General features: G+C 41.6%; 3 protein-coding genes across 3 annotated transcripts; all 3 read right to left on the minus strand.

Moving 5' to 3' along the window:
- Positions 1 to 4,868: 4,868 nt before the first annotated feature.
- On the minus strand, positions 4,869 to 18,339 carry CDV3 (CDV3 homolog). The gene is made up of 5 exons (XM_069958344.1): positions 17,978 to 18,339; positions 11,753 to 11,829; positions 10,415 to 10,551; positions 9,728 to 9,887; positions 4,869 to 8,162 (listed from the first exon to the last, which is right to left on the minus strand). Exons 1-5 carry the CDS (start codon positions 18,197 to 18,199, stop codon positions 8,036 to 8,038), a joined length of 723 nt encoding a protein of 240 aa, XP_069814445.1. The 5' UTR covers positions 18,200 to 18,339; the 3' UTR covers positions 4,869 to 8,035.
- Positions 18,340 to 33,098: 14,759 nt separating this feature from the next.
- On the minus strand, positions 33,099 to 56,686 carry BFSP2 (beaded filament structural protein 2). Its single transcript, XM_069960289.1, has 7 exons — positions 56,231 to 56,686; positions 44,867 to 44,949; positions 39,800 to 39,956; positions 38,098 to 38,259; positions 36,852 to 36,980; positions 33,947 to 34,167; positions 33,099 to 33,276 (listed from the first exon to the last, which is right to left on the minus strand). The coding sequence occupies exons 1-7, from the start codon at positions 56,684 to 56,686 to the stop codon at positions 33,273 to 33,275; spliced, it is 1,212 nt and encodes a 403-aa protein (XP_069816390.1). The 3' UTR covers positions 33,099 to 33,272.
- Positions 56,687 to 62,681: 5,995 nt separating this feature from the next.
- TMEM108 (transmembrane protein 108) lies at positions 62,682 to 209,105 on the minus strand. Its single transcript, XM_069960290.1, has 5 exons — positions 209,074 to 209,105; positions 156,248 to 156,333; positions 96,243 to 97,262; positions 65,651 to 65,805; positions 62,682 to 63,101 (listed from the first exon to the last, which is right to left on the minus strand). Exons 2-5 carry the CDS (start codon positions 156,285 to 156,287, stop codon positions 62,985 to 62,987), a joined length of 1,332 nt encoding a protein of 443 aa, XP_069816391.1. The 5' UTR covers positions 156,288 to 156,333; positions 209,074 to 209,105; the 3' UTR covers positions 62,682 to 62,984.
- Positions 209,106 to 234,186: the final 25,081 nt, after the last annotated feature.

A 234,186-nucleotide genomic window follows, 5' to 3' on the forward strand; every position in this document is an offset into this window, starting at 1 on the left:
CCAGCGAAAATCTTTTTCTTTCAAATCAACTGGTGTCAGAAAGTTACATAGATTTTTAATTTACTTGTATTAAAAAATCTCAAGTCTTCCCATCCTTTCAGCTGCTGTATGTCCTGCAGGAAATGTTGTTTTATTTTGAGTCTGACACAGTGCTCTCTGCTGACATCTCTGGCCAAGACAGGAACTCTGTCTCGGTTTTCTATGAATCCCCATAGAAAACCTCTCCTGCTCTGGACAGTTCCTGTCTCGGCCAGAGATGTCAGCAGAGAGCACTGTGTCAGAGAGAAAATAAAACAACACTTCCTGCAGGACATACAGCAGCTGAAAGGATGGGAAGACTTGAGATTTTTTAATACAAGTAAATTAAAAATCTATGTAACTTTCTGACACCAGTTGATTTGAAAGAAAAAGATTTTCGCTGGACAACCCCTTTAACCTTCCTGAAGTTTTATGTTTTTGTAGCCCCCCTACTAAGCATTTAATTAAAGGATAAAGGAAAACTTATTGGGGGTGATCAAAGGGTGTAAACTGGTGCAAACTGCCCACAGCAACCAAATACAGCTCCTCTTTCAGCTTACCAGAGCTGAAAGCTGAGCTGTGATTAGTAGCTGTGGGCAGTTTACACTAGTCTATATTTTACACCCTTTGATAAATCTCGGCCGATATATTGTGGTCAGTATTACCTAGGTAACACACACACACTTTTAATATTCTGTCTGGCCTTTTGGTTAAAATCAGGTCCAGAAGAGCCCCCCTCTTCTTGGTTCTTGTACTAGTTAGAAAAAGTAAGTCTTTTATTTCTTAAAACCTTCAGGTTTCTGCTTTCCAATATATTTTGCAGTAGTTACAATCCCCTATAATAATGACTTTACTTTGCTTTGCTGCCTCATCTATTTGTCTTTATCCACTATACTTGGAAACTTTTAACTCACTCCTGTAAGAATTTTATTCTTCTTCCTTCCTCCCCATATTTCAACCCAAAGAGACTCCACATTATCATCAAACACATATCCTCTAACAGAATGGGCTTAAGGCAGGCTTTAACATTTAGGCAGACCTCTCCCCCTTTCTTGTTATATGGTAATTACTGAACAGACTATAAACCTGGATATTAACAGCCCAGTCATAGCTATCATTCAGCCATGTCTCGCTTATCCACACTATATGATAATCCTCTTCCACCATTATCAATTCTAAATCATCAGCTTTATTAGTGAGGCTTCTAGCATACATTTACCTTTTAAGGACGGAGCCAATTTTTTTTTTTGCATTAGTTTTTTCCTCCTTGTGTTTACAAGGCCATAGCACTTGCATTTTTTCGCCTAGAAACCCACATGAGCCCTTATTTTTTGCGTCACTAATTGTAATTTGCAATGCCAGACTTTAATTTTTGCATAAAATATGCTGCGAAACCAGAAAAAAAATTATATGCGCAGTGAAATTAAGAAAAAACGCAATTCTTTTTCTTTGGGGTTTTTTAGTTTTTAAACCGTTAAGTCGGTACGATTATAGTGATATGCAACTTGCATAACTTTTATATTATTTGATGGCTTTTAAAAAATAAAACCTTCTAAAGAAAAAAAAAGTTCCTTAAAATTGCTCTATTCCCATGCTTATAGAGCTTTTATCCTTTGGTCTATGGGGGAGTCATTTTTTGCGCAATGATGTGTTCTTTCTATCGGTACCTTGATTGCGTATATGCGACTTTTTGATCGCTTTTCATTACAATGATTCTGGATTTGATGCAACCCAAAAGTCCCCCTGGGGGACTTCTAATACAACTACAATGATCTCTCATAGAGATCAGTGTAGCTGTACAAAACAGCACCGATCCATGAGATTGGTGCTTTATTGCTATGGACTGCTGCAGACCATTGCAATAGAATACCGAGCCGGGATCAGCGTCATTTCGACACTGAGGCCCAGCTCGGTAAGACCAAGCGATCGCATCGTGGGGGGGGGGAGATCCCGCCACTAGACACCAGGGATGGACTGCAAATAACACTGTTAGATGCGCTGTCATGTTTAACAGCTGCGGTGTTAATTAGCGGGAGCAGCGCCGCCCCCCTCTGAACTCCTCTTCTGGACATATGCAGTACGGGTACGGCATATGTCCTTGAGAGGTTAATATGTTTGTCCATATTTCCTTTCCTCACTAGTGATTGTTCTATCCCCTTCCGCTGCTCCACCCCCAGCTCTTCCATCTACTCTTCACCTTCTATATTGTAGTTGCACCCCCTTCCCGGGTCCCTAGTTTAAACACTCTTTCAACCACAACTGCACCCTCCCCATTAAGTTGCAGCCCGGCCCTACTGTAGACCCTGTAACCAACAGAGAAGTCGGCCCAGTTCTCCATGAACAAATAAACAATTTCTTCTCTAAATTCCCAGAATCTAAAGTCCCTGAATTTTAAAGTCCCACACTTCAGACAAAAAAAAACTCAAACGCTCCAAAACTCATCAAAATTTATTTTTTGCATTAGTCCTGAAGCACTATAACACACATGTATTTTCATATGAAAAGGAGATAGATAACCCAACTAATTAGAAAAATTTATTAGGCCATAATGCACGCCCCAGACAGCTAGGTGGAGTCTAACACTGACACCGTAAAATATGCAATTCATTTTATTCTGAGGTCTTGTTGTGCTGATTTGGGACTAATGGAAAGGAGAACTTTTGGTGAGTAAATATAAACTTTTCATAACAACCTTTAGCAGCAGAAACACATGGGTATAACAAGCAATAATAGGAGGGGGGGGGGGGGGGGAAGACAGTGCCTGTTGAAGCATTCTCCTGCCAAAGGACACCTTGTTGGCCAGGACATCCAACCTACAAATGCCTGATGATGTTTGAAGAGGACCATGTGGTCTACAGAGACTCTCAAAAACTCAGCCCAAAAAGTTGATGTATACATAGATGAATGGACTCTGATGCCTTTAGAAGCCATGATCCCTTTTGTTTAAACTCTGGAATGGAACAAAGAGCATATCCTATATTTGAATGGCCAAGTGTTCTCCATGTAGGTTAGGACAGATTCTTTTACATCTAGACACTGAAAATGCTGAGGCTCCACAAGAGTAGAACTCAAACGTAAAAAGATTTCCTGGGAAATATTCTCCTCTAAAAGCACCTAAGGATGGCTGGCTGGTTGGCTGGCTTGCTTCGTACGAAGAATAAGACATCCTTGGTGTACCCATAAATAGGGCTCACTCCTGGAAAGAGTTTGAAGTTCTCCCACACATCTAGCTGAAGTGATAGCCACTAAAAATTGGGTCAACCAGCACAGGAAACCTATGAGAATATCAGAGATAGCCCCAAAAATGCATTGACACATTGTTCTCCAGTGCCTAATGCGTGTCTTCTTGAGACCTGCTCTTAGTGCTGGAAGCAAAGTCTTCTTATAGCCTCGATATGGGGTTGATATGAGTATGCATCAGTTATAGATGCAATGATTGCTGAGAAGTGCACTTCAAGGATTTTAAAGCGGAATCCTAATGCAAAGTCTGACAGGATTTCTGATTACACCAGGACCTGAATTTCATAGAAATCATGGGATACAATTTAAAGGCAGAAAGCTTTTTGTGACACCATAAGTGTGGAAACTAACTTTTCCGACACCCTTAGCTGTGAGGGTCAGGGGGTCTTTTTTTCAAACTGTCAATTGTAGCTTCTGGAGGTTCGAATGAAGCTATCCCCTCTGGGTAAGGAGGTCCAATTGTGAAGAAATTTCCCAATATCTTCCTCTCAATAGCTTTAATAAAGAGAGTAAGCCAAGCCCTTCTAGGCCACAATGGCAATATTACAATTGCTTGGGCTTTCTGAATATCATAAGCAGAAATGCTGGAAAGGCATAGTTTATGCCCTCCAACTGACAGATGATCCAGGTTGTTTGTCCTGCACATGGTGCAAAACAGAGGAAGTTTGAGGGTGATCTTGATGGCCATGACATTTAGATGTGGAAAATAAAATCTGCTCATCACTTGTTTAAATACTTGAGGGTGAAGACTCAAGACATCAGTAGATCACATTCTTCCATTAAAAGAGGGGACCATTTTACCTCCTAGGTTGTTCACATAGAACACTGCTGGGAGGGTGTCTGACTAAACCACTACTGAGAAACCCTAGACTTGGCCCTGGAGCCAAAGGCCTACCTGATAGCTCTCTGAGCCTTTGTAACCAACCATCTGCCTTGAACCCAAAAAGCAAACCCAGATGGGCTCCCCAACCTGAGGCAGAGGTGTCCGTAATCATGACCACCTTGGGTACAGCAGAGAACCTCCCTGACTGCACTTTGTTTAAAACATGACACCAAAACAGATCCTCCCTGGCTTTTCAACAACAGACTCATGGAGGTATCTAGACCCCAGGGGTGCCTGGTCCACTGATAAAAATGGCCTGCTTCAGAGGTCTTATGGTGTGCCCTTAGCCATTGCACTGCATATCTAGTTAAGAGGTCAGGAGGCCTAGGACATTCATAGCCTTTGAACAAGAACCTCTAAATTCAAGACACACCTCACACCCTCCATCAGTTTCTGTTTTCCACCAGGAACAGTACCATGGAGGGGGAAACCCAGGAAATTGCAAACTGTGGATGAAGACAGATGTAACATTTTCCAGTTGATCAGCAAACCGTGCTCCAAGACATTGATGCCTGTAGCTTCATCTGTTTAAATTAACAGGTTTTTACTTCATTAGAGGCTCCTGACAACTGTAAGGTGATGCACTGCTGGCTTAAATGGGGGACTTGCAAACAGAAACCTCTTAGCCAGCATTTCACAGACAATCCCTTTAACCAATCGTATTGTACAATTGTACATTTAGGAATAGCACATAGTTTGGATCATCTTTAAATAAGACATGACAAAGTTACATATTTCAATCAGTTTTTATTTAGGTCATCTTTTTGCCCAGTCCATACTCAAGACACTATGGACAGTCTAATTACCCATCACAAAGCAAGATAAAAACCTTTAGATTCGCATTTGTAACAAATTTGTCTAAAATGGAACCAGGATAAAAAAAAAAAAAAAAAAAACTTGCTTCCACTTAAAATTTACCATTGGAAATGAAACTTGCAGTCTTTCACACATTCCACATAAATAACGCTTTCAGCTTCCTTTTTCATATAAATTATATACCTGCATTAAACAGCTATTTGTTGGCAATGATTCTGAATGGTGACCATACAATACGCTGTTGTGTCCTTACTTGTTGCACAGACTTAACCTTCCAGAATTGGAGGAGGCATTAATGAAATACAAGTGTTACTGTCAGACAATACCCAACAGTACATCCAACCATATGGCAAAATCTGAAGCCAGACATTTACTACTGTGTGCAATGAGAACTTGGTGTGTGTTTGGGGTGGTGGAAGTTAGAAAACACAAAGGGCATTTGCTTACGTATTATGATAAGTGAATCAGTTATGAGAAAAATATTAATTTAATGGATCTTCTAATTCACAGTTTTACAATAGAGCACCTAACATGGTGGCCTATCAGATACGCAAGTTTCCAAACTGCAACAGTGCTGGAGATGCAGTCTAGTTAAAGACTGACCTGTAAAAAGTATTAAGAGATCACCAGATGATCTTTCCCGAATATGTACAGGGTTGTTATTAACATGGTACCAATATTGGTTGGCAACTACAAATTAAAAAAAAAAAAAAGTAAGCTAAAACAGAAATATGTGAGTAATGGTGAACATAGCAGTAGACCTTTATAAGGACCACTGATGGGTATAAGCAAACATTAAATATTGCTGCATTCATAGAAAGGAACCTTTCGGTTAGTGCCCCTTTAAATTATAAGCACAATCCTTCTAACAATGTATTTCTGTCATGATTCCACTGCATTCTTTAACTGCACTGTACATAATTAGCCACAAATGTATCTGCATACATTTGTAAATATATGGAAGTTGACAGTCCCTTTAAGAACACCCACAGTAGATAGCACAATGTTGATCAGGAGGAGCCCCTTAACAAAACGTGCAAATTCTATTCTGGAATTCACAAACTTCCAGTATTCTGAAGGGTCACTATTTTGAAGTTATATACTTTGGATGTAAATACTTTAAGCCAGCTATTGATATGTGGCACCCTACAACTCCCTTTTAGCCAGTATGTAGTACAGACAAATCAGGGGATTGTGTAACCATGCAGGTGTACTGTACATGTGGCAGGGCTATGGGAGAACACTTACACCCTACATACTGGAGCTTCATGAATGAGAGAAGGGACAAAACATGGCAATGTAATATTTATTATGTGATTTACCATTACATCTGGTACACTGATTTCTTGTCATTACTTTACTTCTGGTATGTACTTTTACCATCTAAAATGGCAACAAACTAGATCTTTGCAATACTACTAAGAAGACCGTGTAAAAATTACCCATCTACCGAAAACTATAAAGCCACTAAATGGTCTACACTAAATGCCTTTAAAGGGGAACTCTGGATAAGAAAAACGTGTTTTCTATTAAAAGTACATTAAAATTAAATATATGTGTCTATACAATGTATTACCGTATCTGTGCGGTTCTGCCACACTGGTAGCTGATAGAAATCCAGGAAGTGAAAGAAAATGGCCCCTGTGCAAATCCACATTGTCTCCAGCTCCTTCTGCTACCCCCCCCCCCCCCTTAGGAGACAAATCTTCCATGCCTCAGTCTCACATTGTGTGCGTTTGCTGAGAGCAGGCTGATGATGCAGACAGGGGGCAGGGCATGATCTCACAGGAGGCTTGGCTGGATCCCCCAATCCTCTGAGTAATTTACTATCTCTGACCGGCCAAAAGCAGGTGTTGCACTGATTTCCCAGATTGTGCAAAAGTGTTCAGGGAATTTAGGGCTGTGTTCACACATGTTGGAGTGTCATTGCAGTACTGCAGTGTATTCACAAAAATGATGCAGTAACACAAGTAAATGATGCTAAACGGCAGAGAGGATCAGAGCCTTATTGTGGGGCTCAACTTCAAACATAACAGATGCTTGATCATAATATGTGCGTGGAAATGAAAAAATAAATTCAAAAAGTTCTTTACTTTATTCCAATATCAGTTACAGGTAGAGAATACAGAGCGCTGTGTGGTGTTACAGTTAGAGAATACAGTGTGCTGTGTGGGTGGAACAACAATGAAATGATAAAAGCACTGCAAATAATTCAGTAACACAATGAAACTGCAATGTGTGAACACAGCCTAGATGTTCTGCAACAGCTTTGGGCGGGGAATGTGCAGGGTGGAGGACTGTGATGAACAGCTGAGGGAAAGCAATGCATTCTGGAAACTGTAGTACTGTGTACAACTGATAAACCAGGAAGTACAGAAACACAAAACAGAACAAAACTCCCCAAAACAAATGGATTTTTGGTAGTTTCAAAAATCGAATAGATAGGTAAGTAATGCTTTATGCTTCTGCAGAAGTTTAATTTTTTTTAACCTCTACCTGGAGTTCCCCTTTAAAGGTCACTTAACTGTTCTGACACAAAGCAGAAAACAATGTAAAAAGGTGATCTTGTCTCAGTGGGTGTACCAACACAAAAAGGAAAGTCCAGTAACCTCTCCACTCCCCGTCCCAATACAGCTATTCGAAACGTACAATCACTAGCTATGTGTTAAAAGAGATGGCCATCCACATGGTGTCTACTATGGGTGTTGCAAAACTGAGGTAGTCAACCTTGATGAAGGCTCAGCATAAAAAAAGATTTTAATAGCCTCCAATAACTGCTTTTTCACTCTCCACTTTAAATGTGTAATGTTTACAACATGAATTCTTGTTCAATTCTTACAGCCTTGCGTGTTCCCATATTCAAAGACAAAGAAGCAAGGGTGGGGGATAGAGGGCATGTAGCAAGAGAAATAAAAAGGAAAAGTTTTAAATCTGGAACTATGGAGGAACCAGTTTTCTGTTTCATCCAGTGCGCAGTGGAGAAGATCAGGCAGTTCAGATGGATCTTGAGTCCAACAGCTGTAGTATGTTTTCCTTATGGGCAAATTTACAAAGACTGTGTTAAATGTTTTTGCAGCTTTACTGTTCACCAAGAACTGCGTATTGGTTGTCTAACTGAAGTTGAAGGGCTTGATTCTTTGCAGCTTCTTCTCTGGCGCGGTTTTTATGTTTTACTATTTCGAATGTCTTCTCCATTTCTTTATCCCTAGTTTATTAAAACAAAATGACAACTGTCAAGGATAGTAGATGGGGGATAAACAGAATATCTAAGCAGAGAAATTTCAAATTTTTCATAGGTACTAACATGCATCCCTGTATGAAGACAAACATAAAAACGTCAAAGGGGTTATTCAGGGTTAGAAAAAGTACTGCTACTTTCTTCCAAAAACAGCACCACCCTTGCGCTGTTTGTTTGCTGCATTACAACTCAATTCACTTTAATGGAACTGAGCTGCATTATCACCCACAAATTGAGTACAAATGTGGTGCTATTTTTGTAAGAAAGTAACTACGTTTCTCTAATCCTTGATAACCCCTTTAACCCCTTAAGGACACAGTGGACCGAATACAATGATACCCGTGCTTACATAGATTATCTAATATTTTCCTTTTTTTAAAAGTAAAAAAAATTCAGAAAATTTTAAAAATGGTATATTGTGACTTTTTGCACCATCCCAAGTTATTATTGGTAACCTGTAGATGGGAAGTTTTGATCACTATTGTTTTCTGATATAGAAACTTAAAGTGTCACTGTCGTGAATTTTTTTTTTTTGCAGAAAATCAATAGTCCAGGCGATTTTAAGAAATTTTGTCATTGGGTTTATTAGCCGAAAAATGCATTTTTATCATGAAAAAGGAGTTTGAAGCTCTCCCCGTTTTCATTGTTCTCCTATGGAGAGAGCTAAATAAAACACCAAAACAGGACAACAAAGAGTTAATCTACAAAAACATCACCCTCCATCTCCTCTGACAGTCACGACTGACCTCTTATTACAGCTGTCACCCAGCTCTATGCCTCTAATCCTTTGTTCTCAGCTTTCTGCTGTCTGCTAACTCCCTCCTCCCTATAGAACAGACAGGGTACGTCTGATGCAACAAATCACAATTTTCTGATTTTTTGCAGTGGATGGAAAAGAGGAAGGAGGGGGGACCTGGGAAAAGGTTTTTTTTAAATGCAGATAATGGCATATTTGGCTAATAAACCCAATTACAAAGTTTCCTAAAAATCGCCTGGACTATTGATTTCTACAAAAAACAAACAAACAAAAAAAAAAACGACTCTTAAGGAGAAAAAAAATCTGCAACCTTTATCTTTTTGTTTACACTGTTCACTGTGTGGGGACAACAATGTTATATCTTAATAAACTAGACAACTCCACATGTTACGATACCAAATGTTTTTTTTAATTATTTTTTTTACATGTTTTGTTTGTAAAATAGGTAAGAGGGGGGAGTCAAACTTGCACTGCAGGACAGCTTTGTATAAACTTTTTAACATTTTTACACTTTAAGTCCCCCATGTGGGACTATTATAAATAATTATTAGATTGCTTATACTGATCAATGCTATGCCATCTACTGCTAGCCTGAGGCAGACTATGAGAAGATTACCAATTGTATCAGTCCATTGAATGTATTCAAACACAGGTACACTGCTGTGTCAGTCAGCATGTTCTCCTAGTACGCTAATGTATACCCTAAATGTAGACTCTGAATATGTAGACTTTTGTAAAAGACTGCACTGTGGAAGAGGTACATTTGACTACTTGCCTGCGGGATTCTATATGCTTGGCAGTGGCTTGAAGAGATGGGAACTGGGTATCGCTATAAATTTCTGGTGGACCTTGCGGTTTCCGTGTTGGAGCAGCCATTCGAGCAGCAGGTGGTCTATATACACCGGATTGTTGTACAGGCTCTGGGGCTTCTGTAACTAAAAGATTAATAAGGAAAAAAAAGTCAAAGTCAAAAATAAATCTAACCCAATAAAGGGCGAAAACACACAAATTTTTTATAAAATACATCTAGCATCTCATTGCCAAGATCCACTGCAATCTGAAGATACAGCCAAGAGAAAGCAAAGCATCCAGAGATACAGAAAACTCTTTCACTATTATAGTCTGAAGAAGTTACTGCCAAGGTCTCCCCCAGACATATCTCCAAAATGCAGTAGGTCTGGCTCGGTTCATACTACATTTTTTCAAAAACGTATGAAAAAGGGATGCATGTGTGTGCATCCATTTTGATCCGTTTTTCTATTGAATTCCATTATTAAAAAAACGTAGTAGTCGACCTCATTTTTGTGTACGTTAATAAAACGGATCTGATTTGATCTTTTTTTATAATGGAATTCAATGGAAAAAAGAACACACGCATCCGTTACAGTATCACTTAAAACCCCCTCACACACAGGGGTGTCTAAACACTGCTGATTTATATAAGTCTAGGAAGTTGTCTTACCAACACTTATAGGAGCTTGAGCAGGAGCAGTTTTATTCCAGGGACCCACAGTCTTTTCTGAGCCATAGCCTCCAGCTTCTTCCCAGTCTGCCCCCTGTTCTTCTTTTTTCTCATTTTCGTCATCATCTTTTTCATTGCTACAACCAGAAAAATTAACATATTGCCATACTAAAATCACAAATTAATATCTGAGTTCTGCACATGGAAGGCAAGGAACTTTCGTGAATGTCTATTGTGGCATACTAAACGTTTAAATTTAAGGTGTTATCAAAGCTTAGAAAAATATGAACACTTTCTTCCTTAAACAGCACCACTCGTTCTCAGTCGAATGGAACTGAATTGTAATGCCACACACAACCTAACGGTAGGGGTGAGGCTGTTTTTGCAAGAAAGTTGTTTTTATCTCGCCCTGGGTAAGCCCTTTAACTCCTTCAAGGCCAAGCCCATTGATGCACAGATGTCCGGGTCAAATTAATGCAATGTTCCTCCTTGCCTTCTAAGAACTACAGCGCTTTTATTTTTCCACTTACAAGGCTGGTTGGGGTGTCATTTTTTGTGCCATGATCTCTAGTTTTTAATATTATATTTGTGGAAAGAAAAAATAGGATATAGCAATCGCAGCTGCCTGTCATTATGCTGGGCTCCCGAGACACTGATGTGTGCGGGGCCGCTCTCACTGCCCACACACATCTATAGCCCCTAAGTCGGGAACATATATATACAGATTACTGACCGGAAGGGGTCAATAAAGATTGAACAAATCTTGCATCTGTGCTAATCCAATTGTCCATTAACTACTGTGTTTGATCTGTCAGCATTCCCTGCAGGCTATAAATTTGCAATGTTTTTGTAATTTTAGTAAAAGGGAATGTATTGAACAGAGTATACTATAGCACAGAACACTTACAAGGAGAGCATTTGTCAACAAGCTGCCCTCTGTGAATGCAGATCATGAGGCTACGTTCACACCAGTCAATTCTTTTAAGAATCTTAGCAAAGTATTCAAAATCTGATTGACGCCAGCAAATTCCATCAGAATTTAGGCACACATTTTTATAGACAATCTTACTTAGACCTAGCCATACCATCTGGCAGTGAGTGTGTCATACATGAAATACAGCACTGCATTTTACTTTGCACTGCTGTGCTCTCTGAAATCCCCCTGGCTGTTTCTATGGACTGCAGTGGGTCTCGGCAGAGACCAGCTGCGATTAAAAACTTCTGGATATGTCAGATGACATTTTAAAAGCCATGACAAATCACAGCAGGGCAACAATAACGCCAGTGATTTTTGTAAAATGGCTCATGCAACACTGCACAATTTTAGCAAGGTATTACCTTATCTGCAATGACTGAATCCTTAAGCCACTGTAGTCGACTTCTTTTTGCTCAAATTCTTTCCATTCATCATCTTCCTACAATAAAAGATGTGATACACATTAACACTGTAAAAGACAAAGCAAGTTAAATAAGGAGAATGGGTCATTACAGAAACGGTAGCTTATGTAATCAGGAGCTGGGAAATCCACATGCCATGTTCATTTTTGCAGTGCATACATTTGCATCCCTAGATTAAACTGGCACAACTGCAGGGACCAGCCAGAGCCACGATCGGATCCATGCAGTTAACCCTATAAACGCTGGTAGCTATGAACATCAGTGAAATAAAATGTAAAATAAATTTTATATATATATATACACATACATACATACACACACACACACACACACACACCTCTCTCTCTCTATATCTATCTATACACACACACCCCTCTCTCTCTCTCTATATCTATCTATACACACACACCCCTCTCTCTCTCTCTATATCTATCTATACACACACACCCCTCTCTCTCTCTCTATATCTATCTATACACACACACCCCTCTCTCTCTCTCTATATCTATCTATACACACACACCCCTCTCTCTCTCTCTATATCTATCTATACACACACACTTCTACTAAAAAATCTCAGGTCTTCCCATACTTATTAGCTGCTGTATGACCGGAAGGAAATGTTATTTTCAGTCTGACACCGTGCTCTCTGCTGACATCTCTGGCCGAGACAGGAACTCTGTCCCTGTTTTCTATAAATCCCCTAGAAAACCTCTCCTACTCTGCACAGTTCCTGTCTTGGCCGGAGATGTCAGCAGAGAGCACCGTGTCAGACTGAAAATAAAACAACATTTCCTGCAGGACATATAGTAGTTAATTGCAAATCTATACAACTTTCTGACAAGTTGACTTGAAAGAAAAAGATTTTTGCTGGACAACCCCTTAAATTCCTGCAAAATATATTACTAGGAAATGTATGAATTGACCAGGGGCCAGTTTAACTATAAGACAAGCCCTTTAGTCTCCTGAAGTGCTAACGCATGAGCATTCATACACGGGGCCTCATTTACCAAGACTAAGGGGGCATTCAAGCTTCCCACCATTTTGGCCCATGCACAGAGAAGTAGCACAAAGATTGTAGCTTTTTCAGAGTTTCCAACATCATGAATGCTGACGTGGGGAGTTCCAAAGTCCGTTCCGTAGCGCATCGTCCATAACTGCAGACCATGCACGGAACGTGCGAATGCCCCCAAAAACTCAACCTGTTGCTCATGACAACCAGAACAGCTATTATCTGAACTGCTCTAAGAAAATTAAAGCCGTACAATGATTGGCTGCTGTGGTCTAATATCTCTTGAGGCCCTATGATTTGGATGATTAGTGGCCAAAGTGGACGATATATGCCTATACTGACAATATCTCCATGTGCGCCTTGCAGCGCTGATATCAGGCCCCCCTCCTCTAGGCTGTGCCATCCTGGTCTGTGTGCCGAAGGGTGATTCTGTTCATAAGATGGAGGAGCATGTTACTATGCCCTTCTCTCTGTGTCCTCCACTAAGCCTGTATATGCCTATGGAAGACACAGAGGGACAGGCAAAGTCACAGGCTCCTTAAAGGAGAAGTCCGGCGAATTTTCTTTTAATAACGTATTGTATTGCCCCCCAAAAGTTATACAAATCACCAATATACACTTATTACGGGGAATGCACATAAAGCTCTTTTTCCCTGCACTTACTACTGCATCAAGGCTTCACTTCCTGGATAAAATAGTGACGTCACGACCCGACTCCCAGCGCTGTGCGGGCTGTGGCTGCTGGAGAGGATGATGGCAGAGGGATGCTCAGAGTCCCTCCAGTTTCCTGTGTCCCTCAGTGTCCCCTGCCATCATCCTCTCCAGCAGCCACAGCCCGCACAGCTCTGGGAGTTGGGTCGTGACATCACCATGTTATACAGGAAGTGAAGCCTTGATGCAGTAGTAAGTGCAGGGAAAAAAGTACTTCATGTGCATTTCCTGTAATAAGTGTATATTGGTGATTTGTATAACTTTTGGGGGGCAATACATATGTTAATAAAAAATTTTGCCGGACTTCTCCTTTAAAAGGCTTATTCTAGTGTTAGAAAAACATGGCCACTTTCTTGCAGAGACAACACCACTCTTGTTTTCAGTTTAGGTGCGGTTTGCAATTAACCTCCATTCACTTAAATGGAACATAGTTGCAAAATTCCACCCAAACTGGAGACAAGAGTGGTTCCCTCTCTGAAGGAAAGTGACTGTTTTACTAATGCTGGATAACCCCCTTTATGCTCAGCTTGTTATGGAGAGAATCACCATTAGGCATACAGCAGACCAGGACGACACAGCTTCAAGAATGGGGCCTGATATCAGCACTGCCAGGCACACAGGTAGTAGCTATCAGCTGGTGCATAGAGTACAATTACTAATACCGGACACAATTTTACTATAAAGTGTCTAACCTGTGTTGTCCGTGTAAATTGCTTTTTAAGTACTGTTTTGCCAAATGTCTGGGGTCCCGAATTTCCTGAACCCCTTGAGGATAGATGCCCAGGACAATTGCCTAGTTTAAACCCCAGCGCCTGCCCTGTATTTTCTTTACTATTTTTTTTTCTTAAACATGTTTCACTGACACAGCAGTTTCCTGTAGAGGCTATTCTAGAGAGTATTTCCTGATCTTGAAGTGACTGTACCACCAGGCCCAGGCTGAAGCACTGGAGGCGGGCCGACCCACCCTTAGTGGGAAGAAACCCCAGCCCCTCCATGACGGGACTCCATTAGAATCAATGGAACCCTATCACTAAGGGTGGGTCGGCCCGCCTCCAGTGCTTCAGCCTGGGCCTGGTGGTACAGTCACTTTAAATAGGTCAAACAATTTCTTTGGCATACATCTGGTGACTAGGGTGTGCTGGTAGCTTTGGTGAAGCATGTGCAGAACATATGCAGTAATACACAACACCAGTAAGAGCTCTAGAGCATGTTCACAAGGGATTCTGTACAAAATCTATAGAACCCCATCCCATATATCCAGAGATATCCTGTGCTGTACTTCATAGGTCACATATTTCCACTCTGGACTAGTAAATCTGTGTGTGAAATATGCAACAAGTCACTTACTGAGATGGTTATTGCCCAGAAGCCTCATCAGGAAGCCGGCACATGGAGAAGCTCCATTGCATCTGCCTAATATCAGCCAAATGCTACGGCAATATGTGACTTCAAGTTACAGTGACTGAGCAGACCCCCCGACCAGTCACCTGTGCCCCCTAGGTTAGATTTGTCTTTCTGTACCTGTGCTTTGGCCCACTGTAGTGATACATATAACTCACACATCACCGTGCTTTAGGTGGCATCTGGCGGGCAGTGTCTCCCCCTCCTACATGACTACACAGATGTGTCATTCTGGAGTCCAGGAAAGCTGAGTGTAGTTGTCACAAACTATTACAGGTTCTGTTTTTTATGTTGCATCTCTGGAGGCCCAGTCATATCCAGCACCATGTATTATCAGGTGACCCAGGATGACTAGGCCTCAGCTATGTGGAGCATAATGTAGTCATATGACCCGCATGGCTGTGTGACCATATCCGCAGACCTTCATAGAGCAGCAGAGAGGGCTGATCCCTATAGGAGAGTAGGGAGCACACAGTGAGCAGCCGGCTGTGCTCCCCTCATGTCACATGCAGCAGACTGATCCCTATAGGAGAGTAGGGAGCACACCGTGAGCAGCCGGCTGTGCTCCCCTCATGTCACATGCAGCAGACTGATCCCTATAGGAGAGTAGGGAGCACACAATGAGCAGCCGGCTGTGCTCCCCTCATGTCACATGCAGCAGACTGATCCCTATAGGAGAGTAGGGAGCACACAATGAGCAGCCAGCTGTGCTCCCCTCATGTCACAGGCAGCAGAGAGGGCTGATCCCTATAGGAGAGTAGGGAGCACACAATGAGCAGCCGGCTGTGCTCCCCTCATGTCACATGCAGCAGACTGATCCCTATAGGAGAGTAGGGAGCACACCGTGAGCAGCCGGCTGTGCTCCCCTCATGTCACATGCAGCAGACTGATCCCTATAGGAGAGTAGGGAGCACACAATGAGCAGCCGGCTGTGCTCCCCTCATGTCACATGCAGCACTGATCCCTATAGGAGAGTAGGGAGCACACAATGAGCAGCCGGCTCCCCTCATGTCATATGCAGCAGACTGATCCCTATAGGAGAGTAGGGAGCACACAATGAGCAGCCGGCTGTGCTCCCCTTATGTCACATGCAGCAGAGAGGGCTGATCCCTATAGGAGAGTAGGGAGCACACAATGAGCAGCCGGCTCCCCTCATGTCACATGCAGCAGACTGATCCCTATAGGAGAGTAGGGAGCACACAATGAGCAGCCGGCTATGCTCCCCTTATGTTACATGCAGCAGAGAGGGCTGATCCCTATAGGAGAGTAGGGAGCACACAATGAGCAGCCGGCTATGCTCCCCTTATGTTACATGCAGCAGAGAGGGCTGATCCCTATAGGAGAGTAGGGAGCACACAATGAGCAGCCGGCTGTGCTCCCCTCATGTCACAGGCAGCAGACTGATCCCTATAGGAGAGTAGGGAGCACACAATGAGCAGCCGGCTGTGCTCCCCTCATGTCACATGCAGCAGACTGATCCCTATAAGAGAGTAGGGAGCACACAATGAGCAGCCGGCTATGCTCCCCTTATGTTACATGCAGCAGAGAGGGCTGATCCCTATAGGAGAGTAGGGAGCACACAATGAGCAGCCGGCTGTGCTCCCCTCATGTCACATGCAGCAGACTGATCCCTATAGGAGAGTAGGGAGCACACAATGAGCAGCCGGCTGTGCTCCCCTCATGTCACATGCAGCAGACTGATCCCTATATAAGAGTAGGGAGCACCCAATGAGCAGCCGGCTGTGCTCCCCTCATGTCACATGCAGCAGACTGATCCCTATAGGAGAGTAGGGAGCACACAATGAGCAGCCGGCTGTGCTCCCCTCATGTCACATGCAGCAGACTGATCCCTATAGGAGAGTAGGGAGCACACAATGAGCAGCCGGCTGTGCTCCCCTCATGTCACATGCAGCAGACTGATCCCTATATAAGAGTAGGGAGCACACAATGAGCAGCCGGCTGTGCTCCCCTCATGTCACATGCAGCAGACTGATCCCTATAGGAGAGTAGGGAGCACACAATGAGCAGCCGGCTGTGCTCCCCTCATGTCACAGGCAGCAGACTGATCCCTATAGGAGAGTAGGGAGCACACAATGAGCAGCCGGCTGTGCTCCCCTCATGTCACATGCAGCAGACTGATCCCTATAAGAGAGTAGGGAGCACACAATGAGCAGCCGGCTATGCTCCCCTTATGTTACATGCAGCAGAGAGGGCTGATCCCTATAGGAGAGTAGGGAGCACACAATGAGCAGCCGGCTGTGCTCCCCTCATGTCACATGCAGCAGACTGATCCCTATAGGAGAGTAGGGAGCACACAATGAGCAGCCGGCTGTGCTCCCCTCATGTCACATGCAGCAGACTGATCCCTATATAAGAGTAGGGAGCACACAATGAGCAGCCGGCTGTGCTCCCCTCATGTCACATGCAGCAGACTGATCCCTATAGGAGAGTAGGGAGCACACAATGAGCAGCCGGCTGTGCTCCCCTCATGTCACATGCAGCAGACTGATCCCTATAGGAGAGTAGGGAGCACACAATGAGCAGCCGGCTGTGCTCCCCTCATGTCACATGCAGCAGACTGATCCCTATATAAGAGTAGGGAGCACACAATGAGCAGCCGGCTGTGCTCCCCTCATGTCACATGCAGCAGACTGATCCCTATATAAGAGTAGGGAGCACACAATGAGCAGCCGGCTGTGCTCCCCTCATGTCACATGCAGCAGACTGATCCCTATAGGAGAGTAGGGAGCACACAATGAGCAGCCGGCTGTGCTCCCCTCATGTCACATGCAGCAGACTGATCCCTATAGGAGAGTAGGGAGCACACAATGAGCAGCCGGCTATGCTCCCCTTATGTTACATGCAGCAGAGAGGGCTGATCCCTATAGGAGAGTAGGGAGCACCTCTAGCACTCTGTCCCTGTGGGCTGGAAGTTTCCCTAGGAAGGCGCAGCACAGTGACATCAGGTGGCAGCGGGCACAAACATGGCAGCCCTGCCTGCTGCCACACGTGCAGTGCCAGCCCGAGCCGCGGCAGCCCACCTTCTCCTGCTGCGGGTCCTGGGACTCGCCCTTGTAGGACTTCTCCTTCTTGATGTTCTTGGCCCCTCCGCTCAGTGACGTTAGCGATGACTGTGCCCCGTCAGCCGTCCGCGCTGCCCCCTTGCCGCCGGCCGCGGCGCCGGAACCTCCCCTGTCTTTCTTCTTTTTCTTATCTCTTTTGGCAAAGAAGTCGTCCAGGCTCCTCTCGTCGGGCTCGGCCATGTTGGCGACACCTGGCACACGCGTCGGGATGAGCGTCTATGACGGTGAACGCTGAGCACAGCACGCACCGGTCACACCAACTGAGTGAGTGGAGCGGTGAGGCCGGAAGCGCTGCCCACACCCGGGAACGAACCATCATGAGCTAATTCATGGGGGATGAACAAGGGATACGTAGCTGCACGCATAGGGCCTACAAGATCACATGTATCTCCACGTTCCCACCTTTCCTTAAAGTGGTATCGCCCTTCTTTCTGCCTTTACTTACTCAACATGGAACGTGTCTGGCCACTAGTGTCTGGATTAATTATTAATTTTTTTTCTTCGATAACTTTATTTATAAGACTATGATTTCTGGTTTGATGACACTGTGTTGAAAGTCGCTAACTATTCAGAGAAGTTCCGACCTGTCGGCTGTCACTTTCCCGGCTTTTTAGTTAAAGCTTTAATAACCAGACGTGTTTAGTGATCCGGAGTGAAAGCTGCAGAACCCTGTTAGGAATCTTCATTTGTAGCATTGTGTGTACTGCGGCCAACCTTGTAGAAGCTTTGCTGCCATGCACTTAGGGTACTATTACACGGAACGATAATCGGCCGAATTGGCCCGATTCGGCCGATTATCGCTCCGTGTAATAAATGCAACGATCAGCCGATGACAACGATCATCGGCTGATCGTTGATATGGTTTAGACCCTATTTTTGTCGGGCGCCGACCGCGCACCGCTGTGTGTAATAGCGGTGCGTGGCCGGCGACTAACGATATACATTACCCATCCACACAGCGATTAGCGTTCAAATTTGTGTAAACACAGTGTACGATCAAGCAACCAGCGGAAAGTTGTTCATCGTCATCTTTCAACGTTCTAAAATCGTTAGTCGTTCCCCGAAAATTCGCAGATCGCTTCGTCTAAACAGTCTTTCAAGAATTCACCCTATGTGAAACGATCTAAAAACGATCGTAATAAGGAATTTTTCAAACAATTTATCATTCCACTGATCGTTATAGAAAAACACATTGTTACTTCGAAATTGTTTATTGTTCGATTGCGCAAATTATCGCTATTGTGTTAAGGGACCATAAGATAGGAAGATATTATGTACCATATGCCTAGGCCCTGTCACTCCAGCGCTTAATATATGGCTATGCCTCCAGCAATGGCGGATTATAATGTAGGCGGTTTGGGCGGCCGCCCGGGGCCCTAGGCTCCGGGGGGGTCCATGCCTTGCCGCCCACATTATAATGCTGCCCGGGAGGCCCCCTTCCCCCCGCCACTGCAGGCTCTTGTGACCGCAAGCATTGTTTCGCTTGCGGTCAAAAGAGTCTCCGGCTGCCTCCGGCTGATGCGCGGCTGCTGGGGGTGTCCCGTCCTCTCCCCGGCAGCGCGCGCATCACACAGCTCACTGTGCCGCCTGGGGCCCTGACTTCCGGTACTGGGAGCGCACATACCGGAAGTCAGGGCCCAGGCGGCACTAGGAGCTGTGTGATGCGCGCGCTGCCGGGGAGAGGACGGGACACCCCCGGCAGCCGCGCTCAGCCGGAGACTGCAGACGGAGAGAGGATCGACGGGGGAACGCAGGGTAGGTGAGTTGTATTTTGTTATTTTTGTGTTATTTACTGACTGGGGGGGCATCTGTAAAGATGAGGGGGACCAGTTATAAGGGGGGGGGGGGGGGAAAGAGGGGGACCATCTATAAGGGGGGGGAAAGGGGGACCAGCTATAAGGGGGGGGGGAAGAGGGGGGCCAGCTATAAAGGGAGGGGGGAGAGGGGGACCATCTATAAGGGGGGAAAGAGGGGGACCAGCTATAAGGGGGGGAAAGAGGGGGACCATCTATAAGGGGGGAAAGAGGGGGACCAGCTATAAGGGGGGGAAAGAGGGGGACCATCTATAAGGGGGGAGAGGAGGACCAGCTATAAGGGGGGGGAAGAGGGGGACCATCTATAAAGGGAGGAGGGAGAGGGGGACCATCTATAAGGGAGGGGGGAGAGGGGGACCATCTATAAGGGGGGAAAGGGAAGAGGGGGACCAGCTATAAGGGGGGAAAGAGGGGGACCAGCTATAAGGGGGGAAAGGAGGACCAGCTATAAGGGGGGAGAGGGAAGAGGGGGACCAGCTATAAGGGGGAAAAGAGGGGGACCAGCTATAAGGGGGAAAAGAGGGGGACCAGCTATAAGGGGGGAGAGGGAAGAGGGGGACCAGCTATAAGGGGGGAAAGAGGGGGACCAGCTATAAGGGGGGAAAGGAGGACCAGCTATAAGGGGGGAGAGGGAAGAGGGGGACCAGCTATAAGAGGGGAAAGAGGGGGACCAGCTATAAGGGGGGAAAGGAGGACCAGCTATAAAGGGGGAAAGAGGCGGACCAGCTATAAGGGGGGAAAGGAGGACCAGCTATAAGGGGGAAAAGAGGGGGACCAGCTATAAGGGGGGAAAGGAGGACCAGCTATAAGGGGGGAAAGAGGGGGACCAGCTATAAGGGGGGAAAGGAGGACCAGCTATAAGGGGGAGAGGGAAGAGGGGGACCATCTATAAGGGGGGAAAGAGGGGGGACCATCTATAAGGGGGGAAAGAGGGGGACCATCTATAAAGGGGGGGGAGAGAGGGACCATCTATAAGGGGGGGAAAGGGGGGCCATCTATAAAGGGGGAAAGGGGGACCATCTATAAAGGGGGAAAGAGGGGGACCATCTATAAGGGGGGAAGAGGGGGACCATGTATAAAGGGGGAAAGGGGGACCATCTATAAAGGGGGAAAGAGGGGGACCATCTATAAGGGGGGAAAGGGGGACCATCTATAAAGGGGGAAAGAGGGGGACCATCTATAAGGGGGGGAAGAGGGGGACCATCTATAAGGGGGGAAGAGGGGGACCATGTATAAAGGGGGAAAGGGGGACCATCTATAAAGGGGGAAAGAGGGGGACCATCTATAAGGGGGGAAAGGGGGACCATCTATAAAGGGGGAAAGAGGGGGACCATCTATAAGGGGGGGAAGAGGGGGACCATCTATAGAGGGGGAAAGAGGGAGACCATCTATAAGGGAGGGGGGAGAGGGGGACCATCTATAAGGGGGGGGGAAGAGGGGGACCATCTATAGAGGGGGAAAGAGGGAGACCATCTATTAAGGGGGACTATCTCCTATAGGATTAGCACCCTCCTCTCCTGACATCCTCTGTGCTTCTGGGACCTCCCCTATAGATCAGCACCCTCCTCTCCTGACATCCTCTGTGCTGCTCGGACCTCTCCTATAAGATCAGCACCCTCCTCTCCTGACATCCTCTGTGCTACTGTGACCTCTCCTATAAGATCTGCACCCTCCTCTCCTGACATCCTCTGTGCTGCTGTGACCTTGGGGGGGGGGGGGGGGCAACATCAGGGGACCAGGTGAGGTGGCAATATGTTTATTGGGGGCAGTGGAGGTGGGGTGGGCAATGCTTACTGGGGGTAGCAGCAAGGGACCAAACATTATGTTTATTGGGGCCAGCAGGGAGGGGAGGCAGGCAGTGTTTATTGGGGACAGTGGTGGTGGGGGGGCGCAGTGGCAGATTATAATGTGGGCGAATTGACTGGGGGGGGGGGGGCAGGTTGGGTGGACAGCCCGGGGCCCAGGGTACATTTAATCCGCCACTGGCCTCCAGTGTGATATATGGCTATACCTCCAGTGTGATATACAGCTATTCCTCCAGTGTGATATATGGCTATGCCTCCAGTGTGATATATGGCTCTACCTTCAGTGTGATATATGGCTATACCTCCCGTGTGATATATAGATATATGGCTATACTTCCAGTGTGATATCTGGCTATACCTCCAGTGTGATATATTGCTATACCTCCAGTGTGATATACGGCTATACCTCCAGTGTGATATACGGCTATGCCTCTAGAGTGATATATGGCTCTACCTTCAGTGTGATATATGGCTATACCTCCAGTGTGATATATGGATATATGGCTATCCCTCCAGTGTGATATCTGGCTATCCCTCCAGTGTGATATATGGCTATACCTCCAGTGTGATATATGGATATATGGCTATACCTCCAGTGTGATATCTGGCTATCCCTCCAGTGTGATATATGGCTATACCTCCAGTGTGATATATAGATATATGGCTATACTTCCAGTGTGATATCTGGCTATCCCTCCAGTGTGATATCTGGCTATACCTCCAGTGTGATATATAGATATATGGCTATACTTCCAGTGTGATATCTGGCTATACCTCCAGTGTGATATACGGCTATACCTCCAGTGTGATATACGGCTATACCTCCAGTGTGATATACGGCTATGCCTCCAGTGTTATATACGGCTATACCTACAGTGTGATATACGGCTATACCCCCAGTGTGATATATGGCTATACCTCCAGTCAGTGGCGGATTATAATGTGGGCGGTTTGGGCGGCCGCCCGGGCCCAAGGCTCCGGGGGGGCCCGCGCCGCCCACATTAAGATCTTACATAGCAGCGCCAGCAGCACATCACTTTCGGGGCCCAATGGGCCCCCGAGTGATGTTCTGCTGTGGCGCGCTGTTGTCGGAGTCCGCCGCGGCACCGCCCCCTCTCTCCTTGCCGTCTTTGCGGTGCCCGTACTTTTCTCCTGGCGGCGTGATGACGTCACATCCTGCGCGCCGCCAAGCAGAGAAGTTCGGGCACCGCGGGGCTGCACTGTGAGCTTCCGGCCTGCTCTCTCTGCCGGAAGCTCACCCTGGCTCCCTGCCGCCCGACTATAACCCCTGCCACCCGGCTGTACCCCTTGCCCCTTAGCTGCTCTCCATGCCGCCCCATCTTCTCCCCCTGCTGCTACCCCCATCATCTTCTCCCCCTGCTGATACCCCCATCATCTCCCCCTGCTGCCACCCCCATCATCTTCTCCCCCTGCTGATACCCCCATCATCTTCTCCCCCTGCTGATACCCCCATCATCTTCTCCCCCTGCTGATACCCCCATCATCTTCTCCCCCTATCTTCTCCCCCTGCTGCGACCCCCATCATCTTCTCCCCCTGCTGATACCCCATCATCTTCTCCCCCTGCTGATACCCCCATCATCTTCTCCCCCTGCTGATACCCCCATCATCTTCTCCCCCTGCTGATACCCCCATCATCTTCTCCCCCTGCTGATACCCCCATCATCTTCTCCCCCTGCTGCTACCCCCATCATCTTCTCCCCCTGCTGCGACCCCCATCATCTTCTCCCCCTGCTGATACCCCATCATCTTCTCCCCCTGCTGATACCCCCATCATCTTCTCCCCCTGCTGATACCCCCATCATCTTCTCCCCCTGCTGCTACCCCCATCATCTTCTCCCCCTGCTGCGACCCCCATCATCTTCTCCCCCTGCTGATACCCCATCATCTTCTCCCCCTGCTGATACCCCATCATCTTCTCCCCCTGCTGATACCCCCATCATCTTCTCCCCCTGCTGCTACCCTTCATCATCTTCTCCCCCTGCTGCCACCCCCATCATCTTCTCCCCCTGCTGCTACCCCCATCATCTTCTCCCCCTGCTGCTACCCCCATCATCTTCTCCCCCTGCTGATACCCCCATCATCTTCTCCCCCTGCTGCCACCCCCATCATCTTCTCCCCCTGCTGCCACCCCCATCATCTTCTCCCCCTGCTGCTACCCTTCATCATCTTCTCCTCCTGCTGCCACCCCCATCATCTTCTCCCCCTGCTGATACCCCCATCATCTTCTCCCCCTGCTGCTACCCTTCATCATCTTCTCCCCCTGCTGCCACCCCCATCATCTTCTCCCCCTGCTGATACCCCCATCATCTTCTCCCCCTGCTGATACCCCCATCATGTTCACCCCCTGCTGCTTCCCTGCCTTCCCAGTCCCCCCCCCCCCCCCCCTCCCCGGCCTCTGTTGCCCCAGCTTCTCCCCCTGTCGCCCCAGCTGCCTCCCTTCTCCAGTCTTCATCCCTTCTCCCGCCTGCAGTTGAGTTGGGGTTGGAGAAGTCTTCATGATGCTGCGCCAAATAGAGAAGAAAGGAAAAAGTGAGCGACGGCAATTGGAGAAGACGTCACCTGTGAGTCATTAGTAACTGCACTGTAATCACTTATAGGCTGGGTTCACACACAGTATATTTCAGTCAGTATTGTGGTCCTCATAGCAACCAAAACCAGGAGTGGATGGAAAACACAGAAAGGATCTGTTCACACAATGTTGTAGTTGAGTGGATGGCCGCCATTTAATGGCATATATTTGCTGTTATTTTAAAACAACGGCTGTTATATTGAAATAATGGCCGTTATTTACTGTTATATGACGGCCATCCACTCAATTACAACATTGTGTCAACAGATCCTTTCTGTGTTTTCCATCCACTCCTGGTTTTGGTTGCTATGAGGACCACAATACTAACTGAAATATACTGTGTGTGAACCCAGCCCTATAGTGTGCAGAGCCTGTGTACCATTGGGGTCTAAATGGGTCAGTGTTTTGTTTGCGGTAGTGTACTGACACAGCCCCGGGGTCACTACAGTACACTAGCGAAAACTTTTAAACTAGAACCCAACTACAACTGCAGGCACTACAACTCCCAGCATATTATGAGGGCTGCAGACTGTCAGTACATGCTGGGAGTTGTAGTGCCTGCAGCTGTTGTAGTTGGGTCCTAGGTGCATTATACACTGGATGCTTTGTAGCATATAAGAATACATAGATCTGTGGGGCTCAGTGTAGGGAAGTGACCCCAGAACATCACTAATAGGGGATAGAATAAAAACATCCCCCCTATCCCCTATTAGTGATGTTCTGGGGTCACTTCTATATACTGATCCCCCTCAGACCTCTGTATTCTTATATACCCCACACAGCCTGCTGGGGTGGCTGGGGGGGGGGGGCCCAGGTTGGGTGGACAGCCCGGGGCCCAGGGTACATTTAATCCGCCACTGCCTCCAGTGTGATATATGGCTATGCCTCCAGTGTGATATCTGGCTTTAAAACCAGTGTGATATATGGCTATGCCCCCAGTGTCATATATGACTATGCCTCCAGTGTGATATACTGTATGGCTATGCCTCCAGTGTGATATACTGTATGGCTATGCATCCAGGGGTGTGGGGGTGTTATTATGAATAAACTAAAAAATAAAACACTTTTCTTGTGTTGTATGTTTATTTCTTTCTTTCTTTTTTCTTTTTTATAGGCGTAGGCTACGTTCACACAACATAAATTTTATATTAATCACGGCCATTGTAGCCGACAGGGGCAGATTAACTTTTCCATAGGCCCCGGGCTGTTGACCAAGCTTGGGCCCCCACCCCACAGTAACTAGATTTAGGGCCCTATTCCACCGGACGATTATTGTTCAGATTATCGTTAAATCGATCGAATTTAAACGATAATCGTTCGGTTGAAATGCAGTTAATCGCAAATACAATCATAAGTAACGATTATCGTTCCATGGAAATGAGTGAATGTTTTCAGGTCTTTCATAATAGTGGACGTTTGAGATCGTTAATGATTATGCGAACGATATTCGTCCGGTGGAATAGGGCCCTTAGTCTTTTTCCTCCATAGTGCAGAGGACCTGTAGTGACATCATAGTCACATGTTAAGGTCCTTCAATATGTTCCACTGAATTGTCTCCTGGCTGCAGCTTTGCCCTAATTATGCAAAATTGCTGTAAAAAAAGCAGTTTTTTGCAAATTATGGCAGAATTGTAGCCAGTAGACAATACACCACTGAAAGTATAAGGTTCCTATTCCATGGGCCAAGGAGGGCCCGATCAACGATGTAAACGAGCGGCAATCTGCTAGATCGCCGCTCATTTACTGGGCCTATTCCACGGCCCGATGATCGTTGAGCGTTACCGATGTCCTTGCAGCCCTTGCAGCAGCAGTAATACATTACCTGCAGGTCTTCTCCGCGCTGTCTTCATCCCAGGGTACTGCGCGCTCTATCTTCTGAATGGCCGGTCAGCTGACAGGCCACACTCAGCCAATCAAGGCCGCAGCGGTCCCGGCCTGTGATTGGCTGAGCGCTCCGTCAGCTGACCGGCCATTCAGAAGATAGAGAGCGCGGGACCCTGGGATGAAGACAGCGCGGAGAAGACCTGACAGGTAATGTATGATGCCGCTGCTGCTTGTAATTGTCGGTCGTCCACCGCGTACCGCTATTTAACCGTAGTGATGTGCGGTGGGGGAACGATGATTTTAGGTCTGGCCCTAAATGAATGATCAGGAGATCATTGGTGCCCCCCTGCAGTGCAACAACATACCCTCCGTGGGCCCCAGTGCTCGGCTATGCCCCTGCACGGATCCCTGCTGCTACCATTTGTATGTAACAGCTGACACACAGTGATCCCTACTAACTGTGTGTCAGTAGCCGGGAAGCAGTGAGGAGTCTTCTTCCTCTCAGGACCTGACCTCCTCTTCTCTCAGGCATCAGTCAGCTCGGGGGATGGGAGAGACCAGCAGGGACGTGAGTATCCCGGCTACGGAGCTCTGTGCAGCCTGATCAGCATAATCTCCTTCCTGTGATCTGTGACCAGAGCTGCAGTGTTGTGTCGGGACAGACAGGAGGGGAAGGAAACACACACAGGTCCTGGCTGTATATACCCCCCCTCTCCTGTCCTGGCTGTATATACCCCCTCTCCTGTCCTGGCTGTATATACCCCCCCCCTTCTCCTGTCCTGGCTGTATATACCCCCTCTCCTGTCCTGGCTGTATATACCCCCTCTCCTGTCCTGGCTGTATATACCCCCCCCCCCCCTTCTCCTGTCCTGGCTGTATATACCCCCCCCCCCCTTCTCCTGTCCTGGCTGTATATACCCCCTCTCCTATCCTGGCTGTATATACCCCCCCCCCCCTCTCCTGTCCTGGCTGTATATACCCCCTCTCCTGTCCTGGCTGTATATACCCCCTCTCCTGTCCTGGCTGTATATACCCCCCCCCCCTCTCCTGTCCTGGCTGTATACACCCCCTCTCCTGTCCTGGCTGTATATACCCCCCCTCTCCTGTCCTGGCTGTATATACCCCCTCTCCTGTCCTGGCTGTATATACCCCCCCCCCTCTCCTGTCCTGGCTGTATACACCCCCTCTCCTGTCCTGGCTGTATATACCCCCCCCCCTCTCCTGTCCTGGCTGTATACACCCCCTCTCCTGTCCTGGCTGTATATACCCCCCCCCCCCCCTCTCCTGTCCTGGCTGTATATACCCCCTCTCCTGTCCTGGCTGTATATACCCCCTCTCCTGTTCTGGCTGTATATACCCCCTCTCCTGTCCTGGCTGTATATACCCCCTCTCCTGTCCTGGCTGTATATACTCCCTCTCCTGTCCTGGCTGTATATACCCCACCCCCTCTCCTGTCCTGACTGTATATACCCCACCCCCTCTCCTGTCCTGGCTGTATATACCCCACCCCCTCTCCTGTCCTGGCTGTATATACCCCCCTCTCCTGTCCTGGCTGTATATACTCCCTCTCCTGTCCTGGCTGTATATACCCCCTCTCCTGTCCTGGCTGTATATACCCCCCCCTCTCCTGTCCTGGCTGTATATACTCCCTCTCCTGTCCTGGCTGTATATACCCCCCCCCCTTCTCCTGTCCTGGCTGTATATACCCCCTCTCCTGTCCTGGCTGTATATACCCCCCCCCTTCTCCTGTCCTGGCTGTATATACCCCCTCTCCTATCCTGGCTGTATATACCCCCCCCCCCCCCCTCTCCTGTCCTGGCTGTATATACCCCCTCTCCTGTCCTGGCTGTATATACCCCCTCTCCTGTCCTGGCTGTATATACCCCCTCTCCTGTTCTGGCTGTATATACCCCCTCTCCTGTCCTGGCTGTATATACCCCCTCTCCTGTCCTGGCTGTATATACCCCACCCCCTCTCCTGTCCTGACTGTATATACCCCACCCCCTCTCCTGTCCTGGCTGTATATACCCCACCCCCTCTCCTGTCCTGGCTGTATATACCCCCCTCTCCTGTCCTGGCTGTATATACTCCCTCTCCTGTCCTGGCTGTATATACCCCCTCTCCTGTCCTGGCTGTATATACCCCCCCCTCTCCTGTCCTGGCTGTATATACTCCCTCTCCTGTCCTGGCTGTATATACCCCCCCCCCCCCTTCTCCTGTCCTGGCTGTATATACCCCCTCTCCTGTCCTGGCTGTATATACCCCCCCCCCTTCTCCTGTCCTGGCTGTATATACCCCCTCTCCTATCCTGGCTGTATATACCCCCCCCCCCTCTCCTGTCCTGGCTGTATATACCCCCTCTCCTGTCCTGGCTGTATATACCCCCTCTCCTGTCCTGGCTGTATATACCCCCCCCCCCCTCTCCTGTCCTGGCTGTATACACCCCCTCTCCTGTCCTGGCTGTATATACCCCCCCTCTCCTGTCCTGGCTGTATATACCCCCTCTCCTGTCCTGGCTGTATATACCCCCCCCCCCCCCCCTCTCCTGTCCTGGCTGTATACACCCCCTCTCCTGTCCTGGCTGTATATACCCCCCCCTCTCCTGTCCTGGCTGTATATACCCCCTCTCCTGTCCTGGCTGTATATACCCCCTCTCCTGTTCTGGCTGTATATACCCCCTCTCCTGTCCTGGCTGTATATACCCCCTCTCCTGTCCTGGCTGTATATACTCCCTCTCCTGTCCTGGCTGTATATACCCCACCCCCTCTCCTGTCCTGACTGTATATACCCCACCCCCTCTCCTGTCCTGGCTGTATATACCCCACCCCCTCTCCTGTCCTGGCTGTATATACCCCCCTCTCCTGTCCTGGCTGTATATACTCCCTCTCCTGTCCTGGCTGTATATACCCCCTCTCCTGTCCTGGCTGTATATACCCCCCCCTCTCCTGTCCTGGCTGTATATACTCCCTCTCCTGTCCTGGCTGTATATACCCGGGGGCAGGCTTGGCATTTCTGGGGCCCCAAGCAAAGTTATGTCTGCCCCCCCCCCCCCTCGACATGCGCTCCACAACAATAGACTGCTGTGTGCTGCCCCCAGTAGTATATACCCCTTGTACGCTACCGCCAGTAGTATATACCCCTTGTGTGCTGCCCCCAATAGTATATACCTCTTGTGTCTTTGTGTAGTATATAGACCCCTGTGTGTTCCCCCAGTTATATATAGCCCCCCATGTGCTCCCCCAGAAGTATATAGACCTCCTGTGTGCTGCCCCAGTTGTATATAGACCCCCTGTGTGCTGCCCCCAGTCGTATATACCCACTGTGTGCTGCCCCCAGTTGTATAAACGCCCTGTGTGCTCCCCCACTAGTATATAGCCCCCCTGTGTGCTCCCTCAGTGGTATTTAGCCCCCTGTGTGCTCCCCCACTTGGATATAGACCCCCTGTGTGCTCCCCCACTTGGATATAGACCCCTGTGTGCTCCCCCTTCCATATAGTATATAACACAATAAAACAAACACTTATACTCACCTGGGTCCGGGCGTCTCCTCTTCTCTTCACTCTTGTGGCCGCAGGAAGGGTTTTCCCTGCGATCACAAGAGGCCGCACTCCCCTTGTTCTGGCGCCGATGCTTCAGTGATGTCACTGGAGCGCAGGCACCACAAGGACAAAGTGGCCACTTGTGACCGCAGGGAAAACACTTTCTGTGGCCACAAGAGTGACTGACACACACACACATACACACATACACCCCGCTGTCCTGGCTGTATACAACGCACACACACACCGCTGTCCTGGCTGTATACAATGCGCACACACACACACAGCTGTCTTGGCTGGATGCAAGTATATAATTAATACTATTAATATTATTGGCGTGTTTGGAGGGGGGGGGGCCATTCAAAAGTTCGCTATGGGGCCCAGCCATTTCTAGTTACGCCCCTGGGAACAATTATCGTCCGTAGCGGCCGATATCAGCCGAATACGGACGATAATCGTTCCGTGGAATAGGGCCTTTACTGGATAAGATTCGTAGAGTTCAAAACTTCTTGTGAACCTAAAAATGTAATTGCTTATATAAAATAATAATAATTATATAGCAGAACATGTCCCTGACTTCGTATGTGTCTTATCATGTTGCAGGAACTATGCCAACCCTAAACTTGGATTTGTATCACCACACTTACCAATTCTAGTACTTGTCAGGGCTTGAAATTTTAATCTACTGTTGAGATAAAACCCGAGGACTTCATGTTTAACCCTTTCTGGACTGGGCTAATTTTCGTTTGCATTTTAGTTTTTTCCTCCTTGTGCTTAAAAGGCCATAGCGCTTGCATTTTTACACCTACAGACCCACATGACCCCTCTTTTTTTGCACCACTAATTGTACTTTGCAATGACAGGCTGAATATTTGCATAAAATATGCTGCGAAACTAGAAAAAAATGATATGCGCGGTGAAATTGAAATTCTTTTTCTCTGGGTGGGATTCGTTTTTACGCCGTGTGTCCTATGGAAAAACTGACATGTTATATATGTTCCTCAAGTCGGTATGATTACAACAATATGCAACTTTGTATATTTTTTATTTTATTTGATGGCTTGTAAAAAATGTAAACCATTGTTAACAAATATATGTTCCTTAAAATCGCTCTATTCCCATGCTTATAGCGCTTTTATCCTTTGATCTATGACTGTTGCAGCCAAAAGCAATAGAATGCCGAGCCGGGATCAGCGCCATTACGGCACAGACCCCGACCGGCACCAGAAGTGGAGATCGCTCCTCCGTGACAACGTCACAGGGGGGGCGATCTCCCCACTAGACCACCAGGGAACAGCTGCAGTAAGTATTCAGCTGCATCTGAAGACTTCATTAGTGGGCACGGCGATCGGACCGTGCCCGCTAATAGCCCCGGTCCCGGGCTACATGCGGCACCCGGGACCGCGGCGGTTCAGAGGATGGTCGCTGCGCGGCCCTGCTCTGAACTCCCCCACCTGCACGAGGACGTACAGTTACGTCCTCTTGCAGGAAGGGGTTAAAGTGCTGTTTAAAGTTTGATGAAAAAAACAAAGATAAAATTAGACGCCATCCCATGGTTTAACATAAGCCAAATAAAATAGTAACTTAAACAGTAATAGTTATTATTGCAGTAACAGAGTTGTAGCGGTATGCTATGGCATCTACTGGGGGTGTATGCTTTTTTATTTCTCATTTTGATGCCATGTTTGGCACTTGGCAAATAATAATAATAATAATAATAATAGAAAAAATGCAAGAAAAACTGTCATTTGTGATGTATGATGTCTTTTACTAAATAAAAAAAATTGCTGTGTCTACATTTGCCAATGGTGAAAAATAAAATGCCATACCTACAGTGCTTATTTTATTAATAGTGTTTTTTCTTCCATGACATTTGTGGAGGCTGAGGCATTTTCTAAAACAAACATTGCTTCAGCTATTGCGTTTTTACCTAGTTAGTGACATGTTTGAACAGTTGAAGAAACACATAGAAAGAATGTATGTGTAGATGTATGCGTTTTTTATGGCATTTTCCCCAGCATTGCCATCCACTATTGCTACTTAGGCATTTGATTGGCAGCTTTTGTGCTATTTGCTGTAGGGCATTAAAATGCTAGACATATGAGACAATCTGCCCTACTCTGTACATTTGCGACTCATTTGAAAAATTGCATACTTCTAGTCTTATTAGAAGTTCACAAATCTAATGGTATATCTGTGGAGCTGCTTTTATCATGGGGCTGTGAAATAAGCCAATTTACTTTAAAGGGGTACGCCAGAGAAAAAATCAAATCAACTGTCAATCAATGTCCAAAAGTTATACAGATTTGTAAATTATTTTTTGTAAATATTAAAAATTTCAAGTCTTCTAGTACTTATCAGTTGCTGCATGTCCTGCGGGAAGTGGTGCATTCTTTACAGTCTGACACAGTGCTCTCTACCACCTCTGTGCTGGACAGAAACTGTCCAGAGGAGTAGCAAATCCCCATAGAAAGCCTCTTCTCCTCTGGACAGTTCCTAACACTGACAGAGGTGGCAGCAGAGAGCACTGTGTCAGACTGGAAATAATACACTACTTCCTCCAGGACCTCCAGCAGCTGATTAGTACTGGAAGACTTGAGGTTTTTAAATAGAAAACATTTACAAATGTTTTTAATTCTCCAGCATCAGTTGATTTGAAATCATCTGTTTTTTTCTGCAGTACCCCTTTAAGTTAGCGCTACAAGGCACAATGCCGCATCTAAGTATTGTCAATCTGGTCAATATAACTTGTGACATGACGTGACCACGAAAAAATGGGACTTTGATAGAATTTATCATGTGTGAAAGTCAAGGTAGTGACTACTACCTGTCCGTGTGACTTAGATGCAGTTCTCTATCATGTAGCATATGCTTGTAGTCATTGGTTTAAAGCAACTCTGTACTCTGTCAAGTCTGTCCCCGCCCTCTGCATCATTAGGATTGCCCCTGGGTAGGATTTATCCTATTCATCTCCTTTTTGAACGATCAGGGGCATTCCTAATGGTGAAGAGGGCGGGGAGGAGGGACGGAGGGGCGGTGCAGGTCTAGGACACAAACACTCTGGGGAACCAGAGCCACTGTCACTAGTCACTAGTGTCAAAGAGACACTTCTGTCTGCCATTATGTCACAGTAATTTCTTAAAGGGGTTATCCAGCGCTACAAAAACATGGCCACTTTTCCCCCTACTGTTGTCTCCAGATTGGGTGGGGTTTCAAACTCAGTTCCATTAAAGTAAATGGAGCTTAATTGCAAACCGCACCTGAACTGGAGACAACAGTAGGGGGAAAAGTGGCCATGTTTTTGTAGCGCTGGATAACCCCTTTAAGATTCACCTCCCTACATCTGTGGCAACACTGCCCTATAGTACCATGGAATTAGCTGTGTGCTATGATGAACATTTCTTAATGTTGTATAAATAGAAAAAAGGGCCAGTACAAAGGGTTCTTGGTTTTTATTAGAAGCAGATTTCATTTTACGGGGTGAAAATATAGAACTATATCAAATCACTTTCTGTTTGCTACATTGCCGAATATTGTTTCAGTCTCCAGTCTAAATTCAACTTTAATGCACACATAAAAACCAGGCTGAGTTTTGCTTATCCAGCTTTATCACAGAACCATTCCATTTCACAGGTGCGAGTTACTTAATCCTCATCTTAACTGTGGCCATAGGAATCTAACATCATCTGCAAGTAGAACATAAAGCAGTAAATCAATATTGTGATGTATCAAATCATGCAGTTATTAGGGAAAATTGAAGATTTTGTTTTTCATTTAGTCTTTTATAATCTAAGGTACGGCTCTGTCATTACAGTGCCGCGGAGATTCTAACAGTTTCCCCGCTGTCGGCACAATGTTGATACATCATGCCGGGCGGGAAATCAGTCCATTACAGACCCTCACCGTCCATAAGGTCTGCAAAATTGTGGATGTGTGAATGCAGCCTTAGGCCAGAAGTGGATTCAGCAGGAAGCTGAACTAAAAACTGAACCAAAAAGCTGTGTTACGGCGGCTTTTTTCACCCACGAGTACGGGAAAGCATTTGTAATACAAATCCGATATCTGGATGTATTAGAGATAAAATATAATCGAAAAAATTAATTATAAATTAAAGGAATATACAGATGAAATACAGATACAATACCAATTACTTATAGATTCATCTGTATTTTAATCCCTCTACTTAGACTTCCAACAGGTGTGTTCCATGAACAAAATGGATGAAAGTGGCATATTTTATAAAGCCAATGAAATAACCCCAACCTTGGCAACCTTGGGGGTGCGATTTATTCCCTATATTACAATCTATGTGGTCATAAACATATACCAACGACTGATGACATAATGTATACCTACCTGTTTTCCTCTCCATCCAGGATAGAGTGATATGCTGCTATTTCCTTTTCAAGTTGCAACTTGTGGGAAAGCAAATGCTCTCGGTCACGCTGGTGCTGCTCAGTTTCACTTTTAATTTCCTCCAGTTCTGCTTCCAGCTTAGTGATCACAGAGCCCAAATTCTGAAGCTCAATGTCATGCCAGTGTTTAGCATCATGCAAAGAGTTCTCCAGACCTCTTTTCTGCAAACACAAACAGATATTAAAATGTGCCTGTTGGATTAGGTATTTTACAGCAAGCTTGAGTGTGTGTTTTGGAACAGTTCCGATAAAAGCATACACAAAAAGTGGTCGACCACTTTTTTATGTACGTTAAAAGTAACTATTTAAAAAGGGATCTGTTAAATGGACTACAAAAAGGCAGTGTGAACTTACTCTTAGTAAATTTGTCTTGGTTTTTCATATGACAAAACTAAAACCCGACCTTTCTGCCACACTAAGGCTAGGTTCACACTGTTTTTGTTGTCCTCTTAATGGATCCGTTTAATGGAAAAAATGGATGAAAAAAACTGATGCATTTGTGTTTATTTGTTTGGATGAGTTTTTCCATTGACTTCCATTATTAAAAAAAGGGTTAAAACATATTAGTTTTCTAGCTTAAACAAAAACATGGTCAACTACGTTTTTGTGTACGTTAAAAAAAAGGGATGCGTTTTAATCTGTCTTTTTAGGCTATGTTCACAAAACATATCTTTTGTATTAATCATGGCCGTTGTTGCCGATTTGCCCGTTATTAATACAAAAGATTCATTGTACAGAAGTCAGAGGAATCCTGTCTGGAGTGTATATACTCCAGTTGTGATTCCAACCAGCCGCACGAAAAACTGACATGCCGCACAGACTTGTCAGTTCACACAATGGAGAGTGCAGCTCCAGATACACTTTCCATTGTGCGCTATGGTGAATTGGAATGCGGGTGTGCACGGATGCACTCGCATTCCAAATCAATAGAATTGAAGTTCATCCGTCCGGTACTGCAGTATGATCTTCACAGACTCCGGACGTTCTGTGACACGGCCGAGTCATAGAACGGCCGGTGTCTTATGTAGTTTGAAACTGGCCTTAAAATGGAATAACAGATCCAAACAAATGCATCAGTTTTTTAAAGTGACTATGTACCCACAATCTGACCCCCCCCCCCAACTTTTAAACTTGCAGCCCTGTGCCCAAAGGGAGTATCTGTGCCCTAACTTTGCACCACCCCTCCGTCCCTCCTCCCTACCCTCTTCATCATTAGGAATGCCACTGGAACATTTACTCCTGTCTGAACACTGCACAGGTGCCTTAAAGATCCAGTCCATGTTCAGTATTTACACAGCTGACGAATAGGAGGCAATCTGCCTGGAGCATTCCTAAAGATGAGGAGGGTGGGTAGGAGGGACAGAGAGGTTGTGCCAGCCTAATGCATACGCAATGTAAGCCCCGACCGTTGGGCACGGGGCTGCCAGTTTAAAAGTTGTTTTTTAGGACAATAACTGATAATCACCTGCTAAACGGACCCCAGGACAGATCTTGGATTAAAAGCAGCTATCCGAAGGTACAAGCGGTTTGGGGGGGTCAGATTGTGGGTACAGAGTCGCTTTAAATTTAACAGATCCATTAAACAGACAGCAAAAACGCAATGTGAACCCAACCTACTGTATGAGTAGCTTATTGTTAAAATGCACAACCCATGAAAAAAGGTGGTTTGTTTAATAAATATGTCAGTTATAGCTGATTTTAAAGGGACAAGCACATTTTTCGTTTTTTAAAGCACAAAGTGATGGTTGTGTCCGTTTTTAGAGATAGTAAATATGGAGAAACAAGAAACCGACATGGAAAAAAAAAAATTGTATTCATGATGGAAACACATTAGTAAATGAGGGCCTTTGTATGGCTATGTTCACACTATGTAAAAATGACGTCCGTCTTTCATAACAATGGCCATCATTGTACAAATAACATCCGTTATTTAAAAAATAATGAAAGTTATTTGCGCAATGACGGCCGTTGTTATGTAAGACTGCAGTCATTTTTACATAGTGTGATCCTAGTCTATTGAAAAAACAGCACTGTAGCCTTGCAGCGCTGGGGTCCTGGGGTCAAATCCCACCAAGGGCAATAACTGCAAAGAGTTTGTATGTTCTCCCCGTGTTTGCGTGAGTTTCCTCCAGTTTCCTCCCACATCCAAAACATACAGATAGGTGAATTTAGATTGTGAGCCCAATTGGGAACAGGGAGCAATAATTGGCAATGTTATGTAAAGTGCTGCAGAATCTGTGTGCGCTATACAAATGGAAAAAAAAAACATTTGTGAACCCAGTATTGGTAACATGCCCTGTAGAATTTAAAGCGAATGTACCACTAGGTACATGGCTTTGTGTTTATTAACTGAACAGACAAGCGCCAGCACATGGATGCCTGTGCCACAGCACCAGCCAGAGTGCGGGCACGCCAGTCCCCATGGTGACGAAACCCCCTCCCCTTTGTGACGCAGCTCCATTAGAATCAATGGAGCCGTGTCACAGAGGGCAGGGGAGATTGTCACATTGGAGGCTGGCAGGCCCGCACCCAGTGTTTCATGCCGGGCCGGCACATGGGAATAGACAGGCACCCTGTGCGGGAACCTGGTGACAGTTCAAAAAGGGACTGCGGCACCGGCATCCCCGCACTGGTGACAGTTGGTTAATGTAAAAAAACAAAAAGCGTTGTACCCAGTGGTACATTCACTTTGAGAATAGAAAGTAAACCTATCCCTTCTCTACAGTATTTTAACTCCAGTAGAAAAAAATGCTAAAGTGTCATAGAAATGTATCAGTCTGTTAACACCATAGTCAAGATTCCATGTATGTTATTGGCCTATTTTTCTTAGTGAACACTAAACCTACCAATGTCCTAAGGGATTCAGTCTCAGCTTGCAGACTCTGGATTTTGCAAGCTGTATCATGGAACTCTTCTCTCAGACTCTCCACAACTTCCTCCTCTTGGCTTTGTAATGCTGGTAGTGCTGCAGATTGCTGTTTTAAGACATAGGGAGATTTACCTAAATGTTATATAGCCTTTATCAAATGTATAATTGTAAGGGTCTACACATTTCAGTTCTGTGGGGATTACATTTATCCTAATCTTAGGATCATTGGTTCCAGTTCACAAATTATTGATTTAATTCCGATACACTGGCAGCAATAACCATTTGTTGAGGATGGCTGCTTTGAGTAAGTTACACACTTAAAATTCATGAGACCATGTGATCAGACATGATTTATACACCAAGTTATTTTAAATTATTCTGGAGAAAACTCATAATCTACCTACCCCAGAGGTAATGTATGGCACAACGGCTGTATTCTGATGATGAAGCCCATTTGGAAAAACCTTAAAGATGACCTGTCTGTTTTAGAAAACACATGCAATGCCCATGAAATAACAATTCTGGGTCACCTATTTATATAGGTATGTGATGTGCCGATCTTCTGTTATTCTTACTAGAAATGTATCACTGAATAACCAACTGGGTGTTACCAGTCGGGGTGTCACTAACCTGTCTGGCTCTGTTAGTTTTCATTGGACAGTGTCGAACAGTATAGGAACAACCCCCCTCCCACCAGTTGGAGTAGCGTAAACTCTATACATAGCTGCAGACTTTTAATATCAGTAACCTGCATCAGAGATCCAATACCAGTCATTTAACCCCCTAGTTGCCACAGTCAATAGTGACCATCGCATTTAGGTGGTCAGAGTTGCCTATTAGTTGCTGTAAAAGCCAAGAGTTTTTTCTTTTTAAGTCTAAAGAGCTTTTAAAATTGATAGGTGACTATACAGTAATAGCATTAACTTTATAGTTATGTCATACTATAATTGATATGTATATTAGTAAGAAAGTTGTTGCATTCTGAATAGAGAATACACAAATTCGGCTGTTTTAAAATAATATATTATACATTCTTATGAGAGTGATTGGCCTTATGTGATCATTAAATTTATTTTCAAGGCCCTAGAGATTAATTCTTGCAATACCATCCACATCTCTCCCACTTGCAGTATTTCATCTGAGGCTTAATATTCATATTCCCCCATTGAACTTGCTACAGATGAACTTGATACAATATGGGAAATAATTATGAATTGACCTACTTTAGCTTGAAGAAGTGCACCCGATTCAGCTCTGTTCTTCTCAATGTCTTTCTCCCAGTGAATTCTTATAGTCTCCAATATATCATCAAGTCCTGTGCCAATTGGAGTATCTACTTCTTCCAGCTGAGATCCTGCCAGCTGCTTGTAGAGCATCTTCACATCCTGAAAGGTTACTTGATCAGTTTAGAACACTGTAGGTGACAAGTTAAACTGCTCCCAAGTTTTACATTTTTTTGGAATCATTTTTCCTAATGGTAATGGTAAATTATTGTGTCATTTATATCCTTCTCTGGCTAAGCATTTTTTTGGACGTCCGTCATTTTGAAACTAAATATTGTCTGTTATTTTGAAAAAAGGGACAACATCGCAAAATACATTATTTGGCCTTAAAATGACAAACGTAAAAAAAAAAAAAGAACATCGAACGGTTTAAAAAAAAAAAAAAAAACAGAGTGTGAACCTAGCCTATGAGTGTACTTTACACACTAACTTACCTGTAAGGCTATGTGCCCATATTGTCTGTTCTACATGGACGATGTCCGTTTTTTCATAAAGAAGGACATTTTTAATAATCATGACAATTAAAATGTCTGTCTTTATCTAAAGACGGACGTTTTTCACGTAAAAAAAGACATTGTGGGAACATGTGCAGTCAGAAAAAAATCTGACCATTCATGGCTCTGTAAGGTGTCCACTCTACCAAGAGTGTAATATTTCTTTTGCCCCTTTTGCAGTGGTTTTGACATTGCCTTATTTTAATGTCTGTTGGCATATACCTCAGGGGAGACTCTGAAGTATATGTTCATCATGCATAGGGTCTCATGATAAAAATGTATAACAGGCAGGATCTTTTATTATGTGATCCAGCTCAAGGGAATGAAGCGTAGGCCGCATTGCTATTGGTTAAAGTGTCAAAATCTAAATCAACAGTAGATGTGAAATAAATAAATTTAAGTGTACATTCATTATTTTTTTTTTCATGCTATATAACAAAGCTATACTTACTTGTATCCAGGTCCAGTCTCCTGAAGGCAGCTTTTTAGTCTTCTGCTTGTTTAAAAAAAGGAACTCACAGAGAAGGAAGAAGGCTTACAGAGAAGGACACATTGAGCCGTGACTCTCGGTTCTGGTCAGACTTCATGTGTTTAGTCTCTTTTTTCAACCAGCTCAAGACTAAAAATCTGCCTTCAGGAGACTGGACGTGGATTTCAGATAAGTATAGCTCTGTTTTAAAGTATGATAAAAAAAGACAGTAAATTGCAGAGATGTTTTATATCCCATCCACTGCTGATTTAGGATTTAGATTTTAAAAGTTATAACAACAGGTACACTTTAAGAAATGTGGGCATGGTTTTGAGCACTGTAGTATAGTGATGATACGGCTCTAATGTACAGGCCTGATGGCCTAACCCTGCAGAGAGGGGCCCATTTCATTTTTTTAATAATAGGTCTCTTTTCTCTATGCACATTTCTGTATGCAAACTGAGAATTTGGATTTTACTCTACTTTCCTCTTGCATTGCTTTGATCATACATTGCTCAAAGGTTATCATTGTCATCTTGCTAGGATAATAACAATTTAGCAGTTTGCTGGTTTTTTTTAACTAAATAAAGAAGTTATTCGTTTAGAAGCCACTTTGTGCATTGTCATATACTGTACATTGAACTTATTAATCCAAGGTAATACTTTAGAATATTTTTACCTCCTCATGATTTTTGGACAGTAATGCAAGCTCTTCTTTCATGCTTTCTATCTGACTTTCCAAATCCATTTTTGTCAAGTTTGCATCATCAATCACTTTGTACAATGAGCGTATCTCCTCCTCCACGGCTTTTCTAAAAGGTTGTTCATTCTCATATCTGCAAATTAAACAGCATTATTTCTTTAGAAAATCAATACTTCATTTAGTACACAAAAAATAAATTAGGAATATGTTCTTTTTTTCTGTCCCTGCAAAAGGCTCTACAGGGATCAGTTTACAGGATCATGATCAACATTGCTTCAATACCCTGTCAAGAGGTATTTAAGAAGTGATTTACAAATTTGTATACATTTCTGACACCGGTTGATCTGAAAATAAAAAATTCTCTGGAGTACTCCTTTAATGTTTCTTATTTGGTGTCTATTAAATGATTTAACCCTCCAGACTCCAATGCATTTTCACTTTAAGGGGAACTCCAGGCAGATGTAAAAACAATAAACCTGCTGCAGAAGCATATAGCATTGCTTACCTGTCTAACCAAGTTTTAAAACTACCAAAAATCCATTTGCTTTGGGGGTTTTATTCTGTATTGTGTGGCTGTATTTCCTGGTTTATCAGTTGTACACAGTACTACAGGTTCCAGAATGCAATGCTTTCCCTCAGCTGTTCATCACAGTCCTCCACCCTGCCCATTCCCCACCCAAATCTGTTGCAGAACATCTAGGCTGTGTTCACACATTGCAGTTTCATTGTGTTACTGAATTATTTGCAGTGCTTTATCATTGTATTGTAGTCCCACCCACCCACACTTCTTTACCTGTAACACCACACAGCACACTGTTACTAACTATAATGCTCATATTGGAATAAAGTAAAGAACTTTTTGAATCTAAATTATTATTTTTTTCTTCGACCTTGAGCCTCACAATAAGGACTTTATACAACATTATCTAACATGGTATATACTGTTTATGTCTGTTTTTTGTCCAGGTGGGACAAAAGTGCCAGCTCTGATCCTCTGTGCCGTTTAGCATAATTTAATTGTGTGTGTGGCAGAACCGCACAGATACGGTAATACATTGTATAGCGACATCTGTATAACTTTTAATGTACTGTTAATAGAAAAAAGTTTTCTTTATCTGGAGGTCCCCTTTAAGGCCCTTTTTCATGGGCCAACAATATGCAGCAAGTGAAAGCCTTCACAAGACACGATTATGCAGCCCATACAGAAAATCATAGCCGCACATCAGCCGACAAATTAACTGAATGGCCTGCACAGTGGATCCAATGACATCTCTTAATCTGGTTTTTCTCTCCCTTTTCACAGCTTGAGGCCAGGTTCAGACTATGTAACTGTGCGGCTGTATTTGCGGCTGTAATTGTGCGGCGGTATTTTTGGTGGTTCATGCGTACGCTGGAAAGTATAGGATATACGGCTGCACAGTGCACACTATGTATGAATCTACGGCCCGATCGTAAACGGACCCGTAAAAAATTAACAAGACCATTGTTTGCGGCTGGACATGCGGCCGAGGATTGACAGGCGGTCCGTACGGAGTACTTCAAAAATAGCAATGATGCCGAATGCCGATGCCTCTAATAGTTAATATATTAAATTAATAAAACACATTTTCTTTGTAATAAAGTCCCTTTCGTTGGTCAATAATTTAATTCTAACGAATCCATCATTTGGCAATTAAATATACTGTTAAAATAAATAGATATATAAATAAATGTATATTTATATATATATTTATTTTTTGACAGTATATTTAATTGCACAATGATGGATTCGTTAGAATTAAATTATTGACCAACGAAACTGAATTTATTTAATCGAAAATGTGTTTTATTAATTAAATATTAATTAGTACAGGAAGCTCCATAAGCCGTTAATTCATATGCCGGCAATAGAGCTTTCTGTACTAATCATCACTTTACTTTAATGAAAACATCAAATGTTTCTTCTAATTATGTTATCACAATAGTATTATTAGAGGAAACATTTAGAATTATATGTGCGCTCAGCTGATTGGCTGATCGGCTGAGCGCACATATAATGAGCCGGTCCGCAGCACAGTGACTTCATTGTGCTGCGGACCAGCGAAGAGGACACATCGGGGTGAGTATAGAGCTCTCCCCACCCCCTCCCCAGCACTGCACCCCTTCCAGCAAGGAAGGAGGGGTCAGTTAACCCCTTCCTTGCTGGGATGGTTGCAGTCTGACATCAGTCTGGCCCCCAAGGGGTTAAGGGGGATGCAATACATCCTCCCTTAACCCCTTGGGGGCCAGACTGTAAGCAGCGATCTGTAAAGATGCTGCATACTGTAAGGTGCACAACACCGCTCACAATGATGGGTGTTGTGCTCCTGTTTGTGTGTTTTTTGTGTGTTTCTCCCTTTTTGTTTTTCAGATATCGGTATCCTGTGGATTACGTCGGATTCCATGGACTACGTCGATGACCAGCGTTTTTTTAATGTTTTCTTTTAATAAAATGGTCAATGAGGGGTGTGGGGGTGTTTTTATTTGAATAAATTTTTTTTTTAACTTGTGTCTTGTCTTTATTTCTTTACTTTATAGACTTAGTAATGGAAGCCGTCTAATAGACGGAATTCATTACTAAGTTGGGGCCTAGTGTTAGCCGGTATAAAATGGCTAACACTAACCCCCTATTATTACCCCAGTACCCAATGCCACCAGGGGTACTGGGAAGAGCCGGGTGCCAGTGGTCCCGGAGCGTCAAAATTGGCGCTCCTGGACCGGATGGCAGCAGGCTGGTAAGATTTAGGCTGGGGAGGGCCTAAACCAATGGCTCTTCCCACCCTGATGTTACCAGGCTGCTGTCGTTTGGTTTTTAACCCGGCTGGTTAGAAAAATAGGGGGGACCCTATGCGGTTTTTTTTAAATAAATAAATAATTAAAAAAAAACGCATAGGGTCCCCCCTATTTTTCTAACCAGCCGGGTTAAAAACCAAACGACAGCAGCCTGGTAACACCAGGGTGGGAAGAGCCATTGGTTTAGGCCCTCCCCAGCCTAAATCTTACCAGCCTGCTGCCGCACGGTTTAGGAGCGCCAATTTTGACGCTCCGGGACCACTGGCACCCGGCTCTTCCCAGTACCCCTGGTGGCATTGGGTACTGGGGTAATAATAGGGGGTTAGTGTTAGCCATTTTATACCGGCTAACACTAGGCCCCAACTTAGTAATGGATTCCGTCTATTAGACGGCTTCCACTACTAAGTCTATAAAGTAAAGAAATAAAGACAAGACACAAGTTAAAAAAAAAATTTATTCAAATAAAAACACCCCCACACCCCTCATTGACCATTTTATTAAAAGAAAACATTAAAAAAACGCTGGTCATCGACGTAGTCCACGGAATCCGACGTAATCCACAGGATACCGATATCTGAAAAACAAAAAGGGAGAAACACACAAAAAACACACAAACAGGAGCACAACACCCATCATTGTGAGCGGTGTTGTGCACCTTACAGTATGCAGCATCTTTACAGATCGCTGCTTACAGTCTGGCCCCCAAGGGGTTAAGGGAGGATGTATTGCATCCCCCTTAACCCCTTGGGGGCCAGACTGATGTCAGACTGCACCCATCCCAGCAAGGAAGGGGTTAACTGACCCCCCCCCTTCCTTGCTGGGAGGGGTGCAGTGCTGGGGAGGGGGTGGGGAGAGCTCTATACTCACCCCGATGTGTCCTCTTCGCTGGTCCGCAGCACAATGAAGTCACTGTACTGCGGACCCGCTAATTATATGTGCGCTCAGCCGATCAGCCAATCAGCTGAGCGCACATATAATTCTAAATGTTTCTTCTAATAATGCTATTGTGATAATATAATTAGAAGAAACATTTGATGTTTTCATTAAAGTAAAGTGATGATTAGTACAGAATGCTCTTTTGCCGGCAATATGAATTAACGGCTTATGGAGCTTCCTGTACTAATTAATGTTTAATTAATAAAACACATTTTCGATTAAATAAATTCAGTTTCGTTGGTCAATAATTTAATTCTAACGAATCCATCATTGTGCAATTAAATATACTGTCAAAAAATAAATATATATATAAATATACATTTATTTATATATCTATTTATTTTAACAGTATATTTAATTGCAAAATGATGGATTAGTTTAAATTTAATTAGTGAACAACGAAAGGGACTTTATTACAACGAAAATGTATTTTATTATTTTAATAGATTAACCATTAAAGAGACATCGGCATTAGTGCAGAGGATCGCAAACCCCGGTAATAGCAATTCATGTAAAATGTGTTCCCTGCTTTCCCAGATGCATCCAGAGGTGTTTGCATCACTTTCTTAAGATTTTATTTGTTATTTTTAGTTGAACCAGATTTCCAAGTAAATGACCGTATGTTTTGAGTCGCATGTCTATTTTTTCCCACGGCCGGAGTTTCATCCGCACATTTACATTTACATAGTGTGAACCTAGCCTGAGTGTGAGACTCACTACTGGAGAAATACTGCAGCTGCATCTCCCTCTTTGTTTTTACCATCCCATAGTCAGTTTATTTTTTGCTTAGCGCAAATGTTGCTAAACAATTACTGAGACCCTGTAGGGAACTCGATCCACAGGCTCCTGGGGACAAGGAAAAAATGCCTCTACAAAGTCTTAAATATTCATATGTGTTATAAAAGAAATTATATTGATAGATACATTTTAATACCAAAGCACCTAAAGATGTTTTGCAACTGCAAGATGGCAACTACACAGAGGAGAGGGGGGATACTGCACTGCACAGAAGTGGCCTGTACTTTACAGCGGGGGCCTACAGCACACGGGGATGTGTGAACGTACCCTAAGGTTGCATTCACACGTACAGGATCTGCAGCAGGTTTGATGGCGCAGATTTGACTCTGCAGCAGATCCGCAGCAGATTTGATGGCCCAGATTTGATTTGCTTTGAACCTGCAACTTCAAATCTGCGCCAACAAATCTGCTGCAGATCGTGTACGTGTGAACGTACCCTAATGCAGGAAGATAAAACATACATGAGCACACTCACACTGATGATTTATACATGAATACCTTTCTTTGAAGTCTTCTGCACATGCCTGTATATTCTCTGTCTGCAGCATAAGTCGGGCATTCTCCAAAACAGAATCTCCTACCTGCAAAAATAAGGCAGCATACAAAGTAAAGGAAGTGTTTTTAGTATTTTAGCATACTTAGGCTTCTTCTTGATAACTGTAACTACTATATACAGCATGTGAAAGCAAAAAATACCAATTTGTTTTATGACTAAAACAAATGGGGGCACAGTTACAAATTCTAATAGAGATAATGAGTAAAATTAGACTAGGCAGTTTGATGATGCCCCAGACATATCACAGTGGTTTGGTGATAAATTTGGCGCATCTTTCTAGACATGTTAGAAGTCTCAAACTGCGGTTATGTTCCCACAGCGCATGGGGTGCTGAAGATGAAGTGATTAGCTTCTCTTTAAAGGGGTTGTCCATCGAATCTGGGGCTGCCATCTGAAAGTTATGCCAGCTTTGAGCCATGTTAATGACTGTTTGCATCATCAGATGGGCAGGGCGTAGATTGGCAAAAACCCAGCTGGTTTGTGCAAAAAAAAAAAAGGGCAGGGATGATAAATCCCTCACAACATTTGTATAATGGCTTTATGAAACATACCTATTACCAAACAAATTAATGTAAAATATTGTAGTTGATGGCAGATGTTATTCTAGGTCAGTTAGAGACAAAAATGATGGGGTCACTCAATGTTGAGGGAAAACAATATACCACAAGCTGGTTTCAACTTTCTCGTAGAAACAGTTGAAAAATCAGCTTTGTTGGAGCACTGTCAAGGATTTATTTTTTTATTTATTTATATATTTTTATTTCAAAAAGAATTAGAAACAGACTAATTAGTAGAGATGATCGAACAGCGGAAAATCTTAGGTTCTATAGAACTCGAACCTTGTCGATCCTTTCGCATTTGATTCCCGAAGACTTTCCGCTGTTCAATCATCTCTACTATTTAGTTGGTACCATGTTTACCCGAAAATAAGATGTCCTCCTAAATAAGACACCCCAACTACTACTACCAACTAGCCCAAAGTAAGGCATCCCCCTGAAAATAAGGCACCCCCAAAAGTAAGGCCATCCACCATCACCCATGGCGGCTCACCCCCGGCCACTCAGTGCTTGTCCCGTGCCAGTCACAACTCTCCCCGTGCTGCTCACTATTCTCTCCTTCCCTGTGTCGTTCACCACTCTCCATCTCTCCCCGTGCCGCTCACCACTCTCCATCTCTCCCCGTGCCGCTCCCCACTCTCCATCCCTTCCTGTGCCGCTCACTGCTCATTGCTCACATCCCTCCCCGTGCCGCTCGCATCCCTCTCCATGGAGCTCACATCCCTCTTTGTGCAGCTCGCATTCCCACTCTGTGCCACTCACATCCCTCTCTGTGGAGCTCGCATCACTCCCAGTGCCACTCACCACTCTCCATCCCTTCCCATGCAGTTCACCACTCTCCATCCCTCCCCGTGCTGCTCACTACTCTCCATCCCTCCCCGTGCCACTTACCACTCTCCATCCCTCCCCGTGCCGCTTAACACTCTCCATCCCTCTGCGTGCTGCTCAACACTCACATTGCCACTCGCATCCCTCTCAGTGCCTCTTTATGCAGCTTGCATCCTTCTCCGTGCCGCTCACATCCCTCTCCGTGCCGCTCACATCCCTCTCCGTGCCGCTCGCATCCCTTCCCGTGCCGCTCCCGAAAAATAAGACATCCCCCGAAAATAAGACAGAGTGCCTCTATGGGAACAAAACTTTATAAAAGGCATTGTCTTATTTTGGGGCAAACACTGAATGTGATTGCTATATTAGTTGCTATATATCTCCTTGTCCAATGCAGAAGGTGGTAGGTGACTCATCACTTCAATACAAACATCCACATTGCTTCTCTTTATTCCCTTGGAACCTTGTTTTCTTCCATGTAAGTGCGGTGCTGCCTTTCTGTTTGCAAAACCCATTTGATTCAGCCTATTTTAACCTTTTATTGCTGCTTTCTCGAATTTATTTTATCTTAGTTTTATTTAGTCATTTCTAGCCAGAAAAAATTGTGCTAATGATATATACCCTCCAAAGTGTTTTTTCATAAAGAGCACCGGTGCGCTGTTTTTGATAACCAAGTTTAATCAACATGGTAATGAGGCCATTTGGTACAAGGCAGCCCTTTACTTCTTGAACATATATTAAGTTTTAGGCTATGTTCACACATGGTACGAACAATGGCTATTGATTGGCTTTCAAATGTCAAACAACTGTTGTTGTTGCATTGAAATCAATGTACAATGGCTGGAAATAACGTCAATTATAATTTTTGGACTGCTTAAAAAAGCTGTTGCGTCAGGATTGTGCCTTTGCGCTCCTCAATTCAGGCTGTGTGGCGGAGAAGGCGCTGATTCCTAGACCTTGTCTAAACAGGGACCTGTCTTTGTTTGTTCAGCCCCACCCGCTTTGCCTGTCAGGTTTCTGGCAATGAAGGAGTTAGGGTACTATTACACCAACAGATCTGACGAAAGATTATCTGCCAAAGATTTGAAAGCGTAACTATAATTTCAGTAAATTCAGTATAATTTCAAAAAATGAAATTTCTCATGTTACCCTTTACCCTTTAAAAAGAGCCCTAAACTGCGTTGATAGCTTGTGCGCTCGCTGAGATATCCCCAGTTGTTTGGCTGAGAAGAATAAATGAATTTTTCTCCTGGCTGAGAGAAAGTGGGCGTGGCCTCCTCCCCTCATTTCCCTGGCTGCGTCCCTCCATTCACTGAGCAACACCTCAGCAGATGTATCACACACAGTGGGATCAGATAGAGCCCCAGCATACAGTATCACAATGTAAGATTAGATACAGAGCACCAGCAGACGGTATCACACACAGTGGGATTAGATACAGTCATCTGCTCTCATAACACTGTAGGATAATGTCAGCCATGGATGTAGGGTCACCTGCTGCAGACATCTGATAGGGAATCTTATATGTACTATGGAAGGACTACAGCTGTGTTTTGCTGGGACTTGTAGTCCTCCCCTTAGTGACTCACCCACTCTCCCTCATGCAGCACATTGGAGTCATGGCTGGGATGTCCCTCCTTGTTGAAGTACTTGTCCCTCCATCCATCTCCTCCCCTGCGCTGCTTCTCACACACAACACCCTCAGCTCTGCTATGTGATCTCTGTGAGGGGAGGGGGGAGAGCGTGCTGTTAGGAGGGGGGGAGGAGATTTTGTTTATGTTTCTATCTGTGTCAGGGCTGTTATCTGATGCTGCTGTCAGAGTCTGTACTCTAATGGTGGTTTTACACGGAACGATGTATCGTTCGAATTTGCATGATAACTGTCGAATTGGAACAATAATCGTATGTGTAAACGCAGCGAACGATCAAGGGATGAGCGAAAAATCGTTTATTTTGATCTTTCAACAAGTTCTCAAATCATCGTTGATCGTTCGCAAAAAAATCGCAGATCGTTCAGTGTGAGATATGGCTTAAGCGATCGCAAAACGATCGCAAAACGAATATTCCGTGAGATGTATCGTTCCGTCTAAACGCTGATCGTTTTAAAAAAAAAATTGTTCATTCAAAATCGTTAATCGTGCGATTGGGCGAATTATCGCTCCGTGTAAAACCACCATTAGTACGGGTCTGCAGGGAGGGGGCGTGTCCAGCAGGAATGCAGAAACAAGTCAGAGCCAGACAGAGCTGTAAGGGCATAATCAGCCTTATGTATTTAAAAAAAACTGTTCATTTTAGGTTATTAATGTATATTGCAAAAATTGTTATCATGCCCTAAGCTAACTAAAACTGAAAGGTCAAAATATTTTATAGTTACGCTTTGAAGCCAAACCCAGGAACAGACTATAAACAGAGAATAGGTCATAAAGGAAAGACTGGATTTCTCCTCTTTTCAAATCCACTCCTGGGTTTGGCTTCAAATTTTTGGCAGATAATCTGTCGTCAGATCTGTTGGTGGAATAGTACCCTTATGCTACGTTTACACGAAACGATTATCGGGCGAATTTTCGCAATAACGATCGAATTCGAACGATAATTGTACGTGTAAACGCGGCGAACGATCGAAAAATCGTTCATTTTGATCTTTTAACATGTTCATAAATCGTCGTTCGCCGATCGCAAAAAAAATTCGCTGATCGTTCCGTGTAAACAGTCGTCGCGCGATAGTCTGGCCGCCCGCAGCCCCGCCCGCCGCCCGGCCCTCCGTTCATCCGCAGCCCCCTGCGCCAGCTCAATCGCCGCCGCTCTGATCGACACCCCCGCCGCCCCGATCGCCTCCCCCGCCGCCGCTCCGATCGCCACCCCCGCCGCCGCTCCGATCGCCACCCCCACCCGCCGCCGCTCCGATCACCACCCCCACCCGCCGCCGCTCTGATCGCCCCCCCCCCGCCGCTGCTCCTTTCGCCACCCCCACCCGCCGCCGCTCCGATCGCCCCCACCGCCGCGGCCAAGAACATACGTTACCTGCTCCGCCCCGCAGGTCTTCGGACATCCCCGCCTCCCCTCTTCAGCGCACTGATTGGCTGAAGAGATGAGTCGGGAATTTCAAACGGCTCCTCTTCAGCCAATCAGTGCTCCTCTTCAGCACTGATTGGCTGAAGGGGAGCCGTTTGAAATTCCCGGCTCAGCGGAGCGGCGGGGGTGGCGATCGGCGCGGTGGTGGGGGGGCGATCGGAGTGGTGGCGGGGGGGCGATCGGAGCGGCGGGGGTGGCGATCGGGGCGCCGCAGGGGGCTGCGGTTGAGCGGGGGGGCGGGCTGCGGGCGTACGATCGCAAAACAATTTTTCCGTACGATATAGCGTACCGTCTAAACGCTGATCGTTATAAAAAAAAAAACCTTACTTCGAAATCGTTAATCGTACGATCGGGCCAATAATCGCCTCGGGTAAACTTAGCATTACTCTTCTCCTGGATTCCTTCAGCTGTTTGGTGTTGTGTTTCTCTTGACTGGCAGTTGCCTCTGGATTTACCTGTGCAGTTGGCTTCAGGAGGCCAGTCCAATGAGGTTCTGGACTGGGCTACTGGTCCATTATAAATAGTCTGACACTCCAGCGGTCTAATGCTGGCTATTGAGTAATTTAGTCCATCAGCTCCAACTCTGCTACCTGTCTGTGAATTGATCTTTTGACTTCCCTATCTGCCACCTGCTTTGACCTCACCTTTTGACCCTTCCTTTGTCTGACTATTTTGTACCTTTGCTGCCCGCCATTGCCGACCCGAACTGTTCACTCTGATTTATTGTGTTGGTTTGTCGGTCCTTGCTTTGTGTTTTCACCTGTTATAGAGCAGGGACCGTCTTCTGCAGCCGTGGCTGTCCGTGGCAGCCAGGGCTCACTGTCTGTGTGTATTTGTCTTACTGCCCTTGCCACTGTCCAGTGCTAACACATTGCTTCTTCAGATACCTTTGTGTTTGTATAAACACCTACAGACATCTGCCACAAAAACGAACAATTTTTTATACCTTTTTAATTTAAAAAAGCTGAAAAAATATGATGGAGATATATATGCCAAAATTCTGTCCAAAATCTGGCGCAGAGAACGTTTCTCCACATTTTGTAGACACTTTAGATACACTTTTCTGTGGGCCCAAAAGGGGGAAGAATCCATTATGGTTTACTAGACAGGTTAAGGCTGTAAAGGGAAGAAAGGCAGCCTATAGGAGGTTTAAAGAGACTGGAAATCTAGCTGACAGAGAGATGCATACAATTATACAGAAGGAGGCAAAGCAGATTATAAATGCTGCTAAAGCCTCAAAAGAGGAAGAAATGGCAAAGTCTTTTAAGGAGAAGAATAAAACCTTCTTTAGATATATAAGTTACAGGAAGAAGAATGGCTGCAGCATTACTAAAACAAGTAATGGGGAGAATATGTTTATTGATGGAGATAACGTGGTCGCTGACTATTTGAATTGTTACTTCTGTTCAGTGTTTTCAGAAGAAGGCCTTCACAATCACAGAATGGTTGGACACAGCATTGCCTCCAGTTATATGGGTTCAGCTCCAGTATTTTCAGAGGCTGAAGTTGCAGAGGAACTTGCCTGTTTAAAGTTGAATAAGGCGATGGGTCCAGATGATGTCCACCCCCGGGTTCTTAAAGAATTCGAATCTGTGATTGCTGCCCCCCTGACAGATCTGTATAACCAATCCCTCCTAACAGGAGATGTCCCCGAGGATTGAAAGAAGGCCAATGTTATACCCATCCACAAGAAGGGGAGTAGAGAAGAGGCCAGTAACTACAGGCCAGTTAGCTTAACATCTGTAGTAGTTAAAATGATGGAAACTCTTCTGAAAAAGAAGATAATGGATCAACTAACAATTGACAATTTAATGGATCCAAACCAGCATGGCTTTACTGAGGGCCGATCATGCCAGACTAATCTCCTTGATTTCATTGATTATGTCACAAAAGTGCTGGATGAAGGTGGTGCCGTGGATATTGCCTATCTGGACTTCAGCAAAGCTTTTGATACAGTTCCCCATAAAGAGCTAATAGAGAAGTTAGATAAAATTGGACTTAGGGCCCTATTCCACTAAACGATTATCGTTCGCATAAATGCAAAAGACCTTAAAACGTTCACTCATTTCCATGGAATGATAATCGTTACTTATGATCGTATTTGCGATCGTTTTTTCTTCGCTATTTCTTCGCTATTGCGTTTGTATCTACTGGGAACAACCGAACGATGTCTTATTCAATGCGAACGATTTGCGAATGTTTTGTGAATGAGCATTGATAAAAATAGGTCCAGGTCTTATAAAGCGATCAACGATTTCTCGTTCGGTCGTTAATCGTTAACTGCATTTCAACCGAACGATTATCGTTTAGATTCGAACAATTTAACGATTATCTGAACGATAATCGTCCGGTGGAATAGGGCCCTAAATCCATGGATACTTAAGTGGATTTGCAGTTATCTGAATGATCAGAGGGTTGTTGTTAATGGTGTATATTCCGAGCAGAGCCTCGTTACAAGTGGTGTGCCACAGGGGTCTGTTCTGGGTCCTATTCTTTTTTATATGTTTTTAAGTAACATAGGAGAAGGCTTGGTAGGTAAGGTTTGTCTGTTTGCTGATGAAACAAAAGGGTTGATATTCCTGGAGGTGTCAATAATATGGAAAATTATTTAGCTTTGCTAGATAAGTGGTCCAAACATTGGAAATTGAGGTTCAATGTTTCCAAATGTAAAATAATGCACTTGGGGAGGAGTATCCCCTATCCGAGTATTATATTGGCAGTTCTTTGTTGGAAAAGACTTCAGAAGAGAAGAATTTAGGGGTAATGATTTCTGACAGCCTTAAGATGAGTCACCAGTGCAACCAGGTGGTAGGGAAAGCAAGGTATGCTGGGCTGTATAGCTGGGAGGTATAAGCAGTAGGAAGAGGGAGATTGTGATCCCGCTGTATAGGGCTCTAGTGAGACCACATCTGGAATACTGTGTCCAGTTCTGGAGACCTGGAGACATTGATAAAATAGAACGGGTCCAAAGACGGGCTACAAAAATGGTGGAGGTTGTCAGGCATAAAACATATCAGGAAAGACTTAAGGATTTTAATCTGTATAGTCTGGAGGAAAGACGGGAAAGGGGGGACATGATTGAAACCTTTAAGTATGTTAAAGGACTAAATAAGGTTCTGGAGGAAATAGTTTTTAGTAAAAAATTGAACTCAAGAACAAGAGGACACAGTGAGAGGTTAGTTGGGGGAAAGATCAGAAGCAATGTGATAAAATATTACTTTACTAAAAGAGTAGTAGATACTTGGAACAAAGTAAGATGTCATAATTATTTGGCAGTTTCTTTTTTTTTTTTGTTAATTTGAAGTTTATTTTTCTATTTTAAAAAAGAAAGAAAAATATTAAAATCTACACTTTAAGGTCACATCATATTAAGGGACACGGCCACAAGTACGTTAGCCATTTCTATTTCAAATACAATACAAAAACCCTCCCTTCCAACCTGAAACCCACCCTAGCCTGAGATGTGAAGGAAAAAAAAAACCCTCAAAGATTTATAATATATAAACAAAAATCGGAATGGTCAATGATAGGGACCATAAGCATTTGCACATTTGCACTCCAACCAGGCCTGCCATTCCTGTTAATTTGTTGGTGTTTTTCCTCTCTTTCCCTTAAAATAAATGATTTCATATCTCCTGATCCTAATAGCTAATTTCTCCCAAAACTGGACCTGCAGCATGGAGTTGGCAGTCCAGTTTCTAACTATCACTATTCTTTTTAAAATGCAAAAGTTTACTAATCATGTTCTTGTTCTTATCATCAGTCAATACTTCTGTATTACCCAAGCTATAATAATTGGATTCTCTGAATCTACTTTCTATTACATTGATTACTCCGCCAGAAGTCCTTTATTGGGCAAGTCCTGCATCAAGTCCACATTTTAAACAAAATTTTGACTCTTGACACGAACCACGAATCTTATTAAGTGTTTTAGGGATATAATATAGCTCACACACAATTTTTAGTTGGATTATTCTGTGGTTTACATCAACAGAAGTTTTTGGTACATTGCTAAGAAAATTTCCCAAGTCCTCGTCTGATATCTTTCGCAATTGTTTCTCCCAGCAATTTTTATTTTTAGGCGTTGTTTTATTCATTGTTATTGTCAACAACCCCTTATAAATTACTGCCAATATCTTCCTATTTCCTCCCTGGTTTTCAGCTATATACCCTAGCACAGTGCTTCTCAAATCCAGTCCTCGGGCCTCACCAACAGGTCATGTTTTGAGGATATCCCATACAAAGGACACCTGTAATAATACCTGATGCACTGAGTATAATTATATCACCTGTGAAATACTAAGGAAATCCTCAAAACATGACCTGTTGGTGAGGCCTGAGAACTGGAATTGAGAAGCACTGCTCTAGCAGACCCTGTGTTTGTGTCTCGTGTTAAGCTTTTTCTTGGGATTTTACCCAAGTACTCTGTAAAAAAAAACATAAAAACTGTGTACAGTTCTTAATCCAAATTCAGCTTTTAGTTTTTCAATTTTTTTAAACTTTCCATTCTCAAGTCGGTGCGTAATATTAACAATCCCCTTTGGCAGTTCCTTTAGACTGGGTTTACACAGTAAAAACAGTAGCTAAATATGACTGTAATTTTGAGTTAAAATAAAACAATGTGTAAACAGATGAAAAATGTTACTCTATATGATGTTTGCACTACTGTCCAGCTTCCCATTGACTGAATTGCATTACTACATTGAAAGTATGGCCATATTTCTGACATATTTTTCTTTTACTTTAGGGTGTGAACATAGCCTTAGGGTTGATGCATCACAGGACCAGAAGGCACCAATAAGTGACAGAACAGCAGTTACTGGGGATTAAGGCAGGCTTGACTTAATGCTGCCATGCTGCATACAGGACGTAGCTGCAGCTGATACCTCTGTATTGGCTGCAGTGAACAGCTATTATTTCTGAATGCTGTTCAGTGGACAGGGTCCTGAAAAAATAGGCATGTACATTATTTTAACGCCCGTTCTAAATAACGGTGTGTGAATACAGGGAATGGCATTGCATTGACTTCAATGTAATGCTGTCCCTGCAGTAGAGAACGAGCCCATTCCATTGCAATCAGCGTCTGTTCTCTACATAAAAGAACGTAGTGTGAACATAGCCTTTCTTTGTTTTTTTTTCAATTCTGCTTTTCCTTCAATTAAATGTACTGTAGACTTACATTTGTATTTAGATAATTCCTTTGTTATATAAGCCAGCTAGGTCCTCTCAGTTCCTATGTGAATACATACTTAGAGCGGATCTTTCAGACCTTAACCCACACGCTGCCGGCACTCACATAACCCGTCCTTGCTCTTGCTTGCTGCACGGGCTCCCGACTTCCTGCTCTCCCGCTCAGCCAATCAGTGCGTTGCTCAGCTGCAGCCAATGATTGGCTGAGCGGGAGAACAGGAAGCCAGGAGCCCGTTCAGCAAGCAAGAGCAAGGATGGGTTATGTATGTGCCAGCAGCAGGTGGTATAAAGGGGCGGGGGGATTTACATACTCCCATCTGTCTGAAAGATCTGCTGCAAGAATGTATTTACAAGAAACTGACAGGACCTTGAATCATAACGGATCTCGCTGCAAATCTCGCAGCAAGATTTTTGCAGCGATCTATTGTGTGTGCAGGTGCCCTAAGGCTCGAAACACATGGCAGTTTATTTTGAAAACAACCACTGCAGTTTTTGTGCCACAACCAGAAGATGATGCAACAGAAAAAAGAAGTACAAGTCCCTCCTCTATATTTTTATCATCCGATTTAAATCCATTTCTGGTTTTGGCATACAATCTGCAGTGGCAGTTTTCCAAAAGACTGCCATGTGTGTTTCCAGCCTTACCAGAATACTGTGTCCAATTTGGGAGATCTCACCTACAAAAAATATTGATAACAAAGAACAGGTCCAATGGTGGGCTACAAAAATGGTATTTCTCAGTGATCAGCTGAGTTAAGGGTGGATGGACTCTGGATATTGGTGTCTTAGCAGGAGACATGCATTCTCAACACAGTTTCCTTGACCCTTCATCTTTGAGTCTGATCTATTGGCACCATACTACATCCTGTATACCTACTATACTGTACATTTATGGGGTTACGTAAGCATATGACTATGCATAAAACATGTCATAGAGACATGTCAAAAGCTTTCATGGGTCTGGATTTGAGTGTTCAGACCCGTACCGATCTTAAGAATGAGCCAGGAGAAGACTGTGCTAAGCGTGATCCTTTCCAGGCTCGGAGTCATGTGATATCAGTTGGGCTCAACAGACTTACACAGGCAATCAGTTGGAGACTGATCACATGACACAGAGCTGGGAGAGGACTGCGCTTAGCACAGTCTTCTCCTGGCTCGTTCTCACGATCGGTAGTGGTGTGAACACTCAGACTATGACATGACAAAAGTTTTCCTAAACGACAGTGACACTTTAAATGCTGTAGTGTGCTCTCCTTTTATTAGTTATATCATTGTAAGTGGCCTTTTGAAGTCTATGGAATGGGATTCGAATACAGATGCATCCATATGTGTTCCATGTTTGATCTGCATTGCAGCCATAGTAATTAGTATCTTCACATTTGTCCCATGATAAGATTCTTCTTTCTCTCATTCAGTACACATATTTATTACTGCAGTGTTACATGAATACTGCAAAAAGTCAGACAGACTATTGGGATCTAGGAGACATTTGTGGAGTACCTAAAAGTAAATAGTAAGCAGGGTACTTATTCATAATGTGGGTATGTTAATGAAGTATGAACACAATTTAAGTGTTTTTTGCATTAATAGAAGAATACAATGAGATATATATTTCTACATAATGTAGTCCATAGACCAATAACCCCACAAGAAAGCACTTACCTGATGGTATATGTTCTCCCAGTTGTCCCTGAGTGATCCCCAACTGCTTACAGTGGATGCCTTTTTGTCCAGATAAACTCTTATGTGTTCTTCCAACTCACGGTTCACCTGTTCTAAGGCTCTCACTTTATCTATGTACTCCACCAGGCAGCTGTTCAAAGATTCAAATGTGGGGGCTCTTCCTCTCTCCAGGCTTTGGGTAACAGGAACAGGTGGGCCAGAACTGCGCAGTCCCTGCATAAAAACACTGCTGATGCCCAGGGCCCTTCGAGATACCCTAGTGCCAAGACTACTTACACCTCCAGTTGGGACACTTCCTACATACACACCTGGTGGCCTGGGAAGGTTACTGGCACTACCAATGCTGACCCTACGATTAGTAACCCCAGAACAGTCAGCAGAAGCTAAAGGGGGCTGCTGCCCCAAGATAGAAGACCTACGCCTTGGTAAAGGCATTGCTGCAGGAGACTCTCCACGCTGTCCCTGCTCTCAAACAGTCTGTATTTCCAATGTTAGGTTGTTGTTGTCGTTTTTTTTCTTTTGCATTTTTGGGATTACAGCTTCTCATTTGCAGTTCTAGAACATGGTGTTTGTTCTATTTGTCACGTAGAGTTCCATGTCATTGTTCCACAGCTTTCACTGCCTCAGCAATTCATTTCAGGAATAATCTGATTGTTGTAAATAAATGTCCACTGAGAAGCAGTAAAAGTGACCATTCCATACGTGTCACTAGTGAGCTTAGACAATACACACCAGGTCTATGTTTGTTGTTATATAGGGGCGTATCATACATGCTACAAATGAGAAATATATGATTACTGTTTCAGGTAAAGGTGAAAACAATGTGACTTTGATTTCCCATATGATAGTGCTTGCATTGGGTTATAAATAATAATATTTTTCATGAATAGCCCAGAAAATGCAGGATAATTTTTTTTTTACAATGCCATCTATATTGAAGATGGAAGTCATGTTTCTTAGTTTTAAAGTTTCCAAATCCAGAAGTGTGTACACAATATACAATCTCTATTCCAACCCTTAATGGTGTGTTTACACAGAGAGATTCATCTGACAGATTTCTGAAGCCAAAGCCAGGAATAGATATGAAAAGAGGAGAAATCTCAGTCTTTCCTTTATGACCTGTTCGCTGTTTATAGTCCATTCCTGGCTTTTGCTTCAAAAATCTGTCAGATAAATCTCTGTGTGTAAATGCACCATAACTAATATAAAAGCACCTCATATTTACAAGAGTCAATAACTGTTGTGCTACTTGGCACACAATATGGTTTTCATTTAAGTTTTCTATGGCAAATATATTAATAAGAAAGCAGTAGTACAAGAAAACTGTGTTTAAGAAAGACTCTACTGGATATTAAATATATATTGAAAAGATACTAGATATAACATTTGCTGACTATACAGTGTTTATCGATGGTGATAGGTCAGTTAACAAATATAGGATCTGTTTGTACAAGATAAAGGGGATAAAGGTTCAGCCAGCATCTGTTTCCTCTTTAGAAATATACATATAACTAATCAAAATGCATGTTGTTTGCTCTTGCATATTTGCTTAGCTAACAGCTACTCGGAACCTTCTCCTCTGCTTGCTGAATGAATATGATGCTACTCATTTTTCATGCTGTCCTAGGAATTGGTATGCAGAGGGCACAGGCAGCTGCAGAATATCTGTTAATACAGTAATGTCACTGCAGGTGTTTATGTTCCATAATAATCTTTTCATTGATAAAGACAGAACTAGCACTTGTAGGTACATGAGCCAGATAATTACTTACAAGACATTACTGACCACCAGCAATTAATCTTAAACTTATTATAGAAAACCTCTGAATGCTAAGTAGCCAGTAATGTGAATTACATAACAAAGAGACTCCGTCAGTAGGTTTCTACTGTTCTGTCTAAGGGTGCATTTACACAGAAAGATTTATCTGACAGATTTCTGAGGCCAAAGCCAGGAATGGATTTAAAAAGAGGAGAAATCTCAGGCTTTCCTTTATGACCCTTTCCCTGTTTATAGTCTGTTCCTGGCTTTGGCTTCAAAAATCTGTCAGAAAAATCTTTCAGTGTAAACACACCCTAAGGGTAGCATAAACTAGTGACAGAGAAGCTGAACAGGATATTGTATTAAATTATTCTGTGCAGCTGATTCAGAAATATCCTTCTGAATAACATGGACTATAAGTAGTTCTCTCCATTATCTGCACGAGCCCAGTATCCATGCTCTGTATAGGCAGTCACCTGTCAATCAGCAGCTAGAGGACAGGTGGAGGGGTGCAGCAAGAATCCTATTCTCCTGCATATTAGGAGAATAGCTGAACAAAATGATAGTGTAAGTAATACACCCATCTGTTCAGCATTTCTCTCACTGGTTTACACTGCCCTCATTTAAGGCGGCATAAACCTAGTGACAGATTCCCCTTTAACCATTTGCACAGCAACATATAGAGGAGCAGCATGAGATTCATGAGCCCTTCTGCTTTTAGGCCACATTCACACGACGTATAGTTTCATTAAACAATGGCTGTTGTTGCAAGTTTGCAACAACGGCCATTGTTTAATGACAGCAGACGATCGATTTAATTACTAGGGAATTCCGTCTGGAGTGTATAAACACTGTATACATTCCATGTGGGATTCCATGTGGCCGCACGAAAAACTAACATGTCAATTTTGTGCAGCCGCTATTCACTGAATAGCGGACGCACAAAATTGACTGTGCAGCAGCCGCACGAAATTGGCTCTGGCCACATTTTACATTGTCTGCTATCCTTAATTGGAACATGGGCGCACCCAAATGTGCCCGTATTCCAATACCGGTCAGGGTGAACTTCACAGACAGCAGCTGTTCTCTGATGCGGTTATACAGCAGCTGAACATGACTTTAATCTGTAACGTCTAGTGCTATTGCATATACAGTGAAGATCCGAAATTCAGTATACTGGCTAGAGTAGGATTATTTTCAGATGTTTGGTAGTGTCATTTACAGTTACTTATTGTTGAGACAGCAACAAAGCAACAGCTCCTGTCTATTTCTGCCTATGCCCATGAGGCTTGCTGTAAAGCATAACTCTAAATGATCTTTAAAACTAATAATGTATGAATAGAAACAAATTAGAAAAAAAGAATACATCTCAGTATCTGACTGTAGTCAATAACAAAAAACAGCCCTTAGCAATACATCCCCTTTAACAAACCCTCAATATGACAGCTGCTGGTACATTATTCTAGTTTAGGTGGGCTTATTGCCCTTTGGATGTGTCTTTAATTGAAAAATCCATTGAATTTAATAATAAAGATGGTGAAAGAACAGTGAAAAAAGAAAAAAAATGTGTGTAAACAACTAAAAAGCAACGTCCGGTGTTTGCAAAAGACGTCCCAACATAATTATCATGATCATTATTTTAACGTCCGCACCATGTCCGTTATTTAATATGTTATGGGGGAGATTAATCAAACTGGTGTAAAGTAGAATTGTCTTAGTTTCCCCCTAGCAACGAATCAGATTCCACCTTTCATTTTCCAAAGAATGTGTGAGGAATGAAAGGTGGAATCTGATTGGTTGCTAGGGGCAACAAAGACAATTCTACTTTACACCAGTTTGATAAATCTCCCCCTATTTGCATTGGGCGGCCGTCATTCCATTGACTTCAATGCATTCCATTGACATCAATTAAAATGCGGTAATAATGGACGTTATTTTAAGAAAAATTGAAAGCCTTTTCTCTTTTTTTTACTTAGTGTGAGCACAGCCTTAAGGTTAAAGTGTCCTTGTCATTTATCAAGACATTTAACATGTGACACAAAGTCATGTCAATCAGTTTGGGTCTAGGTGTTCAGACCCCTGCAATCATTACATGGCTGTGTGTTTTACTCGCTGGCTTTTTGTAATATCTGTCCAATTGCAAGAGATGGCCTTATAGACTTATAAGGATTAAAGGGTCAGAAAATGTCCAATTCCTGGTGGTCGGCAGAATATTTATGGTAAAACTAGATGATCAGCGATCATGTGTGTGTTTTTTTTTTCGTGCTCCTTGCTAAACCTTTCATTTTTTCACCTTTCCCTAAAAGCAGTATCTTTTTAACTGAAACCAGATAACATAACATATAAAGATAACATATTTTATCTTTCTCATCTTTAGAAATGTACTCGAATTTTTTTTCCTATTTTTTGTACATGATTATGGAAGCAGCCATCTTGTCTGATTTACAAATCTTCCAATGAACAGCTATTCAGAGATCTGCTTTACAGCAGCCAAATGGAAATAAGGAGATAAGAAAAGATGGGTCACTGACTTCTGTTATGTGCAGAAGTCACTGATTAAAGAGGGGTAAGAAGTAAACTTTTTACTGCTGTATCTTATTTTGTCAACAATGGATCCATCATGTGGATTATTGTTGTACAGCATGGCCTTAAGGAGGTGTTGTCTCTATATGTTATGCAGTGCTTACAGTATGTGTCATTCAGGGTGTAGACTGGGATACCCGTGATAGCGAAAAACACAAAAACACCTTTTAATACAAAAAACTTAATTCAACCTCTTTCTGGCATATGCAATATATTGGCTCTCTTGATAAGTACTTCATGCCATGTACATCTAAAGCACATGTAACATACAGCTGAAGTCCTTCTGCAATGGCCAGGATGTGAGATAACACGAGTACCAGCCTAAAAGCCATTACATGCTGCTGTCAGTAGTTACAATGACATGACCTCATGAAGGCTCCAAGGTCTGCCAATTTTTAGTCTTAGGCTAGGTTCACACTGCGTTTTCAGCATCCGTTTAACGCATCCGTTTTTTGCAAAAAACGCATGAAAAACGGATTGCAAAAAACGGATTCATTTGTGTGCATCCGTTTTTCCATTGACTTCCATTATTAAAAAAAACGGATCCGTTTTTTTTGGCGGACCAAAAAACGTTGCTGACCCTATTTTTCTGGACGTTAAAAAAACGGATCCGTTAAACGGATGCTGAAAACGCAGTGTGAACCTAGCCTTACCAGGTAGAGGGATTATAGGATGCCTGTCAAAGTTACACTGACAGGTATAATACTCTACATTGCAGACGTATTGTATATTTATTTTGTATATATATTTCTACCCCAATCTACTTCAATCATTTGAGTGTAAGTGGAGGTAAATTGATCACAGATATCCCTTTAAAGTAAAGGCTGTATTACATGGCACGATAATGAGGGGAAAGCGAGCACCAACCTATTTGGTGCATGCCAGGTGATCGTAGTCTTTTAACATGTCCTATTACACCAATTGATTATCATCTGGAATAGCTGGAAATCGGCCAATAATAATTTGATGGAATAATAGGTAAGTAAATAGGTTAACTAAATGGTATATTTCATATTTTGTTTATGTATCACTTTAAGAGCCTAATTTGTTATTGCCTTGTACATACAGTGTACAGTAAATTATATATATATATATATATATATATATATATGCTTGTGCAGAGCAGAGGTCCAAAATTTTAGTATATGCCTAAAGCAGTTTGTCCATTATTAGAACATTGGTGGGATGTAGGTCGGAGCAGGTAACAGTGTGCAGGAGGCCTAAAGACAATAGTCCCCAGGATGGTACACGGAATAACCAACCACTGCAAAGCGTAATATTATCTCCTCTCCATACTGATTTAAGTACGGCGCTAAGTGTCTCAGATCAAGTAATATATATATATATATATATATATATATATATATATATATATATATATACAAGAAGCTACCGTGTGAACATGAGAGTAAGGAGCTTCTGAGCAGCTGAAGCAATGTCCTTTACTAAAACTCAGCAACTATTCTTCAAAAGCTCTGCCAGAAACCTGCTTCACAGTACACACAATGGGGGAAATTTATAAAGACATATTGATTTATTGATAGATGCAAACCCCCTAATAAATTGGGTGAATCAGATCAGTGTCGGACTGGCCCACCAGAGGACTGGCTTTAAAACCTGCACCAACACTGACTGACATGTCTTTTCTCACTAGTTCTTCATTGGGCCCCAGATACCCCAGTCCGACACTGATTTAGATGCATATTTATGGCATATGGACTTAAAAGTATTTGTGGTGAATATTTGGAAATACTTATATTGTTTCCATATATTTAAGTTACTTTAATGTTGAGTAACCACTGTCCTGGCAGGAAGAGCAATCCGGCACCACTGACTTATGGTTTCGTTGAGAAATCTGAACACCTTCATATGCAAAAATAAAGTGGGGATAGAACCCAGCAATTGACGTTTGGTTATGGCGTGTTTACCTTTAGCTCCACAAAGAAAGGCACATAAAACATCGAATCTAAACTGGGACCAAATTCTATGTATAGGCAATTTATATTTTATTAACAAAAAAACATGGTTTTACATATAAATAACTTTATTTATAAAGCCACAGAATATTCTGTAAATTCTTACCACAATTGTAAAAAGATGACAATTCTTAGGAAAACAAGCTGAAAACGTAGTTAAGGAAAAGGGGGTACACAAAGCATATTTATATGATATAGGAGTATGATTTGCCTTCAGGGGACTTTGGAGGGATGGCTGTACGGTCAACTAAATCCAACTAAATTTCAAACCACCTGTTATCCAGTTTCTACGGTATATTGAGAAAGAGAGTTTTCACCATCCTTAATGTTTGATAACAAGTCATCCTTTTTATTCAAGGCTGTTTGTGTTCTGGATGTAAAACACAGTAATGAGAATATCTTTGCCCAGTCATCTTCATATTTCAGAAACTTGTCCCGAAAAGAGAGTTTCCTGACAAAATGGGTTGACAAGAACCATTCCACTGCTTCTATAATCACCATTGGCTGGAGAGCGTGGTTCTGAGAGATGATCCTAAGAGAAAGGAGAGGTAGACTATAAAAAGATGATCACTATACAAAGCTAGAAGTACAGTGGTACCTTGGTTCTCAAACGGAACTGGTTCCGGAAGGCAGTTAGAGAACCAAGCAGTTTTAGAACCGAGCAGTGTCTTCCCATAGGAATTAATGTAAATGTGTTTAATTGATTCCAGCACCCACCAATAATTACCTACAGTACCTATATATTACATTGAAAAGTGCCCAGTTTAATCACTAGAGTACATTACAGAGCAGTACTATATACTGTACAGTACATTATACGCAATAAAAATTCAACAAAACCAGCAATTATAGTACAGTAGTAGTACTGCTCACTCATCCTTTACTGTATAGCGTTCCCAGCACCCCAGAACTTTGATGTATGGGAGATGGTGGTGCACTGACTGTACTACTGCTATACTGTATTTGCACTCCAGCAGTCTTATACAGCACTGTACTGTATATGAAGCCTCCCCAGTGCTTAGCTCACCAGGTATAGCCCACCATTCACGCTCGCAAAAATGTTCGGATACCAAGTACTTCAAGACTGGGGGCCCGAAAAGTGTTTGAGAACCAAAGCAAATTTTCTTTGAAAATACAGTTTGAGTTTCAAGCAGTTTGAGAACCGAGCAATTTGAGGTACCACTGTATATTGAAGTGTCCTAAGACTTTAAAATGTTTCTATAAAAACTGCATAAAGGAACGTCACTGCTTGATGCTCCTTGATCAAATATGGTTGCCGAGCGAGCTGTTAAACTCATGGAAGAGCTTTACAACTAGCAAAACTGACAAATATCTTGACAGCAAATACACAACCAGTAATTCACAAATTTGATTTTGATTTTTTGGTTATTTATCGTGTGTTATTGTACAATTACCAATAGTTTTCTTATACTTCACCCTAATACAATTGCAGGTGCATAAGCCTTTTTCCTAATGTGAAGCAATTCCCGCCGTTAAGGAATTCCCGTTAAGGAAATTCGCAAAAAAAAAAAAAAAAGTTGGCCGCAAATGCTGTCTGGTTGGAAAGGCCCCTGACCATATTAATCAGGGAATAGGTTTTTTTTGTATCATGCAGGATGCAACTCAATTCCAGTCCTACTAGTGATAGCAAGATGGTGCCATCCAGGAAAGACCTTGAACATGAGCACCTCACAATGTACAAGCTAAGCTGCATTCAGCTAAATAAAAGCCACTTCTTTCAGGCATAGTTTAGGAATTTTATTGGCTATGTTGGCATGAGGCTATGTTCACACGATGTAAAAATAACGGAGTTTATAATATTGGACATAAATAATGATTAATAACCTCTAGACGACCTTGGGGCACCCGTGCACCTGGCCACCTGTCACCAGACGACCCTGGGCGTACAGGTACTTCCAGAGTGCATATCCCGCTACGACGCGCACTCAGGAGCAAAGTGCGCTTCAATAGCAGGTGGGCGCCGGCTGCTATCAGCAGCTGGGCCTTCACCTTTCATGACAGGCTGCAGCGATTGTGCTGCAGCGATCTTGCCACAGACAGGCTCTATGTGCAGAACGCTGATAACACTGATCAGTGCTATGCTATGTCATAGCAATGATCAGTGTATGCAAGCTAAAGATTGCATGTAATAGTCCCCCAGGAGGACTTTAAAAGTGTAACAAATAAAAAGTTAAAATGTTTTTAAAAATATCCCAAAGCCCCTCCCCCAATAAAAATTAAAATCACCCCCATCCCATTATACAAATAAAACATATTAAAATAATTAAATAAATAAACATATTATATACTGTAGCGTGTGTTTTTGTCTAATCTATTAAAATATTACAATAGTGTTCCTGTACGGCGAACAGCGTAAACGAAAAGAGGGGGAAAAGCGTCAGGATTGCTGATTTTTGTTACATTATATATATAAAAAAAAAATAATAAAAAGTGATCAATACATCCGATCTACACAAATATGACACTATGATAAATAGGACGTTGCAAAAAATGACGTCCCATACAGCCCCATAGGTGGAAAAATAAAACCATCACAATAGTACCATTTTATTAATAATTATTTGCAAAAAAAATTTCATAAAAAAAAATTAAATAGAAAATCTGTGTAAACTTGCATGTCTTCGTGCTATGACTGACCTATAGAATAACAGTATCATGTCACTTCTACTGTAAAGTGCATTACGTAGACACAGGAACCCCCAAATGATACAAAATTTCATTTTTTTAACCAATTTTTATGTTTATAAAAATATTTAGGGGGTTCTATCATAAATGTTATGGTAGAATGAAAGATGCCATTACAAAGTACACTTGTTCCAGAAAAAATAAGCCCTAACATGGCACTATAGATGGGGAAAAATGAAAGTGCTAGAGCTTTTAGAAGTGGAGGAGGAAAAAATGAAAATGCAAAAATGAAAATTGGCTCGGTCATTTAGGTAATATTCGTCTGGGTCATGAAAGGGTTAAATGCGGCCATCATTATCAAAACATGGCAGTTATTTGCCATTACTTTTTATATCATCTTTACATAGCCTCAACTTAAGGGCTGTAGTGTATTACCTCTGATGTCTCCAAAGACTGGATCTCTCGCGGTAACTCAACAGCATGCTTGTTGAAATAGTCCATTGTAATTGCATTATTCCAGTAACTTAAATAATTCTCAGGGTTAGAAGCCTTCTTCTTCCGTCTCATGCAGCATACAGTCAATAGGACGGCTGTAAATAAAATATTACAGAAAGGTTACAGGTAAATATTACAGAAAAGAAAAACAGCTGTAGCTTTGTAGCTAGTGGGTCATGAGTCTCCGAATCTGCTGAATTTGTATACAAGTATGGTATAAAGCTCAGTTTTATGCTACAGATTTGTGAGTGCTACTATCTTTTTCCTTGATTTATGCTATATGGGACTTTATATTTATGTATGCACCACTTATCCAGTTTAACAGCTCTAATCCCCACATGTGCAGTCAGTATAAGGCAGTGCCAGCAGGAGACCTGTTGTTCGTTACATGATAACAGGTACTGTATACTTCAACCTCTATATTACTGCAGCCCAGCAGTCGTTGCATATAGTGCCGGCTCAGGAGATGACCCTGTGCTATATGCAGTGGGTGTTAGCTGAATGTTATTGCGGACGTCTGCAATTACTGGGAGTGGATGTCAGTCCCATTCCAGGAACTTAAACCCTGTGCAATCTGCAAGCAATATTAAATGAAGCTTTCACAGAGACCCCTGACACGTACCGGACCTGTCAGGGGTCTGATTAGCACCCCACAGCAAAGAACTGAGGTGCCAATAGGTTGCTATGGCTACCGAAGGGTTGTACTTACCTTCCATGGCAGCTGTAGTCTCTCTGTTGATTGAGTCTGCTTCAGGCAGGCTTAATCAGCAGATCACAAATGTGACTGATCATTGCAATGCAGCATAGCATTGATCAGTTGGAAAATTTAGTCCCCTAAAAGGACTTATAAAGTGTGAAAGGAAAAGTTTTTAAATGTACAAAAAAAACTTTTATTATTAAAAGTTTAAATTACCCCCTTTTCCTGTTTTTCAAATAAAAAAAACATAAAAAACAAAGAAATATGTTTAATATTGCGTGGAATTTTCTAAATTCTTAAAATACCCTTATTAATCATTCACGGCGTAAACAAAAAATAATACCAAATGCCAAAATTGTTCATTTTTTTGTGATATTATCTATTAGATAAAAGGGAATGAAAATTAAATAATATGTCCCCTCCACCCAAGTCTGGTACTAATAAAAACTACAGATCATAGCACAAAAAACATTTCATACTTCTCCGTAGATTAACAAAAAAATGCAAGGTTATAGAAGTTAGAATACGGCGATTTAAAACTATGTTTTTTTATTTAAAAAGTTTAAATTTTTTAAAATTAGTAGAAAAGCACAACAAGTATATAATTTTGATATTACTGTTATTGCACTGACCTTCAAAATAGAGATAACGGGAGTTTTATTGCAAAGTGAACAATGTAGAAACAAAATCCCTTTATATGTGCAGAACTGCAGTTTTTTTTTTACAAGCTCAGAAATATATATTTTTTCTGTTTTACAGTACATTTTATGATAAAAGGAAAGATTTCATTATAAAGGTCTATTTATCCCTTAAAAATTAAGCCCTCATATAGCTCCCCAACCCCAATCTCATAAAAAATAGATAAATTACCTCACTGGAATACCTCTTTAAGGCTATGTTCACACAATGTTTTTTCATCTCCGTTTAAAATGACGTCCGTCATTTTGAGTCTAAAATAGTGGACGTTATTTAGCTGCCTGACCTCCCCTTGTGCACTCCCCAGTGCACTGACGGGTGTTTGCACATTATTCTAGTTTGGTTACTAATCGGCCGTTGGATGGGCTTAATTAAAAAGTCCATTGAACTTAATAGCAAAAGATGTCCGAAAATAATGATCATGTTCATTATTTTGACGCCCGCTGCAAAAACGTCCGTTATTCAATACGCTGTGTGCATTGGACGTCCGTCTTCCCATTGACTTCAATGCATTGCATTGCAGTCAGTTAAATCTCGGCAAAAACGGACGTTATTTTAAATATGAAAATCGGCCGCTTTTTTATATTTTTGACGTTGTGTGAACATAGCCTAAAGGGGTTTTCCAGACAAAATGTATTGTATATCCTTCCTTGTGTAAAAAATATAGAGCAGTATACTCACCTGTCCCTGTCCCCCACCAGGGGTGTAGGGGCAAGAGGTGAGTATTCTGTCTTTTAATTATTTAATGCACAGTGAGGCATATTCAATAGTAATTTTTTTGCCAAAATAATCCATTTAGCTCCTGTCACTTAAAAATCAGTACCCCCACAGTGTGATTAACCCCTTAGCGACCCATGACGTACCTGGTACGTCATGGTGCCGCGGGGGGTGTTCAGAGAGGGGTCCCGCCGGGACAACGCTCTGAACGGCACCGCTCCTGGCTGCAATCTGCAGCCGGGCAGTGCCTCTACTAGCCGGCGCGGGTGCGTTGCAGCGCCGGCAAATTAAGCACTTCAGTGCAGCTGTCAAACCTGACAGCTGCATTAACCCCTTAAGGTCAAAGCCAATTTTCGTTTTTGCGCTTTTGCTTTTTCCATTTTATGTTTAAAAGTCCATAGCGCTTGCATTTTTTCACCTAGAGACTTATATGAGTGCTTATTTTTTGCGAAACCAATTGTACTTTGCAATTACAGGCATAATTTTTCCATAAAATATGTTGTGAAACCGGAAAAAAATCATTTGCGCTGTCAAATTGAAAAAAAAAAAGAATTTGTTTTGATTTCGGGGAGTTTTGCATTTACGCCGTTCGCCCTATGGTAAAACTGACTTGTTATGCATGTTCCTCAAGTCGTTACGATTACAACGATATATAACATGTATAACTTATATTGTATCTGATGGCCTGTAAAAAATTCAAACCATTGTTAACAAATATATGTCACTTAAAATCGCTCCATTCCCAGGCTTATAGCGCTTTTATCCTTTGGTCTATGGTGAGGTGTCAGTTTTTGCGCCATGATGCGTTCTTTCTACCGGTACCTTGATTGCGCATATACGACTTTTTGATCGCTTTTTATTACATTTTTTCTGGATTTGATGCGACCAAAAATGCGCAATTTTGCACTTTGGGATTTTTTTGCGCTTACGCCGTTTACCGTGCGAGATCAGGAATGTGATTAATTAATAGTTCGGGCGATTATGTGTGCGGTGATACTAAATATGTTTATTAATTTATTTATTTATTAATTTATATTTATAAAATGGGAAAAGGGGGGTGATTTGGACTTTTATTAGGGGAGGGGATTTTTTATTAATAAAAACACTTTTTAACTTTTTTTTTACATACACTAGAAGCCCCCCTGGGGGGCTTGTATATACATAGCACTGATCTCTCATAGAGATCAATGCTGTGTATATACACAGCAAAGATCCATTATATCAGTCATAGCAATCTATTGCCGAGCCGGGATCAGCGTCATTCCGACGCTGAGGCCCGGCACGGGCAGAAGAACGGATCTCCCCCCCGCGATCGCATCGCGGGGGGGAGATCCGTGCCACTAGACACCAGGGATGCACGGAGGAAAGCACTTCAATGCAGCTGTCAGGTTTGACAGCTGCATTGAAGGGCTTAATTAGCCGGCGCGGCAACGGGACCCGCGCCGGCCAATAGAGGCACTGCCTGGCTGCAGATTGCAGCCGGGATCGGTGCCGTTCAGAGCGGGGTCCCGGCGGGACCCCGCTCTGAACACCCCCTGCGGCACCATGACGTATCAGATACGTCATGGGTCGCTAAGGGGTTAAAGGGCTTCAGACCTCACGTCCCTGGTGTCTAATGGGACGGTTTTCCCCCCATCACGGGGGGGGGGGACACCCTTTCTTTTGCCAGTGCCGGGCTTCAGCGTCGCAATGACGCTGATCCCGGCTCGGCAATAGATTGCTGTGGCCTGCAGCAGGCCACAGCAATCTATCACCGATTACAATGATCTTTGCTGTGGATATACACAGCATTGATCTCTATGAGAGATCAGTGCTGTGCATATACAAGTCCCCTAGGGGGACTTCTAGTTTATGTAAAAAAAAAAGTAAAAAAGTGTTTTTATTGATAAAAAAAATCCCCTCCCCTAATAAAAGTCCAAATCACCCCCCTTTTCCCATTTTATAAATATAAATTAATAAATAAACAAATAAATAAATATATTTGGTATTGCGGCGCGCGTAATCGCCAGAACTATTAATTAATCACATTCCTGATCTCGCACGGTAAACGGCGTCAGCGCAAAAAAATTCCAAAATGCAAAATTGCGCATTTTTGGTCGCATCAAATCCAGAAAATTTTTTATAAAAAGTGATCAAAAAGTTGTATATGCTCAATCAAGGTACCGATAGAAAGTACATGTCATGGCGCTAAAAATTACACCTGACACAGCCCCATAGACCAAAGGATAAAAGCGCTATAAGCCTGGCAATAGAGCGATTTTAAGGAACATATATTTGTTAACAATGGTTTGAATTTTTTAAAAGCCATCACATAATATAAAAGTTATACATATTACATATTATTGTAATCATAACAAATTGAGGAACATGCATAACAAGTCAGTTTTACCATAGGGCGAACAGTGTAAATGCAAAACTCCCCGAAATCAAAACAAATTCGCTTTTTTTTTTTTTTTTTTCCAATTTGACAGCGCAAATGATTTTTTTTCCGGTTTCGCAGCATATTTTATGGAAAAATAATGCCTGTCATTGCAAAGTACAATTGGTTTTGCAAAAAATAAGGGCTCATGTACGTCTCTAGGTGAAAAAATGCAAGCGCTATGGACTTTTAAACATAAAATTGAAAAAGCAAAAGTGCAAAAACAAAAATAGGCTTTGACCTTAAGGGGTTAAGGGTGACCCAATCATTTCTCCTGACTGCCTGAGTTCTCCTTACCTCCAGGCTGTCCGATCAGTGTTTTTCTAATAGAGTCTGCCAGAGGCGTGCTTTATGTGAAGAGCACCGATAACATTGATCAATGCTATGCTACGGCATAGAATTTATTAGTGTATGCAATCTAATGATTGCAGATAATAGTCCCCCAGGGGGACTTAAAATGTGTTAAAAAAAAGTTTTTTAAAAATATAGGGGGAAATTTATCAAACTGATGTAAACTAGAATTGGCTCAGTTGCTCCTATCAACCAATCAGATTCCACCTTTTATTCCAGATTCTTTGGAAAAAGAAAGGTGGAATCTGATTGGTTGCTAGGGACTAAGGATGGTCCGAACCTGCCGAGGTTCGGGTCCATATGAACCCGAACGCTCGGCATCAGATTTCCGCTGTCTGGCCGCTCCGTGCAGCGGGTGGATACAGTGGGAGGACTGCCTGGAAAACTGGGATACAGCCTATGGCTATGGCTGTATCCCAGTTTTCCAGGCGGTCCTCCCGCTGTATCCACCCTCTCCACAGAGTGGGCAGACAGCGGGAATCATTGCTGAGAGTTCAGGTACGTACGAACCCGAACCTCGGCAGGTTCGGACCATCCCTACCAGGGACAACTGAGCCGAATTGCATTTTATTCTAGTTTCACCTTATAAATAATATTTTCTGGGGTTTTGTCATTCATTTATTGTAGATAAAAAGGCACCATTACAAAATACACTTGTTCCTCAAATACAAAGCCCTCGCATGGCCCTGTAGATGAAATAAAAGAGTCTTAGAAGGCGAGGAGGAAAAAACTAAAAATGCAAAAAAAATAAAAATTGGCGCAGTCATTTAGGCCATTTTAGGGGTTAATTTTCAAAGCTTTAAACGTTTTTTCAGCCCATCCCTATATAAGATCCATATGTGATACAGAAAATTCCAAAATATATAATAAAAAAACATATAAGGGTATGTGAATGTTATCCCATTTTCTGTATGGGCTGCATATCTGATAATGATGTATTGGTAAGGTTCTTGAGTTTACATAGTAATATAGAAGATTATCAGCAGAAAAAGATTACCTGGTCCATCTAGTCTGCCCTTATAGTATTTCATTTGGATTTTTATCATACAATAAATATATGTTTATCCCAGGTATGTTCTCATGATTCACATACTGTGCATTTACCAACCACATCTGCTGGAAGTTTGTTTTAAGCGTCTTTCAGATTTTAGGAAGGACAATAGATATTTACTGTAAAATGCAGTGACTGTGAATAAACTATTTATAACCCACATCACATTAAATACAATGTACTATAACACATTAATAAATAAATGATACATGGTTCTGAAAGCCTTTTTACCAGGATCACTTTGTATGCCAGTTGTCGTGCTGTATGCCCTGAACTGTATTTATCATTAGTGCTATTGAGGCACAACTTTTCAGTAGTACCAATCAGCAATGCCAACTCTAGGGCAATCTTTTTATCTGCTGGTTTTGCTGACGTTTCCCCAGCCTGGATGCCCTCCACGTTGTCTGTTTTCTGACATCAGCACAACTAATGAAATGAATGTGCTGCTGTACATCTGACTCATAGGTTTCTATTATTTACTTCTGTCATTATTCTGCCAGTTACTATAATCAGGTTGCTATAGTTACTGTACAATTTCCCGTCCTTACTCTATGTTCTTACACTCATGAATTTTAATCTTTCAGACAGCAAAGTCATAACAAAAATACATGGGACCTTTCTGATGATATCTGTACAATAGAGTGAAAATGATTTGTCATTGCTCTTTAGGTACTGTATTGTTTATTAATATAGCTAAGCCTGAAAGAGGCAAAATTCAATAGCAATCTGACTGGTGCAACTGTATGGAAGTGGTATTGGACTGTATTGTTATAATTTCGTACTATATATATGTGTGTGTGTGTGTGTGTGTGTGTGTTTTGTGTCCTTCTGAACACCATCTCCAGTAGCCTGGATAATTTTCACTGTTCTGACATGTACAAATAAAACTGAAATTACATAAAAGAATGATACTAACCCCCAGGGCCAGAATGGGACTGATATTCATTCCTGGCATTTTAAAGCACACAGACCCCCCTACCCTTTTACCCTGCCGTTAAAAAGTAATGAGCATAGTTTGATTTAGTTATTTGGACATTAACCCCTTAGCGACCCATGACGTCTCTGATACCCCGCTCTGAACGGCGCTGATCCCGGCTGACATGTGCAGCCGGGCAGTGCCTCTGTTAGCCGGCGCGGGTCCCGTTGCCGCGCCGGCTAATTAAGCACTTCAATGCAGCTGTCAAACCTGACAGCTGCATTGAAGTGCATTATGCACACTATCCCTGGTGTCTAGTGGGTCGGATCTCCCCCCCGCGATGCGATCGCGGGGGGGAGATCCGTTCTTCTGCCCGTGCCGGGCCTCAGCGTCGGAATGACGCTGATCCCGGCTCGGCAATAGATTGCTATGGCCTGCAGCAGGCCATAGCAATCTATGACTGATCTCATGGATCTTTGCTGTGTATATACACAGCATTAATCTCTATGAGAGATCAGTGCTGTTTATATACAAGTCCCCCAGGGGGGCTTCTAGTTAAAGTAAAAAAAAAATTAAAAAAGTGTTTTTATTAATAAAAAATCCCCTCCCCTAATAAAAGTCCAAATCACCCCCCTTTTCCCATTTTATAAATATAAATTAATAAATAAATAAATAAACATATTTAGTATCGCCGCGCGCATAATCGCCCGAACTATTAATTAATCACATTCCTGATCTCGCACGGTAAACGGTGTCAGTGCAAAAAAATTCCAAAGTGCAAAATTGCGCATTTTTGGTCGCATCAAATCCAGAAATTTTTTTTATAAAAAACGATCAAAAAGTCGTATATGCGCAATCAAGGTACCGATAGAAAGAACACATCATGGCGCAAAAAATGACACCTCACACAGCCCCATAGACTAAAGTATAAAAGCGCTATAAGCCTGGGAATGGAGCGGTTTTAAGGAACGTATATTTGTTAACAATGGTTTGAATTTTTTACAGGCCATCAGATACAACATAAGTTATACATGTTATATATCATAGTAATCGTAACGACTTGAGGAACATGCATAACAAGTCAGTTTTACCATAGGACGAACGGCGTAAATGCAAAACTCCCCGAAATCAAAACAAATTAGTTTTTCTTTTCAATTTGACAGCGCAAATTATTTTTTTCCGGTTTCGCAGCATATGTTATGGACAAATAATGCCTGTCATTGCAAAGTGCAATTGGTTTCGCAAAAAATAAGCGCTCATATAAGTCTCTAGGTGAAAAAATGCAAGCGCTATGGACTTTTAAACTTAAAATGGAATAAGCAACGGCGCAAAAACGAAAATAGGCTTTGACCTTAAGGGGTTAATAGGTTGCGGCAGCCTGACCTTCTGTCGTCCAGCGAAAAGGCGACATATTCCGTCACTGCCCTCTTGGGACTACAACGTTTGTTTCTGGGCACCTTGTTAATTAATGCCATTGCATTGTACTTATTCATACCTTATGTTGGAAACTATGTGAATTTGTATATGTCTCTTTCTTCCCTTGTAACAAAAAAAAAAGTAAATTACTAAAACAATAAAAATATATATATTTTTTAAAAAAGTAATGAGCATATGTTCTGAGTGCAGCATGGCTACCGTATCTAGGCTATGTTCACACTGCTTATGAATCCGTCCGTAGATCGTACGCCGCCGTACATGTGCGGCTGAAACTACGGGCGTGGGAAAAATAGACATGCGGCCAGATGCATACGAACCGCGAACATACGCCCGCAGTGCAGTTATGCTTCCCTAGCTTGTTTCGAAGCGATCTGAGGCAGGTCATTTACTTGGAAATTTTCGCTCAGCCCAATAAAACACACAGAACCTTTTGGATTGAAAAATCAAGTTCAACTTGGCTGAAATAAGTACTCCGTACGGGACCGCATGGAAATCCACGGCCGTGAGTTTCAACATTTCCGTCCTCAAACAATGGTCTTGTTCATTTTTCACGGCGCCGCATACGATCCGGCCGTAAGCTCATACGTAGTGTGCACTCTGCGGGTGTATATCGTATACTTTCAAGCGAACGCATCAACCTCAAAACTACGTGCGTATATTCGCGGTTCGCACTACGGACGGATTCATACGCAGTGTGAACATACCCATATGTTGTATGGTTATGGAATTACAGATTACCCACCCCCTTCCCATTTTACAAATAAAATTATGTAAAAAGACAAAAATAAAATACATATTTGGTATTGGGATGTGCGTCCAAACTATTTAAATATAATATTGTTCCTGCAAAGTGAACAGCGTAAACAAGGAGAGAAAAAAGAAATTGCAGAATTGCTATCAAAATTCCCATCTACAGCAATATGGTACCAATAAAAACTATAGATCATGCTGCAAAAAATGGGCCTCCAAACAGTCCCATATGGGGAAAAAATAGAAGAGTTATTGTTCTTAGAAAGCGAGGAAGAATATATGTAGAGCACTGTTTCTGTATGATCTGGACATACCTGCACCAATCACCTTTGCTCATGAAGGGGATGAAGGTGGTTTATCCAAGTTCAGCAGCCACCGCTAATCAAATGCCGATCGTTCAGGTTCGGATCGACTCGAACCCGAACCCGGTTCGCTCATCTCTAGTTCTGGTGTAGGTTTCACTTTGTGCACACGGAGGGGCTCCGGTGTGCACTGGATTTAAGTGAGGCATTGTACCTCTACATAATTGGCACAAGTGCCCGGGTTGAAACCGGCAATGGTTAGCAAAAAGGGAAATGTCCTCTTTGTGAACCATAGTCATGGGAATGTGTGTCTGGATAATCCTGTTCTTAGGGCATGGGTTGCACATAGTCTTTTAGTGAGGCATTAAGCTGGTGTGGATAATATATGCCTGTGTTGGAATTGTTTTGGCCTTGGCATTAACTTTAAAGATGGGGTTATGTAAATATATCCTAATTTACTGTGAAAATTTGTTATGGGAGTTTGAGTGTCCTATTAATTTTTGGCATGAGGGGTAAGAGGACTTGGTTATTAAAAAAAAAGGGATTTTATTGGGGACTTTACTTGGATAGACTGCCATAGTGCTGACTATCAATTGATGTTCCAATCATTAGGCACGGGGGTGGGGAAATCCGGTCCTATCCAGGATTGATTCAACTTGAGGAATGTAAACATCTCCATACTGGTCCTCCTGGGGGTCACAATGGCCCCTGTTGCACTGAACACCCTCTCAGATGCAACACTGCTGGCTGGATGTGACAGCAGGGTGAGAGCGAACTTTGACAGATGTCCAGCTTTTCTGCACAGAATTGCACCGGGTTGGAAATATTCAGGGGCAAGGGTGATTCCAAGTACGACTTCCCCTGGAACTTCAGCTGCTTCCTGATGGAGACTTGGATGGTTGTTTTTTTCCTCAGGTGGCTTGAGGAAGTCACTTAACATTGACTGGAGGTTCAAGTGGCTACTGTTGCACCTCACACTTTCACTACTAGTTGTTGTTGGAGTGTGGCCAAGGTCCTCATGATTTGTTGGCATTGCAGGCTGGTTTTGTTGCTGATAAGTCTCAACAAAATGGCTGCGCAGTAGCTCCAGGTAGAGTTTAAATTTGGCGTCCATGTCAATCGGTGTAAATTTTTTTTTCCCATTTTCTAATGGAAACGAGGTTCAACCAGGGTGGACAGCCAGTACTTGTCCCTCCTATGCATGTCCTTTACCAGCATGTGTCAGCACAACCACTTTAACAAGAATGTGGCCATATGGATAAAGTTCACTAAGCGCCTTTCCTCACCTGTGTCTTCTGTGTAACTCCAGGGTGCGCTGGGGTCATCCTTGTCAGAAACAGATTCCTCTATCTGCTCTGGTGTTTCCAGTGTGCAGTGTGTGCAGAGGACAGTAGTTATTCAATTGACGTAAATTAAAATACTGTAATAATGGATGTCATTTTAAAAAGAAAAAGCAGACACCTTTTCTCTTTTTTTTTTACTTAGCCTTGACATAGCCTTACTATAGCCTTGAACCCTATATATTTCCTAACACAGACATCTTGAAGACTGCGATGTTCTCAAAGGTGTTATCCTGAATTAGAAAAAACATAGCTACTCTCTTGCTAGAGATAAGCGAATCTCAAGCACACCCAGGTTAGTCCGAACCTAAATGCTGATTACCGGTGGTCGTAGAAATTGGATGCCTATGGCTGTATCCATGTTTTCCAGACAGCCTTAGGGCTGCATCCAACTTCTTTACCACCGGTAATCAAATGCAGAGTGTTTGGGTCTGGACTAACCCGAATGTGCTTGAGGTTTGCTTAACTCTATTTCTTTAAAAAAAAAACGTTTTAATCCTTTAGTGACCACCAATAGACCTTTTACAGCATGGTCAGAAAAAGGTAGTGCAGTTCTGCCACTGTAACTACTCAGAGCACAGAAACCTCTGTTCCGGATAGTTTAACCTTTTACATGCCACTTTTAGATCACTACCATGGCATGTATACAATCTGAACGTCACTCTTACTCCAATGGCAGTTCGATGACACAATCACAAGGTGCTGGAAGCATGGCTGTATAGATTGGCTGTCAGTGTTATACATTGCCAGAGTAATGTAATGTATTGACATTTTTGTTTGATAACACATTGTTTTAGGGAGGGGAGCACTAGGGAAGATTCCTAGGACTAAAAAACTCATATTCAGAAGTACAGGGAAAATATCCACCTAAACGCTGCAATTCCCTCTACCACCACTATGGAGAGGTCAATACTTAGGAATTTATAATTGTGTACAAAATTTGCAGTAACAATCTCTATGCAGTGAACATGGCACCTGTAGGAACACAGATGTTTGTCACCTATGGGTTACCACTAACCGTGCACCATTCTATACAATATCATAATAATAATATACTGTAATCCTAATAAATTCTGTTTTTACCACTAAAAAAAAATCATAGACTTCCAGGGATAGTGTGTATTTATTAATACCAACCATTTATGAAGGATATCAGTATACCTTCCTTACCTCACCACTAGATTAAATTTATGATTTATTTATTATATGTATTATATTTACTTTTTCTTAATTTAACCCCTTAAGGACAGAGCCTGAAATGGCCTTAATGACAGAGACAAATTTTATGAATATGACCAGTGTCACTTTATTAATTAATAACTTCGGGATGCTTTTACCTATCCGGCTGATTCTGAGATTGTTTTCTCGTGACATATTGTACTTTACATTTCTGATAAATTGGAGTTGATACTCATAACGAATCTTTATGAAAAAACCCCAAATAATGTGAAAAAATGTGAAAAACTTAATTTTTCCAACTTTGAAACTTTTTTGCGTATACAGAAAGTGGTTATACCACATAAATTATATATTAAATAGCATTAGCAACATGTCTACTTTATGTTGGCTGCATTTATTAAACGATCTTTCATTTTTTTTAGACAATAGGAAGCTTAAAACATTAGCAGCAAATTTCCAAATTTTCAGTAAAATTTCAAAATCAGATATTTTTAGGGACCTGTTCAAAGTGTATTTGAGGGGCGTGTATGTTAGAAAGCCCCACAAAGCACCCCATTTCAGAAACTGCACCCCCCACACTCTGCAAAAGCATATGCAGAAAGTGTTTTAACCCTTTAGGGGAGTCACAGAAATAAAAGCTAAGTGTGTAAGAAATTAGAAAATTTTAATTTTCTGTGCAGAGATTTTATTGTAATCCAATATTTTTCATAATTATAAACCTATTACCAGAGAAATGCACCCCAATAATTATTGCCCCGTTTCTGCAGTTTATAGAAATACCCCATATGTGGCCCTATTGCGCTATTTGACGCAACCACAAGCCTCAGATACAAAGGAGCGCCTAGTGAAATTCAACGCCTCCGTTATATTTGGTCATTTCTGACTGTACCACTTCAGGTTGGCAGAGGCTCTGGGGTGCCAAAAGCCGTTTCTCCCGAGTACGGAAATACCCCACATGTGGCGATAAAGTGCCAAGGGGGCGCAGGACGAGCCTCCAAAGGGAAGGAGCGCCAATTGGCTTTTGGAAGCTGAATTTCACTGGAAAGGATTTCAAGGGCCATGTCGCATTTACAGAGCCCTCGTGCTGCCAAGACACTGGAAACCTCCCACAAGTGACCCCATTCTGGAAACTACACCCCTCAAGGAATCTAACAAGGGGCACAGTGAGCATATGGACCCCACTTGTGATGGGCACAAATGTGGAACAATGTGACGTAAAAGTAAAAAATTTCATTTTTTCACTTTCATGGCACAAATGTGCCCGTCATCAAGGGGTCCATATCCTCATTGCACCCCTTGTTAGATTCCTTGAGGGGTGCAGTTTCCAGAATGGGGTCACTTGTGGGGGGTTTCCAGTGTTTTGGCAGCACGAGGGCTCTGTAAATGCGACATGGCGTTCATCATCCATTCTAGCCAAATCCAACCTCCAAAATCCAAATGGCGCTCCTTCCCTTCGGAGGCTTGCCCTGCGCCCACATGGCACTTTATGTCCACATGTGGGGTATTTACGGACTCGGGGGAAATTGCTCTACACATATTGTGTGTTTTTTTCTCTTTTAACCCCTTGTGAAAATGATAAATTCAAGGCTAAACCAACATTATAGTGTAAAAAATGTAATATTTCATTTTCACACCACATTCTTTCACATTTGTGCCCATCACCAGTGGGGTCCATATGCTCACTACACCCCTTGTTACATTCCTTAAGGGGTGTAGTTTCCATAATGGGGTCACTTGTGGGGGGTTTCAACTGTCTTGGCAACACAGAGGCCTTTTGAATGCAACATGGCTCCTCGAAATCCATTCCATCCAAATCCAGCCTTCAAAAACCAAATGGCGCTCCGTCCCTTCGGAGGCTTACCCTGCACCCGCATGGCGCTTTATGTACACATGTGGGGTATTTCCGTACTCAGGGGAAATTGCGCTACACATTAAATGTTTTTTTTTATCTTTTAACCCCTTATGAAAATGAAAAAATCATGACAAGATTAATGATTTAGAGTAAAAATTTTACAAAAATTACACTAAATGTTGGTGTAGCCTTGATTTTTTTCCATTTCCACAAGGGGTTAAAAAAGAAAATGAACACAAAACGTGTAGGGTAGTTTCCCCTGAGTACGAAAATACCCCACATGTGGGCATAATGTGCCATATGGGCACAGGGCAAGCCACCAAAGGGACAGAGCGCCATTTAGAGGCTGGAATGGAGGATGGAGGCCATGTCGCAATTACAAAGCTCCTGTGCTGCCAGGTCAGTAGAAACCCCCGACAAGTGACCCCATTCTGGAAACTACACCCATAAGGAATCTAACAAGGGGTGCAGTGAGGATATGGACCCCACTGGTGACAGTCACTTACGTAGAACATGTGCCGAGAAAATAAAAAATACCATTTTTTTCATTTTCACGTCCCAAATGTGGCCGTCACCAGGGGGCCATATCCCCGCTGCCCCCCTTGTTAGATTCCTTATCGGGTGTAGTTTCCAGAATGGGGTCACTTGTGGGGGGTTTCTACTGTCCTGGCCGCACAGAGGCTTTGTAATTGCATCATGGCATCCTCTAATGGGAATGGCGGCCATACCTACTTAGCTGGGAAAAAGGGACAATTCTAATTTATTTGGAGGTATTAGGGCAATTATTAGTTTATAAGGTTGGAAATGACAGGTGTCCATCAAATTCAATCTGTGTTGATCCAGAGGAAGGCAAAAAACCCTCGTGAGGCAGACGACTGTAGCCTCATCACAGGGGAAAAATTCCTTCCCGACTCCATAATGGCGATCAAAATAATCCCCTGATCAACGTGACCCCTGAAATAGGAATAAGGGACAGAATTAAGATAATGTAGAACCCCAATGACGTGTGGTGCGCATTGAAGCGATCCAGTATGCAGAGGCCGGGGGGATCAGGACAGGTGTCACACTGGAAAATGGTGTCCTTCCTGATCCCCCTGTTACACCACACTCTGCACTTCTTCTGGGGTCTCCTGTTTTCCAGTGTGGGGGACGTCACCTGGAAAATGTTGTCCTGGTGCGATACGGGGTCCTTCATATCCAGAAGCGCTGGGTCCGCTCCATGGCTGCTAAATATTAGGGCTCTATTACTGCTTCTGATATTTTCAGGTCGTGCCGCAAGCTACAGTAGCTCGGGCAGCAAGGGACCGGAAGAGGGGGTGCTGGTATAAAAGTTATCCCCGTACAGGTGGTAACCTTTATCCAGAAGTGGGAAGATCAGTTCCCGGACGATCTTTCCACTTGTTCCGAGGATGGGGGGGGGAGGGGGCATCTGGGCGCTGGATTCGGGTGTCCCTTCCTACATGCACTCTAAGGCTCGGTTCACACGTTGTAACAGTGCGGCTGTATTTGCGGCTGTAATTGTGCGGCGGTATTTTTGGTGGTTCGTGTGTATGCTTGGAAGTATAGGATATGCGGCTGCACAGTGCACACTATGTCTGAATCTACGGCCCTATCGTAAACGGACCCGTAAAAAATGAACAAGACCATTGTTTGCGGCTGAACATGCGGCCGAGGATTGACAGGCGGTCCGTACGGAGTACTTCAAAAATAGCCGGCAATGATGCCGAATGCCGATGCCTCTAATAGTTAATAAATTAAATTACTAAAACACATTTTCTTTGTAATCAAGACACTTTCGTTGGTCAATAATTTATTTCTAACTAATCCATCATTTTGCAATTAAATATACTGTTAAAAAAAATAGATATATAAATAAATGTATATTTATCTATATATTTATTTTTTGACAGTATATTGAATTGCACAATGATGGATTCGTTAGAATTAAATTATTGACCAACGAAACAGAATTTATTTCCACGAAAATGTGTTTTATTCATTAAATATTAATTAGTACAGGAAGCTCTATAAGCCGGTAATTCATATTCCCGGCAATAGAGCATTCTGTACTAATCATCACTTTACTTTAATGAAAACATCAAATGTTTCTTCTAATTATGTTATGACAATAGCATTATTAGAAGAAACATTTAGAATTATATGTGCGCTCAGCTGATTGGCTGTTCGGCTGAGCGCACATATAATGAGCCGGTCCGCAGCACAGTGACTTCATTGTGCTGCGGACCAGCGAAGAGGACACATCGGGACATCGGATGGTGAGTATAGAGCTCTCCCCACCACCTCCCCGGCACTGCACCCCTCCCAGCAAGGAAGGGGGGGTCAGTTAACCCCTTCCTTGCTGGGATGGGTGCAGTCTGACATCAGTCTGGCCCCCAGGGGGTTAAGGGGGATGCAATACATCCTCCCTTAACCCCTTGGGGGTCAGACTGTAAGCAGCGATCTGTAAAGATGCTGCATACTGTAAGGAGCACAACACCGCTCACAATGATGGGTGTTGTGCTCCTGTTTGTGTGTTTTTTGTGTGTTTCTCCCTTTTTGTTTTTCAGATATCGGTATCCTGGGGATTACGTCGGATTCCATGGACTACGTCGATGACCAGCGGTTGTTCTTTGAATTTTTTTAATAAAATGGTCAATGAGGGGTGTGGGGGTGTTTTTATTTGAATAAAAAAATATTTTAAACTTGTGTCTTGTCTTTATTTCTTTACTTTATAGACTTAGTAGTGGAAGCCGTCTAATAGACGGAATCCATTACTAAGTTGGGGCCTAGTGTTAGCCGGTATAAAATGGCTAACACTAACCCCCTATTATTACCCCAGTACCCAATGCCACCAGGGGTACTGGGAAGAGCCGGGTGCCAGTGGTCCCGGAGCGTCAATATTGGCGCTCCTGGACCGGGCGGCAGCAGGCTGGTAAGATTTAGGCTGGGGAGGGCCTAAACCAATGGCTCTTCCCACCCTGGTGTTACCAGGCTGCTGTCGTTTGGTTTTTAACCCGGCTGGTTATAAAAATAGGGGGGACCCTATGCGTTTTTTTTTTTAAATAAATAAATAATTTAAAAAAAACGCATAGGGTCCCCCCTATTTTTATAACCAGCCGGGTTAAAAACCAAACGACAGCAGCCTGGTAACACCAGGGTGGGAAGAGCCATTGGTTTAGGCCCTCCCCAGCCTAAATCTTACCAGCCTGCTGCCGCCCGGTCCAGGAGCACCAATATTGACGCTCCGGGACCACTGGCACCCGGCTCTTCCCAGTACCCCTGGTGGCATTGGGTACTGGGGTAATAATAGGGGGTTAGTGTTAGCCATTTTATACCGGCTAACACTAGGCCCCAACTTAGTAATGGATTCCGTCTATTAGACGGCTTCCACTACTAACTCTATAAAGTAAAGAAATAAAGACAAGACACAAGTTTAAAATATTTTTTATTCAAATAAAAACACCCCCACACCCCTCATTGACCATTTTATTAAAAAAATTCAAAGAACAACCGCTGGTCATCGACGTAGTCCATGGAATCCGACGTAATCCCCAGGATACCGATATCTGAAAAACAAAAAGGGAGAAACACACAAAAAACACAAACAGGAGCACAACACCCATCATTGTGAGCGGTGTTGTGCTCCTTACAGTATGCAGCATCTTTACAGATCGCTGCTTACAGTCTGACCCCCAAGGGGTTAAGGGAGGATGTATTGCATCCCCCTTAACCCCCTGGGGGCCAGACTGATGTCAGACTGCACCCATCCCAGCAAGAAAGGGGTTAAGTGACCCCCCTTCCTTGCTGGGAGGGGTGCAGTGCCGGGGAGGGGGTGGGGAGAGCTCTATACTCACCATCCGATGTCCCGATGTGTCCTCTTCACTGGTCCGCAGCACAATGAAGTCACTGTGCTGCGGACCGGCTCATTATATGTGCGCTCAGCCGAACAGCCAATCAGCTGAGCGCACATATAATTCTAAATGTTTCTTCTAATAATGCTATTGTCACAACATAATTAGAAGAAACATTTGATGTTTTCATTAAAGTAAAGTGATGATTAGTACAGAATGCTCTATTGCCGGCATATGAATTAACGGCTTATAGAGCTTCCTGTACTAATTAATATTTAATTAATAAAACACATTTTCGTTGAAATAAATACAGTTTCTTTGTTCAATAATTTAATTCTAACGAATCCATCATTGTGCAATTAAATATACTGTCAAAAAATAAATATATATATAAATATACATTTATTTATATATATATTTATTTTAACAGTATATTTAATTGCAAAATGATGGAATCGTTTACATTTAATTATTGAACAATAAAAGGGACTTTATTAGACAGAAAATGTGTTTTATTAATTCAATATATTAACCATGAGAGACATCGGCTATAGTGCAGAGGATCGCAAACCCCGGTAATAGCGATTCATGTAAACTGTGTTCCCTGCTTTCCCAGATGCATCCAGAGGTGTTTGCATCACTTTCTTAACATTTTATTTGTTATTTTTAGTTGAACCAGATTTCCAAGTAAATGACCGTATGTTTTGAGCCGCATGTCTATTTTTTCCCGCGGCCGGAGTTTCACCCGCACATTTACAGCCGCATAAAAAATACAGCCGCACAGTTACAGCGTGTGAACCCAGCCTAAGGGTACGTGCACACTGCGGAATCGCGACAGATAACCCTTCGTGCATTCCGCAGTTGGCACCCGCCGGCTGACTGATGCAGACGCACGTCTCTGTCCGTGTCATAGACTCCATTCTATGCACGGGCGGATTCCGCTCTCCATCCAACGTATTCATTCTTTGGATGGACGACGGAATCCGCCCGTGCATAGAATGGAGTCTATGACACGGGTAGATGGATGGATACCTTGCTGAGGTGGTTTCCTTGACTGGAGAACCCATGGGCTTGGTTGTTCCTTCCCGGAGGGAAGGTCTGGCTAGTTCACTGACGTCGAGACATGTGATGGTGTCTCTGCAGTGTTCTTTTGCATATTCGATTTCCCAGGGGGCAATGTTCTAGAATACACTGACGTTGAGACACGTGATGGTGTCTCTGCGGTGTTTTGGTTGATCTCCCTGAGGTCAACCAGCGTCCTTTTGCATGCACATACTAGTCATTGCTCCCACTAGCCAGAAACCTACTCCATACTGATGAGGGGCAAAAACCCCGAAACAGCTGTCTGTGGATGGATACCTTGCTGAGGTGGTTTCCTTGACTGGAGAACCCATGGGCTTGGTTGTTCCTTCCCGGAGGGAAGGTCTGGCTAGTTCACTGACGTCGAGACATGTGATGGTGTCTCTGCAGTGTTCTTTTGCATATTCGATTTCCCAGGGGGCAATGTTCTAGAATACACTGACGTTGAGACACGTGATGGTGTCTCTGCGGTGTTTTGGTTGATCTCCCTGAGGTCAACCAGCGTCCTTTTGCATGCACATACTAGTCATTGCTCCCACTAGCCAGAAACCTACTCCACACTGATGAGGGGCAAAAACCCCGAAACAGCTGTCTGTGGATGGATACCTTGCTGAGGTGGTTTCCTTGACTGGAGAACGCTTTGGCTTGGTTGTTCCTTCCCGGAGGGAAGGTCTGGCTAGTTCACTGACGTAGAGACATGTGATGGTGTCTCTGCAGTGTTCTTTTGCATATTCGATTTCCCAGGGGGCAATGTTCTAGAATACACTGACGTTGAGACACGTGATGGTGTCTCTGCGGTGTTTTGGTTGATCTCCCTGAGGTCAACCAGCGTCCTTTTGCATGCACATACTAGTCATTGCTCCCACTAGCCAGAAACCTACTCCACACTGATGAGGGGCAAAAACCCCGAAACAGCTGTCTGTGGATGGATACCTTGCTGAGGTGGTTTCCTTGACTGGAGAACCCATGGGCTTGGTTGTTCCTTCCCGGAGGGAAGGTCTGGCTAGTTCACTGACGTCGAGACATGTGATGGTGTCTCTGCAGTGTTCTTTTGCATATTCGATTTCCCAGGGGGCAATGTTCTAGAATACACTGACGTTGAGACACGTGATGGTGTCTCTGCGGTGTTTTGGTTGATCTCCCTGAGGTCAACCAGCGTCCTTTTGCATGCACATACTAGTCATTGCTCCCACTAGCCAGAAACCTACTCCACACTGATGAGGGGCAAAAACCCCGAAACAGCTGTCTGTGGATGGATACCTTGCTGAGGTGGTTTCCTTGACTGGAGAACGCTTTGGCTTGGTTGTTCCTTCCCGGAGGGAAGGTCTGGCTAGTTCACTGACGTCGAGACATGTGATGGTGTCTCTGCAGTGTTCTTTTGCATATGACACGGGTAGAGACATGCGCCCGCATCAGTCCGCCGGCGGGTGCCAGCTGCGGAATGCACGAAGGGTTATCCTTCGCCATTCCGCAGTGTGCACGTACCCTAAATCTGTAAGAGTACCCTGAGGTACGCTCACAGAGTTTGGAGAATTTCACACCATACCGTGATCTCTTATTGGGACGGTACTGGTGGAAAAGACGTGTCTGGGGGGCAGCGTACACTACGCTACCCCCCAGACATGTCACTGGATGATGAGGATGATGAGGATGAATGGAGGAAAGAAGGATCCCCCCCATTCATCCTCACTGGCTGTTTCGGTGTCAGAGGCAATAATAACGTATCCCTCTGACGCCGAAAACACCCTGGGGGCCATCTTTATATGGGGATTGGTATATGGGGTATGTAGTGGTGTAGTGTCAAACTTTATTCAATGTAGTGTGGTGTAATGTAGTGTTTTTTACGTGTTTTTTTTACAGTAAGTATAAAAAAAAACCTACGCCAACAAAGGAGTTGCTGATAAATGCCGCACTTATGCGCGGCACTTATCAGCAGACCGTGGCAGTAGAATATAGAAAAAAAACACCCTACGCCAAAAAGGAGGAGTTGCTGATTAGCAGCGCACTTTCGTGCGATGCTGATCAACACTCAGCGGCGATAGGGTGCGGAAAATATAAAAAAAAATATTTGGAAAAAAAAAAAAAACTTTATCTACATTTTGAACATCCCTGTAGCTGCTGATAAGTGTATTACACATATCAGCCGCTAGAGGGCAGCAGAGCGCAAAATCCGGAAAATGACGAGGCTGGAGCCGAAAATAGCCGAAAGAAGACGACGGGGACCGCCGGAAAGATCCGAAGGCGCGCCGGAAAGACGGAGGACGCCGCGAACCCGGAAGACGCCGATCAGGACCCCGGGACAGGTGAGTAATGTACAAATACCTGCTCTGGACCCCTCAGCTACCTAGCTGAGGGGTCCAGGGCAGGTATTTTTTATTTTGTGGGACTCTGATCGCCGTGCCACCGGCCCGATCGCCGTGAACGGCCGGCCGTTCACGGCGATCGGGCCGGTGGCACGGTGACCACCATTACTTTTTACAGTAATGGCGGTCGGTGCCGTCCTCGGACAGCACCGACCGCCATTTTTTTCCGGGTCATTGGGTCACCGATGACCCGGAAAGGTTCCGATCGCCGCTATTGGCTGATCTGAATTGATCAGCCTATAGTGGCGATCGTAAGCCGAGAAGCTAAGATGGCCTGCTATGATTTATAGCAGGCCATCTTCCCCAATCGCTGTGTGCGAACACGCAGCGATCGGGGAAATATCGGGCGTAAATTTACGCCCTGATGCGCCAAGTACCAGGGCGCGAGGGCGTAAGTTTACGCCCGATGTCGTTAAGGGGTTAACACCAGTCATTTTTCACCAACATATTCCTCAAAGATGTACAGATCTTGTCATCCCTCACGCCATGCCCTGTCACCTGTGGAGCTTAAAATAAGGTTATGTAGCTGCCTCGGTCACAGATTACTTTGTTGGACAGAACCCAACAGACTGCAGGATACACTGGCAAGGTCTGATGGATGACATTAGGATCTGCACTGTGCTGTGTTTTCAGGTTAAAAAGGAACCACAATGTAAATGTAATCAGAGCTAAAACCCCTCTAGACCACTGTGAGTTTGACTATAATACTATCAATAACCATGGAACCATACCCTATGTAAAATTGTTATAATGAATGTAAAAGTGATATAATGCATGTATAAATTTGGCAAGTGCCATATAATCGGGCATTGTAGAAGTCCTCCTTTATTCGTAATCCATTCAATTGTACTTTGTAATAAATTTTGTGCAGGTAATCCCATGTGTACTACTTGTCTAATAGTTAGTTAAGGTTCAAACATAGTATTTCTTCAGTATTTTGGTAAGTATTTTTTTAACCAGAACCAGGAGTGGGTTGAAAACCCCAAAACTGTTACTATCTTTCCATTATAATTTTCCCTGTAAGTTTTACTCCTGATCTTTACTACAGTTACTGTAGTAAAAAATACTGACAGAAATACTGACCAAAATAGGATGTGTGAACATAGCCTAAATTTGTATTGCATAGCTGTAGCAATGTGCAGTTCTAAGAACAGATATCAAGACTGGATCATCATTCAATCCTAGTGCACACTTGAATTCGCTGCTGGACAAAGATTTATAGCACTGACATTTTCACTTATCATTGAAACATAAGGTGAAAAACTTCTAATCGACTTCCTAAAAATAGCTGCAACTGGATATAGGTCATTTCTATGTTTGTGCAGCAATTACAACAATGTCCACTAGGTGGCAGCAATGCTTACTTTTGACAGGTTAGTTTTTCCTTTTTTCAATTTGAACCTAAGGCTGTGTTACACAGCATCAGTAGTTTTTTTTATTAGTAATAAATTATGTAGTTTGTGTAAAAAATAAAAGGGCTACCTGCATATATGCTCACAATCAAAACTAAAGCTCAACAAAGAAGCTATTTTGGAGTATCTCAATGAATATAAAGGTATAACTCCTATCAGCATAGGATCAGTCATAACATAATCTGCATTTATGAGAAGGTTAGTGTAAAGCTGCACCCTCATGACTGAATGTCCCATAGCTTCATTTTTCCAAATCATTGATATCGTACCACATATACTTACAGGTACATAAAATGAGAATGTCTGGGCTGGCGGAAAATATGTATAGGTAGGTTAGTAACTGGCTCATTGATAGGAAACAGAGAGTGGTTATTACTACTACATACTCTGAGGGGGTCACTGTTACTACTGGGGTACCACACAGGTAAGTTTTGAGCCCCATTCTCTTTAAAGCGAATGCAACATAAGTACATTCTCTTTAAGTTTTACACATGGATAGAACGGCGTTGGCACAGGAAAGCCGGTGGCGCGGTCCTTTTTCGAAGGGCAAAACATGGGCAAAACTTAAAGCGAATGTATTGATGGTACAATCCTTTAATATAGTAATTAATGACCTTACAGAATTACACAGTAAAGTGTACATTTTGGACATGATACTAAAGTTTTTTTTAAATGAGGTTATTACAATAGTGGAGAACGCAAATGAATCTGAATAGGCTGGGGCTTTGGGAGAAGTGGCAGATGAGAGTTAACACTGATAAAAAAGGTTATATACATAGGGAGGAAAAAAGTGGTCTGGGATTACATACTAAATAGAAATCACTAGGTAACATTGACATGGAAAAAGTCTTTAGAGTTTTAGTTGACAGTAAATGTAACTGTAGAAACCAGTGTCAGGTAGCTGCTGCCAAGGCAAATAAGGTCACAGGATGCATCAACAGGGGCATAGATATAACAAAGTAATAGTTCTACCAATATACAAACCACTGATCAGACCTTACATAGACTACTGTGGCACTAGAAAGACATGGTGACTTTGGAGGGGGTTCAAAGACGTATAACCTGAGTAATAAATGCTGTATGTCCTGCAGGAAATGGTGTATTCTTTACAGTCTGGAGAGCAGGAGAGGTTTGCTGTGGGGATTTGCTGCTGCTCTGTACAGTTCCTGTCACAGACAGAGGTGTCAGCAGAGAGCACAGTGTCAGTCTGGAGAGAATACACCACTTCATCCAGGACATACAGCAGCTGAACTGGAGGTGCTAGAAGATTTGAGATTTTTTTAAAAAAAATAGAAGTAAATTACAAATCTCTGGCACTTTTTGGCACCAGTTGATTTACAGGAAAAATAATTTTAGCGAACAACCCCTCTAAAGACTATGCATGTTCTTTTGTGATCTATATAAATGTCTGTATTTGGGTCCATATTTGTGTCTAGGCAGTGGAAGAAAATAAGGGTGAAATATATGGCTGCCATAAACACTGATAAAGATTGGAGCTTAAAAAATCAATCTGGACAATAATAGTAATTACAGCCATTCTCTATATCCATATTTATCATTATTTCAACTGTATTCAAGTGAGAATGGTCTATTATATGTTTGTAGGAAGCAAAGTAATATAGTACAAGAGCTCAGCCATTAATTGATTTGCTTATATATGGAAAACCGTTCACACCACTGCAATGATTTATATGCATTGCTGCACTTGCATTTTCTTCCATGATTTCTTGTTAAATGCCATAATTGTGGTGTGATAACTCTGATGCAACTCCGGCAACATATCTACTGACTTTTTTTTTTAAACATTCTAACAATATGGTAATCTATGCAAGATATCCTGTGAAAAAAAGTGTGTGCTGCTACTGTGAAAGACTCCTAACACTTATCTGTAAAGAAACATGTCCTGATCTTCATTAACACATTCTTTTTTTCTGAAAGAACACTAATCAACCCCCTTGCAACCAGACTCCATTTTGTGCCATTTCTGTTGGAGTTTATGAAATATAGAGTTAGGCTGCATTCACACGTCAGCAAATTTTGCTGCCCCATGGACAACTATTGACTTTCCAGGATGGTTTCCCCACCCAGCATGATGTATCAAAATTTGCAGATACGTGAACGCAGCCCTACACTTAGAGGCTATAAAAATATATTGAGACATAAGGACGGCCATGAATAATGATCATGTTATTAAAAAAAACCTGCAGTTTTTTCACTATGGCTATGTTCACACACTGTCAAGATAACAGATGTTTTATTGTGCTGATATGATTCCCAGCAGCACAGTATAGATATACTAAGCAGCTCCCGCTTCTGCAGCGGTAGTTTTACAAAGGGGAAAAAGCTGTTTTATTCTGCTGTGCAAGGCCAGGAGCTGTCTGTGACTAGTTATCGCTCTCACACTGTTAGCGCGCAGTGGGGGGATGATTGACAGACAGAGAGGCCACAAGTGGGTCTCTGCCTGCCTGTCAACCCTGCAGCGCGCAATGACAGACAGAGAGCCGTGACTAGTCACTGACATCTCCGCGCCCAGATCACTAGTTGCCGCCCCTCTCCTGGATTTGCATGGTGTAACGAAACATCTTTTTCCCCGATGTAAAGATACAGCTGCAGCCGTAGTGGGTATCCTCTGTCAGCTGCACAGTAGATCTATACTGTACTGCTTGGAACCATATGAGCACAATTCGGCTTTTAGTTCCCTGTAACAGCCGTCATCTTATAATGACGGACGTTATTCTTATATTAAGGGGCGTTTTTTTTTATAATAATGGCCATTATTTGTCGCTAAATGACAGCCATCCAGTAACAAAGGCTCTCATTTTGACAGTGTGACGGCATTATAGACAGGTTTTTGAGTTTCTGCCAGGCTCTGTGCCAGCTAACCATAGGCAATAAGTCAACATAGGAGGCCAACATAGAACCCAATGTGCACATTGCTTTCAATAGGCCAAACATGGTCTAATTTAAATGTATTGGCCCTCTGGTTTGCAAACAAAAGAAGTAAGGATTGTCCGAATCTTCCGAGGTTCAGGTTTGTATGAACCCGAACGCTCGGCATCAGATTCCCGCTGTCTGCCTGCTCCAGGCAGCGGGTGGATACAGCGGGAAGACCGCCTGAAAACTGGGATACAGCCTATGGCTATGGCTGTATCCTAGTTTTCCAGGCGGTCCTCCCGCTGTATCCACCCCTCCACGAAGCGGGCAGACAGCGGGAATCATTGCAGAGAGTTCGGGTTTGTACGAACCCGAACCGAAACAGGAACCATCTTCTCCCCACTCTGTCAATCACTTTTGTGGCTGCAGACAGCATTATGCCTCTGGCCACAAGAGGGCGCTATCTCCCCAGCCCCCTGAGTGATGTCACTCATCTACTCACAAGGCTTGAAAGAAAAGTAGATGCTGGGGGACTTTGCCAGAGACAGGTATGCATGTGTTTAATGGGGGATATTATTTACTGGGGAGGCAAATACCAGGGGAACTACTAACAGGGCTGATGCCTACATGGGAGAGCTACCTACATTGAGGATATTTTTTACTGGGGGGGGAAAGGGGCAACTGCCATAGGGACTACCTACAGGAGGAATACCAACATGGGGGAGGGCTACCTACAGTGAGAGACATTATGTACAGTGGGAATATATGGTCACTGTATAGGGGGATATTGGTCTTATATTGTATGGAAATATTGTAAAATCCTATTATCACATAGGAATTTATTTAGTAACAGTATGGTCATGGTGTGGTGGTATTATAAATTGTATAGTGGAATCACTGGTAATACTGGTCTTGGTATGCAGTAGCAGCACAGTGGATCTGCTGTGAATAAAACCCACAGTACAAGGTGATCTTCACTGCAGGAGACCTTGTGTGATTACTGCAGGTGCCCAAGGATTACAGTACGTTAGGTGTCAGCTGTTTCTGCTGTTCTGCTGATCTGAAGAAGGGGCCACTAAAGCCTTATTCATACATTACGTGGAGTTGTCTGTGATCAAGGACAATATTTTAGCCCATTGCTTTGTATTGAGCTATTCACACGTTTCATTTTTTTCACAGATCCGTAATCTGTTCTGTGAAAAAATAGGGCGTCATAACTTGGACGAGATGACGGCACAGATTCTCCCAGAGAAGTCTATGGGAACCTTGTTTTTCATGGATAGCACAGATCTAACATCTGACATGAAAAACACGGATGTGATGTAATCAGTGTAATTTAAAAAGCTTTGAACAGATCCGTGAAAAACAAAGACACGGATGCAAAGTGGATGCATTTTTTAATGGATCAAGTAGGTAGATAGCGGACTTCATCCACGGACCTTGAAAATCACTGAATGTGTGAAAGGCTTAGCCTGCATTCCACATTCAGTGATTTTTCTGGTCCGTGATTGTGGTCTGCTAGCTACCTCTGTGATCCGGTCCGTCTTTCATCCGTTTTGCTTCTTTGTCTTTTTTTTTTTTCCCGGATGTGTTTTATAGCATTTTAAATTACATTGATTACATCACATCCATGTTTTTCATGGATGAACACGGATGTCACATCCGTATATATCCGTGAAAAACACAAATCTCATTGACTTCTATGGGGAATCCGTTCCGTGCTTCCGTTCCAAGTTATGACATGTCCTATTTTTAAACTAAACGGATCAAGGATCCGTGAAATCACGGAACGTCTGAATAGCCCAATAAAAAGCAATGGGCTGTAAAATTGTCCGTGCGAACGGATTGGTGAGCACGGACAACTTCCCGGAACGTGTGAATGCAGCCTTAAGGCTCTGTCTCCCAAGTGTCTGCTGAAACCTGGAACCAGCCTTGTCTAATATTGTTCTGTAACCTCCACAGTCCCCCAAAAATCTGTTTGTAAAAAGTAGACAGAAAAGAAGGGTAGGAAAGCGTGTAGGTGCAGTTTCTCTTTGTGAGCACTGGCATACCTACCATAGAGGCAAGATTCTGGTCCATATAGTTGTTCCCCTTATCAATAAATTTGCTAGTTGTCTTATTACAATAAAATGGTAGAAATAACACTGTATCCTGCATCTGTACAAAAACTACCATCTCTACATACTATCTGTACAAATGTAGAAAGTTGGAAATATTTCTGATATATTTATTTTACAAATATCCCAAATTTTGAATATATTCTGGTGGGTTATAGGCCCCTAACTATAGGCAAAATAATGCATCTATGCACTTCCAATATGTTTTGCATTCACATTTATGCTTACACCAGGTTTGTATACTGGAATGTCAAAAACACATCAAGCATATGATGCTTTCAGCAAAACTTGGTTTATACAAGCAATGTCTTGCTCAGCATAAGAAAAACATGTTTCCTATAACCGGTTTACACTAAGCCATATGGAAATCACTGATGTGAGAATAAAACCAGCCAGAGTTGGCACTGGCAAATGTTGGCCTTAGGGTAAGAGGAATAATGTGTCTAGACTACTATATCATTTGCAGCAATATGTGCAATGCTAATATGTTATAGAACAAATCTAAAAGTAGTTGTCCAGGTTAAATAAATACAATTTTTCCTAAAACACTGCATGAATCTGTCATGGCTGCATGGCTTGCAGAATAGATTGAATCATTTATAGGTGAAAACACGAATTGACATGTCAATTATTTGGGCGGACAGCGGTATCCACCTGACCATAGAATGGAGTCTATGGGAGGGGCGGAGAGTGAAGCAGGGACGAATGGTGGAATCCGTGGCAACTTATCAGTGTGCAAGGGCCCTTAATGAGGCAAGGAGCAGTTGGCTTCCTTCACTGTGTAGTGGTCGAACCTGGATACTGCACTTGAACAGGAACTGAAGTAGAATTACAGGTCTCCACTGCTGCACATTGAACAGATGGAAATGCTTCTGGCCCTGTTCACTGTGTAGAGCGGGTGCTGAACAGTGATTGATGATGCAAATAGATGTACAATTTAATCCAGAGGATAACATTGGCACAGAAGCATTGCCGTGCCATCCGCAGTGGGACCCTGCTATTGCTGGGCTCCTACTGCGCCTGTCAGGACAAGAACTGTGCTTCTCTCTGATCATTAACCCTTTAGATGCTGTGGTCAGTGCACCTCTGCATCTAGTAGTGTTACAGAGGGAGAAGTCTTCTCATGTCAGCCCTCTGTGAGGCAATCACAGAGTGTCGATAGTAGCCACTGGTGCCCTGAGGAAAAGACTGATGTGCTGTCTCTATTGCAATTTGTTATGCCTGTCAGTGTTACACTATATCAGCGTTAGGCTGTGTTTACACAGGGAGATATCTGACAGATTTTTGGAACCGAAGCCAGGAACAGACTATAAACTGAGAAAAGGTCATAAAGGAAAGACTGAGATTTCTACTCTTTTTGAATTTCTGGCTTTGGCTTCAAAAATTTCAGATAAATCTCCTTGTGTAAACACACCATAAGGCCATGTTCCCACTAGGTAAAAATAAGGCAGATAATGGCCATTGTTTTGCAGAGTATTTTACCTGGGAACAGAATTGTGTAGTCTTGTCCCCCAAATGCAAGAGTAAGAAATATATAATATGGGAAAAGTACATACGTTACGACCACTAAAACGTCCCCTTCTTCTGTAAAAAAAATGAATGTTTGCAGAGCTCTCTCAGTAAAAGAAAGAAAAAAAAAGATGGCCTTTAAATTTTTTTTTACTTAAAGCGCAACTATAATTTCAGTAGCCAAAAAATGAAATTCCTCAAATACAAAGCCCTCGTGTTACCTTTTAAAAAGAGCCCTAAACTGCGTTGATAACATGTACGCTCGCTGAGATATCCCCAGTTGTTTGGCTCAGAGGAATAAATGAATTTTTCTCCTGGCTGAGAGAAAGTGGGCGTGGCCTATCCCTCATCTCCCTGGCTGCGCCCCTCCATTCACTGAGCCGCACCTCAGCAGATGTATCACACATAGCAGGATCAGATAGAGCCCCAACATACAGTATCACAATGTAAGATTAGATACAGAGCTCCAGCAGATGGTATCACACACAGTGGGATTAGATACAGCCCCAGCATACAGTATCACAATGTAAGATTAGATACAGAGCCCCAGCAGATGGTATCACACACAGTGGGATCAGATACAGCCCCAGCATACATTATCACAATGTAAGATTAGATACAGAGCCCCAGCAGATGGTATCACACACAGTGGGATTAGATACAGTCATCTGCTCTCATTACACTGTAGGATAATGTCAGCCATGGAGGTGGGGGCACCTGCTGCAGACATCTGATAGTGAGTGTTATATGTACTATGGAAGGACTGTGTTGTGCTGGGACTTGTAGTCCTCCCCTCAGTGACTCACCCACTCTCCCTCATGCAGTACATTGGAGTCATGGTGGCATGTGTCTCCTGGGTGAAGCACTGGAAACACTTGTCCCTCCATCCATCTCCTCCCCTGCGCTGCTCCTCACACACAACACCCTCAGCTCTGCTATGTGATCTCTGTGAGGGGAGGGGGGAGAACGTGCTGCTAGGAGGGGGGAGGAGGGTTTGTATATGTCTCTCTCTGTGTGTAAGGGCTGTTATCTGATCCTCCTGTCAGAGTCCGTACACTCAGGACGGATCTCCAGGGAGGGGGCGTGTCCAGCAGGAATGTAGAAATAAGTCAGAGCGAGAGAGGGCTGTAAGGGCATAGTTAGCCTTATGTATTTAAAAAACTGTTCATTTTAGGTTATTAATGTATATTGCAAAAAGTCTTATCATGGCCTAAGCTAACTAAAACTGAATGGTCAAAATATTTTATAGTTGCGCTTTAAATGTGACTGTCACTGCAATGTGACTGTCACTGTCAATCTAAATGTAAATGGTAAAAATAACAGGTCATGCCACCAAAAATAGTCCACATGCGGCCACTCAGACAGAAAAAAAAAAAAGTTATAGGGATCTGTATATACCAACAAAAATTATAAATGTAGTACATTTAAGCAAAATCTAATGAGTTACTGTTGTAATTGTACTCAGAATACAGATGACTAAAAATAGAGAAGACGAGGAATTAAAAATGGAAATCCTAAAGTTAAAATTGGCTGACCAATGAAAGGGTTAAGGTAGCTTATAAGGTGGCTCCAATTATTTTTTTAAAGACAAGGACAACAGAATAAATGCATATACTCACAGCATGAGGATATTGGTACACTGATGGCTAGGAATATCCAAGCTATATCCACTTTGCTAAGACAAATGGTCTCTCTGTGTTGGGGTTGGCTGCCATCCTCTGTTACATGGGAAATATTGCCAGGGACTCCGGGTCTCCACGTTCCGGCGGGCACCAACCTATTTAGAAAGTTTCCAGTTGCTGTAGATCCAGCTGTAGACATAGTAATAGAACTCCTAGTAGTTGCTTCCATAGTCAGAATCAATTGTACGGTGGTAGTGCTGTCTGGTACAGTATGCTGTTGCAGATCAGTATTTCTTGTGGTTCCTTGTACCAAAGTTGTTGTCTTTGAAACTGAGGAGGTCTGTGGATATGTTGGAGGTGTAGCCATTATCATAGTAGTGTGTGATGTTTCATTCACTTGTCTTACAGAGAACAAGGAGCCATTTCTGTTTAATACATCCCATAGTTTATAATGATGGGACCTAAAAGGCACTGACACTGATTCAGTGTTCTTTGACATACCATTGGTAATGGTGGGTGAACCCTTGATCGATTCGTCTTGGGAAAGACCTTGCAAAGTGCCAACAGGATGAAAAGTGTCTTTAGGGAATGTAAGAATAGTACTTGTATGGTCAGTGGTGGTTGTAGTCCTCATTGTAGAGCTTGAATGAAGCTCTGGTCTGAGGTAATTTTCAGGAGACCAAGTCAATTCATCTGTTACATTTTTAACATTTTTCCTTTTTTTGAGTGCATTTCCTGAATTTGTAACACCCTGAAAGTTGACAAATGGTGTTGCCATAAGCCTGTCGCTGTAATCAACACCTTTACTGAGAAGAGGAGGCACTGAGTCTGCAGGTTTTACAGACAGTCTTGTTCCAGGCCTTGCAGACTTCCTAACAAGTCCAGAGCTCACACTTGGCATTACCATTGCTGCATTTGTAGTTGTTTCTGTCGGTAGGTGATAAGATGGTGAAGTTGGGAACTGTTCCTTAACTGCTAGTACTTTTCTCTCTGCCTGTGCCAAAACAAGTAGAATACCTATAGGAGAAAAGAGAGCAATACATGTGAATCAGAAAAAAGATCACCAAAAAGGGTTGCAAAATGCAGTAAACATATAATAACTCAGTAGATGCTTAATTCTTAAGTATGTTCAACTTGTACCCATCGACCCGATTATTCCATTTTATGAAAAACATATAAGATACAGAATGTACCCAGTGCAAACTGACTAGGGATCTGGCTGCTGCTGATTGTTATATCCATGCATCTATCCACAGACACTTAGCAGCTACTATGATTAAAGGGGTTGTCCGGCGATAAAAAATTATTCACAGAATAACACACATTACAAAGTTATACAACTTTGTAATGTATGTTATGTCTGTGAATGGCCCCCTTCCCCCTTCCCCGTGTTTCCCCCCACCCACGCTAGACCCGGCCGTGTCATCAGCCGCTCAGCTGCGATTGGCTGAGCACAGTTATGCTCAGCCAATCGCGGCTGAGCTTCGGATGACGCTGCAGAGGGCGGCCGGCACTCGGGAAGATCCGCCGGCCTCCCGAAGAAGACGTCACTGCTGAGGATTGGAGACCGTGGTCGGCACGTGACAGGTAATGTATAGCGCACCACACTTCCGGGTACACGGGTGGGGGTGGTGGGACACGGGGAAGGGAGCCATTCACAGACATAACATACATTACAAAGTTGTATAACTTTGTAATGTGTGTTATTCTGTGAATAATTTTTTATTGCCGGACAACCCCTTTAAGAGAAAGCTTCTACAGAACATTATCTTAAAGTGACACTGTCACCCCCTTTGTGCATTTTGACATCTCTACACAGATGTTAATGGTAAATTTAGCGTTTTTTACCTTATTTCATATCATACGTCATGGTGTTTGTTCAAGTAAAAAGTGTCCTTTTATCAACTGCAGATTGTATTAAGGAGCCACTTAGCCCCGCCCACAACGGCACCGTTGGTCCCGCCCCCTTGACGTCCATTGGTTGGCCGACATAAAGGGGGTGGGGTCTAGACATTTTGGCCAGCCTGTTCCAATGGCTGGCAAGGGGGCGGGACCAACTGTGACATTGTGGACAGGGCTAAGTGGTGCTAATGTCGCAAGGCCCCGCCCACTTAACACAATCTGCAGTTGATAAAAGATGACTTTTTACATGAACAAGCACCATGACGTATGATATAAAATAAGGTATGAAAAACGCTAAATTTACCCTTTACACCTATGTAGAGATGTCAGAATGCAAAAAGGGGGTGACAGTTGTAACGCCTGGACTAGTGGATCCACTGGACCGTCACCAGCGATGGCACTAACCTCACCAGGGAGCGGAGTCTAAGGGGCCGCTGGTTTTCACCAGAGCCCGCCGCAAGGCGGGATGGACTTGCTGCGGCAGGCGACCCCCAGGTCGCTACCCCTGGCTTGGTTGCTGGTGACGGCAGGCGAGGCGTGGCAGGAGCCGTAGGCAGGAGATGATACTGGCAATGGTCTGTAGGTGAGACCGCACGTGACGGGCTGAACACAGGAACTAAGGAGTAACGGGGAAGCAGGAACCAGGAACAAGGAGTGGGGACCAGGTAGCGGACAGGGATCAGGAACAAGGACTAGGGACCAGGTAGTGGACAGGAATCAGGAGACAACAGGGAGCTGGGCCAAACGCTATGGGAAGCATGTAGAGGCTCCAACACAAGGGACAGGGCATGCTGGGATTTATAGGGAGTGATAGGTGCAATAACCAATTAAGGGCGGACTGGCCCTTTAAATCTGAGACAGCCGGCGCGCGCGCGCCCTAGGAGGCGGGGACGCGCACGCCGGCCGGCACAGACGGAGACAGGAGCGGAGGAGAGGTGAGGCGCCCCCAGGGGCCGAACTAGCAGCAGCGCCGGGTCCCTGCACAGGGACGCCGGCGGCTGCATGGGGCAGGAGGAGGTCGCGGCGGTGGCCCGGAACACGGGACGCCGCCGCAGCCGTGACAACAGTGTCACTTTAAACTTTTGTTCCAATGCAAACTCTATGGGGGAAATTTATTAAGAAGTTTGTGCCTATATTTAGGTGAATATTTGGATTTTTTACCCATTTTTGATCAAAGTTCTATTTATGAACCAGTATTCAACGGGCAATTTTTTCTTAGATGTGCCTTTTTTCTAATTTGCCTGTTTTGAGTATTCACCCAAAAGTTCGCAGAATCCCGGATTAGTGCCCAATTTATCAGTTGCGACTTTTTAAAAAGTTGCACAAACAGGTGCAGGCCTATGTTTCGTCAGTACCAGGTGAATATGCTTGCGCAATATTTGCTTTTACTCTGATTTTTTTGCGACTTTTTACTTAGATACATTCACTACAGCAGTGCTACATTTTAATAAATCAGTCACAAGATATTGGAACAAAATATACACCAATGCTGATTAGAAGAGTCACACATATTAGACTCCTTAGTAAATGTCTGAGTGACATTTAAAGTTTTTATCTGTTGACCATTCACCAATAGTTCACCAATTGCTATGATGTTCATCCAAACATTTTTTTCTGATTTATATATTTGAAGTCAGGATCTCTCCATTGGGGGAATTGGCAAATGCTTCATTGTGGTTGTTATTCATTCCTTTGGATCATCACTGTAACATAGTGGACTAGTATAAGCCTATTCAGGAACCACATACATCATCTCCTAAGCCTCATATAACAATCCTTTTAGGTTTTGTTGCTGCACTTTGACCATCTCGCAATATAGACAACTGCTAATAATGATCACGATCTTTATTTTCAGCCATTTATATTACGAGATGGCTACCTTTCCCCGCTATGTATCTGAGGTAGAAACATAGCCTGAATCAGGGCTACAAAGCACAAAAAAGAAGAATCTTTCTGTTTATTTAAATGCAACTGAGAGTATCTAAATTCCTGTGCTAAATAGCCCTAGTTTATACAGGTACATAATGCTGGCAGCACCTTTTTTTATTTGTGAGCTTAAAACTCAACAAAAATGACTGGGCTTCTTTGTGATATTAATATGAATCTATCTCCACATATGCTAATAGTAGTTTTTGTACTGTGCTGATTGCACTGATTCTAGCGGTGCCCTTCATTTGGAGATCTGTTCTGCTGATGCCTCTGTTTTTCTTTATGTGCTAATTAGCAGTTTTGGTGCACTGGAGGCGCCCCCTCTTTCCATTGCTCTAGCACCTAATTCTATTTATGTGAGGCGCGACAACGATGGGAGAAGATATTGGTGCTGCTTCTACTGTTGACTTTGGCTGCTTTCCTGGTTGTCTGGCTTCCAATGATGTCCCACTCCCCTATTCAGCTGTTATCAAGTGGCAGCAGAACAGGAGCACAGTCGCGACTGGAAAATCTCATTACAGAAGCAGTGGAGGAGGGTGGGGGTAAATCTGCACACAGGGAGGCAGTACATGAAGTTTTACATTTGCCAATAAAACCCCTCCAACATTAGGACCTAAGTAGGTACCAGTGTGGAACATAGAAAGGCATGCTGACCCGGTTCCAACTATATCAGTGTTCACAACTCCCTTTCCTCCCCACACTGAATAAAAATAGGCAACACTTATAGTTTATCAATATACAGTGGATTGCATTAAATTAGAATATCAACAACATTTTTTTTTTTCAGTAATTCAATTCAAAAAGGGACCTCATATATTGTATAGAGTCATTACATACAGAGTGAACTTTTCCTAGCTCTTATTTCTGTTAAAGTTGATAAGATGATTATGGAAGCTGTTAAGATGATTATGGATTACAGCCAAGAAAAACCCAAAAGTCAGTATTTCAGAAAATTAGAATACTTTACCCAAAACACCTGCAGTGGCTTCCTAAGTGTTATAAAAGGTCCCTTAGTCGGGTTCAGTATTCAACACAATCATGGGGAAGACTACTGACTTGACAAATGTCCAGAAGGCAGTCATTCACACACTCCACAAGGAGGGTAAGCCACAAAAGTCCATTGCTAAAGAAGCTGGCTGTTCTCAGAGTGCTGTATCAAAGCATATTAATGGAAAGTTGAGTGGAAGGAAAAAGTGTGGTAGAAAAAGGTGCACAAGCAACCGGGAGAACCGCAGTCTTAACAGGATTGTAACAAAATTGGCATTGAAAAATTTGGAAGAAATTCACAAAGAGTGCACTGCTGCTGGACACAGTGCTACAAAAGCCACCACATACAGACGTCTGCAGGACATGGGCTACAAATGTTGAATTCCATGTGTCAAGCCACTCCTGACCTATAAACAATAACAGAAGCGTCTTATCTGGGCCAAGGAAAAGAAGAACTGGACTGTTGATCAGTGGTCCAAGGTGCTGATTTCAGATAAAAGTAAATTTTGCATTTCATTTGGAAATCAAGGTCCCAGAGTCTGGAGGAAGAGGAGTCTGGTGGAGAGGCTGTACACAATCCAAGGTGCTTGACGTCTAGAGTGAAGTTTCCACAATTAGTGATGGTTTGGGCCATGTCATCTGCTGGTGTAGGTTCACTGTGTTTCATCAACACCAAAGTCAACGCTGCAGTCTACCAGGAAATTTTAGAGCACTTAATTCTTCCCTGTGCTGAAAAGTTTTTGGAGATAGAATTTTCATCTTTCAGCAGGATTTGGCACCTGTCCACACTGCCAAAAGTACCAATACCTGGTTTACTAACCACAGCATCACTGTGCTTGATTGGCCAGCAAACTCGCCAGACCTTAACCCCATAGAGAATTTAGAGGGTATTGTCGAGAGGAAGATGAAAGACACCAGACCCAACAATGCAGACAAGCTGAAGGCCGCTATCAAAGCAACCTGGGCTTCAATAACATCTCTGCAGTGCCATCAGCTGATCGCCTCCATGCCATATTGCCGCATTGATGCCGTCATTCATGCAAAAGTTGTACCGACCAAATATTGAGGGCATTGACTGTACAGACTTTTCATTTGGTCGACATTTCTGTGTTAAAAACATTTTTTTTTTCAGTTGGTTTTATATAATATTCTAATTTTCTGAAATACTGTCTTTTGGGTTTTTCTTGGCTGTAATCCATAATCATTAACTTTAACAGAAATAAATGCTTGAAAAAGTTCACTCTGTATGTAATGACTCTACAGAATATATGAGGTCACTTTTTGAATTGAATTACTGAAAAAAAAAATGTAAACACAGAAAGGCTATGTTCACACACTGTTGAAATTTAGAGGATGGCTGTCATTTAATGGCAAATAACATCCGTTATTTCAAAACAATGGCTGTTGTTTTAAAACCCACCCATCAAAGTCAAAATACCACTGAGGTCCCTGAGCGTGTGTGTGAGTGTGAGGTCCCTGAACCTGAAAGGGCTGCAAAGCAAGGACTGGAGCTCCGTAATACCAGCGATGCAGAAGGGAGGAAGGTAAGTGTGTATTGTCATTTTTTTAACTACCTAGTCCCCAGCATATGACCTAGCCCCGAGTGTATGAATAAAAAACTTTCTGCCCAGACAACATCTGTAAATGCTATGTACCAGACATGGAATAGGAAGAAGAAGATGATGCTGCTTCAGTATTTTCCCCTTAGAGTCATCTCTCTGTGTGTGAGACTCATACTGTGGGGGGAAAAGGAGCAGCAAGGGAAGGACAGCTGGTTGGTTAGAGTATACAACTCTGGTTGGACTATATCTAATACATATCAGAAGTAATTTTTTTTTACCAATATACAAAAGATGGGCTGTCAGCATTATTCCAACAAGGCTTTGCTTACATTGTTGTGCAGTCGAGCATTGTACTCAAGTAACTGCATAACAGTTCATTCATCTGATACCTGATACCATATTTTATTAAATACTGTATGTTGTTTTCAAGTGACATACCCCGCAATACTAATAAGCGCTGCTGGGAATTCTTGATCATAGTTGTAGGATCCAAAAAAGAAGGGGTTAATTCTGCTGGATCTTGGTCATTCTATGAACGCCTCTGCTGGTTGCCATGCAACCATATCAGTGACACTGCATGCAGTGCACATACTGAGAAAATTAACTGTCTCTTGAGTATTTTATTTTTTAGGGGGAAAAAAAAAATCAGAGGAGGTTTGAATAAATTATTTTTTATCATTTCCACTTACATGCAAAACACTAAAGTAGCATTGAGGTTAATGTGTAGACTATTAGACTAATGTGCGTGTGTATATGTATTTGGGTAATATATGACATTATTGGACTTTAATGTACTGTATTTGAATGTATTGTCATATATTACCACAAATAGTTGCTTCCAATAATGTATGCATTAACCACTTAACAGTCACCGTAAAATTAGAAAAAAAAAACCTCCCAAAAATGTCATTTTCTTAAATTGAAGATTTTAACCCTTAGAGGACCTGGCCAAAGTCAATTTTTGCGGTTTCGTTTTTTCCTCCTTGTGCTTAAAAGGCCATAGCACTTGCATTTTTTCACCTAGAAACCCACATGAGCCATTATTTTTTGCGCCACTAATTGTACTTTGCAATGACAGCCTGAATTTTTCATAAAGTACACTGCGAAACCAAAAAAAATTCCAAGTGTGGTGAAATTGAAAAAAAAAAGCATTTTGTTTATTTGGGGGGTATTCGTTTTTATGCCATTCGCCCTGGGGTAAAACTGACTTGTTATGCATGTTCCTCAAGTCGGTACGATTACAACGATATATAACATGTATAACTTTCATTGTATCTGATGGCCTGTAAAAAATTCAAACCATTGTTAACAAATATACGTTCCTAAAAATTGCTCTATTCCCAGGCTTAAAGCGCTTTTATCCTTTAGTCTATGAGGCTGTGTCAGGGGTCATTTTTTGCGCCATTAAGTGTTCTTTCTGTTGGTACCTTGATTGCACATATGCGACTTTTTGATCGCTTTTTATTACAATTTTTCAGGATTTGATGCGACCAAAAATGCGCAACTTTGCACTTTGGGATTTCTTTGGCGCTTACGCCATTTACCGTGCGAGATCGGGAATGTGATAAATTATTAGATCAGGCCATTACGCACGTGGCGATACCAAACATGTTTGTTTTTTTATTTGTTTATTTTTATTTATAACATGGTAAAGGAGGGTGATTCTGACTTTTATTAGGGGAGGGGGATTTTTTTATTAATAACACTTTTATTTTTACTTTTACACTTATACTAGAAGCCCCCCTCTCTCATCTCTCATTAAGATCTATGTTGCATAGATATGCAGCATAGATCGATGAGATAGGCACATCGATTGCTTCCGGCGCTGATTGATTACGGCGCTGACCCCGGACGGGGTAAGATGTGTGGATCTCCCCACTAGACACCAGGGAAGTGCTGCAGTAAGTTATCGGATGCAGCTGTCCACTTTGACAGCTGCATCCAATTACTGTATTAGCGGGCACGGCGATCGGACAGTGCCCGCTAATAGCCGCGGTCCTGGGCTACGAGCGGCACCCGGGACCGTGTCAGTTCAGAGCGCGTGGAGGCGACCCTGGAAGTACGGGTGCGTCCAGGGTCGTCTAGGGGTTAAATGTATCCAATAAGTAAATCTTGTTGGTGCCTCATTTATGTTTATTTTTAACCCCTTAGTTTCAGAACTAATTTTAGTTTTGAAAAGGGACAAAAAGTTTTCTATTTGTTATAACTTTTTTATTGGTTCTTATGTGTGGCTGTAAGAGGTCTTGCATTTTGCTTAACAAGATGTACTTTTTATAGAAACCATTTTTTGGTACATATAGAGGGACATTTATGAACACCGACGTCTTATATAGGGGGACATTTATGAACACTGCTGGTCTTACATTAGGCCGCCTCTTAGCGAACCTTGCCTGACCTGTGCCTGCCATGCAGTGCGTGCAGAAGTCTACACCTGCTCCTGAGCGGGTGTAGATTTCTGCCATAAATAATGGTTAATCAGGTGCAGGAGGAGGCCACACCTCCTCCCCGCCCCAGCCCATCAGGCGAGCCAGGGATACGGCAGGTGTACACCAGGGAGGAGGGGCGACTTTGCGCCTTCTCCCTGGTGTACTACACAGGCACAAGTTTCATAAATGTGCCCCATAATTTATAAATTAATTTGGGTTAATTTTTTTTACCATGAAGTATAAATAACATCTTTATTTTGTTGGTCAGGTTTTAGGTTTTTTAGGATTTATGTAGGATTTGAAAATGTATTTTATTACTTTTTATTTTCTGTACAATTTTTACAATTTTATCGCTTTTATATAATGTATTGGTACTGCATATGGAGTGTACCAAAGCATTCTTATTGCATGTCAGTGTTAGGCTATGTTCACACAACGTCAAAAATTGTCCGATTTCGCTATTTAAAAAAACGTCCGTTTTTGCCGCGATTTAACTGACTGCAATGGCAATGCATTGGAGTCAATGGGAAGACGGAAGTCCAATGCACACTATGCATTAAAAAACGGACGTTTTTGTCGCGGACGTCAAAATAATTAACATGAACATTATTTTCGGACGTCTTTTCCAAACAGCGGATGTTTTTTATTAGTTGTTCACACACAGTTCTTCTTTTGTAGCCGTTCTTTCTCCGTTTTTACTATTAAATTCAATGGACTTTTAAATAAAGACACACCCAAAGGACAATTAGTAACCCCAAACTAAAATAATGTGCAAACATCAGTCATTGCATTAAGGGGAGGCAGGCTGCTAAAAAACATCCGTTATTTTAGACTCGAAATAACGGACGCCATTTTAAACGGAGCTGAAAAAAACATTGTGTGAAGATAGCCTCACACTGACAGGCAATATACTGTATTAGGCCGTGCCTTTAGCACAGCCTAATACACATTATAGCCATGGCAGCCAGTCAGCACCAGTCAGGTATTACTTTCTATTCAATCTGCTGGTAGATTGGCTCTCAAAGGAGGAGCTCTGTCCCCCTATCATATCCTCCACATGCCTTCACTATTGACTGCCCAGCATGTGAAGGGTTAAGTACTGCATGATGAAGTTCTCTCCCTCTGTCAATCTCTTTTTACATGATGCGGTCTCTACAGACTGCAGCAGGTAAAAGGTTAAACTGCCGGGAATGCAATGCTTTGCGTTATTGACAGCTGCATAGTGATGAGCGAACATCCTGATGTTTGATTCGGATCCCTAACACGAAAATAAAAAAAAAAAATTATCATGATCTGTTCGTGTTCTCCGAACGTTCACGAATAAATATTGAACGTACAATAGAAGAGACATTTCGGTCTATGCACATCATCAGGTGCAAAGCGTAAATTACACAGTTGCATATGCATTTGTGTATGCATTTCATTTGCATTTATTTGTGTACACAGTTGGGCAAAGATTGTGTATGTTTGATTCTAGAGTTACGCACATGCATACAGATTATCAGGCGCAAAACGTAAGATACGCAATTGCGTTATAACCATGCCTATCATCGAACAAATTGTTCGTCATCGGAAAACATGAACCACTAGCGTCATGTTCGTACGAACATACGAACATTTACAAACATGGATACGTCATATTTAGAGATGAGCGAACCGGGTTCGGGTTCGAGTCAATCCGAACCCGAACGATCGGCATTTGATTAGCGGGGGCTGCTGAACTTGGATAAAGCTCTAAGGTTGTCTGGAAAACATGGATACAGCCAATGACTATATCCATGTTTTCCACATAGCCAGAGGGCTTTATCCAACTTCAGCAGCCACGAGCCAGCCAGCTCGAGGTTCGCTCATCTCTAGTCATATTGCATGTCTACATCCTTTATTTGAGGTAAATGAGGTCCATGTCCGACGTGAATGAAAAACTAGATGTGCAAACTACATGTACAATATGGGAAATGGGATACTGCTATGAAAGAACTTTTCACACAAAACTGTACAGTATATAAATCTGCTCAGCTCCTCCTGTTCTATAACATGCTGCCTGCAGATTGGATGTGTGAGTGTGTTTTTATGTAGTAAAGGTTCTAAAAGGCAAACTGAATATAAATGTAGCTGAAATGGCAGGGGACTAGCTATAATCTCATTTTACATTATACTCAGTTGAGTCACTTAATTATGACTACTAGTTTATATCCACAGCAATTAGATGGGCTGGGAGTGACTCAGTAAGGTTCTGGTAGGTTATCCCAGCTATCTGGAATTATGCTGACTGTATTGCATCCCACAGCTGCTGGTGTGTGTGTGTGTGAGGATGCAGAGAACGAAGAGGATGAAGAGAACAGAGGGATCAAGATGATCTCACAGATGTTCATTTGGGTCTTGGAAATTTGGGGTCAAGAAAGTATATAGAAGTCTTGGTCATGGTCTTACAGCCAATGTTGGACATTTTAAACCATAAGACATGCATTGTCTTGGTGGAAGATCCCATCTTCCCCAGTGAAGACAATTTACATTTATGGGTATATGTGATTTGCAAGGATGGATTCATACCCAAACTGTGACTTTCACATAGATATGTGGGCCTATGAAATGGCATGAATACGCGAATATGCTCCCCAGAATATAAAAGCTGTCACTTCCAGCTTGTGTTCATAGTTGATGTCACCTCTCACATCAGTGGTACATGGTACTCTGCAGTTGCCACATTGGTTATTCCGAATTTTCCAATTTGTCCACTTGCAACACACTGTTAGGCTATGTTCACACTACGTAAAATAATGGCCGTTGTTTTCAACGGCCGTTATTTTGAGGCCAAAAAATTTAATTTTTATTCCTAGCATGATTATAAACGGGATAAAAGAGGTCATTTACTTTAAATACTGCGCCCAGCCCGAGAAACCACTCAGAATTTATTTTACATCAAAATCAAGTTTAATTCGGCAGATATAGGTTTTATGTTCGCGGCTGCATTGAAATCCACGGCCGTTGTTGCAGTATTACCGTCTGGAAATAATTGACATGTTCATTTTTCACGGGGCCGAATAAACAACGGCCGTTATCTGATACGTAGTGTGAATTCAACGGCCGTAGTTACATTGCATTGCAGTTATTATAGGGAACCTCAAAACAACGGCCGTAGTTTTGGCGGCGCGGACAACGGCCGTTATTTTACGTAGTGTGAACAGTTCCCAAACCAACAGTATGACATTCTGGCAGTCAAGAAAAAATGCAATGGAAAAATTGGAAGTCCACAGCTCCATGCAGTAAAATATTTGGTATCTTTATTTCATGTTTTCTTAAAAGTCAGGTACAAAATATTAAAATAGCGCCATTGGCGCTATTTTAATATCTTGTACCTGACTTTTAAGAAAACATGAAATAAAGATACCAAATATTTTTACTGCATGGAGCTGTGGACTTCCAATTTTTCCATTGCATTTGACTTCCCGGTGCAAGGTCCGGCTATTCATCCACCTGCTCTGCACATTCTGGGAGACACCCTCTGCTAATCAAACAAAGCACACGGTGAAGACACTGGATACTTAACATTTATACTGCAGTTTCCACATCATACATATTTTATTTTTGCAGTTAGTTTACACATTTCATGGTCCTGACAGACTGAACGTTAAGTCTCATGGCAAGTCTGAGCTAGAAGACAATACAAGTGCATAACTAGGATTTGTAATGATTTTGTTTATTCAGCGCAAATCACAGATTGTATCAGTCTACAAGTAATTCCATTTGTGGTGTGAAACAAGGACAAGTACATACATGCTTTGTTCTAATATGACATGTATATACAGGTTTATTCTTTTAGGAGTAAGAAAACTGTTCTGTTTCGATGCCTTCATGTCATGTTTTTATTTTAGGCCTAAGTGTTATTTAATAGTCTTAAATTTGTATTAAACGTCAGCGGTAGACCCTTCTTTTTGATGGATAGAAGTGCAGAGTATAAGACCATTTTATCAAATGAAAGCCTAAATAGTATAGCTAGACAGAATAGATTTTCCAACTTTTCTGTTCCCACCCTCATTCCCTGGTACTTATATCAGTGTCTTAATCTTTCATTTATTCTTTGCCACAAAAAGTGACTGAAGATAAAACCTCATAAGCAGCAAGTACAGTACCAGTCAATTATGACATACTGTATCACGATAGGCTCTGTTCCCACACCGGGAACATATCAGGCAAAGATGGCCGTCTCACAATATAGATGGCTGCTAATAATGATCATGATCATAAGGGTGGGGCAGGACAACCACAGACTAGTTCTTCATTCAAATGAGTTGACAAAACATATCTTTGTCTTACTCTTGGCAGACATATTTCAGACCCTGCTAATTTTTTGTACTGTCTTAGCCCACCTGGACTTTAGTGGTTCTTAATCAGCCATGTGCCAGTTTCACTCAAGCGTATTATGGCACATTTTTGTACCAATATTATAGCCAGGTTTCTTGTCGTGACTGTGGGTTTAATGACTTGAAGAGAGATCTGGTGCCACAGAGTTAGGGCCCTATTACAAGGGGTGATAATAGCGATTATTGCTCCGTGTAATAGGAACAACAATCAGCCGATGAAACGATCATCGGTGGACCGTTTCTTTAGGCCCCTATCTGAAATCCTTGTCTCTATAGTCTCTCTTCAATTCCTTCTATAAGTGTAAAAGTGATGCATGGCCAGTGGCTGATGAATGGCCCAAACAGTTAATACTTTACCTGTCCATGCTCCTGGTCTTCTCCTGCGCTCTTTATGCAGCCCAGCACCGCATGCTACAGCTTCAGAGCGGCCTGTCTGAGCTTGCAGGCCACACCAACAAGTGAAGTATTAATTGTTGGGGCAAGGGCTGTCCGGCATCACTAACAATATCCATGCAGCCCTTGCTAAACGATTATTGGTTCATGTAATAGGCCCACTAGTTTAGCCCATGTAATAGGACCCTTAGTCATAAGGCTTGGAGAGTAGAGTAAAAAAGTAATACATTATTTTAATTTGGTAAAACACATATATCATAGTTCCATAAAGAATAAAAATATGTGTTTTTATTAAAGTCAATACCCACTTTTCACAACATTTCAACATAGATTTAATTCCACAGAAATTTTTAGTATTTTTAGCTATTTTAGTAGAGACACCTGCCCTTACACAATTGGAGTGTCCTTGTATAAAAATTAGATACGTGACCCCACAACACAGCACAAAATAAACTAAGCAAGTTATCTGTGAATCTGAATGTTAAATTAGTTGGATGCCGGTAGTAGTTTTCTTGTGCAACACTACTGGGATTATACAGAAAATAGTGCGATTGAAGAAAACCATCCAGTGAATGGTGATCATGTGGATGTAAAAGACTTGTTGACAAAATGTATCACATGTGAATGTCAGGAAAAAGTAAAGAAAAATGTAGCTGAATGCTGGTGCTCCAGCTAATGTTTCTGAATGCATAACTTATGGTTCCGTAACATGGATGGACTCTGAAAGAAGACTACCAATTCTAATGCCATTGTTTTCTGAAAGCAAAATTTTGTAAAGTAATTCCCTAGACATATGAATCCAGATTTCTTCTATGCTGATGAGGGGGACAACATTTTGCACAAGCAGCATGAATAGATGGACCCTTCCTGTCAGGTGTCAACAGTACAGGCTGGTGGAGGTAGCATAGTGGTTCAGGTAAGGTTTACTTAGCACACCCTCAGTCCCCTGACACCTGTGGATGGACATTTGAAGAGTATAACTTTTCTAAGCATTGTGGCTGACCACGGACATCACTTCATAACAGATGTTTACCCTATGTTGAAGGACATGTTCTGCAGCACAATGCACCATGCCATAAGGTTTGCATAGTCATGAAGTAATTTGAAGAACATGACAGCGAGTTTCATTGCTTCCTTGGTATCCCAATCCCTTACAACACCTTTGGAATAAGGTAGAATGGGCTGTTCAGAGCATGTCAGTACCTCCATTTTATTTGCAATAAAGAGGACCTGTCCACCCCCGTGCCGGAGTGATAGGCTCCTCACCCCCCGTTACAGCCCCCTATACTCACCTGATCCCGCCGGGTCCCGCTTCCTGATCCGGTCGGGTCACGGAGATACGAGCACCCGAAGCCCGGCGCGCGCGCGCTCACAGGAGCGTCCGACGCTCTAAGAGAATGAATGGGGAGTCCGATGCTCTATGGGCATCGGGCTCTCCTGTGAGCGCGCGCGCCGGGCTTCGGGCGCTCATATCTCCGTGACCCGACCAGATCAGGAAGCGGGACCCGGCGGGATCAGGTGAGTATAGGGGGCTGTAACGGGGGGTCGGGAGCCGGCACGGGGGGTGACAGGTCTCCTTTAATTAGGAGAAGCTATTCTGGCCACATGGGCCAATATTTCTGCCAAATTATTTCAACACCTAGTGGAATATATGTAATTATGGATTGCTGTGTTTGTAAAGGCCAAATGAGGTCCAATGGGGTACTAGATAGGTGTCTCTAATTCAGTCATTGTAACAATGGCCATAATTAATACGGAACTTATGTAGAGTAACCTTCTAAGGAATCCCAACCGGAGGTTATACACATAGTATACACTCCAGCTGGGATCCCTAACGACGCCGCAAGAAACATGTTGACATGTTGAAGACATGTGAAGACATGTCAGTTTACAGAATGGAGTGTGTGGCTCCAGCAGCAAGCTCCATTGTGAGCAGCGGGGAATACAGTGGCAGTAAAGATCATTCAGCCAGTACTGCAGTACCGGCCGGGATGATCTTTTCTGACACCGTCCATTCCGTGACCCGGTCGTGTCACGGAACGGCAGATGTCATACAAAGTGGGAACATAGCCTAAATGTGTATCACTTTTTATGTACTACTCTTGAATCACATCCTTTATTAGGCTATGTTCACACAATGTTTTTCCCCTCTCCATTTAAAATGATGGACGTCTTTTTGAGGTTACAATGACGTCCATCATTTTGCTGTTTGGCCGCCCCTCAGTGCAATGACGGCTGTTGGTACATTCGTCTGGTTTAGGGGGATGAATTGGCCTTCGGCTGTGTCTTTAATTGGAAATTTAAATATAATAGTAAAAATGGTGAAAGGACAGCAAAAAAAGTGTGTTTAATGTCTGCTGTTTCCAATTTCCAATGTCTGAAAATTATTGACATGATCATTATTTTGAGGTCCGCACAGACAACGTCCGTTATTTAATACATTGTGGGCATTGAATTTCCTTCATTCCATTGTCTTCAATGCATTTCATTGAACTCTATTAAATGGCTGCAATAGCGGATGTCTTTTTAAATAGAAAAGGCGGATGCCATTTCTCTTTTTTTGATGTTGTGTGAACATAGCCATATAGTCCACAGTAGCATTAATCTGCAAACAACTGAACTGAAGTTATTGAGCTTTCTGACTTGTCACTAACGACCAGTAGAAATTTGAATGGAGCTCTGGATCATAACACAGACTGAGTAAATCAAAAGTAATACAGTGTTTTTACAAAGTTACTGAACTTTTTATAATTAACTTTGAAGTGGTGGTCAAAGGTGAAAAATATATTAATTTTCTATTATTTTTCTTTCAGCAACCTAGAAACTAAATCACAATCCCATTACATAGTGTCTTAAGAAAAAAAAATATAAATGCAATAATATCTTTATCCAGCAAAAGAGTAGTGGATATATCTTAAATAATAGGTTTGCCATGACGATACTATAATCCCCATTTAAGCGGAATTGTCACTCATCAAAATCAGCAGACAGCATTAAGCACTAAGCAGACACTTCCACAAATATGATATGACAACTTAATGAAGGCAGCTGTGCATTACAATCACTCTCTACTGATGGAGAAGACACTTTACAAGTTTAGAAGGCTAATTAAAAATGAAAAGTCCTGAATCAGTGCTCCGGGGACTGCCATACTAGACATCTCCCTTAGGGATTACAGAAAAATGCAGATTTTGTATAATCAAACATGTGACATGAATTATTCCGCACACTAAAATCGGAATATTTTCCAAATGCAATGCAACATATAATTATGTTGTTCCACGTGCAATTTAGGAAACTGATATTGCCTATTAGTAAGTAATATGCGTTTTAATAAACTCAGCATGGACTTTTTGGAGACCTTTGTATTTTACTTTCCAGTTGGAGTGTCTAGCTGCAAATTCCCCTAAAAATTTTGCCAGAAGGCAAGATCCACTGTAGTCATACAAGACATTTGTTAAGAACTGTGTGATGACAGCTATACAAGATCTGTTTTCAAATTACTTCTTGGAGATTTTGAGGAACCCAATGACATTAAAATTCTGAAAAGTTCAGCATATACTCCAGTAAAGTGTGAAGACATTAGTATGGTGGATTCACATTAGTGATGAGCAAGCATGCTCGTCCGAGCTTGGTACTCGTTCGAGTATTAAGGTACTCGAAGGTGCTCGATGCTCGGACGTGGCTTCATCCTTTTCCTGCAAGTTTGGGTGCAATTTCTCAGACAATCAACATACAGGAGACTCTTTGGTACATCATCCGATGACATGAAACCCATACATGCCGATAGCAGAGATTGGTTGGCCAGATCAGATGACCCCCGGCGGGGAATAGGCAGGGTGGAGGACTGTGATGAACAGCTGAGGGAAAGCAGTGCATTCTGGAACCTGTAGTACTGTGTACAACTGATAAACCAGGAAGTGCAGAAACACAAAACAGAACAAAACCCCCCAAAACAAATGGATTTTTGGTAGTTTCAAAACTGGAATAGATAGGTAAGTAATGCTTTATGCTTCTGCAGAAGTTTCATTTTTTTTAACCTCTACCTGGAGTTCCCCTTTAAGGTCCATTCACATGTCATTTGGTGACATGATAAGGTTATGCATCAGCATGTTAGCAAAAAGATATGCTGACCCTACCTATTAGTGGACTATGTTTATTTGATGAAACTCAATAGGCCTGCTGGAGTATGCTATGGTAGACAGCTAAATAACCTTTTTTGCTAATAAGTCGGCAAAAAGTGATGTGAATGGTTCTGAAAAAAACTCCCCTAGTGGTGTTAGGATTTTATTGGGGTTGACTACTTTAAAGTAAGATTTTTCAGCTTCCTGCGTCAGTAACTTTATGTCATATAAACACCTACAGCCTCAATGGTGCTCCACAGTGATCTTATAAGAAGCTCCACCTTTTCCTTTGCCACCTTGTCCGATGCCCAGAACAGCCATTCTGTGCTTTTAACCTTTTAAGGACGCATTACGTACCCGTACGTCATGCGTCCGCAAGAGGTTTTCAGAGCGGGGCCGCGCGGCGACCCCACTCTGAACCGCCGCGATCCCAACTGCCGCGTGTAGCCAGGGACTGCGGCTATTAACAGGCACGGTCTGATCGCCGTGCCCGCTAATAAGGTAATCAGTCAAAGTTGATAGCAGCATCCAATTACCTTCTGCAGCTTATCCCTGATGTCTAGTGGCGGAGATGGCCCCCCCCGGGGACGTTTTCCTGGAGGAGCGATCTCTGTGACTGATGCCGGCCGGGGACCGCTCCATGATGGAGCTGATCTCATTGCTCTTTGCTGTATAAGTATACAGCCAGGGGGGCTTCTAGTATATATGTAAAAAAAAAAAAATTGTGTTCTCATTAGTAAAAAGCCCCCTCCCCTAATAAAAGTTTGAATCACCCCCCTTTTCCCATGTTTTAAATAAAAGTAAATAAATAAATAAACATGTTTGCTATCGCCGCGTGCGTAATCGCCCAAACTATTAATTAATCACATTCCTGATCTCGCACGGTAAATGGCGTAAGTGCAAAATTGTGCATTTTTGGTCGTATCAAATCCAGAAAAAATTTAATAAAAAGTGATCAAAAAGTCATATATGCGCAATCAAGGTACCGATAGAAAGAACACATCATGGCGCAAAAAATGACACCTCACACAGCCCCATAGACCAAAGGATAAAAGCGCTATAAGCCTGGGAATGGAGCGATTTTAAGGAATATATATTTGATAACAATAGTTTGAATTGTTTACAGGCCATCAGATAAAAGAAAAGTTATACATGTTATATATCGTTGTAATCGTAACAACTTGAGGAACATGCATAACAAGTCAGTTTTACCCCAGGGTGAATGGCGTACAAATGCCCCCCAAATAATAGAAATGCGTTTTTTTGTTCAATTTTACCACACTTTGAATTTTTTCCTAGTTTCGCAGTGTACTTTATGCAAAAATTCAGCCTGTCATTTCAAATTACAATTAGTGACGCAAAAAATAAGGGCTCATGTGGGTTTCTAGGTGCAAAAATGCAAGAGCTATGGCCTTTTAAACACAAGGAGGAAAAAAAAACAACACAAAAATGAAAAGTGTCTCCGCCATTAAGAGGTTAAGGCCGAGCATGGAGGAACATGTGACAACGCTCTTCTCTCGTTGTCCTTTACAGGCATATGGCTCAGTGGAGGACATCGTGGAAGGAGCACGGTCATACACTAAACCATTTTATGGATGTTAGGCAGGATGGCACAGTAGTGGGGTGGGACTTGTTTAAATGTTTACTGTGGGGCACAGCAGGGGTAATTGTAAGTGCTTGTAGGAAGTGATGCAGGAAGCTGCAAAAATTGACTATAATTCAGCATATGTAAGAGCTCCTCAGTATCATCTTTTATATTGGTTTATTACTTTATCCTTAGTTCACCTTTGAAGCCATACTAGATCTCTATGGAAAATGGTTAACAGTGTCATTTATCTTATGTATAATGATCGTTTTACAGGAACTGTCACACTGAAGAGTTAAATAATGCATCAATATTACATTATGTAAGTACATGTTATAGTATATAATAATGCCATGCGAAATGGCTTTGTCTTTCAGCTTTCAAGGCCCGTTTGGAGGAGAATCATTTAAGTTTAGAAGCATCTTGTAATCCTTTAGTGAACCTGCTCTTCTGTGGTAGCTCAGTATCAATCAGTGTTATAAAACAGCAGATTGTGCAAGACATACATTATGGCTGAAACATGATAAATAGCACACATAAGCATGGAGCTCCATGGAATAGGCAGATGTTCCAATCTGCCTCATAAACATTTAATGCAATTTAAAGGAGGCATGACCCTAATTACATAAGTAATTATTCACACAGTACTGGGACCTCCATGTGCTCTGCCATAACATCAGTCACTGGGTCATTTACCACTTGTATTACTATGAAATGAAGGATTCACTTTATGCATTTAAAATGCAAACTAGGCCAAAAGAGATATTTCTGAAAGTACTCAGCAGTATGTAGAAAATCAATATACAGTAATGCAAGGAAATTGTTATTAGTATTAGCTACTTGCATTTTGGCTCATCATCATAGCTACACACATGACTTTAGATAATCCAATTAACTCCAAAAACTATTAAATTATCTTAATGGGGTTTGTCAGTTTAAGAGTTATTTGCACCCAGCTCGCCCTGTCATCGGTAGTGATGAGTTAACTTCCAAATGTTCTGGTTTTTCTGAACCTGAACACTAGGCATTTGACTCCTAGAGGCTGGAGAATTAGATGCAGCCCTAGGAATTCCTAAAAACCTTTAGGTTTGGACGAACCTGAACATTTGGCAAGATCACTCATCACTAGTCATTGTTCATCGGTTGTCCTTCCTATGACCAGTTTTAAAAGGTACTAACCATTGCATAACGGGAACAGTAACAAAACCTGCCATTTTGAAATAGCTCTAACTCAGTCGTTTTTTCATCATTTGACACTTGTAAAACTCCTTAGGCTGGGTTAACACTACATTTTTGCAATCCAGTTTTCTCATCAGTTTGAAGAGCATCATAAAGATGTGTGAGACCTACAGGCCATTCATGATCCACTGGAAAATTTGTGAAGAGAGCATATAAAAAGCAGCAAATCAGTGTTTCATTTAAACTCAGAGTCTTAGAACATGACTGGGGATATATGCCAAGCCAAAAATCTCTCTGGGAGGAAAGGGATGCAAAGTGCCCAGTCTGGGGTGAGGGTAGGGACACAAGGCAGCAGGGTCATGGGAGTAGTTTGTGTATGTGAGAGGAATATGGGTATTTTGGTGTAATTTGGGGTCTGAAATAATGTTGGGATTCAGTGTCTATATTTAGGTGGCCTCAAAATGGAGGTGATATAGAAAATAAAAAGTGAGCAAATTGCTGTCCGCTAATAATTTTTTCATAAAATTTACAGGTACATGGTAAATATGACATTATTTATCCTGTACTATGAACACCACGCTAGTGCTGCCATAGTTTCAGTGGGGTGGGGCTTGGTGAACAGTCTGGGCTTGTGGGAAAGTTAATCTACCCCTGGCTGGATGGCAATTGCCATGGGATCACAAATGTAATTTCTCCTTAAGTATCTGAATGTGCTGTTTCACTAAGAAATCACAAGGGCTTGGAGGGAACGTTGAATCGCATACAATGTTCTGCTGCTAATTCTCTGTGGAATGTTCTTATGCTGCGGTCTAAAAAAATTTTGCCTGGTGCCGTAGTTTTAACATTTTTAAAATGCCTTGCCGGGAAAGCCTATGCTTGCCTTAACTTCCAAATGGGGCTGTTAAAGGACAACTACCATGAAAAACTTTTTCCCAGTAATTGAAGCACATTACAAAGTTATATAACTCTGTAATATGCTTCAATCACCTATCTGTCTCCCTTCCCTGTCTTTTCCCCCCTCCACCAGTGCACTAAACTCGCACAAACCTAATTACTGTCGTCACCAAGCTCTTCTCTCAGCTTCTTCTTGTAACGATGAGTCATCAGCAGGAGGGCTGCTTTAGCTCCTGTTACACCAGCCTTCCCCTCCCCTGCCTTGTCAGGTGACTCTGCTTGCTCTGCTCCGATTGGCTGAGCAACTGAAAGTCATGTCACTTGCTTATCTTCTCTCCGACTGACTCCCAGCAAATAGGCAGCCCCCCCCTCCCCTCATACTCTCTCCTGCTGCCAAGTGGACTCAGTGAGTGAAGGAGTCCTGTCACTTGTTTATCTTCCCTCCTTGACAGACCCCGTCTTATCTCTCCTACTGCCCTGACCTAATTAGGGACGGCCATTGTGCAGATGTCACTTTGCTATGTACACTACATTGCAAAGTGAAAGTATGTGTGTGCAACTTCAGTGCAGGGGCTGACAACCTGTGAGATTATACAGCAGCCTGACTGAAGAGAGAGAGAGAGGAGTCATGTTTAGTGTATGATGGGAGTTGAAGTGAATTGAGGGGCAGGCACTTGCAACATCACAGCAGCCAAAGTGCATCATGGGAAGCTGAAACCAGGAAGTAAGGAAGAAATGAAGACTGAGAATGAAGCTCAGGCTGTATGCCGACGGTGGGAAATTCAAACAGTAACAGCTCAGGAGGGATGATAAGTATATAAACTATGTTTCTGATTGTTTTTTTTTTTTTTTTTTGTTAGCACGGGAGTTGTCCTTTAATGTTTACATTAATGGAAAAGACATTCTGGCAAGAGGGACATAGCCATTTCGAGCTATGCCCCTGGAGGGGGTGTGCCGTTCTAAGCTGTGTCCCTCAAAACAAGCATGGACTGCTTTTATGTACAAAATGCCTTGCGTATAAAGGAATGGGTTTGTATGATCATGAAGAATTTCTTTAGGTGGAATTCATTGGTAACTGGTTGCTCTATATAGTAATGCCTTGAGTATTATAATCTGAACTCATAATAATATATACATGTGCTTTTTTGCATGTTGTAAATATCAAATATCTCACTACACCCTCTACCACAATCTATCGCACATATAATTTCCAAGCCTCTGGATATCACTGTGGATGGTACATGTACTGACCTTGTATCTTAGTGCTGAATGCCATAAACACTATTTTCTTCAAAACAGAAGTGGGTATAATCTTCTCCTTACTCTTTGGGCAATGCTATTATAGCTTTGCACCATTAGTCAGCTCTTGGATTAACCTACACGTGCCTTTGTCAACTCAACCATGAAATCAATCTCAAGAGGCAAAAAAATTACATTGGTCTCAGTAGGTAGTAATCTTTCCTGAGCAAAATACAGACAGGCAGACAAGCCTTACATGTAGCTGGTGCTGTGCCAAATTTTCCTTTGCTTGCTCTCCTATTCTATTACACAGAAGCTATCAGGCTATCGCCAATATCCCCTCCTCCCAAATAATTAGCAGGTCTAATTCCTCAGGAATTTAAACAAAGAAAAGCAAATGAGACTGTGGGTGTACCACTTTAAAGCATGTTGCAATTGTATATGCCTACTGAGAGCTTCTGACTACATATTACTGAAGGGGACCACTCTGACATTTACAATTAGCTCCTCTAAATTGCTAAAGTTTTCTTTACATAAAAAAATGTAAAGAAAGTTGCATTATATTGTGTTTTTTGTACATCAGATGCATTGCTTTAAAGGGAACCTGTCACCCCCTGTGCCGGGGTGACAGGCTCCCGACCCCCGCTACAGCCCCCTATACTCACCTGATCCCGCCGGGTCCCGCTTCTGGATCCGGTCGGGTCACGGAGATCTAAGCCGCTGCAGCCCAGCGCGCGCGCTGAGAGATGAGTCCAACGCTCATAGAGAATGACGGAGAGTCCAGCGCTCCGTCATTCTCTATGAGCGTTGGACTCATCTTGGCTGCAGTGGCTGATATCTCCGTGACCCGACCGGATCCAGAAGCGGGACCCGGCGGGATCAGGTGAGTATAGGGGGCTGTAGCGGGGGTCGGGAGCCTGTCACCCCGGCACGGGGGGTGACAGGTTCCCTTTAAGATTTTTATATGAATAGATGGTGCCGCTGTCTTTTTTCAAACCGTGACCTGGTTCCAAGTCTATTCCTGGGCAGCGGCCTGGCCTGAAGCACTGGTGGCAGGCCTGCCCGCCCCCATTGTGACAATAGGCCCTCCCCTCTATGACACAGCTCCATTGATTGTAATGGGGCTCGTCACACAGGGGGAGCAGGCAGGCCCACGTTCAGTGCTTCAGGCCCGGCCGTTGCCTGGGAACAGACCGTTGCTCTGTGTGGGAATCAGACTGCATCCCCACGCTGGCGCTGATCTATTTATCTTAACAACCTAAAGCAGTGTACCTAATGGTACGTTTGTGTACTTATTTATGACATCCTTCTAATATACAGTATTCAGTGAGGAATTCAGTATCATATGATGCTGCATTGTCTTTTCACCTCTGTAAATGAAGAATCTGTATGCATATACAGTATTTACACACGTAGACCAATTGTATACTCCGTACACACGTTCCTTGACATGATATAACAAAGCTAAAGGAGAAGTAAATAAGAATCTTTCCAGCAGCAATATTAAAGCAGTATTGCAATAACGTTATGCTTTTTCATGGGTGTTTTTGAGTGGAATATAGCAGACCATTGTATCACCATAGCCATATCACTTCCACACTAATTGTGTCTTACTGTCTTATCATGTAATCATGTAACATTGTTGGTACTTAGTGGGATACATATAAAGTTTACAGTCTGTTTTTCCTTGCTTTATTTGAGGCATGTTGTGGAGCTTGTGTAATAGATTATACTAATGCTACGTTTAAACGGAACAATTATCGGGCGAATTTTCGCGATAACGATCGTATTGAGCAATAATTGTTCCATGTAAACGCAGCGAGCGATCAAGCGATTAGCTAAAAATCGTTCATTTTGATCTTTGAACATGTTAATAAAACGTTGTTGATCGTTCGCAAAAAATTCGCAGATCGTTCCGTGTAAACAGTCGTTCACTGATTCTACCTATGTGCGAGATAGGCTTAAGCTATCGCAAAACGATCGCAAAACGAATTTTCTGTACGATATATCGTTCCATCTAAACGCTGATCGTTATGAAAAAAAAATTGTTACTTCGAAATCGTTAATCGTACAATCGGGCGAATTATCGCTCCGTGTAAACATAGCATAAGGGTCCATTTACACAGAAAGATTATCTGACAGATTATCTGCAAAAGATTTGAAGCCAAAGCCAGGAACAGACTATAAACAAAGATCAGGTCATAAAGGAAAGCCTGAGATTTCCCCTCATCTCAAATTCATTCCTGGCTTTGGCTTCAAATCTTTGGCAGATAATCTGTCAGATAATCTTTCAGTGTAAATGGACCCTAATGCTAAGTTTACACAGAGCGATAATTGGCCCGATCGTGCGATTAACGATTTCGAAGTAACGATTTTTTTTTTTACGATCAGCGTTTAGATGGTACGATATATCGTCCGGAAAAATCGTTTTGCGATCATTTTGCGATAACGCGCCCGCAGCCAGGCCTGGCCGCAGCCCGGCCCCCTGCTCAACCGCAGCCCCCTGCGCCGCCCCGATCGCCACCGCCGCCGCCCCGATTGCCACCCCCACCGCCGCTGCTCCGATCGCCACCCCCGTCGCTGCCGCTCCGATCGCCACCCCCGCCGCTCCGATCGCCCCCCGCTGCCGATCCGATCGCCGCCGCTCCGATCGATTGGCGATTGAGCCGACGCAGGGGGCTGCGGTAGAGCGGGGGGCCGGGCTGCGGGCGGCCGGACTATCGCGCGATGACTGTTTACACGGAACGATCGGCGAATTTTTTGCGAACGACGATTTAAGAACATGTTAAACAATCAAAATGAACGATTTATCGATCGTTCGCTGCGTTTACACGTAGCATAAGTGTATAGCCTGATTAACAAGTTTTCCATATCACTGTGGCAATCTCAAGTCATTTATGGGTTTTTAAATTGCCTGATGTGACTTATTTATTGGGTTATTATTTTGTAGTGTTAATAATTTATGTCAGCTGGGCTGTCAACCAAGGCATTACTTGGTGGACACAATGATGCTGACACACAGGAGAGCAGCTTCTTGTGACTGTGGGGCACAGTTCTGCCTGCAGCCAAAAGAATGATTGGCAAAGTGAGGAGCCAATAGTTTTTTGCTCTATTAATCAGAATTAGAGATGAGTGAACCTCAACAAACTTAGGTTCGTCCAAACCAGAGCATGTGTCATCTGATTACCAATGGCTGAAGAAGTCATAGGTAGCCCCACGGAGTCCAGGAAAACATACTGTAGATATAGCCTATGTCTGCATCCATGTTTTCAAGGCAGCCTCAGGTTTGCATTTATCTTCTTGAGCCCCCACTATTCAAATGCTATTCAAATGCTGCAAACACCGGCATTTAAAAGAAAGCCCAAAAAAAAAGTCATAAGAAAGCTAAGCAAATATTTCTACTGATCGAATCGCTAAACTGTATACGGAAATTCCTGGATTAGATACATACAAGTACAAGCTGTTAGATGCTGAACAAATTGATTCATATAATCTTCTTAATTGCACGGTGGTGCTGTGCAGACATGGCGCATAAGAACAGATGGTGCGCGCGACCCAAAGGGCCCACAGAATATGGGAATCATAATGTGGTTAATTAGTGTAGATGACATTAGGAAATCATTGTTGTATTACACTGGCAAAATTAGTTGACATTAATGCTAGTTACATTGCCAAATGTGCTTGAAGGAAAATGTTTTGATGGTATATATATTCTTACTTGCCATCTGCGGCACACTTCACCATTGCATTCATCAGCAGGAATGCCAGCAAGAAGTGTGTATTTGGAAAAGGTCCCATATTAATAATCAAAAATCAGTCATATTGTTTCTTTATAACATAGTAAATGAGTTTAATCTGCCTCGCGTCTATACTAATCAGAATGTGGCCTGGTTGCATTTGGCAGGAAATAAAAATGTGATTTTAGTTATTCACCATGCACAAGATCTCTGCTTGCTGTCTGTGAATTACAACATTACTCATGTAATTCTTGCCTCTTAGCCCTTTCCCTCCAGTCTGTATTCATCAAGAGAAGTATCTGTAAATACATGTAGCTAGGGGGAGGGTCCTAATGTGTTAGCCAATCAAAGACTATATATAGTAGCAATAATGCACCTACATATGACTCAATATGTCAAAGTCCATATGCATTTCTATCTATACATTAAACCAAAAAGGGGGGAATTAACCCACAAACAAAATGCAGGACCAAATATTAAAAATGTATCATTATCCTTTATTGAAGTATATAAATGTATAGAAAATTTTCTTTAAAACAGTAAAAAAAAAATACCAATAAAGGAGCTGGCACGTTCACAGATCCCCAACAAGCAGGTGGTAGTAAATTAGGTTACACAATAAATCCTCAGAAATAAGATGTATAAAATGTCATTAATTTACATAAATTTACATACACAAAGTACTGGGCACTACTCAAATCTAAACCATGAGTCAGTAAAGAATCATACATTAGTCGAATACAGTTAGTACATACTATCCATAGATCGTGTCCACTGCACCACTCACCCGACGCGCGTTTCACCCTCGTATCACCCGCGTATCACCCTCGATAAAGCCAAAGCAAGGAACAGACAATAAACAGAGAACAGTTCATAAAGGAAAGACATCGGGTTCCATCACCTGTACCCACTCATGGCAACGCGCATCTCCGCCCGTCCCATAGATTAAGTTCTATGGGCAGGCGAATTCCGCCAAAAGAATTGACGTCAGTTCTTTCAGCGGAATGCGGAATCCATCCGGCCATAGAATGGTGTCTATGGCACGGGCGGAGAGGCGTGCGGCCGTAAGCGGGTACAAGCAACGGAATACGACGGAATTTATCTGTAGTCTGAATCCACCCTAACATTGAAATGATGTTTGACTCTAATCTGATTCGGTCCTAATATATAGGAACTGAGTACAGAATTTTGAAGTTCTCCATTTTGCTACAGAACTGACATATTAACTTTAGTAATAGCACATGCATCTAACTAGTCTGTTATCCACTATGGGAGCTGTCCTGGGATTTCCTAAGCAGTTTCACGGACTGCTCAGTGCCTGCACCAGTGACTGCATCACACTGTCTTTACAAGGCCAATGCCCAATTAAAAGGCTGAAGATGACTTCCGGTTCCGGCGCGTATGGGATGGCAGCAGTGTGAGTGAGCTCCTCCACCCTCCGCTCATAATATCGCTCCCCGCTCTGACTCCTGACATTACCGGCCCTGCCGGACCACATCTCTAACTTCTCTAAGTGCCGAGGAGTCGGAGGCACCACTTCATCAAGCGGGGAACCAGTTATACACCTCCCCATAAGCCCTCATTCATTTACCTCACAGCTCTGTCACAGGGACATCTAAGATGGCGCCGACACGGGGTGCTGCTGCTGAGGCACACACAGAGGAAACACATACCTCACAAACCCCAGTGCCGGACCTCTGTGACACCATAATACCAGGACTAAATATGTCTTGCAAGGCACTGGCAATTCAAGTGTCCAAGATGATATTAAATGACATAAAATCCTCTCTTGAGGCCACTATAGTTTCCTCCCTAGCAACCATACAGGGAGATATAGCAACGCATACCTCACAGATTACTGAACTTCAGGAGAGAGTCAGCATGTTAGAAGATGAAATACATTCTTCAAAAATAAAACTACAACAGAATATGAATGTCACAGCTTCATTGCAAACAAAGACTGATGATCTAGAGAACCGCTCTAGGCGCAACAATTTACGTATTATAGGTTTACCTGAATCCATTCCAGCCATGCAATTACATGCTATATGTTCTCTAGAAATTCCCCAAGCCTTGGGTATCCCCGGTCACATTACTGTGGAAAGAGCTCACCGTGTGGGACCCCCACCAGCCAAACAAAAGCAAGATGCAAATCAAAAGGAACAGAAACCCAGACAAGTGATTGTCAAGTATCTGAATTATAATGATAAAAACAACATTTTACAAAGCTTTAAAAAATCTACAGTTGATGTTGCAATTCGTGGCCACAAAATCCTCATGTTTAACCCTTTGAGGACCAGGCCCAAAATGACCCAGTGGACCGCGCAAATTTTGATCTTAGTGTTTCCGTTTTTCCCTCCTCCCCTTCTAAGAGCTCCAGCACTTTCAGTTTTTTATCTACAGGCTATGTAAGGGCTTATTTGTTACAGGAATAGTTGTACTTTGTAATGGTTTCTTTCATTTTACCATAACATGTATGATGGAATTCCAAATAAATTATTTATGAAGATATAAATTGGTGAAATCGCAAAAAGAATGCAATATGGTAACGTTTGGGGGTTTCCTGTGTCTACGTAATGCACTATATGGTAAAAGCGACATGATAGCATTACTCTATAGGTCAGTACGAACACAACCATATGCAGGTTACACAGATTCTCTAATGTTATATATTTTATATATTTTTTTTAAATGAAATCCTTTTTTTTTGGCAATTAATTATAAATAAAATGGGACTATTGTGACGCTTATAACGGTTTTATTTTTTCACCTACGGGGCTGTATGGGGTGTAATTTTTTCCGCCATGATCTCTAGTTTTTATTAATACCATATTTGTGAAGATCGGACGTTTTGATCACTTTTTATAATTTTTTTTATATATATAATGTAACATAAAATCGGTAATCCGCGCACTTTTTTCCCTCTTTTCGTGTACGCCGTTTACCGTTCGCAATGACGCTTGTTATATTTTAATAGACCGGACAATTACGCACGCTACGGTATATTATATGTTTATCTATTTATTTATTTTTATATGTTTTATTTATATAATGGGAAAGGGGGGTGATTTCAACTTTTATTGGGGGAGGGGTTTTGGGGTAGTGTGTTAGTGTTTTTAACTTTTTTTTTTTTTACACATTTGAAGTCCCTTTGGGGGACTTTTACATAGATTAGTTTGATTTCTACACTGATGAATGCTATGCCATAGGCATAGCATTGATCAGTGTTATCGGCGATCTGCTCATTGAGCCTGCCTGTGCAGGCTTAGAGTAGCAGATCGCAGATCGGACCGCACAGAGGCAGGTAAGAGACCTCCGGCGGCCCGTTTTACCGATCGGGACCCCCGCAGTCACACTGCGGGGGTCCCGATCGGTAAGTGACAGGGGACTCCCCCTGTCACTTACACTTAAACACCGCGGTCGCGCCGCGATCGCGGCGTTTAAGGAGTCAATGACACGCGGCAGCGCGATCGCTGCAGCGTGTCATTACCGGTGAGGTCCCGGCTGCTGATTGCAGCCGGCCCCCACCTGCTATGAAGCGTGCTCCGCTCCGGAGCACGCTTCATAGCGGGAGAACCACCCAGGACGTATAGTTACGCCCTAGGTCGTCTGGGGACAGACTTCCATGGCGTAACTATACGCCCTGGGTCGTCTAGGGGTTAATGACTACTCCGCAGCAGTGGTTCAAAAACGTAAAGCTTTTGCACACATTTGCTCAACATTGGTGAAAAATCAAATACGATTTGCTCTTCTTTATCCTGCCATACTGAAAGTTTTCAAATCGGATGGTTCAGCCTCTCTTTACAGTTCTCCTGAGGAAGCCATTTCTTCCCTTAAAGATGTAAAGGGTCTCACTCCACCTATTCAAGACAAGCACAAGAGACGACGTTTGGATGGCCCTACTGACATGGTAGAAAAAATGGAATGATTATGAACGCCATCTCTATTCTGTTGGACGCTATGCTGCTCATTAAAACTGAGTATTTTTTCTCTATTTAGCCCTATACATGTTGACTAAATACTATATTAGGGACACCTTGTTACTACATTATTATTTTCTTTAGTCTAGGTAGTAATGCATTTGGTGGTGTGTGTGTCTGTGTGTAAGTATGTATTTATGTATGTATATATGTATATGTGTGTGTGTGTGTATGTATATGTATGTATATGTATAATTCCACCTTGTATGGTTTTAGGTTTAAGTACAACTTCTTTAAGTACTAATCATTATATACTGGCTCTTCCTTTTATTTTATTTTATTTATTTGCTTCCCTGTGACAACTCACACATTTCTCAGGAGGGTAGGCATGTGTATGTCTTTAATTTTCATATATACTCATTTAGTGGAGCGGAGGTTGATGTGACCTCTCCACCAGTTATTTCTTTCTCTTTATTTCTTCTCCATAATGCGGAGTTTGCGAATGCTCCGAACATTGGACAATACGAAAAAAGTGAAGTCCACATCTCACTTTATTCGCTTAGTTTATATTGTTAACTGTTTTATTCTTAGGTATATCACCTTTAGTTTGTCTGAAAATGCTACATGCTATCCTCTTTTTCTGCCTGAAAGGTTTACCCACTATGTTATTGTGCTTCCAGGGTCTCTTCTTAACACCTCCTCTTCTATTAATATTTTATTAAATTAATCACTTGGAATGTTAAGGGACTACGTTCCCCATCTAAGAGGACTTTTATACTGAAACACCTTAAGACACTTAGGGCCGATATAGTATTATTGCAAGAAACACATTTAACTGAATTGGATTATTTCAGACTCAAACGTTTTTGGGTGGGTGCAGTTTATGGTTCACCAGCTATTAACCGTAAAGGCGGGGTAGTTATTCTTACACATAAAAATTTAGCCTGTACGGTATTATCTCAATATCAAGATGATGAAGGCAGGATATGTCATCTTCTTATTGACACTCCAGCGGGCAAATATAGCATATATAACGTTTATGGTCCCAACACTCAGAGACCTGATTTTTTTTAAAAATTGGAAAACCTCATTCTGCAAGATGACAATAATCTTAAAATAGTTGGTGGAGACCTAAATACTGTTCTTAATACAACTGAAGATAGAAAAAGAACTAAGACCCCTACTGTATATACTTCATCAGATAATATTTTATCCAACTTCCTTAATTCTACCTCCCTATCTGATTCTTGGCGTCATCTACACCCAGATGGTAGAGAATACTCTTTTTACTCTCACTCCCAAACTGCCTGGTCAAGAATAGACTACTGTTTAGTGTCACCGGACTCTCTTGGCAGAGTAGAAGACTCTGAAATTCATGATATAGTAATTTCGAATCACTCCCCTGTTAGTTTACAATTAAGAGATATTTTTCAGAAGGGATCCGATATTATTTGGAGATTTCCTTCTCATTTAGCTAATGATGAATCATTTATCAAACTATTAAAAAAATGGTGGTCAGACTTTTATTCTAACAATGCTCAACATACACAATCCCCAATACTTTTCTGGGAGACTGCAAAAGCAGTTCTAAGGGGCCAAATAATTTCTTAGTGGCTGCCCAGAAACGTGAAGCACGTACAAACTATCTTCAACTTTCCCAAGATCTGCGCTCTACATACACTCTTTTCCTGTCTTCCCCTACAGATGACAATAAGTCTAAATGGACAGCAGCTAGACAAGCTTTCGAAATTGCACAGGAAAAGCTCAATACTATATATAGAGATCAATACATATCCCGATTATTCCGCTATGGTAATAAATCAGGGAAAATGTTAGCTAACCTTGCTAAAGGACGTAGACCTACTACACATATCCCTGCTCTCATAGATACAGCGGGTAATGTACAAAAAGATCCTAAAGTCATATCACAACTTTTACAACAATTTTACCGCTCACTATATTCCAAAGATAGGCTTGATCTGGCTGCTGGTAAGAACTTTCTAGAGTCATTAACTCTACCTTCTCTTGATACCCCTTCTCTTGATTCTCTCAACGCCCCAGTCACATTGGAGGAAATTACTGCCACTATCTCTACACTTAAAAATAACAAAGCTCCAGGCCCTGATGGCTATAGTGCAGAATTTTATAAATCTATGTCTTCTGTCATCTCCCCCACTCTTCTTTCTACTTTCCAAACTATTCTGACTGACCATCACATGCTCCCCTCAGGAGATACTGCATATATCAAAATACTACATAAACAGGGGAAGGATCCGACATCTCCTAATTCGTACAGGCCAATCTCTTTAATAAATGTAGACCTAAAATTGTTGGCAAAGATTATGACCAATAGATTGGCAGACATCCTACCATCACTAATAGGCAGCCATCAAGTTGGCTTTATAAAAGGACGTTCTGGTGTCACTAATATAAGAACGGTACTAGAGGCCCAGTCTGGTGTCCAATCTGGGGGTCGTTCCAGCCACTCTCCAGGTCTGTTGGCAATTGACGCCGAAAAGGCTTTTGATAATATCAGCTGGGAGTGGCTGGACATGACCTTAACAAAATTTGGTATCACAGGTCAATTCAAAGATTTTATTTCCACAATATACACATCTCCGAAAGCTAGAATTCATACCCCGGGTTTCCTTTCAGATAGCTTTCCCTTACAAAAAGGTACCAGACAGGGTTGCCCCCTATCCCCTCTATTGTTCAATTTGGCGATGGAGCCTCTTGCTAGATATCTTATTTCTTCTGACTTTTTCTCAGGCATACGGTTTGGTTCCCAAATCATCAAAGTTACATGCTTTGCTGATGATACTTTAATATATTTAGATAACCCAGATCTACATGTTCCGGCAGTATTAGATGCCTTAAAATTTTTTGGTTCCTTCTCTGGGTATAGAATCAATATACATAAAAGTCAACTTCTTTACCGAACTCCACATAAGAGGTCTACTTCGGGTCCTGCGGGGGTCTCCATCGCTAAATCCTATATTACTTATCTTGGAATCCAGATTGGCAGAACTCCCTCCTCACTATATTCCCTGAATTATCGCCCTATAATTAAGAGAATAAAACAAGATCTCCAGAGATGGGAATCTCTACCATTGTCAATTCTAGGCCGTACCCACTTAATCAAAATGCAAACAATACCCCTTTTACTCAAACATTCTGACGTTTCCCTACTCCAATCATATTTCACTAAATTTATTTGGCAATCAAAGAGACCTCGTATTGCCTATTCCACTCTCTGTCTCCCTACTTCTAAAGGTGGCGCTCAATGCCCAGATATTGATTATATAATTTAGCCGCTCTCTTTCGCCATGCTAAAGATTGGATTATGGACACGTCATATTTCTCCAATATTTTAATTGAGAAAGCTTTAGCAGCACCTTGGCCTTTACCCACCCTGCTACATGCTAAATTACCAGAACTACCCCCAGAAATTAAGAGAAGTGTTATCTTTAAAGACACCATTGCCACATGGAAGGCGATACGAAAATTATATGGTTTACCCTTTTGCCTATCGAAAAGATTTCCTCTGTGGCATTCACCACTTTACCCACATGACTCAGACAAATTGGACTACTCAGAGTGGCAGAGTGCACATGTTTCTTCTGTTGGGGATCTGCTGGATACTAATTCCAACACTTTCTTATCATGGGATATCGTCAGAACACGATTTAAATTGTCTTCATTTAATTTACCTCAATACGATTCTATAATTGAATTTCTTACTTCCAGAGTACGAAGCATAGCAGAAGCAGAAAGTGATATAGAGTTTGATAATCTATTCCCAACACCACCAGTTCATAATTCTTTATCACATACATATGGAGAACTTAGATCACGCTCTCAAAAGAATTTATCTAGACAAATTTTTTTCAAAAAATGGTCCTCCGTAATTTTTTCAGAGGAACTGACCCAACAAATATTGAGAGGATCTCAACTAGTGCATTCTGCCACTCCCAATGTGGTTCTACGTGAAATACATTTCCGCTTTATACACAAGGCTATATATGCCTTTAATATTCCTTTTTCCAACTCCCACACTTCTCACATAAACAGTTGCCCGAAATGTTCACTTCCTAAAGCAGACTTGTTTCATTGAGCCTGGGCCTGCACGCGAGTGCAGGAATTTTGGGACTCTGTGCGGCTCTATCTTTTGTCCACTTGGGGCCATGCCATACCATTTCTCCCTCTTAGTTATCTTTTTCATTTTATTGATATAGACTCTACTACTCCCTCTCCTAAATTACTTACTTCTAAAGGAATTCATATAACTCTATTAGTTTCCCTGAAATGTTTATTAAGACACTGGATACTGGATACTCTACCAGACATTTCTGAGGTAATCTCCGCTCTGAAGGAGATCTTTCATTGGGAACTTTTGGATGTATTGAGCACCAAAGAAAAATCAACAAAAACATTTATGTCCAAATGGACACAATTTCTAATTCATGATTTTACTATAGAAGAGAGAGACTCTGTCATTAATCAATTTAAGGACACTGATTGGTATTGCATGGCCGCCCAAAAGGGAACTCTGGGAGCACTCCAAATATCTTAAGCTTTTCCCTTTCTCTGTTAAAGACATTTCTGTCCATTCTAATGGTAGCATATTTGAATATCTGACATCTATACCATGTTTTAAGGTGATATTATAAATTACTGTTTTTCTACTTATGTTTTTGGTAAGACTATGTTGTATTGTATATGATAATATATCTTTTAAGGTTATTACAAAGGCTCATAGTATCTGTATGATATTGTACACATACAATCCTTTGTTGCCTGTGAGCGACTTTCTTTTTGAATATGTAATGAATTTTCAATATGTATGTTCAAATATTACATAAGCCACTAAAAAAATATCGTTTAAAAAAAAAAAAAAAGGCTGAAGATAGGACTGAGGCCCCTATGTGACACAGGTCTATGGATGGCAAATAGATCTGCAGCTCTATTATTCACAGGTAGTGGAGGTCACAACATGACAGAACATATTTCACTAAATATACAGCAATACTGTATTGGCCCTTAAATAAATCAAAGAACATTGAGTAAATTCAGTAAAGCTTTTGTTCTTTTTGTGATCTTCTTTTCTTATCACTTCACATTGTTACTATGGCTACAGAATGGAAAGGGTGGTCAAACATCATGTTCCCTGAGTCATTGCGTCCAGTAACCATGGCAATCCGAGCTGCAGGAAAGGAAAAGCTTCAGAACGCTGTGTGTGCTGAAAGAATATAATACAGTGAAACTATATGTATTAATGGATGGCTTGTGACCACACCGCATTTATAATGGAAATCACAAAACCCCTAAGGACACAGCTCTCCTGGGGGGGGGGGAGGAGATGCCAATATTTTTTTTTTATTTGCAATGCTGTGTTTTCAGAGACATAACTTTGTTAAACTTGTATTTTTCTACATTTTTTGACTGTGTGATATGGCAATAAATCCCCCCCCCCCCCAGGCTGCTAGGCAATGTCACATAACCCACTTCTGCCTACAACTACTAAAACCTCTTGTAGACACGCTCCTCCTTGCCTTCTTCTTTCTCTATTAGGGTATGTTCACATGCTGTACAAAGAACGGTTGGTCTGCTGTGAACTTTACCTACCTTTAACACTACCTAAGGCCAAAATTAAGCATCATGAGCATTTGTCAGTTTTTTACCCAGCCAAATAGGACTTAGGGCTAAAGAGTAAAATTGGCGAAATTCCGCTTGCTTCAGTGAGACACTGTTTCTCTAGTAGTGTATAGACAAATATTTTCAAACGCATTCATGACAATCCCAGACTGAAAGGCAAAAAATTTCTATAAGGCATGAGAAATTAAATTCCTGACCTAACCAAGATTTATTGTTTAAAATGCAAATACACTCATAGGCTATGTTCACACTAAGGCTAAGTTCACACAGTGTTTAACAGCGTCTGTTGCATAGCAACGTTTCTGCAGTCGATATCTCTATATCAGCTGCAAGAACGTTCTATTTTTTACTATTGATTTGCAGGCACCGTCGGGTGTGCTCGCAAATCAATTAGCCATGCAATGTGCGGATGCCGCTGCACAATGCATTGTGTGAACTGCTGGTATTTCCGTACGCTGTTCAGTGAACAGTGTCCGGAAATAATTCTAAAGAACGGGCGTTGGAATAACGCTATGTGAACACAGCGGGCGGCATTGCATTGACTTCAATGCAATGCCGCCCCTGCAGTTAAGAATGGACGCTGATGCCATTGCAATCAGCATCTGTTCTTTACAAAAAAAAACTGTGTGACCAAAGCCTAAGTAAAAAAAAAAAAAAAAGAGAAAAGGCGTCCACTTTTCTTTTTAAAAAGACGTCCATTATTGCCACATTTTAATTGACCTCAATCCAATGGATTGAAGTCAATGGAATTATGGATGTCCAATGTACACAGTGTATTAAATGACCGACGTTGTTTGCACGGATATCAAAATAATGATCATGTCATTTATTTTCGGACATCTTTTGCAAACAATGGACGTTATTTTTTAGTTGTTCACACACAGTTCTTTTTTCACCGTCTTTACTTATAAATTTTAATGGGCTTTTCAATTAAAGACAAACCCAATGGACAAGCAGTCCGCCTGAACTAGAATAATGTACCAACAACCGTCATTGCACTGACAGGTGGCCAAACAACAAAATAACGGACAATTTCTTTCTTTCTTTTAACGGAGAGAAAGAAATGTTATGGGAACATAGCCATAGAAAATTATTATTTATTATACATGCTCTATTTTAGGTTACATCTACTTATCAGGCATAGACTGATGTATACAGTAATGCAAAAGATTTTTTTACTATATCGTTTGATTGTGGTTTCCATGGTGACCTAAAATCATGCTGGTAGCTTAGTTACAACTACTGACCACAAAGCAACAGCTGGAGGAACTTACTGATAATACAATAGATGAGAACAATTTTTTATTCTGCAGAAGCTCAGTTTTAACTCCTTTAGGTCTACTTTGTATCTGTGTTACATTTAACAGCAAAACTAACAGTTTATACAAATACATTGTTCCTTGCTCTGACATATCAAAAGTTATTTGTAGTGACAGGTACGCTTTATGGTTATGTTCCCATCTTTGAGGCCAGGTTCAGACTATGTAACTGTGTGGCTGTATTTGCGGCTGTAATTGTGCGGCGGTATTTTTGGTGGTTCATGCGTACGCTGGAAAGTATAGGATATACGGCTGCACAGTGCACACTATCCACACTGTCCAGGTGGGACAAAAGTGCCAGCTCTGATCCTCTGTGCCGTTTAGCATAATTTAATTGTGTGTGTGGCAGAACCGCACAGATACGGTAATACATTGTATAGCGACATCTGTATAACTTTTAATGTACTGTTAATAGAAAAAAGTTTTCTTTATCTGGAGGTCCCCTTTAAGGCCCTTTTTCATGGGCCAACAATATGCAGCAAGTGAAAGCCTTCACAAGACACGATTATACAGCCCATACAGAAAATCATAGCCGCACATCAGCCGACAAATTTACTGAATGGCCTGCACAGTGGATCCAATGACATCTATTAATCTGGTTTTTCTCTCCCTTTTCACAGCTTGAGGCCAGGTTCAGACTATGTAACTGTGCGGCTGTATTTGCGGCTGTAATTGTGCGGCGGTATTTTTGGTGGTTCATGCGTACGCTGGAAAGTATAGGATATACGGCTGCACAGTGCACACTATGTATGAATCTACGGCCCGATCGTAAACGGACCCGTAAAAAATGAACAAGACCATTGTTTGCGGCTGGACATGCGGCCGAGGATTGACAGGCGGTCCGTACGAAGTACTTCAAAAATAGCCGGCAATGATGCCGAATGCCGATGCCTCTAATAGTTAATATATTAAATTAATAAAACACATTTTCTTTGTAATAAAGTCCCTTTCGTTGGTCAATAATTTAATTCTAACGAATCCATCATTTGGCAATTAAATATACTGTTAAAATAAATAGATATATAAATAAATGTATATTTATATATATATTTATTTTTTGACAGTATATTTAATTGCACAATGATGGATTCGTTAGAATTAAATTATTGACCAACGAAACTGAATTTATTTCATCGAAAATGTGTTTTATTAATTAAATATTAATTAGTACAGGAAGCTCCATAAGCCGTTAATTCATATGCCAGCAATAGAGCTTTCTGTACTAATCATCACTTTACTTTAATGAAAACATCAAATGTTTCTTCTAATTATGTTATCACAATAGCATTATTAGAGGAAACATTTAGAATTATATGTGCGCTCAGCTGATTGGCTGATCGGCTCAGCGCACATATAATGAGCCGGTCCGCAGCACAGTGACTTCATTGTGCTGCGGAGCAGCGAAGAGGACACATCGGGGTGAGTATAGAGCTCTCCCCACCCCCTCCCCAGCACTGCACCCCTCCCAGCAAGGAAGGGGGGGTCAGTTAACCCCTTCCTTGCTGGGATGGGTGCAGTCTGACATCAGTCTGGCCCCCAAGGGGTTAAGGGGGATGCAATACATCCTCCCTTAACCCCTTGGGGGCCAGACTGTAAGCAGCGATCTGTAAAGATGCTGCATACTGTAAGGTGCACAACACCGCTCACAATGATGGGTGTTGTGCTCCTGTTTGTGTGTTTTTTGTGTGTTTCTCCCTTTTTGTTTTTCAGATATCGGTATCCTGTGGATTACGTCGGATTCCGTGGACTATGTCGATGACCAGCGTTTTTTTTATGTTTTTTTTTTTTATAAAATGGTCAATGAGGGGTGTGGGGGTGTTTTTATTTGAATAAAATTTTTTTTTAACTTCTGTCTTGTCTTTATTTCTTTACTTTATAGACTTAGTAGTGGAAGCCGTCTAATAGACGGAATCCATTACTAAGTTGGGGCCTAGTGTTAGCCGGTATAAAATGGCTAACACTAACCCCCTATTATTACCCCAGTACCCAATGCCACCAGGGGTACTGGGAAGAGCCGGGTGCCAGTGGTCCCGGAGCGTCAAAATTGGCGCTCCTGGACCGGGCGGCAGCAGGCTGGTAAGATTTAGGCTGGGGAGGGCCTAAACCAATGGCTCTTCCCACCCTGGTGTTACCAGGCTGCTGTCGTTTGGTTTTTAACCCGGCTGGTTATAAAAATAGGGGGGACCCTACGTGTTTTTTTTTAAATAAATAATTAAAAAAAAACGCATAGGGTCCCCCCTATTTTTATAACCAGCCGGGTTAAAAACCAAAAGACAGCAGCATGGTAACACCAGGGTGGGAAGAGCCATTGGTTTAGGCCCTCCCCAGCCTAAATCTTACTAGCCTGCTGCCGCCCGGTCCAGGAGCGCCAATTTTGACGCTCCGGGATCACTGGCACCCGGCTCTTCCCAGTACCCTGGTGGCATTGGGTACTGGGGTAATAATAGGGGGTTAGTGTTAGCCATTTTATACCGGCTAACACTAGGCCCCAACTTAGTAATGGATTCCGTCTATTAGACGGCTTCCACTACTAAGTCTATAAAGTAAAGAAATAAAGACAAGAGACAAGTTAAAAAATTTTTTTATTCAAATAAAAACACCCCCACACCCCTCATTGACCATTTTATTAAAAAAAAACATAAAAAAAACGCTGGTCATCGACGTAGTCCACGGAATCCGACGTAATCCACAGGATACCGATATCTGAAAAACAAAAAGGGAGAAACACACAAAAAACACACAAACAGGAGCACAACACCCATCATTGTGAGCGGTGTTGTGCACCTTACAGTATGCAGCATCTTTACAGATCGCTGCTTACAGTCTGGCCCCCAAGGGGTTAAGGGAGGATGTATTGCATCCCCCTTAACCCCTTGGGGGCCAGACTGATGTCAGACTGCACCCATCCCAGCAAGGAAGGGGTTAACTGACTCCCCCTTCCTTGCTGGGAGGGGTGCAGTGCTGGGGAGGGGGTGGGGAGAGCTCTATACTCACCCCGATGTTGCCTCTTCGCTGAAGTCACTGTACTGCGGACCGGCTCATTATATGTGCGCTGAGCCGATCAGCCAATCAGCTGAGTGCACATATAATTCTAAATGTTTCTTCTAATAATGCTATTGTGATAACATAATTAGAAGAAACATTTGATGTTTTCATTAAAGTAAAGTGATGATTAGTACAGAATGCTCTTTTGCCGGCAATATGAATTAACGGCTTATGGAGCTTCCTGTACTAATTAATATTTAATTAAGAAAACACATTTTCGATGAAATAAATTCAGTTTCGTTGGTCAATAATTTAATGCTAACGAATCCATTATTGTGCAATTAAATATACTGTCAAAAAATAAATATATATATAAATATACATTTATTTATATATCTATTTATTTTAACAGTATATTTAATTGCAAAATGATGGATTAGTTTAAATTTAATTATTGAACAACGAAAGGCACTTTATTACAACGAAAATGTGTTTTATTATTTTAATAGATTAACCATGAGAGACATCGGCATTAGTGCAGAGGATCGCAAACCCCGGTAATAGCAATTCATGTAAACTGTTTCCCTGCTTTCCCAGATGCATCCAGAGGTGTTTGCATCACTTTCTTAAGATTTTATTTGTTATTTTTAGTTGAACCAGATTTCCAAGTAAATGACCGTATGTTTTGAGCCGCATGTCTATTTTTTCCCACGGCCGGAGTTTCATCCGCACATTTACAGCCGCATAAAAAATACAGCCGCACAGTTACATAGTGTGAACCTAGCCTTAAGGTGAAAAAACGGCTGTTATTTTATAATGATCATTATTAATGGCCGTCATTATTAAAAAAAACTGCAATTTTTTCACCTAAAAAAGACATTGTGGGAACATACCCTAATACATATATGTCTCCTTGTTAAAGGCTTTAGACAAATTTTTTTTATTCTACATAGGTCTTTATTTAAAATGTTGCTTATTTTGTTTTTAACTGCCTTTACATTGTAATCTATGAGCTCTTGTTTCTCTCTGTTCCTATACACATCCTAAATGATTATGCTCTGTAGTTTGTCTTGTATCTTGTCTCTATAGCCTTTGTTAGCTGTCCTCTAGGGTTTTTCTTCCCTCCTGTCCACTCATGCTGATGTGTAACCTTCCCCCTGCTTCTTGATAAATCCAGTACAAAAGTACTGGATTAAAGTGTCACTGTTTTTATAATTTTCAATATCTAAATCAACATGAGATGTGAAAAAAGCAAGTTTGCAATTTACATAATTTTTTCCCCAGTTCTCATGCTGTAAAATAAAGCTATATGCATTTGAAATTCAGGTCTAGTCTCTAAAAGTCTATAATAACAAAACATCAAAAATAGAGAAAATGCGTCTGCTTTTGCTATTTAAAAAAAAGTCAGTTATTGCCACGATTTAACTGACTGCAGTGCAATGCATTGAAGTCAATGGAAAGACGGACTTCCAATGCACACAATGTATTGAATAACAGACGTAATAGCAGCGGACATCAAAATAATGATCATGACAATTATTTTCAGATGTCTTTTGCAAACAGTGGGCATTTTTTTATTAGTTGTTTACACACAGTTTTTCTTTTGTCACCGTTCTTTCTCCATTTTTACTATTAGGGTACCTTCACATGTACCGGATCCGCAGCGGATTTTAGGCTGTGAGTTTGCATCGAAATCCGGTCTATGGGGTTAGGCTAGGTTCACACTGCGTTTTTGCAATGTTTTTTTCACTAGTTTTATGCAAAAAATGGATGAAAAAAACGGATGCATTTGTGTGCATCCGTTTTGATACGTTTTTCCATAGACTTCCATTGTAAAAAAAAAAAAAGGATCAAAACGAATCCGTTTTTTTTTACAGACACAAAAAAACGTAGCTGACACTACTTTTGTGTCCGTTAAAAAAAACGGAACCGTTTTGATCCGTTTTTTTTTTACAATGGAAGTCAATGGAAAAACGGATCAAAACGGATGCACACAAATGCATCCCTTTTTACATCCGTTTTTTGCAAAAAACTGATGAAAAAAAACGGATTGCAAAAACGCAGTGTGAACCTAGCCTTACATATCCGCAGCGGAATTTTCCGCTGATTGGCTGACTGCCTGGAGATGCCAGGAGGCGCCGAAGCAAGCAGAAGCCTGGAGCAGGTGATGTATGCTCCAGGGCTGCCTACATTACTTGCTCTGCGCCGCGGCTGTGTGAAGCTCCCGGCTCCTCTCGCTTCTAATCAGCCAATCACTGCACGGCAGCACTGATTGGCTGATGAGGAGCGAGGGGAGCCGGGTGCTTCACACAGCTGCGGCACCAAGCAGGTAATGTATGCTCCGGACCGGGGCTGCGGGAAGTTAAAGGGGCCGGGTCCCATATCTGCAGCGGGTATAGAACCTCACTATACCCGGATCCGCATCGGGTTTCGCTGAAAATCGCAGTGTGAAATCCGCTGCAGATCTGGTACGTGTGAAGCTACCCTTAAATTTGATGGACTTTTCAATTAAGCCACACCCAAAGGCCAATTAGTAACCCCAAACTAGAATAATGTACCAACAGCCATCATTGGGGAGGCCAGATAGCTAAAAGACGTCTTTTATTTTAGACTCAAAATGATGGACATAATTTTAAATTGAGCTGAAAAAACGCTGTGTGAACATAGCCAAAGGCTGCTTTTTTAACCCCTAGGTGACCTAGGACGTACCGGTACGTCCTGGAAGTCTGTCCCCAGACGACCCTGAACGTACTGGTACGTCCTGAGCTATGAAGCGTGCTCCAGAGCGGAGCGCGCTTCATAGGGGGTTGGGGCCGGCTGCAGTGAGCAGCCGGCACCTCACCGTTATTGACAGGCTGCAGCGATCGCGCTGCAGCGTGACATTAACTCCTTAAATGCCGCAGCCGCGGCGTTTAAGTGTAAGTGACAGGGGGAGTCCCCTGTCACTTACCGATCGGGACCCCCGCAGTCACCGATTGGTAAAACAGACCGCCGGAGGTCTCTCACCTGCCTCCATGCGGTCCGATCAGCGCTCTGGTCACTGAGCCTGCACAGGCAGGCTCAATGAGCAGAGCGCCGATAACACTGATCAATGCTATGCCTATGGCATAGCAGTGATCAGTGTGTAAAATAAAAGTATTGTATGTACAAGTCCCCCAAAGGGACTTAAAATGTATAAAAAAAAAAAATATTAAAAACACCAACAGACAACCCCAAAACCCCTCCCTCAATAAAAGTCTAAATCACCCCCATTTCCCATTATATAAATAAAACATATAAAAATAAATAAATAAACATATAATATACCGTAGGATGCGTAATTGTCCGATCTATTAAAATATAACAAGCGTCATTGCGAACGGCGTACATGAAAAGAGGGAAAAAAGTGCGCGGATTACCGATTTTATGTTACATTATATTTTTTAAAAATTAATAAAAAGTGATCAAAACGTCCGATCTTCACAAATATGGTATTAATAAAAACTAGAGATCATGGCAGAAAAAATGACACCCCATACAGCCCCATAGGTAAAAAAATGAAACCGTTATAAGCGCCACAATAGGCCCATTTTATTAATATTTAATTGCCAAATAAAAGGATTTCATAAAAAAAAAATATAACATTAGAGAATCTGTGTAACCTGCATATGGTTGTGTTCGGACTGACCTACAGAGTAATAGTATCATGTCTCTTTTACCATATAGTGCATTACGTAGACACAGGAACCCCCCAAACGTTTTCATATTGCATTCTTTTTTACGATTTCACCTATTTATATCTTCATAAATAATATATTTGGGATTCCGTCATACATGTTATGGTAAAATGAAAGACGCCATTACACAGTACAACTATTCCTGTAACAAACAAGCCATTACATGGCCTTGTAGATAGAAAACTGAAAGTGCTAGAGCTCTTAGAAGGGGAGGAGGGAAAAACGAAAGCGCAAAGATCAAAATTTTCACGGTCCACTGGGTCATTTTGGGCCTGGTCCTCAAAGGGTTAATTTTGTGCTGGTTGGGAAAACAGACTAAACACAGAAAGTCCCAGTCATCTGAGCACTCACAGAGAAGACAATTTGATTGAAGGATTCATTGAGCTGTGACACTATACTGACTAGGACTTCCTGCATTTAATCTATTTTTTTCAACCAGCAAAAGACTTAAAAGCTGCCTTCAGGAGACTGGACCTGGATACAAGTAGGTATAGCTTTGTTTTACAGCATGATAGCAAAAAAAAAATAATGTAAATTGAAAACTTGCTTTATATCACATCTACTGTTGTTTTAGATTTTAGAAGTAATAATGACAGTGACACATTAAAATTATACTGTCACCCCTATTATTACTCTTGTTTCATTTCATAAGTGGACAGTGTCACCTAGGCCGCCTAGGTGCCACTGTCCACTGATAAAATGAAGTGATTTTAGAGCAGACAGAAGACAGAAGTGTTATACAGGTATATATTGCATGTGCAGCATCTGAGCTTGTGGATAATGCAGGGGGCCGCACATAGACTAAGGGGGTGACAGTATCACTTTAAGACTGGCCAGTTAAAAGCATGTAAATCCCCTAATTGTCTGTATTATGTGTCACTGCAACTATTTTCACCAAACAGTATCATACATCACCATGGTCTACTAGCACAGCACTTATATCTGTGGGCTGGATGACAACTTATGTCAGAAATAGCTGAGCTCAGTCTATACCTTCTACAGTTTATGCCTATGCCAGATGGAACAGAGATTTCATTGCTTCCTATGCATCAAGGGTCACCGCCTGCTCACAGGTGTGAGGCATTTGAAGGCATGACACATCTTCTAGAGGTAAAATAACTAACACATTGCTTTTTGTATTATATGCATAGAAAAGCTGACGAAATCTGAAGAATGAGCTATATTATTCTGTAATTGTGTAAAACAAGAAGTCATACAAAATATTTTTTTTAAAATGAGAGTTTAACATGTTGATGTTGAATTGTAAAACAAAGGCAGTAACCTTTATCTAAATGGCAGTTCACAGCTGCTTTTTTTTTTTTTATCTTAAATGATTGCCGCTGGATTAGGGATGCCGGTGGCACAGTCCTTTTTTTTGAAAGGCCGCCAAGTGCCAGTGCTCAGTGCCAGTCTTTTCCTGAGCACCAGCCTGGCCCAGAGCACTGGGGTGGGCTTGGTGCCCCCCAGGGGAGGGGGTTTTGTCACACTGGATGGCAGTGGGCCTGCCCCCAGTGCTCCAGGCTGGCGCTCTAAATAAAGACTGGCTCGGGAACCGGTTGGTGTTTAAAAAAAAGGACTGTGCCACCGGCATCTCCGATCCAGGGCCGATTGATTAAGGTAAAAAGAAAATCAGCAATGTACCTGATGGCACATTTGCTTTAAAGCATAGATATTAGAGGGTTGTTGTAAATGGTGTATATTCTGAGAAGAGACTGATTACAAGTGGTTTGCCGCAAGGATCCTATTCTTTTTAATATGTTTGTAAGTGACATAGGGAAAGGTTTGGTAGGCAAGGTTTGTCTGTTTGTTAAGGACATTAAAATGTGCAGTAGGGTCGATATTTCCAGCATTACTAGATAAGTGGTCCAAACAATGGAAACTGTAGTTTAATGTTTCCAAATGTAAAATAATGCACATGGGGAGGAGGAATCCTAGTATCATGCGAGTATAATATCAGCAGTTATGGGTTAGCAAACACTTCAGAAGAGAAGGATATAGGGGTAAAGATTTCAGACAGCCTTAAAATAAGTCACCAGTGTAGTCAGGGAAAGCTAATTGTATGTTGGGCAGTATAGCTGTGAGGTATAACCAGTTGGAAGAAGGAGATTGTGATCCCACTGTATAGAGCTCTAGTGAGACCACATCTGGAATACTCTGTCCTGTTTTGAAGACCTAATAGAATGGGTCTAAACGCAGGCTTCAAACATGATGATCTCATTTATTTATTAAACAGGATACACCTTTTTGCGACAGCCTGGTGGTCATTACATATAGCATGGGCCCAGACACTAAACATAAAGGTCGGGTCCACACGCTGTATGACACTGGCGATTGTGTAACCCGACCATGTCACAGAATGGCCAGTGTCAGTGAAGATCATCCCAGCCGCTACTGCAGTACTGGCCGGATGAACTTCATTTATGTTGAATTGGGATGCGGGGGCATACCATAGCACACAATGGAATGTGCGGCTGGAGCCGCCGTTCTGTGCAGCTGCTATTCAATGAATAGCGACTGCACAAAATTGACATGTCAGTTTTCCGTGCGGGCGCTTGCAATCCCGTCCTGAGCGGGAGCTGAACAAGTTTATTTGCAAATATTTTGTTTGCATTGTGCCGATCTGTGCCTCCTGCGCCAGCGTGGCGGGGGCGTTATGGGGGGGGTGCGGCAACATGCAGAGGGGGCACGGCCTTTGTGTGTGCTGCATTTTTCATTTTTCTGGAGGAGAAATTATATTGAAACCTATGCCAGCTCTGAGCTGGCGTAGGTTTCACTTTGTTTGTTTGCACAGATGAGCTCCGTGCGCATGGGATTTATGTAGAGGCAGTGCGCCTCTACAGAAATTCTCAGAGCTGTGGGGACATTTGTAAGCCTGGTGTAAAAAACGCTGGACTTTATAAATGTCCCCCCATGTGTATACACTCTGGCCGGGATTCCATTCATTTTCAATGCAAAGTATCTTTTGAATAATCACAGCCGTTGTTGCAAATTGCAACAATGGCCGTGGTTATTCAAAAAAATGCATTTTGTGAACATAGCCAAAAACTGTAAAAATAAATAAAAACATAAACCATTTAAAATAAACCATTATTGATCATGCAAGAAAAAAAAACACAGAACGCCCAAATTTCTGTTTTTGGCTAGGTTCACACACTGCCTTATTTGTTAAGATAATGATCACCAGTTTTATGTAAAATTGCTTACTTTTTTTCATTCTTCAATGATTCCCATTAAAGTCTATGAAAATAACGGCCATCTGTTCACATATTGTATAGAATAATGGCCGTTGTTCACAGCAATCATCAAATTAATGTTTAGGACATCTATTGCTGTTATTAAGCAAACAATGGACTTTTTTTTTAGTTGTTCACACACTGCATTTTTTTCTGGCTGCCATTCCACCATTTTTCACATTATTCAATGTAAGTCTTTAATAGCCACACCCAAAAGGGTGTTATAGGCGGCCATCATTAAACCTAGAGTAATGCACCAGCCGCCGTCACTGCAAAGACAGCAACCTTTAAATTTTTTAGTACAAAACGTATATGAACTGCCCATGGCTATGTTCACACTAAGTTTTCACAGCTCCATTTAAAATGACGCCTGTCATTTTGTGTCTAAAATGACAGACGTCATTTAGCTGTCTGGCCTCCCCTCAGTGCAATGACTGGTGTTGGTACATTATTAGTTTGGAATTACTATTTACCCATTGGGTGTGGCTTAATTGAAAAGTCAGTCAAATTTAATAGTAAAAACGGTAAAAGGATGGTGAGAAAAGAAAAACTGTGTGTGTGAACAACAAAAAATAACGTCCGCTGTTTGCAGTAGACATCCCAAAATAATTGTCATGATCATTATTTTGATGGCCGCGCAGACAATGTCCGTTATTTAATACATTGTGTGCATTCGACATCCGTCATCCCATTGACCTCATTGCATTGCATTGAAATCAATGGGAACGGATATTCCCATTGAACGGATCCATGTCGGGGTCCACTGAACCCCACGCATTCTATCTCTAACATGAGACTTTCTCAAAATAAAATACTTGTATATATTTTTCACCACATTAAAGAGTTGGTTTATTTGGGAAAATATAAGAGTTAATGACTCTTTCAATGCGAGGAGCTACAAATTTGTATGGTGGAAGGTGTTAAAGTACTAAAGCTGAATAGACTGGAGGAAATAAGAAAAAAGGGGGGCAATATTTTAAAAGGATTAATAGGGTTCAGCAGGGCAAATAATCTGAGGTTAGTTGGGGGGAAATATCAGGATTCAGGAACATGAGAAAATATTTTACTGAAAGAGTAGTAGATGCTTGGAACTGTATTTAAAAATGCCTGGAATAAACATATAGGTATGCTAAGATAAAAATATAGGACATATTATATGGGCAGGCTAGATGGACAAGGTGGTCTTTTTCTTCTTTGTTTCTGTAAAAACACCAGCCATACCTCTGTAGTGCTGTCCTTAGCCAGGGTTGGAGATTTTAACCTCTGAAGGAGGTACACTATGTACACTATGCAGCCTGTCCAACTGTGCTGTTGTGGGTCAACCCTCGCATACACCCTGCCCAGCCTCTATGTCACTATTGGGAGTGCACCAATCATTCAGCTCCTCATGGCCACCACATCACTCACACATCCTGACTACCCACTACTTTGAAGGTGCAATGCGCCCATCATTTTTATCAATGCTGCAACAAAAAATACTTTTCTGTCCCTCAAATAGAATGGATACTGGCATTAAGCAGACCAAAAATAGTCATAAGTAGACTTCATTTGGTCTATTAAAGGCTATAGCCATGCCACAGGCACACCACTCCTTTAGAAACTTGGCTTGCAGTGCACGGTGCAAAATCTTTAGACCGTATTGCCACTATGCTTTCCCCCATACAATGATGTTGTCTTAATACAGAGCTGAGGGAAGGGCTAGCTTTAACCAGTGTTTAACAAAAATATGCACTTTCCCAGAGCGACTCCTCTTTGTGCTATCTGCTGTAAATGTCTACCCGCTGCTCATATATTTATTCTCCTGAGAACCTGGGAGTCTCATTATCACAAATCCCTCCTTATAGAAGCTGTGTTAATAGTACAAATGTGTACACAGTTTCCCCGATATAAAAGGCTGGAAAGGCGATATCCACTATAAAGTAAGGTCTTATGTGGGAAAATGTGGAGGGCTGTCCCGTTAAATTATAAGCCAAACGCTTTGACATGACGGCATTTTAAGTGACAGGGAAAATTGCAAATCCATGCTTCCCTGCTGTGTCAGTGTTCTGTGCGACTGTCCTCAGATCTCATCTCAGTGCTGTCCTGCCTGTCACTACAGCGTTTCATGAACATCTTTTCTGTGTAGTTACTGCACAGTTTTCACATTCTACACTTTTACAGCCTTTGTGAAACAGTGGCTTTCTTTGTATGTAAATGAGGATGGGTATAATTCAGTTCCCAAACCTGGTACAATCTTTTAGCATTAGAATTTACTCAAATTTGAGGTTTGCAGAAACTGCCATATATAACTCTCTTCACCTGTGTAACCAAGGCAGCTCAGTTATAGGCAGTCTGGCGTAATTGTATAGCATATGCTATTTATGGCCCCGATTTAAACTTTGAGGGGCCATTTATTGGAGCAAGGTGCACCCGCTAAGCCCTCTGTATTAATGTATGTTACATTTGACAGTATAGTTATCCTAAAGGTTTTAATTAGAGATGAGCAAAGTGAATCTGGTGAATCACGCTATTAATTTGATTCCTTCTGCGAAGCAAATTCCTGACAATTTGTTAAGGAAATTCACAAAAAAAAAACCCAAACCATATGGCGGCCACACATCTTGTCTGGAGCGTCACTGGGCGGGAGAAAGGGAATACTTAGATTTTGGTACAAGGATGTATCATTCATAATGATGTCACATCACATGACTGGATTGGCCAATCACTGCTATCCAAAATGATATTTCACATGTACATGGCAGAGCTTTATTGTACACTAGTAATGTGGCTCACTAGTGTCATAAGTTATATGATATGGTGATATCATTAAAAGGATACAGCACTACTTGTACGTTTTGTTAAAACTGTATACACACTAATAAATCTAGTTAAAGAAAATGTACCATTAGGTACATTGCTTTAAGTATTTTATATGAATAGACTGCCTCCAGCGCAGGGAAGCTGCTGCTGAGGTCCATGTTTTGAGCACCGGCCCGGCCAGAGGCACTGGAAGTGGCCCTGCCCGCCCCCAGTGTGACAATCTCCCCTCTGTGACGAAGCTCCAATGATTGTAATGGAGCCATGTCACAGAGGGGAGGGGCCTTTGTCACCCTTGGGGCAGGCGGGCCTGCCTCCAGTGCTTCTGGCCGGGCCAGTACCCAGGAATGGACTGACGCTGGAACCAGGCTGTGATTCAGAAAAGGACCACGGCACCAGCATCCCCGCATCGGTGCCAGTCTATTTATATAAAAAACTTAAAGTGATGTACCTAATGGTACATTCGCTTTAAACAATTACAATAATAAAGTACAATTGCTGAACTTTATAGCCGATACCAGGAGATCTTGAAGATATCTTGAAGAGAAATATATTTACTAAAAGAAAAAAAAGTGGGAAAGTTTCAGAATAAACTACAACTAAACCAACCACACCTACAACTACACTATAGAAAACAACAACTTTTCTGATTTAATGCTTACAAAATAAACAATATTACCAGCAGACTGTGATATTTCTGTGGTATTCTAATCAAACGTATTCCAGGGACTGCATATAAAACACACCAGGCATGGACCTTTATGCCACTGGGAAACAGAGTCCAGACAGTGACTCCAGACATTTCTATTCTCATTTACATATTATGCCTCCTTCTGCCTATCTAAGCACAATATAAACAGATCTGCACGGCAAAGAGCGGGCCATTACTAAGGAATGGACAATATCCCTCTGTCATTATAACACAAAAATAAGCTTTAAATGTGGGAATTTAAAGCGATCTTTTGCTGCTAAGGCTTTTAGGCTCATCTGAGATGCAGTGCTGCATGGTGACCTACCCAACCACAGCTGCAGCAGGAGAGGAGGTCTAACAATACCCTAGCTGCCAGGCTATGTGCCCTTGGCTAGGGAACACATCTGCCTACAAGCTCCACCCCATACAGCACAAGATATCATTGTTTTAAGAGGACGAATGGTTTATTGGCTACTCATTTATATTTTGGAAACATAATATTTTTTCTCATTGTTAAAAGTTTAAATTTCTGGAGATTACTAAATGGCTTAAGATACCCAAGCATAAAATTGCATGACTCAAAATCAGATACTTATAATAAATTATGTACTCACAATCACATTACACATTTACTTAGAGCTCTTACAATGCAAAATACAATTGTAACTCATGACTAGCTCTTAACACTAAGAAGTTAAGCTAATGCCCTGTTTGTTCCACTCTTTGGCTAAAATATCTAATTTGACAACTGCAAAAATGAAAATTGCAAATCTACAGAAAGTGATTCAAGTTATGTCAGTTTTTGTTACATATTTATTCTGCAAGAAAAAGAAACAGAATGATTTAGACTAAAATGTTAGCCTATGCTTTATCCTAGTATGTTACTTGAATTGTTACTAGCCTTTGTTATTAGCAATATGGAGGCAACATCAAATCTGCTGCAGATCCTATACATGTGATGGACCCTAAGCTTCCTATTAGACTAGGCGATTTTTCGTTTTCTTCGGTTAACAATAAACGATCACAAAAAAGCACTTTTGGGAACACCCTAAAATCATTCACAATAATACAGAGAATGATAATTGTAAGTTACGATCGCAAATACGATTTCGAATATGATTATTCATACACTCTAGTATAGGAATGATCGCAATAATGAACAAATGATGTGTCCTTACACCAAAAGATGAGTGAACAATTAGCGAACAGTTTTAGTGTTTGTATTTTATTTTTGTTTTTTCAAATAAGTATAGTGAATAGAGTATTAAAAACCCCTACAAAGCACAATTTTGGATTATTAGACCTAACTTTAACAATGTTTAAAGTGATATTGTCACCCCGCTTTCCATATAAAGAGTTCTCAGCACCCTTAAGATTATATTAATGGCCATGGAACCCATATCTCTGCCAACATCAGTGCCGTAGCCTCCCCATGATGCCATCAGCGTCTAGGCCCTGCCAGCTTTGCAGCCATTGGAATGGGCCATCCTAGAGGCCTGTGGCGCCAATGTGGGCAGAAATATTGGGTTTCATGGCTGTTAAGCCCGCACCGTCCCCCAACAATAACATGCATTTTTGAGGGGAGAGACCACAAAGAAATCCTTTATACGGTAAGATGTAAAATGTCCACAATATAAGCTTAAGAATGGTGCTGAGAACTCCTTATATGGAAAGGAGGTGACAATATCACTTTAAAGGGAAAGCTAGCATTTTTCAGAGACTTAAGATTTTTCTAAGATTTTTCCACCAAGAAAAAAACCCAAACATTAAGCCATAGATTTAGAGAAATAACAATAAGGCTTTGTTCACAGTCTGTCTTTTTTAGTAAAATAACAGGTTTTATTTGATACTCAAAATAATGGTCATTGTTTTCACTCTATAATGATTTCCATTGAAGTTGGTCCTTTCCTTTTTTCAATTCAATGGACCTTTAAAAATAGCCAGACCCAAAAGGGTGTTGAAAGCGGCCATCATTTATCCAAAACCTAAATAATGTACCAACAGCTGTCATAAAAAAAAAGTTGCGTTTGGTACTAAAAATAATGAAAATTGTGTAAACATGGCCTTTAAATGTTCTAAAAGGAACCAGGTGACAACCTTTTGGAGTCTTATTAGCTGAAGCTATAGGTATTTGTAAGACTTATAGACTACATTTAACTTAAAAGAAATTTTCATAAGGAATAAAGATTGTAATTCTTCCCCCGAGAAACCACTGCTAAGTGTTAATTTTATACCTTCAAATTGCTTTCCAAATATACTTTATAGCAAACACCACCATCAATTTTTAATAAATCTAGTGGATCTCCGAGCATCCTTTACACTAATTTGCAAGATAACATTACATGAAGATTAGCAGTGCTTGGAAATGCCGATCTACAAAGGTGGAATTGACTTGTCTCTGGGGGAAGTGCTATTTTTGCGAGAGTGAATATGAGCATCTTTCATTTAAATCGTAGAGCAGACAGGGCGTGTTATTAGTGCCTGCTGTGAGCTGTCTGGAAGACTGTCTGCCACTGTGCTGTGTATAGAGATAACTCTTCTCTGGGTAACCTGCTCATGAGTCAATTCCTGCACACATCCTAATTTTTAGTTTTGAGATATTACAAAATATCAGTGTTTGGATTTTGATTTTTTTTACTACTATAATGCTAGAAGACAACCTACCTACTATCTGCAAAGCACGTTGCTAAATTTCTGAATAAATAAATGCTAAACACATTTCTTTTGGCACTGTCATTATATTTTATCTATAGTTATTGCTGATTATTAGACCTATCCATTGTTTTACCATCAATACTTTCATACACTACCGTTCAAAAGTTTGGGGTCACATTGAAATGTCCTTATTTTTGAAGGAAAAGCACTGTGCTTTTCAATGAAGATAACTTTAAACTAGTCCTTACTTTAAACAAATACACTCTATACATTGCTAATGTGGTAAATGACTATTCTAGCTGCAAATGTCTGGTTTTTGGTGCAATATCTACATAGGTGTATAGAGGCCCATTTCCAGCAACTATCACTCCAGTGTTCTAATGGTACAATGTGTTTGCTCATTGGCTCAGAAGGCTAATTGATGATTAGAAAACCCTTGTGCAATCATGTTCACACATCTGAAAACAGTCTAGCTCGTTACAGAAGCTACAAAACTGACCTTCCTTTGAGCAGATTGTGTTTCTGGAGCATCACATTTGTGGGGTCTGTGTGGGTTCTTCTGTGTATATTGAAGAAATGCCCTGGCACAGAGAGCAACTGGGTAAGGGTGATCTATTATACAGTACAGCTGGTAAAGAAGTGATCTGTCATAGAGAACACTAGGCTAGAATTGCTTTATATATTTACAGAGTAAGAAGTGGGCATTTAGAACTGCTGAGGAGGTCAGGCCTGCCACTCAGAATATCTGGCTATAGCCTGTTGATTAGAGAGTAGCCAGGCATATATAATAGCTGGGTAAGCTATTGTTCTGTGTCTCAAAGTTTAGAACTTATAGTGGGAGATGCTACAGGGGAAGCAGAGCAGACTGGTTGCTAAGGCAATCGTTAAGACCCCAAAATTTTACAGCAGGGGTGGGGAATCTTGGGGCCACTCAATATTATACTCTGCATGGCAGTGGCACAGCGTGGGTTGGCAGCACCAGGGGCAAGGCAAAATATTGGGCCCCCTCGAGGTAGTTAACCCCCCCCAATGATTCCTCTAGTATGGTAGTTAAACCCCAAACGATGCCCCTAGTCTGTAATAAATAAAAAATAAACATCCCTTTCAACTTTCCTCCATTCCAATGCTGGCAAGATCCTCTTCTTTTCCTACAGTCTGTGCCAGAGCAGCGCTGGTCTTCTCCTACAGACAGCGTGCAATGAAATAACATCATCGCGTGCCGCCAACAGAAGAAAGGAGAACATGTGCGCTGCCCTTACAGAAGCCGGCATGCACAGCATCTTCCTGTGTCTGACTGCGCTGCACTCAATGTTATACTGAGGACACAGGAGGACTCTGTGTGCGGCACACACGTCTGCAGGATGTATCAAAAGATCTTAGGGATCGGAAGTGGCCCGCAGTACAGAGGTTCCCTACCCCTGCTTTACAGAAATTCTGTGCGTGATTTCTAAATTTAGTGTAAGATCACAGGTGTACCTATAGTTTACTAGCTGATAATCTGAAATGGGCGAAGTTTATTAATTGTAAGCTTTTTAATAAAGTTTGTCCAAATCACTCTTTAGGGTATAAACCCATACACCGTATATGCAGCGTATTTACTGCTGCGATACGCAGCAAACTCGCAGAAAACTCGCAGCAAAATCGCAGCAGATTAGATCTAAATAACTGAACACAGCATCAAATCTGTACCAACAAATCTGCTGCGTATTTGTTGCATATCTGCTGCATATACTGTGTGTGGGTTTATACCCTAAGTATCTTTTTTACTGTACTTTCAATGTTGTAACATATACCTGTCTGAGTGAGAGTGGGCCATTGTAAGATGTATTATAGACAAAAGACCTTGCATAAAGCTGTGTGCTAGCCCCTAGCTCAAACTACGGGACATAGAAGCAAAACCAAAAAAATATAAAAATAAATTTTATTTAGAACAACTGCTAAATACACACATTTAAAAAAACTTAGGTATTTGGCTTTAAGTGTTTTTTAAATGTGTGTAGTTGTGCTAAATAAAACTTATTTGTATATTTTTTTCTATTTTGTGTGCAGCCTGTCCTAGCTCCCTCTTGGTTTTTCTTCATTGTAACATATATTTAGACACTAGAAAATGTACCCGTCGCTGCCCGGGTATAAAGTGTCAGCGTGTTAATTAGATTTGTTCTAAGGTGCCCAGGAGGCCAAGCTAAAGGTATTGTTTCATCTGAGTTAATCAGTGGAATTAGTGTATACCTGTAGTGCATAGTTGGAGGGGTTCTGTATACCCACAGTGTATAGTTTTTAGGGGTCTTGCATATCTGCAGTGCATAGTTGGGCTGTATACCTATAGTGTATAGTTGGGGGGGGTCCTGTATACCTGTAGTGTGTAGTTGTGGGGGGCTGTATACCTGTACTGTATAGTTGAGGGAGGTCCTGTATACCTGCAGTGTATAGTTGGTGAAGGTCCTGTATACCTGTACTGTATAGTTCAGGGGTCCTGTATACCTGTAGTATATAGTTGGTGCTGTATACCTGTAATGTATAGTTGGTGGAGGTCTTGTATACCTGTAGTTTATAGTTTGAGGGTCCAGGATACCTGTTGTGTATAATTGGTGGAGGTCTTGTATACCTGTAGTATATAGTTCGGGGGTCCTGTATACCTGTAGTGCATAGTTTGAGGGTCCTGTATACCTGTAGTATAGAGTTGGTGGAGGTCCTGTATACCTGTAGTGTATAGTTTTGGGGTCCTGTATACCTGTAGTGTATAGTTTGGGGTCCTATATTCCTGTAGTATATAGTTGGTGGAGTTCCTGTATACCTGTAGTGTATAGCTTTGGGGTCCTGTAAACCTGTAGTGTATAGTTTGGGGTCCTGTATACCTGTAGTATATAGTTGGTGGAGGTCCTGTATACCTGTAGTGTAAAGTTTGGGGGTCCTGTATACCTGTAGTATAGAGTTGGTGGAGGTCCTGTATACCTGTAGTGTATAGTTTTGAGGTCCTTTATACCTATAGTGTATAGTTTAGGGTCCTATATACCTATGCCTGTAGTATATAGTTGGTGGAGTTCCTGTATACCTGTAGTGTATAGTTTTGGGGTCCTGTATAGCTATACCTGTAGTATATAGTTGGTGGAGTTCCTGTATACCTGTAGTGTATAGTTTGGGGCCCTGTATACCTGTAGTATATAGTTGGTGGAGGTCCTGTATACCTCTAGTGTAAAGTTTGGGGGTCCTGTATACCTGTAGTATAGAGTTGGTGGAGGTCCTGTATACCTGTAGTGTATAGTTTTGAGGTCCTGTATACCTATAGTGTATAGTTTAGGGTCCTATATACCTATGCCTGTAGTATATAGTTAATGGAGTTCCTGTATACCTGTAGTGTATATTTCTGGGGTCCTGTATACCTATACCTGTAGTATATAGTTGGTGGAGTTCCTGTATACCTGTAGTGTATAGTTTGGGGTCCTGTATACCTGTAGTATATAGTTGGTGGAGGTCCTGTATACTTGAAGTATATAGTTGGTGGAGGTCCTGTATACCTGTAGTGTATAGCTTTGGGGTCCTGTAAACCTGTAGTGTATAGTTTGGGGTCCTGTATACCTGTAGTATATAGTTGGTGGAGGTCCTGTATACCTGTAGTGTAAAGTTTGGGGGTCCTGTATACCTGTAGTATAGAGTTGGTGGAGGTCCTGTATACCTGTAGTGTATAGTTTTGAGGTCCTTTATACCTATAGTGTATAGTTTAGGGTCCTATATACCTATGCCTGTAGTATATAGTTGGTGGAGTTCCTGTATACCTGTAGTGTATAGTTTGGGGCCCTGTATACCTGTAGTATATAGTTGGTGGAGGTCCTGTATACCTCTAGTGTAAAGTTTGGGGGTCCTGTATACCTGTAGTATAGAGTTGGTGGAGATCCTGTATACCTGTAGTGTATAGTTTTGAGGTCCTGTATACCTATAGTGTATAGTTTAGGGTCCTATATACCTATGCCTGTAGTATATAGTTAATGGAGTTCCTGTATACCTGTAGTGTATAGTTCTGGGGTCCTGTATACCTATACCTGTAGTATATAGTTGGTGGAGTTCCTGTATACCTGTAGTGTATAGTTTGGGGTCCTGTATACCTGTAGTATATAGTTGGTGGAGGTCCTGTATACTTGAAGTATATAGTTGGTGGAGGTCCTGTATACCTGTAGTGTATAGTTTTGGGGTCCTGTATACCTGTGGTGTAAAGTTTGGGGTCCTGTATACCTGAAGTATATAGTTGGTGGAGGTCCCGTGCACCTGTAGTGTATAGTTTTGGGGTCCTGTATACCTGTAGTGTCCTGTATACCTGCAGGGTCGTATTTACCATTAGGCACCCATGGTCTGGTGCGTAGGGTAGCACCTTGCAGAGGGGCAGTACCCTCCCGTTTAGACTTGCCAGAAAATCTGGTGTCTTTTTGAGAGGGGTATGGCGGTATTGGTCAGGTCTGGTATAGCAGTGTTATCCAGTCACAGTATGGCGGTATTGGTCAGGTCTGGTGTGGCGGTGTTATCCAGTCACAGTATGGTGGTATTGATCAGGTCTGGTATGGCAGTGTTATCCAGTCACAGTATGGCGGTATTGGTCAGGTTTGGTATGGCAATGTTATTCAGTCACAGTGTGTCGGTATTGGTCAGGTCTGGTATGGCGGTGTTATCCAGTCACAGTATGGCAGTATTGGTCAGATCTGGTGTGGCGGTGTTCTCCAGTCACAGTGTGGCGGTATTGGTCAGGTCTGGTATAGTGGTGTTATCCAGTCACAGTATGGCAGTGTTGGTCAGGTCTGGTATGGCAGTGTTACCCAGTCACAGTATGGCGGTATTGGTCAAGTCTGGTATGGCAGTGTTATCCAGTCATAGTATGGCGGTATTGGTCAGGTCTGGTATGACAGTGTTATCCAGTCACAGTAAGGTGGTATTGGTCAGGCCTGGTGTGGCGGTGTTATCAAGTTACAGTATGGCGGTATTGGTCAGGTCTGGTATGACAGTGTTATCCAGTCACAGTATGGCGGTATTGGTCAGGTGTGGTGTGGCGGTGTTACCCAGTCACAGTATTGCGGTATTGGTCAGGTCTGGTGTGACAGTGTTATCCAGTCACAGTAAGGTGGTGTTGGTCAGGCATGGTGTGGCGGTGTTATCCAGGAACAGTATGGCGGTATTGGTCAGGTCTGGTATGACAGTGTTATCTAGTCACAGTATGGCGGTATTGGTCAGGTGTGGTGTGGCGGTGTTATCCAGTCACAGTATGTTGGTATTGCAAACACACAAAAACACAGAAAATTTCAGCCATGGCAACGTGCTCCTGCCTAGTGTGAACAGTGTTCTAGGAGAGTTGACCAATTTTTTCCTTTTTTAGTATGTTGGTATTGGTCAGGTGTTTTATGACAGTGTTACCCAGTCACAGTATGGTGGTATTGGTCAGGCCTGGTGTGGCGGTGTTAAATGTGACGTCTGGAGCTATTACCTACCAATCCTGATGGTAATTGGTGAGTGAGGATGGGGCATCTTCAGGTTTAGTGCTTAGGGCAGCAGCAGCTGGTAATACTGCCCTGTATACATGTACTGTATAGATGGAGTAGGGGGTCCTGTATACATGTACTGTATAGATGGAGTAGGGGGTCCTGTATACATGTCCTGTATAGATGGAGTAGGGGGTCCTGTATACATGTACTGTATAGATGGAGTAGGGAGTCCTGTATACATGTACTGTATAGATGGAGTAGGGGGTCCTGTATACATGTACTGTATAGATGGAGTAGGGGGTCCTGTATACATATACTGTATAGTTGGAGTAGGGGGTCCTGTATACATGTACTGTATAGATGGAGTAGGGGGTCCTGTATACATGTACTGTATAGATGGAGTAGGGGGTCTACCAGTTATTTATGTGGATGTTGTGAGGCAGCTTCCCTAGCAACCATTCAGATTCCAGCTCCCTGTGAAAATGAAAGCAGTAATCCTATTGGTTGCTAAGGCTCCCAACTGCCGTTTACTGCAGGAGACATGCAGCTAATTATATCACCTGTGTTTGCAGTGAAGAGATTTTCCCATTCATTTCTATGGGGCGCCGCTCTTCCCACTCCCCCTCCCCTCCTGTACATCTGGTGGGGACGGGACCTTCGCAATAACCTTCCCGGGTACCCAATGTATCTATTTGCCAAATTTGGGGTCAAACGGTTCAGGCGTTTGGAAGTCTATATGGGACAGACAGACAGACTTTCATTTTTATGATATAGATTTGATTTGATATACAGTTCAAGCACATTAAAGAATCTTTCATTCTAGTAAAACAATGGTTAACTACCACTATTAATAATATTATTGACATGTTTCTATTGATTACATTTCAGTTCAAGATCTGTCTGTATAGAAGACATTTATTAGATTAGGACTAATTAAGGTAGCAATAAAAATTTATATATAAAAAAGTAAAATAAAAAAATTAAAATAATAATAACAACATTATTATTATTACTTATATATACACATCATTGTACAATAATTCAGGTAGTTTCAGTTTCATATAAAAACGTAGTCTAGGGCTCATGCACATGGACCACGCATGGTGGCACACAGTTCTCTCTCTTGACAATTTTAGGAGGATGTTTTAAGTCCAGCAGGTTAGCTTACAGCTGGGATACACTTTTGTTGCACTGGATCTATGGAAAGATTAATGAAAGTAAACATGCTGTCAATGAGTTCATCTTTACTTACTAAACAGATGGCAACAGAGGGCCTGTGACCTTCTCTTCATGGTATCATCTGCTCCTTCGTGTCCTCTAGTTTACTCGTCATACTGTCTAGAAGACATGAAAATTGAACATCAGTCTATTTTCAGCTGGTAATAATTATCATATGAAAGTCACCTTATCCTAGGAAAGTACCAGGTACACAGTGTCTGTATTTTAATCAATGCATCACACAAAGGCTGGTAAATTGTAAACAATTGTCCCCCACTCTAGACCCCCCCAAAAATTCAGACAACTAAACCTGCATTGGCATTCCAATAATAAGGATCTTGTTCACACTTAGCATATTTCAATATTTTATATTTTTAGATGTAAGTAATTGGATTTTTTGTCCAATTGCCCAGTGACCCTGCTATGTGCAGCCCAGGACCGCAGCAGTTAGTACACCATCCGATTGCTGTGCATGCTAATTAGCAATTTAAATGCAGCTGTCAAAGCTGACAGCTGCATTTAAATGACTGCTTTTCCGTGTACCATTTTAACACCTCATTCCCCCCCCCCTAAAAAAAAAAGATGCAGCCACTTATATTTATTTCAGTGTATCAGTGAGATTTTATGCTATTTAAACAACCTCTACCTTCTTGGATTTATACAAATACCCATCCACACTGTAACATCATAGCTCTTAATGTTGCTGCATTCCCAAGAGTTTTAACCCAGGTTTCAAGAAACAATTGTTTCTGTTCACCCCTTGTTTTATGAGCTTCTTCCTACGATAAGACCATGTTGCCTGTTTAAAACATGTTGCCTTCTGATGGAATGTGTGACTTAGTACCCAACTGGGTGTTACCAACTGGTGGCAGGTCCCTACATTAACAGTATCCCATCAGAGCTGACAGCGCCTGACACCCCCCAACTGGTAATGTCCAGTAGGTTATTGGGTCATAGATTCCTAGTAAGAATAATGGAGGAATGATACAACACAGAGCTGTAAGAAAAGATGTTCCAGGATTGTTACTTCATGAGAAATACAAGTTTTTACTAAAACAGACAGGTTAGCAGTTGTGTCATGTCCTCTTTAAAGTGTACATGTCATGAAATTTTTTTCTGACATGTCAGGGAGACGTCAACATTTTTTATTAGTCAGGGTTTGAGTGTTCAGGCTCTGTGCCTATGTGAGGAAATGGCTCCATAGACCTGCATTATGCAACCTTTTCATCATGTGGCACAGAGCTGTGAGAGAACGTGCTGATCGGTCGCGGTCTGGAATTTTTCTTACATGTGAAAAGTAACTTTTTTTTTGCGACACTGTCTCTTTCAGTTTAGTTGTGTGACTTCATTTATGTGTGTTTAATACTGGAGATGAGCGAACATGGTTGGTACTCGTTCAAGTATTAGGGTACTGGATAGTGCTTGTTACTTGGACGAGCATCTCGCTATACTCGAGACGATGGTATCTTCATCTTCCTGCATGTTTTGCGGCTTTTTTTCAGCCAATCATCGTGCAGAGAGTCTTTGGGAGCTTGTAGCATCACGTGGGAACCCTACATGTCGATAGCAGCGATTGACTGGCCAGATCAGATGACCTGGGCATATAAGAATCAGTTCCCGCAATGCTGGCTTCTGACGCAGGCTGGAAGGGCATAGGGAGAGAGCTGCTGTCAGCGAGAGTGTTAGGCAGGGAATTAATGTGCGGTTAGGCAGGAATCCAACATGAAGAACCCAACAGTCCTTCTAAGGTTATACATTTTTTTTAAAAATATATATTTTTCTACTCTTGGCTGCTGGCTTGGACTTGTAGTGCAGCTGTCAGTAGTCAATTTTTCCTGTTGCTGACATTACCTTGGCTGGCTGGGATCTGTAGTTCAGCTATACCTATCCTCACTGTGCTGTGTCCTGTGCAACGGGTGCCTTAAAAAAAAAAAAAAGCACCAGTTACACACATACTCTATACGTATACCCTCAAAATTGCTGTCAGTAGTCAATTTGTCCTGTTGCTGACATTCTCTAGACTGGCTGGGATCTGTAGTTCAACTATACCTATCCTCACTGTGCTGTCCATCTTCACACCCTGACAGCCATCAATCACATGGAGGTCTGGCTGTGCAGTAAGGAGAGAGCCGAGAAGGAGGGGTAGTAGTTGTACGGGGAGAGAGACGGGGATTAAAGAAGTACAGCTACTGCATCAGTGTGTCCAAGGCTGTACTTTGACCCCTGATAGACATCAATCAACTCAGGAGATTACTGGCCTGACAGTGAGCAGAAGTTGTGGCGAGGAAGGAGATACAGGAACATGGGGGAGAGAGCCGGGAGCCCATAATTTGGCGTAATGTTGCGATAAGCCAGCCCCAGAGGGGTCCATGCATGCTGCCCCTGCTGTTTCTTGTCAATTTCCATCCGTTTCCATCATTTTCTGAGGTTCCAGGTTTTCAGGCAACCTTCCCTGTGCAGAGCTTTGGTCCCCTGCAAAAATGCTTGAGGGTATAAACCCACACACCGTATAAGCAGCGTATTTACTGCTGCGATACGCAGCAAACACGCAGCAAATACGCAGCAAAAACGCAGCAGATTATATCTAAATAACTGAACACAGTATCAAATCTGTACCAACAAATCTGCTGCGTATTTGCTGCGTATTTGTTGCGTATTTGTTGCGTATTTGTTGCGTATCTGCTGTGTATACGGTGTGTGGGTTTGTACCCTTAGTTTTCCCATTGACTTTAATGGGGTTCGTTACTCAAAACGAGCCTCCGAGCTTCGGGAAATATTAATCTCGAGTATCAAGCACCCGAGCATTTTAGTACTCGCTCATCTCTATTTAAAACTTATTTTAAAACTTTTTTTAATAGTAGAAAAATATCTTGTGTTTCCTGTAGGGGTCAGGTTATAATGATTTACATGGCTTATTTAATATTATTAAGCTCATTTTACATGGTTTGCTCTTTACTAGACAATCAATTCCCGAGTCTACCTGCCATGGTGGAGGGCACCAGATGCTAGACTCACTTTACTTACAAGAAAAAGTATTGATCGACAAATCAAATGACTAAACGATTACCTAACTGATACCTCAATAGCTACTTATTTTAAAAAAGTGACATGTCATTGTAATGATGTGATTGAAAATCCTAATTCATTTGTCTTCATTAGTGATGAGCGAGTACTAAAACAAGACAATTATTTGCCGATACTCGGGTGCTCATAAGGCATACAACATAGAATGGACTGTGAAAGCAAAGATTTATAGTTAAGCAGAAAAATCTGTGGACCTCATTGCTTAGGGCCCTATTACACCAACAGATTAACTGACAGATTTTTTTTTTTCAGCCAAAGCCAGGAATGGATTTGAAAAGAGGAGAAATCTCAATCTTTCCTTTATTACCTGTTCTCTGTTTATAGTCTGTTCCTGGCTTTGACTCAAAAAAATCTGTTCATGGCTGTAAACTGCATACATACTGTACAGTGCCATGACACTTTGTCCAGAAAGTTAGGCTGCCTTGGAATCACCAAATGGTACAGGACCACTAGGACAGCGAGCCCTGGACTGGTGCCACCCAGCTGTCCCTGCTTGCCTAAAGACAGCCCTAGCCGATGGCGGGCAAATAAGTGACAGTCCCTAACCTGAGACTAAGGTGTAAACACAAAATGAAAACAAGATAAAACAGCAAAGGATAATTGTGAGGGCTTGAGCCAAACCTTACAGACAACATAGTACAAAGTCAGAAACCAAAAGAGTAGTCAGAGGTACAGAGCCGAGATTAACATAACCAGGTAAAGGGATGCAGAAAAATATGGATCGGCTACTGTATGTTTACACAATGTTATTTTTGAGTAAAGAACAGACGCTGATTGCAATTGATTCAGCGTCCATTCTTTACTGCAGGGGCTGCATTGCATTGAAGTCAATGCAATGCCGTCTGCTGTATGCACACATCATTATTTTAATGCCCATTCTCTAGAACAGGTGTTAAAACACAATGTCGAGGTATCGGCTGCAGGAATGTGCTGAATGCAGCCCGGTGGCCGGCAGTTTAACAGTGACCGTTGTTGTGCAACGGACACTGTTAAACACTGTGTGAACATAGCCATTCAGAGTATGCTTAGCATGCTCAGAGAGACTTAATAGCTAGCAAAGACTACCGGACAACCAAACAATTTATAGGAACCAGGGGCGTAACTAGAAAGTGCTGTGCCCCATGATAAAATTTTGATTGGGCCCCGCTCCTCTCCCCCGTCCCACTGTAGGTAATCCCCCTGTTTGTTTGCTCTCTGTCTAGCAGATAGCATATGTTAGACATCTCTCTTGTGTGCCTCCCCCATGGTATACATTTCCCCTGGTGTCCCCCTTAGTAGGCATCTCACCTAGTGTCCCCTGTGGTAGGCATCTTACCTTGTATCCCCCACATACATAGTGTGTCCCCAAAATAGACATCTCCCCTATTATCCTAACCTCCAGAACATAGTGTCTCCCATGGTAGGCATCTCCCTTGGTAGTATGATCACAGCTCAGGAGGCCCGGTGTATTGCAGGGATGGGCCCCCTGATGTGGCGCGCCCCATAGTGGCCGAGATGGCTGCTATGGTGGTACTTACTCCTCTGATAGGAGACCAGGGACCCAGTCCAGCACAGGATTGGACCAGGCACACAGTACACAGACTGACAAGGCAAAGAGTGGAAAGGCAGGGTGTCAATCACATAGCAAAGCAAAGGTTAACTGTTAAATAACCAGAGCGCAGTCTACCATGAGCCAAGGACCTCGCTGAGATCCTAAAAGATACGGGCATGACAAATAGCTATTGAAATATCAGTTTAGTAGCTTTTTTTCATTTGGCTTGATTAAGGATTGATACAAAGTGCTCCACTGGCAGTGGTACAAAATTTTACTGTAACTAATATTTTTATATCAAATCTAAAGGGGTTATTCGTCCTCATAAAAATGATGACATGGTTTGAAAAGACTGCAACACAAGTGAAGAGGATAAGGCTGCAGTACCTTGCACTACCACTACTAGTATAATGATTGCAAGGACAGAGAGGTTAAGATGGTCACTGTGCAGTTATGTTCTTGTAAATCTTATGTAATCTGTGGCTTTATAAGTACAAGAAACCCTCTACAGAAGACCACGACTTTCAGAAGACCAGACCAGATTTCATGTCATTTTGTAATATTGTAATTTTATCTTTGAAATATATCTGTCTATTGTCACTATTCAAAGGGAATGTATCACTATAGTAACCCCCCTAAACTACTGTGATAGCTGGAAATGTAAAAAGAAACTAATTCTGTATCTGTAATATTATCTTAGTACTCTCTTGCATTTCCCTGCAGTAAGCCTGCATATAGTCCATACTGTGTATGGTAATGGAGTGTTGCATTACTTTGCAGAAATTAGGAGTTCCAGCAACGCATTAGCAGTCCATGTTTATTCTAGGCTTAAGGGTCCAGTGGCAGTCCTAGTCTGTGATTAACAGCCTTCCCTGCACGAATATATATACATACAGCGATAGTCGTTTGTTACAACGTTATTACGATTGTTCAAATACTTTAGTGTACAAACAATCGTAATAACAAACAAATGATGTGTACATACAGTACACCAAAAGATTAGCAAACTATTAACAATAATTTCATGCTCAGCTTAAAAGATGCCATCACCGACACATAAACAAATTTCCGTTTCATCGTTGCCTGCATACATACACACGGAAAGATTATCTAAATTAGATTTTTTTGCACAATAATCTTTCCGTGTAATAGGGCCCTAAGCACACAGAGATGTTTTGGCAGCATAGGGGTGTACATATGGCGTTACATAGGTCTTCAAGTAACTTAGTACATTATCTTATCACAATGTACACCAATACTGTCAGAAAAATAACATCCTCTGAAACACAGGACAATTGCACTTAAACGTTTCCTTTTGTAAATTGAAATTTCCATTATGCTACATTCAGGATAAGTAGTTAGGCTAAGGCCATAGATCAGCATAGAAATTGTTCTTGAGCAGAACAGTCAATACTCAATGGTCCTTCATTAAATGGTTGCAGATTTATGAAGCTGTTGGCATGAGATCAGAAAGAGCTGGTAATGTGGAACCTCTTTGTCTGAGGGAAATGAGCAGTTTTTATCCTGGCTTTGCAACTCTTAGCTAAGCTGCATTCTGATGAAGACGTGTAGAATGGAAAGAAAAATTGTTTCCCTGGCAATTAATAAGAATTCATGCAATGTAAAATGTTCCCATAGGAGCATCCTGCTTTTCCTCTAAGTATCATAATTTAGTGGCCTGTGATCTGAGAACTGTTCTAAATATAACACGGATTTCTCCAGAAATATACTCATTTTCAATGCACATCACAACCATACCAGCAGGATGCATGCCAGTGGTGTCACTGTGCATATATGAGGCACATGATGGTGAGATTGCATGTAAAAATAGAACATAAATGGGTGTTATGCAAGGCTTCAATCACACATGTACTCTATGACTGTGTGGTGAGCATTGTAGACCCATAGTTACAGACAGCATAACATAGAAGACACCAGGGGTGTACCTATCACCATAGTAGTCATAGCAACTGCTACAGGTGCCTAGGGGCCCGCTCCTGCAATACACTGGGCCCCCTGAGCCATCATCATTTGCAGAAGCCAGTGGCCAAGCAGGCTTTCGGGGTACTGCAAATGTTCCTTTAACTGTAAGCACTCCTCATGAGCACTTGCAGTTATCTTTTAAAGATTATGACTACACTTGAGTGGTTTGTGGTCAGTCGGTGGTGCCAAATCAAAAGTTTGCAATGGGGCTCAGCCATTTCTAGTTACGCCCCTGGTAGAAATATTTGTGCAGTCTTAGGGTCCCATTGGATGAAGCAATTTTTCCTTTTCTCTGTTTACCGATTGCAAACAAGCGCTTTTTCAAATTTACCTGAGATCATTCACCATCATACATGGAACAATAGTGGAATAACGATCCCAATTACATTTGTATACTAGTAAATGAACGACCGTTATATATGTATGTACACATATTTTTTGGTGTACATACATCAAAGACATGTTCACCCTGTGTTAAAAAGAGAAAAGGCGCCTCTTTTTTTTTCTTTCAAATAATGTCTGTTAATACTGAATTATAGTTGAAATCGATAAAATGAAGACCACCTAACTAAATAACAGACGTTGTTTGTGCGGATGTCAAATTAACGTTCATGACAATTATTTGAGGACATTATTTTGTTTAGTCGCATTTTTTTTTCACCAACCTTTCACCATCTGCACTACTAAGTTCGATGGGCCATTAAAAAAGAACCACACCCAAAAGGGTCTGAACTAAAATGATGTACTAGAAGTGATCACTGTAATGCAGGGTGCTTAAAATGCGAACACCATTTGGTAATCAAAATAAATGATGTTTTTTTGAGGGGGAAAAAAGGACATAAAAACCATCATGTGAACATAGCCTACCTCCAAAATCCCTTGATAATAATAATTTTGTGTATATAGCACCAACATATTCCTCAACGCTTACAACTCTGGGGGTACATACATAAACAACATCACAAGAGCTTACAATCTATAAATTGTTCCTGTATGAACCAAGGTCTGTCTGTGGAGTATGTCTGAATGCCTCTAATGTCATAGGGCAATAATGTTTACAAAGCTTACATGGTCTTTATCTACTGCAGGTGATTTCCTGCAAGAAAGGTATATTTTTATAGCCCTCCCAAGTGATAAGATATTAAAATTGAGTACCCCAAGGAAGCAATCAGTTACAAATGTTGGCTAAATAAGGTCAGACTCACACTGCCATCAGATCCACCCATAACCATGTGACTGATGCTTCCTGTATGTACAGACTTGGGCCAACAGGAAGAAGGTGGGTGGGCGGGAAGGAAGGTTTATGGGTGGGAAAACACAAGACCAGTACTTTGAAACATTCAGCAACATCCCAGAACTTCTAAAAGTACATGAGAACTATATTTTCCTTTTACAAGCACAGTTTATACCTCCTCAGCCTGTGACAATAAGAAAAAATAAAAATGTGGGAATAGGACTAATAAAAGTTATATTATTAATTGTGGAACATTTTAAATTGCAGGAAATTCATTGAAGAAATGCTAGGAAAAAAAGATCCATAGCCACTGCATGTAGATTACACTATTATATGTTTCCTTGTATTCATATAAACTGCAGTAGTCAAGCAACAAAAGTCTTTGAGGGGGATCTATATGCTAGTCTAACTAAATCGCCAACCCCATGCCCGATTCATTGAGAGTTGTCAATCTCAGAAATGTGCACCAGCTAGATGGTATATCAGGCATAGGGGGGGGCAATGCCCCCTTTGCCCTTACTGTGCCCCTTCCCGCCAAAGGTGAGCAGGATGTACAATGTTTTGCAACAGCTGTAGAATTTTATGCATCTTTGTGCACTTCCAATAAGAGAAAACATTATTAATAGCAGAAATAGAAGTAACACATTTGCATTTGCTCAGGCTCTTTTATTGCCATTCTTTACACACAGTAAAGGAACTTGTTCGGCACTGGAGCTTCCTATGATAAAATACTGTATAAGTGTATGCACTTGGTATTCTACATCACTCTTTTATTGCAAAGGTGAAACAAAAAATATTTTATATTTCAAACAAACTTCTATTTTGTAGAATCCCATTGATACATCAGAAGAAAATAGTGTACTTCAGAAATATGGTAATATTTGCATGGCTAATGAACTACTTCTGATTGCAACATATGCAAATGTGCTTAATTTTAATCTGGTAAGATTGCTTTCAAACCTTTCATCCCACCACATGAAAGAAAAAGCACTAACTCTGAGAAGCTGCTACTCATTCCCCATTCTCTTTTGGAAGGACGTATTCCAGGATAATTGCTGGAGAAGGCACAAAATTGCTAAACAGTTCTTAAACATTCAGAAACGGTAAACTGGCAGAATTAATTTACTGTACAAAACGTCCCATGTGCTTGGCAAATTAGCATACCAAGTCTCAAGTAATCAATTAAAAAACAGATCTGCTATGAAATGAATTTTGTACACATTAGGCCCATTTACCCCTAACTGGTGTAATAGATATATTATATAATTTATTCTAATGACCAATTTAACATATTACAAGTTCCTTTACTGGAGTATCTGTTTCAATGGTTTCATTTACTTTATTGCATTATTTTTATAAATTGGTTTACCTTAATACTAATTGGCTTAAAACAGAAGGAATTGAAGCATACAATGAAGAAAAGGGTCAGACAGAAGCCAGCTGCATTATTTGTATCATTAATTGTGAGCATGATGTACATATGACCCTCCAGCAAACATCTTCGCTGTACATTTCTATACATATTCTATACAACACTTCATTATTATGGATGGGAGGTATGGAGGTTTACTGCACACTTTCTAGGCACTTTAAATCTCCAATGGGCATGCAGTATCTCTACATAGATCCCCACATCTTATGGTTGTACTGTATCTTCTGATTACTTTTATTACAATTTTCAAGGTCAGATGCCATTTCATTGTACTTTTTTTTCTTCCTTTGTTCTATAATTCTGATTTTGCGATGTCTCAGTGATGTAGCACAAAAACAGGTGAAAACTCTTTAATAAAAGACTTGGGAAACTTTAGTTTCAAGCAGTTCCCCTTTAAGAATGAATGGTAGTATATGAAGGATAGTAGTTATATCTGGGAGGATGAGAGGACTATGAGAGATTGAATCCAGATGGATGCTAAATGACTGGCCAAAATATACCAGCAATAGCTGAAATCATCTCGAGCCACATGTCAACTGTCTATATACCTTATGGCTAAGTTCACACAACGTATTTTTTTTATTTAATATTGACTGTTATTAAATGAAAAAAAAAATACATGGCATTGATTATAATGAAATCCTGGGCGGAGTTTATACACTCTGTATAAACTGTGGCCGGGATTCCTTGTGGCTGCACAAAAACCTGCCTTGTCAGTTTTGTGGGGCTGCTATTCATTGAATAACGGCCACACAAGACTGATGGAGCAGACCGCACTTTACTTTACTTTACTTTACTTTTGGCCAGTAAGGGTAGCTTCACACACACCGCATCGCAGAGGATTTTCTGCTGTGGATCCGCAGCAGATTTGATCTAAATAACTGAACACAGCATCAAATCTGCACCATCAAATCTGCTGCGGATCTGCCGCGGATCCTGTGTGTGTGAAGGCACCCTAAACCCCTCTGAGGGGAGCTTCAGGTCAGCATCCCCTATGCTGGGATAAAGGTCATAGAGAAAGCTCAGAGAAAGCAGTTGCACAGCACTGCATATGGGTGAGGTTTTTGCCCACATCCAGATGTCCTTATAATTAGTTTTATATGTCTAATAGGAGGATTTGTGCAGACTGAATAACCTTACATATGTCTATAGAGATGGCAACCTTGCTGCTCTATATCATTATGTTTTGAACTTAATATACCAATCTTGGTTTCACATAATTATTAGGGATCCTAAAAAGCAAAATCCCCCCGGAGAATCTTTGTTCTAGAATTAAAGCATTTGTTCCCTTTCATGTGAATGCCTTAAAGGTTGTTGATACTGTTTTTATAATGAAGCTTTTATGGTTTGGAGTTGACTTGCTCCAGGTAAACTTTTAGGTTGTTTTTCCTACTACTGCGTTGAAGAAACATTTTAATGGGCCCGTTTTCTGAAATAGGAACAGCTGTCTGCTGTAACAGAAAGATTTCACTCTTGACCTTTCCTTTATGGTTTTCAGTCCCAGATGAAAAGAAAGGATTTTTTGGGGGGTTGTCTTAATTAGAGACCATTAAAAAATCTCTTTCAAGCATGGCAAATACCAGAGGGCTATATATCTAAAGCCGTGGAGCTGAATAACATTTAGGTTGGTATTTCTCCTGTTTAAGGTTTAGCCAGCTTAACTAAATAACTTTGTATACAGCCTTCATCTCTTTCATTGTCTGCTTGCCTCCAGGGATTCATTTTCATTGTATTAAATAAATTAATTTGGCACTACAACCATCTGGGCAAAGCAAAAAACTTATTCCAACATAGGACTGGAATCTACAAATAAGTACAGATTAACAGTACACTTTGTTACCGTATGAGGAAGCCAACTACAGGCTAACATGTCATATTGCTACACTATTTGGTAAGGAGATGTTTAAGGGATTATCCAGCAAAAATCTTTTTTTTTTCAAATAAACTAGTTTCAGAAAATTATATAGATTTATAATGTACTTCTATTTAAAAATCTCAAGTCTTCCAGTACTTATCAGCTGCTGTATGTCCTGCAGGAAATGTTTTCTTTTCAGTCTGGCACAGTGTTTTCTGCTGACATCTCTGGCCGAGACAGGAACTGGAATTCCCATAGTAAAACCTCTCCTGCTCTGGACAGTTCCTGTCTCGGCCAGAGATGGCAGCAGAGAGCACTATGTCAGACTGAAAAGAAAACAACATTTCTTGCAGGACATACAGCAGCTGATAGGTACTGGAAGACTGTAGATTTTTAAATAGAAGTAAATTACAAATCTATACAACTTTCTGAACCCAATTGATTTGAAAGAAATTTTTTTGGGGGGATAACCCCTTTAAAAGAATTATAGAGAAGTAATGCAACAATCAAACAGTGAGTGGGTACAAGACTTTTCAGACACCTGGGGATGAACAGCATCCTATCTGTTTCTAGAGTTTATCACTAGAGATGAGCAAATCGTGAGCAGGTTTGAGCTCATCCAAACCCGAACAGGTGGCATTTCATAACCGGTGGCTGCAGAAGTTGGATGCAGCCCTAAGGAGTCCTGGAAAACATGGATACAGGCTATAGCTATACCCATGTTTTCCAGGCAGCCTTACAGCCACCGGTAATCAAGTGCTGCACGCTCAGGTTCAGACAAACCCAAACATGCACAAAGTTCCCTCACCTCTATTCATTACTTCTCACATCTATTAAATATCCCTTGCAGCTCAGATTACTTTAGTATTTCTTTAAATGCCTCTACTCATGGATCAGCAGTACAAGGTCAAATAAAGATCCATTCATTAATTATATGTCTTCATCCAGTTTCTACAGGAGACCACTTACATTACGTGATGCATTGGGGGCTACTCTCATATTATCAACTTTGATGACATAAAGGCTAATTAGGTCTTGAATGTCTATAGGAATTATAACTTCTGCTAAACGTAGTGTAGTAGATAGATAGATAGATAGATAGATAGATAGATAGATAGATAGGAGATAGATAGATAGATAGATAGATAAATAGATAGATAGATAGATAGATAGATAGATAGATAGGAGATAAATAGATAGATAGATAGATAGATAGATAGGAGATATTTTTTTAACAACCTGAGAACAAGTAAACAATGATCACAGGATCGCACTGAAGTTGCAAGTTTCATTCACACCTTTTAAACACAAAGTTTCATAATGCAGTATGTCCAAAGTTGTAGCAACTTTTTCCTTTGTACCTCTTCATTACCACAGTCCCCTATCATTTATTTAACAGGTGATTATAGTGTCTGCTAATGGGATGATTGATGTTTTCTCCCCTATTTATTGGGCTACCGTTCTGGCAGTTTGTTTTGCTTCCACCAGATATCACTTCTCACCAACATGTACTGATGGACTGTCCTTTCTTGTATTCCAATAGTGCAGCATTATTAAATGGGGACCAAAATTTAGGGCCACGCTTCAGTTCTTGCCAATGAGCTAAAGTGCTGTACAGTTTGATCATGTTTCTAAATGGTGAGTCTTCTAGAACATGTAGTGGGTGTACTTCAGGGGTGTACTACATGCAAAGCCTTTAGGGGGGTGCTCTCTCTCTCTGGTCAGTCCTGTCATTTCATATGCAGAAACAACAAATGATTTTATTCAAGATTTGATACAAAAGCATATGATTCTTCCTCTGAAAGATTCATATGCAATCTGACAAAAAAAATGTGGCACATTTTATCTGACTTTTTATGAAAGGAAGTTTTCTCTGGTTGCTTCACAGCCATACAGTGATAGAGATGGAAGTTCCAGTTGCCATATTGAGTTTTTTTAAGATGAGAAAAATCATGGCAGCAAAATTATACAAAAACATATATTTATGTTGTGTTTTCCACCCAAATACATTTCTACTTTTTTTTTTTTTTTTTTAAATCATGGACAGCAAGTGTAGAAAATGTAAAGCACTGCATTGCCCTGTGTTCTAAATAATCACATGTGGCTTGATTTCTTATAAAATGTTAATGTTCTTTCTATAAAAGGATGTTCCAAATTTATTATTATAATTATTACGAATAATAAACAGTCTGGATTGAGATTTTATTCTGCTCTGTGATCATTGCACATCTGTGCACACCACTGTGCGCTGTCATTAGACCACATAATCATCAGCTTTTGTTGGATGCAATTTTGTTTCAACACATCCAGTCTACACTGCAGAGCTGTAAGTTATAGGAGAGGTAATTGCTTCTCATGAGTTTACCACCCTCTTATCCGAAGAAGGGCTAGCTGCATCTGCTCTTCATGTAGGTTATATGAGGTTGTCACTCTGCCAAGGTCTGCTTGGACAGCGATGCTCTAGCTAAATACTATTACAATTGAAATTCAGTATACTTTGTGATCATATTAAGACAAAGACATTGATTAGACAGCCTAGTTTAATCTCAAGGTTACTAAAAATAAAAGGGTTTACTTATTAGAACATGTAGTCCACAGAATATATATATATATATATATATATATATATATATATATATATATGCCCAAGCAAGATATCATGTTTTCTGAAACTCTAATAGGCAAAGCGTTTCTAGGTTAGAAACCCAGATTTTTTAAACGTTTTATTAAGAAATAGTAAGTTCAAAGTCTGTTATAAAATGGCTACAAAGTATAACTCATGCTCTGGAGGGCCCAACACATCACATGATTTTGAAAGTTATAACAGTGACACTTTAAACCATCTATTAGTTGACTTAGAATTGGCCAAAACAGTGTACTAAAATTTTGGTGCATTTGCCATGCACAGCATATTTAAGCCCTGTCCCCTTCTGCCCATGTCACTCACAAAAAAATCCATGGGTAACCTTGGGTAAGGTTAGGCAAAGTCTGTGGTCTTTTTCTAGTGTACTTTGCACAGTAAGTCTATGTTCACACAACGTATTTTTTCGTAAAAGTACGTCCGTTGTTGCGATTGGCAACAACGGCCGTACTTTTTACAAAAAGATAGGTTGCTTGTCTTTTATGAAATCCCGGCTGGAGCATATACACATAGGGGGATATTTACTAACAAATCTAAAAACACGATTTTGTCATAGATGTTTTGGCATAATTTCCAATCTAATGTGTTTAGTCAAATTTATGTAAATTGTCTAATAGCATAGTTAATGTGTCTTAAAAATAATGGTCTTTTAATTAGTCTAATAAATTCACCTGGTTCGGAGCAGACGTAGCGATGTGCCAATATATGCGACTTTTTAAAAAATTGCACAGTTAATAAATTTAGCTAAAAAAGAATTCTGGCGCACTTTTGATCTAATAACAACAAAAAATCTAATTCAAAAGTCGCATCTAATTTGGATAGTCTTGTCTAAAAAAGCTTCATAAATTCATATGAGATTTATTTTGAGTGCAAACTAGATATATTAGACTAAAAACAGGCGCAATTAGTTTGATAAATGTCCCCCATAGTATACGCTCCGGCCGGGACCCCTAGTGGCCCAAAAATGTCAAAAATCATCGGGATGATCTTTTCAGAGACCGGCCGGGTCTCTTACGTTGTGTGAACATAGCCTAAATGTGTCTTAATTGTTGTGTGGCTGTGTGCCACAATTCGGATGCATTTCAAGCCAAAATTCTTAATCTAAGTCTTAATAAATCTAAGTTTATAAAGCCATAGAACAAGTACACATTTACATTGCTTAATAACCTATGCTTATATCACTGCATGTAAGTGCCATATCATCGATAGGCTATGTTCATAACCAGTAAGTGTGTGAACATAGCTTTTCTGTGTTTTCAATCCACTCCTGGTTTTGGTTGCAAAATATTGTGTGTGAACATAGCCTTAAAATGATACAATAATGAGAAAAAACGTCTATATTTAATTTCCATCAGGGGATTTAAACCAAAGAATAAACTGCTGACAGGTGAGTTACCCCTAGACCACAGCCGCTAAACATTTGCATTCAGAAATCCAACTATATCTTATAATCCACTGCACGGACATATTACCAAAAGGCACCATGCTCACAAAGGGACTGCCAGAATCTGCAGACAGATTCCCTTTAAGCATATTTGTGAAAACATCTAAAAAAAACCCCCAAAAACTAATCTTTGCAGAAAGGCTTTTTGTCCATTGATAGTATAATATATACTTTTCCTCAAAATGGGCATGGTGCAGCTAAGCCCATTCATTAAATCAGAACCTGGCATCACCAGAGAGTCACTCAGTGGGTGTTTTTGAAAAGAAAAAATGACGCCTGTCATTTCGCTGTTTGGCCACCCGTACAATTATGGCTATGGGTAAATTTTTCTAGTTTTGGTGGCCTTTGGATGTGTCTTTAATTAAAAAGCCATTGGATTGAATTGTAAAAATGGTGAAAGGATGGTGAAAAATGAAGAACTGTGTGTAAACAACTAAAGAATAATGTCTACTGTTTGCAAAAGATGTCGGAAAAGAATTGTTATGATTCTGATGTCCGCGCAGACAACGTTCATCATTTTTTACATTGTGTGCATGGAAGTTAATTAAATCGCTGCAAGATCAGACATCTTTTTAAATAGAAAAAGGGGATGCCTTTTCTGTTTTTTAAACATAGTGTAAACATGGCCAAATCCTGGCTAATAGATTTAAAAAACAGTCTTTATTTAGTAATTACCTTTTAGGGTAGCTTCACACGTACCGGATAAGCAGCAGATTTCACGCTGCAAGTACACAATCCGATGGATGTCACAAATTTTTTTTTTATGTTGAATTTGTGCAAGATTTGGAAAAAGGCTCTGTGTTTCTCCATGTGAACGTATACAGACATATAGTTTGGGTCTCATGTAATTCTATAGCAGCCCTATTAGGGATCCCTATTAGGGATAACATGGCTTATTTAGAGGTGAACCTTTTGGATTTTATTATGTGGTATAGTCCACTATGTGGCACAGAAGTACAGTATACGGCACAGCATATTGGAAATATTCCATCTTTAAATTTGTTTGCAAACTGGAAAAATTTCAGTAAAGTATAAGCTACTTTTTAACATTTTCCTAATGTTCATAGATTTACTCACTGATTGCATATGCATATGATTTGCATTCCCACTACACACTGTACAGTTTTTGAGGTAAAAGGAAAAGAGGTTTAGTAAATGTTTATATTCTGTATATCTGTTCTGCATACCACAGTGAGTATAGAGCATAGTGGGAAATAAAATCCTTTCTACCTGTAATAGATACTTCATACCATCCTGAAGCTTTGATCTTTAAAGGGACTTTGAGGGCCATTCTTTTCAATGGAAGCTAAGCTGCTGTAACAGCATGGCTACTACACAATGTATTAAGATTTCTTTCTCTGTCCCTTTTTACTGTATACATGGCCATCATGGCTCTGGAAACAGGAGCTCAGTAGCATTGCTAGGTGTCAGACCCCCACCAATCTATTTGGTTAGACTGAAAGCTATGGTCTTCTGTGTATCGCTATAAGATGCTTCTCATATAGATACAATTCTATCTTGAGTCTCACTGGTCTCACTGTTTTTTTCAGTAAAAACTCAAATAAAAATGAAAAGGATGCACAGCTCATAGATTTATGACTAGTGATAAGCAAACATGTTGGTAAATGTTCGTATGAACATGACGCTAATTGTTTGTGTTTGCCGATCACAAACAATTCATTCGATAATCAGAATGGTTATAACAATTATGTTTGAACATATTCAAACATGCCAATGTTTATCTCGCAATGTGCACAACTATGCAGTTTACGCTTGGCACCCGATAATCTGTACGCATGTGCGTAGACCAAAACATATGGTTCTACTGTATGTTTGTTATTTGTTCGGCAAATGATAACGATAATTTTTTATTGCGTTTGGGATGCGAATGGAACATCAGGATGTTCGCTTGTTACTATTTATGAAAACAATGAAAACATATGAAAAGAACAAGCAAATATAGAAAACAGGTTCTGTCAAAATACTTTGCATAAGTTCCATGTCAGATTAGGGCAAAGCAACTTTAACAGAAAAGTGCTTTGTGTTTAATTTGGCTCAGTGGTAACAATTTGCATTGTGGTATTATACTAAAGGGAAACTACAGCAATCCAATAAAAAAAACAAAATGCCCGAAAAGCATGTAGGTGCACCTACTGATGCCCCATGCTCCTATTCAAACTTTTATAAATGATTCCAATTTTACATCATGGCAACCGTCCAGGTATCTCCCAGCATGCATTGGATTGCCAACTGCTAGGTACTCCGCCCTGCCTTGTAGCATCCACCCACCAATAGCTTGATCTGCTTTTGCTTTGCACAGTATCTATCTATCATAGTACACTATCTTCTGTCTATCTATTACCTATCACCTATCTGTCTATCTATCTATCTATCTATCTATCTATCTATCTATCTATCTATTATCTATCTATCTATCTATCTATAGGTCTATCTAACTCAGAGGAAATATATAATAACGGTGAATGTCGGCTGTATATATCAGGACTCACTTGTCACTATTTCACGGGTCCTTTAGAGGAGCAAACGAGCGCTCTCAGCGCTCTTTTGCTCCTCGTTCCCCGCTCACTGCCGCCGCCATTCAACACGGCAGCAGCGAGCGGGTGAGTGTGAGAGGGGCGGCGGGGAGCTGCGGGGGGCTGCCCAGGTGATCGCTGATCGTCCGGGCAGCCCATAGGATACAGCAGCGTCTGCTGCCGATGCTCCTATTCAACGAAGCAACGGCAGCAGATCGTTGCTGTATCAGTCGCTTGTTTTTCAACATGTTGAAAAACAAGCGACTGCAACGATCAGCCGACATGAACGATGTCGGCTGATCGTTGCACTCTATTCCACGGGACGATTATCGTCTGTAGCGGCCGATATCGGCCGAATACGGACGATAATCGTTCCGTGGAATAGGCCCTTTATTCAGAAAAGAAAGCAAAATACTGTGGCACTCCGAATTGGTGAAAAATTACCAAGGTGGTTTATTCAATTCATAGGACAAGGACGTGCAACGTTTCAGTCTCACAATAGAGACTTTTTTAAAGCAAGTGAATACATTTCAAACACACATGTTATTCAGTGGTACATCAGTTACAATCAGCATAAATCCATCTATAAATAAGTGAACTAAAAACATGTTGATAAAGCATAATACATCTTAGATAACATCCAGTATCATAGTTTATTCACACAAAGGAACGGAGGGCAACAAAGGAATGAAGATAAGGAAGTGAGTTTTTTACGAAGTGCTGCAGACAAAACTGAACAATTCATGTAACAAAAACTTACTATAAAAAAGCTTAGATTATAAGTGGACATTGAACAAGGTTTCGAACGTTTTTCTTATGAAGAGTCCCCCTTTAAATCAGGCAATGCTGCTATATGCTTACTGTGGTTATCTATTTCTGCACTATATGGATGTTTGCTTGTATGGTGCAAAACTTGGAGCTTCTGTACTCTAATGTTAAATCTGTGGTTCAGCTCTCCAACTCTTACATATTAATTATAGTACTTCTCATGTGATAAAGCAGTACCCACACATACCAAGGCCTGGATTTGGTTGCACCCCCTGTAGTTAGACCCCTCTAGATGTTAACAAACATGATCTACAGATGTACTAAAACTTAAAAGCTTTGGTTAAAGCAAATTATATGGCAAATCAGGACAATAGGTTTTACGATTCCTGTATGACAGGGAAATTGTGTGTAGTTCCAATGCTTTTCTCAAAGATTCAGTGACACGCTGTGCAGACATCATTAGGACCAGCAGGACAGTATTGCTAAGTAGTATTATTATGTTACAATTCATTCTGTTAGCATGCAATGGGAGTGTATCATGTCATCATAAGGAGTCAGGCCACTACTAGTATCTGACATGTGACATTACTCTATGGATCACATTATAATGAGTTAGGTACAGAGATACTTGTTATATTCCTAATATGTAATTATGAATATGGGCTCGGCGGCCTCACTCTGAACCACCACAGTCCCGGGTGCCGCATGTAGCCGGAGACCGCGCCTATTAGCAGGCACAGTCCGATCGCCTAGCCTGCTAATCAAGTAATCATCTGATTGCTTGCTGTCAGCCATTCCTGGTGGATGTCAGCCATCCCGAATGAGCGATCCACACATCCGGCACCGGCCGAGGTCTGCGCCGTAATGGCGCTTATCCCGACTCGCCACTCTATTGCTTTCGGCTGCAGCAGCCGAAAGCAATCCAGTGCCTATCTCATTGATCTATGCAGTATATCTATACTGCATAGATCTCAATGAGAGATCAGTGTGTATATACTAGAAGTCCCCCAGGAGGGCTTCTAGTATAAGTGTGAAAAAAAAAAGTGTTATTATTAATAAAAAGCCCCCCCCCCAATAAAAGTTTGAATCACCCCCCTTTTCAAATGTTATAAACAAAAATAAATAAATAAACATGTTTTGTATCACCTCGTGTGTATTCGCCTAAACTATTAATTTATTTAATTCCTGATCTCACACGGTAAAAGGTGCAAGCGCCAAAAAATACCAAAGTGCAAAATTGCGCATTTTTGGTTGCATCAAATCCAGAAAAATTGTAATAAAAAGCAATCAAAAAGTTGCATATGCGCAATCAAGGTACATCGTATCATTGTAATCGTAACGACTTATGGAACATATATAACAAGTCCTTTTTACCCCAGGGCAAACGGTGTAAAAGCAAATACCCCTCCAAATAAAAGAAATGCCTTTTTTTTTTCTTTTTTTTTCAATTTCACCACACATTAATTTTTTTTTCTGGTTTCTCAGTGTACTTTATCAACAAATTCAGTCTGTCATTGCAAAGTACAATTAGTGACGCAAAAAATAAGGGCTCATGTGGGTTTCTAGGTGGCAAAATGCAACTGCTATGGCCTTTTAAGCACAAGGAGGAAAAAACAAACGCAAAAATGGAAATTGGCCTGTCCTCTAAGGGTTAAAGCAAACGTACCACCCAGTACATCACTTTGGGTTTTACACATTAGCAGACCAGTGCTGATGCGGAGACTCCGGTGGTGCATGGAGCAGTCCTTTTTTTTTTTAATCGTTGTGAAGTTCTCATGCGCAGCGTGGGTTTATTGCCAAGCACCATCCCGCCCCGGAGTGTGGTGCTGTGTATGGGAACTGGGTGGCAGTTCAAACAGAGGACCGTGCCACCAGCATCCTTATGCTAGTACATCTTCTTTAACCCCTTCCCTACACAGCCCAGGACCGTGGCTGTTAGTGCGTGAGGCCGATCACTGCACCCGCTAATTAGGACTATAAATGCAGCTGTCAAACATGACAACTGCATTTAAACGTCTTTTGCAGCCCCTTCCCTGGGATATAGAGGCCGGATCTCCACCCCGCGATGCGATTGCAGGGGGAGATCCGGTATACTGGCCAGGCAGGGGCCAAGCGTCGGTATGACGCTGATACCGGCTCGGCAATCCATGTATCTGGTCTTCAGAACACCAGTATAACAGAGTATTGATCCATCTATTATATACACAGCATTGATCTCAATTGGAGATCACTTCTGTGTATATAGATGTCCCCGAGGGGGCTTCTAATTATTGTAAGTAGAAATAAAAAAAAATGTTTTTATTAATAAAAAAAACTCCCCTAATAAGTCAGAATCACCCCACTTTTCCCATTTTATAAATAAAAATAAATATATTTTGTATTGCCGCGTGCGTAATTGCCCGAAGTGCAAAAAAAGTGTAAAATTTTAAGTGTAAAATTGTGCATTTTTGGTTGCATCAAATCCAGAAAGAATGTGATAAAAAGTGATCAAAAAGTTATATATAAGCAAGCAAGGTACCAATAGAAAATATACATCATGGCGCAAAAAATGACATCTCACACAGCCCCATAGACCAAAGGATAAAAGTGTTATAAGGATGGGAATACAGCAATTTTAAGGAACATTTTTTTTTAAGGTTTTAATTTTTTAAAAGCCTTTAAATAAAATAAAAAGTGACACAAATTACATATTTTTGTAATCGTATCGATTTGAGGAACATAGATAACATGTCAATTTAACCATAGGTTGCATAGTGTAAACACAAAACTACCCCAAAAAAGAAATACAGTGGTGCCTTGGATTACGAGCATAATTTTTTGCGGGGCGGTTCTTGTAATCCAAATCCACTCTTAAACCAAAGCAAATTTTCCCAAAAGAAATCATAGAAATGCAGACAATTGGTTCCATGGCCCAAAAATAATGATTTATTATTCTGAATAACATGTAAAACTAATGAAACAAACATTCAGAAACAGCAGAATATATGATATTATAAGTTACTGTACAGTAATGGAGAGGATGGGAAACACAAGGGCGGACAGAGACTCCAGTGAGTATGAAGGAATGAGCAGGGCAGATGTGGGCACATACATGCAGCACTCTCTGTCCGGGAGAGAGGGGTTAGAGCTATGGAGAGATTACCTCCACAGTCCTGTCCCCTGATGTAAGCCCCAGCCTGAAGTGGATCTGCTATAATTTGAAAGGTGAGGGAGACTTCTTGGGTCAGAGTACAGGGCTGTAGACCCCGCTATGCCGACCACTTCGGCTCCCACCCAGTACAGGGAGCTCTTAAACCAAAGCAATGCTCTTAAACCAAGTCACAATTTTGAAAAACTGTGAGCTCTTAAACCAAAACGCTCTTAAACCAAGTTACTCTTAAACCAAAGTACAACTGTATTGCGTTATATTTTCAATTTCACCACACATATAATTTTTTCTAGCTGCGCAGCATATTTTATGCAAAAATTAAGTCTGCTATTGCAAAATACAATTAGTGGCACAAAAAAATCAGGGCTCATGTGGGTCTGTCAGTGAAAAAATTCAAGCACTGACAAAAAAACGAAAACGCAAAAAGTAAAATTGGCTCAGAAGGGAAGGGGTTACTAAACATAAAGCACTTGATTCTCTCCAGCTCTTAAAGCTATATTAATGTTTAATTTTAATTATTTGCTTTATAAAATACTGATGCGATTGGGACCATCTGGTCCTTAATCATGGTTCTATACAAAAAACCACAAGAAGAAAACGTGCGTAAACAATAACATATAAAGTACAAATTATTAATAACATAAAAATGCCCATGCACATACATAATACACATAAAGAGCCAAAAACAATCTATTTTGGTAAGTTTAACAGTCCATACTGTATATATAACTAGTTTAATATTTGAGTATCGATTATTTCATAGCTACACTAGCATTTGACCCTGCTCTTCAATGAACATAAGGGAGATGTTCCCTTTAATATGAAACCTAACATATTTCTTATGACACATATAAAGTATATAGGCCTACATATAACCGCATACAGTAATTGTTAATAGTGGATAGTGGCCGTCTCAGCCGATACAAAATAGTTTATAGGTATAATAGTTATGAAATAATTGATACTTAAATATTAATAATATTTATATCTACACAATATGGACTGTAATGCTGCATTTACAGAAAATGATAATTCGCCCAATCGAACGTTTAACGATTTTGAAGCAACGATTTGGTTTTTATAACGATCAGCGTTTAGATGAATAAATTGTTAGAAAAATCGTAAGAATATTCGTAAGAAAAATCGTTATTGCGATTGTTTTTAAGCTCACTTAAGCCCATCTTTCACATAGGGTGAATCTTTGAAAGACTGTTTACACAAAGCAATCTGCGAATTTTTAGTGAACGACGAACGACGATTTGAGAACATGTTGAAAGATCAAAATGAACGATTTCTCGCTCATCTCTTGATCGTTTGCTGTGTTTACATGGAACGATTATCGCTCAAATGCGATAGTTATTGCGAAAATTCGAACGATAATCGTTATGTTCACACAATGTATATGTACGGCCGTAGTGCGAGCCGCTAATATTCGCCCGTAGTTTTGAGGTTGATGCGTACGCTGGAAAGTATACGATATACGGCTGCACAGTGCACACTACGTATGAGCCTACGGCCCGATCGTAAACGGACCCGTAAAAAATTAACAAGACCATTGTTTGCGGCCGGAACTGTGCAAATTCACGGCCGTGGATTTACAGGCGGTCCCGTACGGAGTACTTAAAAAATAGCCGGCAATAATGCTGAATGCCGATGCCTCTAATAGTTAATATATTAAATTAATAAAACACATTTTCTTTGTAATAAAGTCCCTTTCGTTGTTCAATAATTTAAACGAATCCATCATTGTGTAATTAAATATACTGTTAAAATAAATATATATATAAATAAATGTATATTTATATATATATTTATTTTTTTACAGTATATTTAATTGCAGAATGATGGATTTGTTTAAATTAAATTATTGGCCAACGAAACTGATTTTATTACAACGAAAATGTGTTTTATTAATTAAATATTCATTATGACAGGAAGCTCTTTAAGCCGTTAATTGATATTGCCGGTAAAAGAGCAAACTGTAATAATCAATACTTTACTTTAATTAAAACATCAAATGTTTCTTCTAATTATGTTATCACAATAGCATTATTAGAAGAAACATTTTGAATTATATGTGCGCTCAGCGCACATATAATTAGCGGGTCCGCAGCACAGTGACTTCATTGTGCTGCGGACCAGCGAAGAGGACACATCGGGACATCGGATGGTGAGTATAAAGCTCTCCCCACCCCGTCCCCAGCACTGCACCCATCCCAGTAAGGAAGGGGGGTCACTTAAAGGACCATGAAAAACTTTTTCCCAGTAATTGAAGCACATTACAAAGTTATATAACTCTGTAATATGCTTCAATCACCTATCTGCCCCCCTTCCCTGTCTTTTCCCCCCTCCACCCCCCACCAAGAAGTGTCCTGACTCACACAGACCTGATTACTGTCGTCACCTTCACCAAGCTCTTCTCTCAGCTCCTTCTCCTGTTACACTAGCCTCCCCCCTCCCCTGCCTTGTCAGGTGACAGCTTGCTCAGCTCCCATTGGCTGAACAACTGCAAGCCATCACTTGTCACATGTCATGCTTATCTTCCCTCCGACTGACTCTGGCAGATAGGCAGCCCCCCCCCCTCCTCCCCCCCACCTCATACCCTCTCTCCTGCTGCCGTGGACTCAGTGAAGAAGTCATGTCACTAGAGAAGATAAGGTGAGCAAGCAGAGTCACCTGACAAGGAGGGGAGGGGGAGGCTGGTGTAACAGGACCTAGAGCAGCCCTCCTGCTAATGACTCATCCTCACAAGAAGGAGCTGCCTGGTGACGGTGACGACAGTAATCAGGTCTGTGTGAGTTTCCTTCACTTCCTGGTGGGGGGTGGAGGGGGGAAAAGACAGGGAAGGGAGGCAGATAGGTGTTTGAAGCATATTACACAGTTATATAACTTTGTAATGTGCTTCAATTACTGGGAAAAAGTTTTTCATGGCACTTGTCCTTTTTAACCCCTTCCTTGCTGGTATGGGTGCAGTCTGACATCAGTCTGGCCCTCAAGGGGTTAAGGGGGATGCAATGCATCCTCCCTTAACCCCTTGGGGGCCAGACTGTAAGCAGCGATCTGTAAAGATGCTGCATACTGTAAGGTGCACAACACCGCTCACAATGATGGGTGTTGTGCTCCTGTTTTTTGTGTGTTTTTCCCTTTTTGTTTTTCAGATATCGGTATCCTGGGGATTACGTCAGATTCCATGGAATACGTCGATGACCGGCGTTTTTTTTTTTTAAATAAAATGGTCAATGAGGGGTGTGGGGGTGTTTTTATTTGAATAAAAAAAATTTCACTTGTGTATTGTCTTTATTTCTTTACTTTATAGATTTAGTAGTGGAAGCCGTCTAAGCCGTCGGGGCCTAGTGTTAGCCGGTATAAAATGACTAACACTAACCCCCCCCCCCATTATTACCCCAGTACCCAATGCCACCAGGGGTACTGGGAAGAGCCGGGTGCCAGTGGTCCCGGAGCGTCAAAATTGGCATCTAATAGTTAATATATTAAATTAATAAAACACATTTTCTTTGTAATTAAGTACCTTTCGTTGTTTAATAATTAAATTTAAACAAATCCATCATTGTGCAATTAAATATACTGTAAAAAAATAAATATATATTTATATATACATTTATTTATATATATATATTTATTTTAACAGTATATTTAATTGCACAATGATGGATTCGTTAGAATTAAATTATTGAACAACGAAAGGGACCTTATTACAATGAAAATGTGTTTTATTAATTAAATATATTAACCATGAGAGGCATCGGCATTACTGCAGAGGATCGCTAACCCCGGTAATAGCGATTCCTGTAAACTGTTTCCCTGCTTTCCCAGATGCATTCCAGAGGTGTTTGCATCACTTTCTAAAGATTTTATTTGTTATTTTTATTTGAACCAGATTTCCAAGTAATTGACCGTATGTTTTCAGCCGCATTTCTATTTTATTCCACGGCCGTAGTTTCAGCCGCACATTTCCGGCCACGTAAAAACTACGGCCGGAAATATACGTAGTGTGAACATAGCCTTAGAGTTACCAATACGCATTAGTTTGTGACTTTCTTATAGGTGTAATTTTTACATTTTAATCACTTGTCACTAATATGTCGTTGTTTACACACATGCTGTGCATTCCCACTTAACTCTTTCCTTGTTGGGTTGGGCATTTTGCAAAGCTGTAAATTTTAACACCTTCCTTAAAAATCATATTGCAGCCAACACCGTGAGAAATTGCTCACATGGGACTTTAGTCTAATCCCAGGAGTGTCATAAACCTACTTGCATCCACTCCCACAACAAGTCCATACTTTGTGTGGCTTTCTATCTGTTGCCCAAGCGACCAGGGTAGGCGACATCAGGACTGGGCATCTGGGCCAATTGGGCATCTTAGGGCTGTTTTGGTTCTCTATTTAAACAGGCAGCTGCTGACCATAAACACTTGTGATTGGTCCCTTTTTAGCCATCACTAGTGTTTTCAAGTACTCAGCTTTCCCTGGATCCTGACAGTCTGCCTTGTTCCCTTAGCCTATTGTATAGAATTGACTTTCCTGGTTTGACCTTGGCTTCTTGTGTGTATTTGTCTCTGGTTCTGACCCAGCTTGTACTTTAGACTACTCTTTGTTTATGATTTTGTCACTGTCATCCCTCTCTGGTTGTGACCTGATCTGTCTGACTTCCCTTATGGTATGTTCACACTGAGCAAATACGACGGAATTTGCCGCTGCAGAATCCTGCCATGCTTAGTGTCCTACAGTGAGTGAGTAAGAGGGTGTGTGCATGTCCGCTTCCTCCCCTCTCCACTCAAAGAAGTAACATTTCACTTCTTTGAGCAGAGAGCAGCCGCAGCGGAGGAGTGCAGGCTCTCCCATAGACGGGCAATGACACACTGAGCACGGCGGAGCCGCGTAATTCCGCCTGATTTGCTCAGTTTGAGCATACCCTCACAGTGTAAGCCTCATGCATTTAGTCAGTGTGGGGACTGTTGCCCAATTGTTACATCTAGACTGTGAAAAAAAACAAAAGCCTATGGTGTCTTAAATAGGTATCTTACTTGGTTTGTGCGCATTTATCAGTTTTACAGCTGTAATTTGACATAAAATTAGGTAGCAGAGTAGCATAAAATTTAGTAGCAGAGCACTGATCTCAGAGACTGAATAAGAAACACATGATAAATATGTATAACAATAAATATAGCATCTTAAATAGTTTCATTGTAAAAGCTAAAAGAATTGTGTTTTATTTTAGTGACGTTACCGGGGGTTTCTGATCAAGTGATTTGCTTTTTTTTTTCTCTTTTTTTATATGGGTGCTAACTTTACTAAATGTAAGATGGACACTAAGATAAATAAATCCTAACATAAATACACTTAAGATTGTATTGCAATTCTATCTAAAATGTGAGTACATGGGATGTATATAATCATGTAGATGGGAGAAAATAAACTCAGATAGTATAAACTAACAATACTTTAGTGCAACGATCAGCGCTGTACCGACCAAGATAACTCCAGACAGTGGCTGGTCCTGTGCTGGTGATGAAGAGCGCTCTGCTGTCTTAGGGTACTAATACACGGAACGATAATTCGGCCGATTATCGCTCCGTGTAATAAATACAAAGATCAGCCGATGACAACGATCATCGGCTGATGGTTGATATAGGTTCTGACCTATTTTTGTCGGGCGCCGACCACGCACCGCTACATTACCTATCCACGTTCCAGGGCTGCTCCTGCGATCTTCTCCCCGGGTTCCGCCCGCTCTAGCTTCAGAGCGGCCTGTGAGCTGACAGGCCGCCCGGCCAATCACAGGCCGCGGCAGTCCCGGTCTGTGATTGGCTGAGTGGCCTGTTAGCTGACAGGCCACTCTGAAGTTAGAGCGTGCGGGACCTGTGGAGAAGTGGACCGCAGGAGCAGCCCTGGAGCGTGGATAGGTATTGTATGTAGTTTAAACAAGGGCTGCAAGGACATCGGTAATGATGTCCTTTCAGCCCTTGTTAAACGATTATCGGGCCATGTAATAGGCCCAGTAAACGAGCGACGATCTAGCAGATCGCTGCTCGTTTACAGGTATTATCAGGCCCCCATCAGCCCTTGTAATACCACCCTTAGTCTCCTGAGCCGTGACAGGGGCTGTGCTGGGAGAATAACTGACCTCCGTGGATAAATCAGAGCATAATGTATAACATGTTCCTAGATGGAGAATCTTGAACACAGTATTACCAGGTTTCAGACGGCAGATAATGAAACTTGGAGAAACTAATAAATAACAGGGGAGGAACAATTACAGGGGAGAGTAATAGAAGCTACATAATTACAGTGATACAGTATGTTATATGTTGCAAAATTATATGAATGTGAACCGTTAGAGTGATTGTTTTATAGGGCAGGGTAGATAAAGGATATTTTAGGTTTCAGCTTTGGCATACAGCAATGGAGAGGAGAAGGGAAAGGGTGAACAATGAATAATGGATTAGAGATGCATTTCGAAGGCCTTATCGAGACCACCTGGATGAATGGTGCTTTATTTAAATATCCTAAACATTTCACAACATTTGAGGGTTTGGAAGCAGTTGGGAATATCAGGTGGTATATGATCAATGGGACATACTGTAAAATCTGCAATGTATTGTTATGACATAATGAGGCACTGTGCTTCATAAATCCAGTAGTAACATTATGCTGATGTTTGTTGATCCATATTCTAAGGGTCATGGTGGTCCTACCCACATATTGTAATCCACATATACAGCTTACCAATATATAATGTGATCAGAAGAACAGAATGGGATGTTTTATTAAATTTTTTCTTTTGTATTATGGCTCATGAAGGGGTTGGTGGCAAGAATATTCTCACACCATCTGCATTGTGCATTTGTCAGCCCCTCACAGTTTTCTTGAGGCAAGTGAGAAAAGTTTTAATGGTAGGTCTTAATTTACTGGGAACTAAACAGCTTTTGAGTCTTTCCTCTTTAATTGATGAATTTGGGATTTTGGGATAACATTTTTTTAAAATTAGGTCATTTTGAAGGATAGACCAGTGCTTTTTTACTATACCTTCCATAATTTGTGGTGATATAGGACAATACTTGTTTGTTTGTTACTTCTTGTTTTTTGTTCTTCTATTGGGATCTTTTGTTCCAGACATTCTTCTTGTGTCAGATTGTTTACCCTCTGGAAATCTGCCTCAATCACTTGTCTGGGATACCCTTTAGCCAAAAATCTTTTACTTAAGATGTTAAATTGACCATAAAATCCGAATTCTTGAAGCAGTTTCTTTTTTTCTTTCAAAGTAACTGTTACTATCAACTTATTTTTTTAAATGTCCTTGTAATTATTTCCTGTCCTTCTGAGCATAGTTCCAGATCCAAATACTTAACCTGAGTGTATGAATAGGTAACTATGAAGTTAAGCGCCCATTGGTTCTCAATTACGTATGACACAAAGTTTTTGGCTTCATTAATAGAAGCATCTCAGATAAAGATGAGATAGTCAATGTAACATTTAAAAAGACGTATTTTGGTGGACCAGATAGGGTTGGAGTGTATAAATAGATCTCTGAAGCACCCCATATATAAATTTGTGTAGCTGGAAGCAAAACGAGTTCCCATTGCCATCCCCCTTATTTGTTTAGATATTGACTAGGGATGGTCCGAACATGCCGCGGTTCGGGTTCGTATGAACCCGAACGCTCGGCAGCAGATTCCCGTGGGGCGGGTGGATACAGTGGGAGGAACGCCTGGAAAACTGGGATACAGCCTATGGCTATGGCTGTATCCCAGTTTTCCAGGCAGTCCTCCCTCTGGATCCACAGAGCGGGCAGACAGCGGGAATCATTACCGTGGGTTTGGGTTCGTACGAACACGAACCGAACTCGGTTCGGACCATCCCTAATATTGACCCCTCAAAACCAAATGTGTTATGGGTTAAGATGAAATGAATGCTATCTAAAATAAATGTTTTCTGTTTCCTGGGGAAAGTAGGGTCTTTAAATTGTAGCAATATATTCTAAGGGAATGTTCACACTGAGTAAGGGTCCGATTTTTAATGATTAACGACTAATGATAAACGATCGCAAACAAGATTGTTTATCGTTAACCTAAAATCGTTCAGTATATTACACAGAACATTGGTCGTTAGTTACGATCGTTACTATGATCGTTATTGTGATTGTTACTATATTCGTTTACTCCTTTCGATCCCAGCAAAACAATGAACAATGTGCTATTACACTGAATGATTAGTTTACAAATGCAGAACTTGAGCGAACAAATGCGCAATTACATGTGGAACAATTAGCAAACGATTAACGATAATTTTAGGTTCAGTTCTAAATCAACGATCGACATACGAACGATTTTTTGATCGTTGCCTGCGATTACACAGAACAATTATTGTTTAAATTCAAACGATTTTTCGCACGATAATCATCTCGTGTAAAAGGGCCCTAAATGTGGCAGGATTCCGCAGCGGAGAGTTCAATGTCAGACATGAAAATTCTTTTGCGCAAAGAGCGACTAGAGTGGAGGCACGTGAGTCCTCCCATAGACAAATTATGGGACACTGAGGCAGGTGGGATTTCGCAGTGGAAAGTTCTCAGTGTGAACATACTGTGGGGAATATTAGAATAAAGGAACGACACAGCCAAAAGTCACCCATATGTAATTAGGGAACCAAATAATATTGTGTAATAGGTTAATCAGGGTGGTGGAGTCTTTAAAACATATTTCTGGAGTAAGAGGTCAACATAATGTCACAAATTACTGCTGACAGCTGATATACCTGAAATGATAGGTTTACTTGGTGCTCAAGTAGGGTTTTTGTGAATTTCAGGAAAATGATAAAAGACTGCTAAGGATGGATTAATGGGAATAATATATCTTTTTTCTTTTTCAGAAAGAAGGCCAGAGGAAAAGGCTGCGTCTGCTAGTGATTTTAAGTTGGTCAGGTAAGTATTAGTAGGGTCTTTGATTGGCACTTCATAAAAAGTCAATGTCTCAGAGGTTGTTTGAAGCTTCTTCCAAATAGTCAGAACAATTTTGAATAACTATGCCTCTGCCTTTGTCCACACTCCTGATAATGATATCTCTGTTGTTCATAAGAGATTGCATTGTCTTCTTTTCTAGTTTGTTAAGATTCTGTGGGCCCCTAGGGATGGAATTAATTTTCCGAAGGTTGATAGTGAGAGGAGAGGCACAGTGTATCTCGTCATGCCTCATTATGTTATAACAATACTTTTGCAGATTTTACAGTCTGTCCCATTGATCACATACCACCTGATATTCCCAACTGCTTCTAAACCCTGAAACAATGTGAAATGTTTTGGATATTTAAATTAAACACCCATCATCAAGGTGATCTCAATGAAGCCTTCAAAATTAATCTCCAAGACATTATCCATTGGTCCCCCTTTCTCCCACCAATATAGAAAAAAAAGTTGATCACATGGTTGCTATATTAATTGTTATACATATTTATCGTGTATTTCTTATTATTCAGTCTCTTTACCGTATTTTAATGTAAGACATGCAAGGGGCTGTGCAATGCTCCATTTTCCCGCCCAGCACTTCCTGGCGCCTTTATAACTGCCGATCAGTTCTCCCCTCAATGTGTCTCTTTAAACTTAAAAAAAGGTGTAAACTCCGAAATGCATTGTTTTTATGAGACTAATAAATCCTGTTTACTATACTTTGGAACTATAGCCTGGTCTGTGCTGTTCAGCACCATGGAAGGTTCCTATTCTTTTGGGTATCCTGACAGCTTGATGGATCTTCACCAATATTATGGTGAGGAGGAAGGCACTGCCTCCGTGTGATCTAGACATAAATGCATCAATTTCATTATTTATTATAATTTATATTTTACCCCCTTCCCCTACCACTTATTAAAATTTATTTTTAACCCCTTCCCGCACCACCGCATACAGTTGCGTGGAGCCGTTAAAGAAATAGGTTACCTCGGCTGCTTTCAATAACTGGAGCCACTGCTAGTAGCTGGCAAGGAGTAATCCTCCATGTCGGCTACTTAACCATTTGAATGCCAATGTCAAAACTGACAGCAGCAATTAAATGGCCTGGATTAACTGGCATTGGTGGCCGCAGCGAAATTGCAGTGAGTCAATCCATTCTCATTGCAGTCCAAGGCCTCTATGAGACCATCCAGGCTGCTTAAGATCAGTAATTGGTGCAGCCAAAGAAGCGCTGATCGAAGAGAAGCTCCATTCACATACTACTGTATATCTAGTACAGAAGGACCTGCATTTAAGCAATCTAGTGCTTGCTTATAAAAGTTTCCTAGGGGGACAGAAAAAGTGCACAACCCCTCCTTTTCCCAACTTCTATTTTAAAAATGTAAACATAAAAAAAATAAATAAAAACTTTTGCAAGGTGAATGTTGTGAAGAAAAAGAAAAAAATACTAGATAATAGGGTAATAGAATTAAGGTTTTTTTTGTCATATCACATCTCAAAAGCTCATCATGGTGCAAAAAATGATCTGCCAAATAGTTCTGTAGAAATAAAAATGTAATAAGTTAATATTGCAATTTTAAAGCAATTAAAAAAAAAAATTAAGTTTTTTTTTATCATAGTAACACATTACAAAATCTATACAATCGCTGCAATCATCCTAACCTGAGGAGTCCTTGTAACATGTCGGATCTACAGCAGAAAGAATAGTGTAAAGACAAACCTTCCAACAAATATGCAAAATTGGATTTATATATATATATATATATATATATATATATATATATATATATATATATATATATAAATACTTTTTTTTTTTTGCAGTATCCTTTATGGTATAATGTAGGAAGTCATTACAAAGTAACGTTAGGAGGAAATAGCAAAAGTGCAAAAATGAAAGGGTTGGTTTAGCACATTATTAGATAAAAAAAAAAACTATAGATTTTTCTTATTTTACAGCCTGTTTATTCTTTATATATTACTAATCACTATTAGTTTAAGCTTTGGCACAAAATGGAAGAGGAAAAAACTATAATAAATGTTGCTAGTAGGTCACTTCTATACCCATCACTGCTTAATACACCCAGTGAGGTACATAAAGTATTTTACATAATGTGTCACTTTTTCAAGGTGGCATTTTTGGACATGTATAAAACATGCGCTCAGTAAAGTCCAATCTAAAGCTTGTTGCACACACACACACACACACACACACACACCCTCTTTCTTTGGTCGTTTGAGTCCAAATAACAGTTGTTATTTTGTAATGATGACTGTCATTATAAAAATAATGGGCATCATTATAAAAAAAATTTAAGTTATTTGGATAAAGATGGCCGTACTTAAAAAAAAAGTCAACCGAAAAAAGACAGTTCTGTTAGTGTACAATGTTGGAAAGTAATATGTTGACTTGCTGGTTGCAAAATGTTGCAGTATTATGTACAACTGTCTGGTGGCTGTGTGTGGCTGGCCAGTCTGGGTCTAACCTGCATTGAATAGAGTAAGTAGCCTTAACGTCTGGCCTGTGTTCATACACCATAGGTACATAGCCTTATGCTGTACTGGCTGTACTGTGATGTTATCCCTTGAGGATCCAGGAGGTTACACTTAATGACAGCTCAATACATAAAGCTATTTTTCCATCCTGTAAGCTGAGTTTATCAGATGACATGCTCCATGTGTCAAGTGATGTGCTGTAATTATCAGCTTGTACAGGAGTCTAACTTCATCATCTGGCTGAAGGACATATTAATCAACACGCACAGCTACAGCAAGAGTCTACTCTAGCTAAAGGATTGCCATTTCAGGCAAGGCTCTAAGTGTCTGTACATTGTTAAATGACTGCAACCAATTACTGTACATAATAGTATTACATTGAAAAAACTGCAGAAGGATGATAATAGTCTTAGGGCCTATGAAGATTCTATTCTGATAGTATATACTGATAGAAATGTTCCCGTTTGGATCTTTTTATTTCCACAATATGTTTTAGTGAAGTTAGATGACATAAATGAGCTGCTGAAAGTAGTCTTCAGTAATCTTCAGTATTTATTTGCTGATAAAATCTCTACTAAATCTCTACTTATTAAATTTTTATTCTGAATGAAGAAAATAGACTACAAAAAACAAACCAAAAAAACTAAAAAAAAATCTTTATGTGCTATCATGTGTAACTCCTTCTATTCATCTTCTAAATAACCTCCATTGAGAGGCCTGTGCCTCTTAATAAATTAGATGCAGAGTATTATCCTGCAGTTTAGCTAAAAAACAGTGTGTAAAACAAAAGTTTTTAGTAAACCTGTTTACTTTGTAGATTTTTGTAGATAAAAAAGGCACATTGGTAGCCAGTATGTGGAGTTACGGATGTAGCACAACACTAGAGTTACATGCGAAATACAATATTTCCTTTTTTTTTCAACTTCAAAATTTAACATTGATAGATAGTTGTTAAATAAAGCCTCACAATCTTCTGTACTTGGATAGCAAGAAAGCTATTAAGAAGATAAGAAATGTCAAACTTGAACTGCAGGAAGCCTCAGTTAAACAACTGGCTTATTACATGACCACAAGTCCCCCGAGTGTTAGAGCAATAAAAATAAACGATACTGTAGAACTGATATGTCTGTGTTCTCACTTCTATCTAAAGATGTGAGTAATGCATTCAATTATCTGCCGCACATTCTGGGCTTCCCAGCACCGCTGAATATCTGCTTTATAGCTTTAAGATCTTTTGCCGATGGCATTCATTGTGCATTAGAGTTAGAGCAAATTTCATGCTCTGTCTTTCATAGATAAAATGGTACATCCATTAACTACAAGCAAAACATTCCGTTTTTGGAAAAATGTCTGTTGCTTTGTTATTAAAGGATTCCTCCAGGAAATTGGGAAGTTGCTTTTTCAGAGTGAATCTTTTCTAGTTGTTTTTCTGGTCTCCTTAAAGTTACACCCCTTTTTTGCATTATGACTTCTCTACACAGGTGTAAAGGATAAATTTTGCAGTTTTCACACCTTATTTTATATCATACGTCATGGTGCTTGTTCCAGTAAAAAGTGATCTTTTATCATCTGTGGATTAGAATAAGTGGGCGGGGCTTCACAACGGACCGCTACTTAGCCCCTCCCCCAGTGCTACGTTACCCCGCCCACTTATCCCAATCCGCAGATGATTAAAGATCACTTTTTACTGGAACAAGCACCATGACGTATGATGTAATATAAGGTATGAAAACTGCTAAATTTGCCCTTTACACCTGTGTAGAGAAGTCAGAATGCAAAAAGGGGGTGACAGTGTCACTTTAAGGCCTGTTCCCACATTTACACTTGGAAAACATTCTCCATTTATGCCCCCATTCATCTTCATCAATAACTACATGATGTTGCTGGGATTATTAGCAGAAAAGCGCAGTTCTTGGTGAAGTAATGGGAGCATGGTTTTGGTTTCATTTGATTCGTAATTCACACCTATTCATGCGAGTTCCAAATAAGTTATTTAAAGGGGTATTCCTATCTCAACTAATATAGTTAAAGAGATTTTCCAAGCTAAAGAAGCTTTCTATATTGGTGCCCTCAGGGCTTACACCACCATCTTTGTGCACCAGATTAAGTGGGCATTGATTGCTCTCTAAACAGAGCAAGAACTATCTACTGGGTCACTGGCAGTGTGAGCCCAGGAGGTAAATATAAGTACTCCTTACAAGCACCAGTATAGAGAGATGTTTTACCTTGGAAAACTGCTTTAAATTTGTAGGGCTCATTAAAGGAGAAGTCTAGCAAAATTTTTTATTAAAGTACCGATTGCCCCCTAAAAGTTATACAAATCACCATTATACACTTATTACGGGAAATGCATATAAAGTGCTTTTTTCCTTGCACTTACTACTGCATCAAGGCTTCACTTCCTGGATAAAATGGTGATGTCATGACCTGACTCCCGGAGCTGTGCGAGCTGTGGCTGCTGGAGAGGAGTATGGCAGGGGGACACAGGACACTGGAGGGACACTGAGCATCCCTCTGCCATCATCCTCTCCAGCAGCCACAGCCCGCACAGCTCTGGGAGTCGGGTCGTGACATCACCATGTTATCCAGGAAGTGAAGCCTTGATGCAGTAGTAAGTGCAAGGAAAAAAGCACTTTGGCCCAGATTTATCAAAGGGTGTAAAATTTAGACTAGTGCAAACTGCCCACAGCAACCAATCACAGCTCCTCTTTTATTTTAGCGAGGTGAAAGCTGAGCTGTGATTGGTTGCTGTGGGCAGTTTGCACTAGTATAAATTTTACACCTTTTGATAAATCTGCCCCTTTATGTGCATTTCCCATAATAAGTGTATATTGGTGATTTGAATAACTTTTGGGGGGCAATACAATACTTTAATAAAAAGTTTCTTCTCCTTTAAGTTAAAAACTCTCATTAAGTTAAATACATTCATACATTCATTTGACAAATTTACCTCTTCCACTCCAATTGCTGAAAGCTTGCTGTCTAGGTTTTCGACAACTGCTCTCTTCCAAAAGCAGTAGTCAAATTGATCTATATGTATATGGAGATATATACGTATCTATTATACTGTGTAACATATAAATATGTTTAATCTACTTATTTATCTATACCAGCCAGACCACTGCTCTTAGTGTGCAGCACTTGATTACCAGTGGCTGCCTGGAAAACATGGATGCAACCTAATGGCTGTATCCATATTTTCCAGGACTGTCTAAAGATTCATTCCAACTTCTGCAGCCACGATAATCTAATGCTGTACACTTGGGTGCTGATGAACCTGAGCTTGCTCGAGATTCACTCATCTCTACTGAACTTGTCTGTATGTAAAATCTGTATTGTAAAGAGCTGCAATATATGTTGGTGCAAATGCCTGCTCAACTTGCCTACTGAATCAAATGGTATCTAGCTGCTTTGAAGACTGGATGTTCATGACATACATTCACCAAAAGGATGCAGGTAGATGATCATTGCTTTTATACCTAGTAATACCTAGTGCAAATATCTGCTAAACTGGAACTTTGTCATATTACAAGGTTGACAGGCAGTGGTTTAGTTATGAGGATTGCAGGGTTGGAAATTACAATCAGACTCCACCCATAGTCTACCCAAAATTGTTTCTCAGTGAAACTAGTTTGAGCTATTTTACTGTACAAATAATATATATTTTTAGAATGCATATAGGTCCAATATATGTCAATATGAGATACCAGCCTTATCCTTTTTCCCTGGTACAAAAGTACTTCTAAATCAGAGCTATATACTGTAGATGATTTTAATGCAGCTCCATTCACTTGAATGTTACTCTTATGGTCCTTTTACACGGAACGATTGATCGTTCGTTTTTTCACGATAACGATCGAATTCGAACGATAATCGTACGTGTAAACGCAGCGAACGATCAAACGACGAGCGAGAAATCGTTCATTTTGATCTTTCAACATGTTTTCAAATTATCACTGGTCGTTCGCAAAAAATTCGCAGACCGTTCCATGTAAACAGTCTTTCAACGATTTCACCTATGTGTGAGATAGGCTTAAGCGATCGCAAAACGATCGCATAACGATTTTTCCGTACTATGTATCGTTCCGTCTAAACGCTGATCGTTATAAAAAAACATCGTTCATTCAAAATCGTTAACCGTGCGATCGGGCGAATTATCGCTCCGTGTAAAAGTACCATAAGTTTTTTTTTTTCTTCCACTTAGAATAACTGGTATTTACCTCATAAAGTACAATGCCTCATTGATAACTTCTCATCAGGTAGGCCACTAAATTCAATCAGGTTGATATTATTTGCATAGGCTAAATTAATGATGTTCACTGCACACCATGGTGCGGAGCGGTTTTGTAGAACAATGTAGTGTAAGTTGTATAACCTCAATGAAAAATAAATTATTTAGACCTCCTGTACCACTGTGACACAACTGTGTACAGAAAAATTCTGAAAGAGTCAAAGGTTGCTTCAAAGGGGAAATATCATCTGAAGCATCCTTTAATCTGACACTGCATGTATAAGTTATAAACCATAGTAATGCTATTTAAATGCAAAAGCCTATTTACTGCTTTCTTGCCTTGACATCTTTACTGCCTCCTTTTTTAGACAATGCATTATTCGTAATTTATGGGTGGATACATGAAAAAAAAACAATGGCAGATGAACTTGGATGACAATTTGAGCTTCTTTGTTGCATTCATTCACTATTAAGGATGAGCGGGACATGCGGCTACGACCAATTGGTTTAAACAACGCAGACTTTTACCCAAACCCCATTGAAGTCAATGGGGACCTGAACTTTGGGCCCCAATGTAAAATGGGTGTAGGAGGCAAAATGGGTGGTAAGAACATGGCAATAATAGGGTATGGAAAGTATTTAAAATAATAACAGAAAACAAATATAAAGGAATAAAAAGGAAATAAAATATATTTAACAGAATAAATAAATAATATTAAAAGAGGACCCAGACATCCAAGTGGAGAAGGAGAAAGAGTAGGTGGTGGAAAGTAGAGGCCGAGAAGGAGGCAATAGTCAACAGTTCAGATTTGCACATAGGCTCCTTAATCAGGCACCGGGGTCGACAAGTCGCCAGGGATCCCTGCCTTGTTCATTTTTAGTTAGTCAGTTTGGCCATGTTGGCTGTGGATAGTCACTGTGTTCACACCACATGCACCCCAGCATTATCTCCAAGGTCCACCTGCACACATCTGCTTAAAGGAGAAGTCCGGCAAGAATTTTTATTAAAGTGTTGTATTGCCCCCCCAAAAGTTATACAAATCACCAATATACACTTATTAAGGGAAATGCACATAAAGTGCTTTTTTCCCTGCACTTACTACTGCATCAAGGCTTCACTTCCTGGATAAAATGGTGATGTCACAACCCGACAACCAGAGCTGTGTGGGCTGTGGCTGCTGGAGAGGATGATGGCAGGGGACACTGAGGGACACAGGGCCCTGGAGGGACACTGAGCATCTCTCTGCCATCATCCTCTCCAGCAGCTACAGCCTGCACAGCTCTGGGAGTCGGGTTGTGACATCACCATGTTATACAGGAAGTGAAGCCTTGATGCAGTAATAAGTGCAGGGAAAAAGCACTTAATAAGCATTTCCCGTAATAAGTGTATATTGGTGATTTGTATATCTTTGGGGGGCAATACAATACTTTAAGAAAAATTTTCGCCAGACTTCTCCTTTAAGGTTTCCTAGCAAGTTCCAATTCATTTACCTTCTATTGCTTATAAACTGCATAGGTTCTCTATTCCTGCCAGAAGAGAGAGTTCTTTAATTTTTAATTAACTGCATTAGTGCCAAATGGTCTAAATGAAATGATTAAAAGAATACAGGTATTTCAGTGTTTTTGTGTTTTTTTAAAATAATTTTTCTTAATTCCATTTAGAGAATGATATGTAACTTCTGGCTCACAGGTGGAAGGGAGAGGGAGAAGTAATACAGAGACGGATGTGTAGGGGTAGAGAGTTCCAGAGTATGTGGGAGACTCTGGCTAAATCTTGGAGGAGATTGTGTGAGGTATGAACAAGAAAGGAACACCAACAGAGGTCATTGGAGGATGGGAGGTTGTGTGAGGGATGGTAGTGGGACATCAGGTCGGAGATATATGGAGGGGAAAGGTTGTGGATGGCCTTATAAATAATGGTCACCAATTTAAAATTATTTAATTGGGCAATATTGAGCCAGTGAAGGGATTGGCAGGGGGGAGAGGCAGAGCGAGGGGAGTGGTGGATTAGCAACAGATTCAAGGATGGGCTGGAGGGCAGCAAGGGTGTTAGATGGAAGACTAGAGAGGAGATGATGTTGCAGTAGTCCAAGCAGGAGATAATGAGAGCATGTACCAGTAGTTTTGTTGAGTCAGGGTTGAGAAAAGAGCACATTCAGGAAAAGTTTTTGAGGTACAGTAAAGGCGGCAGGAGGTGGTCAGGGCCTAAATGTGTAGTTTAAAAGATAGGGTAAAATCACAGGTGACCCCCAAAGCAGTGGACTATATCTTGCAGTCTGTATCTTACCATGCTATGTTATCCCTGAGAAGGTGGTTTTGTGGCCCTGATACCTTGAGTGTTTTAATATATCTATACTAAATTTAAAATTAGCAGTTTCAGGCTATGTTCACACTACATATATATTTTCGTATAACTACGGTCGTTGTTGCCGATTGTAACAACGGCCGTAATTTATACGAAAGTGTACATACCGTTGCCGCCTATGGAATCCCGGCCGGTATGTATACACATAGTATACGGTTCGGCAGGGATCTCTAGCAGCGCCGCGAGAAACTGACAGAAAACCCTGCCAGTTCACACTATGCAGTGGGCGGCTCCAGACGCTCGCTCCATAGTGTGCAGAGGAGAGTTCTAAAGCGGGCGCGCACAGATGCGCCAGCATCAGAACTCTGCGGCTGAAAGATCATCTGTCCGATACTGCAGTGCTGGCCGGGATGATCTTTTCGGGGACCAGCCATTCCGTGACCCGGCCTAGTTACGGAATCGCCGGTCTCTTATGTAGTCCGAACATAGCCTAATACTGCTAGTAACAGAAGCTTTGGATCTCAGTTTCTTTGGTCTTAAAGCAGGACACCTGCAATAAAAGCTAAACACAGCTTAAAGTAGTGAGGTAGAGATTTGGTGCAAGCTGGAGTCTCAAACGTGAAGAATGAGATCTAGATGAGTATTGATCTACTCCCCTAATAGAAGTAAGTTCTTTTTGCTGATTTAACAGTTATTTTTCTAAGTGCCCTCTCCATTCTTGGTTTTCTTTTTGTGTCTGCTTTATAAGGTGAGATGGGGGAAGAGTTGGCAAACTGCTGCTTGTTTAATATAAGATGGGTTGTTTGATCTAGAGAGCGGGCTGCCGGATCACAAGCAATGCAGATGGTAAGTATGCCCTGCTTGTGATCTGGAAACAGGCAGCACGGATATATGCATATGCGTGCTGTCAGTTTCCATGGCTGCACGAACGATACAAGTATCGGGGCAGCCAGGCAGCTTGAGGATCAGCACTCGTTTGCATCCTTGTGTGGCCCTATGTCGGCCCATTTAAAATTTGAGGACTTTTCTTACAAGAAATGGACTACTTACTTACTTCTGTTTCAGCTGTACCCCAGCTGTCATACAGTAGCTCCCCCATCTGCCATTTTGCTTTTTACATGTGTTAAGTCCCTATTACACGCGGCAACTGAAAGAGAAAACGAGCACTGTCAGTGCTCATTTGCGCCTCTCTCCTCACTCGCTGCTGCCGCTATTACGCACAGCAGCAGCAGCAAACTGGTGAGTCCAGGGGTGGCCGATGGGTGGTGTGGGGGGGGGGAGGGGGCTACCCATAGAGGATAGTGGTGGTCTGCTGCCACCGCTCATATTCCGCGGTGTGACGGCAGAAGATCGCTGCTGTATGAGTCGTTTGTCTTTCAGCATTTTGAAAGACAAACCACTACAATGATTAGCCGACATCGTTCATGCTGGCTGATCGTTGCTTTCTATTACACAGAGCGATTATCGGCCGAATATGGACGATAATTGTTCCATGTAATAGGGCCTTTAGTCTGTAACCTGCGCTCAACCCTGGCACACCATGATCTTTTTTTCCTACTGCTTATGTACATTTTTCGAGACTTTTACCTAAAATAAACCATAGAATCTTCCTACAAGCCTCTGCCATTAAAGGGGTTATTCAGCCTGGGGGCACTTTTTGGGGGGGACCGGGGAGGAGGTGGGTGAAATAAAAGATGTCCACTCACCTCCCCGGTTCCAGTGGCGGGTCACTCATCGCGGCGCTCCGGTCCCCGGAAGCTTCCTGGTGTCTGAAGCCGCCCAAGACGTTACGTCTCAGGGCCGCTCAGCCACTCAGTAAAGGAGGCGGGATCCGAGCGGACTTCAAACTGGAACCGGGGAAGTGAGTGGACGTCTTTTATTTTAGCCACCTCCTCTCCGGTCCCCCCCAAAAAGTGCCCCCACACTGGATAACCCCTTTTAACACTATCTAACAATATATTCCTGCTGTAATTATTATTTATACAGACAGGGATGGTCTCATCAGCCTACACACTCACTGCCAAGTTATTGAGTTGAAATAATCGCATAAAACGGGTAGAAGAGGGTCCTGGAAATTGTCTCAGGTGACTTGCTCTATATTTATCAAAGAGATAAGGTAGATAAGACATAGAAGACATCTCATGACACCTGCGGCATTTTTAAATTCGATATCTCAAAGGGGAGTTTGCAAAAGAAGGTGGCTTGTTAGTCACAGCCGCTGTGACATTGACATACTTTGACACTGACATATTTAATCAATGTATAAAGAATTTTGTCTTAAAAAAGTGGAGCCATACACAGAGCGTGTGCCTATTTTATTACATGCCGTAGTATTAGAGATATGATCCCTTGGATGCTGAAATTAAAAGAGATATCCAGTCAAAGCAACCTTCAGATGTCATACGTACATGTATGAAGATTACATTGGCGAAGTTTGTGATCTCAGACTATTATTGATGTTTAGAAATCAAGGGCTCTATAAAGCGTTCAAACCCCCTGGTACTTAACGCAATGGTGACAATATTAATTCTTGTCTTTCTTTCTTACAAAGGGAAGACAATTACTCAAGGACATATATTTAGAGATGATTTTTTTTTATTTTAGTGAGAAAATGTTGTTTTTTTTTTTTTTTTACTAGACAATAAAATAGAGATTTTAAACAAAGGAAGAAGCAGGAATGAGGTTATTTTGGGATGTACCTGAAAAGATCTCTATTGGATATGTCTAATGTTTAATGGTGTAAAAAGCAAATGTACCATCTGTTAGGATTTTTACATCAACAGACTGGCGCCAGTGCAAGGATGCGGGCCCGCGCAATTCCATCATCACTGTGTAAAGCCCTATAGAACACAGACTTAGCTCTATAGCCATCTTAGAAAATATAAATTACCTTAATGAGTATGAGACTCGCTCAAAGGGAAGTTTTCATCAGAAAATGCACAAAAGACTTGTTGCTTAAATTAGGTTTTTATGTTAAACGTACGTACTTACGTACGTACCTAAGAATTGTAGGTGATTTTTTTTTCTAATTTTACATGTTACTATCTGTATTATAAAATTATCCTTAAATATGCATTGACATTAAAAAAAAAAACTTCAAAAACATATCAAAACCTTTGTTGGATCTGAGTATTCAGACAACAATAAATCAGAAGAACAAGCCAGGAGAAATAAACATGCAGCACTTTCACTCCCTGCTCCCATCTAGGTTTTAGACACAGAGCGGGCAGAGGAGCACATGGGAACAATGTCTTCTATATTATAAATAAGTGACCTTGAAGTGACCTCTTTAGAGGTCAAAGAACATGCCTAGGAACCTCCTTGATACACATAAATAGGGTTTGCTCCAGAATATTGTGCATATGTCAGTGGGACTTGCTGTAAAGCATACCTCTAAATGCTTGACATTTCACTATCTGGCTCTATTCAGGAAAAATGTAGGTGATCCCTTCACCCCAATAAGAGAACAAAGACATACTGTATATGTCCTCTGTGCTTGTATTAGTCCTCTAGCATATATATTTTACATGTCATAAATTTTTTTTAATGTTTCAGTTACCATTTACATCAAAGTTATTTTGAAGTTGAACATTACAAGAATTTGACATCAGCAGATGTTGTAGACGTTAAGCTCATCTGCACTGTGATTGCAACTGAGCACCAGCGTCCCTGATCTTTAATGTGCTCGGCTTAATCGTACTTTTAAATACAAAGTGAAGAACTAGTGAAACCAACACAGCAAGTATGACATTTAGAAAAGCACTACACATGCTAAAAAGGAAGTGTCTGCCTGAAGACAAATAAGAGACTTGCTTTCCAGTATAGCCAAGTTCATAAGTGACTAAAGTAAATACAAAGGCTTTTCCACAATTGATTTGACATTTATCAAACTGTTTAGTGTTGAACCACTGCAAGCACACAGTACTTTTGGTTTTCTTTTTAAAAGGAGGTTATTGCTTGGAAATGTGTATTCTCAAAGCCTATGGGCACCTCTACTGCCTGTCGCTGGTTTAGTAATTCATTATTTTGGTTGACTATGGCTATAGGACATTTTCATTCCAAAGAAATAAATCTATGTTCTAAAAGCCAGAGAAGCTGAATTCTTACATACCCTTTACTTTAAAACCGTTGTTTTTTTTTCTTGCTCCCAGTAAACAAGGACAAAACATGGCTTCCCTTCCCAAACCTATGCCTAGATTGATAGTTAGCTGGGTTGGGAGGGAGGTCAAGGAGGCATTCCAGTTTGTAACACTTTAGGAGCTTGGGAAAGCCTTTTTCAAACTGTGAATTAAAGCATTTTTCTATGTTATGGAAACAAAGAGATATTTGAAAGGTACCATGTGTCTTCTTGACCTTACAGCTGTCTAACAGTGTCTGCAGTTTGGATTCTGAATTACTGCTGACAGTTTCACGTTAAATAACAATTGTTTAATATAAGGTCACTACCAAAAATGTTCACTTGAGCTCTTAGGATTGACCCATGGGGAAATTTAACTATTTGAATGTTCTTAAAATGACACTGTCACCCCCTTTTAGCATAATGACTTCTCTACACAGGTGTAAAGGGTACATTTTGCAGTTTTCATACCTTATTTTATATCATACATTATGGTGCTTGTTCCAGTTAAAAGTGATCTTTTATCAACTGTTGATTGTGCCACCTGGGTGGGGCTTCACTTCCACAGCGCCGCTTAGCCCCGCCCACATCACCTCTGTAGGCCCTGCCCCTCCATGACATCATCACTGCATAGGCCGTTCCCCCTCAGCGGCCAATGGTGTGGGCCGACCTAGAGTTGGTGGGGCCTAGACCTTTAGGCCAGCCCTTTCCAATGGCCATGGAGGGGCGGGGCCTATGTTCCGATGTGCCAATGATGCCATGGAGGGGTGGGCCTACAGAGGCGATGTGGGCGGGTCTAAGTGGCACTGCAGATGTGAAGCCCCGCCCAGGTGGCACAATCCGCATATTATAAAAGATTACTTTTTACTGAAACAAGCACCATGACATAAGATATGAAACAGGGTATGAAAACTGCTAATTTTACCTTTTACATCTGTGTCAAGTCATAATGCAAAAAAGGGGGCGACAGTGTCACTTTAAGGCTGAAGAAATGCTTTAACTGTTGAAATTATGATATTTTATTACTATTCAGGCAACTGCCAATAACTCAAGTTTCTATGACGAATTGCAAAATCTTAGTGTATACTATGTAATGTTGGTGGCCAAGCAACCGTGTTATGAGTAATTATTTCAGTTCCTATCTCCATGTAAGATAATGATATAATTGGAGATTAACTAATCTACAGTAGGAACAAAGCGAATTGATTACAATTCTCTTACAGTAGACTTGCTTATCTCTAATATTTAAACCATTTATGTTGCTATGCCATCTGACTTTACATTGTAAGATAATTGTCATCATTTGTAAAAGAGAAAAAAGTCCTATATACTAATCATGCATTATCTGCATCGTATAGTATTTTTATTTATTTATTTACTAAAACTACTATTCTTATAGCAATATGTCACCTTTATTTTGGAGTTTTATTGGGCAGCACTATATGCTGAGAGCAGTCCTTTTTCTTGATTCTGTACTCAACAGATAAAGAAGAGGGAGACAAGGATTGGTTATGTTGAGTTTTAACTGCCTCATCTTTCTGTTCTCAGGGGTGATAAGTCACTACCAGAGGAGTCTGAAAGTGCAGACCCCCCCCCCCCCCCCCCTTTCCCGGTGATTTTATTCCCTTTCAAATCAACTGTTGTCAGAAAGTTATGTAAATTTTTAATTTACTTCTATTTAAAATCTCAAGTCTTTTAGTACTCATCAGCTCCTGTATGCCCTGCAGGAAGTGGTGTATTATTTCCAGTCTAACACAGTGCTCTCTGCTACCAACTCTGTAAGTAAATCCCCATAGAAAATCTCTCCTGCTTTAGTTCCTGTCACAGATATAGGTGGCAGCAGAGAGCACTGTGTAAGCCTGAAATGAGAATACCATTTCTTTTAGGGCATACAGCCAGTGTCGGACTGGGGTACCTTGGCCCACCAGGGAAATTGATTATTGGGGCCCACCCGACATACACAGACAAAGGCAATGTTCACACTATGGAGGAGACCGGCTGTTCCGTGACTCCGGCCGGGTCATGGAACGGCCGGTCTCAGCCCAGATCATCACATCCGGTACTTAAGTACCGGCCGGATGATCTTTCCTCCGTGGAGCTCTGATGCGGGCGCATCAGCACGCGCCCGCATCAGAGCTTCCCATAGCACAGAGTGAAGCAAGCGGCCGGAGCCGCTCGCTTCACTGTGTGAACTGCCAGGTCCTTCTGCGGTCCCATAGCAAACAATGCTATGTTCCACGCCGCACATCTACGGCTGTAGTTCTGCGGCGAGAACTACGGCCGTAGATTCACGTAGTGTGAACATAGCCATAATCAGCGGCAAACCTTTCACGTTACTACAGTGACTTTGCATTGAGCTGTGTATGTGAGCAGCAATGCTAGTGCACTGCCAGTCACTTGTACAGTTGTTACTGGTTTATGCAGTTACGGTAAAACAGGATTATTTATGTAGAAACCTAAATGAAATTTCAAGAATATTGCTGCAAAAACATATGAAAAATGTCATGTGTGAACACAGCCTCAGAAGATGAAGGAGAAAATGACCATCTAGTCTTCTCTTCTATTACAATTTCCTGCAGAGGAGACCCATAACGGTTCATTCTAGCCTCACCACAAACTGTTGGGCTAGAATAAGACTTTTAAGGACCTTCATGAATGGCATATCAGTGGTCATTAAAGCGTTAAAGGGGTTATCCGGTAAAGAAAAAACAATTTTCAACTCTGATGTCAGAAGTTACAGATCAGTAAATTGCTTTACTTGGTGTATTCTCTCCAGTCTGACAGAGTGAGACTGTCCAGAACTGTCTCAGAACAGCAGCAAATCCCCATAGAAAACCTCTCCTGCTCTGGACCGTTCCTGACATGGACAGAGGTGGCAGCAGAGAGCACTGTGTCAGACTAGAGAGAATACACCACTTCCTGGAGGACATACAGCTGCTGATAAGTACTGGAAGACTGGACATTTTTAGTTAGGACCGGAAGAAGCAGATGGGAGTGCACCAAAGGATTCGGCCCCAATTCACTGAATTGCGGCGGGCGAAAACTGACATGTTCTTTGCGGCGCAGTACGGGATCCCGGCCGAAGCCTATACCATGTGTATACTCTCCGGCCGGGATCCCATAGCAGTAAAGGCAGTGTCCTACACCGTACAGAGTACAGCCGTTGTTGCAAATGGCAACAACGGCAGTACTTTTACATAGTGTGAATCTAGCCTTATCAAGGTGTGATCTGCCATTGTATACATGTACAAGGAAATGGCAGAGAACACCATAAGGCGCACATGGCGTATTACTGCAGAACGGATTTGTGCCAGTAGCTAAACTTGCTGCTCGCCATGGGGGCTACAAGCCCAACACTGCCAGTCACTTTAGTGGTGGTTTATACACCTTGACGCCATCTGCAGCCCTTTCAACACAACCAGGAGACTCGGTACAATCATTCCGCAGGAGAGACAGCACCAAAGTGACTTTATTCACTCCCTCTTGTGCGACTAAAATTAAAACATCACACTAGAGGGTTTGAATAAAGTCACAAAATTTTTTTACTACTTCGGTGCTGTCTCTGCTGCTTTTTTAAAACTCTGTTCAGATGGAGTGCATTATCCTACCTGCGTCTACTGCGGCAGCTGATGCTGCTTATATATTTATTTTTTGAGTCGGTATAATAATTGAGAAGACGTTCGCCTTTTGGAGGTCCCAGTTGTGCAGGAAATCTGTGAGGCTTAGGCGTCGATCAGCTGATTCAGGATTCTCACATCAAAGATGATAGGAGTTGTAGTAGACGTAACAGTAAGACTTTAATCAATGGATGTTTTGAGGGGAACCTTCTTCGTCAGATCTATTGAGGGTTTTCTACAAAACACATTATCCATTGATTAAAGTCTTACTGTTACGTCTACTACAACTCCTATCATCTTTGATGTGAGAATCCTCAATCAGCTGATCGGCGCCTAAGCCTCACAGATCTCCTGCACAACTGGGACCTCCAAAAGGCGAACGTCTTCTCATCACATACACATACATACATACATACACACAAAATTACATACTGCAGAGATACACAAACATGCAGACACAACACACCTTACATATATACATACATCTAATCATACTAACACACACAGACACAGGACAGACAGATACAAAAGCATGCAGATTACATATATACAATAAAATATCTATAGAACTACATTACATAATATACACTATAAACATGGTAGATGCACACACACAGGCACATTACATAGATATAACACTCACATGCATAAACACATGACACAGATGTACAAACACACACAGATGACAAAGACAGACAAATATACAGTAAACAAAACTCACATGTTAAGCAGGGCAGGAAGCTCCATGGAGTCCTCTGGTCTCCATCTTCACTTCCTCTTCTCCCAGCCAGACCCGGCAGCCTGCAGCCCCTCCCCCTTCTCTTCTGCACCGACAGCACACACAGTAGCAGAAGAGAAGAGATGTCACTGCAGAGGGGAGGGGGATGGAGGGGCCCTGCAGCTGCTCCTTCTCTCTGCATCTTCCTGATAACAAGCAGGAAGAGAGCAGTGCCGGGAGCTGGGCCACACTGACTGAGTGCAGGGGGAGGGGAGGGCCCATGATTAGCTCACTGGGCGGTGCTGATGCCGATCTTTACTCCCCACAGCAGTGTGGGAGCCAGCAGGGGGCCCCCTTGAGCTCCCCATACTAAACGGGATCTAAACAGGAGGCCCCTCTCCGGCTCAGGGGCAGGGCCCAGCAAGAGGGAGGAGGGGGCGGGGCCCACCGGGGAATCCCCCGGCTCCCCGGTGGCCCAGTCCGAGCCTGCATACAGCATCCAATGAGTACAGGAACTTTCTAACACCACACAGCACAGTTATAGCACAACACAGTTACAGCACAGTTATAGGCAACAGGTGCACAGCAGAAAGTGATAGCAATAAAGAGGGTATCAAATTCGCAGTATATCGAATATAGACCAGTAAAATACAGTCATGATATTATTAATAAGGTTATAGATGTATTGGATAAATTGAATGGATTTTTGTGAAGAATAGAAGTAGTAGACTTTTCTATCATTTCATTGTCCATGTTATCCAGATTATTTTTTATTATGTGGTGATCAGTGATCACTGCCATTGTACTTGGGAATGGAAAACAAATTGGCAATAAAAAAGGGCTCTTGAACAAGACAGAAACTGTAGGATAAATGTGGCCAAACTCTGCTTCCATTTGTCAGCACTACTCATTATGCTACAGGCCAAAGTCAGTCATTTACAATGGAATAGAATTGGAGCTTGCAAATTTAGCATCTACATCAGTCACCTTCTTGTCTTAAGATCTGTGAAGAGGATACTTCACAGCTCCTTGAAAAGAAAGAATAGCCCTGACTTTGTTCGTTGAGTGACCAGACCTGGAATACTGAAATACTGTATTTTCCTGCGTAAAAGACTACTTTTCAACACAGAAAAATCTTCTCAAAAGTCAGGGGTCGTCTTATACACCGGGTGTTGAAAAACTTTGGAACCGGACTGGAGAATCTGCAGTCGCCTCATTTGGTGATGGGAGCTTAAAAACAGCCATATCCTCACCGTATGCGGCAACTGTATGAAGGGCAGAGCAAGTTTGACGCTCTGCCCAGTAAAACACACCTTTTTTACCCGTCTGGCCTGTCCATGTTTCCTACCGGTATTACTATTCCTCTTTCTCTGCTGTCTCATGTTTTCTATTCATTTTCATTTGGTGTGTGTTGGAAGAGGGGTAGTCTATACGTCGAGTATATCCCAAACTCTATATTTTAATTGGAAAGGTTTGGGGTCGTCTTATACGTCGGAAAATTTGGTACTCACTCTGAATATCATGCTTTAATGCAATGTTCTTACATTAAAGGTAACACTAATATTAATAGTTCTTTATAATAGATTTATATATGAAAAAAATGTCATTAACCTCTTCCCACCACCACACAGTAAATTAACGTCGCTGCAGTCTATACCTGATGCTGCAGGAACATTAATTAATAATCCAGGATGACAAAGGCACAGGAGCTGCGCCTGTGTCATCCACTGCGAGTCCTGGCTATCAGTGATAGCCGGGGACCCGCCACAACTCTCAGGCAGGGGACAGAGGAGGGGGCTGACACAGGGACATCAGCTTATGGGATCATTATGATTCTATAAGCTGATGTCCTACAATGACCTGGGCATTGAGGCATCAATGACCCCAGATCGTGAAAGGTTTAAATTGACTTTTAGAAGGAAGATCCTCTAAAAGAAGTACAGTATATGTATTGTATGATGGAGCTAAAATATGCTGCAGAAAATCTGGTCTAGCTAAAGGATTGTCTTCTCAGCCTCATTATTGTTTGTACTGCATAGCACTTGATTAGATACAGTACGTCCTTTTACTTGTCATTTTTGCAAGAAATATTACAATAAGAAAATAAACTTGCATCGATTATAAACAACAACAACAAAAAAAACAACCCTCCGGTTTCCTACATTTTAACTTATATAAATTCTGGTTAAGCATAATAAAACCCCCATAAATCCTCAAACTAGCTTTTCTCCTTGTTTTATGATTATTTCGGTAAAAAACGATAGTTCCTAAAATCATTTATGTGCTCTCATAGTGGCCAGGCTGGACGCTAAGAAAACGTAATGCTGCCTATAAAAATGTAACCAGGCTTTTACTTGTAGTTTTCACAGCCCTGTATTTTTCTACAAGGAAGAAAACCCACAAAAAATGCATCCTGCATTAGATACTTGAGGTATCTATGTGCTTGGGGAATTAACCTACTGGGGGTACCTATACACTGGGGAAACAACAGAGGTACCTTTTTATACTGGGGAAAACTATCAGCTGTGAGCACCTATATACTGGGAGAAACAACCTACTGGCTTCACCCAGGGCCATAGGGAGGGTGGGGCAGGGGGGGCAGCCCCGGCGCAGAGAAGGGGGGGCGCCATCACAGGGAGCAGAGAGAGAAGGATGACCGTGGATGAGGCAGCCTGGAAGCCTCCTGCCCTCTGTCAGTGTGAGGAGACAGGAGATGATTTTAACTTGATCAAAATAGCTATTTTGCATACTGTACTGTCTCCTGGCTGCTGTTTAGCTATAATTCGCTCAAAATCGCTGCGTTTTTACCGAGATTTTTTGCAAATCAGGGCTAAACAGCAGCCAGTAGACAGTACAGTTACTGGAGATGGTGAAGGACCTTGACATGTGACTATGATGTCATCGCAGGTCCTGTATGTACACTGCACTATTGAGGAGGAAGAAAGGTACAGGTGTGTGGAAAGGGGAGGACAATCAGGGTGCACAGTCTGGGGAGGACAATCAGGGCTGCACAGTCTGGGGAGGGGGGTGAATGGTGCCCAGTCTGAAGTGGGGAGGGGGTCAGGGGGGTACAGGGTGACACCTGTCTGGGATGTGGGGAGACACACAAGAGAGTCGGGGTCCAGTGTTTATTTAGGGGTCTAGTCTGGTTATACATTATTATAAACTTAACCCCTCAATAACTGCCCTTTCCAAATATATATCACATTTATATAAACCTTACCTACTATCTGCAGGGGTAGGGAACCTTGGCTCTCCAACTGTTGCAGAACTACAACTCCCATCATGTCTGGACAGCCAAAGTTTTAGCTTTGACTGACCATGTATGATGGGAGTTAGTTTTGAAACAGCTGAAGAGCCAAGGTTCCCTACACCAATCTATAAAGCAACTGTATCTGTATATACAGCGACCATGATACAAGAGTCATTCTTCTAAATTATTTCTATTTTGAATTTGGTGATGGAATACCTTACTGGAGGTATTGCTGCTGAGTGGAGTTGATCGAACCTCGGAAAATCCTAAGTTCGAACTCGAACATTCACGAATCTGCTGCATTTGATTCCTGATGCCTTCCCGGTCTGTGGGGAAGAAGGAAAGTGCCCGGGTACCACATGGAATTCCAGGATTCAGCCTAGGTTATAGGGCTGTCTCCGCACGGACTGGAAAGAAATCAGCAATCAAATGCGGCAGGTTCGTGAATGTTCGAGTTCAATCGAACCTAGGATTTCCCAGGGTTCGATCAACTCTACTGCTGAGCGCACCTATGCATTATGAGATGGCACCATAGAATCATATTACACTGGGTGTCACACTGGAGATAGAGCAGGAAGCTTTGCCTTCTAATTCACAGGTACAGACAGCAGGAGGTGGAGACAACGGCGCCTCCTCAGGTACAGACAGCAGGGAGCGGAGACAACGGCGCCTCCGTTAAGGTACTTAGGGACCAAATTTTAAATGGGAAAAATGAAATTACTTTAAAAAATGCTGATTGAGCCCAGAGCTGCCTGATAATCATTCTTCATAAAAACATTCCAGGTACACAGTAAATATGACATTATGTATCCCATATTGTGAACACCACACTACTGCTGCCGGTAGAGATGAGTGAATCGCTCATCTGAACAATCGCCTATCTAAACTTCATAAAATAAAAATAAAAAAAATATACACACATATATATATATATATATATATATATATATATGTTATATACCAGCAGTGAAGGGACAACATGGGCCCCCCTGTGCTTACTGCGCACACAAGGTGTGTGTGTGTAAGGGGGGGGAGGGCGCCAAATTGGATCTTTGCCCCGGGTGGAAGAGAGTTAGCTACACCTCTGGCTGCACCACTAATGTCTTGGATTATAAGTCTTGGATGTGTACTGGGGCAGCTATATCATGGGGGAAACTACCTACACCTATACTGGGATGTACTGGAGGCACCTATATACTAATGGAAACACCTTACTGGGAGCTCCTAAAAACTAGCACTAAACATACACTGAGAAAAACGACTTACTGGGGCCACTTATACACTGAGGTAAACAGCCTACCAGGGGACCTATATACTTGGGAAACTAATGGGGAAACTACCTATTGGCATATTTAGAAAAAAAAATTACATTAAACATTGAAAAAAACCCTTGCGATCTGCAATTTACATTCCAAACTACTGACACTGCTAGAAAGCTATTAGGTCAGGGAGACATATAATACCTTTCATACAACCTTCTGTGCTTCCATAATGCAAAATGATCTTACCTTTGAGTGAGATGTATAGAAGGTGTCCAGCTTGGCTATATTTACAAAATCCATAGATTTTGTATCATCTATTACTTGTGGTTTTAACTTCCTCCATTTCACAAACTAATGGGACCTAGAGTATTAAAAACAATATCATTTAGTGAAACAACTCTATATAAGTCTATAGTTTAATCTTCCTCCTGTTTTAATGAAAAAATCTGCTCTTGTAAACAATGATCTGTAACGTCTCATCAAAGCTTCCCAAACATCTTTTATGTTGTGCTGTTTTTGTAAGACATTCAGTTGAAAACATGTCTGATGAAGGGAACACACATTGGGGGACATTTCTGAAGTCTGGCATTTTTTACGCCGGGCTTACAAATGTCCCTACAGATTATGGCTGCTTTGCAAATAAATATTCGCATCTGGCCATTTTCCGCCAGGCACGCCAAGGTGGCGGGGAGGGGGTGTGGAGTGGTGGAACGAGGGGCGCGGACTCTAGGTCCACTTAATTCATCATTTTTATCACAGAAAAGTGATCAGGAAACCTATGCCAGCTCTGAGCTGACGTAGGTTTCCTGGCGCACACACTGGTGTGCACAGGATTTATGAAGAGGCAGTGTGCTTTTACATAAATATCCGCAGTGTCAGAGCTGTGGGGACATTTTTAAGTCCGGCGCAAAAAAAGCCGGACTTAATAAATGTCCCCCTATGAGTTAAGAGTGCTCAGGGAGTCAATAATATGGACTTTGTCTTCCCTGGTCCCGTTGACTTTGTATAATGCACAACAGGCACCCAGTTACTTGATAACAGAATACTGGCTTGACAGCTTCCACAGAAAATCACTCACAATCTACCCAAAATTTACCCACAATTCACTCTCCTCTCCTCTCTGTCCCTATATCACTCTGTTATTCTCTCCCTGCTCTAACTGCCTGCTGCCATCCTATTCTCCACTCCACACACAGCCGCCTGCCCACCTCCAGGAAGCGAATCATGACTACAGCACCTTGGACACAAATAACTGCACCAACCAAATCTAGATGAAACAAACTCTTATCAGCACACAAAAGCTGAAAGGGCAGATCTGCCTGTGACACATTAAAGAGACATTCCAAGTGTCAAAGGGAAAGGAGGGTCTAAGAATATAGACACATGACAACCTTTGACACACTGACATCAGGAATGAATATGTCACATGGATTTATGTCATTCTACATCACTTTAGGAATGTGCCCCTCACAGCTTGTAAGGCCATCAAAACCATGGACCAGACTTCTATTGGGACAATAAAAGTTTTACACTCCTTATCTAAGTCCTGCCCCAACAATTTACAACAATTTCATTTTTTATTTGTATCGTGGTAAATACTTGTAATCAAAGTATTTTAGGAGTGATACCTTTATTGGCCAACAAAAAATTGTTAGAGTTGTGAGCTTTCGGGATTCACAAGATCCCTTCGTCCCAAAAGCTCACAACTCTAACAATTTTTTGTTGGCCAATAAAGGTATCACTCCTAAAATACTTTGATCACAAGTATTTACCACGATATGGATTTTTCTGGCTAACACGGTACCATACTATACATTTTTTTCCATTTTTTATTTGTAAATTTCTTAAAGGCCTAAAAAAGAAGCTTTATGCATCTCTGAACCCACCGATGTCCTCTACAGTCTAGTGCCTGACATGCTTCTCTTCGGTTGATCGCAACCACGCTATCGATCCCCAGGACAGATCAGATTATCTCCATTACTGTGTTCGTTTGTGCATAAATATGTGATTCTTCAGTTATTTTCAACTACTGAGAAAATTCACGTTTTTTTCTATTGGATAATGTAAAGAATTTACCTATCAAGACCAAAGGTAATATAACTTTACAGGAATATTATATTTATTATTAGAGTTGAGAGAGTCGCTGATCTCAATGAAGCAAAGCGCACAGCCCACAGCCTTTCAGCACTGCTCTGCTCCCTTCCACTCTTACCAGCATGCCAGTAAAAGCTAGATCCAATTCTGGAAAAGTTCTCACAGTTTTCTAGGATTGGATCCAGCTTTTCCTGGCACCTGGGGTGGAGAGGCAGGGAGCAGAGCAGCGCTGAAAGGCTGAGGGCTTGGTGAGCAGAGTGCTGATCAAACGAAGCGCTTTACTTCGTTGAGATCAGCGATTCGCTCATCTCTATTATTATACCTTATGTATATGAACTGTTTCGGGGGAAAAAAAACACATTTTATTAAAATTATGTAAGTGGAGTTTAATATAAAAGTTGTAAAATAATAAATAACAGAACAATTGAACATGCCCCTCTCCCCTTGGTTATCAATTATGATGCATTGTACAATTTTGTACTTGAAATTTCGGTTCTATTGAGCTCTTCCTGTTTGTAACGTTTTTTACTTTGTACATTGGATCTAGTAGTCTTTATTTTTATTGCTTTTTCTTTATACCATTTCCTTGAGGCTTTTGCAGTTTGTAGATATAATCTTGGTGTATAATGTTTTAGTATTCTGTAAGACCTTCAGTGATTGTGATTTAGTCCAGATGGTTTTGAGTACGACTTCCCATTATGCATTATGCTTTGCTCAGGCATTCTTTCATTCAGTAGATGCATTAGTCATTCTTTGTTCCCAGACTAAGAGTATCTACTCATAGTAGCTGCATGCTACGCCTACACAAAAGCACAAAGAGACAATCGGAAGTGCCTACGTCAAGGTGATTGATGATGTTTAGTTATTAAGGTAATCTGAAAATGTAGGACTATATGGAGGAGCCAGAGAGTTGTAAAATTGTTCAAGATGAAAGAGGTAAAAATTATATTTTGACTAAATAGTTTTTTTGTTGTTCCAGTTTATGAGGATTGAGATATAATCAAAACCTTTATGTATAGTGCTAAACCAGAACTCTTAGAAGAGCTGCCAGTTTTACAAGAAGAGTTACTTCTTCCTGTCACATGGAAATTAAATGGAAGTCGTTTTATAGCAGCAATGACCTGCTTGTAGTAACCTGTCCTGAAACACAATGGACTTCTCATATAAAATAAAGGCAAAGAAAATGATGCTCTATGGGCTATACTAAGCACACAGCAATTTCTGTCCCTAATTGCCTGAAAGCATAACACACTTGTAACTTTAGAGGAAAAAAGTGTTTTCAATATTCTTATGATACTAAAAGCAGATTTATAAAGTATCATCAATTTTATACTAAAGTTACTGGTCTAAGGGTCCCACAAGAAAATTTTTTTCTAGTCATACAAAATTGCATTGTAAGTTTCATCTACATAATCAATAAAGAATAATGCATTATCTATAAAATAACCCCTAGGTACGATAAACCCCTACAGCCAGACATTATCTTCACTGTCAGCAGGGGTAATGATGGAACCAATATCGAGCTTACCATTATCGAGCTTATCCATTTTGCCAATGCCTGTAGTGGTCACTAGATGACGCTTATATGCTTAAATAGAATTGAACATTTTTCTGCTGTATGTGGGTCCTAACGTGTAACTTGATGCTTCTGAGCACCAGTGCAAAATCTGAAGAAGGTTGTCCATTTTCCATGTGCAATTTATAATACTGGTGTCTTTTTAGCCTCTATTTACATTTTGTTTGTGATCTACATCACCGATATACATCAGTATGCCAACGTCTACTCACATCAGACCCACTGGCTGTAACGGGCTAAACATACTGTAGTCTACTAGTGGCTATGTACCGTCTATGTCCTTTTGCAGGACTCAAAAGTGTGGTAGACTTTTTAGTCTCAAAGAAAAAGTATTGGATAAATGTTTGAGAAATAGGCCTAACCTAGACACTGGTAGACTTTGCTCAGATCATTAAATCATCTGTCATATAAAAAAACTTTTGACATGTGCTAGAGCAGTGCTTCTCAATTCCAGTCCTCATGGACCACCAACAGGTCATGTTTTTAGGATTTTCTTAGTATTTCACAGTATTGATAATTATACTCAGTGAATAAGGTATCATCACAGGTGTTCACTGTATAGGATATCCTCAAAACATGACCTGGTAATGGGCCATGAGTACTGGAATTGAGAAGCCTGAGAGATCAGGAAACTTGTAACAAGTTTTGATTAGTGGGGGTCTGGTTATTTAGCCCCTCATCCCTCATTAGAACAAGTTAGGAGAAGTGTGCAGCTAACAGTGTTTCCCCCCACTCTGTGTGTAAAACAGGAGGCAAGTCCATAGACTTTTTTTTATTGAGGTCGGTCTCCTGTTGTACAGACAAAGGCCATGTTCACATTACGTAAGTTCTGCAGAAATCTGTGGTACTTACGTAGTGCTGCAGGCTGAAGGAATCCCTTGCAGTGCCTTAGAAAACTGATATGTCAGTGCACACTATGGAGCGAGTGGCTCCATTGTGTGCAGCAGCACTAAAGATCAGCAGAACCGGCCGGGATGATCTTTTCTGAGACCAGCCGTTCCGTGACCCAGCCGGGTCATGGAATTGCCGGTCTCATTCTAGGTGTGACCATAGCCAAAGCTGGGAGTGGACACTTTTTGGATGCACTTATCCCTGTTCATTTTAGAGATCAGTGATTATTTTTTTTATGACAGCCAAATTTATGCCATGGTATACATCGGCATAAGTTCTGGACAGTATTTCAGTATACACCTGTGACATTGACTAAAAAGAAGATGTAGAAGAATGTGGAATAAAAAGACACTAGTATTATAAATTGCACATGCTAGGTTGGGGACCATCTTTCAAATTTTGGAAAGCTATCTTCGCACAGTTATGCTCAGCCAATCGCGGCTGAGCAGCTGATGACGCGGCAGAGGGCGAGCGGCACGAGGGACGGTCGGAGCAGATTACATCATTGTTGCAAGATGGCGGACGGGGGTCGACACGGATCAGGTGAGTATAGAGCACTACACTTCCGGGTCTGGTTTGGGTGGGGGGAAACACGGGGAAGGGGGCCATTCACTGACATAACATACATTACAAAGTTGTATAACTATGTAATGTGTGTTATTTAGTGAATAATTGTTTAGCGCCGCACTACCCCTTTAATCACTGATGTCTTTTATAAAACATTGGTTATTCCTGACTACAATATAGTTGCATATTGTTTTCATGGCTTGTGTGTTTTCCCATAAAAGTCAATAGAATTTTTTTTAAGCACTACATTCCTCCATTCCTTAAACAATATACTGCTATTATAGTGATTTATTCTATTCAAGAAAGCATCCCAAAGGCAGGATGTGCCTACTGCCTCACAGTTATCAGTCAGATAAGCTAAAATGTCAATGCAAACACCCCGCGCAAAACCTAAGCGAAATGCATGTCAGGATCTCATTGGGTGGCCCAGTCAGAGGAAAATTATGGGTAAGATGTGATATTTCTATTAGACAGATCATTGGGTTTACATTGATATTCATGGTTGAGCACATCGTTTTAGTATTCTTTCCACAGATAGTGGTGCTTCTATTTTTAGCATGTGATATCATATTGGGAGCCATGTCTCACTGTATATTTAGTTCAGTAAGTTACTAGCACTTACTGTTATTTCCTTAGGCTGTGATTGATGCCATCACTCATATTGTGCGTGGTGCTTTCAATTCCTCAATAATGCAAGGCTGTTTTTAAGATACATGCTAAAAACTTTTTATAGGGAGTTGTTATCCCATTGTTGAGAGTAAGATAATGAATGGTACTTTGTCTTGTGGGGATGGTATGTATGGCCTAAAGGTCCCCATACATTATTTCTGTCAACCGAAGCTTCTGCTGAGGCTGCCAGTCTAATGTGTATGGGGCTGTCCTGACACTCCACCGACAAATGATGTCAGTGCCCAACCCCTTTGTTCTCTGAAAGATAAGACGCTGCCCATGCAGTCTGGCTGTGGCTTACCCCTCCCCATAGAGAACACAGGATAGTTCAATTGTGCAGAATGTTTATGTGTATGATGAGGACGGGAGAGATGAATGTCGGACAACTGTTATTGAAGATGTATGGCCTCCTTCATAGTTATCAGTGAGATAAAATAACGGTTTAAACGCAGAGAGGATACAGATCCCTTTTTATTTATTTATTTACTTATTTTTCATTATGATTGCAGTAAGTAATCTGTGACTACATGGTGTCGATGTCTCATAAGAGTTCCCCACATGCATTGTTTCAGCATTTTTAAACATCATAAATTAAGTATACCAAATCCATCTATCAAATGCAACTCGCTTAAAAAAGGCACAGATTTGTGCACAAACCACTTGGTTTGTACAAAATGTGTGTCTTTTCTTTGGTGTACGTTTAACAAATGGTGGTCGGCACTCCGATTGGTGATGGTGCCTGGGCCAAGGCACAGTACATCAAAAGAAATTCCCGGAACTCGCCAATCTTCTGCAAGGTGATTTATTTACAAGTGCAATACAGACAGACAGATATCTGTATGTCTGTATTGCACTTGTAAATAAATCACCTTGCAGAAGATTGGCTAGTGCTGGGAATTTCTTTTGATTATTTTCTGTGGCGTATGGCCTGCTCACCTAATGGGTGGGTGGGAAGGACCAGCAAGGGGAGGACTAGCAGGCATAAATCATGGCAGGAACCTATACCTGCTCCAGAAGGCACCTCTTAGTAAATTCAGCGGGGTGAATGGGGGCAGGGCCTACTGTAACACAAGTATGTTGGTCTTAATAATATTGTTCCCAATACTGTTTTTAGTGGCCCTTTTGTTATTTTGTTAAATCTGTAACATGCCTCCCCTACAGGAAAAACACCAGAAAATGCATAACCTAGACCATGCTGTTTCGAAAATAAAAAAAGAAGAAACATCACATACAAAAATTAAATATATCAGCCAGACCACTGCTTTTAGAGTAGAGTGGTGGTTGTTGACCTAGACAACAAGCTGTCAACAATGGGAGGAAAGAGTGGTCATATCAGGGGAGGGAGAGAAGTTTGCTAAATGAATGCATTTGCAGGAATATTTAAATTAACGATCCCACACAAGTATAACTATGCTATTTGCTATGCCATCCAAAGTCCAACGTAATGGTCAGCACACTTCAGATTTATCATCTTTATGCTTGATGCACAAGAGAGATAGCCCTGGATTACTAGGTTATGAATATGTGAACAGACACAAGAAGATCCTCTCCAACTTTTTTCGCCTTAGATCTTTATTTTCATGCTTCATAAAACACTAAAACACTGTGTTTGAGACCACCTGGTCCTTATTCGTGGTTCTGTAATGCTCATTCAATAACATGCTCATTGTAAGCAATACAACAACACAGATTGTTTAGCCATGTTTAAAACCAGTGGCATTCACATGGACATCAAGGCACATGCTGTGCTTTATTATATTATAAAGCAAGAAAATAAAGATTAAAAAAAAAAAAATTTGTGCAAGAGAGAATCTTCTAGTGTCTTCTCACATATCACTATGTTAGTTGAAATGCACTAGCCCCTTTAATGTAACTGGAGGCAGCAGCGTTGACTAATACAAAAGGCTGTGTGAAACCTACTGTAATGACCTGTAGGACCAGATAATCCTAGATTAGCATTTGCTTTGAGTTTGTGAACAAATTCTGTGGGCTTTGAAACCTAATGTTTGACAGGGCGAAGGGTCTGACAGGGATGAAAACAGCCCTCTTTGTTGCTGCTACAAAAACATGGAGAAAAACAAATAATGACGGCTCTTTAGGCTACTAGGTGATATTCTTCAGGCAACTAAATGATATTCTGGTCAGTATTTTCTATCAGGATTTTGCAGCAAATAAAAAAACAGGAATGGTTTTAAAACAACAAATGTTTTTATTAGGTTAAATTCAGACACTGCTCATCTGCTTCAGATTTGTGGTGCAGACTAAACACTACAGATGACTAAACAATTACATGTGGATAAGGCTTTCATAATCCAATCTAGCATGCAGCAGAAGTATTCAGATTGGAAAATCGAGTATGCCTATGATGGGGTGAAAAAAGAGGGCCTACCTTAGGATTAAGGGCTCATGCCCTGGATTCCAGGGAGAGCACCATCCCCTCCAGCTGGATCTGGGAATCAGGAAGAGAAGGCATCTGCTTTCCCTGAATTAAGTTGCATTAAAACACTGATAAAACAAAATAGCCAAGTCCTCTCTGGAGCAAGGGAACTACAAGTTCCATCATGCCCTGCCAAAGTCTTGTAACAACTGAAGAGCAACAGGTTAGGACTAGAGATGAGAGAACCATGTTCGGGTTCGAGTCGATCCGAACCCTGAACGTTCGGCATTTGATTAGCTGGGGCTGCTGAACTTGGATAAAGCTCTAAGGTTGTCTGTAAAACATGGATACAGCCAATGACTATATCCATGTTTTCCACATAGCCTTAGGGCTTTATCCAAGTTCAGCAGCCACCGCTAATCAAATGCCGAAAGTTCGGGTTCGGATCGACTCGAGCATGCTCAAGGTTCGCTCATCTCTAGTTAGGATACAAGAAATTAGGAGGGCATTGGTCAGTTTGTTAGAGGAACTGAGGCACAGTATAATAGGGGGAATAGTGGCACATTTTATTAGGGGCATGATGGCACAGTACTGTACTGTACAGTATATATAAGGTTGCTTGAGTGCAGGATTGCAGTATTGTATATAGTACTGTGCACTACCATCTTCCATTATTTATAGTGCTGAGTTGGGGGTATGCATTTAAATGGTGAGAGTAGTTGCTGAAGATGGCCTAATACAGGAGAGTACTGTATTGTATGTGTTATATTGTTTTTTTTTTTTCTACTTTTAGATCACATACAGTTTAGTGTACACTACTCCTGGTGGTGATGATCGGCAGTGACAGTGCCCCTAGATCTGTTTCAAGTCTGTTAGTTAAAGGGGTTGTGCCATAATATAGAAAGATTATTAAAATTATTAAAGCAATGTATTAATAGTAAACTAAATAAATAAATAGTTACTTTCTGGGGTACCCCTTTAACAATTCACAGTAACTATAGTGATCAATTGAAATTTGCTCTAAAGTACATTCTGGTAAGGGTAATACTAGAGTAATGTTATAAAAGTTATGCTCTTGTTTTAGGAGACAAAGACCAGCTGAGTCATGTAAATGGTAAAAAATCTTTTATAGATGTACTGGAAGAAAGACGCTTTTAAAATAACTATTATATTCCCCAAAGGTAATTTTAATGACTTTGAAAGGGAGCTCTAATATACTGTAAACTGGAAAGATACCCACTGGCGGCTTTGAGACTTTGCAAACATGCAGTGAGAATACCTCTCATAGAAATATAACCCAAAGCTATCACATCTAAAGAACATGTGCATGGATAAAAAGATAATCCACAGAACCATAAAAACACTGAGTACAGTGGGGAAATGCAACAATTGTTACATACTGAAGAGCCAACTCTTAACTAAAACTGCATGTGTTAATGCAAACGTACTAATCGCAAGGGAAAACACCCCAAAAAAATTCAGAATACAGATTTGCTGCATGTGTCTGTTTTTATTTTTTGCAAAATTAAACCTTTATTCAGGCCATGAACAGCATCAAGCAGATGGGGCCTAAAGTTTCCTTGGCCCTAGCACCACTACGCCTCACTGTATTGCACATCACTCACTATGCAAATAGAAAGACACATGGCTCAGTGAGGAGTAGTGGTGCTAGGGCCAAGGAAACACTAAGCTCTGCCTTCTTTGACACTATTCATGGCCTTAATAAAGTTTTTTTCTTAATAAAATAAAACCATAGACACAAAAAAAAGGTATGTTCTGAATCCCTTTAATGATATGAAACCAGCGGTGCCACCAGGTCAGGGGGTGATAGAGTCCATTTAAAGATCACATTGTATTTTAACAGTAGTTTTCTTGCTCATGTTTTAGTATAAGGGTCCATTTACACATACAGGATCTGCAGCAGACTTGATACTGCTCATTTGCTGCTGCAGATTTTATGCCGTGCTCCATTATTACTGTTACATTGATATGTACAGCTTCAAATCTGCAACATCATATCTGCTGCAGGTCCTGTACATGTGAATAGACCTTAATAGGGAAAAGGAAGAATGGATATTCCACTTTTTTAAAATACTTCCTTTTACTTTGTTACCTTTTCTTTTACATTCCATAAAGCACCGTTCATTTTAAATCATTTTTATACATTCTAAGTATAACAGTATAGCTTGTCTACGCATAGAAAAGTAACCGACGTTAACAATTTACAGCCTCAGACTGTCTTCATAGTCATGACAAAACTGGAGATCATGTTGCCACACCTGGTAGTCACACGTACATTGAGATTTTCTATTCTTGTACTGTGCTGTGATAAGGCTTGCTTATGGCACTGATAAGGTTATCATGTTGGGATTAGAGTTTTATTTAATCCTGGCAATTGCAATGGATATTCTAGCTGTGTTCCCAATGATGATAATAATGTGGGCACAGTAGAAAGCTGCCTCAACTACCTAAAGATCCTAATGTACTGTTTGAGTGTAGAAAGGGGTTAAAAAAACCCTGCATAATATTGTTTAGGTATTTATGATAAATTTGACTCATCAAGGAAGGCCTCTGATGGTGCCCTGTGGTATTTTGCATCCAAACATAAGCACCAGATCCTGTAGTGTTATCCTAACACGGAAGTGGAATACCTGTAACGGAGTCTCCCCCCCATTACAGCGCGGCGCATATGCATACAGTTCACCTGCTCTCTGGAATCTTATCACAGATGCTGCCCGGGCGGGGGGTACTCTATTGCAGGCATTCTACGTCCGTGTTCCATGTGGACACAGAATGTGTAAAGGCAGCCTTAAGGCCCTATTCCACGTTACTAATATCGGCCGTATTCGGCCAATATCATCCATTATGGCCGATAATGGTCCAGTGGTATAGAAGGCAACAATCAGCCTTGATCGTTCATGTCGGCTGATCGTTGCAGTCGTTTGTTTTTCGGTGGCAGCAGACCGGCACTACCCTCTATGGGCTGCCCGGACGATCAGCCCCCCCGCAGCTCCTTGTGGCCCCTCCCGCACTCACCCACTCACTGCTGTCACGTGGAATAGCGGCAGCAGCGAGCGGGGAACGAGGAGCTCGTCGGCTCGTTGAATAGGGCCTTTAGGCTGGACTGAAGCAAAGTCTAAAAAGGGGCCTACATAACTGGGTTTGAAGAGAAAGTAATTACAAAGAAGGGAAGTCGGGGAAGATAAGAAGATGCTGAGTGATAATGGACAGGCAAAGGGATAGTGTGGTGAGGCTAATCTTGGTTGGCTAATTTAGCTGTGGCAGTTGTAGCCTATTTAAGCTTACTGACATATTTTGGACACATCAGATGTAGCTTAGGGGGTTGGATCTGGAGCGATTTTTGGGAGGAATTGGTGATCAGTTTTATGGCCTTTGACCTGGTGTAGCTTGGGCTGTTCCCTATTGTTTTGGTAATGTCCATATGGGGAAATAGATTCAATAACAAAAGGATTTGGTTCCACTGTGACAATATGGGTTGGCAGTTGCACACTTATCAGCTTCATCGCCTGTTGGTAAGTTGTTAGAGCATTTGGTGTTGTTATGCTTGTTGCTGAATTCTAGAGTGGAGGCCGATCACTTTCTGAAAGTTCAGAATGAGATTACTGATGCCATTTCTCTTTCACAGTGGGATCTTTTTTGTCTTTTGGGGCAGGAGGCTGAGAAGGACCATGTTCACCATAGTTATGGGATCTGCCATTCATATGGGCGGTGGCTAGATCAGAGCCTCTTTGGCTGGACATCCTACTTCACTGTGTGTGAAACAGTGGGAAGGTTGGTGGTCAAGGATGTTTACCATGGAAGGAGATGATATCTGTTTTTTGCTCTTTTTAGGTCACTGTAAAGACCTTTTTAGGTCACTCTGAATCTTTTTCCACTGTGAAGAAATACCTAGCTACAGTTTTGCAGATGTGACCATAGTACAGTGAATATAAACACTTTTTCCAAGTTATACTCCCCAAGCATAGGAAGGTTAAAAAATGGAACTGTGTTTGATGAAGCTCTTATTATATATCTGTTATAGAGCTGATACATGGAGGGTAAAATTGCTATTGGTTTCAATTCTCTGTTCAATGTAAAAGGAAGACTTTCCTCTGAAGAACTGCTTTTTTTTATCAATGACCAGTGTTTTTTTGCCAACATGTAATAGGCAGCTAAACATAAGCTCTACTGTAAGTGTGAAATAGAATAAGTGAACTAGTAAAATGATCTGCTTTGAGATATGACTGAGCAGACCATACCATACCAGAAAGGTTTGTTACTGTTTATGGCACCTGTAGTCCCTGTGGTAGGGCTGCAGCTTACCCAATATACCCGAGTTTTATCTGCAGCTCCGAGCAACATAGAGAAGCTGTTCTGTACATTTATCACATAGGTTGTCACCAAAGAAGAGAAGAACTCAGGCAGCAGAACAGTTTTTTTCTGCAGTGATTTCATGTGCTGGCCTACATCTAATTCCCTGACAGGTGCACTAAGCTTTTGGGGGATACCTACAGCCTTTCCCCACAAGCTTTTAAAGGCAAGCAGGCATAAAATTGCATAAAGGGGTCCCTCAATGTGCAATTCTAACTGGTAAAGTGGTGCCATAACCCCCCAAAAAACCCCAACACTCCTAATTTGACTAAACTAATCTGACTAATTACGATTTGGTTTTCCTGTCTGCAATGACATGACATCTGTACCATCAGTGACAGCTGTGTATAATTGCTGCTTGCAGCTGTAATGACACTTTGCACAAAATGTCAGCCTTACTGCAGTACCAGCATTTTGGCCATGGCAGCCAAGTCAGCATGCACAGGGTAGAAAAAGAGTGACAAGGAATGAGTGTGCAAGAACAGTGATGGAGAACCAGTACATATAATCGGAAGGTTATTTTACAGTTCGAAGCCCATATGCACAAAGTCTGGAAAACACAGACATGACATCAGAGATCAATTACATGGAGGGACTCCGCACTGTTATATCTAGTACCTAATCTATACTACAAAGATCAAGGTAAAGATACAGAGATTCGTGCATACTGTACATGCTACAGAACGGACAAGATCATATTGGGGGACATTTATGAAGTCCGGCGTTTTTTACGCCAGACTTACAAATGTCCCTGCAGCTCCCGAGCTCAGGGGATTTATATGCCAATCTCACGGAGCTGGCGTATGTTTAAGTATCATTTTTCAACGGAAAAAATTATAAATGCGGCGCACGCAAAGAGCCGTGCCCCCTCTGCGTGTTGCCGCACCCCCCGTAACGCCCCCTCTTTGCCCCACTGGCGAAGGTGATGCAAATGGGGCCAGTGTGAGAAAAATATTCGCAAAAATACCCTTTGCGAATATTTTTACGCCAAACAGCTCCATCTGCGCTCAAAAAAGGCATTTTTGCCTTTTCATACATGTCTCCCATTGTGTTTACTTTTTTCTAGATTTAATTCTTTTTTAAGGGAGCATTCATATGTACTTATTCTGCTGCAAATTCTCTGCTGCAAAAATGATGGTGTGGTATCAGGCTACATTCATTTTTTATTTTTGCAGACTATATATTTTGTTTGCATTTTTTAGTCCGCAATCTGTAATATGTCTGTATTTGTCTGTATTTTTTTGTGGATCGGTAAAAGTTGAAAGTGCTAAATGTAAAAAGATGAGCTAGATTATTATAGGTTGTTTTTTTGTAGATGTTACTGACATTACTCTTCGTAATGTCCACAAATATGCATGATCCTATAGACATCTTTGTGGCACTAATCACGCCAAATTACGGATCCAGAAAATTACGAACATGTGAATAAAATGAGAGAAGCATATGGGACTGTACTTTGTCTGAAATTGCTGATCTGCAAAAAAAATATGGAACGCTTGAATGAGGCCTAAATAGTTATAAATAAAGAGCTGAAACCAGCAGGGTTGAATCTCCAGCAAAAAAAACCTGCAGCAAATTGAGCATGTGTGAACATACTCTAAGTTTAAAATGTTCTGATTTATGAATGCACACACCATTAATAATTATGAAACATTTGCATAGTATTTCACATCAACACCAGCAGGGACAATACAGATCACAATAAAAATCTCTAAGAGCGGAGACAATTACTAGATACATTGTGTAAATCTTTATAGTAGATTACTACATCCGAACATCAAAGAAAATGTCAGTTTGGATTTACCATAGCAACAAAGTAACAATATTGAGATTTTCTTTTTTGCATGAATCAAGACATAAATACTTATTATTATAAATTATAATATGTAATAGATATCCCTTCATTAGCATGGAATAAGTCTACAGTAGAGTTGGGTTGTTAATGAGAATAAGTGGAGGCAAGCTCTATATTATATAATAGGCAGCACATTGTGGAGAATTTATTAAGGTTTATGTCTGGTGTAGATCGCCCACAATTCACAAAATATTACACGAGCCCTGTGGTTTGTGCCAGTCTTGAGTTGAGTTCAAAGCATAGATTCAGAGTTTTCTAGGCAAAATTGACTAATGAACTATCCATAAGAGAGCTCATCGGCGATGGGGTGCCAACACCCAGCACAAGTGCCTCAGCTGGGTTTGTCTCCGTTTGTTGTGTAGTAGTGGCGATGTGCAACCGACACAATGAAAAGGACACTGGAAAATGAAAGCAGTGCTCTGATTGGTTGTTGTATGCAAAAGAGTTTACAAGTTTTGATAAATCTGCCCCAGTGCTGTACACCAGTTAAGATATGCAACTGTATACATGCAAGATATTATTATTATTACAAGTTATTATTTATCAAAGTGAGTGACCGACTCCAACTCCCGAATCCAGCTCCTTCATAAATTAACAGTCAGACACCAGGGGAGTTATTATCACACTGGAGTAAAGTAGAACTGGCTCAGCAACTTCTTCCTAATGTCCTACATGATCCTGGGACTAATACTGAGTGAATATGGCAAAGACATAAAGCAAATCCTCCTCTTTGTGTGTGTGCAGTGGATGTAGCTAGTCTTCAGCCACCATGTCCTGAAGAACTCAGAAGTCAGAACCATACAAAAAGAAAAACTGCTAACAATGCCAGATACCTGTCATATAGAGGTCATACATAGGCCCAGATTGTCAGTGCCTCCACACTCCTCAATTATTGCAGCCCCACAGGAACTACCCACTCAGCCAGTCAGTGACTGCAGCTGTGTCCTGCCTCCCTCACTGATTGGCTCAGTGGGACCGTGACATCACAGGATTGGGAGCCCAGTGGGGGACCATGAGCCGTGACACTGCACTGCGGTAACACGAAGAAAGGTAAATAAGACTTCTTTATTATGATCCCACCACCCCCTGTCCCACCAGATTTTTCACTGTTGCCTAGAAAACTCCCTTTAATTTCTGACTTTCTCTCTCTCTAACACACACAGCCTGCTGCAGCCATAGCACACAAACACATGCACCTGCTGCGGCCATGGCACACTGAAGAAAAGCACACAATGTTTTCCCCAAGAGAAAATGCCACTCTGAGGACTGAGGTTACTGCTACACCAGTTATGGCTCCTCTTTCTCTATATTACACAGGATATCTTCATATTACACTGCTGCTCCTATACAATTATCCAGCATCCAGGAAGAGAACAGCACAGATCTCCCCCCACACAATGGACTCTTCCATCTCAGAAACAAACTGCCAAATAGTGACCGCCAACTTTTCCCTGAGCACCCTTATCTAATAGGAACAGTGCTTTATTACTGATATAGGAAGAAAATGCTTCACCTTTTTAACTAAATATATGTGAGAAAAATAAGGGCCTTAGATTGATAGAACATTAACTATATCAATGAGGAATATTTATTAATAAAAAAGTATATGAATTTTTTTCAAAGCTAAAGTCGGAGTCAGACTCCAGGCCGACCACAGCCAAAACTAACTCCGACTCTACAACTGACTCCACAGCCCTGGTTGTAATGTACATAAGTCGGATGGCCCTTTTAAAGAACTATTGCAACTATGGTCCAATAAAATAAAAAAAATGCTACGCAGTCCGTAATTACGGATCCGTAATTGCAGACAGGTAGGTACTGATGTGAGAATATGGCCTATGTTTGCTAATCTGCAACTGAAATACAGAATAACACAGTTTGCTTTGCAAGTGCACACTAGAGGTGGTGGATGAGGTGACAAAGTCACTGACAAAAAGTCTGGTACATTTATACAACTTGTCTTTTGCAAACAATTTAGGTTTATAAACATTTTCTTTGCCCTGAGTAAATACTATAATAGATGTCTCTTTGCATAGCACATATTTGTAAAATATGTATAGAACAATGAATATGTTACATTTTATTGTGAATACAGATGTTTGAGGAGCAAAAGTTAAACTTTTATTATAAGAGTTGGTCTAACTTTCATAGTAAAATATATTAATATGGTCCCCATATCACTGGGTATCTCCAAGGTCACTCAGTCAGTGCCATGTAAATTGCTATGTCTGAGTGATCAGATGATGATGTGGCCTTTATTAGGCAGTACTCTCCATCATTGTCATGGTGTGTAATTTGCACTGCTATGGTTTGGATTAATATCCCATTCTTCTGCTATTTGGCTTTCTGATGATTTGAAATCGCCTAGGTTACCCCTCCCCCACCCCCTCCCTCCAGTCAATAAGATTCCGGGCTATGGACTGTGCATCTATCAGTCTGGCCGCTGCATGTTACTAGTGATAGAGGAGCTGTCCACTGCTCCAGTTCTGAATCTTGTCTTCTCCTTCAGCACCTATGCTGCTGCAAACCCTTTCCTTCTACTGCCACCTATACAACCACACCTCCATCTCCTCCATCACACAGCCAGTTAAGGGATAATTTATGGCAGAATACCATTAACATACATAATCCACTCTCAGTCAAGTGTTTTAAAAACAATGCTTAACCCTTTGTCAGCCTAAGAACAGCGGCCTTTCTTAGGCTCCATTGAACAGTTAACAACCAAGCCTAAATACTGTAGTCACTTACCAATGGCCTAGTTGCTACAGGAGTATTTTGCCTAGCATCAAGCAGTGGCAGTATGCCTTAAGGATTATGTCAATGTATCTTAATTAGGAGATCGGCTTTCAAAATGTGACATCTGTCTTCATAAGGAAACACTGTAAGGAAATGGAACTGTATCAAGCTATATAGCAATTTTGGTGCGGCCTGTGTGCAACAGTATAGCAAAATATAAAGCTGCAGGTTATTGCACATAAGATAGCACCAGGATTTATGTGTGCAACATTATAGGATTATATTTACATATAAGTTGTATGGGTTTTATCAATAAGTCACTAAGGCCCCTGGATGAACAGAAAGAGTTGCATGGTAACCAACCCCCCCGGCATCTTATACATATCATACAATAGCATTATTGCATTCTGAATTTAGTATGTATAGACAGCTACAGCAAGCCATATCCATAGCCCAAATCAGCTGGCTGTTATACAATCCCATTGCATGCTATATAGCATTTATCACAGCTGCATTAGACACATTGTATGAGATGTAATGTCTGAATCCGGGAAACTAATGTCACTTTATTAACCTGCTGCTTTAGCAGATATCGCCGCTGTATTCCTTTGTAGACATTAATCCTATAACAGAGCAGATAATCTGTAATGGAAATACTGACAAATGCATGCTTTCCATGGACGGATTCAGGAGAAGTTCTTGATCATGAAGCTGATTGAAAAATCTTACCTTTCTGGTGAAATGCAAGCTCTCCAAATAGTGAAAAAGCCCCTCCAGTGTGTGAGCTGCTGTCCTTCTATGGATGAGTCTGAGCTCTGTATCTAGCACAGCACAGGCTGAACCTCCCCCAGCAGAGTCTGCTACTGAGGGAGACCAATAGCTCCAGTAGTCTGGGATGAATCACATAGCTGCTCCGGCCAATCATTGCACAGAACAGTCCTGGCTACAGCAGCCCAGGGAGATGCTGAGATCCTACACTGCTACATTTGGGAGCAGAGGCTTTGTCGCCCCCGTTTGTTTCGACTAGATTACAAGATGCAGTCGCCTGGCAGACCTGGCTTCCATCTGCTGCTACCAGCAGTCATTTATGTCACTCTGGAAGGGACAGCAGTAGTACATCTCCTGCCTGCTCTGCCCTAGTGGGAGGGGGAGACGACTTGTTGAATGTAAAGCTGGTCACAGAGCTAACAATTCTTTCAATGAACCTCTTAATAAAGATGAACCCCAGTAATTATAATTTTATAGTATTTATCAAAATATTGTAATTTTTTTCCAAATATGCATTAATTTAGATTTGGTTACTAGGTAGATTACATTGAACACACTGGTCATATGTCTCTCTGTACATCAGCAGTCCGTAGAGTTCCAAGGTGCTGTCTGAATGGTACAATTTAAAGAGTTTTCTAAAAGTCCTAAAAGTGTCCCATAAACACAGGTGTTATAACACGCTCCCCTTGTATGCTTCTGTGGGTCCCACTGCTTCTGTGTTATGACATGATGTCCATAGTGACCTTGTGTTACCTGAGGTGTTGGCTACAGCGATAAAATCCTATCACAACCATATACAATAGATGTGTAGCTATGTATAGCCTCATAGTGGTAATACAAATGATCAGTCTAGTCTTGCGGCTTTATTGCTGCTCAGAGAGACCCTGTTTCCGCTTTTTGAACCTTAAATGAAATTCATATTTTTATGGTATCACAATAGTGGAAAACATAAATCATGTATTATTAGTACATGCAGGAGTGTGAATGCTCACCAGGTGATGCCACCATAGCTCAGGTGTGGTTATGTTTCACTTCAACCCTGTCTAACTCCTCAGTTCTGATAATGTAGAGTACATTTCTGAGCATTTACAGGCTTTACTTCTTGTTACAGCACACATACAGTACCCCTCTAACACAAAGTGTAAGGTGGTGGCCTAATGCATCACTACCTTCATACACAGCTCTGCTCATCCTGTTCTGCTGCTTAGTGGACTCTGCTGAATCTTCTGCCTCCAGAGGGGAAGAGACTAATCAAATGACTGTGACATCACTGAAGGTCCTGCATGTCCTCCAGTTACTGCTCTGGGTGTGCTTTACATACTGTGGGTAAATACAAGCTGCATTTAACCCTTTCATGACCAGGCCAGTTTTAGTTTTTGCGCCTTTATTTTTTTCCTCCTCGTGTTTAAAAGGCCATAGCGCTTGCATTTTTTCACCAACAGATCCACATGAGCCTTGCTTGCATTTATTTTTGATTACTTTTTATAACAATTTTTCTGGATTTGCACTTTGGCATTTTTTTGAGCTTACACCATTTACCTTGCAAGATCAGGAATGGCATAATTTAACATTTTGGGCAATTCTGCATGCGGAGATACCAAATATGTTTCTTAATTTGTATTTTATAAAATGTGGAAAGGTGGGTGATTTAAACTTTTATTATGGGATTTTTTGAACTTGATTTCCCCCTGGGGAACTTCTATAATGACTCCACCGATCACTCTTAGAGGTCAATTCAGTACATTTGTGCTTGATTATGATGGCCTGCTGTAGCCCATAGTAATCGAGTGCCAAGGCAGGATTAATGTCAATGCTGCGCTGAGGCCCGGCCAGAAGCAGGGACCACCACTAGACCACCATGGATAGGAATAAAAGCCTTTTAAATGCAGCTGTCAGTTTTGACAGCTGTATTTAAATGGCTAATTAGCTGGGTGGGCCGATCGGCCCATGCCCGCTAATAGCCGCTGTCCCCAACTTCTGAAAGCATGACCCCTCTCTTAACCCCCTACTTGCCCCAGGACGAATGGGTACATCCTGGGTGATAAAGGGGTTAAATTTTGCTTGTGTATGGTAGTCTAGCACAGTGCTTCTCAAACTTTTTCTACTGGAGCTTCACCCAAGTGATGCCTGGGCCTCACCAGAATGACCAAGAGGATGCTGGGGCCTCACCATCTATGGTGGAAGTCCATGCAAATTGCTCAGTCTACCCTACATTTGTCACCTAAACTCTGTATTACATTAAAATAAGTACAATATGAGTGAGTAATATACCTAACTCAGATATTGTTGCAGCCAGGGACAGGACTGTGTGGCTTATAGTCACTTTTGTGAAAACTGTCTCCCCAGCTGTGCCTCACCAACAACTAGGGGGTGCCCCAATTTCCTACACATGATAATGCTTTATACCTAAATATAATAGTCATACAGTTGAAAATGAGTATGCGAGGATAGTTAGTAGTTTGTGAGGCTGAAAGAAACATACCTTCATCCAGTTCAGCCTATTACTTTATAGAGTATTGTGTTTAGTGGATAGTAAGTTGCAGCAGGCAGTTAGAGCAGAGCAGGGAGATAAATACAGAGAGATAGGGACAGAGAGGATAGAAGAGGGATAGTGAGTAGATTTTGTGTAGATTTTAGGTGGTTTTCGTCCTCAGGCTCATCTTGGTGTTGTGAAAAAATATTATCAGTCAGTGGATGCTGAGAATTTAAGAACATTTATCAGCCAGTCACCATGCGTGTCTATAAAAATGGAACACAAATGCTACTATTCCTTGTCACAAGTGCCAGGGACTAAAAACCCCACTGCCATGGTAACACAAAGGGAAATGCCCTCTTTGAGAAACACAGGATTTGTTCCGAGATAATATTGGTTTTGTGGTATGGGTTGCATGGTGCACTTTGTGGTTGCATTGAGCTGCTGTGAATAATATATACCTGTGTTGCAAATTGTTTATTTGGTCTACACCAGGTATGGAGAGCCTTTGCCCTTCAAAACTACAATTCCAATGCTGTCCAGGCATGATGGGAGTTTTAGTTTTGCAACAGCTGGAGGGCCAGAGGTTCCCCATCCCTGGTCTTTCCTAGTGGATTATCGTATCATTGTGGGTGTAAAAGGTGAAAATTACGATAATAAAAATGTAAAAACTTATGGTGGGCAAATATTTTATGGGACTTTCCTAAAGAGACACTGGCAAGTGCCCAGTAGCTGATTGCCCATGTTTGTGTGGGTCAATTTAGATTTCAACTCTAACTCCTCCACCACCATTTTGTTCGTCTCTGGGTTCAGGTTCACATGGTAAACTGTAGCACTTCTCCCCTTGATGATGATGTTCCTCAATGCAGTCTCCATGACATGAAGCAGGGGGATAATACAAAACAGTAACTGGTGAGCGATATTAAGCCAACTAGTCTATGTTGCTCCAGGACACACCAATATCCACATATCTTGGTACTTCACAGCTATAAATTCACTGTATCTGAGTATCATGGTCTTTGCCGCTACCAAGACGTAAAAAACTGCCACACCTCTGATTTCAGTGTCTTTGTAGCAGGTGCATTGATTGACTGCTGTTGAGTGCCGTTTCTGTCTTAGGGTACGCATCAAGTGCCTGGGCCTTACTGAATGCTACTTTGCCATCTAGCTATTGGTGTACACCTTGGGGGAGATTATCAAGGGTGTAAAATTTAGACTGGTGCAAACTGTCCACAGCAACCAATCACAGCTCCTCTTTCCTTTCAGCATTGCCTAAAGCTGAGCTGTGATTGGTTGCTGTGGGCAGTTTGCACCAGTCTAAATTTTACACCCTTTGATAAATCTCCCCCCTTGTGTACCATGGGCCTTCCGGAACACTAGACTGCCAACTAGCTGATGGTGTATCCCTTGGTGTACTGTTTTGCCTCTAGAATCATCATCGTAGTCAGGGATGAAGGTTTCCCCCTCAAGGTTGTTTTCCTCCAGTGGCATGTCTTTCAATCACGTTACTTTGTAGGAAGATTTCTCTGCCTTGTTCTCTTGATTGCTTTTGGCCCTGGAATTTCATCACTGCCTTTCAAATGCTGGACTGTTCCCCCATTCCTCAAAAAGATCCTCTGAGTACAGTGACTGACAGTCCGTGAGGCGTTTCCTTGGCCCCGTCTCCTGTTTGTGTCTTGGCCGCAAGTCAACCTGTCGGTGGACCATCAGCAGAAAGCTTTGGACCAACCTAGCACAGTGAGGACCCTTTTGATGATTGCTGGCTCCAGGATTGACTACTGACTTCTGTGGAGCTGAACACTTTAAGGGATCAATTCCAGTATAACAGTCTAGCTAGTACTCACTGACCACTGAGTCTTACTGGAAGCTGCAACCTTCGTCCTAGCCTGTGAGGATGGACACAACCTTGACCCCATGTTCCACCACTTCCATCTTCTTGACTGCTACCTGTCCCACTGCCACTGGTCAATCCCTGAAAAGGGCCAGACATCTTTACACGCTTCGACATCCTTGCACAGGACAAGTTATTGCAACACAAGAGATGGGAAGGGCATGTGAATTGACATTGTCAATTCTTTGGGTGGACAGTCGATTTTGTTTGAGATCATCATTGAGTTTATGGGACAGGCGGAACTTCAAGCGGAGTCTGCCAAGCAGTTTCAGCTTCATATTCCGCTGCATACTCTCTAGTGGAAACATACCCTAGGGTGGAAGTATCCATCTTGGAGTCTCCCAATGTATAACCCTGCCAGACACAAAAAAAAAAACATAGGGGCATCTCCCCCATAGTATTAGAGATCCCTTTTTTAACATTCAATAAAAGTAAATTATATTGTTATAGCCCTAGATGTTCCATGATAGTTCTAATTAATGGATACATCATGTATTTTTTCCTGTAATGTTGACAGATGTAATCCTTTATGTCTTTGAAGAATAAAGTGAGTGTATTATAAGGCTGCGAAATCTGAATATTTGCTAAAAATATTGCATATTAGGCCCTTATGCAGCTTCTACATGTAATAAAATAGGAGTCGGATCAACCACCAATATAAACCCAGGAGAAATCAATTAGCACTAGCATTATTTATTGATGTTAAACAGCTGCAAATCTGGTTTTAAAGTATTATCAGATAATCATCTAATTGTTAGAAAAATTATTCCCAGAGTTGGGGAACTCTTTTAGCGGTTCTGCTACACTGTTTGGTAAATCATTTCAATTTGTTTTTATGACCAGTTTTTCCGCATAAATCTGTCATGTACATTAAGGAGCTTAATTAAAAAGTCCACTTCTCTGCCTGCATCATGGTATGGACTCTGTCCTGCAGCAGATTTGTTTTTCTCTTAACCAGCTAAACTCTCTGCAGTAGTCTATGCCTGCATTGTCGGCTATATGTGGCTTTATGAGCTGTGCAAATGCAAATATTGTGTTGACGTCTACTGTGCCTGATTTAAATATACTGAACCCTATTCAATGTTTTAAAAAAAAATATTATACATCAACCAAATCAATCAAAAAATATATCAATATTAAATATTTTTATTATTTGCTTTTACTATTTTTTTGGGACACTGTAACTGCATCATCTAATCCACCTCAGAAAGTTAAGTTTATTTTGAGGGGATGTCTTAGTTGAGATGTAATAACCCAAGGAGATTATACAGCCATGATACATGAAAGTGCTAGAAGTGCATAACATAAGGCAACCCAAGGACCTTCTAAATTTTAAATCTGCCTTTACCTTTTATATGTGTACAGGTATGTTCAATGACAAGTATAACTACTTGAGGCAGGGAAGATTCGACATAGTATTTAGCAAGTCTACTACATCTCCAACAGGTAATGCTAACAGACACCAACTACATTTGGCCATTATTTTCGTGCCAAATCACTGGCAAAGTAAGCAAATTCTGAGCATGTTTTGGTGCAAAAATGACTAAAAAAAGTTGTGGAACATAGGCTAATGAGAAAAAGAAATATTTACATTTACAATATGTTCACACACACCGTTGAATTGACAGCTGCATTTTTCGGCAAATAATGGCCATTATTTTATAATCAACTTTGTGTGGACATAGCTGTAAAATGGCAGGGAAAAATACCAGAAAAACATAGAAAATACCAGAAAAAAACTAGCTACATTGACCTTGTGGGTGTTGTAAATTCTACATACTTCTATTTTTTATTTAGAGCGCTATTGTCACATGACTGCCTGTACATCCTGCGATATAAGTCTCCCTTCTGTTTCTGTTCGTGGCCTGCCAGTGAGGGAACAGTGAGTTATCATGGGGGGTATACATCCACATTAATTTAGTCCCGCCCTGTGGGAGAGCTACCCTCTGAGCCAGTAGAAACCATCAGTAAGGGCAGCATGACATTGAGGAGACCAGGAGCTGATAGCTATGTTGTGGGGGCACAGAGGTTAGCCATGTTGTGGGGGCACAGAGGTTAACATGTTGGTGGGGGGCACAGAGGTTAGCCATGTTGTAGGGGGGCACAGAGGTTAGCCACGTTGTGGGGGCACAGGGTTAACCATGTTGCTTTTTAGTGTTGGGACAGCTGCATGTATGTCCCCCCATGCATGAATTTTATCACAATTTTTTTTTAGAGGCCTTTTAAAAATGAAAATGTAATCTGATTAGTTGCTATAGGCAGCTGCTCCCCCTGTTCCTCTGCATGGGCTTTGATAAATCTCCCACTATGTTATAATTGTACTGTACAGATCTACAGTGTAGGGCAGTGCTGCTGCTGCCTCTGACATGGACAGGAGAGATGCTACTTCACCTCATGTAAGTCACCATTCTATCTTTCTTGCTAAATTATCTACAGAATCCTCACATCAGAAACCTCATCCACCTGTAGTATGGCTACTGTAGTGCAGGGCAGTTTCTAGGTTATTTCGGCAACAGGGCGAATCTTGATAAAAGCAGTTTGTGTATTGCGGCATAGATCGGTGTTGCACCCCTGCCAAATAATGTTCCACTGAATACAAAATCATTATACGGTGACTCACAGATGACGTCTTCTTTGATCTGACGGGTCCCTTTTCCTCTCCATTCGCCTCCGCCTCCATGGACTTTTCTTGCAGCTACAATTCATCTCTTTAGGACCTGCCAGACAGACATCTTAGGCTCCGCACTCACTTCCAGCAACTTCCCTTTCCCACTTATAAAGTCCCAAACTATATGCTGGGAAAGCTGAATGACCTCTATTACACTGACATACAGGATGCTGGGTAAGCTGGGTGACCTCCATTATACACTGACATACAGGATGCTGGGAAAGCTGGGTGACCTCCATTATACACTGACATACAGGATGCTGTGAAAGCTGTGTGACCTCCATTATACACTGACATACAGGATACTGGGAAAGCTGTGTGACCTCAATACACTGACATACAGGATGCTGGAAAGCTGTGTGACCTCCATTATACACTGACATACAGGATGCTGGGAAAGCTGTATGACCTCCATTATACACA

Source organism: Dendropsophus ebraccatus, chromosome 2, assembly GCF_027789765.1.
Source record: "Dendropsophus ebraccatus isolate aDenEbr1 chromosome 2, aDenEbr1.pat, whole genome shotgun sequence".
Lineage (NCBI taxonomy): Eukaryota > Metazoa > Chordata > Amphibia > Anura > Hylidae > Dendropsophus > Dendropsophus ebraccatus.

Bases quoted from the DNA above. Each gene is read 5' to 3' on its own strand.
- TMEM108 (XM_069960290.1), bottom strand. From the start codon at position 156,287: ATGAAGAGAAGGTCACAGGCCCTCTGTTGCCATCTGTTTA. The intron at 97,263-156,247 runs GTAAGTAAAGAT...TTTCTCCTATAG, and splicing joins CCTCTGTTGCCATCTGTTTA to GTATTCTACTTGTTTTGGCA. The intron at 65,806-96,242 runs GTGAGTATATGC...TTTTATTTACAG, and splicing joins TGTACCAATATCCTCATGCT to CCGTCCTATTGACTGTATGC.
- BFSP2 (XM_069960289.1), bottom strand. From the start codon at position 56,686: ATGCCTTTACCAAGGCGTAGGTCTTCTATCTTGGGGCAGCAGCCCCCT. The intron at 44,950-56,230 runs GTAAGTGCTTTC...TTATTTTTGCAG, and splicing joins GGGAGAACATATACCATCAG to GTAGGAGATTCTGTTTTGGA. The intron at 34,168-36,851 runs GTAGGTTTAGTG...TTGTGTTTGCAG, and splicing joins CTGAATCCCTTAGGACATTG to AAAAGAGGTCTGGAGAACTC.
- CDV3 (XM_069958344.1), bottom strand. From the start codon at position 18,199: ATGGCCGAGCCCGACGAGAGGAGCCTGGACGACTTCTTTGCCAAAAGA. The intron at 11,830-17,977 runs GTGGGCTGCCGC...CTTTTATTGTAG, and splicing joins AGGACCCGCAGCAGGAGAAG to GAAGATGATGAATGGAAAGA. The intron at 8,163-9,727 runs GCAAGTAGTCAA...TTAATAAACTAG, and splicing joins AAGCATATAGAATCCCGCAG to GGATAAAGAAATGGAGAAGA.